Consider the following 211,998-nt stretch of genomic DNA (forward strand, 5'->3'; position numbering starts at 1 on the left):
CTCCCTCATCTGTGGTCCCCGAGGAACTATGATGAGCAGAGCCCTCTCCTCCTGACCTGCAAGGATAGGAAGCCTGAGCAAGGAACAAAATCTTTGTGGTTTTAAGCCACTGCGAATTTGTGGTTGTTTGTTACGCAGTATGACCCAGCCCACCTGACAATGCAGTGAGCTCACTGAAGTCTCCCAACAGCCCCATGACACGCTCTCCACACCCACTTCTCAGATTCATTCGACCATCAGATATTGATCGAGTCCCCAGGAGAAGGAGGCACTGGCCACACAAAGAGGAATAAGATGTGGCCAGCCCCTGAGAAGCTTGTGGTCTTGGATGCAGAAGTGCCAAGTAAATACAAGGAAGTATAGTGTAGTGGAGGCACAGTGGAAGGACACCAAGGTAGACTCTTGACCTGTTGGTGCTCATTGACCAAGCAGGTACAGGTGGAGGTGCCAGAGGGATGGCCTCCCTGGCACAGGGACCACCATAGGCAACAGTCAAGATGGAAGTAGAAAGCTCGAAACAGACTGGTGGAGAATCAGTGGAATATAGATGCATTAGTTCAAGTATATGCTAAGCTGCTGTTACAGAGACTGCAAAATATAATGGCTTGAACAAGGTAGAAGTTGAGTTCTCCCACACCTAACAGTCCCGAGCTGGGTGCTCCCAGGCTGTAATGTGGTTCTGCCATCCCTTAAACTTGGCTTCAATCTCTGAGTTCAAGGTGGCTGCTCCAGCTCCTGCCATCACATCAGCATCCCAGCCAGAGGGAAGGGGAAAGTATTAAATGGAGTGCATTCCCAATCCTTTTAAAGATAGAACCGAGATGCACAAATTTTCATTCTCCCCTTCCAGTGGCTCCACCATCCAGTCATCCAAGCCAGCCTCATCCCCCACTCTTTCCCCTGAGTTACCCTCTACAGCAACCAGTCTCTCCTCTTCGGGTCCTCACCTCTCGCCAGGCCCATGGCAGTCACCTCCTATCAGGTCTCCCAGCCTCCAGGCAGGCCCTTCCAATCCATCATCCACAGAGTGACCGTCCCAATTTGCAGCTCTGACCAGGTCACTCCCTCTTTAGAAGGTGCAGGCCACTGGGCAGAGCCCACAAGGCCCTGCTCCCCTCACCCCTGCCGCCTCTCCAGATTCATCTCTCAGCCCTGCTCATCTCCATCTTCGCAATGTCCCTACTGGGCTCCTCCCCCCAAATATCACACTGTTTGTCACCTCTGTCCCGTCACTCATCCCGGAAATAGCTGTCCTGTCTCCATCTTCCAGGGATCAGCTCAGGTGTCACTCCTTCAGGAAATGGACACACAGAGGCCCTGCTCTGAGCCCCAGGTACGTGGACCCACTCTGCAGTTCTCCATTATTTCATAATTATGTCTTCAGGCCAGTTGCTGCACGTCTCCAGTAACTAGCAGTGGGCCCGGGCACACAGTAGTGCCTGAAAAGCTATTAAACGGAGAAATGAGTGGTGGGAGCAGAAGCCAACTGGCATGTCTTAGAGAAGCAGTGCGGGCTGGAGCCAGAATGCCTGTTCAAATCCCAGCTCCACCACCTCCTGGCTGTGTGCACCTGAGCAAGCCGTTTAACCCCTCTGAGCCTCAGTGTCTCCATCTGTGAAATGAGAACAAAGACAGTACCTCCCTCGTACAGTTGTTGTAAAGATGAAACGATTCGATGCATGTTGGACTTAGAACAATACCTGGCACTGAGTTAGCCCTTCTCCTTATTAGGCCCAGGTCACTGAGGAACCTCTGAGGGAATGAGCAGGGAATGGCCTGAGCAGACTTGCATCTTAGGAAGGCAGGAGGACGCTTCCACTTCCGATGACAATGAAGTGGCAGGGACCAGATTTACCTTCCTGTCTGAAACAACAACAACAAAATGGATAAATACCTGAAACCATGGTTCTCTAACATTGGACGTTAAGCAACGACTGACAGTGATCCTGAGATGTAGGAACAAATGAAATGAGCCCTGCAGTCGTCGCACGAGGTGTCCAGAGAGAGCTACTCCGCTCTGGCGCAGGGAGAGGGGACCCAGGCAGAGCCCGGGTCTCCCGTAGTTGAGGAGACAGAGCTGGAGTCCAGGGAGGTGAGGGCGGGTAGAGTTCACAGGTCAGAGGCCAGAGAGGAGAGAGCTACGCAGAGGGAAGCCCGGAGAGGCCCCCCTTCAAGTGCTCAGCTGAATGCTGATCAGGTCCCAGTAGGAAGTGAGCTGGGCTGGTTAGAGGGCACAGTCGCTGGGGCACACGTGATCCACCAGCCGGGGCAGGAAACCCCATAGTTCACAGGGCACAGGCTAGAGGACTCATAAAGGTTTTGCCTCACGATTGGGGCAAAGTGAGCCCTGACTAGATGCTGCTCTGGTCCCATCTAACAAGCCTTGAAAGCAAGACTGGAAGGATCGAACCCTCTCCAAGTAACTTAACCACATTCCGGACAAAGCCCAAGAAGATTTACCTGTATACAAAAATAACCAGCACCCTATGAAGTAAAATTCACAGTATCTGGCATCCGATAAGAAATTACCAGGTGTACAAAGAAGGAGGAAAATGCGGCCCATAAGAAGAAGAAAAATCAATCAATTGAAACCAACCCAGAAATGACACGGATGATGGAATTAGTAGACAAAGCTATTCAAGTAGTTATTATAACTATATTCCACATGTTCAAGAAGCTAGAGGAAAAATTGAACATTTAACTAGAGACATGGAAGATATCAAAAAGACCCAGTCAAGCTTGTAGAGGTGAGAGCTACAGGGCTGAGATTAAAAACGTGCAGGATACAATTAATAGCAGACTGGATGTTGCAGGAGAAAAGGTTCGTGAACTCGAAGACATAGCAATAGAAACTATACAAAATGGAACACAAAGAGAAAAAAGGCCCAGAATAAAAGAATAGAGCCTCACTGAGTTATTGGACAACTTCGAGGCCTAATATGTGTGTATAGAAGTCCCTGAAGGCGAGAAGATAGAGGGGAGGATAGAAACAGTTTTGAAGAAATAATGGCCAAAATTTTTCCCAATATAATGAAAACTGTAAACCCACAGCTCCAAGAAGCTCCATAAAATCCAGGTACAAGAAACACGAAGAAAACCACACCAAGGCCTATCAGAATCAAATTGCTTAAAGCAGTGATAAAGAGAAAACTTTAAAAGCAGCCAGAGGAAAGAGATGTTATATACAAAGGGACAAAGATAAGGATGATGGAGATTTCTCCTCGGAAATAACCCAAGCCAGAGACAGAGCAGCATATTTAAAGAACTGAGATAAAGGCTAGAAGCTGGGAGACTGTGTCTGCCGTCCAGGGATCAGAGGAGGCGAGGGCACGAAGTCCAGAGACGGCAGTGGGCATGGAGGAGAGGGGGAGACAGGGGTGGGGAGAGGCGAGCAGGTGGGTCTAGGGGAAAGTGTGGGTTTCTGGCTCGGTGGGTGCTGATCACCAAAATGGGGACCACAGAGAAGAAGCGAATTTAGTGGAAGACTTTAGGTCCTGGGCGATTCTGAGCAGCCAGTGGGGAGCACAGAATGAGGTTTGAGGAGTGGGAGAGATACAGACTTGGCACTTTGTTGATGATGTATTAGTCAGGTTAGGAAAAGCTACAGCTTAGAGACCAACAAATCCTGAACTCTCAGCATCTTAGCATGGGAGAAGTTTATTTCTTGTTCATACAAAGTTCATCATGGGTTGGCAGAGGTTCTCCTCCAGCCAGTGGCTCAGAGACCCAGATGCCCTCTTATGTGCCACCGTCTCAACACGTGATTTCCAAGCTTGCCCCAGCAAGAGAAGAGAGGCCCGGAGGAGGTACACCCATGCTAAGAAGTGATGGGCACTGTCACTCCCCACAGCTCATTGGCCAGAACTGGTCACATGGCTTCAACCTGACTGCAAGGGAGGCAGGGGCATGGAGAGGGAGAGTGTGGAGTATTGGGAAAGCCACAGGTTTAGATGAGAGATGCCATGGCACTTTTGAGATGGAAGAAGAAAAGAGCGAATGGACAGAGGTCTGGAGCCCCAGAGGGAGCCTTAGCACTTGAGGAGTGGGGGGAAGGAAAGAAGCCCGAAACCACAGAGGAGGGCGAGTCGGGGTGCGGGAGGAGGAGAGGAGAGCGTAGTGTCCTGGAGGGTAGGGTGGACTCCAGGGCAGGCTCCTGTCCACTCCTGACCTCCTGTGTTCCTGTGATGATCTTGTAGTCTTGAAATCATCTTCAGATATTATCTCTGTTTCACAGATGCAGAAACCGAAGTTCAGGGAGCTGAGTGACTCCGGTGCCCAAGTCACAGAGACCAAAGCCAGGGTTCTAACCCCACAGCCCTCAGTCATCCTCTCTGTGTTTGCCCTCCCCCGCCCCCACCTCTGCCCATCATGTGCGGGCACAGCTGTCCACCTGCTTGGGTTGACTGGATGACCAGGTGGGTCCCTCCCTCCAAGCTCGGCCCCCTGCTGCCCCCAGAGCTCAGAAGGGATAGTGTTACTGGGGCCCCGTGAAAACCACACTCCCCTAACTTTCTAGGTTGATCAGGATGGTGATGGGGAGGGTCCTTCTGGGGCCTCTCAAGTCTTGTCAAGCCTCTTGACTCTCTGGGCCTCAGTTTCTTCCTCTGCTACTGTGTGTGGGGTGGGGATGGGGGGTGGGGTTGGCCATGGATCCAGCTTAGACATCCAGTGCTATGCTTTCTTCACTGACAAGGCCATCTGCCACATTGTGGCAGTGTGCAGGGCTGGCAGGCCCACCCTGGACTGGTCCCCTGCTCCCCAACAACCCCCTCCCCCCATTTCTCCATCCTCTTCCACTGCCCCACAATGTTAACAAGCCTCTTGCTCCCATCACAGCCAGCCAGCCAGCCAGGGCTGAGGAAACCTAAGGAAGGGCCTGATTTCCATACTCAAGTCCCTCCCTCCCCAGCCCTTAGTGTGTGCACAGTTGCCATAGCAACGGGCCCCAAAAGACTTCTTTGCACTGGCCTCCCCTTCTGTACTGCTGGCTGCTTACCCAGGCTCTGAGGGCTCAGAGCTCAATCCCTCATTTTATGGATGAAGAAACTGAGGCCGAGAGGGAAAGCCACTTGCCCAAGGGCACACAGCGAGTTATTGGCAGTGATTTAGGTCTCCTGCTTCCAGCTCCAGGCGCCAGTCATCCTGGGGGGGAGGAGGGGGTCAGTTCCCTCCCCAGTGACCAGCGTGCTGCATCCCTGCTCTCCTCAGGCCTCTAGGGAAGGCCTTGGGAAGCTCCAGGGAAGCGGTGACCCACTGGACTCGGGGCAGGCTCAGAGACAGAACTGAGCACTGGGGGCGGCGCAGACACAGCTAAATAGGGCCCTCTACATCTCCAGCCCGGCCCCCTCCCCCCAGTTCATTCATTCAGCACACAATTATTATATGCCTGCTGTGTGCCAGGTACTGTTCTAAGCCCGGGGATTCAGCTGTGATCAAACAGACAAAAATCCGTGCCCTGGTGGGGCTGACATTCTAGAGGGAGGATGAAGATAATGAACAAGCCAGCATGTGCGTACTCTGATGTCTGGGCTGAGCGGTGTTCAGAAAGTGGTGGAGGGGCTGCTTGCTACTGGAGTTAAGGTAATCCGGAAGGTCTTTCAAAATCAGATCTTTCAAACTTACCTGCCCCCCGTCCACACCATCAGGGCCACTGGTACCTGACTCCAGCACGGCTGCCAGCCGATTGAGGGGTTCTGGGAGAACATGCCCTGAAGGCTGAGGCAGTTGGGAAGATGTTCTGGGGCACTGGGCTCCCTGAAACAGCCCTGCCTCTTCCCAGAATGACCTGCAGGCTCGGAGAGTCTGATTTCAGATGCCCCAGGAAAGAGGGCCCGCCACTACTCGCCAACACCAAAAGAATGACTGAAATGCAGCTCCTGGTGCATAAAGACAGCACTTCACCCCATAGTTAGAAAGAACCTCAAGTCACAAGTGCCCCTGAGAGCAGCCCTCAGGTGCCAAGCTCTGGGAGCAGACACCTTCTTGGGAGGGGAGTTTTATTTAACTATTTATTATGGAAATTTTCAAACATAGGTAACAGGAGAACAGTATCGAGAACTCCCAGGTGCTGTGTGCAGCTCAAAACCATCAACTGGTGGCTACTCTGGTTTCAGCTACCCCGGCTTCCTGCCTACTGCAACAGTCTGAAGCAAACTGGGGCTGGTTTTATAAGGAAAGGGGGAAAAACAGGAAGGCCTCCTAACCAGACCGGAGAAGGACTCCAAAGTGTAGACAAGGGAAGCCAACAAGGAGGGGTCTGGGGCAGGGAGTATCTAGGCAGGCCTGAGGTTAGGGGAAGCTGCACCCAGAATGGGGCCTCCTGGTTCCGCTGCTGGAGGAGAGGAGCCGGGCTAAGGGAGCCAAGCCCCATTTCCTGCCCCAACTCCACCTCTCTTTGTTTTCTTTCCCTCCTCTTTTCCTCCCTCACTTGCAATAAAAACATAATTACAGGCTTTATAAAAAAAAAAATGGCAAATTATGGTGACATGCTTTAATTATCTGCCGAGCAATGGCGGGCTGAATTACACAGGCAGGGCCTTGAGGTTACCTAAAAATAAAGCAAGAAGCCTCATTAGATGCTAATTGCTGCTTTTGCCAACTGAAGCAAGATTTTGGCGCTGAGTGCCATTCGGTGCCAGGGTATCTGTGGGGAGGTCCAAGCCCTGGGAAGCTGAGAGCCAGGGCCAAGCCCTGTGGGACAGCCGGGGCAGTGCAGGGCAGGCAGGAGGGCAGAGAGGAGCTCCAGGTGCCAGGAAGAGCACCTCAGTCTCCTCCCGATGTTCCATGGGCAGATGGAAACCCCAGGCCGGGAGGAGGGAGCAGCATGCCCCAGTGAAACCATCAAAAAGAAAGGGTCCACGGCCTGTCCTCTGGCTGGAGAGGGGCCACACAGCCTCTGGATGCTCAGCACCTCCTGGGGGCTTCCAGGGACCCCTCGGTGGGCCTGGAGGCAGAGGTGGAGCGGGGCACCAGGCATGGTGTAACAGGCCCCCTTTGCCTCTGTTCCAAGACCTGAGAAGGCAGGATGGGAGGAACAGACTGTGGAGGCTGGAACTCACACCAGCTCATAGGAGCCGGAAGGGGCCCGGGCTTGTATACGGCTTCTGAAGCTGTGTCCTCAGGGTCCCAGGGGTTCCACAAAAGTTTTCTGTGTGCCCAGCCGACCCAGTGGCTCAGTGGGCTCCTGCACAGGGCTGGTAGCAGCCCCGTCTTGGCTTTGAGCCCCAAAAAGCTCTTGAGTGGGCATTGTTCCCTCTTGGCTGCAGAAACCCCAAGGTCTGGTACCACACCTGTCTCATCCGCCGCGGCATCCCTGCGGCCCGGCCTGTAGCAGGTACTTAACACCTGTTGAACACATGAGTACAGAAGGGAATCTGACGAGGAGGGGGCAATCTCTGTAGTTTTTCTGGGACTTCCCTGGTTTTAGCACTGAAATTCCAGCATCCCAGAAACTCTGCCCCCAGGTGGGTCCTGGTAGCCGGAGGCCTGAACTCCACCCTCCCCTAACCCCCCCCCCAAACACTTGTCAGTCACACACCTTAGCTTTTCAACAGTTTTAGGTGTGGTTCTCAAACCTGGTTTTGTATCCAGGGACCTGGAAGGCCTGTAAGACGGACAGCGGACAGCGGGACCTCACCCCCAGAGCTTCAGTTCAGCAGGCCTGGGGTGGAGCCCATAATTTGCTTTTCTAACAGTTTCCAGGGATGCTGATGCTGATTTAAAGAAAGGATTCTGCCGCTGGAATGGTTTGAAAGCCACTGATCCACCTGGCCCCCTGGGCTGCACAGTGCGTCCCTTGGGGACCTTGTAAAACGTCTTGCGCCTGGCCCCATTCACAGGCTTAAGATCCATCCTTCTGGGGAGGGGCCCAGAGTATGTACGGTCCAAAGCTTCAGGAAGGGTTAGAATCCCTACTAGCCCAGTCCTCTCATGCCACCCTTGAGGAGGGCACAGCCTGGGAACCGCCACTGGTAGCACCTCTGGGCCCTGGGAGGCTGAGCCCCAAAGGAGGGGCGAGCACAGAGCCTGTGGAGACCCCATCACCCCTCCTGCAAAGCAAAGGTCTCTGAGAGCTGCCAGCTCTCCATCCAGCGAGCCAGGGACACTGCAATGCCCCCTATCTTACTGAAATACACAATTCTGAAGACACTGAGCATTGGTCCACCTGTCCTGGGTGTCCCACATGAGCCCTGGGAATTAATAATATGGGATGGAGAGCAAAGGTGAGCAGCCACCTGGCCCAGGAAGGGCCCACGGCTCTTCCCCACTGCACACATCAGAGCAGGTGCTGCCCAGGCCCACGTGTGGGATCCCACCCTGGCTTCACTGGCTTGTGCCTTCTGGATGATAGATGATGCCCACCCTCCCACACCACTGCAGCAGGCCTGACCTCCAAAAGTCCTGCTGGCGAATGGTCTCCCTCTCTACCTCAGGCCCGTGGAGCCCACACACCTCTCCTCTGTTCCCCAGACTCAGCTGCTTGAATTCTGACCCCACTCAAGGCTTCCCCACTTAACCCACTCCATTCCCATAATTACCTTTCCTTGGGACCATCAGCATTTCTAGGCTGTTTGGCTCCTTGAGGGCTGTGTCTTCCCCATCACACTAGAAGCTCCCTGAGGGCAAGGCTGTGTGACAGTCCCTGAAGGTGGGGCTATGTCCGCTCCATCTGTCTGGGAGCGCCCCCTCCCACTTGCCCCTTCTCAGAGCCCCAGCAGGCTGGACCAGGACAAGCCTCAGGGATGCCTGATGAGTCCAAGCCCCACCAAGAGGCTCCCTGGCTCTGACCCTCCGTCACCTCTGTCTCCTCCCAGGAGGCCTTGAAGGCTGACATGGCCCCCCTGCCCTCTCCTGAGTGCTGAGGGGAGCAGAAGAGACAGCACCCCCCTGGGAAGGAAGGTGGTTCTCCCCCCTGGAACGTAGCAGCGGGGCTCCACAGATGTGGGGGGCACCTGGGAAAGTCCTGGGTTGAGCATCAAATCCTTGGGTTCCAGGCAGGCCCTCTGTCTAGCCTTGGCCTCAGTATGGCAACTGCCTTGAGATGGAAACAGGTCAGAGAGGGGACAAGGTGCCAGGCTGGGGGCACCATCAGAGGACTGGCCTCACTCCGCCCTGCATCCAACTCCCCCCCGCTCCCCCTCCCTCCCCCCGCCCCCCCCCCCCCCCCACACACACACACCGCCCTGGGAGCTTCTGGCAAACACCCTTGGTCTGACAACCTAGTTTTGCCCGATTCGATTCGGCTGGGACACTGGGTACAGTCCATTCTTGGGGGCAGGCGGTCTTAGGGATCATCCTGTGAAAGCAAGCGATCGGTGAGACGCCCCCTCCCCCTCCTGCCTGTACACAGATACTTACTGGGCCTAGAGCTGGTGCCCCCGCAGTCTCACAGAGCCCCCAGGGACAAGGGGTTCCTGAGCACAGGTGTGCGTGAGGCCTGGCCTCCCCTGAGGAGTGAGATGGGCTCACGGAGGGGGCACGAACGCGGGGCACTATTTAATGCCCCAGCTTCACCTCTACACACATACCCACACCCAGGCCCTGCCTGGCTCCCACCTGGGGTCCCTCCAGGCCTTGGCCACCGTGCCCCACACCCCAGTCAGCTGGCCGAGGAGGTGGGAGGGCGTGTGGGCCTGGGGGCGGGGCGAGCCAGGAAGGGGCAGTACAGGCAGCTTGGGCTCCAGCTGCTGCTTGTGGCCTCATTATGTCGCCAGCTCTATAATTTACCCCCGGCAGGGCCCAGCCCCTAAGCTGCTCCCCACTCCCTCTCCCAACCTGCCAAGGAAGCCAGCTGCCGTGCACACACACATGCACACTCGCCGCCGGCCCGAGACAGGCATCCTCAGACGTGGGTGTGATGTGGACTCACTGCCACTTGGGCCTAAACAGATAGACAGACACCCACACAAGACAAACACGCGTATGGAGGTGCTAGGAGCACACACAGACATGCAGCCAAAACAGACACTTGCACACGCACAGGGCTGCGGGGAGCCACACACGCATCCCTGCGGCGTGCACCTGACCACATGGACACACGCCACACCGATCTCCAGGACAGACACACATCATCTTAGCACCTGTGGCCTGGAGACGGGACAGGCAGTAGGGGAGGGCTGTGGGTGCTGGGCCAACTTCTCAAGAGGAGAACTTCCTGGCTGGGCAAAGAGAAGGGGCGCAGGTTATGGAGTGAGGTGAGGGGTCCCAGGTGTGAGGGATGTGAGCTGGAGGAGAGACCAGGCTGCAGGGCAGGGCACAGGAACAGAGCACCCCCTTAGGGGACCACCAGGGGCTGACTTCTGGATCCTGCTGCAGTGTCCTGGTCCCTGCCTGCCCAAGGCCTCTCCATGCCCCCGGACAGGAGCCTCCACCCATCCCAAGCCCCACGTCTCCATCACCCAGGTCCTCCTTCCCTCCAGCTCCAGGCCCTCCAGCTGCGGGCCTCGCCTGGGGTCCCACCGCAGGACCCTCAGTGGATGTAGAGCCGGGGTGCAAAACCATGTGTTTATTTTTATTAGAAATGTTCTCGGTATAAAAACAATCATGCGCTACACATTGTCATCAATAACCATCACCAAACACCCAGGCACTGAACTCCGTGTCATCGGCAGGAGGGGCAGGCGGGCAGGACACATGGCAGACGGGCGGGGGCAGGCGGGCAGGCTGCGGGCCACGGGGACACACACAGAGGCCACCAGGAGGACGCAGCACTTGGCAACACACTTGAGATTTGTTTTTGTTTTGGCATTTTTGTGTTTTGATTTTTTTTTCCTTTTTTCTTTTTTGCGACACGTAAGATTTGATGACTTAGGAAAGGATGGCCAGGAGAGGGAGCAGAGGCTGGATGTAAGTGAAGGTGAGGAGGGGGCTGAGGACAGGAAGAAAAATGCACGAGAGGAGAGACTCAGGTGGAGCACAAGAGAAAAATGGGAGAGACCTGGAGACGGAGAGAGGATGAGGCAGAGGAGGCAGGGGCAGAAAGAAGATGATGCAGAAAAGCAGAGGATGCAGATGCACAGAGACACACAGAGAGAAAAGAAGGTGAGACAAAGAGATAAGAGAAAATAAAGACAGGGATGGAGACAGACAAAGAGGTCACCAGTGGGACAGGCAGAGACAGAGGGGGACAGAAAACCAGCACTTGGGCCCTCGAACCCTGAGCCCCAGTGGTTTGGGGCCAGGAGGGGCCCTGGTCTAAGAAGCAGGCTCTTGGGATGGCCTGAAGCTGCCCCGCCCCTCGTCTTCCTCCTGTCGCCTGCCCGGCTTGCCCAGGCTGCCCAGCAGTGACCACCGGGGCTCTGCTATCCTCAGCACCAAGCCATGTCCGTGGGTGCCCACGGGCAGGCAGGACGTCAGCTGGGCCCCTGGGAGTGGCCCTGGCCAGACGCACCATCCACAAGAGCCTCGGTTCCTCCTCCTCCTGTTGGCTCCGGCGGCCTAGCTAGATTGCATGGTTGGTGTAGCTGACGTAGGTCTGTTTGGTGGCCAGCACTGGAAGGAAAGAGACCAGGGGTACCCACGTGTTAGGGGCTGGTTTCTTTAAACCCCCCTTCTGTACAGACACTCCCCTGCCTGGAGCATCAAGTCCAGACCCCTGAACTGAGCAGTCCACATCCCCCGAACCATGAGCCGGCCCCACCCGCCCATCCCATTGCTTCCCCCACTGCTCCCTGCAACCCCGGACTCAACCCAGCCTCTCGCACATCCTTCCCGCCCCACACCTTTGCGGGGGCTGGGCTGCTGGCCTGGGGGGCCCTTCCCTCTTCACTTTGTCACTCCAGATACGACCCCTCCTTTGAGCACTCCCTCCCAACCCCAACCGCCTATGAGGGTCTCCCTGGGGGAGTCCCTGCCACCTCCTGACTTCACCACACTTGAGGAGAATCGTTTTTATTTGTGATATAATCATGTAACCTTCATGTATTATCAAAGGGAAGTTTTTCAGAAGTTCAACACATTCTGGAGGAGCACTGTGAAGAGCAGACATGAAACATACTAGCCTGGTAGCCTGGGGGCAGAGACGGGGCAGGGGACAGAGGAAACAAACAGTGGACCCAGAGAGGGGCCTTGCAAGACCAGAAACTCCTCTCCCCATGCCCAAGGGAAATGGCAGTGCTCTGGCCCCCGGGGCCCTCTGTGCAGCTATCCTTCCCATTTCTGGGCGTCCCCACGTCGCCTCAGCCTGAGCCTCCCTTATCTGCACCCACCTCTCGGGCCCTTCCTCGCCCACCACTGGCTCTGGGGTTGCAGGTCTAGGTGTCTCCCACTTTCAGGCCACAGCCTCCCTGGGGCCCTTCCCCCACCCACAGCTGGGTGACAATGCCAGCCCTCAAGGGCAGCATGTGTGTACCCCGTACCTGAACCCGCCAGGGTTCAGACCTCACAGCAGCCTACTGAGGAGGTCAGCTACATGTTGTTCCCATTTTAAAAACGAGAGACTGAGGCCAGAGGGAGGAGCCCAGCCAGGTCCTTGGTTTGGTCCTGTCCTGCCAGGGTTCAGGTCTCCCTCCAGGGCCTGGAGGACAGCTCAGTGGAGAATAATCCAGGACAGAACTGCTGCCTGGGGTGGGGGCTGGTCTGCTGGTGCAGAGAGAGGAGGCTAGATGGGAGAAAATCATGGTGTCCTTTGTCATAAAGCTGCCCTGACCCTCTGCCAGGATCCTGTCAGCTCAAGAGAGGAGGTGCATCTGCCAGGCTCATCCGGAGCGCCTGGCCTGGAGAAGAGGGCATGAGGGGAGCAGTGTGGTAGGCTTCATGCTGTCCCCCCCAAGTGCTCTCTCTGTTTCTGCTGGGCTCATGACGGCCAAGTTAAGGACTACATTTCCCAGGTTCCCTTGCAGCTAAGTGTGGCCCTGGGCGACCACATTCCTGCTAATGACATATGAGAGGAAGGGCTGTGTGCAACTTTCATGTCAAAATAGATTGTTTCTCCTGTACTTCCTCTCTTTAGCCTTCCGTGGGCAGAACAGACATGGAGGGCAAGCAGCCTCAGCCGTGAGAACAAGGACAACCCTCTGGGAGCTGATGCAGCAACAAGATGGAAGGAACCCGGGTCCCCGCCTCGGCCCACCCACGTTGCACTATTATATCAGAGAGAAACGTCTGTCTGATTTGAATCACTCTGTTCTGGGGCCCCTTTGTCACAGCAGTGTAACCGGAAGCCCACTCGTACAGGCAGGATTGCTGTGTCCAACTCTCGGGGGCCCACTAAGCATGGGAAGAGGCAAACTTGTTGGGGGTGGGGTGAGCAGAGGGGCACACCCAGGGACCAGTGGGAAGGCAGGAGGGTCAGCATGCAGCTGAGCGAAAGGAAGAACTTTCTCCTGGCCAGAGCTGAGAGTGGAGTGGTGGCCTGACCTGGGAGCTGAGCTCCCCGTCAGCAGAAAGATTCAAGCAGAAGATGAACAATCGCTTGGCTGCGCAACGTCAGTGAAGGCTCAAGTTTTAGGTGCCAATGGGACAGGTGCTAATGGAAGGACATGCTGCCCACAACTTGCAGGAAGAGAATAAGGACACAGCACAGCACCTTACATGGTACAAAGAAGTCCCACCTTCATCGCTAAAGTGACCCATGTCCCTCCAGGGTGCTGGCTGACCAAGAGGGAAGGTCAGTTCTGACGGGGCCGCATCCAGGCGGAGGCCTGAGCCAGGCACACTTGGGGCAGGGCTGAGCGACTGGAGGCTGGGCCCCGGGGATGGCAGAAGGTGCTGAAAGGGAGGTGGGAGGTCACACGGATCAGTGCTCTGGAGACAGGAGCCCTAGACTCCCTCTGGGACCTCAGGCAGCTCCCTCCCTGCCCTGCTAGGCCTCAGTTTCTCCATTTATACCACGAGAGGGGTGGCCCTGTTTGCCTAGACTTCTCCTGAGGGGCTCTCCCCACCCCACTCTGTCCCCCACCTTCAGAAAAAGAGCGGCAGCTGGCTCGTGCATCACACGCCTGCAGGCCGGGCTGGGGAGAATCAGGTCCCCAGGGCTCCATTATCTCGGGTGAACTGATAAAATTGAGTTTCCAAACCTGTAAACCCGTCAGCAGGTCTGGCTCAGAGGTGAAGGAAAACCTCAGCTGCAGCAGCAAAATGTCTGCTGACTGCAGGAAAATGGGGACCTGAGGGCAGCTGCGGGGCACTGAGGTGGGCGGGGCGTGAGAGAAAGTGGCGAGGTGGTGAGGGACAGCTGGGGCCCTATGGTCCCTCTGAGACCAGAGCTGCCTCCTCTAGAAAATCCAGTCCACGGGGTTGAAGAACTGGGAAGCGCGTTCAGCCCTCAGCTACAAGCCAGGGGCCCAGAGCCCTTCAGCGGAGCCTCAGCCTCACCATCTGGAAAATGGGAGCAAGGAGTCTGCCCGGGGCCCCCAGGAGCTAAGTGGGAGGCTTAAGAGGAAGAGTTCTGGTCAGGGGTCAGGAGACTTGGGGTCCAGGCCTGCCCTCACGGTACACGGGAGCTCAGCATCTGCCACATGGTCCTTCCGACAAATCGAACCTGTCAGAGCCTCGATTCCCTCATCTGTAAAATGGGGTGATAATAAGCCCTGGGCTAGCTCTCAGCCGTGGGGTGGGCGGGAATACTCTTCAAACCCTGCAAAATGGTGGGCAAAGGGGGCTGAAATGACTACAGCCATGAGAACAGGATGAGGACAGTGACACTCCAGAGGCATCCTCAGTATGAGGGGAAGGGACAAGCGGGTGTGGGCAGAGGGCCCCAGGCCCATCCTGCTTGTTTTCAGTCTCCGCTGCCTCAGATAACAATTCGCCGGGCAGCGGCAGGCACGAGCTGACAACCCCCATTTGTTGGCCCTGTGTCTCTGCACCCAATCTGTCTGCAGTCGGGCCCCTGAATTATTTATTCTGTTGTTTGTTTAAAGATACGTGGCCCGCCAGTGACAGAGTGAAAAATGTCCCTGCTCCACAGGAGTGATGCCTTCCCACCCCTCCCACTCACGGCCCCTCAATCTGGCTGTCCCCAGAATTAATCAGCTTGCTTTTGCCCGGCACCTCCATAGCCCCTGTTGTCACTGAGCTGAGAGACAGTGGGGGCAAGGGACACTGAGAGGGGCGGGGGGCGTGGGCAGCTCTCATCCTTCCCCTGCAGGAAGCAGGAGGCTGGGAACACTGGGTCTCCCCTCACCACGACTCCACACCCCTCCTTGTCTGGCAGGAGTGGGTTATTGTGGCCTGTCCCCAGGTGACCAGCCTGAGCAGCTGCAACCATGTCAACGAGGTGTCATCAGAGCTCTCTGTGAAGGCCCCACCCTCTGTGGTCTGTCGCAGCACCATGAGTGTCACCCTTTGGGTTCAGGAACTTTTGACATACCTGCTCCTGCACTAGCAGAGCACGGCCTTGAGGGATGGGACACGGTAAGGGTAAGTCTCCAGAAAGTCATGAGCTAGGTCAGGACAACCCCTAGACAACCCTTTCTCCCAGAAGGCACCGGACCAGACGGGGGCGCCAGGGCAGAGAAATCCGGGCATCTCACATCACCGCGCATGACCAGGTGCCCCCAGGGCCCCACCCTAGGAGACGCAGAGACCCCCGGAAGGGCGTGGTGGGACCTGGAGGTTCTCTCCTGGCTACCAGAACCCGAGGTTGGGGGGCAGCAGAGGGGTGCAACCTGGTGCCTTAAGGTTCTCCCGGAGCTGCCTCTGGGCGGGTGGCCACTCACCTGCAGCCTCAGGGTTCTCCCAGTGTCCCCCAGGGCTTGGCTCCGGGGCGGTGCCGGGCCAGAACGTGGGGTAGGGGGCTGGCCTTCTCCGAGAAAGGGCGGGTCCAGAGGGCGGTGGGCGTGGCCAGAGGGAGGGGGCGGGGCCGGGCACTCACCCGGCGCATCGAGGTTCTCGCAGAGCTCGGACTTGGCCTCGCCGTTGGGCCGGAAGCTGCCCTTCTGCGTGAACTTGTTGGACATGGTGGCCGCGGTGACGACGGCTTTGAGGCTGCGCTTGCGCTTGGGCACGTTCTGCTCCGGGTGGAAGAGGATGATGTAGACCTTGGGCATGTAGAGCATCCCCAGGGACACCGAGGCGCTCAGACTCACCGAGACCGTCAGCGTCGTCGTCTGGATGTACAGCTGGGGGCAGGCCGGGGGCGGGTCAGAGCGCGCTCCGCCCTGGCCTCGGGCCCTGAGCCCCCCCTCCGCCGCCCACCCCAGGGACAGACACGGGAGGACAGACCCGGCGCCCTGTGTCCCGCTGGCTTCCGGCAGAAGGGAGTCGTGATGGAGAGCTGGCCTTTAGACCAGAATCCCGGATTCAAATCCTGGCTCCACCACTTCCAGCTGTGTGATCGTGGACAAGTCACGTCCTTGTGCCTCAGTTTCCTCACGTGTAATATGGGCATGATAATTATAGGACTTACCTCATAGGGCTGTTGTGAGGATGAAATGACTTAAAATGGTAAAAGTGTGTAAAACAACGTCTGGCACACGGAAGCGCATAGAAGTGTTTCCCAGTGTTAGATACTAATTGGGGGAGGGCCCTCAGGGGACCCCAGCTGACCCTCAGGAGCAGCCCCCTGCACAGGGCTGGCAGTGAGATGAACACCACCTGTGGCGCCTTGGAGTAACTCACAGTGGCCGTGCCACAGCCCTCCACCAGGCCCCCCACTCAGTGACTGCCCCTCCACGTGCCCCACTGTGCCGAGCGGGCTGTTGGCACGCAAGCCCCAGCGCCCAATGCGATCCACGGTGGCAGCACAGTCAAAGCTCGTTTCACGCTCGCTCGCCAGCACTAACGGTGACAGATGGTTAGCAAAATGAAAGTCCATTAATCTGGGTGTCGGCTAATCCATTCTTTAATAGCAGGGCCTTCCAGGCAGGGCCTGACAATTCCCACTGCCCCTGCATGGGATCCCCTCCTTGCCTCCCTTCCTCCCTTCCCATTCCCCAGGCCTCAGCGGCCCCTCTGGCTGCCCTTGGCCGGGGTGGGGCCAGGGGAGACCCAGGCTGTGCCCCCCAACCCCGGTCTGGATATGGGGAAATCAGGATGCTCTGCCCCCTAAATCTGCTGTTTCTGGGGCTGGACTCCCTCCCCTGGGGCCTGGCTGATGTGCCATCTCCTCCAGGAAGCTCTCATTGAGCCCCAGCTCTATCCAACCCCCCATGACTTCTTCCATTCCTTGCACTCAGCCCTGCATGGGTCTGGACTTGCTTCCTGAGGTCACAGGGTCCCTGGCTTCATCTGGTAGCCCCCCGAGAGGAGGGGCCAGGTTTCTCTATTCTCATATGCTCCCCATCTCCTGCCTCTCTTCACAAATGCCTCAGGACCTGGAGCTGAAGGCCTTCATTCCAACCACCTTTCCCGGGGTTTCCTACCTTTGGAGGAGGGGCCAGAGAAGCTCTAGGGTCCACGAAGAGGGAGGTGTGTGAACCTGGGGAAGTCTTGTCCCCTCTCTGGCCCTCAGTTTTCTCATCAGTGCAATGGGCTGACAGCACCTGCCTCCCCCAAACCTCGAGGCTGCCCAAGCACAGGCCGTGAAGCCACTCGAAACTTGCACAGCACCGTGTGGAAGGAGGCTGGGAGCGTGCAGAGGCTGTTCATCGGCCGCCATTCAGGAAAACATCACAGCCTCGGGGTAGCGAGAGCCTGTTCCCCAGGGAGCACACACCCCTCCAGACACACAGTCATCCCCTGTCCTCACACAACCACACTCTCACCCACAGGCACAGAGCTGCCTCCCAGCATGTGGGCCAGGAAGGGTCATGACGAGCCAGCAGGAGGGTGCTGGCCACCCTCCACCCCCTGAGAAAGGCTGATGGCCAGGGGGGAAGGAGGGGGACACAGGCTGCAGAGTGTCACATAAGACCCTTGGAGAACACAGGGGAGCTCTGGGCTAATTAAGAACAGGCTTGCGCAGCTGGCCCTGTGGCCTAGCAGTTAAGTTCAGCACACTTCACGTCAGCGACCTGGCTTCAGTTCCCAGGTGCTGACCTACGGCACTCGTCAGTAGCCATGCTGTGGTGGCAACCCACATACAAAATAGAGGAAGACTGGCAACAGATGGTCGCTCAGGGCCAATCTTCCTCAGTAAAAAAAAAAGAACAGATTTATTCCTGGGTTCTCACCTCTGGACTGGGAGTTCCTGGGGACACAGTTGTCTCCCTTATTAGACTGGGGGTTCCCTGAAGGCAGGGGCTGTCTCTCCTTTTACACTGGGAGTTCTTGGGGATAGGAATTGTGTTTCCAGGTCAGATATCCATCTTAGGCCCTGGCCCCCACCTTGCTGAGGCGGCTGGAGGGGTACAGTTGGGCCCACATGGAGTTGGTGGGACAGGAGTAGAGGCCCTCACTCCAAGCAGAGTGAGCCCTGCAGGGGACACAGCTGTGTGTTGGGGGTCAGGGGCCTGGGTTCCAGATTCCACTGGGCCCTGACCCCCTGTGGATGCTGGGCCTCTTCCACTGACACAGGCAGAGCCAGCCTCGTGGGCAGGTACGCTTGGTTTAACATCCTGCTGCCAATGTCTTGAATCCTGAATCGTTTTGAACAAGGGGCCTTCGTTTGCATTTTTCACTGGGCCCTGAAAGCTATGGAGCCTGAGCACAGGAACGAGCACAGTCCTTGGCATTCTGTTCTCGTTTGCTTTTCAGCATAGCAGCCCTTCTGCAAACAGAATACAAGGAGGGGTATAAGCAGGTCACACCTGGCAAAGCTGCCTGCTGTGTGCTGGGGCTCCTCCCTCCCAGCAGGCACCCTGGGGGCTCCTCTAGCCAGCCCTAAGCTGGGGGTGGCCAGCCCTGTGCAAGCGGAAGTGGGGCTGCACACCCCCAGTCCCTCTCTTTGCCCCAGGGTCTGGAGTTCCCACCCCACCACTGTTCTCCAGCATCCCCCAGTGTGAAGATGCACGTTGTCACCAGGAGGTGGTAGCATGCTGATCCTATGAGAGACGTAGTGGTCCCCTAGAACCTCTAGGACCAGCAGGCAGCCCCACAGGGATGGGGCCCAGGCCTGGATGCAGGTCTTGAAGGCAGGCAGAGGGGGAGGCAGCCTTCAGGATGGGACATCACCTCATCTCCCTTCCAGCCACATCCCAGCCAGGAGGTGCCAGACCCGCCACCATTCGGGCTCCTCTCCTCTCAGGCCCTTGCTACTCTCCATCCTTTGTGAGGAATCCTGCGTTAGCCTTGCGATTCACTGCTCTCCAGAGTGAAGGAGGTGTCAGGGCTGGTTTGATGGGGGAGGACAGAGGTCACCATGGGCTGGGGCAAAGGGCACAGAAAGGAGCCTCTGGGGAGGTGGGTGATGAGTTTCCTGTTTTTGTGCTAGGCCTGGTGGGTGCCAGGTGTGAGGGGCCCTGGAGGGGACACCAAGTAGTTCTGCCTGCTCTGTGCTTCCGCCCAGGCTGAGCCTGGCGGGTACCAAGATCCTCCAAATCTGTATGAACCGGACAAACAAACTTCACCACAACCTGCCAGCCTCTGCAGCCTCGTCCCACCCAAGCCTGGCTGCACAGTAAACCCGCACTCCGGACGGCTCAGGGTGATGCCACAGGGCTGCAGTGGTAAGCCCTGGAACTCCGGGCTGACGCTGGGAATCCATCCACCTGCTCACAGAGTAGCACAGACAGCTTCACTCTGTACCAGCACCTGCACCGGGTGGCACGGCACAGCTGAGCACCTGAAAGTGTGTGTGCACACACGCATGCCCACAAACACACACCTATATACACGTGTATCTCCGCATTCACACCTGAACTCACAGCTACACACTCATACCTGACTCAGACGCACACAGGCTCACATACACACCCCTTCCTCCACCTTGGGACATGCATTTGCATACACATAGATCCATTCACACTCATTTGCACACATACCTGAACACACACATGCACCTGCACACACACATTAGGGCACACACACCTAGCCTGCACACCCATACACACACCAGCAGCCACAGACCCCTTGGCACACACGCCTGCCCACCCCCACTCGATTTTCACACATGTGCACACACCCCACCCATCCACTGCTGAACATGCACAGGAAGGCACACACACACACTGTACACACACACTTCTAGACCCATGTCACAACTCCCCACAACAGCCCTACCCACTCCATTCTCTTACACACACACACACACCCCCAGCAGCCAGGCCTGCAGCTTCTGATGGAGCATTCTGTAGCTGACATGACACAGCCCAGAGACAGCCCCAGGATTGCCCACGTCTATAAGAAGCCTGGTGGTCTGAGCTGGCAGCGACCTCAGAGCTCATCTCCTCCAGCCCCCCTCATTCAGAAGCCCAGAGAGGAGAGTGGCATAACCCATGTCCCACACCATCAGGGGCAGAGCTGGGTCTTATGGCCACACGTTGCTGTGAGGCCAGCCTGCTGTGTAACCCTGGGCAACTCCTTGCCTATCTCTGGGCCTCAGAAGAAATCTCAGAGGCTCCCTTCCATAAACAGTGCTGAGGGGAGCCTCCTAACAAGGGCGAAATCAGAGGCAGGTGGTGTTGCCTGGAGAGATGGGGGAACTGGGGATGAGGGGCCCCGTGCTTGGAGGTGGGAGGGTCTCACACCCTGGGATGGCAGGGACCCAGTGGGGAGCGGTGTGCTGGCAGGCAGCCAGAGGAAATTACGGGAGAGCAGAGCAAGGGGCTCACCCACCACGCTGTTGGCCTCCCAGCTGAGTACCTTTACTCCCTGAGGAGGCGTGGGAAGGGGCCTCCTGGTGTTGTTGAGGGTAATTTCTCAAGCTGCCAGCCTCCTGGAGTGTGGGGCGGCCTCCCCTGCTGGCTCCATGGGCCCCCTGGGTGCTGGGGGCATGGGGCCCTCCGCCTGCACTTGCCCTCAGCAGGGGGGGGCCTCCCGCAGGCCTGGTGGGGGCGGGTGCGAGCTGCGCCCTGTGGCTGCTCTGGCTCAGGTGTGCGAGGTGGCCTGCAGCCAGGCCTGATCTCGGACCTCAGGGCACTGTCAGCCCCATGGTCTGCTTCTTGGAACCCCCTGCCCACAGGGCCGCCACTGGAGACAGGCCACAGGCCCCTGCACCAGGCCCAAGGAATTCAGAGTGGAGGGCGCAGCTCCTGCCCTTGAGGAGCTGTTGGAGAAAAGGTGGGCACCAGGAAGCCCAGGGCAGGAGAGGTGTCCCAGAACCGCAGGGGGCAGTGTGGGCTGGGGTGGGGGCTCCTGAGTTAGACAGAGCAGGGTCAAGTCCAGCCATGCCACCTACTGGATGTGTGACCTCAGACAAGTCACTTTACCTCTCTGTGCCTCCATATCCTCATCTGTGAATAGGGATGGTGATATCTACCCTTGCCCACTGGTGTAGGGCCTGCTGGCCATCAGGTCAAGGTCTGGCATGTGACAAGTACCCCATCCCTGGTGGCCTTGCTTTGCAGCCTCACTGAAGCTAAGCATTCCTAGAAGCTCGCCCCTAGGCTCACGGCTTTAAATGCCATTCATAGGCTGATGACTCCCCCAGTAACGCCTCCAGTCCAGCCCTCGCCCCTTAACTCCAGGCTCACCGGCTCCCCTACCGTCTTCCCCACCGAGTGCAGACACTCCTTCTGATCCTCATACCAAAACCACAGAGCCATCCTTCACTGTCCTCTGCGTTTCTCACCCCACATGCAGGCCAGCAGAAAGCCGCCAGCCCAGCTCCAGACACAGCCAGGATCCCCGGCTCACCACCCCTGCTATCAGCAGCCTCCTGCCGGAGTCATCACGGGAACCTCCGCACTGGCCATCCGGCTCCCGGCTCACCCTCCTCGGGGCTCCACCCAGCAGCCACAGGGACCCTTTTAAACCTACGTCTCAAGGTGTCCCTCACTGCTCAGAACCCCGCAGTGGCTCCCTTCTCGCCCACACTAAAAGCCAACATCCTCCTCACAGCTGCTGGGTCCTACACCATTCACCTTACCACCTTGTCCCCGCCACCCTCCTCCAGACTCCTCAGCTCCAGCCTCCTTACACAGGATTGTGACTGTGATCGTCGCAACCCCCGTAAGGACTTCAGGGGAAGGACCGTGGCCCCAGACCACCAATGAAGAAACTGAGGCCGCCAGCCAGCTGGCTTGCCAAGGATCCCACAATCAGACATGAAGCTCAGACCAGGAGCTGGGGCCCTCGGTCCCTGCAATCCTTCCTGTCTCTGGCCTCTGTCTTCAGTGACTCCTAATCCTTCAAGATAAAACCCCCCAGGCACCCAGGCAGCACTGGGACTGGGATGTGGGCAGAATCCACTGGGCCATTGGGGTGTGTCCAGACCCTCAGACCACAGGATGGCCTGACAGAGCCAGCAGGAGGCGGCCCCTCTGAGCTGAGGAAGGGCCCTCAGCTGACAGTGCCTGGTCCCAGGCTCCTGGGCTTCGGGGCAGCTTGGGACCAGGGAGGGAGCAAGTGCCTGATACATCTCCCACCTCATGGGGGTCCTGTGAGGACAGAGAGAGGGGCGGACAGAGGAGGAAGGAGAGAGGAGTGGACAGACGGGAAGATGGGCTAAGTAGGGAGAGAGGCAAGGGAAAGAAGAGTCTAGAAAAGAAGGAAGCATGGAAGAGTGAGCAGCATCCAGGCTGATGGAGAGGAGAAAGGAAGGAGGGAGATGAGACAAACGTCGGGGGAAGGAGAAAAGGGAGAGAAAGCAGGAAAAGAGAAAGGGCGGGAGACAGCAAACTCAGAACCTGGAGAAAAACTCGAGACAGAGAGAGAAGGCAGAATGAGGCCTGAAAGAAGGCATTTCTGGAGCAGAGTGAGAGGCCCGTCAGCCCCAGGAGGCTGCCCCTGGCCCCCACCCCCAGCCCCCGCCCCTCACCTTGTCTGCCGACTGCGAGGTGCCAAAGAAGATGGGGATGAAGGCGAGCCAGACGATGCACGTGGTGTACATGGTGAAGCCAATGGGCTTGGCCTCGTTGAAGGTCTCGGGCACGCCGCGCGTCTTGATGGCGTACACGGTGCACGTGACCATGAGCAGCATGCTGTAGCCCAGCAGGCAGATGAGCGACAGGTCCGAGATGTCGCACTTGAGCACACCCCTGGCGAAGCGGGGGTCGAGCGTCCGCTGGTCCTGGAAGTCCACCACCGAGTGGGAGGGGTCCACCACAAACCACACACAGATGCCCAGCAGCTGCAGGGAGATGAGGCTGAAGGTGATGGCCAGCTGCGAGGCGGGGCTGATGAAGCGCGGGGCGCTGACCGACCGCTTGCCCTGCTCGAAGATGCGGTAGATGCGGTTGGTCTTGGTGAGCAGCGCCGCGTAGCTGATGCTCATGCCGAGCCCCAGGAAGATCCGGCGCAGAGAGCAGGTGCCCAGGTCAGGCTCGGCGATCATGAGGAAGGTGGTGGCGTAGCACAGGAAGATGCCCGCCAGCAGCACATAGCTCAGCTCGCGGCCCGAGGCCTTGACGATAGGCGTATCGTTGTAGCGCACGAAGGTGACCACCACGAAGAGCGTGGCGGCGATGCCCACCACGGCCAGGAAGAGGGGCAGCACGGCCCAGGGTGAGTCCCACTCCAGTTTAATGATGGGGATGGGCCGGCAGCCCGTGCGGTTCTCTGTGGGCCGCATGTCATAGGGACACGTCTTACAGGTGTAGCGGTCCACCTGGTACTGGTACCCTGTGCAGGGCTCGCAGTGCCAGCAGCAGGGCATGCCCTTTACTGTCTTCTTCCGCTCGCCTGGCTGGCAGGGCAGGCTGCAGATGGAGCGGGGCAGCTGCTGCCCACTCCCTGGCCAGTGCATCCGCTCTATCTGGCAACGACAGCACAGAGGAGTGGGCCTCAGGACATGCCGCCCAGCACCCGGGACCACCCTACCGGCTGGCACCCTGTAGCCCCATGCCTGAATCACCAGTTAGATGGCTAAAATCCAGCTGCCCAGGCCCCACCTGCACCTGCTGAATCCAACAGCTGGATTTAAATAAGTTCCCCCACGTGACTTAGGCATGGCTGACATATGGGGCATCCTGATCAAATCCAAAACTCTCAAGGGTTGTATGGAGAAACTGAGCCCAGAGAGCAGCCGTGACAACCCAGAGTCACACAGCAGAGCAGAGAGAGCTCAGGAGTCCTGACTCCCACCCTGTAAGGGCTCGCTACTCACAGTGGTCCCCAAAAAAGGAGCATCAGCGTCACCCAGGAGCTTGCTGCAAATGCAAAGTTTTGGCCCCACCCCAGACCTATCGTCTCAGAATCTGAGTTTTCACAAGCCCCCCAGGATACTCGTGCGCACACTGGAGCGTGAGATGCGCTGCCCTGTGGCTCAGCCCACGGGGCCTCCTTTCCTCAGGAGTCACGTTCAGCAGAGAGCAACGAACAGAGGTTTCATCAGAGGACACTTCACGTGTGCCCAGGAGTTAGCGTTTCTTTACATCTTGCTCTAAATTAGTGCTGGTCACAGTTACATGTCTCCCAAGACGTAACTGCTGTGAGTGAAGGAGCCACAGGAGTGTTGGCACGCCCTGCTGAGCATGTTACAAAATTCTAGAAAGTGAGCAAGAGGCCCAAAAGAGCTCCAGGGGCTGCAGAAAGGGAGCCCACTGCACTCGGGGCCATATGCCGGCATCTGTTCTAAATTAAGCGGCTCTCAGGGAGAGTTCACACTTGGAGTGCAGAGGCCTGGCCAGAATGGTTCTGCCTTTGCCCTGGATGCTCACTCCTGGAGAAAGAATGACCAGGTGGTTCCGGGGCTGAGGGGGGGTTTCAGAGCTGAGGAAAGGGATGGGGGGCCCCACGGTAGGTGGAAGAAAACCTCAAGGAAGAGGCTTGTCCTGGGGCTCTGGGCATGACAGGGTTGTGAGGTCCCCTAGAAGCCAGAGAGCACAGCAGTGACCAGTGCCACCATCCGGCAGGAGCAACGAAGCAGGACAGTCCCTGTGCACCAGAGTTGTGAGACTGCAGGGGGACACAGAGCGATGGTGGGTGTTCTGGAAAACTCTGTGGCTCCAGCAGAAAGAACACTGAATATGGTCAAATCTTGGGATCACAGTTCTGTTGCCAGCTGGCTGTGTGCCCTTGAGCAAACACCTCGACCTCTCTGAGCCTTTGTTTCCCCACCTGATCCAATGAGAGCAGATATGAAGCTGCTTTGCCCTTTGTTACTTATCGTGGCTTCTGCTAGAAGTCATAATGGAAACGCTGTCTCCCAGGGGCTTTGTGTTTGTCTCCCTGCTGCGTCTGCAGGCCCAGCACAGGACTGGCCGCAGTGGGGCCTAGTGAATCTCTGTGGAATCTGTGCAAGAAGCGGTGAGGTCGGACGGAGCACCCATCAGGAGAGGCCGCCGCTTCCAGACCCTGGAGGAAGGCAGTGGCGGGCAGGGGGCCACCTTCTCCTCGGCCCCTGAGCCTTGCCTGCTCTGTGGCCCCACTGCGCACCCGAAACCGAGCAGGCAGGAGAAAGTAGGGAAGGAGTGACGGTCGGGGTCCAGTCCCTCCTCACCTCCTCCTGCCCCCACTCCGTGCTGGTGGAGGGCCTGTACTACTGGGGAGGGGCCCTTCAGGGGAGGAGTCCACTGCCACCCCAGCCCTCAAGCCAGGACTTCACTGACCGCATCTGCGGGATGGGGTAAGGACAGGGCCCGCCCACAGGGCCGTCACTCTCACAGAGAGGTCAGTGCTCAGAACGGCAGCTGCACACACAGGCGCTCAGCGAGGATCACTGCTGCCACGAGTGAACTGAGTCACTGGCCCCCTGCTCCACCCACCGCACCAGAACGAGGCGTGCTCCATTTGCGGTACTGCCCCACTCTGCCAAGTGCTCCCCTCGCCCTGTTCCGTCTGTCTGTCTCCACTCAGCAACCCGAGGCGCATCCCACAGGAATGGGCTCTGGCCACGCGTGCAGCGCGGCCTTCGGGACATCTCTCAGCCTGGGTCTTCCGAGATGCTTCCTCTGACTTAGAAGATGGTCAGGGCTAAAGGAGATCCTGAGCGGGAAGTGCTTCTAAGAGCTCGAGGGGCTCACTGCCGGGAGAGACGATTACAACCGGGGCGGGGGGACGAGATGCAATTCTCCCAGGATCTGGGACAAGGACAGCCGAGGCCAGACACAGACCTGGGCCTCCGGAGTCTCTCTGGTCCATCCAGATGCCACATTGTGCCCACCCCGAGCACAGCTCACCCCTTCACCTTGCAAGGCAGGGCCCAAGTCCATGGGCATTTCCTTCAGGAATGAACCACAGGTCCTTCCCTCCAAAAACACGGCTCTATTCACAGCTGGGGACACTGAGGGCCAGAGAGAGAAAGCCACCACATCCTGGGACCACCGTGAGCTGGGAAAGTGTGGCTAGGAGGACCCAGGAGAAGTCCCCCGCCATAACATGCAGAAAAATGACAGCCTTCCAGTGTGGTTTGACGCGCTGGGGACTCACTCTCAAACGGCTCCCTACCCACCAGGCGGAACCCACCATTCAACTGTGCCCTTTGCCTCAAGACGTCGTCCTCCTTTGTCCAACGCAGCCCTCCCCTCCTCACCTTACTGCCCACGCCCACCAAGCCTTTGAGCCATTTCTCTGCAGGGTGGGTCCCATCCAGAGGTTTTTGCCCTGCAGGTGGGTAGCAGGCAGGCAGGCCCCAGGCCAAGGGAAAGGCCAGGGGCCAACAGGCAGCAGCAGTCCAGCTGCCCTGCTCTTCCATTGCAGTGGGGAGAGGGGCTCAGGGCCCTCTGAGGGCTGCAGTGGGGCAAGCAAGGAAGCCCCGACTCGGCAGCATCAAACCCGGGGTCAGGGCTGGTCAGCGGCTACCTCCCCTCGGGCACCCTCCCAGGGGCTGGGATGGGGTGAGTGACTCTCCCCACCCTTCCTGGGCCCCGATCTCCTGCCAGGCGCTTACTCTGAGGTGCAGGTGGTCGGTCCAGGAGCCGATGACCTTGTACTCGGCAGAGCCATTGCGCAACTGGTACTGGTAGATGTCGTAGCGCCCAGGTGCATCTCCGTTCTCATTGAAGGTCACAGGGTTCCCTGCAATGCCTGTGGGGCCAGCGGTGTCACACACTCAGTTCCTTTGCTGAGCCTTTACCCAAAGGTGGGGAGGATTATAAGCCCGAGGCAGACACCTCTGGGGAGCCCCCGGCATGGAACACCTTGGGAGGTTTCACCCCTTGGGGACATCTGAAGGGACGCTCCACTCCCACCCCGCAGACCTCCAGGGCCCCTCCTCTAGCTGCATGGCCCATGACACCGGGATTGGGTGGAGCCCGCACCGTGCCCCCACCTGAGAAGTTGACACTGCGGATGTACTTGAGCAGCTGGGTGCCATCCACGGGGTCCATGCGCGGGCAGAGCCCCACGCGGCCCGGACACAGGTCACGGTGCATGGCGTGCAGCGCATGGCCCATGGCATACACGGCATCGATCACAAACTGCACCTTCCCCTCCTGCTCGTACGCCGAGTCCTGCCCGATGCGCTCGCGGTCTGCCACAGAACACCCAGAGTGGGCACCCGTGAGGCCCACCATCCTCACAGACCGTGTGGTGGGAACCAGAGCAGCCCCCGGGGCCCAGAGAAGTGGCACAGCCCGTCTGTGCCCCTTAGGTCTCCTGGCTCCCAGCCCAGTGCTGCTCCATCGCCCCGGGAGATGGTCTTGTGGAGGTGCCTGGGGGACGGTCCGGAAGGTAGGGCAGGGGGTCCACTGCCCTGGTCACTAGACCGCTGGTCCCTGTGCCCCTGAGGCCCCAGAACAGCCAGGCCCTGTCAGAAGGCAGTGACGCGGGGCCTCCCTGTGGCTGCGGCGTCTGCCTGTCCACCCAGCCCAGCCTGGCCTGATCATGGAGCAGCTGCCACTCGCCCAGGCTGGGAATCGCCAGACGGGAGCTGTGTGTGTCACTGAGGACCATGGTGCCCCGACAGCTGCTCACCCAGAGGCAGCCACTCCAGCCAGAAGATGCTGCCCCCACCCCAGGGTGCAGGTGGGGAAACTGAGGCCCAAAGAGGGTGAGAGACGGGCCACAGTCCCTCAGGGTTCAGGACCCAGGCCTCCTGATGCCTTCAGTGGCCTCTCAGTCGCCCCAGACACCAGAAGTCACCATCGTCCCCACCTACTCCTCTCCCATGTCACTGACCCCCCCCCCCATTAGCCAGGGTGACTGAGCTTTGCAAAATGGGGAACCCACCTCCACCCACTTCTCACCACAAACTGCAGTAGCTCCCCAGGGCGCGGTGGCCTCGGGGCTCTGGCCTCCCATCCTCACCCCCTGGGTTCCAGGCACACCCAACCCCTCTGCCCTGGGGCCTGTGCAAACCCCTTGGCTGCCTGAGGCCCCCATGGCCCCTCAGTATAAAGGGGATCATGATCCTGCCTCACAGAGGGGCTGTGAGGCTCAAACAAAATGAGGAACAGGAAACACTTGGCACAGACAAGGGGACTAAGCCACGTTATTATTGTGCCAAGTGGTCAGAATGGGGGATTTCTGAGGGGGGTGACAGAGGTCCCTGGGCTGGAGCAAGCCAGGAAGGCTTTCTGGAGGAGGAGGAGCTTCCTGGCCTGGGCCCTGGGTGACAGTGATCACGAAGAATAAGGGCTGCTAACTTCTACTGAGTGCCTACTCCGTGCCAGCCGTGGTTCCAAGCTCTTTATATGTTATTAACTCACTGAATTCTCACAACTATGCTCTGAGGTGAGGAATTATCCCCATTATAGAGATGAAGAAACTGAGGCACAGAAAAGCTCACTGGAGTTCCAGGACCATGCAGAAAGGGATCTGAACCCAGGTACTCCGGCTCCAAGCCTGTGCACCACACTACACCAGAGGGATGGGATGAGCCAGAGTGGGGGAGGGGGCAAGAAAGTGGGGAGCGGAGGAGAGGAGGGGACAGGGGCAGGAGGATGGCAAGGGAGAGGAAGGGAGAGGATGGGCAGAACCCAGCTTCCCCACCCGAGGCTGCAGCCCCTGCACACAGCTTGACCTGCAGCCTCCTCCCTCAAGGCCAGGACAAGGAAATTAGCCCTCATAACAACCCCCGCCCCTCACATGGCTCCCTGCCGTGGGCCAGTGCCACAACTTGCAGAGGTCACTCCCCAGTGGACAGTAGGGTGAGTGGCTCACCTGTGCCAGCCCTGGGGCCACGGGCCTGAGCCTCCCATGTCTATTGTGTAGAGTCCAGGCCGAGACCCCAGGGGTCCGCAGCTCACCCCAGGCTCCTGAATGTTTAGCCACTGGATGATCAGTGGGCCCCACCTGCCCAGGGATCCCACAGAGCCGGTGGCACGTCTCATATCCCTGCCTTGGCCACCAAGACTCTGTGACCAAAGTCAGAAGCTGGCTCCAGTTACCTCAACCTCAGGGTCAGAGATCAAAGGTCACCAGTACTCAGCTTGAGCAGTTTGGGAGCAGATGTCCATTTGGCTCTGGTGGCACTGTCGGGTCGAGACAGAGCCCACCACTTCCACGGTGTGGCCTCGGGGCTGGAGGCCGGGTGGGCTTCGAGGCTGCCTCACTGGCTGTCTCGGCGGTCAGCTAAGGCCCTCTGCCCGCTCTCACTGCACTGGTTTTACAAGAGCTCCACCAACTGCTCTAGCCGTGACCTTGGACCTCTCACTTCGCCTCTCCAGCTTCAGCTTCCTCCTCTGCAAAATGAGGACAATGATGGCACTTGACCTCACAGGGTCAGGCTAGGGTCCCTGTGAGGATTGATGGGTTCATATTCACAGCAGGTCCTCGAGGCCCGGTGCCGGCCAAGCGCTGCGGAAGTTTGTTAAACACAGAGGGTCCGAAGAGTTGGGGCCCGGTCTGCCGCCGAGCCCCTGGGCCGGCAGAGCCTTGCTAACAGGCCCAGGCACAGCATCTCGGGAAGGAACAGAAAAAGCAAATTCTCCTGTTTCGCCAGCCTGCCCTCTTGTCCGAGGCTTCTGATGACAAGGTTCTGAGAACCAGGAGAGAAGCGCAAGGGACAATGCTATCCCCAAAGGGCAACAGAGATGGCTGGGGCAGGGTCGTCTGGAAAGCCCCAGCCCTGGACTCCACCCTGCCTCCCCCAGGCCCTAGTCCTGCCCTCTGCAGCCTGAAGAACCTAAAATGCCACTCTGCTCCCCTGCAGCGCCCATCACACGGTCACTTCATATCAATGAGAGAAGCTGAATTATTAACCAGGACGGAGTGGGAGGCTGCGGCCGCGGCAGAGACGAGGCAGCTTCCCCCAGGACCAAGGACACACAGGCCCACAGAACCCGGCTGTGCCTCCCGACTGAGCCGGCCCTCAGCCTCTCCCCTCCCTGCCTCCCCCGGGGTCCCTCCTCAGCGGTGCAGCTGAAGCCTCCATTCCCAGACCACTCGGTCCCGGACCAAGTGCTCTTACTGGGGTCACAGGACCGCCTGCACCGACGCTGGAGTGTGGATGACCCCACAGGAGAGCCCTCACCAGGGAAGCCTGCCTCTGCCTGGGGAGCAGCCATGGGGAGGGCTCTGGGGTGCTGTGGGCTGTCAGCGGCCCTTAAGTGCTGACTCTCCAGAATCTCCACCCCACAGTTGTAATGGTGCCAGCCAGGGACTTCTAGAGACTTCTCAACACACTTTCCTGTCCTTGACTTTTGTCTCAAGTCCAGCCTCAATTGAGAGGAGAAAACAGGTACAGTGAGGTGACCTGCAAAGAACCTTTATTTACAAGGGAGTGCCAGCCCTTGAGTGTGCCTTCTCCACACACACATGTGCACACGCGCACACACACACCCCTCAAACCTGCAGGGCTTTTCCTCGAGCTCCGAAGGAAGCCACAATGACAGAACCTGAGTGTGCTCACATTGGGGGGCGGGGGGGACCACAAATACAAGTTAAACAAGGACAGACGCTCTGTCCTGAGTGTCTGAAGCTGTGCCCCTAACCAGTGTGGCTCCCTGCACACGCCCTTCTCCTCGGCAGACAACCCCGCAGCGGGGCCTTCGCCTGCCGGGCAGTTTCTCTTCCCTGAGGCTCTGGGAGGTAGGCTGGACTGGCACCCCTCACAGAGGAGGTAATGAGGTTTGCAGGTGGTCGAGTGACGTCCCCAGCATCTCGAGAGCATCCTGGCTCCCATCAGGTGTTCATACACACCTGGGGACTGGCCTGGCTGGGAAGAGGCAGAGCTGGGAGTTGAACCTGGGTCTCTCCAGCTCCAAAAGAGTTTTCACTACCCTGAGCTGTCCCTCCGCTGCTTCTCCCTCCGTCCAGCCCCTGACTTGCCGCCTTCCCTCCTCTCTTTCGCCCAGGCCCTGCCCCTAGCCAGGAGTGAAGGACCCCTGTCTGCGGGGCCAGAGGAAGCAGAGGAGGGAGGTGGCCGTGGACAGAAGGGGGGTCAGAAAACACCCTCTCGTGGGCTGGTCAGCCCCCCAGGCCCGGGCAAGGGCACCACAGTTCTGGGAGGAAGCAAGACACCCATTTCTGAGAGCTACTGGAAGAGATAAATTCCAGCTACATGGCAGCAATGACAGCAGCAACAGTGTGAAGATGTCCTAATTGTGTCCCGGGGCACAGTGAGCCAGAGAGGCGCTTGGCTCTGCCACGGGTGACAGCCATCCGGGAGGGGATTTCCTCCTCAAAACCCCCCCGCAGCTGTGGTTACTACGGCGACTGCAGCCTTTGTCTGCAGGTTGTAAATTGTAATTGAAATGAGTTTTCAAGGTTGAAATAATCAGAGTTCCTCCTTGTCTCCCTCCCTCACCTCTCCACAACTGGCCCCACCCAGCCAAGATCCTCCTGGGTTCTACCTCGCTCATGTGTGTGTACACACACATACACACACACACTCTCTCTCTCTCTCTCTCAAGGCGGCCCCCTCACACAAAAGCATCCAAAATCAACCACATACACACTCACATATTTTCACACCTACACACATCGGGAGAAACACACAAAGCTGCATGCATTTAAACGCGTGTCCATTCACCTCTCCATGTTCAAACATATAAACGCACAACGTATACACAGCTACACCAATCAGCATGACACTCACACAAGCACGTGGTCACTTGGATTCACCCACAGTGCGGCTGAGAAGCTGCACAGGCAGGTCCTGACAAGGATTTGCGTGCAAGGCTTTTATTTGGGAGGCGATGCCTGGACGCCCTTGTGGGGCATGGGGAGTGGGATGGGGAAGGGAAGGCAGCAACCCTGGGCGGGGGAGCTCCTTTACCCCCTGGGGACCTCCAGCAGACTGTGGAGGGCACACCTCAGGGTCAGCCTGCCTGAGGGGACACATACCCCAGCCCCCGCCAGTCTCAGGCTGAGGGCTGCTCCCAGGGGCGTTAACTCCATTGGTAAAGGCAGGGATGGTGAGTGCCGAGGGGACCCAGGGGACCCAGGGGCACGGGCAGTGTCGGCATCCACAGGTGCAGGGCCGCACGTGTAACCCAGCATAGGTCTATGTGCCTACACACACACCCACACGTACCGAAACTTGCATTTACTCACATGCCAGTCCTCCTTCCTTGGGCAAACTTCCAGGAAGCAGGACAAGAGGTCCTAGGGTCCCCCCAGAGAGAGCTGCCTGGAGTGGTGGCCGGAGCAAACACAGCCGGCCCTGACGCCTGGCTCTGCCATGGACCAGCTATACAACTCAGTCAAGTAACTGTGTCTCCTAGCGTCGGTTTCCTCCGATGTAAATTCAGGAGATCTTACTTACCTTGAGGGGCCACTGGGAGGATTCAAGGAGGCGCAGACATAAAACACGCAGCAGCGAGCCCCGTACGTGGATGCGCTCTATAAGCCTGTTTTCTGCCGCTCCCTGACACTCCTCCACTGGATAACTCCCCACCCCAGGGGCCTCCCTCCGTCCTGTCTGCAGCCTGGCATGCGCTGGCTCCTTCCTCGCCATGAGAGGAGCGCGGAGTACCTACCCCACGCAGACAAGGGCCAGGTCAGCTGGCTGCCCACACACAGATGGGGGGAAAGCCACCACGCTGTGCTCCCCACTCCCCTTCTTCCCTGACTTCGCCTGTGGTCGAGTCATTGTCCCCATCACCCCGCTGAGACACAGAGGGCTTTCTGAGGGTCCTCAAATCCTGATGCCGAGGCCAGGCTCCACCACCCCCAGCCCTGCCCGGCCTTCCCAGCAGTCACACGGCAGGCTCTCCCTCATCTGGAGTCACACTCTTGTTCCTCAGACCCACAGCACTGGCCCCTCCCCTGAAGCATGAACCTCCATCGAGCCACCTGCTTTCCAGTCTGGGGTATCTGCAAACAACTCAGCCTGGCCCCCCCTTCCCCAGGTCTGTTCCCCCAAACTCAGCCTCAGCTCTCCGCCAACCCCTGTCCCAGGGAACCCTGAGCCAGCCCAGGTGTCTTGCGGGATTGCTGGTTGGGTAGATGGGGTCACTATTTCAGGACGAGGAAGCCAAGGTGCGAGGGGCTGGGTGGAGGGACCCGCCCGGCGGGGGTGGGCTCCTGACTCCCCCAAGTGTTCTTTTTCCGGCCCCAAGAGCTCCCAGGTGGTACCGCCCAGGGCTCCTCAACCTTGAGCCAGCCACAGGCCACTTTTGAAGGAAATCAATCATGCCAGACCCCCAAGAACGTGACCCCAGGATGCACATACTGCCACGAGCAGCTGAGGCCTGGCCATGACGGTGACTTCCAATTGCAAATCATCACAGCTGCAGAGCTGTGTCTTTGCATCAGTAAAGACCACTTCTGGCCGGTCACCAAACGGAAAGGCAAAGTTTGAGAATCATCATAGAGCTCCTGGGTCCCTCAGAGTCTGACCTCAAGTATGGGTCCCCCGACACCCACAGACCCCAGTTTGAGAAATGGGACACATGTGTCAGGACCGGATGGGGGCAGCTTGAAACCCTCATTCAGCCTCCTGTGGGTCTGGTGAGTTGTTTGGCATCTCTGAGCTCCCATGCCCTCGTCTGTGAAATGAGGTTGGCACCCTGGACCAGCAGAGACGAGTAATACCCGCGGCAGAGGCCACGCTCAGCACCTGCACAGGCAGCTCCCAGGATGGCTGTTCCCTGTCCCTCGGCCCCCGGAGCCTGCGCTCGGCTTTCCCAGGCCGGGTGGGGCCCGGGGCGGGAAGGGGACGCAGCTCTGGGGACCTGAATCACAATCAGCCGTGGACGTGCCCTCTCCCTCGTCCCTTAGCCAAGCTTCCGCTTCCAGCAGCATCTAGTTTTCCCTCTACCTGACCTTTCCCATGAACACAGAAATACACTCTAATTTCTCCCGTTTAAACAAACAAGTGGAGGGTCTTGATCCCACTTCTCCTCCAGCTAGCGTTCCTCTTTCTCTGTGTACAATGAAACTTCTCCAAAGAGTTGTTCCGACTCACTGTCATCAGTTTCTTTCCTGCTCAGCTCCACTCTGGGTTTCACACCCGCCTCTCCAGGGAAACTTCAGTCCTCGTCACACTTGGCCCCTACACAGCATGGGACATTTCGGTCACTCCTCCTCCCCACGCTCTCTCCATTCTGGACGCCATGCTCCAGTTCCCCCTGCCTCCCGCTGCCTCCCTGCTGCTGCTTCTCAGCTCCTCCCCGACCCCTGGACATGCAGTGGCCCTGGCTCAGTCCTTGGACCTCTGATTATACTCACCCCCTTGCTGCCCACAGCCCGTCCCATCCGTATGCTGACAACTCCCCAAATTACAAGGCCAGCCGGGCCTCTCCCCTCACTCCAGCTCACACACCTTATACTTCTGGACCCGCCACAGGCATCTCACCCCCCACACACCCTAAACAGAACTCCTGACTTTCCGCCCCAGCCTGACCCTCCCACCCCCACCTCAGGGTGTGGCCAGGAACCCCCGAGTCATCCTTGATTTTCTGTCATCGTTCTCTCACCTCAAATCCTGCAGCAAACTCTGCACCACATGGCAAAACTTATAAAGAATCTGACCCCTTCTTGCCACCTCCACTGCCACCACCCTGCTCCCGGCTCCCATCGCCTCCCACCTAGCCTCCAGCACTCGCCTCCCATCTGGTCTCCCTCTGCCCTCGCCCCCATCTCCTCCAGGCAGCAGCCAGAGCGAGCCTTTAGAACATAAATTAGATCACGTCAGTCATCTTTCAAACTCTGCAATGGCTTTCTCTCATTCTGCAGAAAAGATCAAATCCTTACAAATTGCCTAGGAGGCCCACGTGATCTGTGCCACCCCCGCCCCGCCTCTCTGACCTCATCTCCTACCTGTTGCTCTCTCTGCGTCAGCCACAGGGGCCTCCTCACTGCTTCTCAGATCCGCCGGGTATGAGCCTACCTCAGGGCCTTTGCACATGCTGTGCCCTCTGCCTAGCATGCTCTTTCTCAGGTCTCCACATGCCTCTCTCTCTCTCATTGCCTGTAAGTCTCTGCTCAAGCATCACCTTCCCAGCGACAACTTCTGACTTCCCGACTTACAAGTGCAAGCTCCCTAGTTTCCAGCACTCTCAATGTCCCTCCAAGAGGCCTCCCGGATCTGCCCTCTCTGAGGACTACTGGGCCCACGCCCTCATACACCACGTGGTCGCAAGGCCAGATTGTCTCCCACCTGCAGGGAAAGCTCCCCGGGGCAGGTCTGTCTCCTTCATAGAGCCCAGCACGGGGCTGGGCACACAGTCAGTCTCTTAGTAAATGCAATTGAACGAGTGAGCGGCAGCACTGAGGGGCAGGCCCAGGACCCCTCTGGCCACCACCAGCTGACGGCTGAGCAAATGCGACCTCCTCTAACAGGCAGCACGGCCTGGCGCACAGTGGGTACTTCCAAACGTTGGTCCTCCTTCCTTCCCCCAGGAAGGGGGCTTCCTCAGGTTCCCGTGGGACTGTGGAGGCGGGAAGATCCGTCAAAGCCAGGCTGGAATAGCCAGGAGGGCCCGAGGGCTAGGGTATCTGCACCGGCCCAAGGGGGGACATCGCTGGAGCCAGATGGCCTGGGTTCAAATCTCAGCTCTGCTACTTATTACTTTGTGACCTTGGGCAAGTCTTTAACCTCTCTGTGCTTCAGTCTCCTCATCTGTAAAATGGCCTGCTATGAAGATTTAAACACAAAACGCTAGAACAGACGAGTTCTAAATTGACAAGTAGCAAATACTATATAAATATTAGCTGTTACTATTATCGTTGTTGCCGTTGTTGCTCTCAGCAGAGGCTGGGCGATCGGCGTCTTCCCACACGTCCCCAGCCACCACGCAGCCGCCCTCCCTCTCAGAGCTCTCGGCCTCCGGGAGCGGCAGGCAGTAAATTTCTCCTATCTGCTCATAAACCGGGCCTTCCTCTGCTCAGCCATCACCTGGCTGGCAGTGCTGTCAAAAAGACGGATGCTACATCTGCCTTGTTTACGGCTTTAATTCCCACACCCTGCTCTGCAGGCTCCCAGGGAGGGGGCCAGGAGGCGAGGAGGGAGGCGGGAGCTGCCCTCTCTCAGGCCTTGACAGCTGCAGAGACGCGCCCGCTCAGTGACCCCTGGATCGCTCAGGTGGGGGGTGAGCCTGGGCCACCCGCACGTGCTTCCTGCAATCCCCTCCATCCCTTCTCCAGGAGGCCGTGAGGGAGGCACTGTGCTGGGGACCCGGCTCCAGGGGGACGGGAGTGGGTGACATGATTCCCCTTTTGCAGATGAGGAAACTGAGTCCTCAAGAGGTGAAGTGACCTGCCCAAGGTCATGCAGCTGGGAAGCGGCAGCACCAGGACTCACACCCAAGTCTGCAGCAGTCTCATAGCTGTATGTCTGAGAAGCGATGGGGGCCCACCGTACCCCCCACCCTTACCACTTGGAGACCCACCAGCCCAATCTCCAATCGCCAGCACCTGCCACTCTTCTGAGACTCTCTCTAGGCACAGAAGCCCTCTTTGCCCAGCCACTTGGCAGGCTGGAGGTGCTGAGGAGTGAATGCCCTGCAGGAGCAGCCACAGTGATCGACGGGTGTTGGTGTATACATACCCCAGCTCCCTCACGCCTCCAGAGGGATGACGGAAAGGTGTGCTCCTCTCTGTCTCCAGAGCCCAAGGGCGAGCAGAGCTCCAGGGGGTCACAGTGGTCACCTGCTTGGTTTCACACCCTTTATGGCTGCCTTCTCTCCCTACCAGGGTTTCCTGGGATCCCTCCCAAATAAAGTACTTGCCCTCAAACTGTCTCAAAGACAGCCTTGAAGGACGGATGGAATCTTCCTGAGGGTAAGGCCCCAGGATGAGCAGGTCCTTCCCACACTCTCAGAAGGTCACCTGGCCCACCGTTGACCTGGGGTGGAAGGGATGGATTTGGAAAGCAAAGGACCGGCGCACGGAAGAGTGGCAGTTTCTCACTGTGAGACCTTGGGCAGGTGGGGCCTGGCGCTGAAACAGGCAGAGGCCGACCATCAAGTCTGTTGGCATCAAGGGACCAGAGTGGGCCAATCCAAGGCCACCGGTATTGACGGGGCAGGCACCTGGGAGAGGCGAGTGGGAAGCCAGGCTCTGGGACAGAGTCGGGGAGAATACAGAGCCAGGCAAAGGCAAGAGAGAGGGGGGCCCGAGGCGTGGGAGGGAAGGAATGGGAGGGGCAGGTGGGGCCCCAGCTCTAGAGCCAGGCTGCCGGGGTGTGAGTCCAGCTCTGCCACATCTCTAGTGCCGTGATGTTCTCCAGTTGCCTCAGTGTCCCCTTCTGTAAAATGGGTGCAGCACCCATGTTCTACCCACCCTTGGGATGGTGACCCCCTCATCCGGGATCCTACAGCTGACAGATGGAATCAGTACCAACACACTTGGACTGATAATTACCTAATTGCCTGTAAATCCCATCTCTCCCACCCCCCTGTATATCGAAGACAACACCATTTTATCAGCATCCAACACAGGCATCATTTTTCAGCCAGCCTCTTCATACACTTTATCTCTGATCCTCACAACAATCCATTGAGAGGGAGGATGTCTTCTCTGTTCTACAGACAAGTTTCTGAGACTCAGAGAGGTTAAATGACTTGTCCAAGGTCACACAGCAGGGAGGAGGCAGAGTCAGACCCAGACCCAGGGGTGAGTCCTTCCCCCATCCCTCCCTCCCAGGTGCCCAGTCCAGAGCCAGCACTCCGTGGGGGTCACCCCAGACCTCCCAGCCTAAGGGACCAGCTCAGCTCGAACCTGGGAAGGACCATGGGGAAGCCAGAGCTGCCTCTCTCTCCTCCAGGGTGGGTCTCAGGTTCCACAGACACTCCCAGCAGCCCCCGCCCTCCCCTCCCCAGGGGTGGGCCTCAGGTCCCACAGACATTCCCAGCAGCCCCCTGCCCTCCCCTCACCCAGAGACAGACGACAGATGGGCTCCCCAGCTCCCCACACTGACTTGGGGCCACTCAAGACTCTTACCAGCCTCTGCTGGGGCTTCAGACACAGCAAGAAGGATCCAGGTTAGCTGCAAGGTGCCGTCCTCAAGGCCTCCCCCCGCACACGCTCCCCACGCTCATGCCAGCTCTGCTCCTCTGCTCACACCCTCCGTCCTTCCTGGGGTGCATGCCGTCCTCCCTCCCATTACCCACCTCTCCCTCTCAGCCTGTGGTTCCCACACTTTGCTGCACAGTAGGACCACCTGGGGCGCTCTTTAAAATCCTGATGCCCAGGTTGCATCCAGTACCAATTCAATCAGAATGTCTGGGGGTGGGAGTCAGGCATCAGCAGTTTTCAAAGCTCCCCAGGTAATTCAGTGTGAACGAGGCTCGAGGCTGGGAACCACTGCTCCGGCCCAAGGTCTCCAGCTCTAAATACGCAAGAGACCACCTGGGGAGCCTTCAAAACATCCAGGGCCCAGGCCCCACCCCTGAGGGTCTGTTTTGTGGGGGTGGGGGTGGGGGTGGAGCAGCCGCAGGTGATTGTAAGGCACAGCCAGGCTGCAGAGCCACCATCTTACAGTTCACCATGTGCCTCTGTCAACGCTGTCTCACTCGTCCCGAGACCCCTTGGGCTGGCTCACCAGCAAACCCAGGTCTCAGATGAGAGAGCGAAGGCCCAGGGAGGGTGCAGAGCTTGTCTCAGGCTCACAGGGAAGCCCTGAGCTCCTCTGAGTCCTGCTCTGATCCCCCTCATCCACCTGCTCTGACAGTCGGCCCACACTCCGCCCTTGCCCTCGGGGCTGCTCGAGAGGTGGCCCTTGGCCCTGTGCACCCGCCAGGGAGGCCTTTGCAAATCCCCAGCACTGGGAGTCTGGACAGCACCCATGGGCACTGAGCAAGGCCTTCTCCTCTACCACCCCTCCCAGACCAAGAGGTGATGCCAGAAAGCCTCTAACCCTTGGTGGGCTAGACACGGGCCCAGAGGCCCCTGCTATCCATCTTTCCCCCACTTTCAGTCTCACCCATCCCCATCCCAAAGCCACGTCTGGTGGCCTAGAATCAGGGTGAACATACAATTTTCCATCCCCACTTGGGCACTTTTGAGAATTAAAGGGGATGCTCTCAATAATTACACCGGGAGAAGAGGAGTGAGCAGGGAGCAGAGTCACCCTCCCCACAAGGTTCAGCCTCCCACACTTCTCACACCTCCGTTCTCATTTCTGCCTGAGGGAGGCATTCGCTGTGCAGCCTTGGGCAAGTTGCTTGGCCTCGCTGCCTCTGCACGTCCTCCTCTATAATACGGGGATCACAAAAGTCCCTAGACTTGTTATGAAGGTGAAATGAGATGATGTCTTTAAAGTGTCTGGAACACAACAGATGCATAATAAACAGCGGCATTTATGGGTTATTAGCTAACCCAGGAACACAAGCTCCTACATAGACAAACACAGACACACACACACAAACCCCTTCTCCCTTAGACATACCAACTCATGCACATACACAGTCACACACCGCCACCTACACCCACATGTGCACTTGCCTGGGCCCCCAAGGGACACCACAGTCCTAAGTGGCCATGATTCCCAGTGGCCCCTGACCACCAGAGGGCAGCATGCTCCCCACCTAACGCCCACCTCATCATGCTCCCTCCCCCTGGTCCCAGTGGACCACCTCTCTGGCAAGGATTGCACACAGCATGTCCCTGCGGCTAGTTCAGTGGCCCCTTGCTCATCCGGCCCCTGCCCACCTGCACCAGTCAGTCCAGGAGGATATAAGGGGGAGTTCATCATCCTTGCAAAGCACCTCCCAGGCTGAGGGACACCAGAGCTCCCCCCATGTCACTGAGGCCGGGGCCTGCTGCAGAGCTGCCCAGACCAAGAGCACACAAGGACCCACATCAGAACGTATCCACATATGGCTGCACCCAGATGGCTACCCCAGGGGGCCGCGGGCCTAGATCAGGCCTGGGTTCAGATCCTGTCTACCACCTCCCCTCTGTGGGAACTCAGCTCCCTTTACTGAGGTTCTCTGAGCCTCTGCGTTCGGCTCTGTAAAGTGGACCCATGGCCCGCCCTTCCACGGCTCATTCCCTGTCCTTCTCAGGGCTCTGTTCAAATGCCACCTTGCAGGGGGCCCATCCTCTTCCTTCTCTGTGTTATGTGTTTCTACCGCACGTTTTCCTTCTGACATATTCTATATTTACTTATTTATCTTGTTGATTGTCTGTTTCTTCATTAGGATAAAAACTCCAAGAGATTTCTGGCTCTGTTGTTCACTGCTATATCCACCGTGCTGAGAACAGAACCAGGTGCATCCCGGGAGTCAAACTGGTGTCTGTTGAGTGATTAAGAGAACCCCGAGAGGTTAGAGATGGTTTCTGTAAAGTGTTCAGACAGGTGAGCATCGGGACTCACTGGCCAGCTGGGGTTAGGTCAGTTCTCTGGGCTCGACCTAAGGACGTCCAGATGAACCCCACGGGGTCCATAGGCCAGACGACGCCTCTGCGGAGACCCAGGAGCCCCGTCCCCCACTCGGAAGCGTCACCGATGGCTTCTCCGAGAGAGTACAGTGGCTTCTGCCAGCTTAAGCCCTGTCACCCCCAAGACCTCTTGGTGTCAGACCGAATCTGCCCTGGCCCCGCCCCTTTAGGACCCGCCCCCTAAGGCTCCGCCCCTCGGCCCGCAACTCCGCCCCCAGGCGCAGCCCCATCTCCCCGCTGCCTGGGCCGCGGGCTGCAGACCCCCTTGCTCGGGCTCCCAACCCTCTCCCCCCAGCCCCAGCCCCGCCCCCGAAGGCCGGTCCGCCCGCACGCGTGCTCACTGGTGCACTTCTTGACGTGGCTGCCCTTCTTGAGCGCGTGGCGGCTCAGCTTGCAATGGAAGTTGTCCTCCCAGAATTCGGCAAACCAGATGTTGCGCCGGTTGTTGTCCAGCGTGCGGCTGGAGAAGTAGCGGTCGAAGCCTGGCAGGGAACCAGGACGTCAGGGCCTCACGCCCCCCTTCCCCACCCGCCCCAGCCCTCCCCGCTTCCCCCAGGCTTAGAGATGGCCCAGGCGGAGGCAGGGAGGGAAGTGCACATCCTCTGATCCAGGGCCCAGTCGGAAAAAACAAAATGTGGAGCATTTCTTTTCATTCAAAATGAAAAGAGCTGTCTCAAGTCCCAGGGGGAGCATGTGTAATCTTACAACTGCTGCCTTTGTGGAAGAGAAGTACAGGGTGAAGATGCTTCCGCCACCTTTTAACCGCCAAAATGCTAACATCCGGCTGCTTAGAGAAGGAGCGGGGTCAGGGTAGGGGGTTGATTCCTGAGCTTAGAGCAGAGACCCGGCGAAGGATGCCCAAAGCTGGAAGCACCTGAGCTCTCTGGTTCTGAAGAGGAAACTGGACCAGAGAGGGTAGGGGATGATCTAGGTCACACAGCAAGACCAGGACCTGGATCTTCTCCCTTGAAGTCCAGAACTTCCCCATCATTGACAGATGCAGCCTCCTCCTCCCTATGCTCCACAGGACTCATCAACTCTACTCTAAGCCCAGAAAACCCCATCCCGGGGTGGGCAGGCTGGCAGGCGAATACTGCCTTCCGCCTCCTCCCAGTGCCCCTTCTGCAACAATGACTGTTCTGTGTAATGTGCACAGTTGACTGAGCTGCTTGGGACGGGCCAGAAGGCATGCAAGTTCAAAGGGGCCCACAGCAAGTGGTCAGGTTGCCGCCTCCGGCAGGGTCCAGGTGAGGACTGAATGACTGTCAGAGCTGTACGAGAACTGCTGGCATTGGGGGGAGCCACTCGGCTTAGAATGGGGTCTCTCATCTCTGGCACTATGAACACATTGTCCTGTGCATTGCAGGATGTCCATCAACATCCTTGGCCTCAACCCACATGACGCCAGTAGCATCCCTCCCAAGTTGTAACAAGCAAAAATGCCTCCAGACAATGCCAAATGTCCCTGGGGCGTCAAAACCACCCCCAGAGGAGAACCACTGCTCTAACGGCTTCTCTCACGTCCCAGAAAGAGAGGGACTTGTCAGGCAAACCCTGGGTTCAAATCCCAGCTCTGCCACTTAATAGCTGCTATATGTCACTTAATCTCTCTAAGCCTTAATGTATTCGTCTGCTGCATGTGGCTGCTGGGAAGACTAAATGGGCCGTCGGTAAGGGGCCTGGCATCTCTAGGGACCAATAGCCTAGTTACTGTTACTTTGTGTTTATCATGGGGTGAGGCCGAGAGGGATGACGTGGAAACTTCCGCTGCCTGTGCTCCCTCGGGGTGAACAGAGGACACTGCTGTGTGACCTTGAGCAAGTCCCTCTCCTGCTCAGGGCTCAGGCTCTTGGAAAGTTCCGTGGAGGCAAGTGTCTGCAGGCCTTCCCAGCTGCATCAGTGCTGGACCCTATTGAACGGAGCGAGGCAGGGGTGAAGGCCGGGAGCCCGCCTCCCCCACCGTGAGGTCAGGGAGGTCCTGCCACATGGGGCCATTAATGGGAGCTTCATGCCTCATGCACAGCGAGGGTCCAGCCAGACCAGACTGTTCCTCCCCAGGGTGACTGTGGGTTCTGCCCCAAGAGGAAAGGACGCCGAGCAGGTCAGGCCCATCCCCGACCCCATCCAGGGCCTGCCTGATGCAGGCAGGCTCTGCAGGCAGGCCCCGGCGCTCTGGCGCAGCCCCTTCTTCTTGCAGCTCCCGGCCCCCATCTGATGAAGACTGGCTCCAAGCAGGGGAGGGCCTGCCTCCTCTGTCCCAGATGGGAGAGGGGATGGGAGGGATGAAGGACAGTCCTTGATAAACGAGCCTCCTGTACGTGCCACACGTCTCCCACACCCAAAGTATCAGAGAAGGGAGAAAGGGGGGTCCTGAATCTGGATTTGAAACCGGCTGGATCGAGTGTGGTCAGAAAGGACTCCCAGGCCAACACCTGAGCTCAAAGAGGCTGTGGGCCAAGAAGGAGGAGAGGCAGGATGTGGGAAGATGACAGTGGGAGAGGAAGGGGTCTGCAATAAGTAGGACCAGTCAGGGATGACGCTGATGGCGGAGGTGGGCATGATTGGCGGGTGCCGTCCAGGCCTGCTGGCCTACCTCTCACGGACATCCTCTTGGGGAGGATAGTGACAGCGCCCTCGGCCACCTCCTCCAGGTGCAGCACAGGTGCGCTCTTGGAGCCCCAGCTGTCCGAGCCCATCCAGAAGAAGTGGCCTGTCTGGTTGGCCTTCCGTGCCGCCTCTAGCACGCGCCTGTGGGAACACACACCAGCCCAGCCCAGCCGTGTCTGCCCTGCCACTGCCCCCACCCTGGCCACACGTGCTCGGGGGCCCTTGGCTGACCCAGACCAGGCCCACACCTGCCCCCCTCACAGCCCATGCCTGTAGCTTAGGCTGTGTCTGGATCCCCCACCCCTGGCCCACATGAGCCGAGGACCCACAGCTGCCCCAGCATCCCTGCCTGAACCCCAGGCTCAAGATCCCCCCACTCCCGGCCCACACATGCCCATCAGCCTGTGGCTTCCCCTCACCCACACGTGCACCCTTAGCCCCTAGGCCCACACCTGCCTACAGGCCCAGTGTGCTCCCCCAGAGCCATTCCTGTCCCCTAGGGCTACATCTATCCCTGCAAAGACCACGCCTGTGTCCCTCGGTCTGCACCTGCCCCAGGTCTGACTCAGGCCCCTGGAGCTACATCTGCCCCCGCCATCCTCTCGAGTTCATGCCGCCCGGAGCCACATCCCTCAGCCCCTTCGCACATTTACATCCACTGTCACACCTGCACACACACCCCTTCGCCCCTCTGCACTCGCTCCCCTGCCAGCAGTGCCCTTGCCACCCCACCTCCTTCTGTGCCAGAAGCCCAGGTCCTTTGCAGAGCAGCTCCCCACACCCTGCCTGGATGGATGGAAGTGCGGGGGCAGCCAAGTGCTCACCCCGCTCCCCTGTCCCACTGTGACAGTGGTCTTATCAAGTCAGGGACCCTGGAGCCCAGCACAGGGCCAAGCACGCAGGAGGCGCTCAGTCAATGCTTAATGGATATATGAACTAAATGGTCCCTCAAAGCATCTTCTAGGAGAAGAAAACCAGGGAGGACTGGGCAGAATTCCCCCAACCCAGCTCCTTCCACAGGGTGAGACTGGAGCACAGAGGAGGCAAGCAACTTGCTCAAGATCACACAGCAAGTGAGAGGCCAGGATATTAGAAACTGGCCAGGTGCTTCCCATGGGTAAGGGCCGGGACACAGACCCAAGGGCTTGGGGGTGGCTGTGAGGCCTGTGCAGGAGGTGGCCAGCTAGGGCAGGACGGCCTGGGGCTGCCAGGGAGAAACATGTTCCCAGGCCCCAGAGCCTGCACCTTCCCTCCTCCATCATCTCCTGACTCTCGACCTTCCAGGGCAGCCCCCCAGGGCACACTAATCGCAGGTGGGGCTTCTCTCGGCACCCACGCCGCAGCCCTATTAATACCTGCTAGCATCCGGCCAGCCAGAGATGACCAGGGCTCCCAGCCCTCCACCCGCAGTCACCTGGGTTTATTTTTACTTCTGGGTTTATTTGGCTTCTGAAAATGCATGTGGATTTCCAGAAATGCCCCTGCCTCCCACCACACTTCCTCCAGCACCTGGGGAGTCATTCTAAGGCCCTTCCCCCTGCCCCCAGGGGCCTCTTCTCTGGGACAGTGACCCAGCGCCTTCATCCTCCCTCCCGGCTCAGGATACATCCCAGCTGAGCAGGAGGCCAGCAGTCGGGGCATATCTGGGCGGGGCGGGGTGTGCGGGTAGTGCTGGGCTTTGGGTGGGTACGGGGGGCGGAGTGCAGGGACTGGTGACTCAAGTGAGGAAAGAGAGCTCAGAAGGAGCCACTCCCGCCCCCGGGGCTGGCTGACCTGCGGACAAGAACATCCAGAGCCAGAACTTAGGGGACTGTGAGCTTCGAGGGGGCGGGGAGCAGCCTCTGCGCTGGGCTCAGAGCTGTCACGGGGCCTCTGAGGACTCCCCCTCCCTGGTATTTCTCTGCCTGAGACACACCCGTTCGAGTCAGCCCTTTTGGCTTTGGAGACCTTACTGATCTTCCAGAACCTCCCCGATCTGTCCCTGCAGGGACCGGGCAACGTCTCCGGGGGGACATCTGTTTTGCTGCAACTCAGGAGTCCAGGACGGGGTCTTTACCAAGTGGGAAAGGTGTGGGAGAGAATGGGGCCCAGAGCGGACGCTGGTCAGTGACGGGGAGGGAGTCACGTGGGGGCAGACAGGCAGCCTTGGCTGGGCCAACGGACAGAGGCCGCCTGAGGGCACGGGGGCTCTGACAGCGTAACCACATCTGCTGTCTCAGCTCCTCTGCAAATGCAGGGGCCATGCCTCCCCCGCAGGACCCAGAGCAGGAGATGTCTCCCCTCAGACCGGGGAACTTCGAGGTCTGGCCCATCTTGGCCCCCACATCCGTCTCCAAGGGTAGCAAGGGAACAGGCCGGAAGGCAGTGTTTCAGTGGGGCACTCAAGGGTCATCTTTAAGTGCCCCTGAGTTTCTGACTCAGACCCAGGGCAGACGTGCGGAGAGGTGGCTGGCCCAGGCTTTCTGCACTTACGGTCCTGGCACCCACAGCCCACTTGTCCCCGCTCTTCACACTCAAAGACTGGGGCCCAGGGAGGTGACGATACTTCCCACCATGACTGTGTGCCCCAGCCCAGGCCTCTCCCCACTACTCTGCATTCAATTCTCTAACAACACTCTTAGGCAGGTATCATTAGCTCTTTTTTTCAAGCCTAGAAAAGAGCCCCAGAGAGGTTGAGAAACTTGCCTGAGGTCATACAGCTAGCAGGATGTAGAGCAGGATTAGAACCTAGGTGCTGTGGCCCCAAGTGCATGGTCTTAGCCCCTCCATTAAAGCACTTGTTTACCATCCCTGATTGGTAGAATGGATGCAGGAAACAGGGAGGGGTATGGGGAGCCGTGCCATCAGCAGTATCCTGTGCCCCAGGCTGAGGGGTCTCCCAGCCCGCACACTCACTCCCGGACCCCAGCTCTCTGGATCCCAGGGTGGGGTCTGCTTGTCCAGGAAGGTCTCCAACAGGACCAGTGGCGCTCCCCAAGCCTGGCCCCCAGTCCCCCCACTGTCACCTGCCCTCACCTGATGTCATCCTCATTGGCGAAGATGATGACTGCCCTGGCGTTCGAGGTCTCCAGCAGGCGCCGGATGATCTTGTCGAACTCCCCCGGCTTGGGCTCCCGCGGTATCTTCACCGACTGGGCGATGCACACACCCCCTGCGGGAAGGGCACCAGTCAGCCTGGAGCCAGCAGGGGAGCCCAAGTCTCTCCCCACTCACGCCCAACACATGCTCACAGCAGGAGACCAAGTCTGGGGTCCCCCAGCCTGACTCCTAACCCCTGCGTCCTGATCTGCAGGCATAGGCTGTGCAGTCAGAACAGCCACAGTGCAAATTTTCATTCTACCACTCACTAGCAGGGTGACCCTGAACATGTCACTTAAGTTCTCTGTGCCTCAGTTTCCCCATATATAAAATAGGCTGCTGGCAAGAGGCAATACAGCATTGGGTTTAGGAGCTAGACTGCCTGGGTTCAAATCTCGGCTCTGCTTCTTACTGCTGTGTGACCTCAGGGCAGTTATGATACCTCTCTGTGCCTCACATACATCATCTATAAAGTGAAGATAATAATACTACCTACTTCATAGGTTGATATAAAGCTAAGTGAATTAATGCACACAAATACAGTAATATCTGGCACATAGGAAGTGCTTAGTAAGCATTGCTTATTTTCATTGTAACCACCTCATAAGGTTTTTTGGAAGAGTAAATCTGAGATCAGAGCAAACTGTCCACCCTGGGCCATTAGTGGCCCCACACCCACATCCACACACACCTCCCGGGGCTCTTGTCCCCAGGCCTTCGCTCATCAACAGGCTCCTTGGTGAGAGCAGCATGCACGGCTGCTGACTCAGACCACACATCCCGGGCAGTGATGCTGCACAGCTGGCCACAGTGCTCACCCAGGTCTTCCCAGCTTCCTTCCCGGGCTCCCGCAGGCCCCTCTCCAGCTCCTACCACAGCCCGGGCCCTGCAGGGTGCCTTGACCCCCGCCCCCCATCTTATTTGTGATCAGATCCCCAGCAGGGAGCTCCAGAAAGCCGGGAAGGCCATTCTAATGTGTAGCTTCAGCTGGAGGGGCCGCAGCAGCTCTGCCTGGGGTTGGGGGGCTTGGGAGCCCTCCTAGTCTCCTTCTCCAGCCCACGGTCTACCTGGCTGAGGCCCGGACGAGGGACAGAGGCCAGATCTCCTGCCTCGTGAGCTCCCTGCCCTGTAAGAGCCTGGCCCCAAGCCTGCAGGCGCATCTGGGAGGCAGAGCCCGTACCTTGCGGGCCCGGCTTCACACCCAGACACCCTGGGAGCACGTTCAACTTCACCCAGCCGGTTCCAGGCCTCAGATGGGTCTCTCCGTGCTGGTGGGGGACAAGTGTCCTTCAGATATTTAAATCCCACTGATCTGGTACAAAAGCATCGTGGACCACCGTTTCTAGCAGCAACCAGGTTTGACGGGTGAGGAAGCTGAGGCTCAGAGAAAAGTGGCTTGCCCAAAGCCACACAGTTCCCTGCCCCACTGGGGAAGAGTGGAGTCTCCAGGGCCCCCGGTGGCAGAGTCAGGGCTTGGTTGATGGAAAAGCATGAGGGACTATTCTTAATGAAGCCAGCCCGTTTATTAAGACTGCCACCCTCCTCTGGGTCCCACTCAGGGGTCTCAGCCCAGCTCCACCACAAGCAGGATCACAGCCAATGCCTCAAACCAGCCGCCTTGGCTGGGCACCCCTAGGCCTCCTAATGGCCTCCCGGCCCAGGCCAGGGCCACCTGAGGCTTCTGCACCTGAGCCCATGTCCCTCTGGAGGTGTCTGAGCTGCAAGGTGCTCAGGGTGTGGAAGGGTGCCCCAAGGCGGTGACACGCAGCTGAGTCTCAGGAGGAGGAGGCGTAAGCAGCCAGGTGGCGGGGAGTTCTGGGGAGAACAAGGTACGCCCACTAGAAGGCAGGCTGCCCTGTGCCAGGCGCCTGTCAGGCCTGGGGCCACGTGACACACACGCACTTTCACATCCCCGCCCCAGGAAGTTCTCACATCCCTGCCCCAGGAAGTTCTCACATCCCTGCCCCCTGGCCCTCTGCCCCCACCCTGACCAGCACCTACCTCCCTTACTTCTTGCCTCTTCCCCAGAGGCCAAGCTCCCCACGCCTCTCCTAAGACACCCAGAGAAGTCCCAAGCACTGGAGAAAAGCAGGTTACCAGGAGCTCATGGGGAAGGGACACAAGGAGCGAGGATCCTTGGGCAAGACAGGCCCCCCTCCAGGCCCGGGTCACAGAGAGCCAAGGGGACCCAGCCTCCTGCCCACAGTGCACTAAGGCAGCCGGGCGGGCCCTCAGCTCCCAGCTATACCCTCCATATGGTTCCTTTCCATTAGAAAGTGGGCCAATTGCGATGTTTCTCCCTGCATCTGGGGAGACAGATGGACAAGAGGAGGCTAGATGGGGGGTGAGGATGAGCCACCTGGCTCCAAGAAGAGGGGGCCCACAGGGCAGAGGGGAGGGAGGCAGGGGATGGAGTGAATTGTCCTCCATCAGGGAGAAACTCTTAGATTAAGTAGTATTTCTGGGCGATGCTCCCCTGAGAGGTTCCATGGGATGGGCCCGCCTGACACCCCAGGGCACGTGTTGCACGCTCCGTTTCGCTGTGAAGGAAGAATTAGGTGACCATGGCTCTGTCAGCTAGAACATGAGTGAGCCACAGGGTACTTGAGATGAGAGCAGGTCTGAGCAGGATGTGATATTCTAACAACCACAGGGAGGGGAGATGGGGGCGGGGGGTTATGCAGAGCTCAATAATACGAGTGAACGTTGACGGAGCGTCTAATGCGTGTTGAATGTTATTCTGCAAATTTTACATGGATTCACTCATCTGAGGTCAGTATCGTCAGTACAGCTCCAATTTATAGAGGAGGAAACTGAGGCTAAGAGAGGCTAAGGAGCCTGTCAGAGGTCACACAGCCAGTGAGTGGGACTGTGAACCAGGTCTGTGTCCAGAGCCCATCTCTGGTAGAGAGGGGAGGGCCTAGCGCACTGGGTCTCTGTCAATCCTCTTCTTTGGCAGCACCTCCCACTCCTGAAAAGACCCCAAGTCATATACCAAACCTGCCAGCCCTCCGTCACCATGGGGACCACGGTGGTGACGGTGGGGACCGTGGCTAACACTCCCTGGGACACCCTCTCCCCCAGGGAGGGCACACCTCTCCAAACCCTACTCCTTTCCCCCATGGCCCCTTCACTGGATAAAGTACGAATCCAGTTAAATGACACTGCTAGTCACGTAACCAAATTCAACCAGAGCAGCATGGAGCCCACTCCCTAACTCTGGCAGGGCCTGGAACCGTCCACAGCCCCCGGGCTCCAGGGGGAGGATCATAAGAAGGGAGGGGGCATGGGGGCGTCTATGGTTCCCCGGGGCCCCTGAGGCCCTCCTGGGTCCCCTTTGGCATGCCCCTCACTCCACACGCCAGCTGCCCAGCCCCCTGGCAAGCACCCAGACGCCAGGTGCCTGCTTTAAGCCTCACCACCCGCCAGGCCAGTGCCTCCTCACGCAGGGCCAGGGCGGGAAGCCACGGCTACTTGCCAAGAACATCAACGCAAATGGGCAATAGGGACCACGGAGACCTCCTGGCCCAAGTTGGACTGGGAGCAAGGAGACTGAGGCCAAAGAGGGCAGCACTTTGCCCAGGGGCACTCGGCAGCTGGGCCAGAGCCCACCTTGGATGAGGCTCTCGCCCCTGCCCCAGGGCTTTAGAATCCAGCCCAGCCCTCCCACTGCTTCCCACCTGCTGCGTCCCAGCATAAGCAGAGCCACCTGAACGAAAGCCCAAAACCCCGCAGCAAGTGCCAGGGCATCCCCACTCCTCCCTGGGCCCCACCAGCCCGCCCACCTCTCCTAGCTCTCCAACTCCCACCCCTGCCCTCACCCCAGCCCTGCAGTGAGTGCCCAGCCCACCCCAGGCGGCCCGAGCCTGCCCCATCTCCACACCTGCACCGTCCCACCCGTCTGAACTGACTAGTCCTTGCTCCCACCCCTCAAGGCCCCGCCTCTGCTACCAGCAAGCTGGCCACTGTGACACAGCAGCGTCCATTAGAGTGCTCCAGAGACCACGCTGACGTCCAGTGAAGCCGAGTGTGCCCGGCGCCACAGGCCAGCACGGCCCCTCCTCACCCCTGCCCGGAGAAGCCGCATGTGGCCCAGGAGAAGCGCACAAAGCCCTGCACCGCGGCGCTGACTGAAACAGCGAAACGACAGAAGCAGCCTAAACACGACACGATGGAAGCATGGATAAACCGCGGTGCGTTTGTACGATGCCGTTAAGAGAAAGAAAACAGCTCTCAAGGATCAGCATGACGGAATCCTGAAAACTTAACATTGACTGAGAAAGCAAATTGCAGCATGACTGTCCCAATTCTGCAGAGTTTAAAGACCAGTGCAATACGGCGTGTGATACACAGGGACACACGGGTATCTGAGCAAAAGCTGCATGAAGGCAGAAGACTTTGTTGTATTCATTAGGTTCTCCCCAGTTCCTAGAACAGTGCCTGGCACACAGCAGGTGCTCAATAAATGCTTGCCAAATGGCTAAACAAGGACAAGAAGGGAACCACCAGCATCAGAGTCACGGTTACTCGAGGGAGGGAAGGAGAGGAGCCCGACTGAGGAGGGCTCCACAGGCGTGGATTCCCAACAACCCACATTCCATTTCTTTAAAAACTAATCAGAAGCAAATAGGACAAAATGTGAATGCTTGGTGAATCTGGACCCCGGAATCCAGGCCAGACAGAACTGCCAGACACGAGCGACAGGGAAGGCATCCTGCTCCTCACACACCGGGCCTCACTTCACGCATCTGTGAAATGGGGCCACGCGGCCATGCCCGGCCCAGGGGCGTCCACAGGACACTGGAGGGGAGGTGCGAGGGGAGCCTGTCTGGGGCCGCCCTCCTCCTCCAGCCGTCTGGCTCCTGAAATCCTATCTTCTCGCCCCGACTTGAACACGAAATGGAGAAAAACTAGTAAAACTTGATATCGGTCTCCTGCTGTATTCTGCACCCTTTCCATTTGCTGTCTGGTGACCTTCCCCAGTGTTCTCAGGGTCCGGCTGATGGATATGTGTCAGTGTCTGCCTCCAACTGCACCCCTCACGGGCAGGGCTGGGTCTGCATGTTCATTCATTCATTCATTCAAGTGTCCTGCTCGGTTCCTGGCATAATCAGTCCTTAAAGAAACAATAACAAGTGGGACCCCTTCCTTGGGAGCTCAGAGTCTAGCTGGGAAAGCAAGACCAAAAGAGAGAGCAATTGGCTGGAGGAGAAGCACAAGGGGACAGCACTCCTGGCCAGCGGGAGCACACCAGGGACAGAGGAATATGCCCCGGGTGCCAGCCCACTGTGCGCTTCCCAAGACAACACACAGTGGACAACAGCCCTGCCCCATCTACCACCACCTTCCCTTCCCTGGGCCAACAGACATTTACTGCCCACCCAGGATGTGCCTGGCACGGTTCAGATGCTGGGATGCAGCCGTGAGCACAGAGCCCACCCTGATGCAGCTCCCGTCACAGGGCAGGAGGGAGGGAGAGCATCTGGGAGTCAGGGCAGAGGAGGAAGCAAGCAGGGTGATGTGAAGGAGGGAGGCCAGGGGCTGCACCCCCTCTCCAGCAGGTTTCGTCCGAGGACAGGAGGCTCAGGCCTGGCCCCACAGCTGAAGGCAGATTTGGGCTCTGCCCTGACTTCTCTCTAGGGGCTGCGGCCTTGCCTAAGAGCCAGGAACTGGAAACACTTAGGACTTCCCACCCTCCAGTGAGGGCGCATTGCTGAAATGACCTCGTTTCTCTGTCCTCCACTGCCTGGGAGGGTGTGCGCCTGGCTCCCCTCATCAGCGCAGAGGCTCCAGGGAGCTTGTTTGAGGGCTGGCACACGGAAACCTGCAGGCACTAAGGGACAGCAGGGGGAGTCGGTCAGCTCAGTCTCCACTGGAGGAGTCTCCCTGATGCGCCCAGGGACCTGCGTTTACACAGCATGATCAGTGCCCCTGTGCTCAGCTTCCTCCTCCTCCCAGCACCTCCCCGGCCCCCACCGGCAGGCTGTCCCCACTCCACTGTCTAAACAAGTCCTCCCCACCATGCTGCGAGGCCAGCCCCTCCAGGAAGTCCCCAGATGCCTTCATGGCACCCGCACTTTTAGCTGTGCCCTCCCTGGTGGCCCAGTTAGGCAGAAGCCCACCTCCATGTAGGGGGCTGTCGGGAGACCTGGGCCCTCTTGTTCCTGCCCTGAGCTCCCAGCCACATCCTCCAGACTTGGGCATCCCTCTCACCTCCTTCCTTCATTCTCTCACTCACCAGGAGACCTATTCTTGCCAGGCCCTGAGTCACGGTTTGGGCCCCAACCCTGACAGGGGCCAGCCCACAGGCAGTGGGGCAGGTGGAGAACGGCCCAGACCCTCTGGGCCAGGTGACCAGGATAGGGCACCACATCCACGGCTCCAGGGGACTCCATGCCACGCCCTGTTGCTCCAGCGCCTGGACCTGGGCTCACACTCCACATCCCAGGCTGCTCATTCTGCCCAACCAGCACCCAGAACCCTGGGCTCCAGACCCAGGAGGAGAAGAATCCTCCTCCAGAGTTTCCAGCAATTTCCCTGCAGCCAAGCAGTGCAGGGGGCACAGCCAGGCCCAGGCTCACAGTCCGAGCAGCAGTGACAGGTTCCAGGAGGCCCGCAGACATGGGCACCCCCTTTCTCTTTCCCTTTTTTTTTTTTGGCCTTTTAAATTTAAAAAGGGAGAAAAACAATGAAAAGACAAATTTTAGGAAATCGAGTGGAAAAATCTACATTACAGCAAAATGCGAAGGCAGCAAATTGCAACATAGAGAGAAATGAGGGAGTTATACAACCAAGGGCGGGGGGGTCCCCCAGGCTGCCCTAGGTTCCTGGGAGAGAAGGAGGTGGGGGGAAGGCATGAGGGAGGCTGGGAGTCACCCTGGACCGTATGGCCTGTCATACACATGCACGCACACACACAGGCCTTCTCTCTTTTCCTCCCACTCCAGAAGCCAGGCCCTCCCCCTAAATCTGCTTAGGAAAGGGAGCTACTCAGATGGGTGGGTGCTAATAAGGCGCTACCTTGTTTCCAACTGGGAAGGAAGCCCCTGCCTGAATAAATGGAGCTGTCTTGGTGGATTCTGGCAGCAGAGCGGCGGTCAGAAGTGTTTTGAGGTCCAGAAGATGCCCAGGCCCTAAGCGATGCCCCCCAACCTGCGGCTGTTCCAGGGTGAGCAGGGCTGGGGGGACGGTAATGGGGGACCCTGATTCCAGCCAGCTCTGGCTCCAGCTGGGCCTGGGGCTCCTCAGGGACCTCGAGGCCTCTCTAGGGGGTGGCTTGGGCCTGGTCCATGGCCCCCAACCCCTTCTGGCTCCTGCTCCCAGCTCTGCTCCCCACACTGCAGCCTCTTGCTAAATCACAAATCCATCCGACACATGGCTCCCTGCCTACAACCCTCAGTGACTCCCTTTGTATGTGTGTGTGTGACACTTGAGACCTACATCTTCTCCTCAAGTCTGCCACATCCAGCTCACTCAGTCTCTACCAGGATCCGCCATCCAACCACATCTGCTTCCCAAACAGGCCTGTGCAGAGGTGGCTTCCTGGGTCAGGAGTGCCCCGACCTGGGGCCGGTGAGTGACCCCCTGCAGCCCTTCCCTCGCTGGGCCTCAGTTATCTCCTTGGCATCTGTCTCTGCATGGGGCTTACGGGGCCTAGCACGCATCCTGTACCTGTTCGGGTCAGGCGGTGATCCACGTGTGCTGGGTGAATGAGCCCCTGAGCACCCAACCGACAGGAACGGAAGGGGCAGCATGGCAGGAGCCGCTGGCACGGGCGTGGGGGCAGAGGCTCCATAGGAATCCAGGGTGGGCACCTGCTCAAACCCTCCCACCTCCTTGGGGAGGCTCCCTGACCCCTACAGTCCACTGTGACCTCCCCCCTGAGCCACGACCTGGTCACACCAAGTGCCAGACGTCTGTGTGCACAGGCACTTGGCACCCATTTGCCCCTGGCACCCACTCAGTGCCGGGCTCTGGGCCACAAAGACAATCCACGCATGGTGTCTGTCCTCACAGGACTGGCCAGGGCTGCACGCTTACTGGCGTGCTGGGCGTCTCCCAGTCCTGCCTTCTACTAGGGTTTTACCTCCCCTCGATGCAAATTCCCTCCTGTGAGCACTCAGGAAATGCACACGCAAAGGAAGGGCAAGGGAAGAAAGGTGGAAGACAGCTGTGCAATGGGAGGGGCCCCCAAGGCCCAGGGCCGAAGATGGCTGGGCCAGCGGAGAAGGGCATGAGGTCGTACACTCTCCTCCGTGCTGCAGCCGAGGGCGCTCTGGCCGGCGGGGGGCAGTGGGCCCACTGGTGAGAGGTGTGGCTGGAGCCAGGAAGACCCAGGTACTAAGGGACAATGCAAGGGGGGCCGTCACCCTGGTTTCCTGCCACGAAGTGTCTCCCTGACGCACCCCATCAAAGGTTTATGCAAAGCAGGAATATCACACCTGTGGTCACCTTCCCCTCCCCTCCAGCCTGTGGCAGAGGAGAGGATGCTGGCTCCACTGCTTCCCGGCTGTGTGACTTTGGACAAGTTATTTAGTCTCTCTGAGCAGCACCCTTCCCATCTGTAAAACGGGGAACGACTTAAAGAAACTCCACCTGGTAGAGTTGGAGTGAGGGCCAAATGTGATGGTGTTTGTGAGGGCCTGGGTCTGCCTCCCGGAGCCAACGCCCCTAGGGAGTGGGCCAGGCCTGTGGGGGGGGGGGCGGGGGGTGCTGAGGCAGGAGGGCAGGAGCTGGGAGGACAGGACCACATCACTCAGCTCCAGTCAGGACTCTGGGCTGGGGGGTCTGCTCTGGGGACTAGGGACACTAACCTGGGAACTGTCCCTGGTGATCAGGTGCTGGCCAGACCGGGGGCCTTAGCCTGGAGGCAGAACGCACATCCTTTCTTTCCTGCACACCCTCAGTGCCCACCCCCACACTTCCAGCCCTGAACACACACACACACACACATCCATGGTGACACACACCCTCACAAAATCACATACCACACACCACCACGGCCTCACACGGTCTCACGGTCACAAACCCTCATGCAGAGACACACAGCCCCACCCACCACCCACAGCCCCACCCCATCACAGGCGTGAACCTGGCAACAACCTCATACAGCCTCACAGCCACAAGGACACGCACACAGCCACACACAGGTACCGACACACCGTCACACCTCACACAATCCCACAGCTGCAGCCACACAAGCTCAGGCAGCAACCACACGGCCTCACACAGCCACATTCCACCACACCCGACCTCCCACAGTCACATCCTACACATAGTCACAGAGCGACAAACCCGAGCACACAAGTCATGGAAAGCCCCGCTTGTCACGTGTGCACGCAACTCTAACTTCAGACAACTGCCCGGGGGCACACACACACGTATCCCCCTACACAGCCACACACACACACACACAGCCACACACACCACACACACCACACAGCCTCATATGATAACCCTGCCCGACCACACCCACCCATATGCCATCAAGCACAACTACCAGCAGCCCTACAGTGAGCCGTCACCACGCGCCCCTCACACAGCCCCACGTCTCACAGATCCACACCTGTGCGCAAGGCACCCCCCCCCAGGCCCATCCTCCTCTGAAGGTAGAAAGGCCTCCTTCCTGAATCTCCCCGATTTACCTGAAATCCCTTCACATGAAGGCACCATGAGGTCCCCCTGCAGGCCAGCCACCAGCACCTCCCAGGTCATCCGCACCTCCCAGGAGCCAGGCCAGCCTGGGCCACACCTGAGCACTGGTCCAGAGGTGGGCCTGGCTGGGAGTGCTGATGTGGGGTGGGCTAGTGACTGGGTGGAGAGGTCCAGCACCTTCTCTCATCCAACAACTACTTATGGAGCAGCCTCAGGGGCCCCAAGGAGGTGAAGTCCTGTCTTCCTCTGAAACCCTCTCCCTCTGCCACCAGGCCCTCCACTCACGCCCAGCCCTGGCCCTTTGGGGAACTGGGCCGGATCTGCGGGTGCAGGGGGCACAGCCTCAGAGAGCTGGCCTGCATGACTCAGGAGGCTGAGTCTGGGCGCAGGTGGGGCCCACGTCCCCTGTCAATCACCTACTTGCTCCAGATCAAAGCCAAGTCGCCCAGCATCTCTGAACCTCCGAACCTCCGAACCTCCATTCCCACATCTGAACGGGGATGGCCTTACCCCACCTCCCAGACACTGCAGAGTTGGTGTGAGGATTAAATGGATCACCTGTGACAGGCCCAGGCCCTGGGGGCATATTTTGGGGAGCGGGAGGATGCAGGGTTTGGGGGACCAGTCAAGGCAGCTGTGGGGCTCGGGGCCTCTGAGCTGGGGCTGTTGTCCCCTCCCCAGGAAGCTGCCAGGCAGCGCAGTGGTGTTCAGAGCTGTATTATTCATGGCACTCAGCTCTGAGCAGAGGGAAATTGCTGAGTGATCGACCTAATATCTTAACACAAACCCATTTAGGCAAAACACCTTTGAAGCGAGAAAGGTGGGAAAAAAATAGAAAAGGAAGCTAAGGTGTTTGGAGGCAGGTGGTGTCCAGACGGGACTGAGGGGGACAGGCACAGAGCGATGGCTGGTTCCTGGCTGCCCCCACCCCAGGGAGACCCCTGCCCAGCCCAGTCCCCCATTCTCAGCCTTCCCCTATTCTCAGTGGCCATGGCTGGCGTTCTTCGACCGAGGGAGTCCCACCCGGTTCTAAGGTTTGGTTCAGAGAAGGGGAGTCTGCCCGAGGCTCTCAGAGCAAATCAGAGGACAGCGGACAGCGGGACCCAGGACTGCCGCGAGTTAGTTCAGAGTCCTCTGCCGGGAGCCACTTACAGAACAAGACCCCAGCCCTCCGCCCCATCTGCCCCCAGCTCCAGTGACACACCTGGGCGGTGAGGTCACACAGCAGCTCTTTGGCCCCCTCCTCAGCCTCACAACCCACCCTCTCCCAGAGCAGGACCACTCTCTCCAACTCAGCTCAGGCCTTCCCACCCTTGAGCCTTTGCTGGTCCCTCTGCCAGAAATACCCTTCCTGCTTCTCCACCTGCCCAACCCACCCAGCCCAGGGACCCACCTTCTCCTCCTCTTCCCCAAGATCCTCCCCTAAGGCAAAACTCATCACCGCCCACTTAGGCTCCCATCTCACCCCTCTCTGTGGGCACTCACCATCCTCTGCCCATGCTGTGGTCAGTTTTAAAACTCTCATGCTTCAGGGCATGAGGGCAGGAGCCAGGTTCCTGAGTTCATATCCCAGCTCTGCCACTTCTTAGCTGTGTGACTTTAGACAAGTTACTTAACCTCTCTGGGCCTCACCGCCTCAGAGTGTGAAGAATAAGTGAGTTAATACACATAAGGTGCTTAGAACAGTGCCTGGTGCATAAGTACTCAATAAATGTTTGCTACTACTATAATATTATTGTCAGTTTCCTCCATCAGCCTATAAGCCCCTTCAAGGGGAGACCGGGTCTTTCTCATTCCTAACTCCCCAGTTTCCAGCAGAGTGCCAAGCAACATTGGTGAACTGAGCCCAATTTCCAGCAATGTTGTCTGCCTGGCCTCTTCGCCCCAGGCCCCCTGCAAAGAGGAGCCAGCACTGGGCTGGTGGTGGAGACCCCCATGTGGGGCAGAGGCATGGAGAAGATGACCTCTGGCCACCCCTAGCAGGAAGCGAGGCTCAGTTGAGCAGCGAGGGGCCGGGGTTAGGGGCTGACAGCTGGGTCTTGGTTTGGCCCAAGAGGGGCAGACAGCTGCAGGCCGGGATGAAATATTTAGGAGCCCACATCCCAGGAAGTGGAAACTGACAAGCAAAATGAAATGTTGAGATGTAATTACCCAGGTAGACCAAGCATGTCTCCCGCCAGCGGCGGGCTCAGCGCCCCCCACCTGCCACAAGCAGGCGTCGGGTAATGAAGTCCTCCTGGACCGTCCCCGCACCAGCCCTCGCCCCCTCCTCCTCCAGCCAGGGCAGGGGGAGGGGACGGCAAAGAGCTCGGCTCTGGCTCCTCCAAGCCAACCTTCGTGACGGCAGGACAGGACACGCAGGGAACCGGGTGCATGGGTCCAGCCTGGGCACGGGATGCACTTGGGGCGACCCCTTCACCCCACCAGGCCTCAGCTTTCTCAGCCAGAAAATGGGGCTGCTGCCCCATGCCAGGGAGGGAGGACCCAGACAGTGGATATGAGTGTGCCCCACAAATTGGCCTTGGTGGCAGACAGTGGTGAGGGCGGTGGCCTCCCACAGCGAGGACAGCAGCAAACACCAACCTGATCCAGCGTGCCTCATACGAGAGGCTTTCCTGAGGCGCTGGGCTGCCTGGCACTTGGGTCAGTAGGAGCTGATGGACGAAGGTCAGTGGTTGAGGCCCAGATATGAGCCCTGAGCTGGAGGAGTGATCACCTCACCCCAAAAAGCACTGCCCCAGGCTCTCCCAGCACTGTTGGGGAAAGGCTTGGGGCCCCACAGCCTGGAGGCCTGCCTGGCCACCCCTGAGAGTAGAGAGTAGACAGGGACCAGGGAGGAAGGGAAAAGGGCCCCAGGCCTGGATCCTGGGAGCAGCCCCGAGCCCGCCTGAGGAGGGCGTCCAGGAGGAGGTGGGGAAGGGGTGCCCAGCAGACCTCTGTCCTTCCTATACTCCAGAGCTGGGGAAGGGGCGGCTACCGTCTGCTGGTTTCTCTCAACAGGCATTCGGGGTGCGACACGTGTGCACAGTGTGGAACCGCCCCATGGTGCAGTACAAGGGATATCCTGGGAACGTGGGCACTAAATGTCAGCAGGGACCCATGTCATTGTGATGTTTACACTGACATTTAAATGCCCCCAGGTGGGACTGCCCAGAGCTGAGAGCTCCTTTCTGATCTGAACCAGAGCCCAGAGAGGGGCCATGATCTGCACAAGGCAGTCCAGGACGTGTCACTCACCCACATGCTGCTGCGGCCGCTCTCCAGACTGGCTCTGTGCCTGAGGCAGGTCCAGCCCCACCTGGCAGCGGCCAGCTGACCCCTCGGGCCCTAACCCATGATGCACCCCGACTCCTGTCTACACCATCTCACCAGACCGGAGCCCCACGCCTGCACACAAACCTCAGCCTGCCCAGCCTGGCCCCCCAACTCGCCACCAAAACTCCAGTCCTACCCCATCACTCCCCTCCCTCGCACCTTCAGTGGAAGGGAACTCACCTCCTTCAGGGCAAAGTCCAAACTCCTCAGCCCAGTCCTGAGGCCCTGCAGCCTCATCTCCCACTGCTCACACCTCCAACAGCACCTGCGGTCTCCAACACACACCAGGGTGTTCCCAGCTCTGAGCCTCTGCCGAGACTCTTCCCTCTGCCTTTATGCAACTCCTCTTCCTAGACTCCTTCAAGTCACCTCCCGTCCGTCCTTGAGGATTCAGCTCAGGCCCCTTCCTCCAGGAAGCCTTTGTGGGTGACCCCCGGCTCCTTCTCCCCTGGGTGCCCACAACAATCCCAACGTCTCCATTGCTGCACTGAGCACAGTGAATGGAAATTATTGGACTAGATGTGTCTGTGCCCACCAGCCTCTGACCTCCAGGGAGATGGCTGCTGCCGGCCCCACTGCTGGACACAGAGCATGCATTGATTCAGCAACAACTGACAAAGCACCCTCCAGTGCCAGGTGCGGTCCTAGACACTGTGAGGACGGTCAAGAATAGGACAGACAAGAATCCTGCCCTCGAGGAGCTGACATCCACCTAGAAAGTAGATGACAGATGCTGAGGAATGAAAGCATGAACGAACATATGAAGGAATGAACAGACTAAGTAATTAATGAAGAGCTGGCCTATCGTCCAGATCGTCTCTTGGCCCCGTCTCCAGTTCCTGTCCCTCCGCCTTCCTCCTCCTGATTTCCCCCAGTCACTCTGGCGCCCCATCCTTCGTCTCCTCCTTCTTCCTCTCTCTAACACACACGCACACTGCTCCCCGTTACTCCATGGCCCCTCACGTTCATGCAGCACTCCTTGGTTGAATAATTTTTGCACGTGTTCTCTCATTAGCTCCTCCCAAGTAGATATTATGACCATTGTACAGATAAGGAAACTGAGCCCCACAAGTGAGAACCGAGTCCCAGCACCTCCACCTCCCTTTTCCCCAGCCCCTCCTCTCTGCCTTTCTCTCCCTCTGTCCCACCTTCTGGGATGGACTGGCAAGTTGCCTCCTCTCTCTGAGCCTGTTTCCTTATCTGTAACATGGGGCAGGCCGGCCCTGGGAGACGGTACATGGGACCCGTGCTTCCCCCTCCCCCCGCCCCCGCAGTCCCCACTGCATCCCTCCTCCAGTTTCATTCTCCTCCCTCCCTCCTCTCTTCTCTTGTTTGTCACTCTGTCCTCCTTCCCCCCATCCCAAGGCCTCCCTGGGGCCCCAAGACGCCTGCAAGATGGTCATTAGCTTTCCTTCTGGCTCATTAAAAATGAGAATTTGCATAGAATATCCATATGATCATTCTGTCTACAGCAAAATGGGGCACGGATATGATGCACCATGCAAGTTGAGAGAAAAGGAGGGTGGTCACAATGGGAGCGGGGAGAACCCCCACCAGGAAAGGGCCAAGTGCTCACCCTTGGGGTCTGAGGCCTCAGAGGCAGCCCCTCACCCCCTCCAGCCCTTTCTCAGCCTTTCTGATGGCTAATTCATCTGTTTTTGTCATTCTTACAACAACCAGCAAAGTAGGGACTACCATTATCCCCATTTTACAGATTGAGAAACTGAGAGCCAAACAGGAACAGGGGCTTGTCCAAAGACACACAGTAAGTCCATGGCAGTCCCAGGGGGCAGCCCTCTCTGCCATGGGCTGGCCCACCCCGCTCATGGTGGCCTACTGCTCTCTCAGGAATGCCGCCCCTCACTCTCAGAAGGAAGGCAGCATGAAGGACCAAACTCAGTCAGCAGCTCCACTACCCAGGATGCCCTCCCGTTCCCCCAGGATGATCCACCTGTTCTTCAAGGCTCTCCTTCCATCGCCCCTCCCCTAGGAAGCTCCCCTCCCCCTTCGCGCCCTGGCCTCCCCCTCCCAGCAACAACAGTTCAGCCAGACGCCCGGATTTTTGGAGACAACTGCTTTCAAACCTCTCATCTCAGCTATATAATTGCATTCAGACCTGCCTAATCCCGAAAAGGATTCGCAGCCGTGCCCAGAAATAAACATATTTGGCTCAAAAGGAAATTGATAACAAAATCGAGGGGAAAGGACCTGCACTTGACAGAGGAGGCTTCGCTCAGCGTCCACAGACTGGCCGAGAGCTGGACGGCTGTTTGTCGGAGCCCAGACGCTTCTCCGGACGCCCGGCCTTAGGGCCAGGGCCGCTCTCCCTGGTGCTGAAGCCAGGCGTGCCTGGGTCGCGCCGCTGCCCTCCGCCCAGGCAACCCGGGAGCCAGTCCTGCGGGCTCCAGCTTCAAAATACACTCCAAATCTGTCCCTTCTCACCACCCCACCCCGTGGTCCAAGCATGGATGACGGTGGGCCTCCTCACCGGCCTTCCTGCCTCAGCCGCACAGTCTATTCCACAACAGCCAGAGGAACATTGCCCAAGTCATCTCACGTTCCTCCTCTGCTCACAACCCTCCAATGGCTCCCATCTCACTCAGAGCAAAGGCCAAAGTCCTCACCGTGGCCCACAAGACCCACGTGCTCTGTCCCGCCTCTTCTGCTTCTCTCCCTCTCGCTCATTCTGCTCCCATTTCTTGGCTATGCCCCAAATGCCAGGTAGCCTCCCACCTGGGGGTCTTTGCCCTGTCTGGCTCGTCTGCCTGGGGCACTCTCCCCGCAGATGTCCACATGGCTCACTCCCTCACTGCATTCGGGGCTGTGCCCGAATGTCCTCTCTGCAGACGGGCCTTTGCTAACCCCTTGTATGCAACAGTCTCCTCCACCTGCCCTCTTCTGTCCACATACACTGCTTTATGCTTCTTCATAATGATGCCCATCAGCTCCCATCAGAAATTCCAGTATATAGTCATGTATTTACTTGTCAACTGTAAACTGCGTCTGGCCTTCTCCCCAAATGTGAACCCACAAGGCCAGAGATCTTTATCCGTTTAGTCCACCGCTGTATCCCCAGGGTTCTGGGTCAATGCCTGGCACACAGTAGGTGCTCAATAAATATTTATTCAGCAAATGAATGAATTACTGTGCAGAGGCAAGAGATGAAAGGGCTGAAGAGCAAAAGGAAGAAATGACACCCCCCCCCCGACTCCCCACCGGCCACATCCCCACGGAGCAGGCTCTGTGTGGCTTGGAGGCCTGGACTCTGTCCTCTGAACCCCGGAAAACCCCAGGAGCATGAGGAGAGCCAGCACTGAAGGAGCGACCGCTAGAGGACGCATCCCTCTCCACTCCAGGGCCTGTTACGCTCACTTTTAGACAGGGCCCCTCCCAGGCTCATACACGGCCACACAGGACACGGCGACTCCTGTCACATGCACTCACACACACACACTCCCCATCACAGGAGCTGCTCCACCTCGTCCTTTCCTGGCTGAGAGAACCTCTGGCCTCTGTGGGGGGTCGTGTGCCCCTAGGTTCATTAATCTGAGTGACCCACCAGTGCGTCCCCGGAGAAGGCCATGAAAGGAATCAAATCCCTCATTAAAGGAGGGCTCCCCTTCCTTCCCTCGAGCTCCAGCACAGGGCACGTACACGAGTGCAAACCCCAGCTCTGCCACTGACCAGCTGGGAGGGCCTGGGCAAGGCCTCGGGCAGCCTGGGCCACTGTCACCTCCCCTGTAAAATGGGGACAATTCTCAAGACGGCCATGCAGGGGCCGAGGCTGGGGCCAGGGCCTGGCAGCTTCTGTGAGGACCGTTAATGAGACGTTCCTAGAAATACGTATATTAAAACAAAAGGGGGTCCAGGGCTCTTCACAAAGGGCAGGCCAGGCTGCTGAGGGACTGATGCAGGAGGCAGAGCCTGGGAAGAGGGCTGGGTGGGTGGACACAAGGGGAAGACGGCTGCGGGCATCCCTCGGTGTGTCCATGTCATGAGCCCATAGAAGAAGGCACACAGCTCCTTCCTGGTCTCACAAGGAAGAACTGCAGGCTCAGAGAGGGGAAGGGACTTGCTGAGGTCACACAGGAGTAGGGGATGGGACTGAGACAGGGATCCCACCCAGGACACTCAGCACCCCGTACCAGCCTGAAGCAGGGAGCCTCGGGGTAGGGAAGGAGGAGAATGGGGAGCCCGCAGGGTCCTTCCAGAGCTGCAAACAATGAGTGGGATGGGCTTGCTTTAGCTACATCTCCAAGGAGCTCAGAGTAGGGGACTCGGGTGCTGGGGACCCGCCTCAGATAGGAAAACAGCCTGAAATCCAGCAGTCAGCAGAGGGGTGAAGAGGGTTCCTGGAGGTCAAGGCCACAGCTGGAGGGGGAAGGGCGGGAAGGTCAATGCCTTCACTTCACCGCTGGTTCCTTAATGAAGGGAGGAAATCGGGAGGGATCCCCGTCCGTCCACGGGAGCCTGGGAGGAGAAAACCCAGTGTGTGCCCAGAGAAGAGGCTCAGGAGTGGGAGAAGAAAGAAACTCGGGCAGGAAAGTGAACTTGAAGAAAATGGGGTTCAAACCAGGTTTAGAGATTCATCTGTCAAAAGGATCAGAGTCCAGAAACCCAAGAGGCCGAAAGTGCTGAGGAAGCAGGTTGCTGTGGATGTGGCTGCCCCGTGGGCTCAGGTCTGGGCCCAAGAACAACAGACACACCGGAAGCCAGAGGCCAACCCCGTGGTACCTGGACCGCATGTGACAAGACAGATAGAAAACCCAAGAGAGGTGGGTAAGGGATGTGAGGACCCACGTCATGTCATGAGGGGCCTCAGAGGTCCCCTGACCCATCACTTTCACATTGGTGATGAGGCTGAGGCTCAGAGAGGGAAAGTGACCAGCTCAGGGTCACACAGCCACCCAGAGACGGAGCCAGGACTAGAACTGGGCCCCAACTTCCCTACTCTGGTTAATGATGATGACAACCGACACATTTCACAGCTCAGTGCAGGGCCCAGACCGTGCTAAGTGCTCCACCTGTGTTAACTCACTTAATGCACACAGCAACCTATACAGGAGATACTATTAATATGTCCATTTCACAAGGTGGAGCCTGAGGCCCAGAGGCCTCAAGTGACTCCTCAAGGCGGCACAGCTCACAGTGGCAGAGCAGGCACACAGGCTCTTAACCACTCCACTCTACTGTGTCATCCAGAGGACAGGATTCAAAAGGCCGAAGCCACAAAGGGGCTACAACCAGCAGAGGGAAATTTTTTTAAACGCCAAAGAAATCTTCAAACATGTTCCCCAAAGGAGGCCGGTGAAAGGAAATGCTGCTTCCTGTCCAGGAGGGAAGGGATGCAAATTCAGGGCAAAAAGGGCTTGGAGTCTAATGTCTTCCTCCTGTCATTCCGTCAAGCTCAGAGGTGAACTCGGATGGGAGCTTGTCCCTGTCTTGATAGGCCGGGGCGAACACATCAGAGACGAGACAGAGAGAGCAAGAGCGGCCCAATGACACCCAACCCAGGGGACTCACAAAACCAAGAGATGTCAGCGCCCCGCCACAGCCCAGAGTGGCAGAGAAATCAGAATGGACAAGTGAAGTCCCTGAGGCAGGCCAGGCCAGCGCGGGGTTCATCTTCATAGCGGGATAGAGATTGACCTGGCAATCACCGAGCAGTCACATTATTGCCAACACCTTGCCAATCTCTCAGTGCCTGCCTGGAGACCCAGCTGGCACATGGTGGGCCTCATGGCTCAGTGGGGAGCGCCCACGCCAGGTCCACTTAATTTCCACCCACAGCAGAGTGACGGGTGGCAGACCAGGGAGCAGAAGATGCAATCTGTCTCAAGTTCAAGGTGACCTGGTTGATAAGCTGGAATGGGGGGGACTGGCCAGGAGGTGGGGCCCACGTCCCCCCCGCATCCTTGGAAGATACATGGTCAGCAGGCAGGGCATGGTGGTCCCGAGTGCTGGGTCCCTGGGCTGTGATTCCAGGAGGCAGTTGGAGGGAGAGACCAGAGGTGTCCCCCTGAGAAGATGGTACAAGCCACCCCACGCTCAGATACACCAAGCTAAAGCCAGGACCCTCCCCTGCTCCCAGCTCCCCGCCCCCTTGGCCAATTTAAACCACGTTTCATCTGACTGGGGGCGAGGAGGCTGCGTGCTCCAGCTCTGTCCTCATGCAGTTGGCCCCAACCATCCCTGAACCAAAAGACAAGCCCTGCCGTGCCACCATTGGACATCCGCTCCCTTGGGCTTGACGGATGCTTCATTTTCCAGCTCTCCTCTGAGAGAAGCATCCTAAATAAGTAGTTTGCAGTGAATGTCTGATGGTGTTTTCAGAATGAGCCAGAATGGTGGAGAACAAGCCATGACGGTCTTTGCTTCCAAGAAAAATGCCTGGAGTCAGGGCCGCGGGCTGTGAGGACACAGGCTGTCGGACGTCAGAGCAGCACCCTGGAGATGAGCTGATGCATGCGCACCTGTTACTGATGGACAAGGAGGCCCCAGCGGCGCAGGGCCAGTTGTCTATTCACTCATTTCTTCATCCTACAAACATCTATTGAGGCTCTGCTATATGCAAGGGAGGGCACGGGGCACAGAGCCGAGTGGGTCTTGTCCCTTCGGAGCCTCAGGGACCCCAGAGTCGAGTGGAAAAGGCAGAGGGAAGGTTCAACAGGCACTGGGGCTTCCCAGGTGGGGAGCCCTGGGGAAGACCACCCCCCATGTGAGCACCTGCCTGCAGGGAGCAGGGCCCTGGCCCTGAGCCCGGAAGGGCAGAGAGGCCCTGCGGGCCCCGAGCAAGTCGGATGCGGCAGGTGGAGGCGGGGTGCGCTAACACACTCCCTCGGGCACGCGGGCACAACCCAAATGCCAAACATTTGGCCTAAGAGAAACTCTGCTCAGCTCCGTCTCCCATTGGTCCCTGCCCCATGGCCACTAGGACCAGGCCAGGCCCCTCATGGGGGTCCCATCTGCCTTGTTCATTCCTACCTCCTGGCTCTTGCTCATGCTGTTCCCCGACCTGGCATGCCCTTTCCTTCCTCTCCACTTGCCCACATGCCCCTCCTCCAAGCCCTGCCGGCCTGGCCGCCATGCTGGGCTGGGCCCCCTACAGCCCTGGAGCACGTCTCTCCGCTTCAACAGAGGCAGCACCGCATCCCTTCACTCATCCTTCAGGCAAACTCTACTGAGCACCTGCTGCGTGCAGAGCAGGGTGCCAGGTCTGGCCGTGCACTCTCCTCCCCGCACGCCCCGAGCACCCACCGAGGGAGGGCCCACGGCCTGCCTCCTCTCCCCACACGGGACTGGGGGCCCAGCAGGTGTGAAATGCATCCGTGGAGCCCAGCCCAGCTGGGAGACTTGAGCAGGGGCTGGAAGGCTGAGCCTCTTCGCGCCCCCCACCCTCCCTCCAGGGCAGGCAGCACCTCAGGAGGAGGCATCCGAGGCAGGCGCTGCAGTGAGAAAGGGGAAGCAGCCGGACCCCCACTGCAGCCTGATGCTGCTGCAGACAGGCCGAGTCCTCCCATCCCTGCCTCTGCCTCCGGGAAAGGGCTGCTGTCCTCAGTGACTCAGGGGGAGCCGGGGGGACAGCCAGGGAGCTCAGTGGGGGAGGAGGAGGGGTCCCAGGGCAGCCTGGCCCAACCCGGGATACCCATGTTCTGTCAGCCTCAGTTTGCCCTTCTGGAGGCTGGGAGAGCAACCTCTCAGGCCCAAGGGCTGGGAGGAGGGCTAAAGAAGTGAGTAGTCGGGGGCTGGATTTTGTGATCAACCATCCACTACCGGCTTTTTTTTTTTTTTTGAGCATTTATTGAGCAACTACTGTGTGCCAGGAGCTGTAATAGATGCTGGGGATGCAGCAGAAAAGAAAACAGGCAAAAAAATCTGCCCTCAAGGACCATAAACAAATAAAAATTTACTTGTCAAGTGCTAGAAAGAACAACAGCAGGGTACAGAGGGTGGAGAATGATGGGCTGGAGAAGGAGCTATTTTAGATTGGGTGGTCCGAGACGCCTCTCTGAAGAAGGGACACCTGGGAGGACAGCTGAATACACTAAGGATGTGGGCCACATGGATATCCAGGGAAAGAGTTTTCCAGGCAGAGGGCGCAGCCAGTGCAAAGGCCCTGAGGTAGCTTGCGCCTAGAGTGTTAGAGGAGCAGTAAGGAGGCTGGTGTGGCTGGAGCAGAGAGATGGAGAGGCGAATGGAAGGAGATACGGTCATGGAGGTGACGGGCAGGCAGCAGAAAGGGGAGCAGGCCCTCTAAATATCCACCTTTAGGGTTTTTGGATGTTGGGGGTGCCCTGGGGCAAATCTCTCTTCTCTGGTCTCCCAGAAACATAAGCAGTGCCAGTGCCTCCAGGTGGCACAGCTCCTTCCAGCTGGCCAAGCTCTTCCCCCATCCCCCCCCAAGAGCCTCCAGGAGGCGAGTGTTCCATTTACAGCCAGAGAAGCTGAGCCCAGAGATGTCACATAGCCAGGGGGATGAGATGGCACCCCAGATTTGTGCCTCCAGCTGCCGGCCCTGCCAGTCGCTGTCCGTGCCACTGCACAGACAGGAACCATCTAAATGCAAGTCTGACGCTCAGCCCTGGGAGCCGGAGCTGGAGGTCAGACCGGCAACAGCTTGACTCAGCAGCGTCTCCGGAATATCAATGGGGACTCAGGGACACAGCGGGGAGATGAGGCCTCAGAAGGTCCCGCTGTGCATGGGACAGGACGTCCTTCAAGAAGCAGGTCTGAGCCCCCATGCTCCTTCCTGCCACATCCAGAGAGGCCACCTTGTCCCCACTCCAGCAGCACAGGCCTGGATGTGCCCAGGGCTGCTGGAATCGCCCACCCAAGAGGACCAGAGCCAAACTCCCTGGGTGACACCATGGAGAGGTCCCTGCCAGGAGCTCCTGCCACAGTCCTTCCTGCCATATGCACCAGAGGTGGGGAGACCATCTGCTGGATTCAAATTCCACTCCTGGTACTTTCCAGCTGTGTGGTCTCAGGAGAGTTACTCAACCTCTCTGAGCTTCAGTTTTGCAATCTGTATAATGAAGTTGCCTTGAGAGCTAAATGAATTAACATGTATGAAACACACAAAACAGAATCTGGTCCACAGGAGGGCTCCATAAATGTTACCTCCTAGTATCATCCATTCATCCATTCTCCCATCACCCACACAGGAACACTTCCGTGTGACCCGAGGCAGGCCCCTTAACTTCCCTGAGCCGTGCTTTTTATGATCTGTGAAATGGAGGACAAGTTCAGGTAAACTGAGGCTCACCTGGGCCCCATGGATACGGAAAGGCTGTAGGGATATAAAAGTTTATGCTCCAGACCCCAGCCCTGAGAGCGCCCAGGACCACCATGGGAGGCAACGAGGGCAGGGCCACGTCTGCGCCTCTCCCTCTGAGGTGACTCACCACACTATCTCCGGAGCCCAGGCGGGGCCTGCTCTGCATGCCTAATCCAGCCCGGCTCTGTGCCTCCCCTTCCATCGGGCAGCCTCGGCCTAGCGTGGGGAGGGAGTCCTGGCTGCAGCCACACATACGCGCACAGATGGGGTGATGCACCAGGCACCTCACACGAGCACACACATGCACACGGGCCTGTCCACGGACACCCCTACTGAGGCAGGCCTGACACTTACACATCCAGAAAGCCACATGCGTGCACCCCTCCCCATACGAACACACGCGTCCTGCCCTGGCATCTTTGGGACTCACCTTGATGCCACCACCTCACCACCAGGCCAGCTGTCCTGTAGGAACCAGGCTGGCCTGGGCTCCTGTGGTCTGGTCCCTAGGGCTGTCCCTGGACACAGCCCTCAGCCTCGGTCAGGGCACAGCAGGGCCCCCTCAGGCCTTCCAGGCCAGGCACCGGGGGGGGGGCCAGGCAGTCGGATCCCCGATAACAACCGTCCCATGTGCATTCCTGAGTCCCTCATCCAGGGGCCAGCAGCGCATTTCACTCTAACAACCAGTCTTTAGCTCATTTCACAGATGAGGAACCAGGAGAGGCTGAGTGACTTGCCCAGGATCACACAGCCAGGAAGTGGCCAAGCCAGGGCCCAGGTCTGTCGGCCAGAACCTGCCCATTAACCACGTGCTGCTGCCCGTGTGATGCAAGCCGGTGGAGACAGAGGCGTGGGGCGGAAGGGCCTGGGTCTGACAACCCGGCTCCAAGTCCTGCTCCAACACCTCGCTGTGTGAGCCTGGGCGAGCCACCTCACCCCTCTGAGCCTCAGTTCCCCCATCTGTAAAATGGGGACAAAAGCACCAAGCCCACAGGGTTGTCACCAGGATTCATGACAGTGCAGGCTTAGAGGGTACCCGGCATGGGGTAGGGCTCGGTCAAGGGCCACAGGACTGCCCAGGGCCTAAGACACACGACTGAGTAAATGGGGTGAGGGGGTCGGCACTGATGGGGGCTGGGACATTTGGTGCCAGGGCTTCCTCTAAGCCCTATGCCAATGGTCAGTGCTGGGAACTACCCGGGAGCTTCCCACCTGGAGGACAGAGCTGGGTTCCAGTCCCGGCTCCTCAACATTCCGGCTGTGTGGCCTTGGGAAAGTGGCCTACCTTCTCTGGCCTCAGTTTCCTCCTCTATAAAATGGGTATAATTATGTCCCCTGCAGGACCCCGAGCCCGGCACACAGTAGGCACCCAGGACTTGCTGGACAAGCTCTGCCAGGGCTCTGCGGTGCCTCCTCAGCCTGGCGAGCGCACCCTCCCCTCGGCCCCGCTCCCCGGCGCTCCTGTGAGCCACTCACAGATGATTCATACTTCAGAGGCCGAATCAATACAATATACGGCCAAAGACATCTTTAATCTTTCGCAGGGATTAGGCTACAAGGTACAGCGGCCTCTTTCTACCAGTCGCTCAATTCTGATTTCAATTTGGCAGCTGGAGCGCGGCTTTCTCTCTCCTCTGCCTTTCACCCTCCTAAAGACGGTCCTCCAAATCACGGTTCAGTGAGCAGGTGGGGCCGAGAGACCCAGCTGCCCGTCCTCAAGGGCCCCCGGGGCTGCCACCCTGCATGGGGGGACAGCAGGAGGGTCTGGGGATGTGGGAGGTCCGGCCGGTGGGAGGCCAGCCCTCAGCAGGGGGCGGGAGGCAGGGGCACGGAGAGGGGCCCCTGTGCCAGGGCAGGAGCGCCCCACCTGGAGGCCCTGGCAGAGTAGCTTTTCTCTTATTTCTCTTTTAAACAACATTGAGTAGACTTTATTTTTTCTAACTACCCAATGCCTGATTAGATGCTTTGTGGAAAATTCAAACAAAGAGTCTCAGCTTCAGCCCCACTGCAAGGCCCAGACCCCACCCCAATCCTGTGCTCTCCCGCTCCTAACACGTCAGCATATGTCCCTCCAGGCCGTGTGTGTGTGTGTGTGTGTGTGTGTGCGTGTGTGTGTCAGTCATACCCCCATCCCTTGCACAGGGCTGGGCCATGTGGGTCTCAGTTAATGGGTGGGAAACAGGGGCAGAAGACAGAGTGACAAGAACACAGAAGCAGGTAAGACCTCTAGTCCAGGAGCCAGATGTCTGGCTTCAAACCCCTTCTCCACCTCTAACTTGCGGTGTGACCGGGTGCCAGTTACTATTCGGCCTCTCTGTGCCTCAGCTTCCTCCCCTGTAAGATGGGGGCACCTCCCTCCTAGGGTAGGGACGATCACCCAGGTCGACGGGGGTAAAACAGGCGCTCAGGGTGTGCTGGGCACACAGGGAGGCTGGCTTAGTATGGAGATGGCTTCCCGGTCCCTCACGGCAGGGACTGAGCACAACTGAACACTAAGATTCTGGGCCTTCTGTCCCTGCCCCTATCAGGCACCTTTGTCCCCAAATCCTGCAGAGGTTGCACTTTTTTTTCCCCAAAGATTGGCCCTGAACTAACATCTGTTGCCAACTTTTTTTTTCCTTTCTCCCCAAAGCCCCAGTACATAGTTGTATATTTTAGTTGTAGGTCCTTCTAGTTGTGGCATGTGGGATGCTGCCTCAGCATGGCCTGATGAGTGGTGCCGCATCCACGCCAAGGATCTGAACCAGCGTTTTGAAACCCTGGGCCGCTGAGGCAGAGTACGCAAACTTAACCACTCGGCCATTGGGCCGGCCCCCAGAGGTCGCATCTTAAACAGAAAGGCAGTGGGCTTGTTTGGGGAAGGATTCAGGCCACAGGGAGGAGAGGAAGTGCCAGAGCAGGGTGGGTGGGGCCGGCCCAGAGAGAGGTGCCTGATTCTGAGCAAAGGAGGAAAGAAGAGGTGGGCAGCCAGAGGGAGGGGCTGGCATGGGGAGGGCGTCTGACACTGCCACAGGGGGCCCTAGGGAGCTGCCGCCCACCTGCCCGGAGGTGGGAGGGGGTCCCGTCCACCCCCTGCTTCCCTCTGCCGGGGGCCCAGCTGCTGGAGTGGGGAGTGGCCCAGAGCGGCAGCCATCAGCCAGCACTGCCCCACTTCCAGGCCTTGCTCCCTCTCCACCAGGTCACAGGCACCGAGCTGCCTCAGCTGTACAATTAAAGGGGCTTATCTGAGATTTATAGCAGGATTATGCCCGCAGGGTGTTGCCAGCGCCAGCCTCTGGACACTCTGTGTTCCTTAGGAAAAGCAATTAAGAGTCCCGGGGTTATACGGGTATAAATATATAGACGCCATCCCCCAAGGTTGAGGGCACCACAGTGAGCTATTTAGAGACAGGGCCTTAGGAGGTGGGCACCGGGGGCCCCCCTCTGCAGGGAGCTGGGTCTGCCAGGAGGGGGCAGGGTCTCCTTGCTCCCCCCACACCCCATGCATGACAGGCGCCATCCCTCAGCCCCACGGCCCGCACTGAGCCATCCCTCTTGGCAAAGCTCGCCCAACCCAGGTGGATTCCCCCGACCCAGGGGCCAACCTGCTGCCCGGACGCCCCCGGTACCAGGTACCACAGCCCCTTCCTCAGCACGGCCATCAGTCTGATGCCCTCAGAGGCCCAGGCTTCGGGCCCGCCGAGCTCTGAACCCTTGTCACGTTAGCCTCCTTGCTTGCTCATAACTAAAAGCTTTACGACCCGGAGCTTCTAAGGACCGCAGTTAAGGGAATACAGTGAGCTTAATGCGGGAAAGGAGGCACGTGGTGAGTGGGGGACCTCGAGGAGAGCACATCACTTTCCAACACTTCCTCAGATCCACCCCGGGGGGCACCTACGTCACTGAAGCCACAGCCAGCACAGCCCTGCCCCTCACCCCCAGCAGACTGCTCCCTTCAAGGGACTCAAACAACCCTTGCTCCAAGAACCTGCCGGCTGGCCCCCTGGGTCCCTGAGACCCCCTGAAACAAGGCCACCTCCATCCCAACCCTGTTCCCTCCTCTCTGCCTGAGAACAAGCAGCTGTTCCACTGGCTCCCGTGCCAGGGACATTGATGGTCCCTCTGTCCGCCTGGCCACGTGTGCAAAAGTTATTCATACCCACCCCCTGGCCCAGGAGTCACGTCACCACCCGCTGAGGCCACAGGCCAGTCCCCAGCGCTCAAGGGAGAGACCGAGGCCCACGAGGAGAGTGGCTTGGGGCAGGCAGAGCCCACAGCAGGACCTGCGAGCGGCTCTAGTGCAGCGCTGGGTACCGTGCTGTGACATCCCCCCATCCCTAAGCGTGACCCACGGGACTCACCGTCCTCCCGCGACTTCTGGATGAAGGCCTCCACACCGCTCTCGCCGTAGCTGCCCTCCGAGGCCAGCGTGGACACGTAGTTCCACTTGAGGGCACGGACGATGTCCACCATGGCCTGGGCCTGGTACGTGTCCGAGGGCACCACACGGGAGAAGAAGTCGTAGCGGCTGTTGTCGCTCAGGTCGGGGGCTGTGGAGGCGTAGCTGATCTGGGGGATCTGGAGGCGAGAGGGGCCGCTGATGGGGGCAGCTGGCACCCCACCCTGCCCAGCCAGCACCGTGCCCTGCACACCAACCCCCTTCCCATCCCCACAGCCTTGGGACCGTCCCAGCTCTTCCCACGGGCACCACCTCCTCCTGTCCTGGGGGAGACCCTGGGGCATGGACGGCATGGGTCCTCGCCCACTTATCAGAGGAGGAAACAGACCCAGAGAGGAGGGCCAAATGGTTAGTCGGCCCTGCCCCTGGCTCCAGCCTGGGGTCCCCGTGCCCCCCACCTCCACTCTGTTATCCCCTGATCCTGGCCCCCTGGGGCCCTCGCCCTGTCCAGCAGGAGTGAGGCTGGCATCAGGCTGAGAAGTGACTGGTTCTCCTCCTCCAGAAAGTCTGCCCGCCTCACCTGGGTCCCGCGGCTGGTGGTCCCCCAAAGACACATACGTACATGCCACGGACACATACTCACACCCCAGGAGCCTCTGGATGTCTCAATTTACCTAAAGAGCTGGAAGATGCCCCCCTAGGAAAAGCCCCCAGTGGGTGAGATGGTTTGGCCTGGAGATGGGATGGGGGTGGGTGTCTAGAGGGGCCCGGAGGGGTCAGCTCATTTGGCCCATCTCCTTCCCTTCCCCCAGGCAGCCCCTCACATTACTACCCCCCAGGACCTGTCTCCAAGCTCCCCCTGGGCTCAGGCTCTTTCCTCCTGCCTAGCTCAGAGGGAACAGAGCCCAGGTTCCAGCTCCACCCAACCCCAGCCCACCCACCCTACAGACGGAATCCCAGGAGGCCAGGGTGGGCGGGGCCTCCAGAAAGCCCCTTTTTCACAGCCTGGGACACAGGGCCCAGAGAGGCCTCAGCAGCAGACGGCAGGCCTCCTGACCCCAGCCCCAGCTCCCCCAGCACAGAGCTCCGTCCTGCCTCCTCGGCCCCCACCCGGCCCTCCCCAGGCACGGGCGAGATGTGGAGCCCTGACACTGCCCTTCCTCCTGTGGCTGACATCCACCCATCCCCAAGGGATGTGGAGGGGCTGCGTGGACCCGCCTGCACTCCCTCCTCCCTGGCCCACACTCACCGCACCCCCGGGGCTGGCCCCCAGGCTCCCCGCACTGCCCCAGGCTCCCCAGAGCTGCTCAGGCCCACACTCTCCATTCCCTGCCTCAGTCCACACCAACACGTGCCCTTCCTGTGTGCCCTCTGCCCTGCTCTCTGTTGTCCAGGGTGACAGGGTGAAGGCGTGGGCATACTGATCAGGGCCAATGTCAAATCTTAGACCTCATCTCCCTAAGGAATCCCTGAGACTCAGGCCCAGACAAAAGACTCGTGGCCAGATGTCAGCCTCAGTGGCAGCTGAGGGTGGGAAATGGTCCAGGAGCAAGAGGATTCGGGGCGCCCCATGGACAAGTGGTTCCCCACCTGGTCTATGTGGAGGGTGTCCCTATCCCCAGGGACAGTGGGGGCCACCTTCCACTGAGGACACACTAATCGGAAAGGGCATGGCCCAGCTCAGCCCCTGTGACGCCCCCCAGGTGGGCCCCAGCGGGCCCCTCACTGCCTCCCCTCACTGAACTCACTCATGGGAAAGGCCCACACCCCTGGGACCCTCGGGGGTGAGGATGGGGGCAGGGGAAACAGCTGACTGCTTTTCTGGATTTGCTGGGCAGCTATGGGTTAACTCCCAAGCCTGCTCACTGTAGTTCCTGGGTCTTCATAAAATGGTTCGTACTGTGTTATTCACCGTGGCACCATTCTAACCTGGTGAAAGACGCCACGGTCATACAAGGAATACTACACAGCTGTGAAAAAGAACAAGGCAGGCTTCCACGCACTGCTCTCGAGGGCTCTCCGAGACACTGTGGAGTCAAAACAACAGCCACAAAGAAGCAGGTGCAGATCCACGTGCGAGCAGCACCCTGCTTATCATACGAGGGGCCAGAACGTACTCACACGCTCTCAAACAAAGCAGCCCAGTCACCTCTGGGGAGGGGAGCGGGCGGCTGGGGGCAGGGCTGGGCGGGGACATTTCACATCACACCCTTCACACATTTTGCAGGTAGAACCAGGCAAACACAGCACCTGTTTAGAAAACAACCCCCACTTGAATCTTCATGAGCACACATGTCCCCTTTCTCCCCGTCAGCAGCGTCTGAACACGAGTCCAGTTCCCTCCGCCCTGGTGAGCACTTCGCCTGAAAACAGCTCCCTCGGAGATGTGGACTCCGGTGGATATTTGAGGACTGATTTTAAAAGTATTGTGATTTTTACAGTCTGATAATGGTTTTGTGGTTGGGGCTGGTTGGCCGGTGTTCAGAGTCCTTGTCTCAGAGTGGAGCTTCTCAGCATCAGCTGTCAACACTGGGGGGCTGTCCTGGGCATCGTAGGATGTTTAGCAGCATCTCTGTCCCCTAGATGCCGGTAGCAGACCCCTCTCCCAGCGGTGACAACGGAAAATGTCTCCAGACATTGCCAAATGTCCTGGGGTGGGGGCAAAACGGTCCCCAGTTGAGACCCACTATTTTAGAGAGATGTACTGAAATACTTAGGGATGAAGTGACATGATGACGTGTGGGATTTGCTTCCAAAGAATCACACTGGGAGCATGTGGAAGAAATGACATTGGCCAAGAGCATGACAATGTTGCGTGGCCCCAACGAGTACATGGGGGCTCGCCACCCCATTTGTTGTACTTTTGTACATGTCTGAAATGGCTGGGTTTTTTTTTTAATTTTTTAACAATAAAACAAAATACATGCCACCCCCAGGTCACCCTCTGAACAGAAGTGCCCAGACTCCGGGGCTGGAGCTGGAGGAGGTTGTGGAGGTCGCGGCGCCTGGACCGCCCGGCGTAGCCTGCTGCACAGCAGGTCCCGAGAGAAGATGGTTTTGTGGGTTCGCTCGCTGGCTTACCTCTCCGCCTGGTCCTCAGCACGGCGTGCTCACCACACACCCCAAAATCCACTCTCCTCCTAATTAGAAGAAGCTTGTCTCCTACTTCCGATGTTTTCTCCCAACACAGCACCCAGGGTCAAACGGTCCCACGCACAGCAGAGGGACAGGAGGCCAGGGAGGTCTCAGGGCTGGTGGCAGGACGAGCCGCTCACACAGGCAACTTCTCTCTATCATGCCTCATTCCTCCTTGCACGCCACCTCCCCACAGCCCCTCCTGTTCAGGCACTCAGCACAGGCAGGGAGAGAGGATGCACAGATGGACAGCGGGTATAGGACCCAGAGCCCTCCCCAGGGAGGCCAGCAGTGTTCAGACCCCAGGCCGCCGCCCCTGCCGCACTGCACACCCCGCTCTGTTTCCCATAAAGGTAGGAGGGCCAAGCATGGACTTCCTGTAGGGTATGCATGGCAGCCTGCAGGAGTGCCCGGGCCCTGATTTCAGGAGCCCAAGAGGGGCCCCTGCTTGGCCCCCAACAATTCCTGAGACCCTGGAACAGGGACTCAGCCCTGAGATGGGGGAGGTGAGGTCAAACAGGGTCAGGGGATAGGCCAGCATCCTCTCACATGACCCCTTTGCCAGCTCTCCTCCTACCCCGCCCCCTGCAGGTTCTGGCCTCCACTCCAGGCCCTCCCAAGTTTCCCAGGGGGATGGTTTCAAGCAGAGATTTGGGAGCTAAGCTGCTCAGGTTCAAATCCAAAGTCTGCCACCCACCAGCTGGGAAACGTTGGGCAAGTTTCTTCACCTCTCTGGGCCTGTTTCCTCAGCTGCAAAGTGGGAATGACCACAATCCCTTTCTCACGAGGGTTGCATGAGGGAATCCATGTGGGGCGTGCAGGGCAGCACCTGGGGGGCAGCAAGCACTCAGAAGCTTAGCCCTTCTGTGAGCTGTTACCCCTCCCTCTACACTTCCTCCCAGCAGCGCTCTCCTCTTGGCCCTCTCTCTGACTCCTTTGCCTCCTAGGACTGGCCCCTGTGCCTCCACTCCCCTCCCCAGCTTTCTCCCTGCCGTCCTGTAGTTGTGGCCATGCTTAGTGGGGACTCCTCCTGCTGGCAATGCTGATGGCTCCCGGCTCCCTCTCGGTCCCACCCCAGCCTGGAGTGGAGGTGGGGAGAGGCAGGGACCGCCCTGGGGACACCATGGGCAGGGTGACTGTGACAACTTGGCCCAAGTGGGGCTCCGATGTCTCCTCAGCTCTCGCTGTCTCTGCAACCCAGCTGGAGGGTGAGGGGACACCCCATTAACATTCTCCTCCCACAAGAGCAGCCGGAGAGCATGGGGAGGCCGCCATGCCCGCCCCACTGCCAGCTCCTCCATCTCTCCGCCTTCCTCTCTCCTCCCTCCTACTGTCACCCACAGAGCACCTCCTGTGTGCTGGGCACTGTCCTAGGTGCTGGGGACATTCCCACCTCCTGTCATACCCTCAGGGGCAGGAGTCAGCCAGAACCCAGATTCCAGCAGCACCTGACCCACCACAGGGGTCCTATGCTAGGTCCATCTGTCTGTCCTCTCTTTCCTCTCTGTCTTCCTCTGCCCACAGAGCCCAGGACCTCATCTCCCTACATCCAAATCTTCCCTGTGTGGCAAAGCCCAGCTCAAACGTTGCCTCCTCCAGGCAGCCCTCCCTGGGCCCTTGTCCTCCAGAGAGCCTGTTCAGACCTCCCAGAGCTCCGAGTCAGGCTGCTCCAGGGTCCCCGGGCACGTCCTCGTGGGTGTTAGGAGACTTGGGCTACTTGTCAAGTCAACAGGCATTCTAAAACTCCCCCAGGTGCCGGGAAAGGCCACACGAGGAGATGAAAAGGGGAACTGGATTCATCCCACCCTGGGAAGGGGCCTTGAGTGACACACAGTGTGTCTGCAGCTGGCACCCAGTAGAGTCTTGCGCTCACAAAAGGCGTAAGTGACTGAAGGGGGCGGGAGTGTGTGAATAAACCTCTCTCCCTCTCTGGCTGCTGGGGTGACAAGGCGCTTCCTGCCACGTGGGGAAAGACAAAAGCTGCTTCTGAGCTTGAGCAGCACTGAAGATGAACGCCAAGTGCATCTGTGTGTGTGCATACACACACACGTGCAACACACGCGCACACAGCATGCGTGCACACACAGCTTGCACGCACACACACATGAGCACGTGCTGGAGCATGTGCCCTGAGCACACGAGTGCACGGCACAGTCATTCATTTATTCCTCCCACCACTAGTCACTGAGCACCAGCGGCCAGGCGTGGTTCTGAGTGCCGGGGAGAGGCAGGCGGACACTCTGCCCTGGCGGGGCTCCCAATCCAGACAGAGGCAGGCGGCAGAGAGGTGACACGGAGCTGTCAGATGGGGGTAAGTGTCCAGGAGAAAAAAGAAAGGAGGAGCAGGGGACTGTGAGCGAGAGAGGGCTCCCCTTCCCTCCTCTTCCCTAATGCTGGGCACAGCACCTAAGCTTCCAGCACACTGGGGCCAGCCTGCCCGGGACTCTGGGACCCAGCATTGCCATCCAGCTGTGCAACCTTAGGCAAGTGAGTAGCCTCACTGAGCCTCAGTTTTCTCCCCTATAAAGTAGCCACAGTACCAACTGAGAGGGCTGCACTACTGAATACACACAAAGTGCTTAAAACAGTGCACAGACACATGGGGGCCCCTGGCAAATACTCGATACAGTCATGCCGCATAACGATGTGTCGGTCAACAATTGGCCGCATATATGACAGTGGTCCCATAAGATTAGTACCATGTAGCCTAGGTGTGGAGAGGGCTATACCGTCCAGGTTTGTGTAAGTGCACTCTACAATGTTCACACAATGACTAAATCACCTAACGACGCATTTCTCAGAACATGCCCCCGTCAAAGCAATGCACGACTGTAACATTATTAGAGAGGGAGGCAAAGCTGGGACCTTGTGCCCATTTTGCAGGTGAGGAAACCGAGGCTCAGAGAGATGAAAGTGCCCTCTGAGCATCAGAGTCAGGAGATATCAGAAACAAAGTACAGAACAAGCCACTCTGTCTCCCTGTTCCCTTCCCCAGACCTGGCCTCGGGCCCGGCTCACCTTCCCAGCTGACACTGATCTCCTGTTCCACCCACAAGCAGGCCGGGCAGTCACAGATTGAGGCTGGGATCCACCACTGGCTGCCGGTCCAGGCCAGAGCTCAGAGACCTCAGGATCCGCATCTGCCCGCCGAGGCCCCTCTCGCTCGCGGAGGAAGGGACCCTGCATGGGCAGGCAGGCCCCAGGGTCGGCTGCCTGCTCCTTGCCCTTCTGATCCCGACTGCTCGAGGCCTCAGCTGCCTGCATGGCTCTCAGCATCCACTGTTTCTCCCAGAGAAAAAAGGCAGCAAGGCTCTCAGGTACATGAAAGCTGCAGGGGCAGGACTGCGTGGTTCAGAGAGCAGGCCGGAGGAGAGAGCCTGCTTCCAGAGGCTCGGGGGCACCGCCCAGCACCCCTCGCCCCACGAGCCATGCACCCTCTCCCAAGGGGCCTTCACTCAGAGACACAGTGTCCAGAGGAGCCAGAGGTGCTGCCAGCCGCCCCTCCACCCTCAAGGGGCCTCAGGAGGGACCCTCCGGTGGGGCAGAGTGCATCTCATGAGAGCCAGGCACACAGCAGGCGCTCCACACAGCCTCCCAGAGCCGCAGACCCCCTCCCAGCCAGGTGCTGAGGACATAGATTCCAATCACAGGCCTTCAGAACCCCAGCCTGGTTGGGCTGGAAAGGACAGTCTCACAGGGAAACGCCTCCAGGCTGGAGAGCGGGGGGCAACAGGGACTCACTGGGCCCCCCAGGGGAACCGTGGGAGAGTCAGACTGCGGGCCCTGAGGAGAGAGCGGGCGTTGATGCACGGGACAGGGTGTAAACGGACTGAAGAGGGGAAACGGGGTGGGACAAAGAGGGAGACACAGGGACAAGGGGGTTCAAGGCAGCTGGGAAGGGCAGCCATGGTGAGAGCCTGGGGGCACAGCAGAGCAGCTGCAGGGAGACACGATGCACTGACGGCCCCCCGCCCTCAGCCCTGACCAGGCCCACCTCCCACGGGGACCCTGGAGTTCAAGAGCAGAAGGCAAGAGTGACCCAACAGCTCTGGACAGCCCCAGGGAGGCCTCACACAGCCCTACCCCCATGGAGATGCCCCTCTACCACCACCAATTACCAAAGGACAGAGAAGGGACTTCCAAGGCCTGGGGGAGGTGGGGATGGGAGGGGCACCCGGGGCAGGGGGCTAGGCTGGCATCTGGGTGGTTTTTGGAAAAACAAGGAGAGGCCCCAAATAGGAGGATGGGCTGCTGCCTGCCCCAGGGCTTCCTCCAGGGCCACCCCCACACCTGGGGCCTTCCCCACACCCACTGGGCCACTCGGGGGCCACTGGCCTTCCCCGCAGACCCTCTGGGAGTCCAAGTCAGGCGGGCCTGGGCCGCTCACTTCAGGAGGCCCTCATTAATCAGGTCTCGTTCCTCTGCTCTGCAGACACAGACCAGCCACCGACTCCCAGCCCCGAGTATCCAGTCACTCGAGGGCTCCAGCCTACACCCCAGTGCAATCCATCAGTCTGCCCGGCCCACGCTGGGCGAGCCCTGACCCAGCCCTCTGCTGGAGCTGAGCCCACAGGCCTCCCCACCCCGGGCACTCAGCCTCCCACTCTGCCCCTCCCCAGGCGTGGAGACTGGGTAGCCCCGGGCCTTCTCTGCTCCCAGCACACAGGCCACTTCCTCCCTCACCAGGGCCTGCAGCATTTCCCCACTGTGACCGAGAAGTGGACATCAGGGTCCCCGAGATGGCAGCTATCTTAAAAGACGGTAAAATTCGCCCCACAAGGCCCATGCGGTCCCTTCACCTTGACTGCGCCTGTGGCCTCCAGCCTCCCCCTCCCACGCTTTCCCAGCCCACCCACTGTCCCCAGAAACTCCGTTGGTTCATTCATTCACAGTTTACTGAGCACCTGCTCCGTGCCGAGCACAATTTCTGGCAGCAGGCTGGACACACACAGACAGATTCCTGCCTTCAGGGAGCGCTTCTAGCGGGAGAGAGAACCAATAAACGAACATGCACACGACTGATGCTGGAGGCTGGTCCTCAGAGCCGTCCAGACATTTCCAGCTCCTGCCTTCCTGGCAAGTGGTAGACTTCGACACCCTGCCCCAGTGGTTGGCTGGGGCAGGTGACACGTTCTGGCCAAGGAGCCGGGAGCAGAAAATGCGATCACTTTGGGGCCAGAGCAGTTAATTGTGCAGGGTACATGTTCCCTCTGCTACTGTGACCGGCAATGTTCCAGACCAGCCTAGGTCCCGGAGGAGACGGGGCACAGCACTCAGCCCACTCGTGTACACACATAATGTAGCAAGACTCAGGCTTATGTATTTTAAGCCACGGAGATCTGGAGGCTGTTTGTTCTCGCAGCATCGCATCACCAGTACTGACAGACACACGGGGCACAAGCATGATGCTCCAGCTCCAGGAGAGCCAGCAACGAGTCTTATTTATCTCCACCTCACGAACCTGGATGTGTCAGGCTCACACTCATCACAGGCTGGGTTGGGCTGAACTGAATTCAATTCACACAAACACACACACACATACACACACGCAACCAGCATCGGCATCACGAGAACTAGCATTTGTTGAGTCTGACTATGTGCCAAGAGCTCTCCTAAGTGGTGTTATATGCTTTAACACTTTGAATCTTACAATAACCATATGAAGTAGGGCCTCTTATTCTCCCCGTTCTCCCAAAACTGAGGTACAGAGAGGTTAAGTAACTTGCTCAGGGCCACACAGCTAGTGAGTGGCTAACCCAGGATTTGAATTCAGCAGGACCAGTTCCAGAGCCCATGCTACCAACTGTCACATAAAACCTCAGCCTCCCCCTTACACAAGTGGGCTTGCACACACATGTGCGCATGCACACACACACACACAAGATCTGAGGGTGATGCCGACAGCCTCCAGTGACAAGGAGGGCCACCCACATGTCCTGTGCGGCAGGGTCCTCAGACAGCAGCGGGCAGAGCCAGCCCTACTTCCCCTCGGGTGCAGCCCCCGCCTCCACTCCTGGCTGTCACACCATGGGCTGAAGTGGCACATCTGTCTCCCACACAAAGGACGGGGCAGGGGTGGGGGCCAGGGGCCCAGGAGGGTTGTGTAAAAGGCTCTGCTCTGGGCAACAGCTAATTTCTAAACATAATTATTAATTTCATGCTTATCATATGCAAACCTCTGTCTCCCAGACGAGATGAAATTGATTTAATTAGAAATTCCATCATCAAGCCTTTTGGATCCAAGCTTTTAATTAGGACCACCAACTCTACCCAAGGCTTCCAGAGAGTGGGCGCTCAGCCCCGACTTCTCCCCGAGGCCCCAGGCACAGCCAGGACATATGGGCACCTCCACAGCCACCGGCGCCCCACAGACCAGGTCAAGGCCCCCGGCCAGGACCCCATCCATCATCTCTCATGCCCTCAGCAGGGTCTCACAGTCACAGTGGCCTCTTTTTTCTCCTGGCATCATAATGGGGAAATAGCTTGGGAAAAGCTCTGAGCATCTTGCAGCCGGAAGGACTGGGGTGTTTAAGGTGGGCAGGTGACGGGAGAGACAACAGGCCTCCTGTTTTCCAGCATCATTTACATACCTGAGTTCCTGTGGGAGGCCCTGCCAGGTGCGAATAACATGTTCTTTACAGTTCCGTTCAGGGCAGTCTGTCAAAACTAGCAGCAACACTTGGCATTTTAACAAAGTATCTTCAACACATTACCTCTGACTTCATCTCCAACCACTGCCACCTTGGCCTTGCTCACATGGCTCCAGCCACACTGGCCTCCTCACTATACCATGAACATGCCAGGGACACTCTACCTCAGGGCCTTTGCACTGGCCAGTCTCTCTGCCTGGATGCTCTTCCCCCAGACACATATGTGGCTCGCTCCCTCACGTCCTTCCCTTCAAGACTGCTCAAACATCACCTTCTCAGCAAGGCCTTTCCCGACCCCCCCCCATTCCCTCCCCTGCACCCATCTCCACCTCCCCTGCTTTGATTTTCCCTATTACAATGATCACCTTCTGACATGATCTATATTTACTTACCGATCTCATTTATTATTCACCTCCCCTGAAATATCAGTTCCATGATTATCCACCTCCCCCTAAACGTCAGTTCGACGAATCCAGGGACCGTTTTTACTCCCTACTGTGCCTCGGACGCCTGGCACAGCACTTGACACAAGGCAGGTGCTCAGGCCATCCACACGACCACCTGAGGACACGCTCCACAGTGTCATGAACACCTGAGAGGTGAGGAAACTGAGGCTCAGAGTCTCGGGGCCTTGCCAGGTCACAGAGCTAGTCAGTGGTGAGTCCAGATTCCCAGGTGGTCTGACGCTTGGCCTGGGCAAGCCAATGGCATTGCTCTGCAATAAGCGGGCTGCTCCACATGGAAGATGCTCGGGGGTCCCTCCCCCGCCCAGGGCCTGGCAGGACCCTCCTTCTGAATCCCTCACTCTGTCCCCCTGATTTCACATCGACACCTCAGAAGGCAATCACTGGGGGACCGCCCCACGCCCACCTCTGCCTCCCCCTCCCCGGGGCCACCAGCCTCTTATCAGGAGAGGAAGCAGACACTTGGATTAATTTCCAGGCCTGTTCTGAATTATGTTTTCCAGGAGAGAACCAGACAGATGCGGGCAACAGGCTTTTGAACAAATATTTCCCCAGAAAGTGCTTTATTCAGTCCCTGGTCTCACCCTTTTAAACAGTATATGTATTCTTAGGAGCCCAGGCAAAAAAAGGGGGGGGGCCGGTAAGGCAGGGAGGCTGGAAGAGAATCGAGGGTGCAGCGTGGAGAGGCTCGGCTGGGCTGACAAAGGCGACTCCCGCTCGGGGATCGCGCCGGGAGGAGCGGAGAGCGGCGGGGCGGGCGCTGGGCCACAGCAAACAAGAGCCTCAAATCAGCATGTGTCCTATTTCATAAGCGCAATGTAGATCGATAAATTACACTCACTTCTGCGGTCCTACATGCTGACTCCGTAACCTTGTCAAGAGTGACACGTGTGGGAGGAGGCGGGGGACCGAGGAGCCCGGAGCCTGGAGGAGGGCCAGGCCCTCGGGGAGCTGCATGGGGCCGCAGCGCCTGGGCCCCTTTTCCAGGAAGGGCTCAAGGCCCAAGTCCCCCGAGGTGAGAAGCAGGCCGCCACTCCCTCTGCCCACTGCCTCGCTGTGTGGCCACGGGCAAGCCACCTCCCCTGAGAGCCATGGTCTCCTTATCAGTCAAGTGGGCACAGGGGCGGGAATCTGAGCTCTATCAACCTCACTGTGACGCACATGGGAAGATGGACGTTAAAGCTTGGACAGAGGGAAGAAAACCCCCAGGATGCTGGGAGCCATTATTACACATTTACACACACCAGGTGTGCAGGTGCTAACACAGACGCTCCTTCTGTTCATCCTCACAGCAGCCCTGAGGTGAGAACCGTGGTCCCAATTTACAGGAGAAGCTGCAGCCCAGAGAGCCGAGGAAGATGCCCCAATCACCCAGTGTTGTCTGATGCAAGGCTGGGCTTTCCCTGAGCCACCGCAGTGCCGGGGACCCGGGGGCCTGCAGCGCTGGGCACTAGGCCACACCCAAGTGTCCAAGGGGCAGGGGGCTCGGGACCAGCCCAGGGTGGCTGCAGTACCCCAGGGGGCCAAGCTGAGGGTGTGGCTGAGCAGGGGGCGGGGACAGCAGGCAAGAGGCTGCTCCGTGTGAGCGGCAATCAGAGGACCAGTAGCTGTCGCTTGATAAACAACTCGTCCCCGCCGACCGCTTCACTGCGATTATCTCATTCTGTCCTCCCACGCTAGCTCCCTGAAGGGAATGCTATCTATTACCTTCATTTTTCAGATGAGAAAACCGAGGCCCAAGAAAATACAGAAACAAACTCACACAGCAAGTGGCAAAGCAGGATTTGAACCCAGTTCTGTCTGACTCCAGCACCTGGGAGCTCTCAGCCCCATGACCGCCCGGCCGGTCTCCCGCTCACGCCCTGCCGCCTGCCCTTTGCCCACACCGTCCCAGCACCTGGGAAGCAGCCACGGTGGGGAGTCCTCGCTCTAGGCCTTTCCCCACCCCCCGCCAAGCATGCTGCTTCACGCCTCTGAGCCTCAGTTTCCACCTCTGTCTAGTGGGGGACCCCTGCCCCCTGGACTCACAGGGTAAGGGCAGAGGGAGGGCCCTCCACAGGGTGGGCGTGGCATCCCAAAGCCCCTTCCACAGAGCCCGATGACGAGGTCAGGGCAGGGCCAGGAGGACCCCAGAGAGTGGGGAGTGCCTGGGCCGTCTGGAATTACGCCGTGTCCTGCTGACCACCACACACAGACAGCACCGGCGATGGAGGCGTGGCCAGGCGCAGAGAAAATTAACCACAGCGTCTGCCCATTGCTCTCCCAAGTCAAGTCAATGTGCTGCGCCGGGTGTAATATATGGCTCTGTATTAATATAATATGATATAATGGGATGTATTAACATTATTGAACACATGAGCCGATAAAAGCCACATCGCCATCACTCCGTGTAATTTATGTCACAGCCAGGGCCAGAGCCAGGCTGCAGCGGGGAGCCCCTGGAGCTCCGGGCCTTCAGCTGGGGAAAGGGGGCCTGAGCCCTGGGGAGGGGGGCACAAAACCAGCTCGGCCGGAAGGAGCGGCCCAACAGGCCCACCAGGTGACCCTCGGCCAGGCTGCAGGTGGTAGTTTGGGGGCTCTTGGCATTTGACCCCCTGGTGACACGTGACCGTGCAGTCCCTCAGCTTGGCTGCCCGGCTCCTTGCTCCCCTGGGGCCCTCCTTCCTCTCAGGCAGCCCCTCCTCAGCCTCTGTGGCTGATCCTGAACCCGCAACCCCGGGGCTCAGTGCTCCGTCCCCTCTCTCTCCACTCACCCCCAGGCCACCTGTAGCCTGATGACGCCCCCTGAACTCCAGGCCCCCGCCCACCGCCTGCTCCCCTCAGCCGTCTAATGGCACCCCCAGGTCTGCCGGGTCCTTCCCAGCCAGGTAACCACGGCTCAGGCCAGCGTCGGACACGCCCTGGACACCTCTTTCTCCCACACACCACACCTGATTTATCAGCAAATGTTATTGGCTCCACCTTGAGAACAGATCCAGAATCCAGCCGTGGCTCACCTCCTACCCCTGCCCCCAGCTGGCCACGGCTCTGGCACCTCGGGCCTAGACTATTGCAGCAGGCTCCTCACTGGCCTCGCCCTCCCACATGACCACCCATCCTCCACAGGCACAGTCCATTCCCCACCTGGCTGCCAGAGTGACCTGCTTAAAACCTAAGTTAGATCATGTCCCTCCTCTCCTCAAGAGGCTCCCATCTCAGACAGAGGGAAAGCCAGTGTCCTTCGACAGCTCTCGAGGCCCTACATGGTCTGCCCCCTAGACTCCTGACCTCACCTCGTTCTGCTCCAGCCACCTCGGCCTCAGGCGGCTCCTCCCAACACACCAGGCAGGAGCCCACCTCAGGGCCTTTGCACTGGCTGTTCCCACTTATCCTGCCTGCAATACTATACATTTCATTCATGTATCCTCTTGATTGTCTGCCTCCCCACTGGAATGTCAGTCCCATGGGGACAGGGGTTTTTGTCTCCTTAGTCACTGCCGTAGCCCCAGGACTTAGGACAGTGCCTGGCATCAAAGCCCTCATCTTGCAGGCTCTGCAAGTAAATATGGCTGATCAGTGAATGAATGGAGGAACCAGAGCAGCCATGTGCTTTCACCTGATCCTCATAAATGGGTTTCTCTGAGCCGGCTCTGTGGCCTAGTGGTTAAGTTCAGTATACACTGCTTCAGCGACCCAAGTTCAGTTCCTGGGCGTGGAACTACACTGCTCTGTTAGCAGCCATGCTGTGCTGGCAGCCCACATACTAAAATAGAGGAAGACTGGCACGGATGTTAGCTCGGGGTGAATCTTCCTCAGCAAAAGAAAAAGAAAAAAGTGAGTTTCTCTACGAGATTCTGTTGGGGAAACATCTCTGCTTCTAAGAAAGAGGTGGAAAACCACTGGCCTGGTCCAGATGAGGAAACTGAGGAATGGATAAGCCAAGGGGCAGCAATGTAGCCAAGACCACAGGGAGGGCTGGCAGCCAGCCACTCGTGGAGTTCACCCCTCCCCCGCCCACCCCACTGACCCAGCACAGCCTCTGTGGGACCCTGGGATGGAGCCAGCTGCTGAGCACACAGCCTGGGGGTGCCTCCACCTCCACCGGCTTCTCCGAGTCCCAGCTGCCCCACCGCTGTCCACCGGCACTGGTGGCCCCTTGCTCTGACCCAGCCCTCGTCAGCCCCCTCAGGAAGAGGCCAATGGGCGGGTATCCCCCCAGGGTTCCCTCCTGGGGGACATTTGCTGTGGAAGCCCCACCTCCATCTGCAAAATGAGGGAGGGCTTCTGGCACCTGGCAAGGGTGGAGGTGACAGGGGCTGCCCACCCATCACTCATTCATTCAAAATCTATGTTCCGAGCTCCCACTCTGTGCCCGGCACCGTGGGAGGCACTGGGGAGCCAGAGCGAGCAAAAGCAAAGTCTTGTCTTCGCAGAGCTGAGTCCAGTGGGAAAGAGGGTCTCTACCCAGATACGCACACCAGCACATACACAATCAGCCTCTGAGAAGTGCCGGGAAGAAGACGCTGGGGGCCTGTGAGAGCTGGAAAAATGGCCCGGATCTGATCAGGGCAGCCAAAGATGGCTCCCTGCGGAGGGGCAGTAAGCTGACACTTGAAGTATGGGTAGGTAATACCCAGGTGAAGAGGGAAGGGAAGAGTATCCTGGACAGAAGCGGCAGCAGGTGCAAAGGCCCTGTGGCCGAGAACCCATGGCAGGTTCAGAACTGAAAGGTAAAAATAGAGAGGATGGCAGAGTTCAGCATGAGAGGAGGCTGTGCAGGGAACAGATCTAAGGGGCAAGCTAGGAGCCTGGGAGAGCAGCGGGAAGGCTACTGCACTCGTCCAGCTGAGAAGTGAGAGCGGCCTGGGCCAAGAGTATCTGTGGAGACAGAGAGAAGTATGGCCCTCCCCATAAGCTCTCCAGCTCCCAAGTGTCCCCCTCCTCGTAGCAAACACTTGGGAGCCCCTACCTAAACCCTGAGCCCACCAAAAACCAAAGGACGGGCCTGGGGCCAGGACATAGGCACATGAGCTTTCCAGGGCCAGCTGCCCATTCCTTCAAGACAACCGGGCTCCTGGGGCTTCTCCAGCCACCCCGTGACATCAGCAGGTGAGGAGGGGGCCAGGGACCAGCCCAGAGCAGGAGGAGAAGCCGCCCTGCCTGTCACCTCCCTCGGTGTCACCCTCCACAGCTCTGTGAGAATGCCACGAGGGAAGAACCGAATTCCAGTCTGTCACCAACTCGCCCTGTGACCTCGAACTCGACCCTCTTCCTTCCTGCTCCCCAGGTTTCTCAGCTAATAATCATAACAGCAACAACTAAAGTCTTTACTGAGTGCTTGCTCCGTGCCAGGCGCTGTCCTCAGCACCGTGTGTGTTCATCTGATGTCCTCGCCAGGGACCTGTCAGAGACACAGGTGTCAGCATTCAGCCCACTCACCCGCGAAGGAACGGGGGTCCAGAGAAGCTCGATGACTTGCCCAGAGATAAGCATCCGCTAAGTGGCCAAGCCCACATTGGAACCCTCGCAGCTGGGCTGTCTGCCATCACGCCCCGCTGCCCCCCACAGAGAGAGGGATTACACTGAATCCCCTCCAAGACCCCCCAGCTCTGGAGCCGCCTCCTGGGATTCTCAGCCCAGAAGTCGGCCTCCCGCCTAGAAGGCCCAGCTTCTCCCAAAGGGCGCCAGGATGAGCCGGGTGGCCCTCTCCCAGGCCCTCCCACTTCTCTGCACCCTCTGCAGAATCTTCTAGATGTTCCATTCGGTTCAGCAACCACATTCCACCTGCCCACAGAGGGCCAGCTATTGGGACGCAGTGGGGACAGGACTATATTCAGTCCCCAGGCTCAGGGGCCCTGTCACCCACGGAGGTAACCTGCTTGCTAAGGCGCCTGTCCCATCTCCTTCCATTCTTCCTGCTGCTCCTCCACGGGTGCGTCCTGTGGTCACCTCCCGGGAAAGCCGCCTGCGAGCCTCATCTCAGGTCTGCTCCCAGGGGCCGATCCGGGATGGTGCCTTCCACCATCACCTCACTTAATTTACTCCTAACAACACCCTTCAACATAGATATTATTATCTGTGTCTTATAGGCGAGGACTCAGAGAGAAGTCGTCCATCCTCAGTCCGTCAGCTACTGTTTGAAACACGGGCCCAGCAACGCCAGGGGCAGAAACCCTCCCCACGTTGCCCGCCCTCCCTCGGAGCCCCTGGCGAGACGTCTGGGTCCTGTCCAGACAATGACAGGACAAGTAGGAGATGCCCACAGGCTCTCCCTGTCCCAGGCCAGTGTGTCCATTTTCCTGGTGATCTGAGCTGACACCTCTCTCTGAGAGGGAAGCCCCAAGTGGTTCTTGGCCCCTTCCACCCTGTCCCACCATCCAGGCCCCTGCCCCAGAATCTCCAGGAAAGCCAGAGGGTTGACAAAGCTCTGCCCGTCAACCCCGGCCTCAGTGGGTCCCACTGGGGCAGCCTCTAGCGGCAGAGCCTGGAGAGGGGTCCTCCCGAGGTGCCAGCAGACAGCGGGCATCTGCAGAGTAAATTCAGAGGAGCCGAAGCTCGGCCAGAGTCCCCCAAGCATCTCCCCCCACCTGCTGCAGGGTCCAGTATCCCCATCTCTGGGATCAACAGTGAGTTTCTGCTCAAACCCACTCATGTTACCGCGAAGAGGGGAGCCTCTAACCACAGACTCCTAGATGAGGAGGGTGGGATTGCCCCCGGCCGCATCCCTGACAGAGGCCTCTGGCCTCTGCTTGCTCACCTCCCATGATGGGCAGCTCACCACTTCACATGGTAGCCCGTTCCAGCTCCAGTGCCTGCTGGGCTACTGGGGGCTCTGAGCTGCAATCTGCATCCCTGTCACTTGCACGTGCTTCTAGGTCTGTTCTCTGGAGCCACAGAGACCCAGCCTGCGCCCTCAGACTGTGCCCCTGAGTCCTTTACTCTCTACTGCATTTACACCTGACCTGCAGCCCTGCTCGGGCATCCAGCCTGTTCTCCTTCCCTTGGTGGCCCAGGTCTGCACGTGTGCACACGTGGACACATGGAGGACACATGGGTCACACCCAGGCAGGAGCCCCACTTAACACGTGAGTCAGGTCACATCGCTCCTGCCCCAAACCCTCCTCACTTGGAAGGAGAGCCAGGCCTTGTGGGCCCTGCTGCCTCACTGGCCTCAGCTTTAACCAGCCCCCCAAAGCACTTCCCTCCGGCCACATTGGCCTCCTTAAACTGTCCCTGCGCACTCGGGCATGGCCCAGCCTGACAGCCAGCACCCCCTGCCCCGCTGGTTTCTCCCCTCAGAGCACAGAGCACACTCTTCCACTCCATTCACGTTTCGCATCAAGCATCACCTTCTCAGAGAGGTTGGCACTGAACAGCTCATCTGAAGCAGCCCTGCCCCACGCCCTGTCCCCTCACCCACAGCCCTCCTCACTCTGACTTTATGTATCTCCCTTTGAGGACGTGTCTGGCTCGGCCTCTCAGCTGTGCCTCACAGGACTGGCCACCCTGACAGCCTATGAGGCACAGGGGCCGAGACTCCCAGATGCTGGAGGTCAGGAGGGTGCCCTCCCCTGGCCCAGGCTGCAGGGCCATCCATCCTGTCTGGCAGCTCTCCTTCGCCCAGCCCCTTCCTCCAGCTCAGGCCTGGAGATGAGGAAGACAGTGGGAGGTCCCCCAGGGTGGGCTGGGAGTAGGGAGAGTCAGGAGCCCGCTGGGAGTGGTCTCTGGCCCCACAGGCTGCAAGGAACCAAGCAGTTAAAAGTCTCCCTATGGTCCCTCTCGGGGCGGCCAAGGCCAGGTGGACAGCTCCGGACCATCCAGTCTCATCTGCAGAGCATCAGCTGATGGTGGCCGGGGTCAGGGAGGAGGAAACGCGCACTCCCACGGACACACACCCAGGACCCCGCCCTGCCAGACCCGCAGGCTCAGCGTCAGTCCACCAAACCAAAGGACTGCACACGTGTGTGCCACAGGGATGTCCTGGGAAGCCACACATGTGCACGCACACACACACACACACTCTCAAGTGCTCACCACGCCCACTCCACATAGAGCAGGTACACAGACACGCATGCATGCACACACAGAGAAGTACATCCGAGTCACACACACGAAAACACAGACACACAGCGTGCTCTGAGACAGGCAAGCACACCCAGGGACACACATGCACGTGGAATACCTGAGACACCCACCCCACCTTCAGGAACATGGCTCACACAGGCGTGCCCAGGAGGCACTCCCTGAGTTCTACACAGACATTCCTGACACACGAGCATACACACACTCACAGTGGTTCACTGTGACACATATGTCTGACTGCACACGCGCAGACACACACACACACACACACACACTGGTACAATCAGGACCAGGGGAGGCAGCATTATCAGTACATTTTGGGGAGCACAAAAGAGTGTTCACAGCCCCCCCGCAATGTCGCCACCCCACCCAGCTGTCCATCAAGCAGCTGGAACTCCTAACTGCCCACAGTGAGCAGGAAAGTGCTGACCGCTTCCCCCATTAACACCTGGCAGGGGGCATTTTTTCTGTAGCCAGTGCAGGATCCAGCCTGACAGGGGCAGAGCTCAAGGTGGGCAAGAAGTGATGGGCCGAGAAAGGGTCAGAACAGGCAGTGGCCAGGCGGCCGGGGGTGGAGAGGACTGAGGGACGGAGCACCAGCCTGGAGCAGCCCAGAGGCTGTGTGCTGCCTGCCACACTTACCGGCCAGTCCTCCTCCCATGGATGCCATGGGTGGGGGCTGCAGCTGGCAGGCCTGCCCCTCGCCCCCCGCACCAGGTAATTGGCACTGCTGGGGGGAGGGTGTCCTGCCCAGCCCCCCACCCCACTCCATTTCCTAGTTTCCAGATCTTCCACGAAGCTGCAGGGAGAGGAGGACCCCCAGCAAGAAATGGGGGCCTTGCCTGCAGACCCTGATGCATTAAATAACTGTAGAGGAAAGTGGGGGCAGGATCTTTCCCCGTGAGCTGAGCCCGACTCCAGCCCAGGGAGGAGACAGCCGTGTCTGTAATTTGTTTTAATAATCCTGCTGAACTGGGAGAAAATTAACAAACGAGAAACCAGCTCGAAATTAATCAAACTTCTCCCCATCCATCCCCCACCTTCTATCTTAATGAAGGTTATTTACCCAACGAGCAATAAAACACGGAACTAAATTAAACAGGCCCTTTCTTTTCGTCCTCTCCCCTGCCCCCAGGAGGCGGTGTCTCCCCGCTTACAGCTCTATAAGCTGCTCCAGGAGGACCACGGCAGATCCAGGATGCCCATCAGAGGGCTTTCCCGGAAGGAACCCCCCAGTTAGTGCACTCCCCACTTGCGTCTCACTGCCAGCTCTCTGCCAAAAATATGAAGAGCAGTTAAGTCAACCACCCTCCTGAGGCTGGACAGAGGGCGGAGCCTGTGGTTGGGCCGTGTCTGACAGGGCTGGGGGACACACTGGGTTCTTTGTGGGGGACGGAAGGGCTGGCTGTGGAAGGCAGGGAGCATGAGCATTCCCCTAAATAAGGACACTTCGGGGCCCACAGCAGGTTCCAGCTGGAAGCACCATCCTGGCCCCAACCTCTTGGTGGGAAGGGACTGGAGGGGGCACGGGGCACAGGGGAAGCTGAGGAAGGCCTTCCTGAGGGGCCAGGACTCGGTCTCCCCAGCCCAGGACACAAGCATCAACGGTCACTGCGTCACCCCCAGGCCAAGGATGCGCCCCACACCCTCCACCTTCCTCTGGCGGTTTCTTGGGCATTTGCCTCCCCAAATTCCCCTTTCCTGCAGCTTTTGAATCCATTTATGCTGCAGCCAGGGCCACGTTTTGGAGTCGTGGTTTTTTAAATAACTACTCTCAGGGTTCCCTTCAACCGGTCCCTTTGGTCTTCCCTCTGGCTTTGAAAATTGTAGTAATAACTGCCTCCCATTTACAGCTTTCACATGCATTCTCCCATTTAAACCTCACATCGACCCAGTGAGGGAGACATTTGTCAAGATGCTCACCTTATGGGTGAGGAAAAGAGGCTCAGAGAGGGCCCTGTGCAAGGTCTGTGTGGCAGTGGCTGAGGGTTCCAGCCCTGGTGGGCTGGGGTTTGGGAATCACAGGTGTGGGGCAGGGAGCCGGGAGGAACGGGGCTTCACAGAACTGCCAGGCCCCTTGGAAGCCTCCTCAGGGGCTTTCTGTGAAGGAGGGCTGGGGGTTGGTTGCCCACTGGAATAGGGGAGGGGAGAAGAGGAGGGAAGGGAAGGGAGGGTTATTACAAAGAACTCCGCCATGCCCACTGACAAGGAGCAGCTGACGGCGCTCTAAATCCAGTCTACACAGGGCAGGCAGAGAGTGCCTTTTAAACCATAAATCTGATCCCGTCCCTCTCTGCTTAGAACCCTCCAAAGGCTGCCCATTGCACCTGAGTGAACATTGAACTCTGTCCTGGGACGCAGGAGCTCCTGCCGATCCAGCCCCTGCCACCTCTTCCCCTCCTCTCTGAACAGTTGTTCCTCAGATGGCCCAAGAACGTCCCTGCTTCAGGGCCTTTGCACTGGCTGTGCTCTCCACCCAAAACACCAACCAGCCACCTGGCTCCCTTCCTTACTTTCCTGGATCAGTATTCACATGTCCCTTCTCTAACTGCCTTGTTTAAAGGAGCCCTCCCCCTCCTCCATCACTCTCGAACCTCCTGAACCTGGGTGGTTTCCCTCCACAGCACCTGTTGCCACTTGAGTTATTGTTTATCTTGTTTACTGTCTTTCTCCCCCTCTAGAGAGTCAGCTCCACGTGGGCAAGGACTGTACATGTTTCTGTTCACTGCCGTACTCCTAGCCTAGCCCAACCCTTGACTCACTAACTATTGGATTGGTGAATGAATGAACGAATGACACTACGCTTAAGGCCATAATCCGAGCCACCATCACCTCCCGTCTGAACTGTTCCATCAGTCTCCTAGTCACTGTCTCAGCCTCAAGCCTCAGCCTGCAACCAACCCTCCACTCCACACCCAAAGGAATATTGCTAACCCCCAAGTCCAACCAGGGCACCATCCTGCAGGATCAAGTCCACATTCTTGGCCTAAGCCCCCCAATCCACTGCAGCCCCCTTTCCACTTATCCACCACCCAACCCTCCTCCACGCCACAAGCCCCACCGCATCCATATCAGCCATACCTGCCCTCTCCACTTAGGACACTGTCATGGCTCCCTCTCTGCCTGCAGGACACCAGCCACCGCCTCCAGGCAGCCACCCGGTGCATGCCCTGTCAGAACTGACCTCTCCACCTCTGAGCTCCGACAGACTCTCGCCTGCACCTCCACCACAGCCCTCCCACACCCCAACTTAAGCCGCGACAAGTCACATCTGTATCACACCTCCCCATCCGGGAAGGACCCAAATATATTCACTCTGGCAATGTCTCCCATCCCCACCACCTGCTCCGGTATCTTGTACAAACTTGGAGCTCCATAAATATTTGCTGAACTGAATGGAACCAGTTCAAACACAGCCCAGGGAGAGTGCCCCTTAAGAGGGGCCATTCCTCCAGGTTGCTGGCATTTCAGGCTGGTCTGAGGACAAAGGGACCTTTAAGTGCCACAAAGAAGCAGCTGGCCCCACATTCCGCTAACCTCTCCTTGCGGGGGTGCCTAGGAGGAAACCGATCACTGAGGTTGCGAGGTGGCCAGCGCCCTGTTAAGATGGCAATGTGCTGCCTCTGGCCCAGCCACCAGCCCATAATAGCAGCTCCTGGCCCACCCAGCAGCTTGTATGTGTGAGCACGCGTGTGGCCACCCCCATGGGTGAGGACAGCAGGCACAACACAGCCACTGCTGAATTATTTATTCCCTACATTGTTAGCACAGTAGAGAGAGCAACCGTGTCTCCAGGCTCAATTAAAATATCAAGGCACCCACACCGTCTGCCCCGCCACATGCCCAGCTCCCACCAAAAGTGGCAGGATAGTACCTCCCGGGAAGCCATAAGCGCCCCCAAGGCCAACGCTGCTACCCCTCCCAGCCGCCCAACAGCAAAGTCCTGTTTCAGGACCAAGGACAGAGGCCGCCAGCCACGGCTCCCTGGGTGGCTGCGGTGAACTTCGACCCAGAGGCTGCCCTGGAGCCACGCTTCAAACCTTTCAGGCTCTAGAAGACCATTTAGGAAATCGATGACCTGAAAGAGCCTTTCTGGCTTCCCAAAGGAGCCCTGGCACAAGCCTTGCCGGGCTTTGAGCCTAACTCCAGTCCTCCACCAGCAGCCAGCACCCCAAAACATTTCACAGCACGTGGGTTAAAGGTTCTCACCCCAGCTCTTCTCCAGGATCCATCACGAACTCTGGCCCCATCACCACCTCCCTGGGCCCCACTTATTTCACTTGGAAAATGCAAATGGCGATGGCCAGGCTGGTACCTCCAGGGATTGTCACAATCAGCAGAAAGGGACTTTGAAAAGGTAAAAACAAGGTACACATCTGGCCACACGAGAAGAGAGCTTTAATTTCATGGGAAAGCCTTGGCACCCCTACCCCAACCTGGAAATCCCTGATTCTGGGGCGCAGACTCAGGATGAAGGAAGAGCTGAAGGATCTTTAAGGAGCTGGCTGGGTCACAAGCTAACTAGGTCACCCACAAGACTTAACTCAACAACCCCCGGACTAGAATCTGAGGCCGAGTGAAATCAAAGTGGGCGAGCTGGAAAAGAGCAAGAAATTCCAAACACATGCTGCCGAGAACTGTGGAATGAGCACAGGCTCCGGGACAGCAGCGCTGCAGGCCTCTGCTGCCTTCCAGACGAGCCTCAGTCTCCCCTCCTGTAGAACGGGCCGGTGCCACTGGCTCACGGTAGATGACCCATCTGACACTCCCGACACAGAGCCAGGCACAGAAATCCAACCGTTTGTTTTGTTAAGCATCTGCTACGTTCCAGGCCAGGGGACAGAGCCGTGGAGAAGAGGTGCCTTGCAGAGCTGACACGCAGTGACCAGTGTTGTCATCCCTCAGGATGATGGGAGAGGGCCTTGAAGCACAGGTGGAATTTCCAAAGCAAAAATAGGTGCTGAGGGGCCAGCCCAGCGGTATAGTCATCAAGTTCGCACTCTCTGCTTCAGTGACCCGGGGTTCGCCAGTTCGGATCCTGAGCACAGACCTACCCACCGCTCATCAAGCCATGCTGAGGCAGCGTCCCACACAGAAGAACCAGAATGACTTACAACTAAGATACATGACTATGTACTGGGGCTTTGGGGAGGAACAAAAAAAAGTAAGACTGGCAACGGATGTTAGCTCAGGGCCAATCTTCCTCACCAAAAAGCATACCTTAAAAAAATTTAAAAAAAAAAATGTGGCAAGAAGGTATAATCCCTTTGAGGAAAAATGTTCAACAGTGCCTCCTAAAGCTAATCCTTCATGCAGCCTCTGAGCTGGCAATTCTATATGTGTGTGTGTGTATATATATATATATATCAGAAACGAGCGCTTATGCCCACTAAGAGACATGTACACAAATGTTCAGAGTGGCTTTATTCACAATAGGCAAGCACCAGATTCAGCCCAAATGTCCAGCAGTAGCAGAATGAGCAAATCACTGATGAACTACGCAAACAATGACATGACAGAATAGTATAGAGCAATGAAAAGGAGCAAGTTACGAATATACCAACCGCAAAGAGGAATCTCTCAGACAGCAGGAGTGAAAGCAGCCAGACACAGACTTCTGCGTGGTTCCGTTTCTATGAAGCTCACAACCAGGCAAAACCCATCCACCTGTTAGAAGTCAGGCTGCCGATCAGCCTCGGGGAGGGAGGGATGCTCACCAGGAGGGGCTTAAGAGAACATTCTAGGGCACTGAAAACGTTCTGTATCTTGATGCTCACACAGGCACGTGCATTTATAAAAGCTCATCAGCTAGTTCCCCTGAAATCTGCGAACATTACTGTGTATAAGTTATACTTCAATTTTTTTTTTAATGTAAAGGAAGGAAAAAATGGACAGAGCATTCTTCAGGCGCTGAGGGAACATCAGAAGCAGAGGCCAGCAGACGGAAGCGGGGGGGGGGGGGTTCAGAGAGCGGCCCAGGGGAACGGGAGCGAGAGTGGCAGGGGCCGGAGGGAGGGTCTGCAGGCGAGGGGGGTGAGGTGGGTTGCCAAGGCAACGCCACCCTGGGAGCTCCGGGGCTCCTGCCCCCTTCTCCCAGGCCCCTCCTGCCATGCATCCCACCTGTCCACAGCAAATGGTCTGGGTGAGGTCACCTCCCCCCACCGCCAGCCTGGGCACCTGCCCACAGCACCCCCCACGCCTGCCACCGGATTGAAATCCCTGAGCTTAGTTTCGGGGCTTTGGGGGCTTTCATCCTGAGCAGGAATAAAGTGAGGCCACAACCCCCCAGCCCCATGTCTGCAGTTCAGCTGAGCATGACTCTCCCGGTCTCCACATCCCACGCCCACAGCATCACCAAGGACACCTGGTTCTGACTCCTGCACCCCACCTGCCATGACCATCTTCCCACCTGCCCGCACACGGCGCTCACCTGAGCACCTGGCTCTCCCAGGATAACTGCCCCAATTAGGCAGGGCCCTCCCACCTCCTGCTTCCCACCGCCTGGCACCCAAGCCTTCTCCATCACGTCTCCTCATGAAATGCACAAACACAGCGGAGGAAGCAGCCAGGAAACCTCACACCCCACCAGCCACCAGTGAGAAGGGACACATAATGATGACAGGACCCCCGATGGGCAATTATGTAGCCATGAAATACCATGTTTCAAAGACTGTTTAAGGGTATTGGAAAATGCTCCCAACTACAGTGTGGTGGACAAAAGCCGGCTACAGAACCGCATAGATGTTATGGTTTCAACTTTGTAAATGACACAGAAGAACGGCTAGAAGGAAATACACAAACGTATTGTTTACCACCCAGGACGGGAGGATGGATGCGCCGTTTTCCCTTGCTCTTTATGCTCTTCTGTTTTCTTCCAAATTTGCCAAGAACATGTTGGCTTTCATAACAGGACCAACAGAACGGAGTCAGGGACATCAGGCCACACTCACACTCAGGGACCTGAGGCTGACCGTCACATGCTCCATGGAGCAGAGGGAGGACTGACATGATTCCAGCCTCAAATCCCCTTCAACACCACCCACAGCCTCCTGCGCTAAGAGCTGCTGGACTAAACAGACTTGCCCATGACACCCAGGTGTGTGTGAGGGCTGCGCACAGGGCTGGGCACCTGGGACACTGGTTCTAAAACCACCTCTGATTCTTACTGGCTAGGTGGCCTCCCACACATCAACTTCTTGGGACCTCAGTTTCCTCATCTGTAAAATGGGGCCTGTGTCCTGACCACTTTGTGGGATTGTTGTGTTAGGATCAAGAAGTGATCGTGAAAGACGGTAAATTGTGAACTGTTGTGATTGATCCCTGAGTTCTCCACCAGGCCCTAAGGCCCCATCCCAGTTGCTAAGAAAAGCTCAGAAGCCACCTACAGCAGGTACCTGAGACAGCCGATAACCAAGGACCATATTCGTAGGCTGAACCCCAAGCTGTACACAAAATACACATATTTTTAATTGAACTGGAAACCAAACAAAAGCTAAGGAAAAAGCCACTTCCTTATCCAATAGCAAAACCTGGGGCCTATAGTAGATCCTCAATAAACATCGCCAACTGAATACAATTGTACAAACTGGAACAACAGCCACTCATTCGATCTCTCGTGAATTAGGGAAACACTCATTGTTGAATCAGGTACCCGCTGCCTAATTTCCAGTAGGTTCTGTGCCTGATTTCTTTTAGGAACAGAGCTTTTTTTTTTTTCACATTGACACCTCTCTGTTGCAAAAAATTTTGACTCATCACTCTACATTCTGCGGGAATCCACAAAAGAAACAGACAACATAGTCCCTAACCTCAAGATTTCTCTCTCTCTCTTTCTCTCTCTCAGTGATGAAGAAACTAAAGGAGGTGAAAGCTCTTGACTATGGGGAGTTGGAGTCAGAGGCAGGTGAGGGCTGGAATGGGCAAGGAGGGTCCCAAAGGAGGAGGAGGTTTGAAGCTGGCATGAAGAATAGGGAGGCACGAGTAGGGTTTCAATAAGTGGCGTTTCAAAGGGACTTTGGTGAGTTATGCAAAATTAATATAATAAATACGTACAAGGTGCTCCAGGTGACAAGGTTTTTCTATCTCTCATCTCACTGTGTACCTTGGGGCAGGAGAAATGAGGCAGTGGATTCCCTGATACTTAAGACGATGTTTACATGAAAAACAAAAAGAATAGTTTCAAGCTCCCCAAAAGAAGAGTTTCAAGGCTCTCCAAGGAGAAGTGGGAAAGCTCCTCCTTCACCACCTTGCAAAAAGTATCCAGTGAAATGAGGTCTGGATGCATTTTGCAGATGGGAAGACTGAGGGGCAGACAGTCTAAATGATTTTGCCAAGGTCCCAAGGCTGGTTAGAAAAGAAGAAAGGGCACCCCTGGGAGAGAGGTGCCTGAGCCGAGGCTTGGAGGGAGGAGTGGGCACAGCCTGCAGTCCTGGAACAGAAGCCCTCCTCGAGGAGCCGAAGGAGGCAAAGGACCAGCCATCTCCACCCCCGGGAGATGCAGGACCCATGAGGCACCAGCTCTCAGAGCCCCATCTGTGAAATGGACACACAAGGCAGACCCAGGGCCTCCAAAGCACAGCTGAGTGAGGGCATGGAAAGGTTTTGGTGGGATTAGTCACACCAGATATGGGTAGGGTGGGGTGGAGGGGGCAGACGGACAGCTGCCTGGCCAGCAACCACCCACCACACCAGCGCTCAGCACCTCCCCCGGGCATGCGTGGGATGGAGGCCCCAGCTCCCTCCGGCCTCCTGCTCCTGCTGGACCTGCCCAGAGGCCTGGGCTGCTCGAGACCAGGTCAGGATCGGCCACAGGGCCTCCTTCCAGGCCCTGCCTGGACAGCAGCAGAGGTGGAAGCCCAGCCACAGGGCACCTCTGAGTCCAGGCCTCAACCCTCGCAGGTAGAAGGGCAAGAAATTACAAACACACTGCCCTTTGACACAGCACTCTATAGAAATTTACCCTGCAGAGCCGTGCAAAGCAGCCGACACACCCTCTCTCCCCGCCACCCCTCCCAGGACTCAAAGCCAGGAGAGCCCAGCACAGGGGTTGGGGGCTCCGGGCCCGGCGTCAGCAGGTAAGAGGAGGGGGTCCTGGTGCCCGCTGACCAGCCAGGCCCGCGTGGGCGCGGGGTGAGGGAAGGCAGGTGAGGGGCTGTTTTTCTCTTGTTGAGTTTATGGTACTTTCCTAATTGATCTTACGTCTGTGTCACCAGGACACTTAGGACCATCTGAGAAACCACTTAAGCAATTTAAAATAATGAAAGTACTTCTAAGGCACTTAACATTTCCTCACACTTCAGGCTTCCCATAAACCCCCACCAGCTGCAACCCGGGGTCTGCAGGGGAGGTGGACGTGGGTGTCAGGCTCCAGCTCCTGCCGGTCACCCTGAGCCCAGGATCGCTGGAGGCAGGACAGCCAACCGCACACACAAGCACTTGAGGGGCTCTCGCTCTCTCTCGCTCTCTCTTGCTCTCTCTCTGTCTCTCACTCTCTCCACCAAGCCTTTGGACTCACAGTTTCCTCTGCCTGGACGGAGTGCCCTCCCCCGCCAGCCAGAGAGCCCTCAACGCCGCTAACTGTGTCACAGCTGCTGAGTCTCAGCTAGCTGTCCTCCTACAGGAAGCCTTCCCTGATATCCCCCTGCCCAGGCTGGTTAAGGGCCCTCTTACACGCTCGCGGGGCACCTCACCAACCCCCATTACAGACCTCATCTCACTGTCATGAAATCACTGCCCATTCAGCTCCTGAACACAGGTCCTTGGCCCACGCTCCAGGTTTCTAAAGCCCAGCACGGTCTGCCCAAAGCAGGGGTCGGTGATGTTTATTGAGCAAAACCACAAATCCGAGCATGACTTCACAGACGGAGTCAAGAGGCACATCCCTCCTCTGGATGCCAGCAGAGCCCAGCCAGGCTGCGGCCACCCTGGGCCACCACAGGCCTCAGAAGCACCAAGCTGCACCCTTGGGGAAACAAGGGCCAGCCCTGACTGAGTCCTCACCCTTGTCATCATCCCCATTTTACAGATGAGAATGCCCAGGCTCAGAGAGATCCAGCAACTTGCCCAAAGTCATACAGTGAGCATGTGGTAACGTGGGGAGGGGCACCTCGAAATGCAGGGCCAGGAAGCCTTGGGAAGCTTGAGGAAACAAGACCCCGAGAGTCTCCTTAGCAGGGCTGGCCCAGGCCCAGGCACCTGGGAAAACCTGTGTGGTAACAACCCCCCGGGGGGTTCCACGGAGCGACAGGTTTGGAAATGTGGAGAGCAACATGGCAGCTTCCGGGCGAGTTCAGGAGGCGTATTCCCTAGGAGCTGCAATTCCGCTCTGGATGTGACCCACGAGAAACTCTCCCCAGAGCACAAGGAGACACCGGCAAGGACGGTCAGGCAGCACCGCTGGTAAAACCAGAGGGACCGTCGGGGACCTCGCCAGAGTGACCACCACAGAACCAACAAGCTGATGCACAGGGCACCATCACCGCGAGAGCCACACAGCAAAGGGGAGGAAGAAAGCAAACCGTGGAGCAGCCAGCTGCACAACACACAGAGCAGGACCCTGTGTCCATCAAGCTCAAAACACGCACAACAAAGCTAAGTATCATGTAAGGAGAAATATGTATATTAAGTGCACGGGAATTAAAGGAATTAAAAATATACAGGACGGGCACGGCCGCCTGTGGGGGGGAGGGGAAGCGGGACGAGGAGGTGCTTGCAGGCTACGCTGACGGTATTTACAGTTTTCTTTCTTGAAATGAAAAAGTTCAACACTATGAGGGCAAAATATCAATACTTGACCAAGCTAGGTGGTGGGTACAGGGCAGTTTATTATACTATTCTCTATAGTTTTCCATATGCTTGAAATCGTTCATTATTAAAATATCTGACGCCTTGTGAAAGAGAGAAACCGCTTCCTGTCAGACCCACCTTGAAGATGCCGCTCGTCTTTAGTAAAACAAAAGGCTCGTCTGTGAGAGCTGTGTGCACCCCACATCCCGCTGCTCCCCTCTCAGAACAGAGCCGCCCCCGAAGCCATGCCCCCTCACACGCCCCCCCAGCCCCGAACCTCAGACATCTCCTGGGGGGTCTCCCGCCTGGAACTCATTCCTAAGGGAGAAGCTCTGCCCTCCCTGGCTGCCCCATGGTGGGGGGTCCGCACTGGATTCCCAGGCAGCTTCCAGAACCTGAGGGGGAAGGAGGGAGGTCTCTGGGCATGGGGGAGGGAGCCGCACAGAACACAGACGCCCCTGTCCTCCCCCCAACAGAGGTTCCTGCTGCTGGGCCCCGCCCTAAAGCACTCCCACGGGATGCAGAAGGAGGTAAGTGCTGCCTCCTGTCCACCGCAGCCCTGACTAGGACCCTGCAGGCCCCTTGGCCCCTCTCTGCCCTTGCCCAGGGTAGGGTGGGGCTCGGTGGGCTCCAACTCCAGGATATTTCAGCGTCGATGAGTTTGAAATTCCACCCAGGCCCCTGGGGACCGCTGCAGAGCAGGCAGAGGCCTGGGCGAGGCCTGGTTCTACCCTTGCGGCACCTGCACTGGGCCAGGGGCAGGGCTGAGCAGAGCTTCCCGCCTCCCGGGTCACCCTGGGCACCTCTCAGCAGACCCCAGGGGGAGACTGAGGCTTGGGGAGGACTAGGTCCAGGAAGAGGGAATGAAGGGGAGGATGGAGAAGACAGCCTCCCCTCACACGCGAGCACATGTCACAACAGCTACTGTGTCTTGAGCACCCACTACGTGCTAGGTGCTGTGCTGGTCACTTCACATTGTCCCATTTAGTACTCTCAACCACCCCACCCACTTTACAGATCTGGAAACTGAGCTCAGAGAGGTTACGTGAGCTGCCCAAGGTCATGGAGTCAGTAGGTGGCAGAGAGGGAATTTTCCCTTTTTGAGCAGGTCTATGCCCCTGCCACTGGCCTGGTCCCCACAGCCCTGGGAAGTGTCCTCCCACAGTCCTCCCACCAGCGAGCCAAGCAGAGCCCAGAGCCACACCCTCAAGGGCAAATTCCAGGGCTCTGTGGGGGGCACCCTGAGCTGGGGGAGAGGCCTGGGTGGGGTGGGTGCCCCCCAGAAAGTGCTCAGTACTGACATGCCCACAACCACAATCAAGGTGTGAGGCAAGTAGGGACCAGAGCAGGCGCAAGGCTGGGGTGAGCCCGGCCAGGAATAGGAGGGCTTGGCAGCTGCTTCCCCCTCTGGGCCTTGACCACGGGGCCCAGGATGACGTCACCCAGCGGGAGGCCCAGACAGAGCCAGAGAGAGCCCGAAAGGGAACAGGGAAGAGAGAGAGGGGGGAGGACACGAGAGAGAAACAGAGAAGGCACAGGGTCAGACAGAACGAGGCAGGGGGCTGGGGACAGACGCATAGAGAAAGAGGGTGTCCCTGCTCCCCTCCCCCAACACAGCCCAGGGCCACACTCTCCCTGGCTGCCCCAGAACAGAACAGGAAGCGAGGCCTGAGCCTGCATCTCATCACGCTGCCCGGCCCCCTAAGCCAGTGGCACGCGTAAAGGTCAATTGGAATATAAAGTAGAATTTGCCTTCTTTTCATTTCCAACATGTCTGGGCCATAAAAATGCTGTTTTAATAAATTGGGAAGCAACTGAAAAGCACACAGTTCATTTAGGGCTGGGTGGGGGGAGGTGCGGTGAGCTTGGCTCTTCCCACAGGGTGAGCCCCACCCCTGCCGCAGACACAGCTCCCACGGACTTCCACACCGGGTCCCCAGGCTGGCAGAATCCCGGATCTGTCTGTCTGTCTGTCTGTCTGTCTCCAGGCCAGGCACTAGGGGTGGGGGGACGAGGAGAGGTCCAAGCCCAGTCCTGCCCTTGACCTGCTCACGGACGTCAGGGAGACCCCCGAGGGCCACACGGGAGACCCCCGAGGGCCACACGGGAGACCCCAGGTCCACAGGATCACTTCAGCCCTTGGAGCCTCAGGAAAGTCTTGGATTTTGAGTCATGGCTTGAAGGAGGAGTCCAATTCTGTCACTTAGACATCAAGAAGGCATTCCAAGAGGAGGGCATGGCCCAGGCAGAGGCCTAGAGGCAGTTTTTGGAAAGCAGGGCACATGTTCAGCGGACATGCAGGGTCCAGGCAGGCTGGAGTGCAATGGAAAGACAACCAGAGAGGCCGATGGTGGCCGTGGCCCAGCCTGACCCCCTGGGGCATAAGGTCAGCACTCTTTCTGCAGGACAGGCTACTGAGGAGAGGAGTAGGGTCAGAGCCTACCTAATCCAATGCCCTCATCACACAGAGAGGGCAGCCAACCTGCCCAAGGTCACACAGTGAGTCGGCAGCAAAGCCAGGCCCAGATTGCAGGTCCCTGAACTATAGGGGGCTTCGCTGGTAAGAGAGCCCTCCCCAAGTCGGGAACCGGAGATCAACCCGCCATCCCCCACACCTCGCAGAGTGAGCATCAGGGGGACTCCAGGACCATCACACAGGGCGCTCGGGGACACTCACCAGCCATCCCTCTGCCAAAAGCCAACGACCTGGCCCTCCACATCGCAGAGCTCCCCACCCTGGCTTGGACCACACATCCTCCCTTTGGAGCCCTCATGGATGCTGTCGCAGGAGATGAGGACTAACATTCTACGCACCCACCACGCCAGCCGCTCCCCATGATATCATTCTACATCCGCACCCTGAAAGGGACATGCGACTCTGCCCATTTAACAGCTGAGGTGAGTGAGGTCCAGAGAGGCTGAATGATGTTGGGCCGGGATCTGAGCCGCCTACCACGGGGCTGCCTCCAATGCCAGGCTGCCCCCCACGGCCAGGCCCTCAGCCAATTCCCAGTCCACAGGCAGGCACTGCCCGGAGCGCTCTCCATGCATTCCTCGTGTAATCCTCACAAAGCTCTCCAGGTGGGTACTGCAGGGGTCCCCATTTCACAGACAAGGAAACGGAGGCACAGAGAGGTAACCCCCAGGTGATAAACGGCAGAGCAGGGCGATGAGCCCAGGCCACGTGGCCCCTAGGCCCACACTCTAACCACTGATGCCAGCAGCCTCGGGGCTCCCGCTCTGGCTGCCCTGCCCCACCCCCATCTCCAGTGCCCAGCTCTGTCCATCCTCGGGCCGGGGAGGGAGGCACAGGGAAATAAAGGGGGAGGAGTTGGAAGTGGCACAGGTGGGCCTGGATGAGAGCAAAGGGGAAGAACAAGCCTCTCATTCAGGCTCTGCCCGGTCCTCCACAAGGACCATTCAGAGGCCACTTGCCCATTTTACAGGTGAGGAAACTAAAGCCCTGAGAAGCCTAGTGACTTGGCCAAGGTCACCAGAATCCTGGTGACTCTCCTCCCACAACACCCTGTGCAGCAAGAAGCAGCAGGATGTGGGTTTTGGAGCCCCTTTGCCCCTCCTCTCCCTGTCCCCAGGGCTGTCTGGTTCCTCCTTCTTGAGCTCCTGGGTCAAGTCAACAACAAAGCACTGTCCTGCCCCAGGGCCTGTGCACTTGCTGTTCCCTCTACCCAGAACACTCTTCCTCCAGAAGTCCACAGAGCAACCCCCTTCACTCTATTCAGGTTTTGGTACAAAAGTCCACCTCCAACCATCCCATCTAACTTGGCACCCCCACCCCAGGGCTCTCCAGGCACTTCCCTGCTTCGTTCTGCAGGGAACTGCTCCCCGGACATTGTCTGTTTCTGTGTTTTACCTGTTCACTGCCTGCCTTCCCCTTCAAACATGGAAGTCAACCAAGGCAAGGCCTCTGTCCATTTTGTTTCCAGCTTTACGAAGTTGCTTAGAGCAGTGGTTCTTCTCCTGGGCTGCACCTGGGTCTCACCTGAGGAGCCCAGGCCCCATCTCAGACCAACTACAGCTGAATTCCTGGGGGGCGCGGGTACCGGGATTTTTACATCTCCCCGGGTGAGTGCAGTGAGCAGCCTGATGGAGAACCTCTGCTCCAGCAGGGCCGCGCACGGAGGAGATGCTCACTGTAGATTCAGTGAATGAACGAGGGACGGAGCCAATGAATGAATTTTCACAGATGGGCAAACGAGGTCCAGATGGGAGAGCGCGCCAGAGCCCGCAGTCATGAACTTGAGCCCGCCCAGGTCCGGCCCCCCTCAGCCCCTTCACAACTCAACACAGCTCACCCAGGGGCCCTGGCAGCTCCCCCGGTCTCCAGGAGCCCACCAGGCCTCCCTCAGGGCTTCTCCAGGAGGCTTTCTCAGAGGCCCGCAAAAGCTCCACTCACTCTTTTTAATTGCACAATAACGTGCCTGTTTGCCATCCAGTCACCAGAGCGGAAACCCTCCTGCTTCTGCCCCAACCTCCTGTACTCAGGGAGGTCTGCAAGCCCAGGGGGCCCCTGGAGGAAGTGGGTTGGAGAGGCTGCGGCGCAGGTGGGGCGCTCCCCGGAGGGGCCAGTGGGACAGGAGGACCGGAGGACCCAGCAGGACTCAGGGCACCTGGCGCAGCAGCCAGCATCGCCTCCCTTGGGCAGCCGTCCAGCTACGGCCAGGCCCCAGGTCCCATCTGCCGGCCGGAGGTCCAGGAACGGAAGGCCCCCGGGACCGTGATGAGCTCGAGAACCACTGGAGCAGGGCGACTTCCACCAGGGCCCCGTCGGCAGGGAAGGACTGGCCCAGAGCTCGGAGGGAAGCGGGGGGGCAGCAGTGTAGTCAGGGGGCCTGGAGCCTCCCCTCGGGGTGCCGCCACTCCCCCATGCCACAGTCCCCTCCTCCACCTCCCTGTCCCCTCTCTGTTCAGGCTCGGGCCTGACCTGGGTCTTGAGGCCCCCTTCCTAGATTCCCCCCACAAAGGGACACCCGGGGCTTGGGGGAAAGAGATGCTGTGAAAGCAGAGGGACGGCTGCGTGGTCCTCACCTGGGAGCGCAGCCCCTCACTGTCACCCTCACGGTGACTTCCGACCCCTCCTCCGCTCCTTCCCCACCCCTGCAGTTGCCCAGTGCCTCACGCTGGAATGTCTGTCAGCTCTGTCCTGGTAACAGCAGCGTCCAGGAGACACCTACTAAAGGCCTTTGTGCACATGATTGCTTCTGCCAGATGAGCATCATCACACCCGCTTCATAGATGAGTAAACTGAGGCTCAGAAAGGCCACACAGTGAGTATTAGGCCAGGTCTCAAACCCAAGCCTGTCTGATGGCTAAGAGATAGGAGAGCAGAGCGATGCAAAGGGTAGATTCAGGGCCAAACAGCCTGGGTTCCTATCCTGGCTCCACCACTTACTAGCTGTGTGGCCTAAGGCAAGTTGCTTAGCCCCTCTGCGTCTCAGATCTCCATCCATGAGAAGGGGATAGCAATTGTACACCTACCCCTGGGGTTGCTGTGGGGATCAGGTAGCCCCCAGCACTGGACACGGGCCATGTAAATGCTGTGATTATCCCACCTCGGCCACCTCTTTGGGGGTCCCTCATCCCCCCCGAACATTTCTTGAGCAAGCCCTGCTGGGACAAAGCTCTGTAACAGCCTACAGTGGTGCATGGGGACACCCTTCACAGGCAGCAAAGCTTCAGGTGAAGGGAACTCCACAAGCCAGGGAGGAGGTGGAGGCGTTGTGGGGGAAGAAACACATCCGGGTGGCCCAGGGGTCACCAAAGTGGTGGCACAGGTGGGCGCTGGCCTGACCCACAGCGAGGTGGGCCCAGCTCCACTCACCGCCAGAGCCAGGAGCCCACGCAGGGCTCTGCCGACCACGGCCGCCCTGCTGTTGCCGAAGGTTCGGGGGACGTGGGGGCTGCAGAGGCCTCACTCTCCAGAAATCCACTCGGCAAGGGCTCCTGAGGGCCTTCGGTGGCCTGGCATCAGCCAGGGTCCCACAGGCGCCCTGAGAGTGTAGCCAGGCTCGCTGACAGCCCTGTCTCAGATTCTCAGTTCCAAGGCCAAAGCTCGACAGCAGCCCCAGACAGCACGTAACTGAACTGGTGTGGCTGTGTTCCCATCCAACTTTCTGGACACTGAAATCTGAATTTCATATAATTTTCCTGTGTCATGATCTATTATTCTTTTGATTTTTTTTCCAACCATTTAAAACACAAAGAATATCCTTAGCTCATGGGCCATCCAAAAAGAGGCAGTGGGCTGGAGGGGAAGCCCCTCCTTTCCTGGTAAGGAAAACAAACAAACAAACAAACAAACATGCACAAGACTGAAAATTGTGGTGAGCACCATGGAGGGAAGGATAAGGAATCGAAAGAGAATAATGGGGGGAGCTTCTCCAAAGAGAGTCCACTTAAGCTTAAGGTTGAATAAGAAGGATCCAGCCTCAAAGAGTTGGGGGTAAAACATTCTAGACAGAAGGGACAGTAGGTGCAAAGGCCCTGTGGTGGGATAATAACGATGTCTTCAAGGAACATAAAGAAAACAGTCTGACTGGTGTGGAGTACACCCAAGAGAGATGAAAGGATGTGGTCAGGGTGCCAAGTAGCACAGGCAGGAGTTTAGGAGTTTGCATTTTAATCTAAGAGCAACAGGAAGCCAACAAAAAGTTTAAGCAGCCAGGCAAGCAGATTTGATTTGGCTTTTAGAAAGATCACTCTGGCCACTGAGCAAAGGTTTGGCTGTGGGGAGGCCCACTGGGAAGCAGAGAGAGGAGAGATGGGCAGGATGAGAGAACGCAGGGGTGGGAGCAGTGAGGAGCTGTCATTCCAGGACGCGTCCTGAAAGGAGAGCCCGCAGAGTCAGCTGGCAGCAGCAGAAAGAGGGTGGTCGAAAATGCCGCCATGTGTTTCGGCCTGGGCACTGTTAGGATGGAGCTGTCTTCAAGGAAGATGGGCAGGCTGCGGGAGAGCAGGTGGACTCTCTCAAAAGTTCCTCCTGGTTGTGCAGTGGAGACACTTTGAAGACACCAAAGCCACATCCTGGACAGGACATCTGGTGTGAGCTAAGCCACAGGCCCTGGGCGAGGTGCGGGGGGGCAGACACGCCAAGCATGGGGCAGGCAGCTTTCTCCAGAAGCCGCCACCGGCCTTCACAGCACTTACCACCCCGCGCGGGTCAAGGCTGGGGCTGGGCACAGACGGCCGGCGTCGCTCACCAGCGTCCTGGGCCCAGCCTCTCCTCGAAGCTGGGGCACCGGCCCACCCGCCCGCTGGCTGGCGCCCCCTCTACTCTGTCTCCTGCCTGCCCCCCCGCTGCCCCGCCCACTCCACCCCACGCCTCCTTCCCAGGCCCCGCTGTTGCGACAGCGAGAAAACTCTCATTATCTGACGGTTAGGTTGGCTGCTCGGTCTCAACTCTGCAGGAGGACACGGAGGCCCAGCAGATGGTGGGGCCTCTCCGAGGATCAGCCTCAAAGGTCACCGTCTGTCACTGCCCACCCGCTCCAGCCTCTTCCGCATCGATGGAGTCCCTCATGCTGACTTAAGGCCCAGCTACAAGCTGTGCGGTGACATTTCCTATGGGCTGACTGTGTGCCAGGCTCTGTGCCGGGCCTTTTCTGGACATTAACTCTTAACTCCCACACCTGGCCTGTTAGACCGTTATCAACCCCATTTTACAAGTGAGGAAACTGAGGCACAAACAGGCTAAAGGATTTTCCAAGGTGGCAAAATCTGTCTGGCTCCAGCATCCAAATTCTTAACCGTCGTGCCGTGCAACCTCCCCTTCACTGAGCCTCAAGTTTCTTCTCCACTGCAAAATGAATGAGGGACTCAACAAAAGGATTTCTGGATCCTTCTGAGCTCTTTCCAGATCCTTCTGAGGTCCAGGCTTTGAAAACTGCTTCCTTCCAGGGCACTTAGAATGTTCCTTCTCCCCCCAACAATGGTTGCTCTCAGGAAAAGATCTTATTGGCTCATTCACACTATGGTGTAAATGACTGATATAGTGAGTAGATGTGGTGGATATGGTGAGGTAACTCTGGAGGAGCAGAGACTCAAACCCAGGCCTAACTGGCTCCAAAACCTGGGCTGTCCCCACACCACAGCTTTGTACAGGCCACATCCTCTGGGTTTAGGATCTCCTCCAAAAGGTATTCTTACATTCATCAGTATTCCCTGTCCTAAGAGAATGGAGCCAAAATGCAGGTGAAGGAAGAGGGTGGGGACAGGGAAGGAAGGCATGGAAACTGTCAGACTCACGACTTCCCAAAGTCGGGGCTTCTGATCCCAAGGAAGGCCTGGGTCCTGGTCCCACTTCCAACCCAGCTTCTTTGGGCAGGCCGCCTGGAAAGAGTCAAGGCTGGGAGCCGGGGACCTGACCTCCAGCCTTGCCCCACCACATCATCAGGGCTCAGTTTCCACATCTGCGGGACAGGGAGTTGGCCCTTCCAGCTCTGACAGTTGCGTGTTTCGCTCCCCCCAACCCCAGCTGTGACTGGACCCCATTAGCTTTGTCCAGGCAGGAAATCACCCCTCGTGCCCCCGAAGCCCAGAGCTGCTGCCCACAGGAAAGCCAGCTCCTGGAGGAAGGAGAGCTGTCATCACGCCTCTGGTGGGTGCTCCCAGCAGCCCCGCTAACAGACTTGGCGGGGAGCGGAGCCGGGCTGGGGTCACGGTGCCCTTTGAAATATACCTGACATGCAGCTCCCCAGCCTCCTCTCCTCTCCTGCCTGAGGCTCCCGCTCCTGACCTCCCTTCCCAAAGTTCAACCTTTTTGCCTCTGCAAATGGCTTTTAAGTTTCTTGCCCAGCCTCTCATTTCTACCAGTTTAATTATTGAGGAGCCCTCTTGTCGCCAGCCTGGAAGATTAACGCTGTTAAAAGGGACCCAGGGAATGTGGACCACAGCCATCTGTCTCTGGCTCTCTCCATCTCCCCACTCCCACCCCCTTTCCTTCTCAACAGGCCCCCTGTCCCTCATTCCTTCTCTCCTCCCCAGGCCTCTACCTCCCAGTCCGGTCTCGCTCTCTGTGCAGCCCTGCCCCCCACACTCATCTCTGCCATCTGAGGCGGCACAGACAAAACTGAGGCCACGGCCACATTCATATGTGACCAGATGGGCAGAGGAAAAGGAACAAAAAGGAACGCCTGTGAGCCCCAAGGCTGGCGAGGCACTTTGGCCCCAGGCCCCCTGGCCCCATCCTGGGCGGGGTTAGCATGGAAGTCACAACTCACTCCCATGTTGGGCACTGGGCACCTCATCCTGAAATATCCATATTTCCAAGAACACGCTTTAAGGCCTAATGCTGACAGTGACCTTCCTTAACCTTTACCTTCGTGTCAAGTGACTCCGCTCAACTCCTTCCATCTTTCCCACCTCCCTATAAAGAGCGCAGTGGCTCCCCTCTGGGAGGTGGCAGGGAGGGACCCTCACTGATGTCACAGTCCCAAGGATCCAGTCAGGCTGTTTTAACACAGAGTCACAAAGGTATTAAAAAGCTCAGAGACTGCAGGAGCCCCACGTTGTCCGGCCTTCTCAGTGGCTGGGGGTCTGTGCCCCATCCCCAAGCAGACAAGGAATCTAGGGCTTGTCCCCTCTGCTGGATGGCCCAGGTCACCTCACCTCCCAGGCCTGGGTCAGGCAGGCTGAAGTGAGGACTCAGAGATGCCCAGCTACCATTAGGCCCTGGCCTGGGACAGCTGAGAGCTGCTCCTGCGCCCTCTCGTGGGTCTCCACTCCTCTGCAAAATCGGGCAGGTGGAGGAGCTGGACCAGGCTGCCCATGCCCAAACCACCGCACCAGGACATGACCACGAGCTCACAGCTCCCCAGGGACCATTCCAAGTGTCCACTGCAGGGGCCAAGTTTCCTTCCAGTCTCCTGCCTCATCCTAATTTTGCATTTTTTAGAACGCACTTATTTGTTTTAAAAATTAAAATAATGTTTTCATCCAGATCATCAGGTAAAACAGACACTCCAGGAGAAAGGCCCAAAGGCCAAGACCACAGGGCACAGGTGGCCCAGACCCGCGCTGGCAAAGGTCCATCCCCAGCCCACATGGGACAGGACAACTCCAGCCTCCTTTCTTTCCCACCCACGCCACCCCAATCCTCAACACAGGGACCTTCTGCACCTTCATCCTCACTTCTACCCCGGCCCCCAGACCGCCCCCAAGTACCAGTGCATCATGGGATTGGGCAGATGGGTTCCAGAAAGGGTCCAGGTGAGAGAGCTCTGACCTCAGCACTTCCCACCCTGCGTGGGGCCAGACAGCCTCTCAGTGCACTCCCTAACTCCGGAGCCTGAGGAGCCAAGGGGCCAGCATCCGACACAGGGTGAAGGAGGGACCCAGCGGCTTCCTCTGTGCATCCCCTCCTCCTCCCTCACCCTATTCTCTCTCTCTTCCTCCCCTTTCTCACACACACACAAACACGCACATGCACGTGCATGCACACACCCACCCACACACACACACACACACAGCAAACAGGGAGGCTCCCAGAGAGAAGCGGGCACATAATTATTGGTAAAATGCTTGTAATGTTTTTCTCTCTACCCGGTAGCTTTCAGTTGTTTTAGCAGCTTAGCGAAGCACTTGGCTCCAATTGAATTGCAAATCAGCAGCTCTTGCCCCAGGAAGAGAGGAAGGGAGGCGGCAGGGAGGAATTCCAGAAGGAAAGGGGGAAAGGGAGAAAGGTGCGCAGGGAAGAAGGGCAGAAGGGAGGAAATGAGCTGGGGAAGCTGGGTTCGGGGCCGAGGGCCCCAGAAACAGGGGCCACCTGCTCCCTCCAGGCCTTCCCCCCCCCGCCCCCGACCTCAACTGCATTCTCTGCAGGCCCGGTAGCCCAACACCCCATCCAAAAATCAGGACACCATTTCTAGACATAATCTTGGGGTACAGCAGGAGGGCCAGGCGGGGCTTTCTCAACTACCCAGAAGAAAAACATAGCTTTCTTGGGAATTGAAATTATTTGAAAACAACGACAAAACAAAAGTCTTGCTTTTTCTCCCTGGCAATCTCCAACGTTCATATGTTTCCATTCTATCTATCTGTCAATCTTTTGATCTGTCTTCCTTACTATCTACCTATATTTCTATCTATCCATCTGTCTGTCTTTTCATATATCTGTCCGCCTATCTCCTCCCCGCTTCCGTTGCTCGCCAGTACTTCCTTCTCCCCTCTTGGTTCAGAATTCCCTGCAGAGGAGCGAAGGTGACAAGGAGCCGCCCGCAGCAGATGCCATTTCAGCACCACGGCCAGCACCAGGCAGCCCCGTCCTCCCCAACGCCTTCGCTCTGCTGGATCTAAGCTCGTCCACAGGACTGCCCCAAAGTCTCAGATAACTGCTCCCAGGGAGAAACCCCGCGGAGTCAGGAAGAGAAGAGGAGAAAGGAGCTGGCCAGGGGGGCACCCTGGGCGTGGAGGGCTGGGGCTGCTGGTGGAAGACCATCTCTGGGGCCAACCGTCAGGCACTAACCTTGAAGAGGCGAAGGATGTTGGCCACCATGATGGAGACCGAGCTCCCTGACGCACCGATGACACCCACCACACGTTCAGGTTTGGTGATGATGGGTGGGCCACCACTGCCACAGCGGACCTCTGTGCCATCCTTCTCGATGAGCGCCTGCACAAAGGTCAGCGACTGCTCGAGGGCATGGGTGTCCCTGGAGCAGGTGTCCAGAATGCGGGCGCCCAGCGTGATGTTGGGCAGCAGGTCTGGGTCATTGTTGATGCGATCCAGAGCGAAGAGCATGGCCTCCAGCCGGTGGATGCCCTTTTCTTTCTTAAGCTCTCCACAGGCCTTGCCCTCTGAGCCCCGGCCGTGCACTGGGAACAGGCCTCCCAATGTGATGTCCCCATCTATGCGGATGGAATTCATGTGGGGGTGGCCCTTGGGCTTCCCCAGGGAGGAAGGCACCCAGGAGCCATAAAGGCTGAGGAGCAGGCAAAGGGGCAGCCGGGCCCACCACCAGCCCCAGCCTCTCTTCCCAGGCATCTCGGAAAGCCCTAGAGACCCATGAACGGCAGGCCCCACTCCTAGCCTTGGCAGGCCCCCGGCCCCACAGCCTGGGCGAGCATGGGCAGAGCCACCCCCACAAGTCTCTCCAGGGCAGCTTCAGCAGTGGGGTGGCTGAGGGCAGCTGACGGGATGAACCATGCCGGTGCTCCTTGCAGCTCAGGCAATGCTCAGTTGCCGGCACAATCCATGCCCACACGTGGCAGGGTGTGGCCGGGGCACAGCGAAGCTCTGGTCTCAGTCGCCACGTCCTGAAGGCCTGTTCTTGGTGGATGACTGTGAAAAGAGCAGAGTATTCCTAGCTTGGCGTCTCTTGGCATCAAGGAGAAAACAGCTCCAAGGCTCTTCTCCTACCAACCTTAGAAGGGAGAGAGAGAGAGAGAGTCAAACAGAAGCCCCGAGAAGACATTAGCTCTTCTGATCTCTCTCCAGGAGCCTGAGAGAAGGAGATGCTGGAAGGTATGGCCAAAGACTGCACAAATCTGACCCTGGTTTCCTCCCGGCAGCCGCTCAACTTTGGTTTAAATGAGAGCGCTTAAGGCAGAAATTAGGTTCTGCTTGACGATTTCTTAAGGCCTGTGCCCACTGCCACGCAAAGCCCGGGCATCAGAGAGCACACTCCCCAGGGAACAGCCTGGAACTGGCCTGGGAGGAAGAAGCGCCTTCCTCACCCTCACTCACTTGAAGGAGTAGAAGGAACCAGTTGCACTGGGCCCAGCCCCAATTTAGAGAAGAGGAAACTGAGGCCCCAAACAGGGGAGTCACACGGGTAGTGAGCAGAACACCGACTAGAACCCAGCTTCCCAGCTGCCAGCTCTGGAACCAGAGACACTCAGGCTCTTTGGGGACTCAGAGCCCAGGAAAGCTCACAGGGCCCCTGGAGAAGAAATCGGGCTGGAGCCGCTCACTGTGAAGGCCCGGGAGAAGCTGGGCTGTCAGGGTTCAGGATTCTCCCCCTAAATCAGGAAACGTGAGGTGGACCCTCCTGCTTCACATTTCCACCCCAGCTGCCCAGCTACCCCAGCCAGAGGGTAAACCCAGCGGCTCCCGAAGGAGCAGCCAGCCTCCTTTTCACCTGCTCGGCCTCCCTCCCCCTCCCTCTGTCTGAGGGTCTTCTCTCCCAGCTTCTCCATGGCCCCTTCTCTCTCCCCTCCTTCCCCACTCTGAGAGTGGGGCTCAGGTTACGGCCTGAGCCACCGCACATTATGATGATCATCGTCATTATTATTGTTGTTGTGATTAAATATTTATTTGCAAGGGTAGAAGAGAGAACACAGCTCTTCCTCATTCTCACTGCTAATTTGGGCTAATTTCCCCTGGGATCCCTTCCCTCGCCCCAGCCTCCCTGCTCCAAGCAGGCAACCTCCCTCCTCTCGGCTTAGGAGGCCACAGGGAGGAGGACTGGAAGCTGAGTCAGGGCTTGGCCGGAGAGCCCACCCCAAGGCCCCCGGCCCCATGGTCTTGTCAGCGAAGACCAGCAAGTCTCTTGCTCGTTCTGTGCCTCGGTTTCCTTAGCCATTTGGCAGAGGGGCTTGTGTTCAGATTGGGAGGTTTCCCTGGGGACGTGGTCCCTCTATCAAGGCCAAGCAGTGGTCCTGGAGCCACCCCTCTCCCACTTGTAATTCCCCCCCTAGAGGCCCTGACTGCTCCAGCTCCGGGGAAAGTCAGGGGAGGAGAGGGGATGGCACCCCAGACTCCAGCCTCAGCTCCTGGGCTTCTCCGGCAGTCCCTTCCGGAGCCTCACCTCACATCTGACCCCCTCATCAAAATGCTCCCTCCCCCATTAGCTTCTCAGAGGTCAAGCATACCGCTGTTAATTCTCCTTAGCCCCATTCTGCAGGTGAACCAGCAGCCCAGAGGCATCAAGTAACTCTCCCAACACAGCAAGTCAGGATGGGTGAGGACCCAAAGCCAGTGCCAGTCACACTGAGAGAGCCCTGGGGAGCACGCAGGAAAGCTTCCTAATGCGACCCTCACCCCTGAAGCCAGGATGCAGTGACAGGGGATGGGGGGGGCGGTGGAGGAGTCATCAGGGCTGTGGGGAGGGCTTAGAGCTGTTCCAACACAGCGGAGGGAGTGGGCACCCCTGAATGCAATAGTCATCAGCACGTACACGTTCATGGAGTGGGTTTATCACATCTCCTTCCCCGGTGGCTGTGGGGTGTAAGGGGATGTGGGTACTAGTCGCTGACGCCAGGACTACTAGGCAATTCCAAAATGAGAAACTGGAGGAGCCTTAGACAAGTCCCACAGTCCTGCCACTGCCCTGCTGGAGGCGGGCATGTCCCCTAGAGCATCCTCAGCTTCAGAATCTGTAAAATAGGTGGGTTGGAATAAGATCCAGTCTGGGAGCCATACTGTCTCTGCAGGGCCATTTTCAGTTGTCACAGTGATGGGAGGGAGTCACCTACTAGCCTACGTCCAGGCAGGGGTCAGAGACGCCGTGGGTGGGACAAGCTGCACAATGAAACACGGTCTTGTCCAAATGCCAACAGTGCTCCGGGGAGAAATAGCAGCCAACGACAACATATTGCCATGTGCCAGGCACTGTCCTAGTGCTTTGCTCACTTCCTCTCAGGTCATGCTCACATCCCCATGAGCTAGGGGTATTTTTATCCCTACCTCACGGATGAGGGAGCCAAGGTACTGAACCTCTGATAGTCACATAGCCGGGGACACAGAGCTGTGCAGGCTGCCCCTGCCCCGTCCACTCCACTGCACTGGCCCGGAGGGTCTCTCGGCCCTGCCCAGTTCTAACAACCTGGGAGCTCAGGCTTGGTTTTCCCGAATTTCAAATGGAGGGATTTGGGGCATCATGACAGGCCCTGTGCTGAGGCTTGGAGGTTCAGGCTGGGAGAGCAATGCACAGCAGCTTCTGACAGTCGGGCCCTGCTCAGGCTTCTAGATCCCTCGTGATGGCTCAACACTGGCTTCTCCTTGAAGTCTGCGCCCTCTGGGCTGAGCAGTGTGCACACACAGGCACATGGACACACACACACCATACAGACACACACACACATGAGCGCACGCACACACGGGAAGGACAGAGGCCACATGGGGGAAGGAGGCAAATAACTTGCAGGATTAGAACCCAGGCCTTGCCCCAAGCTGGTCAGGCTGTCCACAAGGCCTCTCTCCAGGGGACTGGGTCCCAGCCCAACTACAGCGCGTCCCACTCCCTCCCTCAGCCCTCTCAGGCCTGCCTTTTCTGAGCTTCTCCAATGAGCTGGGCAAATGCTGCCTCTTTTAGCCTCCCTTCCTTCCTTTGATCATGTAACAGGAACAAGGGAAAAGTAAAAATACCGAGTGAGTGAAAGGAGCCACCAAGAGCAGAGGCTGGGGGTGGGGCGGGAGAGGGGCGGGAGAGGAGCCAGGCTGATCTCCCTTCCCCCACCAGGCTGCCTCCAGCTGCAGGGGAGGGCAGGGCCAGCTGGGGTGGGGGGGCTTGGAGCCCTCAGACCACCTCCCCCCAAGTCCAAAACAGCCAAAAGCTCAAACGTGGGATAGTTAGGGGGGACCCCTCCCCAGGTGAAATCACCAGGATGGCTGCAGGGCCAAGCCAGCGTGGCCCCCAGGTGGGTCTCTTCCCCGTCTCCTTCACTCTGCCTCCCCTTCCCTCCTCTCCCCTCCAGCCCCTGCATATTCATCCCCTCTCTGGGCCTTGCTAGATTCTTTGGCTCCAGGGAAGGACAGGGCCAGACAGGAAGGGATGAGGAGCAGAAGAAGAGCACGTAGTCATCGCCACACAGCAAGAGTCCACCGGCGAGCAGCATTTTCTAGAACATTCTCTCCAGTGAAGGGGATGTGAGGGGAACTGGAGGAATGACCACAGTTTACCCTTTCACCCCCAGCCCAGCCACCCCCACCGTCTCAGGGCCCCTCTGAAATAGGAGGGCCTGCATAGAGGAACTCCCCAGACCCGCCTCAGTGACCCCTTCCAAGGCCTAACAAGCAGGAGTTCCCTGCTCCTCCCATGTCTAATGGAAATCCTGCCCTCGGCAACCAGGGCCCGAGCCAGAAGGAACCACAAACCACAGAACCACCACCAGACCCAGAGAGCTACCGGGATTTACCAAACTCCAATTCAGTCTTCACTGAGCTTCTTTCTGTTCTCCCAAAACTAAGGAAGTAGAATTCTCCCAGACACCAAAACAAAGCAAAACAAAGGGCAGAGTCAGAGGGAAAGACCTGCCTCGGGGGCAGAACCCAACGGCTAGGATGGCTCCTGTGTTCAGCCCTCTGAGGGAAATCGCAGCTCCTGGCTCCGCCACAGGCCAGCCCCTCAGGGTTCAGCGAAGAGGCCTGGCCTGTCCCCATCCCCTGTCCCCCACCTTCCTTGGGCCTCTGAATCCCACTGTCCTGCTGGCAGCCCCTTCCCTCAGCTTTCCCCGTGCTCCCTCCAGCATTATTTCATCTCTGTTCACCTTTGCCTCCACTGGCCCAGCCCGGCCCAGTGCTCAGAAGAGCTGGGACTTGTGAATGGAGGCGTGGAGTCTGTTTTGAATCTCCCGAGCTGTTTAGAGGCCTCATCGCCCATATCTCACGTTTCCACAGAAGGAGGGGCTGGCCAAAGGGGGAACTGAGGGAGAACCTGAGGCTCCTCACCACCTTCCTATAACTCCCCCCACCCATGGGAGGCTGTGTGGCCCCGAGACACTACCCTGCAAGCCACCTGTGGCCCCCTCTCCCCCATCCCCCTTGGGACCCCGCACAGGCTGGGCAGAGGTGTGGTTTGCTGGACAGTCTCCTCTCAAATGGACAGGCCTAGACCCAGGGAGCAGGTACTCAGAAGCAGTGCCCACCCAGCTGCCCCAGTGACAAAGCCCATACTTTGATTTCCACCTGGACGATTCCGGGTCCATGGGGACATGGGATGACCAATTAGCGCCCTCAAACGGTACCAGCACAGCCCCCTCCCCAGCTGGACCACAATAACTTGAAGGCATCCTGTCATACTCGCGGTATCTCTGCATCCCACCGGCACGGCGCCCAGCATCCCCGCTCAGCATGTGTGGAAGTGAACGAAGGAGGCGATGTGAATGAATGATTCCTGGGTGCTTTCCACCCCTCCCCCGGGTAGTCTATTTCTGTATTAAGAGGACAAACAGCCCTGCTCCCAGGCACTGGCCCAGCCCTGGCCACGTTCTAAGAGCAAGGAGGAAGGTGCAGTGGAGGTCTGGGCCGGGGACCCCCTTCCTTTCACTTTCCTGAGCCACCCCTGCTCGCCAGCCTGGATCCTGGATCAGGAATTTGCCCAAGTTCAGAAACCCCAGACCTCACTTCACAAGCCATCCCCCTCTGTTCCAGCAAAACGACAAGAGTGGGATGCAGAGGAGATAGGTTCTGTGCTCGGCATGTGGTGAGCAGCGGAGAAACACCTGTGGAAGGGAAGGAGGGAGGAGGGGAGGGATGGAAGAAGTAAGTCCTTAGCTTAATACCAATGGAAACTAAGGAAAGGAAAACTTTAAATCCATCACCCCATGATTCCCTCCAGCCTCCTCCCTGGGATGCTCACCCTTCAAGTAGCAACGGAAATCCTTCCTCCTCCAGGAAGGTTGCCCTGATTATTCCAGTTCCCATTATCTCCTTCCTCTACAATTAATGCGATAAAGCCTCTTTCTGTTATTTGTCACTGAGAAGCCTGGGAGCACATTAAGGGCCTGTGTGGACAGCACCGACCTCATCTCTGTATCCCCTTTGCCTAGCCCAAGGCTCAGAACACAGGAGAGTCTCAATAAATGACCAGACAGAGCCGGGTCCCCACCCAGAGCCAGCATGGCAGCCACCCCCTCCGAGGCAGAGTCCGGGGCAGGGGGTCTGCAGCAGCAATCCGGGTCCACGGACAGGGACTCAGACCTTGCACTGAATTCTTACGAACCACTTGCACGGTCAGCACAGAACACGATCCCTTCTGCCGCGACCATTCAGTTATTCAACAAGTCATCAGAACAAGTGCTGAGCAGCCACTGTCTGCCAGGCTCTGCTCTGTGCACTGGGGAAACCGCAGGGAAGGAAAGACATCCCTGCGGAGCCAACGCCCCGGTGGCGATGGCACAGGAGAGACCATTAGATACAGCTACACACAGATATGCGGCACTTCAGCGAATTGAGGGGCTATCAAGAAAAGAAGGCAGGTGAGGAGACAGGGAAGGACCCAGAAGGGCTTTTTCAGAAAAACACAGGGAAGGCTTCTCTGAGGAGGTGGCTTTGGAGTAAAGATTAAAAACAGTGAAGGCATTAGCCATGAATCTGGGAGGAAAGCGTCCCATGTAGAGAGAACAGCAAGTGCAAAAGCCCTGAGGTGGGCATGAGCTTGACATTCATTGTTCAAAGAACAGCAAGGAGGCCAACATGACTGGAGGGCAGTGAGAAGGGGGAGAGGCAGAGGAGGTCAAAGAGGGCACTGAGCACGAGATCAAGCAGGACCTGTGGGCCACAGCGTGGTGGATGGAGCAATGAGGGCCCACAGGAGGGATGAGAGCATAGCGATATGACAAGCCCCATGACAGGAGAAACCTGAGGCTCAGAGGGCAGTCACCTGCTAAGGCCACAGTGGCTCACAACAGCTGGAGGGTGAAGCAAGCACATCTCATCGGCCCTCGGTCCACAGTTCAGCCCATGAAGCACCCAGCCCTGACCTTCCCCGTCTCCCAGAGCCAGGGGGCCAGCCACCAAGCTCAGGCTAGCCCAGATCCCCACCAACCCGCAGCCCCACTTCTGTGCAGACCCTCAGGCCCCTCCTGTCCACCCCAACTCACTGCACCCCCACGTGCCACCCCACCCCCAGTTTTCAGGCACAAGACCCAAGTGGGCAAGAGTCTTTGTCTGCAGCTGTTACTATTGTCCTTAAATCAGAGCTCCCCCACTTGGCACTCCCCAGGCCCCCGGCTTAGCGAACCAACATCCAAACTCCACTGTCTCGCACAGCTGTGAACAGAATGACAGCCGTGGGTGGGACTTCCATCCCTAGGCCATGCTGAGGCCAGGCACGCAGAAGGGGCAGCGACATCTGAGAAGCAATCACCCGCCAGAAACTTAAGAATCCAGGTCAAGTCCCCGATCTTTATTTCTGTATTCAAATCTAAAAATAACCCTGTAGCAACGACAGTGTTTTTACTAGAAGACATGCCCCCAACCAGAAAACAGGTCCAGGGGCTGGTTTCTGTGCCCTGAGGACCGGAGGGTAACTGGGTAGACCAAGTGTGGGGGACAGGACAGGACCCGAACCTCCTGGTCCTGATGCCGGCGGCCCCGCCTGGGACAAGCGGGGGCCGAGCTCTCCTGGGACTCACCATTGTCACAGCCAAGGGGGGGCCAGCGCTTTCTCCAGGGGAACAGAGCTTTAACTAGACACCACAGCTGGCTCGGCCCTGTGGCTCGGCCCCAAAATGGCACAGGCTGTCACTACAGCTTGGCATTTCCCAATTACCACAGATAATATCCACCTTAATTGAAAGGGGGTCCAGATAATGTCATTATGCACAGCATTCCCCAATTTATTTAATATACGTGTGTACACATATATTTCTGCCTCGCTGCTGCCACGAGATTGCTAAACGGTGAGGTTAATAATAAAACATTTCGACAGGAGTCATCCGCTTTAATTTAAGGGGTGATTCTCACTGTCCCTGTGGTGCTCGTTTTTCCAAGGAGCCAAGGGATACCAGGACAGGCTGGCAGAGGCTGCCTCAGGCCCGCGGGCTAGGAGGCAGGCTAGGAGGCAGGGCTGGCAGCCCCACGGGCTGGGCATCATCTTTTCTAAGCAAGTTCCATCACTACACCTCCCTTCCAGAAGCAGGGTCAGGCAGGGAAAGAGAGGTGGAGGGGAGTAGCGGGCAACCGAGGCAGAAGCCCCCAGAGCCAACTCCAGGACCGGCGGGAGAAGGAAGCTCCTTGGGAATGCGGAGCGGCTGGGAGGCAGCAAGCAGGGAGACGGTCAGTGGGAGAGAGGCAGAGCGAGCAGACAGAGGGAGGCCGGAGATGGTACAGGGCCAGGAAAGAAACGGAGCTGCCAGGAGCGAGGGGACGGGCAGCCTGCACTCTGCAAGGCCAAAGGCAGTGAAATCTCTAAATTAATTCTTGATAGTCCCCTGCTAACTGGGGCAGAGTTGACAGGAAAACGAACCCTCCCTGCTCTCTCCGGGAGCTGACACCAGGCAGAAAGCAGGTGTCCTCTGCTCCAGGCCCACTGCCCCCCAGGGGAAGCCCCTTGGCGCCCTCCCTCCAGTTGGCCTGGACAGCTGGCAACTCTTCTGCCAGCCCCAGCGAGCAGCGCCGGAGCCCAGATGCCAGTGCCCCCCACGCCTTCTCCGGGCGGCACAGGCAGCTCCCACTCTGCAGAAACGAGATAACCTTCCAGCCAGCAGCCAGCGGGCCCAGCTGCCCAGGCTGCCAGCGGGGCCTGCCCACTGCAAAGTTGGGTTCTAGGCCCAGCAGAGGAGGACAGTGGGGGTGAGCAGATGTCTTGGGCTGGGTGGTAATTAGGGGCTGCCGGCTCCACACTTGTCTAGCGGAGAGGATGCGCCTACTGGCTGTAATTATAAAGCTCAGAAGCCTGTGCATCCTGGTCCCATCTCTTCCTGCCAGCTGTCCCCCTGCAGTGGGGTGGGTCCCGGTGTGGCCAAGCATCCTGGAGGTTGGGCTGGGGAGCCCCCAGGAAGGGGGTGGGGGCCGTAGAGCCCCTCTGGCCTGGCCGGTCCCCTGACCCTTCTGGGTAACACACTGCTCACTCACACCTCACCACCGGCCCTCTCACCTACCTCGGCTGCCTGCCTGCCGCTGTGCAAGGCGCTCCCTCCTGGAGACGTCACGCCTCCAACAGAATGAAGCCGCCCAGACGCAAGTTGGGGGAGGAGGCATGAGGGAGGGAGGGAGGGAGGAGCGGCCTACGGCCTACGCTAGGCTACTAAGGCCGAGAAAGCGGCTCAACTCCTGAAATGCTCCCCACTGCCTGTGCGGGACCTGCTCTGTGTGACATGCTGCATGCCCCCCACCATCCCGTACACCTCCCCTGAAAACCCACCATCACTAGAGCACTTCTTTGGGATCAGCATTGCCGTCTTCCTCTCTGGGTCGCTATTAAATGCAAACATCCCTGAGAGGGGTAGCCATTGAAGTGACGAAGACCTCAGGGAGGGATCATTTTTTGGCATTTTTGTCCCTGAGAGGTGTGACAGTGTTGACAGGTAGGGGAAAGTTTAAGACTGAAAGGACAGAAGTTGGGGGGACGTGAAGACAGTGGGCACCTGATTCATAAGTGGGCAGGCATGCCCAGCCAGGGCTGAGCAGAGGCTCACGGGCACCGTCCCCAAAGGCCGCCGCCATCCCAAGGACAGGTCTCTGACTAAGGGCTGGAGAGGCCCTCCAGGAAATGGTCCTCTGGGGGGCCAGGGAGAGGGACAAGGGCTCTGACCCCCACTCTCCACTGTAGACAGGCCCTCTTCAGAGGCCCTGGCCACTAGCCCCTAGGGCCTGCCCAGGACAAGTGACAAGCCCCTTGCCCAGTGCGTGACCACACCCAGGAGCCTCCAGACTCCTCTGCAGGAATTCTCTCCGCCACCTCAGGAAAGGTCCTCAGGAAAGGCTCCTGCAGGTCCTCAGCTCTTCAGGGACGTTCTCCTACCGCCTAGGCCCCAAGGCCTCTGAGGAGCTGAATATGCACACCCAGAGCCTGAGGCCAGCACCCCATGTGGGTCTGCAGGAAAGTGGGGCAGGCCCAGGCGCATCCTGGGGGACTGGGGAGATGGGAAGTAGAACATTCTTCAGTTCCACCATGCCGGCCCCAGGGATGTGAGGCTGTGGGAATAGGGTACTCAGTATGGAGACTCTCAGGGTGCCTGAAGCCCTGCCTGCCCTGAGCCCCCACTGTCATCCTAGGATGGAGGAGGGGAGTGACTGTGATGGGAACACACACACACACATACACACACAAACACACACTACTCCCTCCCCCATCACAGAAGGCTTTCTGCCAGACTGACAGAGGAGCAGACAGACTAACCACCAGCTCCAACAGACACGTGGCTTCGGGCACCCCACTAGGCAAGCCCCGCTCAGTCCCACACAGCGGCTTTCTCCCGCACCAGGGGCAGGGACGGTGAGAGGGGGGGAAGATGCAAGAAGCCTCCTCCAAAAAGGGCCGAAAGTCTCAAGGCGGGGGTGTCACTCGTGGCCTCGGGGCAGGGGGCGCTCGTACGTTCGGGCCTCAGGACTCCCCGCCGCCGCCACGGCAGCCCCGTTTCAGCACAAACAGCCTCAGACCGCCCCGGTGCGGGGGCGCCTCTCTCAGTCGGGCCTCCACCTCCCAGCCCCGCCCCCGCGCGGGGAGGGGGCGCTTCCAGCTCTCCGGCGCCGGGGAAGCCCGACCCCGGAGGGGACCCCCCAACACACACACACACACACACTCACACACACACACACACAGCCCGGCTGGCCGCGTTAGGGACACCGGATCATCAGCGTCCCGGAGACGGTCGGTCACGAGTGTTCGAGCGGCACCTGACCCTGAAGTCCCGGGGCCGCGGGGAGACCCCAGACCCTGAAGTGCCGTCCCAACCCGCCGCGGCCGCGAGCAAGGCGGGCGCCGGGCTCCGGCCGGCGGCGAAGGCGGCGCTGGGGCGGCCACGGGAGTGGGACGCAGTGCCGGCGAAAGGAGCCGAGGCGCGCGAGGCTGGCGCTGCCCTCCCGCCGGGAGACGGCGGGGAAGGGGTGCCAACGATGCCCCGCGCCCCCGCCGGCCCTGCCTCTCCGCAGAGGGGGCGCGCTAGTGCCGCCGCCCCCACCTGAGAGCTGGCACGGCCCCCCACCCGGGAGAACCTGACATAACCCCCACACACAGGGACACTTTCCCCCAGGCCCGCTGCCCCATTCCCTCCCTTGGGGGCATTCGGAAAGCCAGCCCCAGCCCCGAGGGAAGACCCTCCAGCCCGGGCCCGCGCCCTCCAGCCCCGAGGGCTCCGGGGCGCCGGCCCTCCTCCGGGCAGCCCGGAGCGCGAGAGCTCGTCAGAGGCCACCTCCCCGACCCCGGTGTCCCCGCCGCAGCCCGCGCCCCAGAGGCCGGAGGGCACTGTCCCCTCTGCCCGTTCCCCGCGGGCCACAACTCACCGCGCGCCGGCGAGGTCTGAGCCGCGGCGAGGGGTCGGCTGCGCGCCCGCCCGCCCCGGGGACGCAGGGAGGCGGCGGCCGGATCCTCGGTTCTCCCGGCGCCCGGAGCCCGGGCCGCGGCGGGCGGCGCTGACGCTGCGGACCGAGCCGGGCGCGGAGCCGCCCGGAGTCCGGGACGCAGCGGAGATGAGCAGGCGGCCGCCCCGCCAGAGCCGCCGCGAAGCGCGCGGCGTGCGGCTGCTGCTCCGGCGAGAGCGAGCGAGGCAGGGAGCGCGGCGAGCCCTGCCCCGGCCGCCGCGGAGCCCAACGTCCGAGCCGGGCGGGCGGGCGAGGCGGCTCCGGGGAGCGGGGTCCGGCCGAGGGCTCCGCGCTGGGAAGGGAGCGGAGCGGGAGCCAAGCAGCGCGCGCAGCCGGCCGAGATGCGGGCGCCCGGCGGCGCCGCGGCAGCGACAGCAGCAGCAGCAGAAGGAAAAAATGAGAGCGAGCGAGAGAGCGCGCTGGAGAGCGAGCGAGAGCCAGGAAGAGCAAGGGAGACGCGGAGAGGGGAGGCTGCGGGAGGGGGCGGGGGCGCCCGGGAGCGCGAGGGGGCGCGGGGACCGCAGCCGCTCGGCCCTGGCACCCACTGCCGCTGCCGCACTCGAGAAGGCGCAAGCCCAGCCCGGCAAGTTTGCGCCGCTAGTGCGGGCAGAGCGCGCGGCGCTTCCGCTGGCCTTTTAAAGAGAGAGCGCCCGGGAACCCACCCCCGACCCCGCACCTCCACAGCCGGAAGGCTGGGGCTCTCGAAGCGCCCCGCCACCCCTCCACACCCGCCCCGCCATCTGCTCGCGGTCCCACCACGCCCCACCGGCGCCCTCTCCTGGAAGCCCCCTGCTCCCTCTTACATTCCCCCTCCCTCCCCCGGGGCGAGTGTCAGCTCTTTGACCCAGAGGATGTGGCAGGGACCCCTCCTGACCCCAAAGGTCGGGGGTCAGAGAACACACCCTCCTCCCACATACCCTGAGAAGTACAGCAAAGCACAGCACCGCAGAGGGGCTGCACTCCCCCCACCCCCGTGCGTCACCAGAGCCCCCACCTGCAGGGCCGCTTCTCACACATTCGTGCGCACGTGGCCTGTGCCCCCATGTGGCACGTTCATTTGCACGCCCCACTGCTCCTGGTTTGAGCAGATGACACAGGGAAACTGAGGCCCAGTGAGGCGATTCCACTTGCCCCTGGTCACACAGCCTGTCAGGGGGCCCTTTCCACTGAGGCCCACTCCACCCCAGAAGCCCACCAGGCTAGGGGGACCCCGGCCCCATGGCTCACCGCCCGCTGGTCTCCCTCCAGCACTGGTTTGCAAAGTGTAACAGGTGGCCTGGCTGGCAGACTGGAGGCAGCCTGGGGAAAAATCCCTCAGCTAGGGAGGAGCTGGAGCCCCAGCTCTCCTCCTTCCCAGGGGGGCTGTGAAAACTCCCAGGAGAGGGCTGGCCTCAGAGGCAGGCAGAGGAGGAAGAGCGGGAGGGAGCCGTGAAGCCCTCTTAGGATTACAAGAGCAGCTCTCCCAGACTGCAGAAGCGCCTTCAATTAGAGCCGTGACGTGTGACTGTCCTTGTCCCAGAGATGGTGCTCAGCACGACGCCAGGGAACTGGGAGGAGAGAGTGGTGGCCAGTGGCCTCCCTCCCCATCAGTACCTCAGTCCTCCTGGCTGACTTACGGAGTGCCACCCTGTGCTCAACTGCCACCAGTGCTGAGGGAACTCAGCCCCTTCACAGCCCAACCCCAGTTTCCACAGATAACCCCTTCCAGGTCAGGGGAATGTCGAGGGGGTCTGGGAATAGCAGTGCCTACCCTTTCTCCCTCCGCACCCCTTCTGCAACATCTCTGCCCTTTCCAAAGACCCGCTCGGGCGCCCCTCCTCCAGAATTCCAGACCACGCCAGGCCGGAAGCACGTCTTGTTCACTGTGGTTCATCCAGTGCCTGGCACCATGCCAGGCCCATAGTGGGAGCTCAGTGAATGTTTGGTGAATGAACAAATGTTGGCAAAGCATGAACTCCTTGCTGTCACGTGTAATGGCCCCAAATACATGTCTCATTTACCCAGTCAGACCGAAGTCTCGGATGGAAGGGCCTACATCATGCATTTATTCATGCCTTTTCTCTATGCAGCCTGCACTCATGGAGATCCTGCTCCACTCCCAGGCCTGGGACTACACAAACGACTGAACGCTGCCTTGCCCTTGAGGAGCGCACCCCGGCCACGTGCACCTCAGCACAACAAATTTTATAAAGACACAAGCTGAGGCCACCACGGCTCCGCTGTCAGCGGCTCTGCCCAGCCAAGTGTGCGCTGTTCGGGACTCGCAGGAACCTCAAGTCACTCCTGGAGAGGCTGTGTCCTTGGGAACAGCCTGCCTGGGTTCAAACCAAACCCCACTGGTGCCTGGGTACCCCCGCCCCGGGCCCCTCAGGTTCCTTCCTGCAGAACAAGGAGCTGGAGGCTGGCCTCAGAGCAGAGGCTCCGGGATGGCGTGCATGAAGCTACCAGCTGAGGGGGTGCTGGGGGCTCAAATTCAGCCTGCCCGGGGCGTGACAAGTGACAGGTCCTCTCTTGAGGCTGTGTCTGCCCAAAAGATGGGAGCCCTCTGTCTGGCTCAAGCAAAGGTACCATACGGGCTACACCTGGGCCCTAGTGGCAAGGCAGTCACCAAAAAGGGAAGTTCTTTTGGACTAATGTATACACAGCACCCAGTCCTGTGTTGAGATGCGCATAAGTGGGAGACACTGCGGTTTTTAACACAGAATATAGTCCTCCATATCCTTCTGTTGAATCAATGAATGGATGAATGAATGAATGAAACTGAAAATAGATGGGCCATGGTTTATTGAGAGCCAAAACTCAGCCCCCAGCCACTGTCCCCACCCCCTGCCCCTCAGTGTTGCCTTCGCTCCGGCCATAATTATCCCGCCCCCACCCCCCAGCAGCTGTGTGGCAGAAGGCTGGGCAGGCTATATTTTTCAGGGGTTAAAAAAAGAAACACTGTTGGCTGGCAGATGGCTGAGTTTGTGGACTCGTCCAGTTTGAAGGTTCCCAGCCTGAGGCCCAGCTCTTCTCGGCAGCCGTCCTGGGCCCCCCCCAGGCCTCCAGGCCTTCCAGACCCAGAGTGGTCAGGCCTCCCGCCCTCACCTGGGAGCCCCGGCCTGGTCCAGCAGGGACACTGTTGCTGATGTCCCTCTTGCTGACCTTGGGGCTGACTTGACTTATCATGGAGACAGACACACAGAAACACACAGACACACACACACTCACATACATAGAGACATGTTCAGATACAGACACACACAGAGACACACATACATACACGACCACACACAGAGAGAAAGACACCCTCGGACACAGACACACACACAGACACGCTCGCACACACCTCAAGGAACTTCAATTGTTGTCCCCTGCCCCGAGGGAGCTGCGAGCATGGCGTGGAAACGCGGCAGCTCCAGAGCAGCCTCTGTGAAAGAAGAGTGACCAGAAGTGACCTCCAGGAGTCACGGAGCAAGGGCCCCGGCCTGGGCCAGCCAGTGCAAGGGCCCGAATTCCAAACTGTCCTCTTCAGCAAGCCGCCTCGCCCCTCAGAGCAGAGCTCCGACCAGGAGGAGGGCACGGGGCTGGCAGCAGGAGGCCAGGTCGTCAGTGCGAAGACAGTGAGCTGAGGAGTCGCCCAGCCTCTCTGAGCATTAGTGTCCCCACTAGTGAGATGAGGGGCTGGCGGAGGTCTCCCTAAGGATGCTGGGAGTCGGGGCTGGCTCTCCTTCTGAAACCTTTAAAGGAGGCTGACCTCACTGACACTTGTGGGATAAGCAGGGTGGTCCTTCTGATCCCATGGGCACAGGTTTACCCACAGAAAAGGAGACACCACCCCAGCACTAGGGGAGAGAGGACTCGCCGGGAGGAGAGAAAGAGGCAGGTAGTCCTGCAAAAAATAATCATATGGAGTCCTGCACCAGTGCATCACACCTCTGTGACCTGGCAGTTCTTCCTGAGGTCTGACCCAACTCCCTCCTGCTGCAACAGATTCTTTCTTCCTGCTCTAGTCTGGCCTCCCAGGTAAGGGAAAACAACTTGCCCGGCCAGTCCCACCCAGTGTGTTGGCAACTCACACCTACCGAGCTGCATCTATGACTTCTCCATTTCAAAAGAATCCTAATAGGAGAGGGCAATTGTCTTTGAAGATCCTTAAGTTTAGAATTTGTTGAAATGTATCAAAGCGAGCTTGAAGGTGCAGGGCCCAGGGGAGAGCCTGGCAGGCCTGGAACAGCTGATAAATGGTCCCCACGTTGAGTTGACCCAGCCACTGCCTCAGCCTCGGTGTCTGATGGGTTTCAATTTTGGTTTCCCCTAAACCAGGCCATTAGATGGAGATGTTTCTGATGGAGGAGTGTGTTTAAACAATAACTGTCTCCCGGCAGGACATTTCGAGGATGAAGAGCTGACTACAAGGGCACGCAGTGGGCCTCAGGCTCTCCGGAGAGTCGTAAGTGACCCTGCGGGCACGGAGGAGCTGAGGAGGCCTGGGGTCAGAGGCCGAAGCCCCCAAGTTAAGAATCCTGGGGTAAGCTGTTCTTACTCTGCCCCCCGGGGGACCCCAGCCCCTCTCTTTTGCATGGACACACTGAGTCTCAAGGGCGCGGTGACTCTGAAATTCCCCCAGCTGGGCTCTGGGACAGGCTGGGACCAGGCGGGTGACCCTCCTGCCACCCCTGAGGGCTAGCAGACGAGGGACCCTGGAATCGGCTCTTCCCTTAAGCTGGTGTGGGAACAACCTCCAGGAATCCTCCCGCAGGAATCCTCCAGAACTTTCTCGAGCCTTCGGCTTGGAGTAACAAGCTGGCTAAAGCCACAAGCCGCTTTTCACTGTTCCAAAACCCAAAAAGTACACAAGCTTGTCCATAAGTTTTCAGCAAACTCATTTGGCAGCAAAAGCTAAGGTGAAAGCGAGTCCCTGTCACTATCCAGCTCCTGGGTGGGGACGCCACTTCGCGGCAAGACGGCCAGCCAGAGCCGTGCATGTGTTTTGGAGAAATGCCCCCGGCCTCCTGAGAGTGTTACATAATATATGATATTTGCACCATATTAGCTTTTTAAATTCCGAAAGGACCTGGCCCTGAGGTCTCTGATGAGGGTTTCCGCACCTGTAATCATCCCCTTTGGACCCAGGACCCTCCAGGGTACGCAGCACAGTCCTACCTACACCCTCCCACCCACGGGGGAAACAGAACGAGGAGAGAAACTGGACGGAGCAGAAAGAGCAGATGCTGAGCACCGCTCCCCCAAACCCAGTGCAGGGGACCAGAGGCGGGGGCCACACGGGGTCTGCAAGGGTTTAGGGGACATTCGGCACCAACCTGCTAGAGGGGCCCTAACACATGCTGCCGGAGCCCCCACAGGAATGGGGGTGTGGGACAGAGGGTGAAAGGCTAGGCTGGGGTCTCTGTCTCCTCCCACCGGCGAGGAGGGCCAAGCCCGGGGAAGGAGAGGACGTCCCCAGGTGGAGGGCCGGGTGGCAGGGCAGGAGCCGCGGGCGGGGCGGGGAAGGGAGAGAAGCGGTCCAAGATCAACCGTCTGCTCTGGAGCTCCCTGGCCTGAAAGATGATGCTCCCCTTCCCTTCCTCAGCCTCAGTTTCCCCACCTACAGGGCTGGATTGGGAGGGGATATGAGGAAGGAAAAGCACAAGAGACGCCAGTGCTGTCTCATGCTCAAGGGTGGCCCAAAAGGGAGGGGCGGCTGAGGGGGGCAGTCAGGGCAGGCCAGGGCCCCCAGAGAGATGTCACTCAGCCCAACAGAGAAGTTGGATTTAGAACAAGTGAGAGCCCAGGGGGCCTGGGGGCCAGGCAGCCAGACCGGGCGCCTGACCCTCCCCGGGCTGAGACTGTGCTAAGCATGCAGTAGGTGCCTAATAAATGTTTGATTGTTAAACAAATGACTGACCCGACCCCTCCGGCCCCCAATCTCCCAGAGAGAACACCTCCTCCGTCTCCTCCTAGATTTCCACTTTCTCCTCTCCTCCTCTACCTCTCTTTTTTCTTAAGACTCAGGATTTTCCAGCTTCTTTACCACGCTGCAATTTAAAACTACTTATCATCCCTCTCCCTCCGCATGTCCGGGGGCTGTCAGCTTTGAGCCAAATGTCATTAGGATGGATGTCACAAGCCGGGATGTCAAAATACAATTAACATTTAAAAGCCCCTCCGCCTGCCCGAGCCTCGTGGCCAGGCTGCTCCTTCCGCTGAGTGGCAGGACTCTGGGCACCAGAGGAACAGCTAGGTGACAGGTGCCAAGAGGGGATGCAGTCCAGCTCGCCATGAGAGGAGGCCTGCAGGAGGCTGAGGGAGGGGACAGGGTGGGGACCAACCTGCCTTGGCTTCGCTGAGCCCACCTGCAGCGCCCTCTCCTTTTCCACGCGCCCCACTGCGCTCCTCCCTGATCCCGACCACATACACTGTCCACCGCACCTGCTGCTCCAATGGGCATGTGTCCCGAGCAGCCCTCTACCCTGAGCCTCAGTGTCCTCAACCGGCAAACGTGGATCATGCTGCTGCCTCCCGCTGGGGGCTGCCCGGGGGATGAAAGGAAAGAACGGGTGAGAAACGCTTTTCATGTGGAAGGGTCCCTGCGACCGAAGCCTCAGATGTGTCTGGTGGCTCTTGTCCTCCAAATGCGTCCCAGACCCTTGGGTAGGGCAAAGGCCACACAGCCTGGCTGGCTGATTGACAGCTGAGCTGAGAATCCCTGCTGCGCGCCCCTGTCAATCCTCCCCCCACACACACTCCATCCCTGCTCCTCCTTAGGAACCTCTGGGACAGAATTGCAAGGAAGCCCCCCGTTTGCTCCCTCCTGAGGGGAACTCAGCCGACAGGACAGAAAGCTGGACAGGACCCCAGGACCTCCCACTAGTGGAACCTCGAGGAGCACAGATACTGCTCCTGCTATCTCCAAGGCTTTCTGGCTTCGCTGCTGAGGGATCAGCAGCACCCCCCACGGAGGGCCAGGGAGGGTGGGCTGACCCAGAAGAAAAGCCAATGGGGGCGGGTGATGGTCAGGTCACGGGGCTGAGGTCACAGTGGCACTGCCCTGCCGCGCCCCCACACCCTCAGTTATCCAGGAAACCTGAGCCCTACACGGGGACTCCGCTCCCTTCTAAGGCAGCAGCATTTATGCAAACACCCCACGCCCTCCTCTTCGCCTCAGCTTTCTCTTGCCTCCTGTACCCACAAAGACCAACCCATCACCCAGACCCCCCAAAGAGGACAAAGCAGTACTGGGGAACAAAAGCCCACACCTGCCAGCTCCCACCCTCGTGGGCTGCATCTTAATGGCATTTGATTGGCTAGGATGAGCTTTTAGTTCTCTCCTGGGACATCAGAAGGAAGAGGGTAGAAAGAATCTTTAATTCATCAAACTGAAATATTAATAGAACTCCAACCAGCTGGAGTGGGGTATGAGGCCCCCACAACTGAAGACACGGGGGAGAGAAAGGAGAAGGCGCGAGAGAGGCCGGGCAGGCAGATGGGGCCTCTCGGCAGGGCTGGGTGTGGTAATGGGTGGCCATACCCAGCCCAGAGGACCCAGGGCTTCCCATCCCACCCCACCCACCCCATGCACCCAGCCATACCTCCAAATCCGCACCTGGGCCTCTCCTCAGCCCTCCCTACCTCAGGAATCTGTACACCCCTTCAGGGTACACGTGAGCAACTGAGGCCCAGAAAGGGGCAGCCACTGGGCCAGGGCTGCACAGCAGTTTCACTGCAGAGCTGTCTGACCTCTATCCCCGGCCCCAACTCTGCATAGCCCCAGCCCTGAGCCCCTATCCCCTGGACCCACGGCTTCTCTAGCCCCAGCCCCCCAGAGGTGCAGGAGTAATGGGGACCTCCAAGGCATTGGCTTGACCCCACCAAGTGTCCCCTGCCTGCTGGCAGAGCCTGAATCACCTTCGCAGGCACAAAGGCCTTTCCCACACACTGCAGAGGTCGTGGCTGATGGCAGAGCCTCTCCCGAGAGCAGAGTGTGAGTGGGGAGAACAGAGACGGAACCTCAGGGACACACAGCAGAACCAGGGGCACGAAAGACCTCACATGCTCCTGGGAGGCCGGGGCAGGCTGTTCAGGACTGTGAGCTGACATGGGCGACCGTGGCCCCGCACTCCTGGTGAACGTGCTCCGTGGGGAAGGCTGGGTTCTTTCTCCAGCTGAGCCTACACCACCTGCATTCAGCCCCAGCTGTGGCACTCACCACTGTGGGGCCATGGAAGGCCACTGGACCTCGCCAGCCTGTTTCCTCACTGGTAAGGAGAGGACAGGACACCACCCAAGCTTGTTCCGATGTCCAGTGAGCTCGTGTATGCTGCTCCTGGCCCGGGTCCTCCATCCCCCCTCCCTCTCCTGCCCGCTCCAGCCCCAGACCGGGGACCCTCCCTCTCACCTCTGTGGCTGAATCACCTCTTGTCACCCAGAAACCCCCTCCCTGACCTCCAAGGCCCAGCTTAACCATCACCCCTGGTCCAGAATGCGGGGGCACCCAATTCACTGGTCTGTCCCCCGACTGGGAGGGCCCATCTTACCCACCACCACCATTTCTTCAGTCCAACTGGTTTACAGCCTGTGGGCAACGAATGTTGCGTGGGTAGGCGGGCGGATGGACACACAGATGGTTGGACGGTCCTGACACGCCGCCTACCGCAGTTCAGAACTCGGACGCGCTTAGGAAACGTGCGACAAAAGGAAGCATCCGGAGAGAAGGGATGAGGCCCCACTTCTCTCTCTCTGCGGCTCCCGCAGAAGGGTGGGGCACTGGCCTCTGCAGCCTCAGGATTAAGGGCCCCACTGCACCCCCGTAAGTCACGGAAACCACCTCTGGGGCGCCCCAGGCCGAGAAGGGGCGAGGAGCCTCCCTCCCCACCAGCCGGGCGGGGAGCCCATCGCGGACCAGCAGCGCCGCCCCGTGGCCGAGCGCCCTCACTACAGGGCGGGTCCGCGCGCATCGGAGTGGCACCCAGGCCCGGGCCCACGCGGCCCGCAGGGCGCGGCGCCTCCCCGCTCCGACGCCCGGAGAGACGCTCGCGGTGAGAAGGTTGTTTTTCACCTGAGCAGATTCCGGGAGGAGGCAGCGGGGGCGGCAGGGGGTCTATTTCAGGGCTGTTTCCCAGCTGGGCCGCCGCCCCCTCGGAGTCGTGCGCGGCGGGCTCACCTGCGCTGCCGGCAGGGAAGGGGTCTCTTTTGATACCGCCCGGATCCAGAGGGACCCGGCTGAACCCCGGACAAGAGGTGGCAGGTGAGGGATGTCCTGGGTCCCGCGGTGGGAGGAAGGCAGAGTAACGGGGTGCGGGGTGCAATGAGGAGGCCGCATGGGGAGCGAGGGGGCGCGCCAGCCCCAGGAAATTGCCCTCTCCAGCCTGCCAAACCAGCTCGGGCCTCTCTCTCCCAAAGTCAACATTTACTGTGCTCCCACTATGTGCCAGGGCCCTGGCTGGCAACCGTACTGCACATTAGAGTCACCTGGGGAGCTTTTAAAACTCCCGATGTCCAGGCGCGCTCCAAACCAATTAAATCAGCATCTGTGGGAGGGCCCAGGCTTCGTCATCCCTGGTGGTGCAACACGCAGCCGCGCCTGAGAGTGGGGTGCCAGGCGTCACAGGCACGGCGTGGACGGGCTCTGTCCTGGGGTGGCCCCTGTCATCCTCACCACAGCCGAGAGGCTGGTCCCAGTCTTAACAGAGAGCCGGGATCGAACCCCCCACCCCGTGCCATGTCTGTGCAAACTACAGCTCCGTACACCTGACGGAGGCTTTCAGTCACACGCATCCTCATTCAGGTCCTGTTTTTACTGACAGCACAGCCGCGACCTCCCAGGGGCCCGAGGACTGGGGACAGAGGGCACAGAGCCGAGAGCAGGGCCTGGCGGCCTCTCCAGGAAAAGAACTGTTTCCAAATTTGGAAGTGCAGATGGCAAGCCGTGTGTGGGTGAGAGAGGTGAGTGTGTGTCACCTCCGGGGGCCGGCCAAGCTCAGGTGCTCGCAGTCACAACGACACTTTTAGACCAAGCAGGGGAGAGGGCTCCCGGGACCTCTGCCCTGTTCCTGGCCCTTTGAAGCTTAGTGTGGAAACTGCACTAACAGCCGGGTATTATCACGGCCAGTCCCACTTTACAGGTGGAGGGGTGGAGTTCAGAGAGGTGCAGCGGACTGCCCAAGGGCAGCAGAGGAATCTCCAAGTCCTCTCAGTCCCACCTCCAAAATATGTCCTAAATCCGTACAACATGGGCGAAACTCACAGGGTAAGACTGAGCGAAAGCCAGACCGAAGTACACACACAGTGAGATTCTGTGCAATCCCATTCGTGCGCAGCATAAAAGCAGGCAAAGCTAACCTGCAGTGAGGGAAGTCAGAACTCCAGTTACCATTGAGGGGGCGGTGACCAAAAGGGACATGAGGTGGCCTCCTGGGGCTTGAATGTTGTCCTTTATCCGGATGTTAGTGACAGGGGTGTGTTCGTTCTGTGAAAGTGTGTTTCACTCAGTAAAAGTTTCAATAAATACACAGAATTCTGAAGCCACCCAGTTCCCAGGCCTCAGGATGGCTCGAAACGAGGGGAGCAAAGCGCCTCCTCCTCTCTCTCCAGCTCCCATCTGTGACCCGGCTCCATTGGAAACCTGACGTTACAGCTGGGCTCCTTTGGTCACAAGCATCCAGACGAAGAAACAAAACAACAGGAACTGACTCCACAACTCCTGTGTCACTGCCGGTTCACTAAGGGGACCTGAGCTGGCTTCCAGGTTCCTCAGGATTATGGCAGCTGCCAAAATCCAACTCTCTCCACACACCCTCACGAAGCCGTGTGGGGCAGCCAGGAGGATAAAGCCACCCGGCACCCTGCCTTCAGTGTGACCGGGAAACAGAGCCCGGCAGACTTCAGTCTACGGCCACACCGGGACATAAACCTCTGAAAACCACAGAACACGTCTGGACCCCAGGGTACGGGGTCGGGTGGAGACTCTGTGCAAGAGAGGAAAGGACAGCAAGAGCCTGGATGGGGACAAGTAAGATTGCACCCAGAGCGAGAGCCCTGCTCTAGTGGGGAAATCTGAGAACAGGGCTGATGCCTGGGGGTCAGCGCACCGGCTTCTGTGGGAACTGAAAGGAAGGCGTTTGAGAATGTGCAGGGCCAGAGCGGCTGTCCCAAAAAGGCACCGCTTCCTGTTGGGAGGGGTTGACCTGGAAGGGGAAATTGTCTCTGGGAAGCTTGCTGGTGAAGGGAGAGAAGGCAGTAAGCTGTGGGAGCTAAGGATCTTACAGAGACAAGAAGAATCGCCGAGTCAAAAGACACATCAACCCCTCCCCCACAAAAAGCTTCATTTCACTCTACGAATAGACAAAGGTGGTCTCGAACTAAGAAAGCTAGTGAAGCCCCACACCCCTCCCCCATCTGCAAAGGTCTGTTACTGCTGCTCAAGGGAAAGAGAAGTTCTTTCAACACGAACAGGAAAAAGCAGACAGCATCCCTACAAATCTACCTGAAGAAAAAAAATGGAAAATGAGAATCAAAACATTTCAGCTGATAAACATTATCCTCCAGAAAAACACACTAAGCAGAGGAAAACTCGAACACAACACTCTGACCTGAACTAAATATTCTTAAGCAAGCATTTGCAGATATGAAAAACACTTTAAATCAAAAATGTTTTAAAATCAAACAGAAATGGACCAAAAAACAAAAAGCAGGAGACTAGAGTTAATAAAAATCAGGAAAGAGGGGCCAGCCCGATGGCTGAGTGGTTGGGTTCACGTGCTCTGGTTCAGCAGCCTGGGGTTTGCCAGTTTGGATCCTGGGTGCAGACCTGCACACTGCTCATCAGGCTGTGCTGTGGCGGTGTCCCACCTGCAGGAGCTGGAATGATTTCCTACTAGGATGTACATCTATGTACTGGGGCTTTGGGGCAAAAAATAAAAAAGAGGAAGATTGGCAACAGATGTGAGCTCAGGGCCAATCTTCCTCACCAAAAAAAATCAGGAAAGAAATTGAAGAAAAAGTCAAAATCATATCAGAAGTGAAGAGTAAATTGCAAGGTATGCAAGAGAAATTAAATTAAACTGAAAATATAATGAGGCATTCATATCATAAAAGGAATGGAAAAAGCCAAGAGCACAAAAATGAAATCTATAACAAAGGGAAAAAAATGTCAGAGAGGAAAAGATGGTTAAAGAAGATATGCAAAGATGATCCAACACACACATAATTGGAGCACCTGAAGAAGAAAAACAAAACAATAGAAAAGAATAAATATCAAACAAAAGTATAACTCCCCCCCAAAAGAAGAAACTTTCTGAAAATAAACATGATATACATATTGAAAGGGCCCATTAAGTACTTATGCAAGCTGACCTGGAATGGTCAACTCTGAGACAAATCTTAGTAAAACCTGGAGAAAGAAGACACGTACCTTTACCAGGGAGAAAATGGTGGACCCCACCTGAACCAGGTGGTCCAGCTCAGCATCCCCACTGAAGGTACAAATGGCATTATGTGCCCCAGATGTGCAAGTAGGCAACACCATCCAGGTAGTATTCTTACCAAAAATGATTTAACCTGAATCTAATCATGAGGAAACCATCGACAAACATAGATTGTAGGATATTCTGCGAGACAACTGGACTCTTCAAAAATGACGAGTCATGAAAGACAAAATATGTGGGGAGTGCCCTAGGATACTAAAGAATCATGACAACTAAAGGTAGTGTATAACCTTGGTTGGATCCTGGATTTTTAAAAAAGAGTTATAAAGGACATTATTGGGACAAATTTAAATATAGACTGTGTTTTACTTAATATTATTGTGTTGCCATTAAATTTATGGATTGTGGTAGTTTTAAAACATAGCCCCAAATTCTCTGACAGTCCTCCAATCAAGAGATGGGTCTCAGGGGCCAGCCTGTGGCTGAGTGGTTAAGTTCGCGTGCTCCACTTCAGCGGCCTGAGGTTTTGCCAGTTCAGATCCTGGGTGTGGACATGGCACCGCTCATCAGGCCATGTTGAGAAGACGTCCCACATGCCACAACCAGAAGGACCTGCAACTAGAATATACAACTATGTACTGTGGGGCTTTGGGGAGAAGAAGGAGGAAAAAAAAAAAGAAAAAGAAGATTGGCAACAGATGTTAGCTCAGGTGCCAATCTTTAAAAAAAGAGATTGGTCTCGTTCCTGTCCCTGACCCTGGGCCCTGTGACTACCTGACCAATAGAATATGGTGGAAGTGATGCCAGCCAGTGTTTGGGACCAGCTGAAGCTGAAGAACCGGGCAGCTTCTGCTTCCTGCCTCTTGGGACCCTGACCCTTGGAACCCAGCCACCATGCTGTGAGGAGGTCCAGACTACCCACAGGTGTCCTGGCCAACAGCCCCAGCTGGAGTCCCAGCCAACAGGCAGTCTCAACCACCAGCCATGGGAATGAGGAAAACTTAGATGGCTCTAGCCCCAGGCACCATCTGATCACAACCATACGAGAGATCCTGACGACAGCCACCCAGCTGAGCCTACTGGACCGTCAGAACCAAGAGAGAGAATACAATAATCATTGCTGTTGCTGTTTTGAGATGGCTCATCGTACAATAGATGCCCAGACACTGTGCTGATAGTACTGTGGTCAAGGAGGAGCACGTCCTTACTCCCAGGAGAATTTGCTAAAGGACTTAGGGATGAAAGGTTACTTGAAAATGATTCAGAAAGAAAAAAATTTTTGAGTATGTCTATGGGACACAAATGTGGCAAAATATTACTAGGTGGTGAATCTAAGTGAAGGGAATAAGAGTGTCCTTGCGCTGTTCTTTCAACTTTGCAACTTTTGACATTTTTTTAAATAAAAAGTGCATGTGGTGGGACGGAGCATTGGAGAACAGAAAGACAACAGAATTTATTGGAAACTCCTGGCTTGTAAAATTGGGAAAGAAAGGGAAAAAACCACAGTTGACTCACCAGGTCTCAGGGAGTTCAGAAAGGAAGGAGGGTCCTCAGGGATCCCCATCTTCGGGGTTCTGCTGTGGGGGCGCTAGGCCCCCACCTGATCTCTTGTGTGTTTCTGCACAAGCGCTAAAGCCCCGGAGAGCATCTGATTGGTCCGGCCGGGTTGAGCGGCCCGCCCTTTGCCTGTCAGTCCTATCAGAGCACAGGGAGGGGGGCAAGTCCCAAAGAAAAGCGGGTGGATGTCACCTGAGGATGAGGGAAGACCCACAGGTGATCTTCCAGCCACATGACCTCCAAGAACTTCTGGGGTGAATTCCTGCCGCTTTCCACATGACCTCTGCTCCTTGGATCCCAGTTTCAAAACCTCTGCAAGGAAGAGATTTATTCTCTTATGCTGGATCCAGTTAGCTTCGGCCAGGGTCAGGGTAATATGATTGGCCCAATCCGGATCAGGCGCCTCCTCCAGAACCGTCAGCTGTGGCCAGGGGTTGGGGTCATATAAGAATGTCGCTGCATGGGCCGCCCCATGGCCGAGTGGTTAAGTTCGCACGTTCCGTTTCGGTGGCCCAGGGTTTTGCTGGTTCGTTCGGATCCTGGCCGCAGACATGGCACCACACGTCAGGCTATGTTGAGGCAGGGTCCTACATGCCACAACTAGAGGGACCCACAACTAGAATATGCAACTATGCACTGGGGGGGATTTGGGGAGAAAAAGCAGAAGGAAAAAAAAAACCAACGTAGCTGCTGTCTATGTCATGGGGGGAATTTCTAGAGAAGGGGGATTCTGAGCAGACATTGCCCACTGTGCAGGGTGAACCCAGGAGACCCCGGGAACTGGGAGGAGAAGCGCCAGGCTCAGAGCAGGGGGAGTGAGGGAAGCTGCCCAGACCTCGGAGAAGCCGGTTGTGGTGGGCACTTTGGGGCTGTCTCGCCTGCCCTGGCCCCACAGCCCTCAGCCCGATGTTTGCGTCCAGGAACGTGGACTACAGACAAAGAGAAACTGCCTCTGGCCGTGCGCCTGGACCTGTAAGTCAGGGGCTGGGATGTCGCTGCCCCGTGGCCTGAGTGGGAAGAAGAATCCGCCCGTCATGGAGGAGGAAGAAGAAATGAGGCCCCTTCCTGAGGCCCAGCTGTGTCTCCGCTCCTAACCACTGCTCCCCTTCGCACCAGCTGAAGGAGCTTCTGCTCCTTCCAGCCCATGGCCTCGAAGGGCAAACCGGGCAGCTGGGAGGAGCGACTCGGCAGGGCTGAAGTCCACGGTGGGCCGCGGGCCGCGGGCAGAGGGCATGCGCCCCATGGTGGCAACATGAAGAGCGTGGGCCTGGGAGCCAGGCCCAGGGACCTAACCGTGAAGCTCGGCCTCGGCCGTCACTTAACCTCTCTGAAAAGTATCCGTCAGGCGGCGATGACAGTCTCTCACTGGGCTGCCGTGAGGGTGGAGGGGAGGCTGAAGGTAACCGTAATCCAGAAGGACTATGGGGGCGGGCCATCTAGCCCACGGGGCGGGAAAGAACCTGAGAGAGGAAGTCGGCGGCCTGAGACCAGGTGACTTGGAGCTCCAGGCCTGCGTGGAGCCTCCTCCTCGTCCCCCGCACCCCTTCCTCCAGCCACACCTGCAAGTGCTGGCAGCCAGGAGACCCTCGCAGAGCAATGGTCAAGTTTGGGGGCTGGGTGTCCAGCTGCAGAAGTGCAGAGGCGTCCCCTACCCCTACGGGGACGGAAGCTGCTCCCACCTCCCCATGAGGGATCTGAGGACAGTGGACGGGACAGCTCTGTCCTCCGCTGGCCCCCCTCCTGGGCCCTGGAGGACTTTGATCCGGAGGTGGGTGCAGCCCCTCTGCCAGCCCTGGCATCGTTTCCACCTCGGCCTCTGACCACCGTTGGCCAGCAGAGGGCGCCCCAACACCCCTTTGGGTCATTTCAATCCCGTCATTTCTCCTTCCCACCCATTCCTTCTGTATAAAGGTGCCAGGACCTGGGGCAGGGCTGAAGGGACGGGGAAGAATAAACTGACCATTTATTGACCTCCTACTGTGTCCCAGGCACTGTGCTAGGCCATTTGCACATTTACACAAATTTCATTTATCCCTCACAACAACCCTTTCAGCTAAATACCCCCATTTACAGGTGGGGAAAACTGAGGCTCAGAAAGTTCTTCAGAAACATTTTCAGGAGGTGTACACAGCTCCTGAAAAGGATCCACCTTCATTCAGTCAACAAACTGGGGGCTTAAATGAAGAGCCTTACAAACGCAGTGGTAAGGGGACCACACGGCTGCTTCCTGACCTGGTGCTCCCAGCCAGGCTGGGCTCAGAGGTGCCAGGGGAGCCGCATCTGTCTCGCTGCCCTGGCCGGGGCTTCCTGCCTCCAGTCCAAGTCCGGGATTTGCTCCTCTGGGTATCCAAGGACCTTTCGCTGTCAGCGGAGGCTGGCCTGGGCCTGAGCCCTACAGAGGAAGAGGGGAAGGAGGTTGGCCTCTGGCCCTGTGCCCAGCTGGTTCAGTCTAGCCGCCCCTGGGATAGGACTTCCTGGGTGGGTCGTTGCCCAGGAGAGCTCCCTCTCTAGCATCAGCAGTTGCCACGCCATGCCCGGCAAGGACAGGGCTCAGCTTCACTCCAGGGGCCACTCACCGCCTGGTTCCTGTGCCGCCATCCACTGAGGGCCCCAAGCTGAGCCAGATGCTCGCGGCACAGACGGGTGCCCTCGGGGAGGCTGCGCTGGTCAGGCTCTCAGCTCAGCAGGGCTCTATCACAGTTTTCCCCGAAATCCAGCCTTCAGCCTCCCCTTCCCATCCCTTCCCATCATCTCGCATGTCCTATGGCTTGTCATGGGCCGGGGACAGGGGCAGGACTCCAGAGGAAGGGGCCTGGGTGTGAAGGAGGGGGAGCAGAGATGAGAGGCTCTGTTGCACTGACCCCTGGCACAATCACCTCCCTGGGGTGTCAGTGTGTCCCTTCTGTGTAGCTGGTGTCCAGGGCCAGGCCTCTCGGGTGCATGGTGGGCTGGCAGGGACCTCACTGGGTCCCTACCTGTTCAGTACCCTGTGCTGGCTTCACCCCTCCCACCACCCCTCAGGGCCCAGCTGGGGTCCACCCCACCACTCGTGTTCCTGAGGGTCCCTTGTTTAGTGGCCAGCCCTCCCAGGTGAGGAGACAAGCAAAATGGCCCTGACCCTCCTGTGAGGTCCACTTGGGATCAGGGGAGACTCTCTCATCCTGGCCCTGCCCGCTGCTGCCCCCACCCCACCCACCCTCTGTCCACTCTTCCCCCTGCTCAGGCGGGCCTGGGGAAGGTCAGCCCAGCCACTGAGGAAGCAGATGTCCAGCCAGGGAATGAAATGCTGGGGGCCCCTTCCCACAGGCACCCCCTCTCTAAGAGTTTAATGCCTAGCGATCCTCCCCATAACTGGCCCTCTCCCCCGGGCCCTTGACTCTAGTGATTTCTATAGATTTCCTAGCTCCTGCTCACACAGACTCAGGTAGGAGTTGGGGTAATAACACTAGCAGATGCGTGCATTGCTTCCTAGGTCCTGGTCACGACTCTCCTTCACCTGTATTGGCTCATTTAATCCTCACAGCAACCCTAGGAGGTGGGCACCTTTTCACGGGGTGGGGGACCTGAGGCTCAGGGAAGTTAGGTGACTTCCCCAGTTACTGGTTCGGTAATGCTCCATCCCTGCTGGCAACTGGCAGGACGGTCAGGAGAAGCGGGACTGGGTCAGCCGCTTGTCAACAGGCCGGAGGGGGTCTGCCGCCCAGGAGTGTCTGCTTTCTCTAGAATGTGAATCCAAACATTTCTTTGTCCCAACTTTGATTCCTAAGTGACAACAGGAAAAGTGTCTTTCAGCACCGTTTTCCACAGTCTGAGATGGCCGGCAGCGGCCGTTTAATCTTTCCTTCTCCGGCTGTCATAATAACATTGACTGTCGACTCTGCATGTTGTGTCTAATCCTTCCAACAGCCCTGCAGAAGACCAATCATTAAGCCCAATCTACAGAAGAGGAAGCTGAGATTCAGAGAAGCTGAATGATTTGTTCAAGACCACACAGCTTGTTGGTAGCAGAACCAGAGGAGAGTACGGGGTGCCTGACTCAGAATCGGAGGGCTGGCTTAAGCCACTGAACCAAAACATATCTTGCCAGTTCAGTGTTGGGCGAGGAGGACACCGGTTGACTGAGGCAGCCCCTCAAACATTAGTTACAGCCCAGTGAGACAGAGGCAGAGGCTGGCACCAGTGTGGGGAGCCCCAAAGCCACTGCCCCATGGTCAGGGCCAGCACAGGCCAGGCTGCGCTTCCTGAGTAGGGTATGTGCCTCACGCCATCAGCAGGATGGACGCTCAGTTCCTCACCCACTCCACGGGGCCCTGCTTCAGCCGAATCCAACACACAGAGATCTCATTTTACAAAAACCAATTCGAGTGAGGCTATTAGCTTCGCCAGAGAAATGAATGCAAGATGTTTTACTAATACATTTTTTATTTTTGAAAAGTATATAGATAATGAAGCATTTGAAAAATACAGAAAACAAAATAATTACCATCCATCACCTCACCATGTAAGAGACAAGAGGGCAAGAGACAGGGGTCCCGGGGAGGAGGCACTGGTTCCACGATCCCACAGACGATACAGGAATAATGAGATCCCCACCCTCTCTCATGCCTTCCGTCATCTCTCAGCACGTTAGCCTCATCCTCTGCAGGCTTTCTCGCCATGCGGGGGAGGCGTGACTGCAGCCTCCCTGAGCTCGCATCCTTACGATGTTGCTCAGAAGAGTTAGAAGCTTCTCTTCCCGCTGGAGTTCAGCCATTCCCAGGGAAGGACTCTGATTGGCCCTCTTGGGTCATGTGACTGTCCCCGTCGTCTGAGGGGACAAGTTCTATGATTGCCAGTCAGGTGATCTGGCTGGGAGATAGACAAGTAGTTCTCCCAAAGAAGGGGCTGCTCTTCTTACCAAGGGATAGATGACTGCTTTATACCACCAGGGGAAAACCGCTCTTAATATTTGGTCTTTGGCAAGCCGCTGAACCCATGCAGGATGGTTTAAGTAGGAAGGGAATTATTAGAGGATATAAGGGGTCTTCTTGCTTCCAGCATTATGGCATCATGGCCGAGGAGAACAACTAAACTCTGAAAAACATATTTATTTGAGATATAACTAACCTGACAAGAGATAAAGGATGTCTCCAAGGATACCCCCTCCTGGACAAGGGACCAGGGCCTGGCCAGCGCTGGGGCAGCAGGCAGCCGGATAAATTTTCCTCTGTTAATGGGAAACTGAGCCTGGAGCCAGTCCAAAATGGGGAAAGAGGGTCTTGGAGTCCCTCATTCAAGGTGAGATGAAGTAACCCCAGATCAGTGGGGCTTCCTGGCAGAAGTAGGGCAGCAAGCACTGTCTGTAGGACTGCCCCCTACATCCCCATCGAGGCCCACACGACTCCTACTGACTTTAAACAATGGACTCACAAAGATCACCAGCACGTGAGGAGGCAAGTTACTGTGTCTGTGAGTCTGCAGAAAAGATGACCTGCAGGTTTAGAGCCCCGAGGACTGGAGACTGGAGGATCTTCAGATACCAAATACAGAACATATATTTGTGAAATACTTAAATAAAAGATTCAGCCACAAAGAAACCACTCATCAAAAGGCAATTAGGGATGAACAGATGGATTTTAAAATGGAACTTAAAGAAATGAAAAATATAATGGTTGAAATTAAAAACCTTATTGAAAGCATATTAGACACAGCTGAAGAGAGAATTAGTGAGCTGAAGCTATAGCCAAAGAAATTACCTGGCAAAATTGCCTTTATAGAAAGGCAAGGAAATAAAGAGTTTGGAAGAGAGCTTAAGAGATGTGGAGGACAGAATAAGATCTAACAAGTATTTATCAAAATCTCAGCGAGGATAGAGAAAAAGGAGGAGATGAAATATGTAAAGAGAGAATGGTTATGAAATCTCCAGAAGTGATGAACAACATAAATCCATAAAGAAAGCACATATTCCAAGCAGCCAAAGATAGAGAAACCCACACCTCAATACCTTGTGGTAAATCACAGCACACCAAAGACAAAGGGATCTCAAACTCAGCCAGAGGAAAAGGACACATGCGCATAGACAGAGAAGTGACAACAGCTGTCAGAGACGGTGGAATAGCATCTTCAAAAGGGGGAAACAAATGTCGGGTTAGAGTTATGTGCCCAGCAAAACCATCTTTCAAGAGCCAGGATGAAATAAAACCATTTATGTATACACAAAAACAGAGTTTACAGTCTGACAGGACTAAGTGCTGCTGAGGATGTGGTGGGCGTGTAACTACAGCATTATCCAGGGAAACTGAAAACACAGCTAACCTATAACCCAGCAATTCCACTCCTGGGTATACACACTGGACTAGAGAAGTGCATGTGTGTACACACACACACACACAGCGGAAATGTGCTGACAGGCCTCCCAGCAGGCTTGCACAGGATCACCTCCCCAGAACCAGCCAGGCCCCCATCAGCAGGGACTAGATAACTAGACTATGGCAGATTCATGTGACAAAATAGAATACAGCAACAAAAATGAGCAACATGCGGCTACATGCAACAACTTAGATGAGCCGTACAAACACAAAGCTAAGAGACACACGAGAATCCGTGCAGTGTGATTCCAGCTGCATGAGTTCAGAAGCAGGCAAAACTAACCTCTGTTATATCGGACGTGTGCACAGGGGGAACCATAAAGAGAACAGGGTCTGATTAACATAAAAGGAGCGTCACTGAGGCACGATGAGAAGGAACCCGTGGGCGTGCTTCTAGTGTACATTTGATGATTATTCTGTCCATTTCTTTCAATATTTAATTTTTAACTGTAATGTACAAATAGAATGTCCATTTTTGTCTTATGCACTTTTCTATCTATGTATTATATTTTATAATTGTTTAAAAGTTCCAAACAAAACAAAGGTGGCAGTGCAGACCACTGTGAGACCTCCACCAAAGAATGTACTTCAGGGGGAAGAAAAATGATCCCAGAGGGGAGTCTGAAATGCAGGAGGAAACGGTGGGAAAATCAAATGGAGAACACGGAGGAACCCAAACAGCCCCTATCATCGAAAGTAACAGTAACAAGGCAGAACTGGAGGGTGCAGACCAAGAAGGACAGAGCACACATACAGAACAAACATCAGTCAGGCAGGAGAGGACAGCAGCGTCAAACGTCCTGAGGTCTCTCCTACATTATTCGAGAAGGAGGCTAACGTTTTGTTTAACTGTACATCCTGTTCAGCTGTGTATGCATTTTTTAATCCCGCTACATACTCTTTACAAAAGACACATCTAAGGCATAAGACACAGAAAGTTTGAAACTAAAAGGATGAAAAAAGATATAGCAGGCAAATTTTAACATTTCCCCTAAAACTTAGCACACCTTTATTAATATCAGACAAGATCAGTTTTAAGATGAAAAACGTTATCAGGGGCCGGCCGAGTGGTTAAGTTTGCATGCTCTGCTTCCATGGCCCAGGGTTTTGTCAGTTCAGATCCTGGGCTCGGACATGGCATCACTCAGCAGGCCATGCTGAGGTGGCGTCCCACATAGCACAACCAGAAGGACCTATAACTAGAATATACAACTATGTACTTTGGGGCTTTGGGGAGAAGAAGAAGAAGAAGAAATTACAAAAGATTGGCAACAGTTGTTAGCTCAGGTGCCAATCTTTAAAAAAAGAAATTATCAGGGATACAGGAAGTCACTACATAATGATAAAAGCCACATTGGTTCAAGACATAATAACTCAAAACACCTAATTAGATAGCTTCCAAAGATATGAAGCAAAAAATGCACAGATCTGCAGAGAGAAATTGAAGAGCCACCATCAGAGCAGAACATTTCGACAGACCTTTTCCAATTATTAACAAATCAAGAAGACAGAAAAGTCAGCAAAGGTACAGAAGATCTGAATAACAAAACTAACAAACTGGACCTGAGGGACGTGTGCAGCAGGAAGCCTGCACAGACAACTGGGGAACAGGCTCAGCCTCAAGCACGCGTGGTATAGTCACCAAAACTGAGCACATGCTAATCATGGAGCAAGTCTCAAGAAATATTAATAATTCACTGTCACGCAGCCAGAGTCTCTGACCACAATGTAATGACATCATTCGTCGTTAACAAAAAAAGGTAAAGACAAATTTTCCATATATTTGAGAATTTAAAACACACTCTTAGAACAAACCAGTTTTAGGAGTTGGGGAAGTGTGTGAGGATATGGACGAAAAAAGACTGGCCGTATGTTCACAGCTGCTGCTCGACCTGGCTGTTAGGACCCAGGGGTTTGTTATACAGTTCCTCTTCTTTTATATATTTAAATTGTTTCCGTAATAAAAAGTTCTTTTAAAAAATACTCCATGGGGCCAGCCCTGTGGCCAAGTGGTTAAGTTCACGTGCTCCGCTTTGGCAGCCCAGGGTCTCGAAGGTTCGAATCCTGGGCGCGGACATGGCACCGCTCGTCAAGCCATGCTGAGGCGGCGTCCCACATGCCACAACTGGAAGGACCCACAACTAAAAATACACAACTATGTACCAGGGGGCTTTGGGAGAAAAGGGAAAAATAAAATCTTTAAAAAAAAAAATACTCCAAAATAACTCACGTCAAATAATTAAAAGCACCAGTTAAACCAGCAAACCTCTGGTGAGACTGACCAAGAGAAAAAGAGAGAGGGAGAGAAGTCACAAACAAACAAGGAGGAATGTGACAATTAGGAAGCTTACTGCCCATGCGGTAGAGATGAACGGATCAGGGAAGTGCGGGCACCTATGGACCCTGGGCGGGGGGCTGGGGGGGGCCGAAGAGCTGAGCATGGAGGCTCAGGTGCCCATGGTCACTCTGCTGACCCTTGGCCTGAGCATCAAAACCTCAGCCACTGACAACCGCATCCCTGAGAGCCAGAGCCCAGCTGACCACTGTCCTCACAGGAAAAGGGGCAACCAGCGCCCTGGGCTCTGCTCCACCAGCAGCCTCTGTGAGTGTGTGACTGGTGGAGCCTGTGCTCTGATTGGCAGGGGGACTAGGAAAGCACATTTCTGCCTTCTTCCGTGGACAGTCAGGCCTCTCCAAACTTAGGGAGTGTGGTCAAAAGATGCTGGCAATGGTTAAGATGGCAATTTTTATGTTATACTTTTTTTACTACAATTTAAAAAGAAATTTTTTAAGATGCTGGAGCAGCCACAAGGCATGTCAAAAGTCTCCTACCGACAGTATTAGAAGGACCCTGGGAAAGGCTGCAAAGAGCCTGAGGTTTTGCCCTACTTGCGAATTAACAAGTTTACCTGCCGCAGTTTCATAGATGTTGGCAGAAGACACAAGACTCCTGGGTCAGAGACAAAGGACTTTGTTACTCAAAGCACAGCAGGGAGCGTGGGTTTTGTATTTGTGTCGTTCCTCTTGCCCCATAGGTCCCATGTGGGTGATGTGACACAGCCCAGGTGGATGCAGAGCACACAGTGGGTCTGCATCACAGCTCAAGAGCCCCAAGCTTAGGGAACGCAAACCCTTTGTACAAAACTACAAGCAAAACTGCCCAGCCTTTGCCCTAGAAGGAGATGGTATTGTAGTGGACAGAAAACAAACCTGCCCCCTGCTCTAGACAGAGACACTCTACTTCCAAGACTGCTTGATGTACAAACATCCCTGAAAGATAGTTCAGAACAAAGGCGTGTGTGTTGTGGAACTCAAGGGCAGGCCAGGCCAGGGCACTGTGAGCAGTGACCACAGGCTCTGTAGTCAAGCCCAGGTCCGCAAGGGACCTCTGAGAGGACCAGGCCCCACAGCATCGGGCCCCTCTCTCATTTTCCTGGAATCAGGGAAACCCCAGATTCTTCCATAAGCCAATGTAATGGGGAGAGAGACAGAGTAACAGCCGCTCTTGGTTTCCTGCCAGCCAGGTAGGTAGTGGCTCCAAGCCAATTTTAAGTTTATTTAGAAAAATACCGAAATGTGACAGTTCTCAGGCCCAGGTGTTTTGGAGACAGTCCTCTCCCTCTCTGAGGCCCCCTCAGTGGCCCACCCATCACCCCTCTCAGCTCCAGCCCCATCCCAAGTCCCTGGCCTAATTCTACCCAAGACAGTACTGGCAGAGTGAGGGGATATTACACATCTTTACCCCATCTCACCCTAAAAGGATTCTAAGTGACCCCCAAAATACAGACAACACAAGACTTTTTAAATCAAATAAGATGCAAAATTAGGGTAAAGTGAAAATAAAGGTAGGAAAGACAAAGAGAAACCAGGAATAAGTTTAGCAGCCACAACATGGCCTTCCTCGTGCAGCCTGTTACTCCAGGTGTCTCTGGATTGGGCTCTGAGTTGCCTGGTGGCCAGGACAAAAAGGGAAGTTACAGCATCAGAGGATCCAAAACATAAATGCAGACACTTGTTCAGAAGGAAGCTGGCTATTTCAGCACTAACATGGGAGAGAGATTTCTCCCCCTGGTCCTCTTCGAGAGCACACCCTGTCACGCAGTAAAAGCGTCCTCAACAGTATCCTTCCCCAGATACGGCCCTACGTCTGCCATGACGCCCCCCCACAGCATCCTTCCTGCAGGACACACACATCCCACACTTCAATTCAATTAGGGAAATTCTAGGGGCAAAAAGCCCCACGGGCTTCTCAGCAGTCTCTCAGAAAGATCAAAAGAGGTCAGATTTGGTGACCAGGGCCTCACCTGCTGACCTGACTTGCTGAGACCTGCGCTGGCCTCATTACTAGAAACTTGTGCCTATGCTGGAGTTCCCTCACTGGCCCCAGTCTAATGACTTGGCCCGCATCCTGTAGCCTCGGCCCAAGGCCTGTCTGGCTTCCCCTCCCACACCTGTGGCAGACATCATTAATCCATTTCAGCACTGGTCCTCAGGCCCGGTCCAGACTCAGATGGAAAGATCACTGTGACGATGTTTGCCATCCAGGTAATCCACAAAAGATATCCAGAACTCTTAGACATCAGAAGAAAAAGATAAACAACCTAAACTAAAACTAAAAAGAAAACTGGGCAAAGGACCTGCACAGGGCATGGCCAATATACAAGAAAAGCTGTCTTGTCTTACTAGTAATTTGGGAAATGCAAATTAAACCAAGAATGCACTACCATTTCACAGCCAACAGACTGGCAAAAATTAACACCTCATGGGAGCGTGTGAAGAGATGGGAGCTGCATAGGTTGCTCGTGGGAGTGTAAATTGGTGTTACCACTTTGGAGAACAATTTGACAATTCTTAGAAAAGCTGAAGATGCATAAACATTATGACCCAGAATTTCTATTTCCAGCTGACAACTGTAGAGAAACCCTTCTGTGTGTGTCCAGGGAGACGCGTTCAAGAAGGTTCTCTGTGGTGTTCATCATAGTCATGAAATATTACAAGCAGCTACTCTTAGCAGGAGGGTAGATAAACTGTTCATCAAAAAATAAAAGATACAAAGAGATTACAACGAGTGGATTCTATTTACATAGATCAGCACTGACAGAGCTCAAAAGCACGTTAACATGAAGCAATTTGCAAAATGATGTGTAACATTATGGTACCATTTGTGTAGGATTTTAGAACACAAAACAATATCATATATTGTTTATGGATATACCTATTTGGTAAAAGCTTTAAAATGTGTGACAATGAAAAAATACTTCAGGGGAGGGAGAAAGAGGGAGGCCAAGGGTGCGCTTTAATTCTTTGACTTTTTTTTTGGTAAATATATATATATATGATCTGAAAAAAAATGAGCCAAAATATTTAAAACGAAATAAACTTGTTGGAGGGTTATAGGTATTTGTTATAGCATTTTCTGTGCTTTTCTATATGCTTCAAGTATTTTAAAATTTGTAATTAAAAGTAAGACAACAAAGAGTGCTATGACCATGCAGTGATGCCAGGCGGGGCAGGGGAGAGGCGAGGAGACGTCACCATTTCCCATCCTGCCTGGAATCCCAGTTTCTCTGACCACTGCCCCTTGTAGCGTCCCAAGGACTCAGACGCCCCCACCCGACCATGGGCCTTGCTGGCACTGCCCGGATCCCTGGAGGTCCCCTGCCCCTGGTTTCCTGCTGGAACAGCTGCCTCCTCGCCCACCCCCCCCCATGTGTACACCTCCTGGATGCACAGCCCAGATGGCCGCCCATCACTCGTCACCCAGGGTCGAGCTGAGGACATGGGATGTAGAGCCAGAAGACCTGGGTTCACACAGTAGTTCTGCACATCTTGGCTGTGTGACCCTGGACAAGTCACTTTACTTCATGTTAAGGATACAGAACAATAGGAAAGAAGGAACCTGGGTCCCTCACGATTGTGGAGCTGACTTGCCAGCCCTGGCCTGCTCACCTCTAGTCTCATTGACACTTGAGAGAAAGAAATTGCATCTTGTCTAAGCCACTATTATCTTAGGGATTCACTGAGATAACATCTGCTCTTCCCAGAATGCCCTGTCCGCCCATCCACCCACCCCCCCCAACATTATCTAAAGCTTTGCTTCTCCAAGTGTGGACCATGGACCAGCAGCATTGACCTCAGCTGGGATCTTGTTAGAGCTGCAGCATCTCAGGCAAGCCTCCAGGGACGCGTGCGCACACTGGAATGGGAGAAGCCCTGCTCTAGGCCTAGGATACAAGAGGGACTTCTGTGTGGCCCTGGGATTGCCAAATCTATAAAACTGGGAAAATCAGTTACTGAGTACCCCTTTGTTCCAAAGTTGTTCCCCGGGCAAACAGGCCTGCTCCAGTCACTCCCACCAGCCCCCCGGAGCCTCCGTGAGAGGACCGTGGGCACAGGGGGAGCTCATGAGCAAAGGGACAGTGTTGTGGCTTCTCCCTTTCAGCACCCCCCACCCCGACTCCGGCCCCCGCGCCTCCCAGGCCAATCAAGGAGGGCTCCAAGGTGGTCTGGGAGGGATGCCTGCAAAAAGGGGAACCCAGCGAGTGTCTCATCCCCTGAATGGGCGGCTCCGTGGCCTCCAAGTGACCTTCCCCCGAACCACTGAACAGTCCATTCCTCCAGGAGGACGTCAGGGGACAAAAGTCTTCTCTCCTAAGGGTGCAGTTATGGTCCCAGACAAGAGAGCGTCACGTATGGAGGTATGTGGGGCAACTTCTGGTTCAAACTGACTCCACTTCAACTACAGAAGGCTGACGGATCGCCTATCAAACACACATCGTCCGTTGGCTTTAACCATTAAAGGGCGCTCTCTGGAGATAAGAACGCAGGCCTCCCCTCCTCGCCCTATTGCTGACGCCCTATCGCTGACACCCACATTAGACCTTTCCCAATGTCAGGGGCATGTCAACCTGCCAATCTGCAGGTGACGACCTCTTTGAAACTTTGATGACTATGTATCCTGGGCGTGTCTAATGTATGTCCTTTGTTCTAAAAAGGCACAAGACTACTGAAAACCATGCTGCTCCAGAACGCAGGTTTCCTGTCTTTGTGGAAACTGCCCTCTGGGGTTATAATCCTCACCCTGGCTCAAGTAAGACTCACCTTCTCTCTCTTATCTGGAGAATGGTTCTTGGTTATTCTGTGTCAACAGCCACCAAGACTGCAATGTCCCAGGGGGCACGACCCTGTCCTGGGGAACGTGCGAGCTTGCCCCAGGGGAGCTACTGGGCTCCCCACTGCCTGGCTCCTGACAGAGGGGTGCCTTCTCCTGTGGCTCCTCCCAACCCCGGCGCCTGTGCAGGGCTCTGCTGGGTTCCTGCATCCACTCATGGGAAACACCCATATCTGCCAAGTGGCAGCAGGCAGGCTGCCCCTTCTCTGCCTGCCCTCCCTCTCCAATTTTTTTCTCCTCCTGCTCAAACTGAGGACCCTTTCAGGAAAGTCCACATCCAAATTGTAGGAAGGAGAGAGCAGAAAAGCCAGATAACAGAAGGGAGGAAATTATTCAATCATAATAGCCAAAAAGTGGAAACAACTCAAATGTCCATCAACTGATGGATGGATAAATAAAATGTGATATAGCCATACAGTGGAATATTATTCAGCCATAAAAAGAAATGAAATATTGACACTGCTACAATATGGATGAACCTTTAAAGGGATTCTGAGCACAATTTCCATTGTGTTGGGGGGCTCCCCACACCACTGTCGAATGGAGTCACTCGTGCTAAGCCCACCGACACTTAATCCCTTTGATTTACTGCAGCGTCAGCCTCTCCCAAAGTGGAATTTTAAACCAATCGGTCTGGAATTTCCCTACCATCCCTCGTGGGGTGATCTGCATAAGACCCCCGCCCTTCACCCTAAGGGAAGGTGACCTGGCCTGAAGCAATCCTTTCTTTCTTTTGCTAATAACTTGCTTGGGCCGCCCAGCTTCTGGCTATAAAAACCTTCCCTTTTGTAGGACTCCCAGCACCCTTTGGATGCTGCCTGTTCATGAATCATTGAACAAAGCCAATTAGATCTTCAGATTTACTCAGCTGAATTTTGTTTCTTAACACCACAAGACAGCAATTCTCCAACACCAGCTGGGTGTCCTACAATTCAACTCAGTTCCGACGCCATCCACTTGGAGACACATCGGATCCCACAGGTCAAGGGCTCGGTCTGCAGACTCCCTCCCCCGCCCTCAGACGCCAGTTGCAAGTCCAGGCTTTTACCTGTGCTTCTGACTGACCAGCCACAGAGGGGAGGCTCCCACAGCCCCCTCCTTAGACTTCAGAGGCCAAAGGAGGTCCAGGTTGTCACCTGTGCTTCTGACCAACCAGCCGTAAATCAGAGGTTCCCACGACCCCCTCCTTGGGATGGATTAATTTGGTAGAGCAGCTCACAGAACTCAGGAAACCTGTTTACTCACTCGGTTACCGGTTTATTGCCAAGGATATTAAAGGATATGAATCAACAGCCAGATGAAGAGATACACAGAGCAGAGAGAGGCATGTGGGAAGGAGCAAGGAGCTTCCATGCCTTCCCCAAGCCGGCCACTCTTCCCACATCTCCACGTGTTCCCCAGCCCAGAAGCCCCCCAAACGCTGTCCTTTTGGGTTTTTATGGAGGCTTCATTACACAGGCATGACTGATTAAATGACGGGCCATTGCTGATGGAACTCAATCTCCAGCCCCTGTCCCCTCCCCAGGGGTTAGGGGGAGGTGGGACTGGAAGTTCCAACCCTCCAATCACAGAGTTGGCTCCACTGGCATCCAGCCCCCATCCTTATTCCAAGTCACCTCATTAACATAACAGAAGACACCCTTATCGCCCTCAACGCTGGGGAAACGCCAAGGGTTTTAGGAACACTGGGCCAGAAATGGGGTGGATGAAGTATAAACGTGTATTTTTTATTATAAATCATAGTATCACAACCTTGCAAACACGATAAGTGAAAGAAGCCAGACACAGAAGCCCACATACTGCATGGTCACATTTACATGAAATGTCCAGAATAAACAAATCTATAGAAACAGAAAGTAGATTCATGGTTTCCGGGGCCGAGGGAAACGCAGGGATTGGGAGGGGTGATGACGGAGGTGTGGGGTTTCTTTTTCAGGTAATGAAAATGTCCTGAAATTGATCCTGGTGATGGTTGCACAACTCCATGAATGAACATCTAAAAGCCATTGAACTGTCCACTTTCCATGGGTGAAGTGTATGGTATGCGATTATATCTCAACAAAGCTGTTTGGTTTTGTTTAAAAGCGAGCATTCAACAACATCTCTCTGAGCGAAGGACAAGAGTCTCCAGATTAAAATGGCCCGTCAGGAGCCGACACAACGGATAAAAATAGACCCTCAGCAGAGCCCGTTATCATGAAATTTCCAACACAGGAATTCTACAGGCTTCCAAAGAAGAAAAAAATAGGTCACATTTTTCCTAAAAAGGGCCAGGAACTAGAATGGCTTCCGAATGCTCAACAGCAGCATTTAGAAACAAGACAACGCACCATCGCTTCAACATTCTGAGGGAGTGATTTCCCACCTGGAACTCGACAGCCAGCCAAGCAGCCGTCAAATGTGAGGGCGAGCTGAAGACACTGCGGACCTGCCCTGTCTTGACAGGTTCCCACCCCCACCACCCCCCACCCCCACCCCCACCCCCACCAGCCCTTCTCAGAAAACGAGAGAACGTGTCCCACCAACAGGAAGGAGTGAACCAAGTGTTACTGAACCAAAGCGGGTTCCATCAGTCTCCACCAGAAGTGGTCGTCTCACAAAGGAGGTGTATTTGCAGCAAATAGGAAACTGTGAGCAATCACTTCTACAGTCATGGCGTCCCTTAACAGAGGGAAGCAGGGGCCTTTTATTTCGGATGGGGATGAATATTCAAAAGGGAGAGGTGGGTATTCGCTTGTGCAGACTCTGTTGGAAACGTGCTTCCACATACACTGCAGGTGATGGTAATAAGGCCTCAGCTCCTCCTGGAGAGACCTTAGCGTTAAAAATAAGGCCGAGGGGGCCGGCTCCGTGGCCGAGTGGTTAAGTTCGCGAGCTCTGCTGCGGCAGCCCAGGGTTGGGATCCTGGGCGCGGACATGGCACCGCTCGTCAGGCCACATTGAGGCGGCATCCCACATCCCACAACTAGAAGGACCTGCAACTAAGATATACAACTATGTACTGGGAGGTTTGGGAAATAAAGCAGAAAAAAAAAAAATAAGGCCGAGGTCATATGCACAGCTCTCATGGCGAGGCTTGGTCTGGTTCAGGGTGGTTGGTGACTGCATCTCCTTAACATAACCAAAGGAAAAAAAAAATTTCAAAAAACAGTTATTTGCTTCCAAACCCACCCTTGAGCTCCTTAGAGCAATTATTCGGTGACACAAGGACCATGTGGGGTACAAGAAAGAGGGATCCTCGACAGCAGAGGGGAAAGGACTCTGGGGAGGGTGGAGAACCAAGAGCCTGGGGTTACAGCCAGGCATTGGGCAGAGAGGGCAGCCAGACACGAGAGACGCCTCTGCTGTCTTTTAAAATAAGTAAAATATATAGTCTATACGCCCCTAGATCAAATAGCAAGTGCTGATTGCAGAAAACACGATGTACAAAAAAGGGCGGCCTGGCCCCACTCCCACCTGCTCTCAGTCATTTGATGCTGAGGTTCCCTCGCCCTGCACGCTCGGCCGCCTGGGTCGGTGGGGGCCCTCACGCTTCCACCCTCTCCTGCAAGCCAGGGGTGACCACTGGGAACTGAGCAGCAGAAATCCAGAGGAGCCCGCTCTCCCATGCACGTTCCTGCTCGACACCCAGACGAAGGCCTTGCCACGGGCGCACAGGGGGCCCTGAGTTTTCAGGACTCATTTGCGACCTTACACACCGACTTCTCTAGAGGGGCTCCTGTCTCCTCTCCAAAAAGCTGACGGCAGACTGTGACCAGAGGCTCTGCTCAGTTGACCTCCCTGACAATACAAGACACTTCTCTACAGGTGGACTCGGACTTCTACCCAGTTTCTATACCGACCTCCTTTTTCATTCACTTATGATGCGGGCTTGGTGAACCAAGGAGTCGAGAGAAAAATTTCTTGGACTCTGAAGTTCTGGCAGTAGTGCTCTTTATTCAGAGAACAGCATGGAGTAGCATGGGGACAGGACCCACGGGCACTGAAGAGCTGCAACGGGTTGAGGGTAGGGCTAAATTTATAAGGCATAGGTGTTGATGCAAATGCTCCATAACCAATCTATAAATCACAATTGGGGTGAGTTCCTTATGAGCCAAAGTGAGGATTATAGCCTGGGAAGGCCTTAGAAGGTGTTCCAGACTTCTCTCCTGGGTTTCTTCTTTTGGGTTTCAGCACAGTCTTATATCTTTTTAGAACAAAGAAGATACATTAAACACATCCAGGACACATTTTCAAAGAAGTATTCAGTTGCAAATTAGCAGGTCAATGTGACCCTGATGCAAGGAAAGGGATTAATCCAGGTGTTACCCATAGGGTGTTGTTACCAACAGGGCATAGGAGGGGAGGATGCATGCTCTCTCTCAAGAGAGTCCTCACTTTAATGGAAACGCAGATGTACAATGTATGTTTGATAGGCCCTAAGTCAGGCTGTCTAGTTCAAGCCGAATCAGTTTTGAACTCGAATAGTTACCCCATATACCTCACTATGTGAAAATCTCTTCTTATAGGTATGTGAGTTATTTCTTTACAAGACAAAGGAAAGATCATGCAAAAAAGCTGCTAAAATGGTATCAGTGCAGGTGGGGTCTGGTTATCGGGTGGAATCAGTGCGGATCAGGTCAGGACGTCCTGTGCTTCCCGGAGGATGATCCAGATAGGTATGCAGACCAGGGGGCCTCGGGCTTCTCCCCCTGGGGCAGCCTTGATCCTCATCAATTTATATGTAAATCATTCTGATAAAATTTACCAATTTTTCTTTTGGTTGAGGAAGAAAAAAAAGAGTGGAGAGAAAAGTGTACCCCAAAGGCATGAAGTCACAGAAGCCCGTGTGCAAAGGAGTACCGGTGGTGCTCCTAAAACTGAAAGTTTGGGGCAGGAAGTCAAGCTAGTGAGGCGGCTAGAGGGCTGAGCTGTGGACCCAGCCAAGGGCTGGGACTTCAGCCTGCAGACCGACAGACGCCCACACCCTCTCCAAAAGTCATTCCCGACTGCCCTCTCCCTCTGGCGGGGACTGGAGCAGCCCTGGGCACTGCTGGTGAGGGTCCTGGGCATCCTGGGGAGTCCTGTGAAGCCCAACCTCCGTCGCTGCTGCCCGCCACCCCTGGCTGCCAGGCCTGGTGGTGTCTCAGGGCAATGGTTAGACACTGCATTGCTGACACCTAAGCTGCCTCGGAGCTGGACGCCCCAGAGATGAGCAGGCCTGGCCCAGGAAGCTTGTCTGTTCCACGGTCACACTCGGCGTTCCCGGTCCTGGACAGGAGTCCAGGCCTGGGCTATGTCCCCAGCTCTCTCCATCAGTCCTTAATGATCGGGAGAAAGTGGACAATGGCTCAAGCCATCACCACACCGGCTATCTCGCCTGAGCCATAGATGAACGTCTGAAAACGTTGTGGGATTCAACTCGCGGCAAATAAGAGCCATAATGTGGATACTGGGGTGTTTCTCCCAGAGTCCCACAAAGCGTCCTCACCCCCATCCCTGCCTCCCTGGGCTGAATGCCCCTTAGTCTTCCTTCCCCACTTTTCTGCTCGCCAAAGCCCTCTGGGGGCCCTCAGAGCCTTGGTTTCCCCTCGAAAGACAGGACCAGGCTTGAGGGTTCCTCGCAGCGTCACAGCCCAGGATCCAAATTGTCCCAAACCCAGGCCTCGCGCCCCGCGCCCCGCGCCTGCAGCCCCTTTCCGAGCAGGCGCGGCCACGCCGGCCATGACCAGGAGGTGGCGCCAGGAGACCGCCTGAGACGCCCAAACCCAGAGCCATCCGGGCTACACGTCCCCTCCTCGCTGCCAGTCGCCCCTGTCGCAGCGCAGTCCCGCCTCGGCCCCGCCCGCACCGGGGCCCGAGTTCACGGGGGGTAGGCTGGCGGGCAGCGGCCGGGAAGGGGTGGGGGCGGCGGGGCGGCCCCGGGACGTCCTCGTGGAAGGAGCCTAGGGACCACCTCGGGCCAGGGCGACCTGGAGACTGGACCGCACCAGCACGATCCGGGGCCTGGAGGCGCCCCCATCAGGTGTGCAGCCCACCCTCCCTGCAGGGCCCATGACGGCGAACCTCGCTCCTCCTGGGTTGCCGAAGGGAGGGGGAGGGAAGAACACCGAAGAGAAGGAGAAAGGACACGGCCTCCTGTGCCCAGCGCTGGGCCGGCCTTTGGCAGTATTCCTAACCTTCCCCGGACGCTCCCGTCCCCGGCCATCCTCCCCGGCTGCAGGGATTCCGGGCCTCGCCCAGGCTGCGCGGCTCTCCGTGGTGGGAGCTCACACCTCCCCCCGCCCGCCACCCCAGGCCTCCCCGTCCACACCTGGGCGCTCAGCCCCATGGACTGCAGAGGGCGGACCACGGTCTTCGCCCCCAGTCAGCCCAGGCGCGGCGAGTCTAACTGAAGCCTGAGGAGGCTGGGTCCCAGGACAGCACCCCCGCCAGTCCCACCCCGAACTGGAGTCACCTCCCCTGCACGCTGCACCCCCTGGGCAGAGAAGCAACAGGAGTGGATAGAATAAAGCTGGTTCTGCACTTACAGGCTGTGTCATCTTGAGCTGGTCATCCAACCTTTCTGGCTTTCAGGGTCCTGTCTGTGATTTTTTTTTCTTTTTTTTTGGAGGAAGATTAGCCCTGAGCCAACTGCCGCCAATCCTCCTCTTTTTGCTGAGGAAGACTGGCCCTGAGCTAACATGCGTGCCCATCTTCCTCTACTTTATATGTGGGACGCCTACCACAGCATGGCTTGACAAACGGTGCCATGTCTGCACCGGGGATCTGAACTGGTGAACCCCAGGCCGCCAAAGCGGAACGTGTGCACTTAACTGTTGGGCCACCGGGCTGGCCCTTTTTTCTCTTTTTTCAAGATTGGCACCTGAGCTAACAATTGTTGCCAATATTTTTTTTCTTTCTGCTTTTCCTCCCCACATCCCCTAGTACGTAGTTATATATATATTTTTAGCTGTGGGTCCTTCTAGTTGTGGCATGTGGGACGCCACCTCAGCGTGGCCTGACGAGTGGTGCCATGTCCGCGCCCAGGATCCCAACTGGTAAAACTCTAGGCCGCCTAAGCAAGCATGTGAACTTAAGCACTCGGCCCCGGGGTGGTCACCCTGTCTGTGAAATGAGCGTGCTCATACTGCCTCTGGAGAGTTGCCGTGACCATCAGAAACCACACACACGCAAGAAAATTCCTGCCGGTGTGGTAGGATGCTCAGGAATCCCTGGCTGTTGAATGAGTATTTATTGACTCCTGCTTTGTGCCAGGCCCTCCGGCGGGATGCCTGGGACCCCGGAGATGAATGAGATGTACCCGTGGTCCCATGTAAATGCCTGTCGGGGAAGATGAAATTCACGTTGTCTTCTCGAGATCCCACAGGAGAGGGAGATGTGGTTTGAGCCAAGAGAACCACTCAGGCTTCAAGTAGGGGCGGCGTTTTCCTGACATTGAATGTGGCGGCATTCAAAGATTTGTGACATTTCAGACGAAACGTGCTGCAGATAATGGTGACTTAGCTACCCTTTATTGAGTGCACACTCCACGCCAGGGTCTTCACCTGTATTCATTCAACAAATACATATTGAGGTCTAGTGGGTGACAGGTACTCTGCCGGGAGCTGGGGTACTGCCACGAACAGGACAGTGACCGTCCGCACGGAGCAGACAGGCTAGTGGGGAACTGACGACAAGGAAGTCATGACACAGACACCCTCTAACTGAGGAAAGTTCCTCAAAGGGAACTGTAGGGCGGGTGGGCGAGGGTGGGCTGGGAGCATCTGCCGGATGCAGGCCAACCAGAGGCGGCGGCGGCAGCAACAAATGCTAAAATACCAAGAACCCACTCAAAGTCAGTCTGCTTTTTATTATCACTACGTACCAGCAATTCTAAACAATGTCGTCCCGCTAAAATTCTTTTGTTGGTTTAAGGCCTCAACAATTGTTTCACTTACTGTTGACTTTTAGTAACATATATGTAAGTTTCAAATTAGCACATTTTTATTACTTATCCTTTAAGAAGCAATGTATTCTATTTGGAAATTAACTGAGAGAATTCCCAGTCATTTAGCCACTGCCGACCCTCGGGGACCCACTACCGGTGGTGATGTGGAGGCTCGCTTTGGGGGAAAGCTGGGTCTCAAATCCCTGTTGTACTGTCCTTGGTTTATTGTGGGTTTTTGTGGGGGTTTTTTTGAGGAAGATTAGCCCTGAGCTAACAGCTGCCGCCAATCCTCCTCTTTTTGCTGAGGAAGCCTGGTCCTGAGCTAACATCCGTGCCCATCTTCCTCTACTTTATATGTGGGACGCCTACCACAGCATGGCGTGCCAAGTGGTGCCATGTCTGTACCCGGGATCTGAACTGGCGAACCCCAGGCCGCCAAGAAGCCGAATGTGCAACCTTAACTGCTGTGCCACCGGGGCGGCCCCATGTCCTTGGTTTAAACACTGGGTTTGAAATAAACAGTGGTAGGATAGTTCTGTGTGACCATTTGGAGTTTTTATTTGTTTAAAAATTTTCAACTGGGAAGATATTTGACAGCTGCTAGAATCCATCCCAAAGAAACAGACACGGACTAGAACGGCAGTTTCTGAAACTGATTGTGAAAGGGATTTTTTCTGAATTTCTGCCAAACTTATCCTTATGTTTAAGGATTTCCTTAACAATTTCTCAGTCTATTGCTACATGTGGGGAAAAAACATTTCCAAATTAAAAATTAATAAAAAATATTCTTTGGCCAATTACGATTAAAGATAAATTGACAAATCCACCTAAGCTATTTCTTGAGCATAAATATGAGAAAATTATTTTGATGAAGGCATTGACAATTTGCAGAAGGTGGAAAACAGAAAGTGTAGTGTTATTACTCATTACTGCAATAGCTGTAGATGCACAGTTTTCCCATTTCTCAAAAAATGCATTAATGTAATTAAAAAGTATTAATCCATGACTTTTATTTCTTTTGTAATATTTGTTTTACTTTATTTTTTACTGTGATGATTAGATATCTGAAATTCAGTGAGAGAAGATTTTCGCTCCATTGTTTATTGGCCATCATTACTCTTCATGTCATGATGATTATTGAAAGCAATGTCCAGAGGAGGATATTTTAAAATAACTCTCTGCTCTCGGAATTGAATACTCTAGGTATGCCACTGCAGTCAGGGAAGGCTTCTTGGAGTAAGCAGCCTCGCAGCTGAGGCTTCAAGGGTGAGCAGGAGATGGCCAGGAAAAGAGGGTGGGAAGGGTGCTCCAGGTAGAGGAGAGCATGTGCAAAGGCCCTGAGTCAAGGCAGAGCTTGGTGTGTAGGAGAAACAACGTCAGCACTGTGGGTAGAGCAGAGTAAGCACAGGGAAGGGCCACAGGCTGAGACTCCAGAGGGCAGCAGAGGCCATGTGATTGGGGTGGGATTTGGTTGGACTGTGAGAAAACCAAAAATAAGTTTATTTCTGTTTCTCATAAGAAAGGCCCAAAAGTAGGGCCGGCCCCATGGCCGAGTGGTTAGGTTCGCGCGCTCTGCTTCGGCAGGCAGCCTAGGGTTTCACCAGTTCGAATCCTGGGCATGGACGTGACACCACTCATCAAGCCAGGCTGAGGCGGTGTCCCACATACCACAACTAGAAGGACCCACAACTGAAAAATACACAACTATGTACCAGGGGGCTTTGGGAGAAAAAGGAAAAATAAAATCTTAAAAAAAAAAAAAAAAAAAAGAAAGGCCCAAAAGTAAGCAGGTGATCTAGGGCAGGTGTGTGCATCACAGTGTCAGGGACCAGTCTCCTTCTGTCTTCTTGCTCTGCCAGCCTCAGCACTGGCTGGGCCTCATGGTCCAACATGGCTGCTTGAGTGTCAGCCATCACACCTGCATTCTTGTCAGCAGGAAAGAGGAAGGGACAAAGGAAGTCCCACCCCACCCCCATGTGAGAACACACCACTTCCGCCTGGATCCATCTGACCAGGATTTAGTCATGTGGCCCCACCTAGCTACAAAGAAGGCTGGGAAATGGAGTCCACTTAAGTGGCCTTGTGACCAGCTACAATAAAGGGGTTCTCTTTCTAAAGAAAAAAAAAAAGGATAATGGGGGAGGGGCAACTATCTCTGCCTTGAAAAGAATTTTGGTCTTTATCTGAAAAGCAACGGTGAGTCACTGAAGGTTTTAAGAACAAGAATACTGACGGGGCTGGCCCTGTGGCTGAATGGTTAAGTTCACACACTCTGCTTCCACGGCCCAGGGTTTGCTGGTTCAGATACTGGGTGCAGACCTACATACCCCTCATTGAGCCATGCTGTGGCAGCATCCTACATACAAAGTAGAGGAAGATGGGCACAGATGTCAGCTCAGGGCCCATCTTCCTCATGAAAAAAAAAAAGAATAAGAATAGTGTGATCATGCCTCCACGTTAAGATGGTAAGCAATGGCTGGGCAAGCTGGCGTGGCTTCAGAGAGGCAGGAGGAGGCTCCAGCAGTGATCTGGGCAGGGCGGTATGGAGGTGGAGTGGATGCGGAAGGAGAGATAGAGGCAGGTATCAAAGATGCCAAGACTGCTAGCTGGAGCGCAGACAGCTTCTGAGACTGGCCAGAGTGGAGGAGAAGCAAGTCTGCGGGTGACATCACGAGTTGTATAGGACTTGTGATGTCCGAGAGACCAGTGAAACACCCAGGCAGGGGTGTCAGCAGGCAGCTGGGTACACGCGTCCAGAGCACAGAGAGGGGAGGGGGGGTCACGGTGAGGAGGGATGTTCAGCACCATGGGTCAGCGGAACAGACATGATGCCAGTGAGAGGGCCGGGCTGGGGGCTCCCGCAGGGACGGGGGGGAGAGAAGGTGGGGAAGGAGACAGAAAGGGAGACCGAAGAGCGGAGGGACCGGGGCGAGGAGGACGCTCGGAAGCCCAGGGAACTGAGTGTTTTGAGGAGGAGGCGGCCTCCCCCGACGTGCGCTGACCCTGCGGTGGGAAGACGATGGGAAAACCTGAAGCCAGGAGTCACCCGCCCTGACACCTCCCTCTGTGCGCTCGATTCCTCAGCTGTCAAATGGGTTCAAGGCACCAAGCCTCTTATGCAGACACCGCTGTTGCCTCTCCAGCACCGTTCCTCCTGATCCCCTAACAGAAGCCCGGTGTCGTTGGAGTGACTATGGCAGAGACTGCCAATTGCCCCAATATCCATTCTCCTCCTTCCATAGAAATGGAACTTTCAGCTGAGCACCTGACTGTCTCACTAAAGACTACATTTCCCAGCCTCCTTTGCAGTGATGTGTGGTCATGTGACAACAGTGGTTGGCGTTAAAGGAGAGGAACCCTGAGCTTAGGGAAGCTGAGTCTTTCACAATGGGAACTAAGCAAAGCTGCCCTTTGATCTGGGGGAAAACACCATCGTCTAAGGCTGCTCACCATCCAAACCTCCTCGAGAGATGTGCAGAAGCATGAGAGACCCAAGGAGAATTAACTGTCGCCCAGCATTGCATTAATATTGGATTTCAAATGAGCAGTGGTGTAATTATGGCCGCTGAGACATGAGGATGGATTGTTGGCAGCTTCCAGGAGAGTTCTTCTCTTCTCCTTTCACTGTCCAATGTCATGTCTACACGTGATGCTTGGGGACAAGCAGCTATCTTGTGACCATGAGGAAAAACATGGCTGACCCCTTGGCAATGGCAGAGATGAAGGCTGAAAACAATCTCGGTCCTTGATGATGCCTCTCAATTAACCAGCACTGGAACCACTTCCCCTCTGGCCACCTTGTCACAGGAGAGCAGAATCTTCCTCCTGTCGAAGCCGTTCAAGTGAGGTGTCGGGTGGAGGCCGCCTGCCCCTTGCTCCCGTCCAGCACACCTCTCTCCCTCCTGGAAGTGCTGTGACACCATCTGGTGCAAAAGCCCCAGGCGGATGTGCTTCGCCGCAAGACGGAGCTGGCCTGATCAGGGGGATGGGGTGAAGTAGCTCAGTTAGGGGTTTTCCTCATCCCAAACCGCAGATAATAATAGCACCTTGCCTGCCTAACAGCACAGGGCTGAACAATTGGCTTATCGGGGTCTCTTCCAGCTCTGAGCTCACGCCACCCCAGCACAGCTGCTCCACATTCCATGGGAGCAGGCTCCAGGGAGGGCCCTGCCTTTCTCCTGGGGTAATACATGGGCGAGGGGGACCGGGGAGGCCATCGCCCCTCAGGCTCCATGGGAGCCTCACATTCGCCACTGTGGGAAGCCCCAGCAGGGCCCTGGGGACAGCCCTCAGAGGGGTAAGTTTAGACAAGGTGAGGCTGCACAGCTTCGGGGGCAGGTTACTCCCCAAAGTACCACCAGGGGGTGACTTGGGGGTTGGGGGGGACCTGAGGAGGAGCAAAGCCTGGTGACATGCTCGGTGGTTTCAAGATGGTTTGTCAGATCAGTTCTTCAGGACTAACCGGCTGCTCATCACCCACCCACGGGACACGCAGGTGCAGACGCGAACAGGAGCTTTCTGGAGACGCTGGCTCCTGAGCGGGACATGGTTCTAATGGGGAGGTTTCTGGCACCTTGAACGTGCTGGTGGGGGAGGGTATTTGGGGCAAAGTTCTCAGACCTCAAATCCTCAAATGACCCTCCTCCCAGTCGCATTCAAAAGCAACTATTGAGCAGATAGAGTGTGCGGATGAAAAACACACAACTGCCACCCACGGCTGGCTGGACACCCGGAGGGGCAGGGGTACCACGCGCCCCTCAGCTCAGGCTCACTTCCTCCGGGCAGCCTTCCCGGAGCAGCGCCCTCCTCTCCCCGCTGCCCCCTGCCCCCCCCCCCCCATGCCCTCCCACCTCAGCTGAGCTAGCCACCGCCAGGGCTGCGCCCAGCACGAGGCTGGGCACAAGTGCAAGGAACAAGCACTGAGGGGCACGCAGCGCCCTGGGGTTACAGGAGGGCGGGGCCCTCTGGGAGATCCCACGGGGAAAGAAACAAGCGGAAGGAAGGGCTGGGCGTGGGGATGCCTGTCAGGGGGCGGGAGGGGGTGCGGGAGGCCAGCAGCCAGGCTGGAGAGGGCGGCGGGATTCAGAGCAGGCTTTGAAGGGCCGGCGGTGGGGCTGCAGGCAAGGGGAAGCCCCTGGAGAGTTCTGAGCAGGAAATGAACCATCGTAAAGCTTTATTTGAGCAATTATGATGTGCCAGGCACCAGCTTAGGCGTTTTACATGTACTTCCTCTTTTCACCCTCAGATGACCCTAGAAGATGGATGTTAGCATCGTGTGATGGCTGAGGAGACTGAGGCACCACCACGACCCAGAGGCAAAGCTGGGGGCGACTTGACCCTCAGTGTCTGCTCCTCGCCCACCCAGGGCTAACATCTAAGGAGCGCTCACTGTGGGCCACATGCCTATAGGCAGCATTTCTCTTAGTCATCCCAACTGCCTTTGCTGAGACTTACCAGCATCGGCCACTATGCCACACTTTCTCTCCCCTCCACCCCAAGTAGTGGCATCAATATTACTCAGGTAAAACTTCCAGCACTGGCGGGCACAGGGCAGGCTGTCAGCGCGGGGCGCAGCCAGGGGCGTGAACCTTGCAAGCGGTTCCACCAGCCCCGTCAAGCCTTCTGTGACTGCAGCCTGGCCAGCGTCCTACCAGCTCCCTCATGACAGGCCCCAAGCTAGAACCCCCAGCTCAGCAGCTCCCAGACCCCTGACGCCCGCTCGCTCGAGGAGTTTGGGAGTAATTTCTTGCTTATCAGTAGATACCTAATACCCTCTCCAGTCGGGGTCCTGCCCCTGCTGGCTGTGTGACTGGGGGCATCTGTACCTCTCTGGGCACATCTGTTTTCTCCAACTCAGACCATCCTGCTGAACTCCGTATCGTTGCGATCAGCAGCCCCCATTAAGGTCCCTCGGGCCCGGGACCTTGGCGTGTCCCAGACAAATGTCTCTTAAATCCACTTCCCACTGCGGTTCGGCCCTCGTCTCTCCTTTCAGTTACTGAAACAGCCTCATCGATGATTCTCCCGCCTTGTGTAGCATAAGGCTGCAAATAACAAACCCCAAATACCAGTGGAGTACTCTAGACGGAGGTGTATTTCCCCGTCTTATTCAAGAAGTGCAGAGGCAGTCCCCGGGTGGCAGTGTTCCACGGTGCCGGGAGCCCAGGCGCTCTCGGTCTGCTTGCTCTGCAGCAGGCAGCTTTCATTCCTAAGGTTTCCTCATGGTCTGAAATACTGCTTGTGCACTATGGAAAACAGTGTGGAGATTTCTCAAAAAATTAAAAATAGAAATACCATATGATCCAGCAATCCTACCCCTGGGTATTTATCCAAAGAATGTGAAACCAACAATACACAGGGATCTATGCACCCGTATGTTCACTGCAGCGTTATTCACAATAGCCAGGATGTGGAAGCAACCCAAGTGCCCAGTCACTGCTGACTGGATAAGGAAGATGTGGTATATATATACAATGGAATACTACTCAGCCATAAAAAGACAAAATCATCCCATTTGGATGGATGGACCTGCAGGGTATTAGGTTAAGTGAAATAAGCCAGACAGAGAAAGACAAACACCATATGATTTCGCTCATATGTGGAAGATAAACAAACACATGGATAAAGAGAACAGATTAGTGGTTACCAGAAGGGAAGGGGGGTGGCAAAAATGGTAAAGAGGCACATATATATGGTGATGGATAAAAAACAGACTATTGGGGGGGCCGGCACTCCACTTTGGCAGCCCAGGTTCATGGGTTCAGATCCTGGGCACCAACCTACACCACTCGTCAGCCACACTGTGGCAGCAACCCACATGTAAAAAGTAGAAGATTGGCAAGAGATGTTAGCCCAGGGCTAATCTTCCCCAGCAAAACAAACAAACAAACAAAAAACCAAAACTAGACTATTAGGGGTAAGCACAATGCAGTCTATACAGAAACTGATATATAATAATGTACATCTGAAGTTACACAATGTTATAAACCAGTACGACCTCAATAAAGTAATTTTAAAAAATAGAATAAAATAGCTGCTTATGCTCCAGCCATCACATCCACATTCTAGCCATTAGAAAGGAGTAACCAGAGAAAAAGAAAACATCCCTTCCCTTTAAAAAACTTTTGCTTATTTTCCATTGACCACGTCTAACAAGGGAGACAAGGAAACAGTCTATGTTGAGGGTCACCACGTGCTCAGCTAAAAATACAGAAGTTTAGGAATCAGGAGGAAGGGGAGATCAGGCACGTGGGACAACAAGCATCCTTTGCAGCCCCCTCCATGCTGCTGCCCAGGAACAGGGTTTTATCGTTGCCTTTGTTGGTTTGTTCTCCAGTATAACATAGCAAAGAACGCTGAAGCTCGGAGACAGGTCACAGGGAGATGATGGCTGTGCCAGGAGCAGACCCTGAACCTCAGTCCCTCTCCACTCTGGCCTCCCTCCAAGCGGGTATTATTCCACACTCGGGGAAACGAAACAAACCAACATACAACACAAGAGCCTTCCAGTTGTGACCTAAGTTACAAAAGAAATTGAAAACAAATATCTATAGTTACAGCTTCTGAAATCACAAAGAAGGGTGACCTCATGTTTCAAGAAGGCAAACTCTTTCCTGGTTCAATTCTTGGAATCAGGAAAAATTATTACACTTTCTTTCCTCTTCAGGTTCTGTGCCTGGAACCTATAGGATAGAGGCCATTTTCTTCCCTGTAAATATACAGATTTTACTGTTAGGTGATTGCAGTGAGAAACAAAGATGGAATATGTTTGAGCTGCTTAGTTTTTTAAAGATGACATAACGTGAAAGAAATGGACCGAAATTTAAGGTTTGGCCTTTAGGACATATGCAGAATGTTAACAGTGCTGGGAGGGAGTAAGGGGTCTTCTCCTGCGGGGTTACGTATTTCTGTACCATTTGAACCTTACAATAAGCATGGATTGCACACGTAAGCGAATAAAAGACATTTAAAATAAATAAAATATAGCCTATACTCTCCCTAAATAAAATGATATGTGCTTACTATAGAAAATACAGAAATGTACAAAAAGACAATTTTAATTACTCACAATTTCACCCTTCAGAGAGATCCCCACCGTTAATATTTTGGTATGATGCCTTCGATCTTCTTCATACACATGTACATTTAGATAGACAGATAGATTTTAAAATCAAACTTAGGGTCATTCTGGATATCGTCTTTTCCAAAACTTTATTATGAACAACTTCAGACAGCAAAGCTGAATCCCTAAATCCCCCATCGACAGTATACGATACTTGCTTTATCATACAGCTACCCAACTGGAGACGGTTGTTTTCTTTTCATTATCATACAGTAATGGCGATCTCTTTTGGCATGCAGTTCCATGAATTTTACACGTATTGACGCACGATCAGGATTCAGAACAGATCCACCATCCCCCTCAGCTCCATCGTGCCAGCACTGGAAGGCACACCTCCCCCGACCCCTACACCCTGGGAACACTGATCTGTTCTCATGGCCACTGGTTTTGTCTTTTCTAGAATGTCATATAAATTGGGCCACGCAGGAGGTAACCTTTGGAGGCTGGCTTCTTCCACCCACGTCGCTGTGCGCCTCCCGAGCGCGTGCCTTCTGACTACTGAGGAGTAAGGCGTCCGTGGTACAGCTGCCCCACAGCCCGCTTACCCGCTCACCCAGGTTTGGGGGATTGTGAACAGAGGCACCGTCAGCATTCCTGCACAGCTGTTTGTGGGGATGCAAGTTTTCCTTTCTCTGGGGTGAGCATCTAGGAGTGGGCTTGCTGCGTCCCTGTGACTTTAGTTTGCACCTGCCCCGAGGCTAACGATGGCTAGCGTCTCTGCTGGTGCTTATCTGCCACCTGTATATCCCCTTGGGTGGTGTCTGTTCAACTCCTGCCCGTTTTAAAATTGGTTGGTCGTTTTCTTACTGTTGAGTTTTAAGAGTTTTTTTTATGTATTCTGGGAACAGGTCTGTTGTCAAATATGTGATTTGTATGTAATGTCTCTCAGCCCATAACTTGTCTTTTCATTCTCTTAACATCGTCTTTCACAGAGCAAGAGGTTTTGATTTTGAAAAAGTCCAATGTATCAATTTTTTCTTTCATGGATCCTAGTTTTAGCGTCCTGTTTAATAACTCTTTGACTCACCCCAGGTCGTGAAGATTTTCTCCCATGCTCTCTTCTAGACCTTTTATAGTTTCAGGTTTTACACTTAGGTCTATGATTCATTTTGAGTTAATTTCAGTACAACGTGTGAGGTTTAGGACAAGGTTCATGTTTTTTGCACAGAGGTGCCAGCTGTTCCAGCACCATTGGCTCGAAAGACTATCCTTTCTCCGTTGAATCGCTTCTGCTCCTTTGTCAAAATCAATTGGCCACATTTGCGTGCGTCTATTTCTGGACTCCATTCTGTTCCTTGATCTGAGTCCCTTCCTCTGACAGTGCCACACTCTGATGACTGGTCCAAATCCTGTTGTTTTAGGTCCTAAACTCAGATCACATAATTCCTCCAACTTTATTCTTCTTTTTCAAAATTGTTTTAGCTGTTCTAGTTTCTTTGCCTTTCCATATAAATTCTAGATCAGCTTGTCTATAGCTACAAAAACTCCTGCTGGGATTTGATTGGAATTATGTTAAATCTATAGATCAGTTTTATGGGTTGAACTGTGTCCCCAAAAAGATATGTTTTAGTCCTAACCTGCGCCCAATACTAGACCTCAGAACGTGACTTTATTTGGAAATAGGCCCATCGTAGATGGACTTAGTTAGGATGAGGTCAGAGTGGAGTAGGGTGGGTCCTTAACCCAACATGACCCAGGTCCCTCTCACAGAAGAGACACAGACACTCAGGGAGAATGCCACGTGACGACGGCACCAAGGCAGACATGGAGGTGCTGCAGCACAAGCCAGGGGACACCAAGGACTGTGTGCTGGCCACCAGAAGCCAGAAGAGGCGGGAAGGAGCCTCCCCTAGAGGCTTCGGAGGGAGCGCGGCCCCGCTGACACCCTGATTTCCGACCTCTGGCCTCCAGAACCAGGAGACGACACGGTTTGAGGTACTTGGTTACCGCAGCCCCAGGTAACTAACACAGTGAGTTTGGGGAGAAATGACATCATTTCGATGCTGAGTCTTCCAACCCAGGAACATGGTAGGTTTGTCCATTTATTTAGATCTTTGATTTCATTCATCAACATTTTGTTTTCAGCATAGACATTCTGTGAATGTTTTGTTAGATTTATACCCAAGTATCTCTCTTCTTTCTTTCTGGAGCTATTATAAATAGTACTGTTTTTTTAATTTGTCTCCCACTGTTCATTGCTAGCATATAGACAGACGACTGATGTCTGTGTCTTAATCTCGTACCTCGTGGCCACAATGGACTCAGTCATTACGTCTCAGAGTGATAGGAGTCCTTAGCCTTTCTGATGCCATTTACTCTCTTTGAAAAAAACAAGTTAATCACTACAAAACATTCCATGATACTCCACTCTTAATTTATTTTACCCATTCCCTTCCATCGGACATTTACGTTTCGTTTTATTATTATCACTATTATTATTAAGGATGGAAATGAGTTTCAGATTCTGGGACGTAAATCTCTCACCCCTTTTCTCATTATGTCAGAGGAGCGATTCCTAGAAATGGGATTAGCAGGTCAAAGGGCTGAGCCCTCCTAAGGACTACACGTGGCTCAGCGGCTTTCCAGAAAGGTCAGTCCAGCTCATTCCTGAGAGCCGCAGGCGAGAGCACTCAGGGCGCTGAGACGGTGACAGCGCTGGGCACCATCATTTTAAAGCTCTTTACCATGTGATAGGAGAAAACCAGTGTCTCCCTTGCATTTTAAAGCAATCCTTTCTAAAATGCCCACCTGTCTCACCCCTGCTCCAAACCTCCCCTGGCTCCCTATCACCTTCAGAATAAAGTCCATGCCCCTGGCGGGCAGCCGGGCACCCCAATACCAGCTCCGGTTTACTCCCTTCACTCTCAAATTCCACTGCTTCCTTTCCCCTACCCCGTACCAGGCCCTACAGCATGGCCGGTTATTTCTGAAACCCACCACAAGAGCTCCTTCCTATCCAAGGCTCTGCCCATGCTGTCTACACTGCCTGGAATGCAGGATGCTCACCCTGCCTGCCCCTCCTCAAGGGACCCAAAGGGGTACCTAGGAAGGGGTGAGAGTGGCAGATCTGGAGCTAGACTGACGGTGTTCCAGCCCAGCTCTGCTGTGTGGCCGTGGGAAAGTTACTCAACCTCTCTGCGCCTCCGTTACCACAACTGTAAAATGGCAATAAGGATAGCAGCCACCTGATAGGGTTGTCGTGAGGATTAAAGGAATTAAGAAGCATATGTTAAAGTATATATGAACTGTGTCTGGCAGTCGGGAAATATTAACACATTTTAGCTACTATTGTTATTATTGTCATTCACAGCTGCCCCTCTGACCTGGCCTGTCACACGGAGGAAACAGCCCCCTCACTGCTCTTATTCCATAGTGATGCTGCTTAAATGCCCAAGCCTCATGTTTCTCATCTCAGAGAGGCAAATAACCCCACACCTGCTTCACGTGAGGACTTAAAGAGCTAAGAGGTCCCCAAGTGCTCCTCAGTGTTGGCATCACTCCCTGAGGGTCACCATCTCCGCACCCCCACCCCGGAAGGCAGGAGCCGGACGGTGACCAGTGCTGTGCTGACCCGACAGGGCCCCGGGGAAAATGCACCCCAACCCGGAGCTTCAAGAGGCACTGATGTAAGGGTTTGCTACAGCCGGGCCGGCAGGTGAAGGGGATCAGAGGGGGGTGGTGTGGCACCAGCATGGGCCGGAAGTCATGGTGACCCCCGGGGCAGACAGGGCAAGGGGCAGATGCTGTGTTTGCGAAGCTGCAGTCATGGCGGGACAGGAGGGGCCAAAGCAGGGGAACGAGTACCCCGGCTCCTCTTCTTCCCCCAGAGCTCCTGTAAGTGGGTGCTGCCCAACGGCCACCCGCTGGCCACGGGGCCCAGGGACAAAGGCCAAGCGGTCAACCTCCCAGACACAGAGCCGGCCAGAGCAGGGAAGGGGGCAGGGGCGGATGAAGGGAGAAAAGCAAAGCCCCGGGGACAGGATTACTCTCCTCCACCTTCACCTCCTATTTTGCAGATGAGAAGATTGAGGCCCAGAGACATGAAGTAATTTGCCCGCTGTCACAGAGCTGGTAAGGTGGGGCTGGGAGAGGAGAGCGAGGCTCGGAGGCGGTGGTCCCTCAGCCCAGCCTCCCAGGACAGGCGGCCAGCGCCCAGGTGTTGGCAGGGCTCGGGCGGTGGCGCGCGCACACGCTCCTGTCTCCCTCCTCTCCCCTCCCTTCCTCTCACTTGTCACTCGTCCGATCCTCTCACCTTCCGTCTGCCTCCCGTGAAGGCTCTGGCTCCTCGTCTCTGTGTCCTTCTCCACTTGTTCTCCTCCCGTTTTCTCAGCCTTCCCGTCCCCCGCTCCCGGTCTCTCCGTTCCCGTTTCTCAGCCTTTCCTAAGGCCGGCGCCGACTTCTCCTTCCCCCTGGACTTGAGTGTCTCTGCAACTCTCCTCCAGACTCTACCCCGAGCCTCCCCTACTGTCCCTGCAGCCCTGCCCCGCCGGCTGCCCCGCGCTCTGGCCCTCGGCCCCCACCTCCGCCCCGGGCACCTCGTCCGTGCGCGCCCCGCCTCCTGTCGCCGGCCTGTCCCCCCCGCCCCTGCGGCAGGCGCGGCGGCAGGGCAGGGGGCGGGGAGCGCGGGGCTGGCGCGGCGCCCGGCCTGAGTCACACGCATGAGGCAGCGTGAGTCAGGCGCGGAGGGAAGTCCCTACGGAAGGGGCTTTCGGAGCCGCAATCGAATCGCAGGGAAAGAGAAAGTGTTCGGGACGCTCCTTTGACACACTGACCTTGTGTGAGCCCAAGCCGGACACACACCCCTCACCCCACCCGCGGACAACAACACGCACACCCCCGGCCCCGGGGCGGAGGGCCCCCCGGGCCGGCTCCCAGGTGCGCTCCCGCAGGGTGGGCGCACAGGACTCCGGCTGCCGAGGGCGGGGCGGGGCGGGGCTGCGCCAGGGGCCGGCTTCCAGGGTCCCAGCGGCTCAGACAGTCTGTTCCCTGCGCCTCCACAGGGCGGTCCCTCTCCCAGCTTCCAGGTGCCCCAGCCAGCATCGCTCACCTGCAGCCAGACCCCAGACCCATTTCCCAACACAAGGTGGGGGCAAGGTGCCAAAGACCCCTCGGGGGTCGACCAGGTCACCCTGTGGAGCCCTGTGGGGTGGTAGAAGGAGCTGGGCAACTTGCAGTCCTACAAGGATGAGAGATCCCCTCACTCGGGCTCTCCTCCTGACCCTCCGAGACTGGCCTGGAATCAGATTGGCTCCATTCAAACAAATATTTATCAAACACCTATAATAAAACCCAGCGCTGGGCCCTGACAACCGGGGACACCACCGAGGACAGAACAGGACAGTGAACAAAATATGTCGACTCCTGCCCTCCAAGAGGGGACGGGGGGGGGGGGGGCGGGGGCAGGATGAACGATAAATAATAAATAAGCAAATTATCTAGATCAGCACCGTCCAATAGAAACAGAGCGGGAGGCGCACATGGTAATAGTGGATTTTCTGGTAGCCATGTTAAAATGGTAAGAAGCAGCACATGAAATTAAATTTAATAACATAGTTTATTTAATCCACTATACCCAAATATTATCAGTTCAACGTGTAACCAACATAGAAAAAATCAGTATTTCTACATTATTTTTTGGACTACGCCTTGGAAATCCAGCGAGGACTTTAGACTTCCAGCACATTTCAAGGCAGACCCGCCATATCTCAAGTGCGCCGTTGCCACCTGTGCCTAGTGGCAACGGTAATCGGTAATCGGCAGTAGAGTCTAGATGTCAGATAAGGGCTATGGAATAAAAAAAAGTGGAGCGGGTAGGGGGTGGGGAGGGCCAGGTGGGGGCGGGGCAGGATTCAGCGCAGACACACCTGCAGATGTGCTGCATCCAGGCTCTGCCGCTGGCCTTGGCAAGACACCTGACCTTGCTGAGCCCCAGTTTCCTCATCTATGAAATGGGGACATGATGCCTCCTGTGCGGACGGCAGACATGCCCACTCATTAAATGTTATTTTTGTCCCCTCCTCCTCCAGCTGTCTGCAGCAGCGGCCAGGGCACAGCCTCGCAATCTCAGACTCATGTCGCCTCCACCCCGGACACTTGGTGGCCCCCCAAGGGCAGCCTAGCCCCCACCCCACCCCCAGGCCCTCCATCTTTTGTCCAATTCCACCCCTTGCCACAGCAAGATACTTAATCTCTTTGGACCTCAGTTTCACCGACTGTGTGATGAATACTTCGAGCTCTTGGGAGCAAGGCATTGTAGACTTCTAGGGGATCAAGCCACCGTCTTAAGCGGGACCCGGGCCAATGACGGGGGGGGGGGGGGGGCACCAGGGACCAACCTCACCCTACAGGGAAGGTGAATTCCCTCTTTGGGAACTAGAAGAAGGATTTCTGCCGTGGAAGCCATCCTGCCCTCAAAGCCCCCTCCCGACAAGGGCAAAAATGCCAGAAGAAGGGATGCGTAGGAACTGTGGAGCAGCCAGCCGAGGTGGAGCAGCCAGGGCCCCAGTCAAGGGGCGGCCGTGGGAGGGGTTCTGGGTCACCTTTACACACCCCACCTCCGGGGCAGGGAGGCCAGCAGGCCCACAAACCCAAGGGGAGTTCGCGGATCAACAATCAGCCCCTTCCTGGCGGCTCCACCCAGACCCCAGCGAGGCTGGAAGTGGGGGATGGGAGCAGGCCCCAAAGTGTCCACACAAAGGAAGCAGCAGGGTCTGGGATGAGATGAAGACCCGCCCTCACCCCACCCCACCCTCGCGGCCTGGGAACTGGCAGGGCACCCTGGATGGTGACCCAGAAACCTGGCTGTCGGCAGCTCCCGCCTGGCACTGCCCACATCGAGCTCCCTGGCTTCCCACGGGAGTCCATGGCAGCTGTCTGCAGGGCAAGCTGGGGTTTCCGCTGCTCACCGGCTCACCCCTCGACCCCTAGAGACCCACCTAGACTCTGCAAGGCTGCCCAGGTCCCAGGAGCTGTATTGCCCGCCATCCAGACCTCAGAGATAAGGCAGGGGTGGGAGAGGGAGGGGGTGTCCAAGCCGGGAGTTGCCGTCAGACTGACACGGCCAACCCCCGAGGGCCGCTCAGGTACTCCAGTCCCAAGGGCCACGGACCCCTAGTGGCTGGGTTCCTGGAAAGCAAGTGGGAAGACAAGCAGCCCCGCTCAACTCCCAGGGAGGACTGGCCTTGGAAGACACAGGCCCCCAGGATGGACGGGCTGGGGAAGGCCTGGAGGCTGGGTGCGCAGGGAGCGAGGAGGTCTGAGCCAGGCTGGTGGGGCCGAGCGCGCGGGCCCCTCCCGCCGCCGTCTCCTCCTAGCCGGATTCCAGCCCAGCAGGCTCGCCCTGCTCGCCGGCCTCCCTCCTCTGCTCTCCCGCCAGTGGCTACCTCCCCTCCCCCACTCCGCTCCTCTCCCCTCCCCCAGCCACCCACTCCCACCGCCCCTCCCCCAGCCCCTTTCGCTCTCATTCATCCATCCATTCACCAAACTTTCGCTGGGCGCCAAGGCCCCCTTAGGCCGCGGTGCGAGGCTCGCGGGGGTGGACAAGAACAAAACAAAGCCCTGGAGGATTCCGACAAATCCCCAGCCTGGTGCTGGCTCCTCCCCGCACCCAGCCCACCTCCCCCTCAGCCAGGCCCCCGCCCTCCGACCTCCACCCTGCTCTCTTTTCCGTCTCCACACTCCGGCCCAGGGCCGGTCGGGCTGTGAGTCTAGCCCCGCGTCCCACGTGCCTGGGGGATCAGGCAGGCAGCACCCCCTCCTGCCCACTCCCAGTCTGGAGACCCCAGGGCCACACCCTCAGCCCTAAGAAAAGTGCAGGGTGCGAGTTCAGGGTGGGCTGGAGGGGACAGCACTGTGACCCTGGACACATCTCAATCAGAGCAGCGGCCGTCCCCCTGCAGAGGCAGAAGGGACCAGCGGGGACTCACCCACCCCAGACTCCGGGTAGGAGGGAGCCCCCCGCAGCTAATTGTGGAGGACAGTCACTTTTGAAGGCTCCAAGGGTCACTGTTCCTCTGCCCAGCAGAGGACACAGTCCCACTTGGAAAGCAGTTAAGGAAGAGAGACGAGAGAAACAGAAGTCAAGGACTGCGAGAATCTCCTGCAGCCCCGGGGCCTGTTCCCAAACGAGTGTGACCTGGGCGGGCACAGGTGGCTGAAGCCACACGACTTGAGTCCCCAAGTCCTACAGCTGGTTAATGAACTGTCATGGACATCCAATCTCCATGGGCATGTGGCCTGGGGAGATCAAGCCAGCCCAGGGCCTCAAACCAGACTCCAGAGCACAGCCCAGCCCCCAGGGGACGGGGACACAGGCCCTAGCACTTGTTCCCCTGGCTCACATGATGGAACCTTCCTGGGCTTCACAGCTTCAAAGCGCGTGTATTTCCAGCCATTCCTGAGTGGGAGGAGGTGGCAGTTTGGGGGCTACCTGCAGAGCCTGTTACACTGGACATTGTTAGAGTTTCTTAGACCAAAGGGAAACTGTTTGGTCCCATGCAGAGCGTGAATCTTACCCTTGCCTAAAGCACTCTGCTGAGCTGCAGCCACTGACCAGTTACCAGCCAGGCCACCCCAGCCCCAGGACCATGATGGTGACTGTCAGGTGGCTGCCATCTCCTGATGACTGAATCTGAGACCAAGGGAAACACACTGTTGCCCTTGATTGGTGGCCAACTATAAAATCTAAAGGTCATGCCCACAGGAAATGAGTTCGTGTGCCGATTGCATGACGACGATGGCACAGTGATCGTAACCTAGTGAGACAGAAGACACGGGTCTCTGAGGTGCAGAAGCCCGGTCTCACTCTGGCTGGGCCACTCTGTCACTCCCGTGACGATCTGCTGGGTTCTTTGCCCTTTTCTCTGCCTCCAAGTTTGGGGACAGATCCCCAACCCAATCCCCTGTGGTGTGGCCTTTGCCAACAGAAATCCCTTTAGCTAATCATTCTTCATTCAACACATTTTTTTTTGAGCTTGAAAACTGCTCAGCCCCGGGGACACCCCAGTGAACATCACAGATGAAATCTGGCCTTCAAGTGGGGAGAACTGGACAGAACTCACAATACGTATCACTTTTATGGATAATAGTTCAAAGGAAAAGTTAATTATATAATATGTTAGAAATTGATAAGTTATAGGGAAAAAAAGCCTGGTAAAGTGGATGAGGGACTGCAGGGGGAGATGTGCAATTTTAAATAGTGTGGACGGATAATACTGAACACAGACCTGAGGGCAGTGAGAGGGCAAGCCCTGAGGATGTCTAGGGGAATGGCATGTCAGGCAATGGGAATGGCAAGTGCAAAGGCCCTGGGGTGAGCTTATGCCTGGCAGGTCTGGGGAACATCCAGGAGGCTGGTGGGGTTGAAGCAGAACAATAGGTAGGAGGTGAGGTGGGGGGGCAGATTGCAGGGCCTTGTGGACCTTTGTGGGGACTCAGTTTTTACTCTATGTGAGATGGGAGCTCCTGGAAGATTTTGAGCAGAGGAGGGACACGCCTTATGTTTTAGGTGGAGAGAGATTTAATGTCGGGAATTAGGTGCTTATAAAACCATTGGAAGAGCTGGAGGAGCTGGGCCTCCTGGAACAACACGGCTGAACTGCCTGCCTCTGCCCTGATTGGGGTGGGGGAGAATCAAGAGGCCCCACCTGAATGGCTGAGCGCTGATTCAGGGGCCGGAGGCCCCTCTGCCATCATCCCTGCCTCTTGACCTTCACAAACTGAGAAAGCTGGTGACTGGATGCTGGAGGTGCTATAGAAACCCCCCGCGTCTCCACAGCCTGCAGCAATATTTCTCTCCCCTTGCTGCCTCCCTCCACATTTCACTCTTCTTTGGTGGGACCTAATTCACACCCGAAACTGCAGGTTCAAAGGAGCGTGGAGAATGGTGCTGAATGCCAGCCCACCAAGTCTGTTACACCCCCAGCCCAGCCCCACGTCCCATGCCCTGCTCCTCCCACCCCTGCTCCCAGGGCCTCCTGGATTGCCCTGCCCACAACCTGGGCACTGCCCTGTGCTCCCCGGGCCCCCATCCCAAGCAGGTACACACTGGCAAAATTCCCATGTACTTGTCTGTCCCCCCACCCTACCCAAAGTACGCCCCTTGAGGACAGGGAATGTAGCTACCTAGTTGAAGGCCACATCCCCAGTCCTATGTGGGTGCCTGGAGGGATCCATACGGCCAGGCTGGGAGAAGGCAGCAAGCCTACCCACCCTGGGAACAGAAGCAGCAGAGAGAAAGAGGCCGACTGCCAAGCTACTTAACCTTCCTGAGCCTCAGTTTTAACACCCGTAAAATGGGAGCAATAGCACTACTGGCCTGGTAGGGGTGTAGAGGGATCTGCAAGCACGAGTGCATTTAGTACGTGCTCCTCGACTGCCCCTTTTTCTTAGGTTTCTCTGAAGTTGGAGAGGAGCTGCGCTTTCCTAGGTTCAAGCCCTGAAGGAGGAGACTGATAAAGTCCATGGCGTGCTGGGGCCCTGCAGGGCGGGGGGCTGGCTCAGGGCAGGGGGGCAGAGAGGCGCCTGCCTCTTGGGCCCTCCTAGTCATTGGAGAGTTTTTCCCTCGAAAGTTGGAAGCAGGAGAGGCCCTCCCACTCTAGGCCTGCCAGGCTTCCTGGCAGCAGAGCTTGTGGTCAGCAGGGCCTGGAGGCCTGATCCTGCCAGATGACCAGATGTACTAGTAGCTGGGTGACTCTCCAGGAGAGTGGTCAAACACTGTGCACCAGGGTGACCCCAGATCCGGCTTGCCTGGGCCGATCCTGGTTGATTTGGTCCTGGGTCAATCCCAGTTGGAATGGGCCAGGTCAGGTTTATGCCCATTGTCTGGTCATGACTACTAGCTCTTAAGTCTGCTTGTCTGTAATTGCTGGGCACACATATCCCGCGATCCCGGAATTCCTCTCCTAGGCGGGTCCCCAACAGAAATTTGCACATCTACTCACCAAGACGTATTCTATAACATTCACAGCAGCATTATTTGTAATAGCCCCAAACCAGAAATTACCCAAATGCCCTTTAACAGAATGGACATATAAACTGTGGTACATTCACACCATGTAACACGGTCTGCAGCCACACGCAGTAACGTGGATGAATCTCAGACAGAACGTGGAGCAAAGGAAACTGACCCAGGAGAGTACGTAAGGTATGATCCCATCCACACAGCGCACACGGAAGGTGAAGCCAACGGATGCTATTAGAGGTTGGGATGGGGGCTGTCCTAGGGGGGCTGGAAATGTTCTATTTCTTGATCTCGGTGCTGGTGACACAAGGTGGGGGTTCACTTTATGAAAACATATTGAGCTGAACACAGGATTTGTGCATTTTCTCTATGTACAGTTTTCATCAGTAAAAGGTTTACTTTAAAAGTATCCTGGTTTGGGCAATAGGGTAGACAATTCCCGTTCCTCTTCTCCCCGCCTCCTCTCATCTGTCTTCCACGTTGGGCTAGACAAACAGAACATCGTCACAGCTTATCACCGTGTCTTTACGAAAACCTCGACTAGCCCGGCCGCTACGCTAAACGGAACCACTCACACTGATCTTTCCCCCTACTCTTCTAAGAGCTGCGGCTGACTCAGGAGCAAGAGGTAAACTGATCAGCAAATACGCTGGCTGCAGAGACCCGGTGAGACGTGAAACCCCAGGGAATGCTAAGGGAGCCCCCCCCCCCCCACAACATGTGCATTTCCGAGCTGCCACTGGAAGATCCAGGGGAAGATCGTCAGGCTCCTCTCCTCCACTTAGCCCAAGGCAGGGGACGAACTAACACACGTCAGGAAGCGTCTCAACAGCCCGGGTGAGAACGAGCTTAACCTTCAGCCGTCATGAAAAATAAAGTTGACCAGAACTCCCCATTTTCTGGACATTCCTGTTGGGTTCATTGAAGTTCACTGGGTTGTCCTGGTGGAAACTGTGTAACCTGATTCTGACGCTAAGAAAATGCTTCCCCTGGGGAAGACTGGTTCTGATATGACCAATTCCCCTGGGACCCCTCAGGCCTTGTCCAACCTGGTTGATGTCCCAGGCCTAATATGGCCCCCTCTCCCTGCCTGCTCCCCATGACCCCTCAACCAGCCATCCCAGACCCAAATCCCATCCAGGCTTGCTCAAGCCCGTCTCCCCCAGGACACCTCCCTGCCTACCCGGGGCTCCCATCCTTTCCTCCTATAGCACCTACTAAGTCTGTCTAAGCGCCTGGCCCCCTAGTCTGTTTCAAGAGGACAGGCAACTTTGCTTTGTTCAGATTGTACCGGAAAAACGTGGACCAGTTCTTGGTACATAGTAGGCCCTCAATAAACACTGGATGAATGAATGAGTGCTTCCTGCCTCCTGGCATCTCCAGGATTGTTACTCAGCTTGCTCTGGTGTGTTCCTGGTTCTCATTCCTCAAGACGTGAAATTCGCGGGGGCCAGGACTCCGTCCTCATTCATCTTTTTTATCCCTACCACTCACTCTTCTGCTTAACAGATACTTATTGAAAGAGGGAAGAAAGGAGAGGAAGTAAATTCCGGGCATTTGCAATCCAGAAGGCTCGGAGCTTGGGGTCAGTGGCCAGGGTTATTTGGATTTCAAGGGTGTGGGTAATCCTGGAGAGGAACAAGCTACTATATTTGCCTACAAATTTATTTATACCTGCCTCCTTCCAGAGAGGGGTTGAGGTGGTTTACAAAAATACACATAATACAAGGTAAAAAACAAGTTGGTGAGGAAATCAGGACGAGGGGAAAATAAGTAGGAAAAACAAGATCAAGTCGGCTTGTTAGAAGTGGGCCAGAAAGTTGGCCAAGTTTTCCCACAGCCCACTCGAGGCGGAAGTCCCTCTCCCTTCTCTACCTCCGTCTCAGGGACCACCACATGCCACCCAAGGACAGGGAGCGCCGCCCCCAGGTTAGCTGCGTCCTTCTAGGCCCCTCCCCACGCCTCCCCAGAGCCCGGGCCTAGCAGCCTAGGCGGCCTTGGGGAGGGCTGTGTCTAGGGGCGCGCAGCTGGAGGACCATCCTTGGTCCAGACGTGGGGACCCCGGTTGCTGGCACAGGCCTGTGACCTGAGCCGGGTAGGTTAAGAGATGAAGGGTCGTTCTTCCACTCAACGCCGCAAAGGTTCTCCAGCCGGCAACTCAATGCCCTCCAGCCAACTCCACTCGAGGCCTACTAAGCGCGCGCTCGGGGCGCAGGGCGGGAAGATGGAGGGCGGCGCGCCAGCCCTCCCGCCCCACCCCCACCCCAGCCCTAGACAAAGGGGCACGCCGCCCCTCCCCCAGCCGCTCCCTCGCGTCCTCCCTGCGCCCTCCTCTCCCCTCGGGCCGCCCTTCGGTGACTTCCTCTCCCCTGCAGGGACAGCCTGGGGACTTCTCGGGAACTGTGCTTCACCTGGGCGCCGGGCGGGGAGCCAGCGCGCGGAGGGCGGCCTCCCGGCCCACCCCGAGCCCGGCCGGGCCCAGGCCCGCGCCCTCCTCTCGGAGCCCGCTCTCGGCCCCGGCGCCCTCCCGCCCGGCGCCCCGCCCCCACCCGGCCGAGCACGTGCTGCCCCCGGCCCGGAGCGCCAGCCCGCTGCCCCGGGTGGGGGCTGGGCCCACTCCCGGCTCTGCTCCCCACCCCCACCGGAAACATTCCTGAAACATTCCTGAAACTAGGAGGCCCGGCCCCGCTGGTTCCCCACCCCGCCTCCACTCTAGGCGCAGGGCTTTCCTGGCGGCCCCCCTCCACCGCCTGCTCGCCCCCCGAGGAGGGGGCTGGGCCGGGGCCTCGGCTGACCGGGAAGGAAGAAGGGGAGCAAAGAAAAACATGAGTCACAGCCGTGTGTCACTGGGCCGCATTGCAATTCCCTGCATCACGGGAGGTGTGGAAGGCCGCCTCAGGGACCTGGGGCGGGGAGGTGCGCCCGAGAAGGCCCCGGCCCGGCCTGCAGGGCGCGCCTCCGCCAGCGCCCTTTCCTCTCCCACCGCCCGCCCCGCCATCTTCCCACCGGGGCGTCCCACTCGGTCGTGCACTAAGTCGTCGTTGGGCCCGGCCGGGCGGGGACGGCGTGTGGAGACCCAGTCCCTGCCCTCAAAGTGCTTCCAGGCGACCACTGGCTCCCGCTTTCTTATTTGGAAAGTCACAGCAGAGGGGGCCAGGGCACAAAGTGGGACCGCGTGTCTCCAGAATCCCATCCAGGTCACCTGAATGAAGGAGGCCTCCCTCCGGTCTACCTGCAAGCGAAAACAGTCGTCTGTTCGCTTGAACTCTGCACCTTGATTATGGTTCACTCGCAGCCATTAATGAATCAAAACTCTGGGTTTCACAAGTTTCACAAGACCTGTATTTCACCAGTCAGCCACACGCAGGCTGGCACTGAAAGGCACATGCTGACACCTGTCCGCCCAGGGGACACCTACGAGCCGCGGATCTGGGCGCAGGGGGCGGCGGGTAGGCCGCGGGATTCTCCAACACGCGCCTCTCTCGGCACCCCTTCCCGGTCGCGCGGACCCCCGCGGGCCCGAGCGACCCCGCACATCCACGCGCCCGCGGGCGCCCGGCCCACACGCCCGGAAGGGCCCTCGAGGTGGTTCTCCCGGGGACCCCCCGTTCCAGGCAGGAAAGACGCCCTCCCTCCGCCGAAGGCTCCTTGGCGATCCCTCCGGGCACCCTCCCACTTCTCCCGGCCCGGGACGCTGAGGAGTGGGCCGCTGCCTCGGTTCCCAGCCCAGCCTCCCGCGCGCCCGCCCCCAGGCGCCGAGCACCGTGCGGCCCTCCGCGCAGTCAGCACCCACCCGCGCGGCGGCGGCGGCTGGCGGGCGGCCGCCCTTTTAAATCCCCGGGCTCATTTGCATGGCCCCGCCCCCCCTCGGTGACACGGCTGGCGCGGGCGGGCCCGTCCCCCCTGCCCCTGGGTCGCTCTTTTTAAGCTCCCCTGAGCCGGGGCTGCGCTCCTCTAATTGGGACTCCGAGCCCGGGCTATTTCTGGCGCTGGCGCGGCTCCAAGAAGGCGTGAGTTCGCGGCCCCTCCGGTGGCTCCTTTTTTTTTCATATCTATCATTTAATTAAATTATTTATTTATTGAGGCCGCGCACGGGCCGTGCCTAGCTTCCTGCCCCTCGCCATCCTTCGCGGGAGGGGGGATATTTTTGTCCCCCCCGCCTGGATGTGACATATAAATACCCCGCGGGGGCCTGGGCGGCGAGCACGCGGCGGCGGCGATCTCTGAGCGCCTCTGCTTTCTCTCCCGGTTTCAGATCCGCATTTGCTACCAGCGGCGGCGGCGGCGGAGCCAGGCCGGTCCTCAGCGCCCAGCACCGTCGCTCCCGGCAGCCCGGAGCGCGCACCGCAGGCCGGCGGCCGAGCTCGCGGTGAGTCGTCCCCGGGGCCCGCGGCGGCGGCGGCGGTGGGGGGCGCCCGCGCCCCCGCCTGCACGCCGCCCCTCCTGCAAGCCGCCCGGGGCTGCAGCGCGCGCCTCCGGCTTTATTCCCAGGCCGGGGCTGCGCGAGCCGCCGGCGGGGGAGGGCCGCGCGGCGCGGGGGCGGGCGGCGGGGCCCGGCGGCGCGGGGAGGGCGCCCGCACCCCTTCCCCCGCGCCGCGGGCGCCCTGCGGGGGGCGGGGACCCGGGCCGGGCGCGCGGTGGGGGAGGGGGCGCGCGGCTGCGGCGAGCGCGAGTTGTGCACCCGGCGGAGCCCGGTGCACCTCGCGCGGCCGCTGCTCCGTCCGAGCCCGAGCCCGGGCCCTGGGCGTGGGGGGCGGGGAGAGGAGCGGGCTGCGGCGCCGCGGGGGAGTGGGGGGCCGGGCGCCCCTCGCAGCCTGGGGAAGTTCGAGAAGTGAGGGGGATGGGCAGGAACCCCGCAATTCAGTTCCACTCCCGTTTGGCGGTTGTCCCGGTGGCCCCCCGCCCCTAAGGCCGAGTCGCCGGCCTGGGTTTGGGGCTTCACCCCGACCCCACCTCTGGCCCGGCCCGCGCCTCTCCAGCCCCCAGGGCCGGGCCTGCCCTCCGCCCCCACAAACTGGTTTCTCAGCTTTGCTGGGCTCTGTTGGTACTAGTCCCTTTGACTCCCCGTTTCAGTTTTTTTTTCTGGGGCTTTATTTTGCGGGGAGGGCGCGGAGGGAGGTGGCTTTCTTCCTCTCACCCGCGCCCGCGCGCGCCTGGTTTCCTGCCCCAAGGCGGGCTTGGGTGCCCCCTCTGGCAGGAAGTGGGGCCGGGTGCACCCGCGTGGCGGTGCATGCGGTCGGGGTGCACCGGTTTCCCGCGCCTGCAAGAGCGGCCTGCGCCCCTCCCCCCGCGCGCTCCGGCCCCTAGTCCCGCCGGCCAACCTGCAACGGCCGGGTGCAGACTCTTGCAGAGTCACCGTGAGGCCGGGTCTGTAGCGGGGGGTGACAAGGACTTTAACCAGCCTCCAGTCGGGTAAGGAAAGTGGCGGGCTAGAAGGGTCGCTAAGAACCTACTCCATCCTGCTCGCCAACTTGCTGTGTGACCTTGGGCAATTCAGCAGGCCTCTCTGGGCTACTTTTTTTTTGGAAAACAAGGGAACCTCGTGATAATTTCATAGGGTCATTCCTGAGATACCCTAAGCGTTCGTGGAGCACACGTTTCATCCACGGTATATGGAGGGGACAAGCTTGAGGCCCAAAAGGGCTTATTACAAACTGAAGGATTGAGATTGGGCCCTAAATGTGGCTTTGCCAAGCCAGGCCTCTGATGTTCGGAAACAGGTGGAAGGAGACACACATTTGTTGGTCTCACCAGAGAGGGCCTCGGGCCTTCATTCAGGCCATGGAGGCCTGGATCCCAGGGGTGGGTAAGTGGATTAAAGGGTCCCCAGCAGCAAGAAATGGGAGGAAGCAACAGATGAAGCAAGAGCTTCCAGGGAGACCCACCGGGATTCCCAGGCAGGCCAGGCCCAGGCTCTCTGGGATTAGGGGCTGGCATCCACCCACTGGAGCCCCTCCGTGAGGGCCCTCCGGCAGACCTCCTGAGGTTAGCACTCATTTGGCTGATGAATTTTGATGTTTAGTTTGAAGGGGGGCCTGTGGTGTAATGTAAGATTCTAATCACTGCCTGTAATTACAGAGCAGGCCAGGCCACTACTGACGAGCGAGATAAACCACCAACCACCCTGTTTAAAAGCGTCTGAAATATTATCAAACAGAATAATTACCAGACCAGGTCCTCCAGTCGGGAGCGTGCCATCCCAATGCTCCAGGACGGGGCCTCGGGCCCTCTGGACGTCACAAGTCGACAAAAATGTTTTCTCCTCTGGTTGAGTTAAAGTTGGGAATTGTCTGAAAATCTGAAAAGGGAAAGAAAAGTCGTTTTCAAATGCTGTAGTTCGCGTTTTGAGGGAAGATTTCCCGTCGCTTAGACATTCGTAGCTCTTCTCCGGTTTGGTCCCTGCGCCCCTCGGGAGAGGTCGTAGAGGCGGGTGCCTTACCGTTACCCCCGTTTTCCAGATTGAGGTGCTTTCGGAAGCAGGGCCACATGGGCCCACCCTTTGCCAAGGGCAGCCAGGAGTTGGGTCCCAGGGAGGTGTGGAGCCGGAGGTCTCCCAGGTCGTGTCTCTCTGTAACTTGGGGGTGATAACTGAGAGGACCCTCACTGTGGGATGGTGATGTGCGGGGACCCTCACTGCCCTTTTTAAGCCTCTAGAAGAAGCTCCCAGGTACAGGGTGCAGGTGCTCCTGCAGCAGGAGCTTTTTACGTATGTCCAAAGTTAACGGGGTTGATTAAACTCGAACAGGCGTCTAAGAAAAGGAAGGTGCTAGAAAAGGACCAAGAAGCTTTTAGGATCCGCACTGGCAGGGCACCAGGGGGCCAGGTGGCATGTGTCGGAAGGGTCCATCTCAGTTGGAGAAATCCTTGGCCCTCCTGTAAGCAGGCTTCAGAGAGAGATCTCATCTGACTTCAGGTGGGTGGGGTAGGGATGAGGGGAAAGGAGACCCACCTGTCGGCTTTGGGTCCCTTGTCCTCCCCCAACCTCACCCACTGTATTCAACCATCTTCCCCCCTCTCAAATTGTCCCCAGCTTGGAACCCCAGGCTTGACCCCAGGAGAGAGCAGGGGAGACCTGGTGGGGTGGGGACCAGCCCTGGCTGTGGGATAGGTTGGCCCTTGTAGCGTTTGGCCCCGAGGCCTGGATCTGGGCAGGTAGGTGGTACTGTTGGCGAGGTCCGCCTGGGGCTTGATGCCCATGGTGCCAGGTGTCTAGGGCTCATTCTCTACCTTTCCTCTCTTGTTCCCTGTGAGCTACTCGGGCTTGGTTTTCTCTTAAAGAGAAAGGGAAGCTGGTCAGAGGGAGAGGGCCCTGGCAGTGTGAGGACCCCCACCTTGTCCCCACCTTTGCCCAGGGCGGCCTCACCCACAGAGCCACATCTGAGCTGGCTGTGCTTCTTGGGCCTGGGCCCTGTGGAGGTGGCAGGACAACAAAGAGCCCTTCTGAACAGGAGATAAGGAGCTGATTAGGGCCAACGGCCCAGCCCCACCCTGTGGCAGCATGCTGGGGCTGGGCCGACCCTCCCCAATCCCAGGCAGGGTGGGATCCTGGCTAGCCCTGGGAATAGGCAGTTTCTTGCAGAGCAGGAGCGTGAGGGTGGAGGGTGGCCGAAAGCAAGACGTTTTGTTTAAAACAGCTTTTCTTCCCTCGCAGCATCCCAGCCGTCGCTCCTCCACCTGCTCCGGAGAGAAGGGAAGATGAGCGAGTCGAGCTCGAAGTCCAGCCAGCCCTTGGCCTCCAAGCAGGAAAAGGACGGCACTGAGAAGCGAGGGCGGGGCAGGCCGCGCAAGCAGCCTCCGGTGAGTCCCGGGACAGCGCTGGTAGGGAGTCAGGTGGGTGTCCAAACCTTTGCCTCGGTTTACCCCTTTGCACTAGGGAGGTGCCAGCATCTCAGCAGGTGAAAATAGGAGTGGACGGATGCAGAATCTTTCCTATCTATATGTATGTGACTGCCCCCCCTCATCCCCCATCACATGCTCTGTGCACCCTACACATGCAACCCGGGTCAGAGCCTCTTGAGACCCCAGGATAGAAGTGGGGGCATGCAGGAAGTCCAACCAGAAGTGACCCAGTGGTCACGTAGGCCAGTGCTTACACTGTAAACCACCAACCCTTTATTTCCAGTCCATCAGGGACCAGTGTGTTTATAAAACACAGTAATGATGAGTTATAGGAACATGAAAATACATATACATGGAAGTCTGGGGTTTTTAGTCATTAGACTCGTTGCGCATATTATTGTTCTGTCAATTCATTATAAGCGGCTTTAAATACTCATTGTCAATTTCTGTACTTCCGCATCCCAGGCCAGTAACCTGTTCATGGGCTTCACATTGAGTGGCCCCAGACTGGGCTTTGCCCCTAGCTCTATAAAAGGAAACCAAGGGGCCAGCCCAGTGGTGCAGTGGTTAAGTGCGCATGTTCCGCTTCGGTGGCCCAGGGTTCACTGGTTCGGATCCCGGGTGCAGACATGGCACTGCTTGTCAAGCCATGCTGTGGTAGGCGCCCCACATAAAAAGTAGAGGAAAATGGACACAGATGTTAGCTCAGGGCCAGTCTTCCTCAGCAAAAAAGAGGAGGATTGGCGGCAGATGTTAGCTCAGAGCTAATCTTTCTCAAGAAAAAAGAAAAAGAGGAAACCAAAGCCCAAGAAGTCGAAAATGTTAGGGAGTTGGTGGCAGAGTGACCCTCAGAACCCTGGTACTGTCCGCCCCCCCAAGGTCCCATGGGGTTAGAAGGCCAGCTTGGCACTGAGGGGCACCCTAGGGAGCATGACCAGTCAGGCTGTGGGGGCCACCTGTCATGTGGTGGAGATCTTGGATTCTCAGAGAGGGGGCAGCTGTCCCCCGAGCAAGGGGCAGCTGTTGGTGAAGCCCAGTTACTTTCCTTTCCTGGGCAAGAAGAGGGGAGGAAAGGAACTGAGATGGATGCATCCGGCCTCGGGCTTCCCCATCTGGAAGGTGGAGACAGTGGGCTGCACTGACTCCTCAGGAGACGTGAGGCAGGAGTGTGGACGTGTGTAGTGGAACTCATCTGCCTCTTTCAGAGCCCACAGTGTGTGTGGGGCAAACTCATCCTCTTAGTCTGGTTCCCTTGTCATCATCCCTGGCCCCCACGCCTGCCGCCTGTTTGTTAGCTGGGGTCAGTGGGGGAGTCAGAGCAGGGGTGTTGGGTTACTGGACCATAGTCATAAACAGCCTGTGGGCAGCCATCCTGGGACACCATAGCTGACGCGCCTTTATGCGCAGCTTCTGTGTATTATGCAGCAGCTTTTTAGTCTGTCTCCTGCGTACTAACATTTCAGCAGCAACCACAGCAGGGATCTCTGGGGTTCCGAGATTCCCGGCGTAATTCCTTCTCCCTGGGAGGCAGTCTGGAGGGAGTCTGCAGGTAGAAGCTGGAGGCTCCCTCTGGTGGGGACGATCCGTGCCCCTCTTGTGCATCCCCTGCCGTCTCTGGCACGTGTCATCTGAGAGGGTGGGCAGTGATCATCAGTGATCACGTCCAAGTCCAGAGCCTGGCACTGGACTTGGACGTTCTTCATTTAGTTTTCATGACGCACTGCGCTAAGTCTTGTCACCATTTACAGATGAGGAAACTGAGGCCCAAGCATTGACTGTATTGCCCAGGATCTTAGAGCTAGTCAGTGGCAGAGCTGGGACATGGGCAGAGCTGTCCGTTTTTCTGCCCCGATGCTGCCTTTCCCAGGGGTCTTCTGGCCTCTTGTCATTTTGTCACAGGGAAGCGAGGGGGTGGGCATTGCAAACTACGGTCAAACCGAGAACTTGACTCCACAGGCTTGCCGCCGTGGTTCCTATGATGGCTTGATAGAACTGCTGGGGTGGGGCAGAGGGCTGTTTTCTGAACGGGGTGGGACAGGTGGCATGTGTCCCTGACTGCCCTATCTTTGCAGAAGGAGCCCAGCGAAGTGCCAACACCTAAGAGACCTCGGGGCCGACCGAAGGGGAGCAAAAACAAGGGCGCTGCTAAGACCCGGGTGAGGCTTGAGGTGGGGCCGCCCCTGGTGGGTGGAGAGGGAGGAGGACCCTCCCCACAGCCTCAGTGTGGGCAGGTCTGGGAAGGGCTGGCTCGTCCTGATTCTGCACCCCCTTCCCTGCCATAGTGGTAGTGATGGGTCTTTGCTAATTGGGGAAAGCAGGGTGATGAATGACGCCTCACTTGGGGGGCCTTGGTCCTGCCTGGGACAATGGGGAAATCAAGTCAGAAGTCCTGCAGCTTTCCTGGCCTGTAGAAGGGTGAGTTGGGAAGAGTGAAGAGGCAGCTCCACCAGCTCTTGGACTGAGAATGTTCCATCCCGGGGTCCCCTGGATCCCGAGAGTGGGGATAAGCAGGGAGGACCAGATTCACAGTGGCATCAGCCTTTCAGAGAAGTTGTTTTGTTTTTTATTTTATTTTTTTCTAAGACACGACTCATATCCTCTGACTCATGGGTGGAGGAGGGAGTGGGGGGCGTGTGTGTATGTTGGGGGGGGCAGTGTGGCTGGCCAGTCATCACCAGCTGGACTCGGGTGGGCCTGCCTGGGTGAGAGTCCCGGGCCGCCCAGAGCGGAGGCAGGTGGTGCTGCCCCTCCCTGGTCTCCTCACCATCCGGGGCACTGGTCATGGGGTGAGCACTCTCGGGGACATTTTTGACTTAGTGGATCTTTTCTCTGACCATCTAGAAAACCACCACAACTCCAGGGAGGAAACCAAGGGGCAGACCCAAAAAACTGGTAGGTTGAAGGGGCGGGTGTTAAGAATGGGCGATGCCTGATCCTGCACGGCCGCCGTGGAAAGACCGCTCTCCCTGACCTGCAGGGCCAGGAAGGGAGGGCATCCCGCTTTACCCAGGCCAGAAGGGGAAGGGGTTGGCCCAGGGCTTTTCAAGGGCTGTGTCCATGAGAAGTGAGGGGTCCCAGATACAAACCAGACCAGACCCCCTGCCCTGCCCTAGTTGGGGGGGCAGTGTCCCTGCCTCTAATCCCTCTGCTTCTAGAACAGACTCAGAACTTTAGGGGGAGCTTGGAAGTCATCTAGTCTGCTCCCCGTTATAGCCATGAAAGGAGGCCACACGGGAAGGGGTGAGGTTTGTCCTGACCATGATGCAGGGGAGGGAGGAAGAGCAGTGACAGAGCTCAGCGCTCGGGGTCATCGCCGGGTGGGAGTTGAGGTGCGGCCCCCCGTGGAGGCCCCTCACAGGGAGGCACCATCCATCTCCCAGCCCCAGATAGCTGGTAGTGGAAGTGGGCAGGCTGAGTCAGGAGGCTGCCTCTAGGGGGTGCATGCTGCAGTGGGGCTCCCTGACCTCCCTGGGGTGCTCATTCCTCGAGCTGAGCCACCACAGGGGTGAGGGGGGTTAGGGGGTGCTGGCTGGGCCCCAGGAGTGAGTAACAGGAAACAAGTTGTTTTGGAGTTTGTGCCTGGCACGGGGGCCGCAGGCCCGTGTGGTGTCCCGACATTCCCGCCCAGTGAGTGAGCCCCGGCGGCACACACTTCCCCTTCCTCCCCACCCTGGCCTGGGGTCAGCCCGCGGCCGGGCCACTGCACAGCCCAAGAGCTGCCCCTGTGGGCAAGGCCACTCGGTTCCCTTGCACCCACGAGGCAGGGCTCATGCATCCTCCAGCCGCCCCTTCCCTTCCCATTTCCTCTCCTGGCCACCTCCTCCCCTCCCCGGAGAGCCAGTCACACCCTCACTTCCTCGAGCTCAGTGCTGCACGGGGTTCAGCCCCGGTCCCCCCCACCGTGGGACCAGGGGCCAAGGGGGCCTGGCTCTGTGTGAGCAGCATGTGTGTGGTTTTTTTCCCTCCCTTTAAATTCTTCCTTTTTTATGAATGAAACTGGGCCGCGGAGGCTGCTGAGTCACCCACACACTCAGCCCTGACTCATCCCCCTTCTGGAGAGCTGGGGAGTGCGGGGAGGGGTGGGGGCGAGCCTGGCCCATGCCCCCTCCCCCCGACTCTGGGGGTGGAGGGGGAGGGGGCCAGGCCTGGCACTCCTGCTGACAGCCCTGCCCACCTCTCAGGAGAAAGAGGAAGAGGAGGGCATCTCGCAGGAGTCCTCAGAGGAGGAGCAGTGACCGCGCCGAGGAGCAGTTTCCTTCTGGGACTGGACAGCTCCGCTCCGCTCCCACGGCCCCCACCCCTTTCCCCAGGCCCACGCGTCACCACCCACCTGCGCCCTCGCCATCACACTACACAGCACACCAGCCGCTGCGGGGCCCCCGTGGCCCGAGTGGGGAGCAGTTTTCCTTTGGTCTCAGTTCCCAACAACCCCATCTCCCACACGCACACACTTGCCCTCCTGGACAAAGCTGACTTCCCACTTAGCTGCACCCTGCACCTGCTGCGTCCCCACTCCCTAAGCAGGGGGACATTGCTGACTGGGCTCTTGGTTTGGGGGTTCCCTTCTGCTCCCCCACTCTTCCTCTGGCTTCCCATTAAGGGGCCTGGGAGGGCTCCCCTGGCCTTAAAAGGGGCCCAAGCCCCATCTCATTCTGACATGCTCCGCCCCGCTGTAGTGGCAGCAGCAGGTGCGGCCTATGGAGAGGGGTGCTTGGCCCCAAGATGTCCCCAGCCAACCTGTGTCTCATGGAGAGCAGCTCACACCCACTTTTCTTCCTTCCCATCTTGCCTAGTGCCTGCACTAGGTTGGGCAGCCCCCTCTAGGGCACAGGAAGGAAGGCAGGAGGGGTTTGAGCTCCCCGTCCCCTCTGAACAGGCTCCAGCCCCCTTGCCGTCACCCTGGAATCTATTGCAGTGATGGAGATGCAGTCCCCTGTTAGCCAGGTGAGGTCCACAAAGTCCAGGTTCCCTGGGGCAGCCACCTAAGGTAGGCTGGAGCCACTCCCCAACCCTATCTGCGTCCACTCTAGGCCTGTTTCACCTTTCCTCACATGGGGCGCTAATAACAAGGAGCTAGCCTTGCCCACTCCCACCCTTCTGCTCCTCCCCACCCCCCAAGGTTCTGGTTCCATCTTTCCTCTGTTCACAAACTACCTCTGGACAGTTGTGTTGTTTTTTGTTCAATGTTGTATCTTAGACATCCGTCATTGCTGCTGCTACCAGCGCCAAATGTTCATCCTCATTGCCTCCTCCTGTTCTGCCCACGTTCCCCTCCTCCAAGATGCTCTGAGGGGAAGGGGCCTGGGCAAAGCAGGCTGGGTTACGACTACCCCAGTCCCAGGGAAGGTGGGGCCCTGCCCCAGGATGCTGTGGCAGCGTGCTGACTGTGAGGGTGTGGGGGCCAGCCACCTCCCCCCTGTTCTGTCGGGGGAGGAGGCAGCCATCATCTGTCCCAGCCTGGGGCCCCCCTCTGGTTTCCTATTTGCAGTTACTTGAATAAAAAAATATCCTTTTCTGGACTGGAGTCTTCTCTGTGGTGGGTGGCTGGGGTAGGTGAGGGTGGGAACCAGGGATCAAGTGGGTGGGGGCGGCTCTGGAGGCGGGTGGGAGAAAGCAATGGAGCCAGCTCCAGGGAGGGCAACTTCAGCCCCTCTCGAAGAAAGGAGCCACACCCCTAGCCACAAAACATTTTATTTACAAAATATATATACTGAATACTATACATCAGGCCCTGCCATCATGGGAACAATGCCAAAGCCAAGTTGGGGAGGGCTAGAGAAAGGTGCCCACGGAAAGGGCAAAGCTCTGTTTCCTGCCACCCTTCCACCCCAGAAGGAAAAAGTTCCCATTATCCCTGGGAGTGGGTGGGAGTCCACAAAGGACTGAAGGCCCAGTGGAGAGTGAGGTGATGGAGGCCGGTGCTCTGCAGGGGCTTAGGAAATAGGTGCTGCTGGGCACAGCCGGGAGGAGGAATGGAGACCCAGTACCCAGCAGGGGGAGCTGGGGGAGGGCAAGTGGGAGGGGGAAGCAACAGACCACAGGGCCCTGGACACTCCAGGACCCCACGGTTCTGAAGATCAGGGCAAGGGGGTTGGGTCATGTCTTGACATCCAGCAAGGGCATCCGCTTGTGCTGGTAGCCACTCTGCCAGCCGTGTACCACCTGTGTGGGAGGAGACCACAGGACTGGGCTCTGGGCCCTGGCAGCCTTGTAGGAGGCAGCCCACTAGCCATGGCCCAGGTTCCAGGGGTGAGGACAGAGCAGACCCCCCTCTGGTGATGCTCACCTTGGGGTCTCCCACGTCAGAGAGCAGCTCCTGCTCAGCCTCATGTAGCTCCTCAGCAGGGTCATAGCTGTACATGGGGAGCAGGTGATGGCGAAGCCGGTCCACCCTGGGGAGCAGGGGAGGGGGCTCAGCCCAGGGGGCCCACTCCCTTCTTCAAACACCTGACTAACTGTCTCCACCCCCAGCAAGGGCACGTCCAGTGGGTGCCTTTCAAGACACAATAGGGCTCTAAGAATACACGCCCCATTCTACAAGGGGCCTCTCACCAGTGGGTAAGCTGAGTCGGGGCAGGAAAACCTAACAATGGGGTGTGGGGAATTTGGGGCTTGTATCAGGATGGCTGAGGGCATCTGACATGTACACAGAGAACTCAGATCCTATGGGAAGAAATCTAAGCAGGATGCAGGGGAGGTAGCAGTGGGGACAGGGACACTCACCGCTTTTTCTTCTGGACATACATTACCTGTAATAGAGACAGCACTGTGGAGGCTGCTGAGCCCAGCACGGCCCACAAGGGAGAGGGACCCACCTCCACACCCTCCACTCCCGTTAACAGCAGGACAACTGTGATGCTGTGTGCAGGCTGGACCAGGCCCACCCCCCCAGCCCTGCCTTAGCAAAGGTGTGGGCGTATATGTGTGTAACATGGGGGCTCCTTACCACAGCCACCACCACCCCGACCAAGGTGATGAGGAAGAAAGGCCCCAGCACATAGCCCACCATGGAGTCACTGTTGGCCTGGGGGGCATTGGGAACTGTGGTGTTCCTCATGACATCGGCAGCATGGGCAGAGGTGCCTCGGGAGGGCGCCTCCACTGGGCTCCCTGGGGAGGAGGAAGGGAGGTTGTCAGTTTCACCCAGGGTGACGGCCAGGCTCTGGATCCCTCCCAAGAGCTGGCGATACATGAAAACTTAGGTCAGGTACTGGGACAAGGGGTCCTCCAGGTCAACCCTTGCTAGGCTTAACCCTCCAATGACTCTCAGCAAATACTGGTGTAAAGGGCACCAAGGGGAGGCCCAGACCCAGGGCCTGAGACCTGCCCAGCTCCTATCCCCAAACCAGGGTGGGGCCTGGCTCAGGTGCTGGCCAAACATTTGCAGATCTCAACTCCTGGGGAAAGGTTAGATGTAGGTTCCCAGCTCCTGCCAGCACCTATGCAGTGGAGCAAGATGGGGAGATAAGGTAAAAACACGAGGTCTTGCACTGTGGCGTAGGGAAGGCCTAGGAGCATTTGCAGGAGCCAGCCTCAGTCTGGTCCAATAGCCACACTTCAAGCTATAGGCCCCATGCCCTCCTTGTCCCTGGTGTCACTCCAGACCTATAGCCTAGACATCCTCTACTCCATTGGTCTCATGTGCCAGGGTGGGCACAAGTGGGCAGAGCTGGACTGCATCTGCGAGGTGATGTCACCTCCCTCTGGTCCCCACCCTGGGCTCCGCCCAGGTCCCTCCCCTCTTGGCCTGGGCTGATAGGCGGAGGTGGAGAGGATCAGCTCCCACCGACAGAGGCAAGGAGACTGTCCATGGCCGGCTGCACGAAGATGCCCCAAGAGCCCGGTTCGCCTGGGTCTCCATCGGAGGGCAAGGTATGAGCTACCTGTCCCGGTGTCCGTGGGGACACTGGGCTTGCCCAGTTGCATGCACATCGTCCCATGGTCGAGGGGACATGCCGAGGTGGGGAGGGTGTCAGGTCGCTCCTTGGATGAGGACCAGCAATAGGCGAGCGGGAGGTGGTTCCTGAGCGCTGGGAGGCTCAGGCCGAAGGAGAGGTATTTGTGGGGAGCGCAGAAGGGCCCGGGCATCCTGGAATCCCGGCACCCACAGGCGTGGACCCGCGCCGGCGCTCTGCAGCCCCTCCAACCCGGCCATGCCTTACCTCCCGCCGCTGCAGCTCGGACAGTAACGCCCTCGGTTGGCTCCCGGGCCCCGGAAGAGCCGGCAGGCGCGTGATCAAAGGACCCGGGGAAATGGGCGGGGCTTCAGCCGAGGGGCGCAGCCAATCCGGTGGCGGAAGGCAGCCGGCCCGGAGACTTCTGGAGCGGCCAATCCGGAGGCGGGGGATGGGCGGTGCGACGGCGGGCACGGCCGGGCTGCAGGGCCCACCCCGCGGCGGCAGGGGGCAGCCGAGGGCCACGCAGCGGGGGGAGGAGGCGCGAGCGGGGCGGGGCTTCCCGGCGGTCCCCGGGCGGCCCGGCGGAGCGCCGGCGCGGGGACTCGGCGTGCGGCTCGCTCGGCGCTCGGCCCTCGGCCGGGGCGGGGAGGGGCCGGGCCGCGCTCGAACGGGCAGAGCGGGCGGGCGGCGACTGCGGCGCGTCCCTTCGCGGCAGGCCCTGCCCGGGAGCCCAGCGCCCCGGCGGCGTCCGTGGAGCCCTCCCAGCGCCCAGCTCGGCCCCGGGCTGAGCTCGCCCCCGCGCAGCCCCGGACCGCGGCCCGCACTGCCCTCTCTGCGCCCGTCCTCGCGTCCGTACGGCAGGCTGTGGGGATCCGACGGGGACGCAGCAAGGGGCCTAGCGCACAGCGTGCCCCGCGGGCTCAGTTCCCCGCCAGCCTCTTCCCGGTTTTCGGGGGCACTGACGGAGCGGGGGTCAAGGCCCTCTGGGTCACGGGTAACTGGCTAAGTAGATACGCTTGGGTCGAAACCTCCGTGGATCGATAGTGTGTCACATTTACTGGAGAAATCTGAATAAGACTGGTGGACTTTACCAATGTCATTGTCCTGGCTGTGATATTATACTATAGAAGTATAGTATACTTCCAGAGAAGGCTGGATGCGGGCAATCTGGCGCAGTGATCCACCTGGGAGCCAGAAGGCAGGCGGGGACTCTGGCCTCTTGCCTCTAGACACCACCATCCGTGTGGTGGGGAATCAGAGAGCGGGAAAGGAAGGAGAGAAACGCCTGGGTCTGGAGGCTCCAAGGCAGATTTCCTGGTGTCCTAAGGCTTTTAAGTCTAGAGAGTAGGGAGCCCCCCCATCCCAGGCTTGTGTCAGTGCTGGGGCAGAGGGAGGAGGCCACCCCCCAGGCAGGGCCCTCCGCATCTCACAAGAAAGTGGGGGTCAAGGACAGGTTTTAGAACCCAGGCCTCCTTGGCTGCCCACACACCCAACCTTTGTCCCCATCCTCAGGGCTTCCAACCACATACCTTGAGGGCCCTCTAGAAGCAGGCCTAGTGGTCACAGCGGCCAGGCCAGTGTATGGAAAGGGCTGAGGTCTCAGGGTCGGAGACTCAGCATGGTTTTGCTTCCCATATTCCCAGGTCAGAACACCATTCTGAGCTAGGCAGGGCAGGTGTGGCAATCCCAATTTACAAACCAGTAAGCTGAGGCCCAGAGCAGTGTGATGACTTCCCAAGGCCCTTAGTGTGATCAGCAAGGGTAAGGCAGAATGGGATGACAGGTGGGCCTCGTCCTGGACAGCTCTGTGCTGGCAAGTGCTTCAGGGCTGCATTTGTGGCCTGGATTGTTCCTATGATGAGGCTTCAGATCCCATGAGGGTACCCTCAAGCCTAGCCAGGGAACACTCCAGCCCTCCCTGTCCTCTTCATGCAGCTGCCACGTCAGGAATGGGAGGGATAGGGTAGGGCTGAGGTTGCTCAGTGCCACCCTGACAACTTTTTAAAATTTTTGTTGAGGAAGCTTGGTCCTGAGCTAACATCTGTGCCCATCTTCCTCTACACATGAGATGCTGCCACAGCATGGCTTGATGAGCAGTGTGTAGGTCCCCACCTGGGATCCGAACTGTGAACCATGGGCTGCCAAAGCACAGCATGCAAACTTAACCACTACGCCACGAGACTGGCCCCTGATCAACTTTTGACTCTCCCCTTATCCAAACCACTATGGTTAGTGCCTGGGCTTATGTATCCACTCCCACTAATGCCTCAATGATCCTTGTGACCTCCCTGCTCCAGACTCACCGAACAAATCATAAAAGCAAGACCTGAAAAGATCAAATTGTTGATGAGTAATTTAAATGCATTCCACAACAAAGCTCAAGAAGGTTTATAGGAATGCAAAAATATCCAGCCCCCAACAAGGTAACATTCATAATGTGTAGCATCCATTAAAAAATGGATCCATAAGAAATACTCAGGCATGCAAAAAGGCAGGAAAACAATCTATAATGAGAATGTTCAATCAATAGAAACTGACCCAAAACTGACACAGATGTTAGACCTAAGGAGGACAGTGAAACAGTTATTAAACTGTATTCCATATGTTCAAAAAGTTAAGGAGAGACAAGGAAGATATAAAAAAGACCTGAGCTGAATTTCTAAAAATGAAAACTACTATAATGTCTGAGATGAAAAATACACTGGATGAGATTAATGGCAGATCAGTTATTGCAGAAGAAGAGATAGTGAACATGAAGACACAACAATAGAAACTGTCCAAAATGAAACACAGAAAAAAGAATCTAGAAAAATTAGAAAAAAAAAATTAAAAGAGCATCAGTGCGCTGTGGGCCAATTTCAAGCAGCCTAATATATGGGCAATTAGAGGCCCAGGAGCACAGGAGAGAAAGAGGGGACAAAGATATTGGAAGAAATAATGGCCAAAAGCTTTCCAAACTCAGTGAGGACTATCAACCCACAGATCGAGAAAGCACAACAAATTCTAAGCACAAGAAACATGAAGAAAACTGTACCAAGGCACGTCATATTCAAATTGCTCAAAATTAGTGCTAAAGAGAAAAATCTGTAAAAATGTTATATCCAGAGGAACAAAATTAAGAATGACATCAGATTTTCACCCAAAACAATCCAAGTGAGAACACAGTGAAGCAACATCTTTAAAGGACTGAAAGAAAAAAGCTTCCAATCTAGAATATCAGGCAAAAATATCTTTCAAAAACAAAGGTGAAATAAAGACAACTTCAGATAAACAAACACTGGAAGAATTCATCACTAGCTGACCTTCACTCCAAGCAATGTTAAAGGAAGTTCTGCAGGCAAGAAGAAAATGGTACCAAGTAACAGTATAGACCTGCCCCAAGGAATGAAGACCTCTGGTTATGGTTAACTACAGGAGTAAACATATAAATTTTTTTATTACTTAAATCTTTTAAAAAGGTAACTGTTAAGAAAATGATAATGTATTGTAGAGTTTGTGCAGCCAGAACATTTACCAAGATAGACCATATTCTGGGTCATAAAACAAGTCTCAAGTTTCAAAGGATTCAAGTTAACATATATGAAAGTAAAATATATTACATCAATAGCATAAAAGCAGGACAAGAAATGGAAATACGTTATTGTAATGTTCAGACATGCATGAGGTTGTATAATATCACTTAAAGGTGGACTCTGGCAAGTTAAAGATGTATACTGTACACCCTAAAGCAACTAATAAAATAGCAGAGTTATACTTAATATGCCAACAAAAGAGATCAAATGGAATAAAACATACTCAAGTAATCCAGAAGGTGGCAGAAAAAGAGGAGACAAGAACAGATGAGACAACTAGAAAACAAATAGGATGATAAACTGAAACCTAACTATACCAGTAATCACATTAAAGGTAAATGGTCTAAACAACTCAATTGAAAAGCAGAGATTGTCAGAATGGATAAAAAAGCAAGACCCAATTATATGCTTCTCACAAGAAATGTACTTTTTTTTTTTGGATGAAGTTTAGCCCAGAGCTAACATCTGCTGCCAATCCTCCTCTTTTGCTGAGGAAGACTGGCCCTGAGCTAACATCATGCCCATCTTCCTCTACTTTATATGTGGGATGCCTACCACAGCATGGCTTGCCGAGCAGTGCTATGTCTGCACCCAGGATCCAAACTGGCGAACCCCGGGCTGCCAAAGCAGAACATGCACACTTCACTGCTGTGCCACTGGGCCGGCCCCCAAGAAATGTACTTTGTATATAGAGACTCAAATAGGGTAAAAGCAAAAAGGTAGAAAAAGATGCACCATGTTTATGCTAGCCAAAAGAAAGTTGGGAGGGCTATAATATCAGACAAAGTTGATTTCAGAGCAGAGAATATTACCAGGGATAAAAAAGGTCAGTTCATAATGACAAAGGGGTTAATTAATCAAGGACATAAAAATCCTAAATGGTCACATGTCCAATAAGAGAGCTTCAAAATATTTAAAACAAAAACTGATAGAACCGTAAGGAAAAACAATCGCAATTATAGTCAGAGATTTCACTACTACTCTCTCAGTAATTGATAAAACAAGTAGACAAATAATCAGTAGGATATAGTAGATTTGAACAACGCTATCAATCAACTTGACCTGATTGACATTTATAGAATACTCCCCCTAACAATAGTAGGATACATATTCTCAAGTGCACACAGGGGGGCCAGCCTGGTGGCGCAGCAGTTAAGTTTGCACGTTCCACTTTGGTGGCCTGGGGTTTGCTGGTTTTGATCTCTGGTGTGGACCTATGCACTGCTTGTCAAGCCATGCTGTGGCAGGCATCCCACATAGAAAGCAGAGGAAGGGGCCAGCCCAGAGGTGCAGTGGTTAAGTTCTCATGTTCCACTTCTGCAGCCCAGGGTTCGCTGATTCAGATCCCGGGTGTGGACATGGCAGTGCTTGGCAAGCCATGCTGTGGCAGGCGTCCCACATATAAAGTAGAGGAAGATGGGCATGGATGTTAGGTCAGGGCCAGTCTTCCTCAGCAGAAAGAGGAGGATTGGCAGCAGATGTTAGCTCAGGGCTAATCTTCCTCAAAAAAAAAGAAAGAAAGAAAGAAAGAAAAAGCAGAGGAAGATGGGCACAGATGTTACCTTAGGGCCAGTCTTCCTCCAAAAAAAAAAAAAAACCCTAGTTTAAGTGCACACAGAACATTTATCAAAACAGAGCATATTCTGGGCCTTTAAACAAGTCTCAATAAATTAAAAATAATTCAAGTCATACAAAGTATGTTCTCTGATCACAATGGTTATATTAGAAATCAATAATAGAAAGACCCTTGGAAAATCCCCAAATATTTGGAAACTGAATAACAAACCTCTGGATCAAATAACTAGAAGATATTTTGAACTGAATAAAAATGAAAACACAACATATCAGAATTTGGGGACACCTCTAAAACAGAGAGAGAAATTTATAGCATTAAATGCTTATTTCAAAAAAAGAAAGATCTCAAGTCAATGACCTCAGCTGCCACCTGAAACCAAAGTATGCAGAAGAAAGGAAATAACAAAGATCAATGCAGAAATCCATGAAATACAAAACAGAAAAATCAATGAAACCAAAATCTGCTTCTTAAAACGATCAAGAAAATCGATAAACCTCTAGCCAGATTGATCAGGAAAAAAGAGAGAAAATACAAATCACCAATATCAGGAATGAGAGCGGTAAAATCACAACAGATTCTGCAGATTAAAAAAAATGAAGAAGAAAGAACTATTGGGAACAACTTTATGCCAATAAATTCAACAGCTTAGTTGAAATGGAGAATACATGGAAAGACCCAAATTCCCAAAGTGCACTTAAGAAGAAGTAGGTAAATTTATAACTATCTGGGTTGAATTGATACCATCTTAGCTTCAACAGCATTCAGTAATTCCTCCTATCCAATTTCATACCCCACTTATGTTACTGTTACATATTCATCTTTCTACAGTGTGTATATTTACATAGATTTATAATTAGTTTTATGCATCTGCCTTTTAAGTCATATAAGAAACAAAAAAGAGGAGTGACATACCACAATACAGTAATACTAGTTTTATATTTACCCTGTAGTTATCTGTACCAGTGATCTTTACGTCTTCATATGGCTTTGAGTTATTATCTAGTGCCTTTTTGTTTCAGTCTGAAGGACTCCTTTTAGCATTTCTTGCCGGGCATGTCTATTAGCAACAAATTCCATTAGGTTTTGTCTGTCTGGGAATGTCTTAACTTCTTCATTTTGAAGGACAGTTTTTCTGGATAAAGAATTCTTGATTGACAATTTTTTTCCCCCATCAGTACTTTAAAGATATCATCTGGGGCTGGCCCGGTGGCGCAGCGGTCAAGTTCACGTGTTCTGCTTCTCGGCTGCCTGGGGTTCGCCGGTTTGGATCTCGGATGCGGACATGGCACCGCTTGGCAAGCCATGCTGTGGTAGGCATCCCACATATAAAGTAGAGGAAGATGGGCACGGATGTTAGCTCAGGGCCAGCCTTCCTCAGCAAAAAGAGGAGGACTGGCAGCAGTTAGCTCAGGGCTAATCTTCCTCAAAAACAAAAAGATATCATCCTACTGATTTCTGATGGTAAATCAGCTGTACCTTAGGATGTTAACTATAATTCCCATGGTAACTACTAACAAAACAATTAGGAAATATACAGAAAAGGAAATGAAGAGGAAATCAAAATGGTACACTAGAAAAAAAAATCAAAAACAAAGGAAGGCAGTATTGGAAGGATTAAGGAACAAAAAAGACATGACATATAGAAAATAACACTATGGCAGAAATCCTTCAGTATCAGTAATCATTTTAAATGTAAATGGATTAAACTCACCAATTAAAAGACAGAGATTGATGATGGTGCACAACATTATGAATATACTTAAAGCCACTGAATTGTATATTTAAAAATAGTTAAAATGGTAAATTTTATGTATATTTTACCACACACAAAAAAAGACAGATTGGTAGAATGGATTTAAAAATGATCTCACAGGACTTAAATAGACATTTCTCCAAGAAGATATACAAATGGCCAGTAAGTACATGAAAAGATGTTCAACATCACTAATCATTAGGCTAATGCAAATCAAAACCATAATGAGATACCACTTCACACACATTAGGATGGCTATTATTTAAATAAAACAGAAAATAACAAATGTTGGTGAAGATATAGAGAAATTGGAATTCTCGTCTACTGCTGGTGGGAATATAAAATGGTACAGCCACTACAGAAAACAGTAGGCTGGTTCCCCCAAAAAATTAAGAATAGAATTACCATATGACCCAGCAATTCCAGTTCTGGGTATATGCCCCAAAGAACTGAAAGCAGGGGTTCAGACAGATATTTGTACACTCATGTTCACAGCAGCATTCTTCACAACAGCCAAAAAGTGGAAACAACCTGAGTGCCCATCAACAGATAAACGGATAAACAAAATATGCTATATACCTACAATGGAATATTATTCAGCCTTAAAAGGAATGAAATTTTGATACGTCTACGACATGGATGAGCCTTGAAGACATTATGCTAAGTGAAATACAGGCATGCCTTATCTTAGTGCACTTGGCAGATAACTGAGTTTTCTACAAGACCCTCCACCAGCACACAGATTATGACTTGCTGAAGGCTCAGGTGATGGTTAGTATTTTTTAGCAATGAAGTATTTTTTAATTAAGGTATGTGCATTGTTTTTTCAGACATAATGCTATTGTACACTTAATAGACTACAATATAATATCAACTTTTTTTGAGGTAACATTGGTTTATAACATTATATAAATTTTAGGTGTACATTATTACATTTCGATTTCTTTTTAGACTACATCATGTTCACTACCCAAAGACTAACTACCATCCGTCACTGTACACATAAACAGTTTTTACAGGCACTGGGAAACCAAAACATTTGTGTGACTTGCTTTATCGCACTATTTGCTTTATTGCGGTGGTCTGGAACTGAACCTGTAACATCTCCTCGGTATGCCTGTAAACCAGTCACAAAAGGACAAATGCGGTGTGATGTCACTTACATGAGGTGCCTAGAGTGGTGACATCCACAGAGACAGAAAGTTGGATGGTAGTTGCCAAGGCATGGGGAGAAGTGAGGGGTTACTGTTTAATGGGTATGGAGTTTCAGTTTGGGAAAATGAAAAAGGTTCTGGAGATGGATGGTGGTGATGGTTGGACAACAGTGTAGTTAATGCCATTGAACTGTACACTTAAAAATGGTTAAAAATGTGAGAAAAAATCCAAATATATGCTGCTTGCAATATACCCATTTTAGACCCAAAGACACAAGTAAGTTGAAAGTGAAAGGATGGAAAAAGATATTCCACACAAAAAGTAACTAAAAGAGAGCTTGCGTGGCTATACTAATATCAGACAAACTAGATTTTCAGTAAAAAACTGTTATAAGAGATAAAGAAGGACATTTTATATTGATAAAAGGGTCGATTCATGAAGAAGCTATAACAATTATATATGCACCAACAGGGTACCAAAACATGTGGAGCAGACGCTGACAGAACTGGAGGGAGAGACACACGGTTCTACAGGAATAGCTGCAGACTCCACACGCCACTGTCAGTAATGGACACAACACCCTATCCAGAAGACCGATAAGGAAAGAAGAGCGCTGGAAAACGCTACAAACGAACTAGACCCAGACACACACAACACTCCTCCCAACGACAGAATAGACATTGTTCCTAAGTACACAGGGAACATTCCCCAGGACAGACCATATGCTAGCCACAAAAGAAATCTTAATAAATTAAAAAACCTCTCAACAAAGAAAAGCCCAGGAACAGATGGCTTCACTGGTGAATTCTATGAAACATCTAAAGGAGAGTTAACACAAGTCCTCCTCAAACCATTCCAAAAAATTGAAGAGGAAGGAACACTTCCGAACTCATCCCAGCTCAGTATTGCCCTGATACCAAAGCCAGACAAAGACACAAAAGAAAAGAGAATTACAGGTCAATGTCTCTTATTAATATAGATGTTAGGTCATAAAAGAATTCTCCATAAATTTAAATTTAAAAAGGATTGAAATCATACAAAGTATCTTCTCTGACCACATGGAACAAAGCTAGAAATCAATAACAGAAAGAAAACTGGAAAATTAGCAAATATGCAGAAAGTAACACTCTAAAAAACCAATGGGTCAAAGAAGAAACCACTAGGGAAATTAGAAAATATATATATATATATTTTTTTTTTTTTTGAGGAAGATTAGCCCTGAGCTAACATCTGCTGCCAATCCTCCTCTTTCTGCTGAGGAAGACTGGCCCTGAGCTAACATCTGTGCCCATCATCCTCTACTTTATATGTGGGACGCCTGCCACAGCACGGCTTGCCAAGTGGTGACATGTCCGCGCCTGGGATCTGAACTGGGAACCCCAGGCTGCTGATGCAGAACATGTGCACTTAACCGCTGTGCCACCGGGCCAGCCCCAGAAAATACTGAGACAAAGGAACACATACCAAAATTTAAGGGATGTAGTAAAAGCAGTACTCAGAATGAAATTTATAACTGTAAATGCCTACATGAAAATAGAAGATCTCAAATCAACAACCTAACTTTACACCTTAAGGAACTAGAAGAAGAAGAGCAAACTATACCTAAAGCCAGCAGAAAGGCAGGACATAATAAAGATTAGGGCACAGGTAAATGAAATAGAGAATTAAAAAACAAAACAGAACAGTAAAAATCAACGAAACCAAAAGTTGGTTCTTTGAAAAGAACAAAATTGACAAAACTTTAGTTAGATTGACTAAAAAAATTAAAGAGGCAAATAACTAAAATCAGAAATGAAAGTGGAAACATTACTCCTGACTTAATGGAAATTAAAAAGATTATAAAAGAATGCTATGAACAATTGTATGCCAACAAGATAATCTGGATGAAACAGACAAATTCCTAAAAAAACACCAATTATCAAAATGGGCTTAAGAAGAAATAGAAACTCTCAACAGACCTATAATAAGTAAGGAGATTGAATCAGTAAACAAAAACCTCCCAAGAAAGCAAGTAAATGCCCATCAAATGATGATTGGATAAAGAAGATGTGGTGTATATATACAACGGAATACTACTCAGCCATAAAAAATGACAAAATCGTCCCATTCACAACAACATGGATGGACCTTGAGGATATTATGTTAAGCGAAATAAGCCAGACAGAGAAAGACAAACACTAGGATTTCACTCATATGTGGAAGATAAACTAACACATGGACAAAGAGAACTGTTCAGTGGTTACCAGAGGAAGGGGGGTGGGGGTGGGCACAAAGGGTGAAGGGGCACAGCTATATGGAGACTGACAAAAATAATGTACAACTGAAATTTCACAATGTTGTAAACTATCATAACCTCAATAAAAAGTAAATAAATCAAAAGTTTTTTTTAAAACCTCCCAACAAAGAAAACTCCAGGACTAGATGGCTTCACCAGCCAGTTCTACCAAATATTTGAAGAATTAACATCAATCCTATTCCAACTATTCCAAAAAACAAGAGGAAGGGAACACTTTCTAACATGCCAGAGAAAGATTCTGTAAGAAAACTAATATTCCTTATGAATACAGATACAAAAATCCTCAATAAAATACTAGGAAACCAAATCCAATCGCACATCAAAAAGGATTATGCACCAGGACCAAATGGGATTTATCCTAGGAATGCAAGGGCGTTCCAACATAGGAAAATCAATGTCATATACCACATCAATAGGACAAAGGAAAACAACCAGACAGTCATTTCAATAGATGCAGAAAAACACCTGACAAAAATTCAACACTCTTTCATGATAAAAACAACTCAGCAAACTAAAACTAGAAGGATAGGCTTTTCAGCAAATGGTGCTGGAACAACTGGACGTCTACATGCAAAAATTATCAACTTGAATCCATACCTTGCAACATATATAAAATTTATGATGTATGATTCTATTTATACAAAGCTCTAGAAAATGCAACAAACCTATAGTAACAGAAAGTAGACTGGTGTTTGCTTGGGGATGGAGGTGTGAGGGTCAGGAGAGAGCGATCCCAAAGAAGCACAAAAAACCTTTCGGGGGTGATGGATAGGTCCATTACCCAGGTTGTGACAGTTTCACATGAACACGTATGTCAAGGCTTGTCGAACTGTACACTTTAAATATGTGCAGCTTATTGTATGTCAATTATATCTCAATAAAGCTGTTTTAAAAAATGTGGTGAATAAAGAATGCCTTAAAAAAATAATGGAGCAAATTAAATTTAAAAAAAATAATAATGGAGCACCTAGGGAGTGCTTAGTGCATATTTATTTTATAAATGAGTTAATGGAGTTAATGACAGGTGAGTCAATGGGCCAATGCCCAGGGATTGGGAAGGGGTGACACACTAAGAAAGAGGATCCAAGACTGCAGCAGAATCTTCTTGGCCACCATCATGTTGCCCGGGCTCACCCTTGCCAGGCTGCCCCAAAGTGCCCTGACCCCACTACTCACTACTCTTGTGGCTTCAAGTAAGTCACCCAACATGGTGGCATCTCAGAGTCCCGAACTCCACAATGTAACTAATAATATCCACCTCATAAATAAGATGATTGTTGACTGAAAGAAACAACATATATGGGATAAATATTAGATCCATAATAAAGGGACTATTTCTGATTGCAAAAACACATTACTATCAAAAGTTGGAAAATATACAAAATGACAAAGAAGAAAATTAAATTACTCATAATCCCAGCTTCAGAGGGTGCTTCCTTCCAGGTTTTTCCTTCCACAGGCTCACGTGTTTTCTGAAGCTCCTTGGCATTCTGCACGCAGCCAGTCTTCCCGCCTCCAGCCTTGACTCCAGCCGTCCTTCTCACTCCCAGAAGCCCACTGTTCCCTTTCAGGAGAGCAGCGCAGGGGCCAGTCCAGGAGGGAGGAGTCCAGGGGAAGCTTTTAAGGAGATACTGGCCAGTGGAGCCGGGTCTGCCTTGGCCCCCACGCCAAACTGGGATAAAGGTCAGCCGGGTTGAGGCAGTGGGGGACCCCACAGTCCCCACCCCTGCTGTTGTGACATCACTGGCGGTCTGAAGAGGTGGGCCATGGAGCCCAGGGCCATCAAGGATTCCAGCAGCAGGGCCCCTCCCCGTCCCTGCCTCCGCCAGCCCTGCGCCTGCCGTGATGGTGCCCAGGTTCCTCTCTGGTGCTCCCACCCCAGGCCCCCTAACTGCAGGGGTCCCCCTCCACACAGGTGATTTCTCTATAACTAACAGGAGGTTCACCCTCCTTCCAAAGCCAGGCAGGGCCATGCTGGCAGGTGCGGGCGCCATGCTGGGCCTGCATATCCAGAGGGCATAAGTGAGGAGGGTCCTGAGGGAAGGGGTGGTCAGAGGGAACTCCTGACGGGCCAGCCCCCGACAGCACCAGAGGCCTGCCTGGCAAGGGATTTGCTTCCCTCTAGCTGTCCCTCACCCTCCGAACCTGTTCCACACCCAGCCCGTTTTTCTGTTGTCCTGCAGTCTCCTCCAGGCTTCAGCTCCCTCCACAACGAGGTGGGGATCAAAGTACCTGCCGCTCAGGGGAAATGTGAAGGTCAGGGGCCTGCCCTCTGGCCCTGTACAGGCAGTAGGTGTTCAAGGAATTGTCTCAACTGATGGGAGAGTACTTTGTAAAGTGGAAAGCACCAGTTAAATATGACCTGTTATCACTGGTCCGCTCCAATCTCTCACATCACGTACCCCCAGGTAGAACCAATTCCCCTTGACTCCACCCCGAAACTGCAAATCTCAGGACTGCCCCTTCCTTCTGCAGTCTCAGCCCCAATCTTCCCTTGCCCGCAGGAAGTGACCAGCCTGCCAGCAGCTCCTGCTCTAGGCCTGGGAAGGCTCACAGGATTCTGGGCCGAAAGATAAGGGGAGTAGCAGGAACTAGGGGTTTCCTCTTCCTGAAAAAACATCTTCCCCTCTAACCCCCAGACTCGAGGCAGGAAGAAAAGGCCAGGGCAGGGGCCTCAGAGGAGAGGCTTCTGTCGGGTTTCTTCTGATTGGTCACTGCCGTGCTGGCTGCACATTACCCTCACCCCAAAGGGAAGAGACTCTACTATGGCGCTCCCCTGTCCCTCCTACTCCAAGCTTCTCCCTCCCCAGATCCCTGAGGACGGCTCTGCATTTGTTTGCAGGTTTGGGGGAAAGTGAAGGGGTGTGTGTGGGGGGGGGGTGAAGAGGACAGGACACTGGGCATACATGTCTTGTGCTGTGGATATTCCCAAAATGCCATTTGGCTCTTTGTTTCCTCCAACCTCCATTTCCTAGGTAACTGCTCTGAACCACTTAGCTGGATACCAAGAACAGAGATACTGGGGCATGTACAGCAGTAACAGAGCCCTGCCTAGGGGAGAGGACCTCTCTCTTTCCCAAAAGGAGGGCGCAGCAGCACATGCGAATTGTGAAGCAGTGCGATGGCGTGTGACGCATCTGGAGAACTGCAAAAAGTTCTCTGGGGCGAGGGGAAAAGAAGGGCAAGGCAGGCGGCAAAAAATGAGTCTGCAGAAGTGCGCAGGGGCCAACTCACAAAAGATAATGGGTACTAATCTAAGGAGCTGGAACTTTACTCTGAAAGCTATGGGTAGGTGGAGAACCAGAAGTGTTGCCAGGGACACCGTGGGGGACGGGGGTCAGTGAAGTCAGATGAGAAGACAAGTGCCTTTGCACTTGTCAAGGTGGCAGTCCCCAGCCACTGATGGGAGCACTGGAGGCTCAGGGAAGGGAAGGCATGAACCTGTGGCAACCCCACGGTAAGTACATGGTGTTCTCTGGGCAGGCTCAGCTCTTGTATAGGAGAGGATAGGAATGGATGGGCGAATTCAGGGTTGGGATTCTGTAGAAAGACTGCAGGGCAAAGCTATCAGGTCAAGAAAGATTGAGTACATAATGGCGAACAAGTGTGTGATGAAGTGATGGGCACGAGGTTAGACCTGGCACTGGCTGGCTGAGTTTGGTGGCCAGAGCAGGATAAGCATTTTTAAAAAGATATTTTCATGTTAACATGGACAGAGGAGCTGGCTATTTACAGTACGGCTAGAGATCTGTATTCTTCGCTTAGGGTTCCAAACTAGAACACTGGTGAAAAGGAAGTCACTTCCTCTGCCTCCCCTGCAACCCTTCTTATGAGGTGTTTGGGGAGCAGATGCAAATCCAGCCTCCATTCACCACCTCCCTGTCTTCAGTTTCTGCTTTGTGGGGTCCATCTTACCCTCTAAAGTGACCAGGAGAGAGAAGTACCAAGCAGGTGAGAGGGCAGGTTCTGGCATCAGACCCCTCAGGTTTGCCTACAGTTCTTCCATTTATTACCCGTGTAACCTTGGAGATATTACTTATCTTCTGTATTTTCTTCTAAAAGTTTTGTGACTCATTTTGCACATTTGTGAATTTATTTTCATGTATGGTGTGAGGTAGGGATCTAATTTTATCCCTTTCCATTTGGCTAGTCAATTGTCCCAATGCTATTTACCCCACCCTTTCTCCATTCAGATGCACATTTCCTCTGGCTCTTACCGTATTCCCACATACCATAGGTCTACTTCTTGGTCCCCTGTTCTATTCAATTTCCTAATTTATTTCTATCTATCTGTTCTCATTTATTACATTGTTTTAGTTACTACATCTTTATGGTAAGGCTTGATACTGATAGAACACAGGACTTCCCTCGTAGTCCTGTGTTTTTCAAAATAGCCTTAGACATCTTTGGCACTTTAGCCTATGATTTTTAGAATTAGTTTGTCCAGTTCCTTTAAAAAGTAGCTTGTTTCCTTAAGCCTCCAGTTCTTTCACCATACAATGGTGATGATCACAGGTCCTATGCATCACAGGACTGCAAAGACTAAATGTAAGCAATGAACACTCTGTCCGGAGTTAAGGCCTCGAACACGAGGGGCAGTCAGTAGATAGTAGTATCATCTTCCCCAAATGCCCAACCTGATGCAGTCATTGCTCTGTTTTAAAATCTTTGTCGGCTTCCCAGTCATGCAGAGTAAAGTTCGAACAGCCTGCCAAGCCACCTGACCCCAGCTGACCTTTCCCGTGGCACCTCCTGCTTCTCCCTCCTCCCTGCTCACCATCACTATCACGTTCCAGCCCCAGTAAACTCGCTGTTACCGGAGCACAGCGCCCTGCCTTGCACATGCTGTCCCCTTGGCCGAGAATTCCTTCCTCCTCATGAATCCTCTCAGATGATGGCTCCTCTGGGAAGGAGTTTGTCACTCCCTCGGCCTTCTTTTATTCCATTTGTCACTTTGCATTGTGATTATTTGTATCTGCCGTGACTTATTTGTCTTATTTAGTGAATTTAGCACAGCTCTTGGCATTTCCCAAACAGGTGTCACTCACAGTCACCATTTAATGAGCACACACCAACTTTGGCATTGCATACACTCCTTCACCTATTTAACGCTCACAATCACTCCACAAAGTCGACTTCTTCCTCACTGAACAGGAGGGAACACGGATGGTAACTTCTCCTAGATCACGGAGCTCGCCAACAGCTGAGCTGAGACCTGAACACCGGTCTAATTCCAGCGCTCACACCTTCTCTTGTAGTAGGCAGCCTTGTGACGAATGACTGAATCCTTCACTCCATCCCACCTTTCCATGGTCCTCCTGCCCAAGGTGTCTCCAACATCGTCCCCTCTCATGCCACCCCCCAATGGCTTACCTCCCAAGCTGTCATCTCTCCCGTTTCATGCCATCTGTCACCCAAGCAGACGCCTTTGTGAGGACTGCATGTCCTGGGTTTAGCATGTTGCTGGTATTCAGGACACAGAACATGGAGCCTCATGGCTTCATCCTCAGATTCTGAGATGTTAGCTGGGTATCACAAGACCAAGGAGATAAAATAAACCTTCCACACCCCAAATGTGTCCAGACGTGAAACCAGAAAGCAAACAAGTCCATGGTTTATAACACCAGGTTTTCTGGGCATGATTATCAGGTCTCCGGAGAGGATGGAAGCCAGCCTGACTGGGGGATGAGCAGGAACTCTGCCAACTCAATCTGGCTTGGATGGTCAGAGCTGCCACCCAGTGTAACAAAGGGCAAAGGAAGTGCCATGCACATTGTCCCCGGTGCTGGTTTCAGCAATGTCAGAGCTACACTGACGTCCTTTGGGCTAATTTCCCCTCATCACTTGTGCTCAAAGGGTGGGGCGCCTCTTCAGATTTCTCTCTCTTGCCACAAATCCTGCAGGCTATTGGGACACTGGGCTGCAGCAAGATAATACCAGAGTTTGCATCTACCCTCTGAGAATAAAGATCAACACACAGTAAATGTGATGGTGACGGGCCCCCTGTGGAATGGCCCACCACAATCTGACATGGTGAGTGGGGAGTTCTGGAACCCCCGATCCCAATTAGAGGCAGCCATTTGGTGGTTTCCAGACTATATCATTTGCATCAGCATTCATAAGCTCATAGCCTCATTACGCACAGCACACTACATCTGACAAAAGGAAGGATCCTTTGATAGGGAAAGGAGGGGTGATCATCATAAAATGGACAAAGGAGGCCTGCAGAATCACAATTTTAGGGAGAAAGGTTGCTTTGATCA

General features: G+C 56.2%; 3 protein-coding genes and 2 long non-coding RNA genes across 24 annotated transcripts; 3 read left to right on the forward strand and 2 right to left on the reverse strand.

Moving 5' to 3' along the window:
- Positions 1-10,489: 10,489 nt before the first annotated feature.
- Positions 10,490-126,590, reverse strand: GRM4 (glutamate metabotropic receptor 4). Of its 8 annotated transcripts, none has more exons than XM_070585842.1 (12): positions 125,099-125,758; positions 113,456-114,353; positions 72,844-73,060; positions 46,195-46,330; positions 43,166-43,320; positions 40,914-41,054; positions 27,131-27,331; positions 26,750-26,886; positions 22,739-23,674; positions 16,029-16,061; positions 15,815-15,950; positions 10,490-11,490 (listed from the first exon to the last, which is right to left on the reverse strand). In XM_070585842.1, the coding sequence occupies exons 2-12, from the start codon at positions 113,972-113,974 to the stop codon at positions 11,441-11,443; spliced, it is 2,661 nt and encodes an 886-aa protein (XP_070441943.1). In that variant the 5' UTR covers positions 113,975-114,353; positions 125,099-125,758; the 3' UTR covers positions 10,490-11,440. The 8 variants fall into 8 exon arrangements, with proteins under 8 accessions (XP_070441943.1, XP_070441945.1, XP_070441941.1 ...); XM_070585844.1 differs by lacking the exon at positions 125,099-125,758 and adding an exon at positions 122,755-122,853; XM_070585840.1 differs by lacking the exon at positions 125,099-125,758 and adding an exon at positions 126,404-126,590 and having other exon boundaries at positions 15,815-16,061.
- Positions 126,591-158,492: 31,902 nt separating this feature from the next.
- On the forward strand, positions 158,493-159,163 carry LOC139077302 (uncharacterized). Its single transcript, XR_011529696.1, has 2 exons — positions 158,493-158,659; positions 158,932-159,163. It is a non-coding gene; the product is annotated as an uncharacterized lncRNA (long non-coding RNA).
- Positions 159,164-183,424: 24,261 nt separating this feature from the next.
- On the forward strand, positions 183,425-193,004 carry HMGA1 (high mobility group AT-hook 1). Of its 11 annotated transcripts, none has more exons than XM_070585853.1 (6): positions 183,425-183,656; positions 183,902-184,015; positions 187,298-187,476; positions 189,558-189,641; positions 190,327-190,377; positions 191,667-193,004. In XM_070585853.1, exons 3-6 carry the CDS (start codon positions 187,342-187,344, stop codon positions 191,718-191,720), a joined length of 324 nt encoding a protein of 107 aa, XP_070441954.1. In that variant the 5' UTR covers positions 183,425-183,656; positions 183,902-184,015; positions 187,298-187,341; the 3' UTR covers positions 191,721-193,004. The 11 variants fall into 11 exon arrangements, with proteins under 11 accessions (XP_070441954.1, XP_070441957.1, XP_070441949.1 ...); XM_070585856.1 differs by having other exon boundaries at positions 183,434-183,656; positions 187,298-187,443; XM_070585848.1 differs by having other exon boundaries at positions 183,506-183,656; positions 190,327-190,381; positions 191,670-193,004.
- Positions 193,005-193,160: 156 nt separating this feature from the next.
- On the reverse strand, positions 193,161-195,776 carry SMIM29 (small integral membrane protein 29). 3 transcript variants are annotated; one of them, XM_070585863.1, is made up of 5 exons: positions 195,648-195,776; positions 194,492-194,595; positions 194,209-194,234; positions 193,772-193,877; positions 193,161-193,647 (listed from the first exon to the last, which is right to left on the reverse strand). In XM_070585863.1, the coding sequence occupies exons 2-5, from the start codon at positions 194,540-194,542 to the stop codon at positions 193,582-193,584; spliced, it is 249 nt and encodes an 82-aa protein (XP_070441964.1). In that variant the 5' UTR covers positions 194,543-194,595; positions 195,648-195,776; the 3' UTR covers positions 193,161-193,581. The 3 variants fall into 3 exon arrangements, with proteins under 3 accessions (XP_070441964.1, XP_070441963.1, XP_008528663.1); XM_070585862.1 differs by having other exon boundaries at positions 193,772-193,838; positions 194,432-194,595; XM_008530441.2 differs by having other exon boundaries at positions 194,432-194,595.
- Positions 195,235-207,119, forward strand: LOC139077487 (uncharacterized). Its single transcript, XR_011530054.1, has 2 exons — positions 195,235-195,357; positions 203,911-207,119. It is a non-coding gene; the product is annotated as an uncharacterized lncRNA (long non-coding RNA).
- Positions 207,120-211,998: the final 4,879 nt, after the last annotated feature.

Source organism: Equus przewalskii, chromosome 19, assembly GCF_037783145.1.
Source record: "Equus przewalskii isolate Varuska chromosome 19, EquPr2, whole genome shotgun sequence".
Lineage (NCBI taxonomy): Eukaryota > Metazoa > Chordata > Mammalia > Perissodactyla > Equidae > Equus > Equus przewalskii.

What these genes read in the sequence shown, in the direction of transcription:
- GRM4 (XM_070585840.1), bottom strand. Translation starts at nt 113,974, where the DNA reads ATGCCTGGGAAGAGAGGCTGGGGCTGGTGGTGGGCCCGGCTGCCCCTT. An exon ending in CCAGAAGTCGCGGGAGGACG is followed by an intron (nt 46,331 to 72,843) that starts GTGAGTCCCGTG and finishes CCCTTCCCGCAG; the next exon opens with GGGGTGTGTGCATCGCCCAG. An exon ending in GCCAATGAGGATGACATCAG is followed by an intron (nt 43,321 to 46,194) that starts GTGAGGGCAGGT and finishes GTGTTCCCACAG; the next exon opens with GCGCGTGCTAGAGGCGGCAC.
- HMGA1 (XM_070585848.1), top strand. Translation starts at nt 187,342, where the DNA reads ATGAGCGAGTCGAGCTCGAAGTCCAGCCAGCCCTTGGCCTCCAAGCAG. An exon ending in CAGCGCTGGTAGGGAGTCAG is followed by an intron (nt 187,477 to 189,557) that starts GTGGGTGTCCAA and finishes CTATCTTTGCAG; the next exon opens with AAGGAGCCCAGCGAAGTGCC. An exon ending in CAGACCCAAAAAACTGGTAG is followed by an intron (nt 190,382 to 191,669) that starts GTTGAAGGGGCG and finishes ACCTCTCAGGAG; the next exon opens with AAAGAGGAAGAGGAGGGCAT.
- SMIM29 (XM_008530441.2), bottom strand. Translation starts at nt 194,542, where the DNA reads ATGAGGAACACCACAGTTCCCAATGCCCCCCAGGCCAACAGTGACTCC. An exon ending in TCGGGGTGGTGGTGGCTGTG is followed by an intron (nt 194,235 to 194,431) that starts GTAAGGAGCCCC and finishes TCTCTATTACAG; the next exon opens with GTAATGTATGTCCAGAAGAA. An exon ending in TATGTCCAGAAGAAAAAGCG is followed by an intron (nt 193,878 to 194,208) that starts GTGAGTGTCCCT and finishes CCTGCTCCCCAG; the next exon opens with GGTGGACCGGCTTCGCCATC.